The sequence below is a fragment of the Melospiza georgiana genome, chromosome 3, assembly GCF_028018845.1.
Source record: "Melospiza georgiana isolate bMelGeo1 chromosome 3, bMelGeo1.pri, whole genome shotgun sequence".
Lineage (NCBI taxonomy): Eukaryota > Metazoa > Chordata > Aves > Passeriformes > Passerellidae > Melospiza > Melospiza georgiana.
Window position 1 is genome coordinate 38,665,644 of NC_080432.1, and position 279,753 is coordinate 38,945,396.

Consider the following 279,753-nt stretch of genomic DNA (forward strand, 5'->3'; position numbering starts at 1 on the left):
GACAGGGGTTGCAGGGCGGCCCGGCTCCCCCGCGGCTGCAGGAGCAGCCCGCCCCGAACGCGGCCGCCGGGAGGCCATGGGGCGGCATTCCGGGGCTCGCAGCCTTGCGTCAGCCGCTGTCCCCGGCCGGCTGTCAGACCGTGACCCGCCCGCAGAGCCCGGCCCGGCACGGGCCTCCCGCCCCGCCGCGCTGCCCCGGTAGCCCGGAGCGCCGCTGTGCACATGGCGGCAGACCGCGTCCCGCCCAGCCAAACGCGCTCGTCCCTACCTTGCACAAGAAGTCAATGTCGTAGAAGGCAGATAAAAGTGTCGTCGACATTTCTAGATCCTGTAATGGTCGGATATACAGGAAGGACCGAAAGATCCCGCTCTCCTCGGAGGGTTTGGAAAAGCCACGACTAAATAGGAGAGGGCCGTCTGCTTGAGATCCGAAACGGTCCCGACTCCTTCCCGGCGGGACGGCGGGTGCCGGGCCGAGGCGGCGACGGCGGCTGCACAGCAGCGGGCGAACTGCGGGAACTCGGCGGCTCCCCGCGCCGCTCCCATATAAACGCGGCCGCCGCTGGTCGCGGGGGCGGTGCCGCGCTCCGCCCGCCCCGCTCCAGCCCGCCGGGCCCGCCCCGCTCCACCCCGCCGCCGGACCGCCCCGAGTCTCACAGAGGGCGCTGGCAGCGGCGGCGGGGCAGGTTTGTGGGGAGCGCCTGTGCTGCAGTGCGCCCGCAGCGCGGGCGGGACGAGGCGGGACGAGCGGGGAACCAGCCGAGGCAGCGCTCACGGCACCCTACGGGCTCGGCCCCTCGGAGCGCCCCGCTTCTCCCCGACGCCCCCGCTGCCCGCGCACCCCGGCCGGGTGGCGGCTCCGCCGAGGGCAGGACGCGCGGGGCCGCGGGAGAGGCCGGGACACTTCTTCCCCGCGCCCCGCCGAAAATAAACTTTTGCCACGTAATTGCTTGAAACAAAGGTCGGGACCGCGCTGCCCCGGTGCGGCTGGCGGGACGGGGCCAGGCGCGGGTTGCGCGCCCCGCCGCTTCTTCCCTCTTTTCAGGGACCTCGGGTTTGGCGCTTACTTTCTTTCAGAAGTTTGGGAGAGGCTGGCGGCCAGGCGCGGAGGCGAGCTGGCATTATCCTCCCAGCGGCCTGACTGATAAACTACCCCCACCTAACCCCGTCTGCATCTCCTTCCCGCGCCCCGCAGCCCTCCCACGTCTCTCCTCCACGTTCGGCCCCTTCCTTCCTCATCCCCGCCAAGGTCCTGTGAGACGCATCCGAGTCCCCCGGCCGCCGCCCCAGGTGCCCGCCCCCGCCGGTGCCCGCGGCGAGGCGCCCTCCCGGGACCGAGCCGGCCGCCGGCCAAGGCGGGCCGGGAGCCGCCGTGCAAAACACCCCCGCCCCCCCCCCGTGCCGATAAGGCCGCGCAAACACGACGTGGGAACGGCGGCGGCGGCTCCGCACCCCCGTCCCCTCCCGCGTTTGCTCGGCCCCGGGACAAATGGGAAGGAGAACAGAGCCGGGCGGACGGACGGACGTGTAAAGTTTTATGGCCGCTAAAGCCAGCAGAGGCGTTTGATCCTCTTTAGCTTCCGAGCCGGGATGGCAGTCCCGCGCACTCCAAGGGAGCAAACCCGACCACGTCAGCAGGAGCGCGGCGCTGTGCAAACACATTTGCAGAGGAAAGGAACCTCGGGCTGGGGGCGGGGGTGTCACCAGAGCCCCTCGCCACGGGTTTGGCGCTCGCCCCCCGCTGCCCGGCGGCTCAGGCGTTCCTCTGCTTCCTCCCCCCGTCCTGCACCTCGCACGCCGCTGCGGGAGGAAGGCTGCGGCGGGACCCCACCCGGAGCCCGCACGCCCGGGAGCCGTCACCCACGGCCGGCCGAGCCCGGAAACCGGGATCGAAATCTCCCGGGAAAGACGAGGAGCTGGGGGACGGAAAGCCCGTCCCGGCAGTCCCCTGGGGCCCGTCCCCCGCTCGGCGAGCGCTGCTGGGCCCGGCCGGGCCGGCTCCTGGCCCCGCTGCCGGCCCCTCCCGCTGCCCGCCGGCCGGCGGGGACGTGCCGCCCCCCAGCGGCCGCCGGCTCCTCCGCCCCGCGGTGCCGGGACACGTCCCACGTTCCTGCTCCTTCCCCTCCTCCCGCCCTGCCGGGGCCACGGCTCCCGGCCCGGCGACAGGCGCTGCCCCGCACACGGGGAACGCGGGGCTGCTGCCGTAACGCGTATCGCTTCCCATAACCTTCTCCCGGCCCGGTCGGAGTCGCCTCCGCACTGACCCGAGTTCAAACTCTTCCTCCTCCCACACAACTCTGCGATGGAAACATCACCTCGGAGCTGATCCTGCCCGCCAGACAACCGAGGGAACAGTTTACTGTGACAACCATGCACGGATCAATGTGTCAACGCCATTGGGAGGAATACTTTGATAAACTGACTTTGATCAAACACACGGCCGATAAGGGCTCTGGCATCAGGTTTTGCTCTCTCTCTCCTGCAATCGCTCCTCGGGGTCTAAAGGTTCTTCATTGAGTAGTTACACAGTAACCCATCATCAGCACCGTGTGGTGAAATGTATGTGCACTGATATAATTCTTATTTGCTCTCTTATAAACTCAAGCGGGATGACAGAGGTTCCAGTTGCGTCTTAAAACCACAATAAGGAAGACCAAGTTTTGGAGCTGTTTGGTAACTGATTAACCAAGTCCTCAAGGCTTCACAGAGTTTTACAGTCACTGTGGGTCTGTAACTGTGCTGTCACCTGGCTGCATGTATCGATTTGCAGTATCAAATATATATGTATATGCATTTTAAATTCTACCCAGTTAAAAAAAAAGCCAATGTTACTACATAGTCTTATGCTACACACTGACATGAGCAAAGTCTCAGAACTTTACAGTGATTTTGATACATACAAAGTTCTTTTTGTCTCCTACTACAGAAGCTGTTGCCACACTAGTTCAGAAATGATGGAAAGATGTGGCAGAATCAGCAGCTGTTAATTAATTGTACAGGTCTTGACTATTTTTTTAAGAGTGGCTTCCAGACACAATCTGGGCTATTCTTTCCCCAGGAGCTCAAACCAGATGCATACAAATTAATTTTTAGCCTAACTCACAGCATGGCTCGTTAAGTTGGATAGCGAGCATTCTGTGAAAGATCATTTCAGATTCCAGCATTTCTCTTTTGCCTATTGAAGCCTCAAGTTTCACCATAAATTACTTCTTATATAAGTAACACTGAATCCTGGAAACTTAGAGCAAATACTACACTTTTATTCCTAAATTCTGTTTGTTGGGGTTTTTTTAAGTGGTGACTCTGCAGTGTTCAGATGTCCACTAGACCCAACTCGGCTGCTTAGCTCTACTTAGAGCAGAGTGCCTAAAGTCAAGAGAGCAGCGATCGGCTGTGGGGCACCGCAGCACTGCGAGCAGCGCCCCTCAAGCTTTACCCAGTCCGGGCCGAGCCCGATCCCGACGCCGGCACTCCCGGATCCCGATCCCGATCCCGTATACCGGTGGGAGCGCGGGCCCGGCCCGTGCGCGGCGGTGCTGTGGCGCCACCTGGCGGCCGCCCGGCGCACCGACCGAGCTGCTGTGGCGGGCCCGGCCGCGGGCCGAGCGCTCGGGCAGTACCGGGGCGGCACCGAGATTCGGCGCTAAACTGCGCTCATCACCATCAGCTGAGGAGGCTGAAAGCAACCAGCCGTTCATCGGACATGTTCTTCTTCCAAGGACACCGAAATGACGGCGTACAGGGCCGCACATCCGTGCTGTGGCGGGCCCAGCCACACGTCCGGTCACAGCCCTGGGCTATGGGAAGGTAACACAATCTTTTCACATCACTGTTTATTTATTTTTGATGTCTCATTTTTATATCAAAACCCAATTCCAGTTCAGAGAAAGAAACCATTCGGTGCCCAACAAGCTTTTTTGTGCTTTAGACACAGCAAGGCCCTGGAGCACTCAGAACAGTCCCTACAGCTGCCCCAGCTGGTGGAGCATCTCCAGCACCTCCCAGAAGCGAGGGCAGCAGCGCAGAAACACCTCTGGAACCCCTCCCTGCTCCTCGGCAGGACTTGCTTTGCAGGACTGCTTGAAGAGCAAGGTGTTTGAAGGAAAGATGGAACTGTTTCATTTGCAATGGAACGGCTCCTTCCTTTTGAACACAGCAAGTCTTCATTTCAGAGCCATTTTATGAAAGTAGTTGATTTAAAGGAGAAAAGAGACATGCAGAAATCTAACTAGTGCTGTTTCAATGTGCAAAACAAGGTTATTACCAAAGCGAAAATCCTTGTCTTCCTCCAGAGGAAAATGCAGTAAAATTTAAAATATACTCTAAAAATTGCCATAAACAAAGAAGTCACGATTTGTTTTTCTATTAGAAGCACTTAAAGGTTTTTAAAAAGCATATTAATTTCATAAGTCACAAGCTACATCTTGAAATGAGACCAAAAAAATAAACTTTTTCTTGGTATTAAAATACAGGAGGTAAAAATGTGGAACAAAACATAACAGAACTACAGGTGGCCTGCACCTGGATGAATGGAAAATATTAAGTTTAGCTGCTTTACTTCCTACAGTAGTTGTAATAAACAATGCTCAGCTGAATGAAATTAACAAATGCATTTAAAAGGAAAAATCTTCCACTGCACGTCCCATTAAAAAAAATCAATGCACAATTAATTAATACAAAAAATGTAGTTCTAGCCTGAATACTGAAGGTACTGCAGGTTTCCTGAAGTCATCACAGCAATCCCTGATTCCTTGAACATTGCTGGAATACAGTCTCCCTGCCCATCCAGTAATGTGTGCAGCTCCCTGAGGATGAAGTTTTAGTAATTTACTTTTCCAGATTTTCATTTTTGCAAGTGTCATCAGGCTTCAGCAGATTTAATATTTTAAGACAGACTGATGTTCTCTCCCTTTGAATAGCCAACCTTGTGAATTCTGGAGTTCTGGAGAACTCTGGAACTGGAGGTAGGGCTCCAAGAAGGTGTTCAATGCGCTGGGCTTGGTCCAGTGCTATTCCTGATAGATGATTAAGCTCCCCATGATCTGGTAAGGTGAGGTGAGTCACTGATACAAGATGTAGAAGGTGCTTACTCAGTTGTCTCACATGAGTCAGCTTCTCTGCCCAAAAATTCACTTCTCCTTTATCAAACAGGGAATCATCTTCTTCCTTAACAAAAAAAAAAACCAACTGTGATTAGAAAATGACTCGTGGTTTGATAACAACACGAAAATCATAAAAGATATGGACAAGGATATATATAGAAATGATGACTGAGGCTGTCATAGAACAGCTTTTTATATTAAAAAACAAGGTAAACATTTATATGCCTTTTCTTAAAGGTGTGGGAAAACACAGTATAAAGGTTCCTACTTTACCCAAGAAATTTTACTTTCAAAGATGAGGCAGTTATGGCACAAGTCTTGGGAAACAGTGGAAGTAAATAGCAGCCCTAATCCTTCACATGTGCTTGCCTTCCCCTGTGAAACAGTATTATATTTCACAAAGACCTCTGTAAGCAGTATGGTAATTTGCTATATCATGGAGCTTTTTGACTGGATTAAATGAAAATTGCATCAGTCAGTCAAACATCAGAAATGCACACCTAAACTACAGACTTGAGAAAAGATTCATTATATATTTCATGGGTCATATTAATTGCCAACAAACTTCTGAAAGATGTAGCTGCTTCTGCTGGTTTACCTGCCAGCATTATTTTGACTTTTCCAGTCTTTTCAAGACAAAAAGAACAAAGTGTATTTATACAGTAACACCTTTCACAGAACCAGTGTGGCAAAGCTTTACAGAAACAATCCTGAAGTCAATGACTGATGTTAGCAAGAATGTTTCATGTGTTGTACAGAACCAGTCACATGGATGATGGCATAAAGTTACCAAATATTTAAATGCCATCTCTGGGAAAGCCAGCATTGGTAGAACACTGTTCTTGAATACCCAGATGTGCCTGGCATCCCCAACAACAGTTTAAATTCAAGGGAAACCATCATCTGCAATAATACTGAATGTAATTACATCACAGCCTCAGAATGTTTCGGTCAACAATGCCTTGTGAAGTAACTTGATTTATTTCAATGTTTGCTTATTGATCTCTTTAATTTTATGCTGGTATTACCAGGAAACAGACATAAAACTCTTTTCATTCTAAATAATATCCATGTGAATTCTTTAAAAGACTGTAAATCAGTTAGTACTGCAGTAGCAATTATCAGGTTTCATCAGATGAGACATTTCATTCTATTCCTACCACAAGACTGCAGAACTATAGTGCTTCTAACATGCTCTAGCAATGCTTGTTAAAATTACCAGGGCAGAAGTGTCCCCATCTCTTTGCAGGTCAGTGTCTCCCAAAAGCCACTCCAGCAGGACTGGGACACCGGCATGGATCTCCCCCCACCGCTGGAGCAGCTCACACACAATGCCAAAGGCTAAATCCAGGGCCATTGGAGCATTCACTATCCTAAAGGCAAACTCTGTTGAGAGAAAATATGTGTAAGAATATAGAGTAAGACCGCAAACATTTTCAAATAAAATCAGCACAAAAATGATTTCTTGAAAACAGATGCTGAATTTACACAAACACGTGCAGAATGATAAATTACACTGCAAATAAATTAGATGGGTGTTTACTTCTGTGCCACTTGGGGCCTTCACTCAATTCCAGAATAATACATGAAGCAACTCAAAATGCTGATGCTTAATTTTTTTTCCTCCTGCCCATGTAGTGACATTTATTCATCTGGGTTTAAATACACAGATATGTCTCTTAGAAACATCTCCACACAGTCCTGTCACTATTACATGGTGACCAATTTTGCCATAAACCTACAACACATGATATGTTTTTAAAGGGCTGGGATATAAAATGAGTAATTATGCAGTGTGTAATCTCTTTATATATAATAAGATATACATATACACACACACACGTGTAAGAGAGATCAGGCATGAAGACAGGCTTAGAAAAGATGTTTGAGAAGGAAAAGGCAGACACTGTTTATGACCCCATCACAGAGCTATATTTATACAGGTTTTGGCATCATGCCAGAGCTGTACACAAAGCTATCATCCACACTGCATTTCTTCCTTGAACTTCCTCACTGCTCTCATTTGGGGACATGCTGATTTAACTCTCTGGGTCCTACTCTGCTTTGAAAACAGAGTACATAAAAATGCCACAAGTCCTGTGTGTCCACAGGTAGGAGTTTCTTCACTTGTAACTTTAATGCAATTTTTTTTCTTTTTAAAAGGGCGGCAGGAAGAGGACCAGAAGAGGACAGTTAGTGGACAAGCCTCTTTAAAATCCCTATTACTGTAAAAAGGATTTTGGCAAAACTAATCCTTGTCCATAGTTACCTGCAAACTGAAAAATGTTCATTGAATGGTCTAAGTGGTGATACATAAGGACATGCCATTCTTGATGGCTGTAATCTGGGAGCAGACAACACAGCAGAGTCAGAATTTGGTAAGAATCCACACAGATATGGAAGGCACACTTTACTTTTTGTGTGTGACTGTATTTAGGAATTTCTCCTGAAGGAGAACAACCACCTACATGGAAGAGGCACAGCAGTGCCACCCAGACTTCTCCCTCAGAACCCACATTCAGAGCTAGAGCATGGACCCCTGTGCTGTGACTCCTCCCAAGGCCTCAGGACAGCTGCAGCTTTTCTGGGGCACATTGGCACAGCAGAGAAACTCACATTAAAACACCAGGATTAGGCAAATACACAGGCCAAAGAGTAAGGAAACATCTAAGGGCACAACAGACCGATGGAAAGATGAGTACATGCACTTGACGGACCAGGCAAGGTAGTGAGGGGGAGAATGAATTAGTATTTGAGATGATGAGGACAAAGGACCATAATAAGGAAGGGAGTGAAGGAGAAGGAACAGATGGTCCCTTCTTTATCTTGGAGTTAGATGAGGGTAAATGGAAATCTCCTTGAACAAGCAACAGGAAGGCAGGCAGTCAATCTCTTAGTGACACTAATAATGTTACATACACAGTTTGTCTCTGCTAGACAGCAAAATCAAATGTTCAAATCTGTTTTCTTCATATCAGGAATTATCATATTATCAGGACACCCCTGAGTTTTTTCTGTGAGGGAGTGCTTGAGAAGTGGTGTAGTGCGTCCCATTTATTTTAGGTATTGGGGTTTTTAAGTATTGTTTTTGATGACACTCCTTTCCAGGAATTTGTTGGGGATTTTTTTTTCTTTTTTTCTTTTTTTTTTGGGGGGGGGGGGTGTGTGTGTTTGTTTGCTTGAGGTTTTTTGGGTTTTTTTGGTTTTGTTTGTTTTTTTTTTTTTTTTTTTTAAACTTGCTTTCCCTGTTGCTGTGTCCCATTTGGTACCAGTCTGATACTCTAAATAATGGACACAGTGATTTCTTTGTTTTGGCTTGCTTAGGCTTAGATAGGAAACAGTTTTATTCAAGTGCAATAGGGACACCTCAGCAATACTGGCAATCTTCAGAGCTGAAAAAACAGAGATCAAAATGGAGTGTGGTGTTCTAAGCCTGAAACAAACATCCTGGTTATGAATGCTTACAAAACACAATATTTTAAACTCAGCTCTTTTGAATTCTTACGATATTTTTGAGTTTTATGATGATTCCTGAATGCCTAGGATTTTAAGTATTTATATAAGGCCTCTTTCCTTATGCCACTTTATTTGTATTGGAATACTTAGCAAATTAGGTGATGCTGGGAGCTAGAAACCAAACATGATACTTCCCACTGCTGAGTTAGCTGTTGCTTTGGAGGACCAATTATAGATAGCACTGCCAGTTCTGGGGCCTTTTTAACATTTAGTCTCCTTAAGTGTAAATACATACAGTGATGCTCTTTTTGTGGACGAGAACGCTGAACTGCTGAGAAATGCATCAAGAAATAGATGGGAGCCTCTAATTGTGGTATTACGTGACCATGCTGAAAACTACCAAGAGGTAGCAAAACAAGTAATGCTGAGGTTCTGCTTAGACTAAACTTGCTTGCTAGCAGTTTTTCAACAGTATGACACAGAAGAAAAGGCAGTTTTGTGGTCACAGAGTATAGCAGTCTAGTAGAGAATCCTACAAGTTGCAACAAAGGAAATGGCAAGTCTGTTTTTCTTGTTTTTTTTTTTTTTTTTTTTTTTTTTTTTTTTTTTTTCTTCAAACTAAAAAAGAATACAGGAAAGGATATGTAACATCCAGGAAAAAACTTGAAGATCCTGAACACACTGGCCACCTTTCTGTGAACTGCAGATGCCATTTAACTGATCAACAAAACTTGTGTGTCAGTTCTGGTGTTGGGACCAGAGAAAACAAAGCAACATCGCATTGAAAACACTTTAACTTAGGGTTCCAAAATCTAGCTAAGAGTCTGCCCACCTTGCAAGGGCTTTGTGTTAGAGAAGCTGGTATAGCAGTATCTTGGTACTTAGGTGCTCACAGAGACTCATACATACCAGTGTCTGGCAGATGAAGAATTTTCACTTCCATCTGCTCATTCCATCCCACTCCTGCAGAGTATCAGGAATGGCTCCGTGATTTCTGAAATGCTCCCTCAGCTGCTGTTACTTACAGAACACCCTGATATTAACTGACTTTGATATCAGTTTACACAAATCTGATGCTAGACTATTTCAGGATTAGATTTGTGGACAGTCAATGCTACACAGATAATTAAGAGATATGGCACAAATTCAAAAGAAGTGTATAAACTCTCCTAAGCTTGGAGTGCTGAAATAATGCAAATGAGTAACAGCAAGCAAATTTACATAGGTACCCATGATTTAACAGGTAAAAAACACTTCTACAGGGGGAAAATGTTTTATTGCAACTCTAAAAGTAACTGCCAGGGATGCTGTAAGCATGCATAGAATCTTTGAAGATAGCCACAAAAGATGTGTGTCTTGTCAAAAGAAATGCACAGTCTTCACTGTTTACAAGAAGTGCTCCTCACATCATCATCTGCCTGCAAAGGCAGGGCTGATTTTCAAGAAGCCACATATTACACATGATGCTGTGTTTGTGACTCATGCTGTGACTTCAGAGAGTGCTCTGAGCAAGATGCAAGTTCACCAGGGGCAAAAAGGGCAGGTGGCTTCCCTTTCACCACAGCCCCACAGGCCCCTGATGCTTAGCTGGGAGCCAGCTCAGGTACTCTGCTGATCACCTGGTAAATGAAGGCTCAGAAGAGCACAAAAGGCATTTGGCACGCAGCTCTGGCATGTGGGCTCTTCTGCTTGGCTGGCAAGCTGAGCTGGTTGCCCTGCAGTCAGAACTGGGGTAGCTGGGGGCCGGGGAAGGGCAGATCACAGGACAGCAGGAGGAAGGAGAGAAGCCAAAGGGAGAGCGAGACCTCCCCGTTCAGCAAGCTGCTCGCCCAGGTCAGCTATCATCCCAAATGCCCCCATCAGAGCCTTGCAAACAAAATGCTGAGATTATTTAAATGAGTGAGTGTTAATAGCCTTTCATAATGCAACTATTTAAAGTAACTGAATAAAAAAACAATTCAAATAGCCAGGGCTCACAGCTGATTACTGCCACAAGAACTAAACCTGCAAGAACAAAACCTGAAGATGCAGCTAGTGCTATAAACAAAAAATACAGCAGAGTTCCTTCCACAGCAGTTCTACAGACTATCAAAACTGTGTTAAAATATGAGTTTCTTTAAATTTGAACATGTGCATATGTTCCAACATGCAAAAACATCATAAGCAAGATAAGCATCTTAGTAAATAAGCCACTACAGGGGTTGAAATACTAAAAAAATTCTCTATGACTTAAAACAAGTAGTTACAAGCAGAATAGTTAATACTACTCATCGAAATGAAAAATAAAGATAAGAATCAGGTACTACATACTTTTTCATTTTGAGGAATTGAATTTTCATAAAGGGAAAGGGGTTAAGTACTGCAGTGTTTTGGTCTTTGTGAACCCGCCCACATAAAAATTAGACCTCCCACATACACATTCATATAGTCCAAAAGCTTTGATCATGCCAGATGTAAATATTTCTTCTAGTAGCCTATTACGTGTCCTCCAACTATACAATTGTTCTCTGTTAAAGCCTCAGTGATATTATGGGGAACTGAAAGGATGTATTAAAGAGCATATATACACGTATTTTATGGACCATGGTAAAATACAGGCAAAGGAGAAAAGCAGAACATATTCCTTGCCTAACAGCATTTTGTAATTTTTATACCATAAATTGTTCACTGAAGTTCATTCTGGATCAAAGAGCAATCCAATTTTTGTAAACATGTACTGTGTTTGGAGGAAAGAGAGAGAAGTGAATCTGCAAGGAAGCTCTGTATAACAGCTCAGAGATAAAATCTCACAAAAAACAGTATACCAACAGTAGTGATGTTTTCAAGGAAAATATATAGGGTATGTTCTTCAACTGAAATTACAGAAAATATTTTAGGTAGACCATTACCAGCTGAACTGGTAAAACAGTTTTTACTTTCTTGCACAAAGTGCTGTCCATAAAGTTATAAATATTAGTACATCACTATCATTATGATACCTCATAACATCCCAGTAAAATGAGGTAGGAAAACTTCAGAGGAAAGTTGACAAAGGCATGGATCTTTAAAGCAACAAAGATCATTGAATGATTGCTTGGCAAAACTGGGGATTTATCTCATGTTTTCTGATACATCACTGTAAAAGATGATGAGTATCAAGAAGACATCAGGTTTCATCCAAATGATGGCAGATTCAGCATCATGGTCACTAATACCTGTAATATTACCTTTGCAAATGGAAAATTTCACCTAAACACTAATCACTTCTTTGTTGTATAAAGATTGTCTTCCTTTTGGTGTTCAGTAATAATCAAACTTATTCTATTCTCAGCATATGAAATATAAGAGAGCTGAGTGAGGCAGTGGTACAGATAGATTTTTTACTTAAAATGGTGTGTTTATGTATGCCTAGACTTCATAAAATTTAAAAAGCCTCCAAATTTAAGAGAAAAAACATCCCATTGGCACAACCCAAGAGTTAAAAGAGCTGGTAAATAAAGTGAGGCTAGAAAATGCAATTCCTATGTTGAAATACATTCTACTTTGAGGTAGGCAGGAATTGTGTAACTCCACAGCAAGACACTGCATAGTGTCACCAGACATGAAATGCTGCCACTGAAAAACAGCAGGGCAGAATAAAAGTAAGTCAAGGGGTGTTCATACCCACCCAGTCTCCACAATATCACCCTTCTGGGCACTAGGATTAAAAGAAGATAGCTGAGAAGCAAAACAAAAGGAAAAAAAAAAAAAAAAAAAAAACACCAAAAAACCAAAAAACTAACCAACCAAAAATAAAAAGAAAGAAAATGCAGAAATGGTAACTGTTGCATCTGGATGGTTGGCAGATGGCTCTTGCAATTGCACTGTGTCAATTTAAGTTACAAACATCAAACTTTCCACTTTTTAAAATGACCATTTATGTAAAATCTAATATATAAGCAGATTCCTTTTCATAGTGTTTCATAAAATCAAAGGCAATTAGATCATTTCTATCCTCTCGAGAAATACCATTCCCTAGATGACGTACAACTGCTTCATATGTTTTCCATTTCCCTGCCTGAGTCTGTTTTATAGCCAAGCTTTTTCAGGATGGCTTTAAAAAGAGGCCCTTCCTGACATCACGCAACACGATGTCAAAACACAACACCATTACAAAACAAACTAATCAAAACTAATTTCTTAATAGTTGCAGTCCCTGACTAGAGCGGCGGTGATGCTGCTCTCAGCTTTGACTTTGATTATAAACAGATCTGAGTTAATAACATGTCTGATTAGCATGGAAACTTACAGCTCAGGACTCAACAGAAAATTAAAGTCCCTTCTTGTGCAAAAGAGCATACACATATTCATCATCTTTTCAAGCCCTTTTTTGGAATGTGAACCGAAGAGTATTTTTCAACTCAGTAACTACATTATTTTTCCTTTTTAACTATATATGTATGTATGCATAAGATTTTCCCATGTAAGCCATGCTCCTGTACACGAAGGGTTTTATTACAAAACAACCACAGCTCACAGATCTGTCAGAGGAAATGAGCATTTGGACTTTACCTCTTACGTTACCACTTTTGCAAAACCTCCCCCACTCCGAGCCATTTTCTAATTTAAACAGCAAAAAGACAGTATCCCCTGCCTAACCCCACAGAACTCATGCTTTTCCTTTTTATAAGGTAAAAATATTATTCAGCTAATTTTTAAAACACTGCCAGTGAGAACATATGGTTTTTTAAAGTCAAATTATGTACTTACTGGAAAAAATGAAGGTAAATATGGCTTCTAAACTATTATCAATGACTAGAATTAAATGTATAACTGAAGACTTGTTACTGCATGTACCAACTATACAGAAGTTTTTGCTTAGCACTGATGAAGATTACTAAATGTCAAAGAGCTCTATGCTGTAGGAACACAGGAGACACATTTACTTCTGTATTATAGATGGAATTTTACAGTGACATCTGGGGAATGATGGTAAGAGGCTTATTATTTAAAGGATAAAGGAATAAGGAAAGAAGGGCTAATGAGTACAAAAACTTTAAAAAATCTTATAATTATTATTATTATGCATATAATTTGGGCATAGCAAAAAAAATTAAAATAAAAAGGAAACTATTTAAAAAGCAGTAATAGAAAGGCAAACTTTCCTTTATTGCTGTGGAGCCACAGCCATGACCATCACAGACTGCATGAGGAGCCTATCAAGATCTGTAAGCTGCTGTCCTGTTTACTCACTCACAATTAAAATGCTGATAAGAAAAAGCACATTTAATAGATTATTCACATGAACACTCTGTTTAACATTTACCACTTCCAGACTCCAGCACTGAGTGCATAAAATAATTTTTCATGTATTCTTTCCTAATTTTTCAAGCATGACCTTTACATAACAGTGCCACTGAGTAATTAATAGAGCTAAATGAAGCACTGTCAGTAAATAATCAGTAGCCAGTCTTTGATGGATGAGCTGATTCTAATTCAGTCCATTCACTTTCAACTTTAATTAGTGGCATTGTATTCTAGAAAGCAAACAGTTCCTTCATCCATGTGATGATCTAATGTTGTATAAGTGGGCTGACAACAACTTTTTAAGGTGTTGACATAAATTTGGGAATACAAAGTAAAAAATCACAGTACTCACACATTTTCTATATAATTCTTAAAAAAGATGTAATATAAAGTTCCCCCTGCAAAACCCACTGATTCTAATGAGTTCCAGAAACACCAGTAAATTTTGCTAAGACAATTATAAGTCTCAATGCAAAAGTTCTCTCTCCTCCTTCTTTAATTAAGCCAATTCATGTGAATTATTAAGTGTATCATGGTGAATTTTCTGCAAGACATAAAAACAAGCATAAAAATGCTATTTATTTCTACATGAGTACTGATACAACACTAAACTTTTTTGGCACTATAACTCTTGTTCTAGATGCAAGCTTGACTTAGCTGATGACAACTGCTAAGGAAAGTCTGCATTTTTGAATTACTGGGAATTAATTTTACATTATTGAAAAATGTTCTGATTTTCAAGGTCTCTTAGGTTACAACATGTTTTGATCTTGTTCTACACTTTCTCCTAAATGCTACCTTACATTGGTATTTCTCATCCTTCTTCCAGCAGTTCTCTCTAAAGGGTGGAACAAGGCAGATTTGGAGATTCCTGCAAACTGTGGCTTGGGAGCACATCTGAGCAGAGAAGACACTTGCTAACTTACTACAACACATCTGATTCAAGTGCATGTGTGACTTACTCAAGGAAGGCATTTTTGAGCAGAATAGCAAAAAAAAAAAAAAACCAACTCAGAAACCTCTGTAACTCAGTCTTTGCATCACTTCTGATACCTCCTATAAAATGCTATGGGGGGACACTGTTTTTAGGATGGTTTATATTTAATTTTTATCTTAGTTCCATATTACTTGTTAAAAGAGGGTGACATTCAAAAAGAAGTGGCCATAAAATTGCTCTTACGGAAAGTGCCATAAACCTTTTGTATAATAATGTAAAAAATATTCATAATATAGCCTCAACTTCTTTACTGGCCAATTTTCTAAACCCCTTTCCTCACCATGTAAGAGAATACACTTAAAGAGCAAAATGCCACAGAAACCATTAACTACATGAATGCCTGATGGAAAAAAAGCCCAGCCACCCTTACATGAAAAGCTTCCAATGCAGTCCAGATTGTCTTTTCTTACTGAGATGTCATCTAAGGGATGAAATGTGTGTAAAGAACAGCTCACATTATTTTTATCTTTTTGCTGATATATGGACACAGATACACAATGCTGTGAAGATACAACTAAATTTGCAAATGGTCTGAAATGTGAGAAGCTACCAGGACCACAAAACATGCACACTGCAGGTGCTGAGTACAAATGACCAAGAGAATTTTCTTGCTTTTTTCTGTCAAGATAAAAACACCTTCCAATGCCAACTTGCAAATTGCTTTCAATGCAGTATAGTGGGATCTGTTGTAAGTTTTCTGACATTCCAGTAAAAAAGTCAGCCAGGCTATTGAGCTGCAGTCAAACAGACAGGCAGGTGCTGTTTATCCTATTCAACAACTCAGTGATTACAGGTCATTAGGGGTAGTGATCTAAGGAGAACTTAGGGGCAGTTCCCCTGCAGGTGTGTAACAGGTAAACAGCCCCAAGTCTCAATCCTGAATGGAAAGTATCTATCCCCAAAGATTTTTTTTCAACAGCATTTCCACTCCATGAGAGAACCACTGCCTCTTTTCAATGGGAAAATGATGCACCAGTGATTTATCTCAAGAGCAAATTGGTTTTTTCCCTTTCTTTCAGAAATACTCTGAAATGAGATTACACATACATATTCCTCACTCTACTACCCCAAGTTTTGATTCACATTGAAAACCTGCTGATCCTAACCATCCTGTTATAACTGAGGCACTTCTAGGACTCTGTGTTTCTTCCCAACATGATATTCACATTAAAGAAATCCTAAGGAGTGGCTCACACCTCTTCTCCTTCACACAGTTCCTGCCACCTAGGTGACTTCTGCATTTTGCACCTTCAGTGACCCAGGACACTCTATTTACATGGGCAGGTCTACACCTCTCTGGAAGTCGCATGACTTACTTATAGCTCTCTGACTGAAATACCTCAGGCTCTGGCATTTCCATACAGCTGTAGTCTGAATGTGTTAACAGCTGGCCCAAGATTTGCTAGGAAACTTCTAGCTGTCATCAGGGCATCCTCTGGCAAGCTCCAAGGGACTTGGATAGTGTATCTCCACCTCAGATATTGGTGGGGTGGCTCCCTGCAACTTCATCTGCATCTTCAGCACACATGGCATTCCAGAGGCCTTGGCATGCTCAAGTGGATAGGTTAATTCTAACATGGTCTGTATGAGTTACTTCAAGGACTTGGTCCAAGTAAATTTATGTGAGGGACTGGAGCTGCTTAGTTTTGCATAAAGTGTAAATATATACACAAATTCTTTGACTGATAAGTAGTATTCAGTTGGTAACCAGAGTTCTTCAACAGAAAATCCAACATAGATACCAATATATTTATCCAATACAGATTTTATATTTGTTTTTCCATTTCCTTCAAAGTTGTTTGAGGAGTTGGTTTGTGCCTCTCCAACTTGAGAAGGAACTAAGTGCTAAGTGCTCTCCCCAATGTGCTGAATGCAAGTGTTCCCTGCACAAGACAAAAATTAAAAACATTTGTGTCTCACATAGCAATGCAGACATGAACTATGCAACACCAGGGACTTCCCCATCACAGGGAAGAAATCTCTCTTTCTATTCTCTACATATTTAATACATGGCTTGGAATCTTTCTTATTTAAAATATTCCAAAATATTCTAAATAGGCATGGAAGACAGAATGGCTGAGTAACCTGGGGCTCTCAAGTCATTCATCGCGATATGGAGTGCTTCATAAATCACTTACAACCATGTGCATGGAAAGAAGGAATGGCACTATCTACTCTGCAGGAAGAGCAGACAGTCATGAAGATTAAAAAATCTTGACTGGTTTTAGATGTCTGATCTGAGACATTATGACTTGTTTCACTGAGGAGCCAGCACCCCATAATGCTTTAATATTCAAAATGCACTTCCCTCTGGCTTCAGCTGTGTGTGCCCTGAACTCCTGCAAATCATGCCTGCAAGGTATCCAGCTAAGCATTCAGCATGGTGACCTCCTTTCCCAACTCCGCTTGGAATGACTGGCTTAGCTGCACAAAACAGCTCTCTGGGAGAGGCAGGGACAGAATGCAAAATCACAAGGGCAAAACTAAATAGCTTTGGCATGCCCCTTCTTGTAATCCTGGTCTTACTCTCTTTATCACATTCAACTTGCAGCTGAGGTAGCAGCTGAATTTCCTAACACTTGGATACCTGACCTTGCAATCTTCCGAATATTCTTGGTGTGGGGAAAGGCTGGAGGAGGAAGATGGCAACATGTATGTATAATTTGCCAAGGTCCAAAAAGGAAAAGAAATCTATACCTTCATTATTTCAAGTATCAAAACACAGCCTGGAGCAGAGCTACCTAGAGCCACAGTTGCACAATCCTGAGGCCCTGTTCTGGCACTGAGCATCCTCAGGAGCCCTGCTCAGAATCAGGTAACCATTTCAGGAGCAGAGACATTTAAGCTGCTTTGTGAACACAAAAATCTTCAGATGTTTTAGCTTTTAGGCTCCTTTCAATCTCTATTGAGTGTGTGTGTATATATATATATATGAAAAGTACAGCATTTTATAGTAATATTTCTCAGTCAAATTTGTACATATTTTACCAGAAATGCATAATCAAAGCATACATGTGTAACAGCATTCAAAGAAAAGGCCTTCAATTTTTTTCACAGCCTGCATAAATATAGCATTTCCTCTTAATTTCATATGCAGAATCCTGTTTACAGTAATAAAACCTAATTAAAGTTTACCAGAAATACTCACAATATAGAAAAATCTCAGTACCAACTAGTAAGGATTAACACAAGTAGTTGAAAACCAGGATTTTACAATGAGTCATGTTAGGCAACCCTAATAACAACAGCCCATCAGCACTCCTTATAAAAATATTCAGTTCACATAATTAAATTTACAAAGCAAATCAGAAAGAGACAAATGAGACAGAAAAGCAGAAGGCTGTAAGTTTACAGAGGTCAATTCAAGATATGGTGAAAAGGTGAAAGAACCACAGAGAATGAAATATGAGTGCAGGTAGAGAGCAAGGGAGCACTCAGTGCACAGAAAAAAATAACAGCTCTAGTATATTTTATTGAATCAGACTGGCAATATGAAAGAATAAACAACATCAAAGGGATTTTCCCCCCATTTTTAAACAAAACAAGGAAATCAGGAGGCATACTTCTGTGTGTGTGTTTCCCACTACAACTTGTGAGCCAGTTTCGATCCAGTTTGACAAAAAAGGATACGGGAATATGAAACACTAAGTTTTGTTTCTATGAAATAGCCAACTGGGTAAAGAAGAGAGACCCTACTGCACTCATGCCTATTGAAAGGATGAAACTTGAGTCATCAGACATGAGAAAATCCACTTACTTGCAAAACAAATCCATTAGAAAAAGCCCTACCAAACCTATGCTTCCTTCACTTCACAGCTCAAGGAACTTTTTACCTTTTTCACTTAGTAATGCCATTTGAAGTAACAGTACACACTGACTGACACATGTGTCTTTAACCTGAAGACTTTTTCTGTCTTTAACATCTTATTTTTCCATCTCTGTATTTCAAATGAGTTTCCTTCAGCAAAGGCCACATTCTTCTTAACCTTGCCATGGCACTAGGTGAGCCTTAATCACAAATTGCAAGAATCAAGTAAAACCCCTAATTTGGAGAATTTACCTCTGCCCTGTGACAGCCTTTCACAGCAGCACACAGAGGTCCATGCTAAAAACCAAAGCACATTGCAAAAAAAGGCAGCTAACAAGCAAAGGCTGCCTGTACTGCCTCTACTCCTATGAATTTGAAAAGAAACCACTGTTGAGTTCTACAGACCAGCCCAAAATAATTCAGTCTGCATGCATGTAAGTAATACTTCACCCCTGAGATCATTTTATCCCTAGGCTTCTCCCTACACCTACTGTATTTGAACTCCAAGATCTGTGCTGACCTTGCTTTAGGGGAACATGAGGTCACTGACTCCAAAGTATCAAATAATCTGTATTTTGGTACATACCCTTAAAGACTATTGCTCACCTGAGTATGATCTTGCCTAATTAAAGTGACCTACCCAGCACACATTGCTTTCACAGAACCCTCACAGCTGGAAGGAAGGGACCTCTGGAGATCATCCAGTCCAACCCCCAAGGAGTTTGCTTTAGGGGATGGAAATCAGTATTGTGAACATCTTTTCTAAAAGGCCCTTCCTTAACACAGGTTATGTGATCCTATAGCTGTTAAGCCTCAGAGAACGTGGCACATGCCTGTTTTCCTGATGTTTCTCAGAGGTGGTATGTTGGTATTCTCTATTGCAAAATGGCAATTGACTGGAATATTTACATTTGGGGAATCTGAATTAAAGAAGGAAGATATTCTGGAAATTCAGTTTTTAGTTGTGCTTCTTAATGCATGTACATAAGACAGTGAGCTTTCAGTAAGTATGAGAAAGTATAAAAAAATTAAAATACCTTCTTCGGCTGTTTATAGTAAGGGTAGGTTTAATAGAACACCTAAATGCAAAAATCTATAGTCTTGAAGGTCTACTATAATAATATATGGATTCTAGAATTAGGGAACGTTAGGTTTGTTTGGGTGGGAACTTTTAAGTACAGCAAGAAGTCTAAAAGTGTAACTGCAGTCTTCAACACAAACATGAAATCGGCCTCTGTGTGTCTGCCCATGAGGGAAAGTAAAAGGGTAATTAACACAGTACATGAAAAAATGAATGGGTTTTACTAGTTCTGGTAACAAGATATTGTAAGTCTAAGCTTCACTGTGATCAAGCCAAGTGTATAAGTTAATCAAGACCTTCACTGAAGTATTTCTGTTAACACTTTCATCTTACCAGGGGGAATTATTTATAAAACTGTTTTCCACTGGCAGCATGACAAGGTGATCATTAACACAGCACAGACCATGTGAAGGAACCAAATTAAAAACATGCAGAAGTGGCATTACACTGGTACTGTAAGCAGCTGCCATAAATAATTCTGCTCCTCAAGGTGGTTTCAACAATCTTGCTCTAAATCTAATAAATCAAAACCCCTTTATAAAAAGCCTAGTTCTCAAAATTTACATTTCTAGGCTTCCCAAGGATGTTTAACTTTACTTTCTCAAGCATGAGAAATCAATTTGTTCAACTAAGCCAGTTCCGAGTCCTCCTTGAAAGCGCTCATTTGGAACTGATTATAGGAAAAAAAAAAAGACATTGGGTTTTACACTTCTCAGGTTTTGAAGTAAGAGCCCATTGTGTCCCACAACTGCTCCCCCCACCTCCCCTCCACCAACACACCAGGAATTAAAGTAACCAAATCAGTGGGAAGGCTGTGGCACAGGAAATCAGTAATACAATAAAACCAACTTTCATTCTAAGGTGCTGCTTTGACTTCATCACAGGTAGGAATTATCTTGGTCATTACAAATTTCAAATGCTGACTTAGGTGAAAACAAGGTGGTGGTTTAGGTTAGTTTGCAAAGGTATTTATATCCTCTACCTCACTCCCACCCACAAACACACTAATGAAATTCTGTGTGCAAAACTCTGCTTGCAGGAATGGATCATCTCCTCACTCTTGGTGAAAAACCTCTGGGATCTGATGGGAATTCCAGCTCAGCCTTTACAAGGAGCTCCATGTGTGTATAGATCTGCCTGCCTGCCTGCCCAGGGCTCTCCCAAGTCCTTCCCTCCAGAACTCCCAGCATCCAGTACTCAACCGCACTGTGTGGGAAGTTAATATGCAGGATCCCAAAAATATCAGAGATGCTGGTCCATGTCCATTTGGAATCCTGCATCTGAAGCAATCTGAGGAGGAGTGGGGCAGTCACAGGCTGTGGATAACCAAAGCCTTTTTGTGCACTCCCAGTTAGAATAGCATTTGTTCTAGCTTTCACCTGCGCCAGGCAACAAAGGATCAGAAAGCTACCACCAACTTCTATATCCCAGTTTCTAACTATGCCTAATCTCTAGATGAATGCTCTGAGAAAGTGAGCTCCATTTAAAATGAAATTATTTTCTTTTAATTTGTATGCAACTTCCCTTAATTCCTCCAGTATTCGTCTTTTCTTATTCCCTTTTCTCAGTTGCTAACCAATGAACACTCCTTCTTGAAGTAACAATATTTCTATTGTTGCTTGGCTACTTTTCAATATAATCTAGCTTTAAAAATTACTTGTACCTGTCCTGTAAATCAGGTTACTCAGGTAGCCATTGCTTTTTTGGGACATCTTTGTCCTTTCATAGTACCAGTGAAACAGAAGAAGCAGTATCAATAAAAGAAGTGCAGCAACTGGTCAGCAAAATAACATAATTTGTGCCCAGATTTCATTTTTAGAGATAAAGGACAAGCTACAACCTTGTAAGTGCAAGTTTCATTTCATTGTTTTTAACTAATAAAATTGGAGTCAATTAATTCAAATAAAACACCTAAACCTTGGTGTAAAGAGAGTTGAATACAGTGGCAAAATGCCATAGAGACTACAGGCCAAGTGTTGCAAACTTCTTGTATCACAGAACTTCAATTATGACTCTAATTAATCCGTTAAAATAATATTTCACAAGTCTAGATATTATTTTAGAGCTTAATATTTTTCTTGATTATTAGCATGCCCACAGTTAGCAATGTAGAATGCCAGCTACAAAAAGCAAACAAGAAACCAAAACAGCAAACCCTCACAACTCTTCCTGGCCTAGGTGTAAAAACTAGCCAATGCAGGGTGAATTGAACAATTTCTTTTCCCCTGGCCTTCCCTGACAATCTGCCACGCTATTGCGGAGCAGAGTACATTTGCTGCAAAGCACTGAGTCTTCTGCACTTCCAGCTTGTTTAGAGAAAGCACAAAATAGCTCTGTTCAGAAGAATATCATCAGTCCTTCAATTTTTGTTTACTTCTGCAGAGGCTGATTTCACAGTTTACTGGCCTAGTTTGCAAAATTACTTTTTCAATGAAGATAATTAAGACTGCTGCTTACTTCTTCTATGATTAATCAGGAGTAAAAATCAAAGCAATTTTTGTTAGACTGAAATACCATGGATCTCTCTCAGAAATAAAATGAAATGCTTTCAAAGCAGATGATCATCAATGGTGCTATTTGGCTTATATCAAAAGGGCACACACTTGTTAAGCTAACAGGAACAACACTTTTACACTTTTATAAGAAAACCTGGCTTCATAACCTTAGGAAGTTTCATACAGAACTGCAGGAGTATGTGTATTCACTCTGGCTTCAAGTCACTGCTTCTTCATTAATTTTACTCACACACAAAGACTTCCAAGTTTAGGAGGTAAGCTGTGGATAACAAACAGCCTTACTCTACACTCGCATCAGAAAGGAAAAAAAAAAAAGCAGTCAGCAAATTCAGTGATGGGTCCCTGAGCCCAAAAGTAACCACCAAAGAGTTTCTGAACAAAAATATTTGAGTCATATTTTCATCCAACTCTTCCTCTGTATCTAAGGAAGACAGTTAAACATTATTCAAGAGTCACCATTAAACCAGGAAGCGATCGTACTACAAATACAATTTTAAGACCTAATTACTTTCCAATCAGATCTTCCAAAAGTTTTCATAACAACAGGAGGTATTTTAAGGATGCAAAAGTAGAATGCCACACATAACATAAATACTATTACAAAGACATAAAATATACCTATTAGCATAAAAATATTATGCAACCAGGCTATAAGTCAAATCTGCTTCTGAAACAGCCCTGGATTTATTCCAGCAGAAAGACCAGATGAATTCTTTTACACTCCTACACCTCAATTCTTTCATCCTTGCAACTGACATGTAATTGTTACCTTCTCAGAATTACTACAGAAGATGTAAAAAACCCCAAATTACAGCTTCTAGCCACAGTAAGTGTTTCATAATCTTTACCACGTGTCATTTTGCTCTCTGGAAGAAACTTCTTAAATGTGAGGTCATCATAGTCATCGAGTAGTCACCAAATGGCACAGGTATTTGCCACTTACTTAGTTTGCCAAGATTTAAATGGTCATCATTACATATTTTTCTCTCCACATACATCCTTCTCCATGCAGGTGCATGAGAAGTATTAACCATTAAAAGCTTGGAAAGGATGAAATGATGCAGCCAGAGTCAGGGTCCCTTAAGCAGAAGGTTCAACACTGAACATTTTAAGGAGAATGCTGTCTTTTTTTCTGTTTGAACCCTATCTACTTATGATCCTACAATTACAGAGAGCTTAAGGGTGCCTATCAGTGATGTTCCCTTTCATGGATTACACTACTCTTCAGTAACATGTGGTGCACTTCACCCTGCAGAGTGTTCTGGTCATTCCGGGCAGCACCCACAGCCTCCTTTGCCAGGGCCCACGTCAGAGCATTCCCAGAATACACATCCAGCTGTGTGACCTTCCCCCTGTCCTCAACAGGCCTTATCTAATGGAACTGAAGAGATCTCATCACCTTACAGTGTCTCAATACAAAGTCCTACACCGTGTTTGAACAGAACACTGCAAACTGCTACCACTGCTTTACACCTCTCCACTGAGGCCTCAAGACATATTCCTTGTAACAGGGTATCACAGAGATTCCACATACAATCTTCTGAAAATAAACCTAACATTGTAGAAAATCATTCTGCAACAAGAGCAGCTCTGCTTTGCTGTGATTTTTTTCTACTTTTGACTGTATTGCATCTTTTTCATATTCTCTTCTGCCTGGATGGGTCTTGTCTATGTCTATTCTGCTTTCTACTGCTTAAAGGCCATTTGGATAAATGCCTCCCATTTAAATCCTAACATTCAGCTCAAAAGGCTCCTCTTTCATAGCAGGCTTAGAAATTCTGTTTAGTGAGCTGCACATCTAGTTACCAGAATGCAGTTATCAAGAATATTCACAAAGCGGAAGAAATCTTTGAGCTGATTCCAGAAAAAAATTTCATTAACCTTCTTTCCAATTGTCCCCAGTACAGGGAACATAAACATATTTTGGCTAATATGATTAGCAGTTTTCCATTAGTAACCCAGACAACACTGTGAGAACTTCTGGACTGTGCCCAAGAACCCGTGGCATATCACAAGATCTGTCTGGGAGATTTTTCTCACCAACAAGTTCCAAAATTATAAGCAATTCTCAAGGCAGCTTGAAAATCATGAAAGGTAATAAGTGCATTTTAAATGGTCTTTCCAAAACGCTGTTTTTACCTACCCATGGCATTAGCAAGGACCTGAAATTGATCCATTTGAGGGAAGCTGTTAACTTTCCACACCATAGCAGCTGTATCACAGCAAGTCACGTGTCTAGAAGGAAAGTGTTCAGAATTCTGTGTGCAGCTGTAGCCACCCACCCACAGCACTACCAACCACTCCACTCCCAGGCTGGCCAGTGGAAGAGCTCCAGGCAGCAGTATCAGCAAGCTTTTCTACAGTCAGGTTCTTCTGACTTCATACTTTTTGTAACCCCTCCATCAAACCTCTGAACAGAGGAAAATCAAATGTCAGAATAGAGAAGAAAATGCACAAGTTTGACTTTAATCAAGCAAAGGAAATTTCATCATCTATGATCTTGCCAGTTATTGCATCTTTAAACCAGTCTGCATGCATGCAATTCCCTAGTTTATGTTTGGGCAATTACCACTTATTCCTCAAAGCCAGGCAGCTGCCAGAACTGGTTTTAAGAGCCACAACTAAAGGAGCTGTCTGGGGCCTCAGAGGCCCATTAGCCTAACCTGAACATCAGGGCAAGTCACCTAGTGCATGAGAAAAGTAGAACCCTCCACACTAATCTTTGCCCAGGATCAGAGTAACCTGACATTTGTTTTATTCACCACAGCCCTCCCACCTGCCTCACTGGAAGGCTACACCTCCAGCATGGAAGTAGAGTAAAAGGTGGGTGTAATCCATCCCCTATCTGGCAAGAGCATGAACACACCAATCACATGAAAAGGACAGTTCTGAACAGTTTGCTGGCATCTCCTCTTTATATGTTGTTGAGAGAGACACAGTGACTTAAACCATGTACACTGCACAAAGCAGTGGGGCACAGCTTCTAACTCCCAGTTATTTTCTGATCTCCAATCCCACAGCACAGATTTAGGACTTGGCAAGGTCTGGGGAGAGGGGTTAACTTGACATGCTCGTGAACTAAAGCTTTAAGAAATCTATTTAATGCATTTACCCAATAATAAACATGAGCAAGAAAAGCCTTTTCTGCTATGGACAAAGCTGGCATTTACTTTAATGAATAGTTTGAACACAGTTTCTAATGCCAACAAGCAAATGAGGCAGTGAATAAAGTAAAATATCTTTCTTCACTGTTTCCCATGCAATATGTAGGATGCTTTAATTGTGCAGCTAAACACCACCAATGTTAATGGTATTTTTAGCATTTAAACACTACCAAGGTCCATTTAGCATTTTAGGTTTTCCCAGCACTTACTCATAGCTGTTTCACTAGCAACTGGAGTAGATGAAATCTGAGCCACTTGTCCTGAAATGCTCCACAGACTAGTTGTAAAGGACATTTGGGGTACAAGTTTTGGCATCATGCCAGTCACCCATGATTTGCTGGTATCACCTGTGGTGTTGATGATGACTGCCAGACCATTGTGCTGCATTAACATCACACAGACTGATTATCTCTTATCTCTTCCTCAAGTGATTTACTAGATCTTCTAAGGGCACACATGTAAGAAACCTTCTGCACAGCTTTGGGTTCAACAAGGAAGATTTTCAGAGGACAGGAACAAGAAACATAAATCTGAGCAGGATTTCTTCTCCCCTTGTTTCTTTCAGATGTTAATATAGCAAGTCTGATCGTCCCTGAACTTCCCCTACCTCTGCTAAGGCTTATTTACACCATCACTGTGCCAAAAAAAAACCCCACACATAAACCTTCTTTCACTCACAGTCATGACAGCCACACCTACTCTAGGCTCATGAAGCAGTTTGGTTTGAATTTGCCTTGACTTTTACACTAATGATGTGTGAAAAAGAAAATTGAAGTGCAAGCAACAAGAAACTTTGCTGTTCTCCAAGCTGAGGTGACAGCATGGTTCACAGAGAAAGGTTCTACCCAGTCAGATGTGAGGTCTAAAGTCTTTCTAAGTCTTAAAGAGAATTCAGAGACACCTTGAAAATTTTTCAGCGCTTCAATCTAATTTAATGATATTTTTTCTTCCCCCACCACCACCTCAAGCAGCACATTTTAACTTCTCCCTTTACACACATTTATACTCGCTGGCAAATAAACAAAATAGAAGTTTCTGAAATGCTCCTACATGCCTGAAACAATAAGGTAAACCTGAAGTAGTGTGGGCCATTAAAACAGTCAACACCCAGCAGTGAAGACTTCCACAGGAATCTTAACTCAATCTGCTCTGTAGTGCCATCCCCTTCCCAACAGGATGGTGAAAAGTCAGTTCAGAAGGTGGAGTCAGCTTCTTTAAACCAGACAGTTAATAAATTCAGTTTTCCTTGCTGGTGAATCAAAAAAGCAGGACACTTGTCACTTTCACTGATCATTTTCACTGAAGATAAAAAGTAGACTCTATCAAGAAGGGAGCAACCATCAAGAGAAGAAAAGAGAACTTTGTCTTTTGCTCAGAAACTCGTGGCACAGGAGTATCACCTATTGCAATTTCTTAAGCATGTGAAATGGAACCAAAGAAACAGAGTTAATATATCTGAAATTTTAGCCAGTGGATTAAAACTGACTACATCATGTTCAGAATTACTCAAAAACATAGAGCTGTAACAATAACATTGGACTGATTTTCAAAGATGCTCCCACTGCACCCAGTGAAGGGAGTGCTCAGCACGGGCCTGGGCTGCTCAAGCTCTGCTGCAGCCACACAGCCGAGCCCAGGAGCTAACTTGCTCATCTCAGTACAAAACTGCTACTTCACAACAAAAGTAGAAAAAAGCCCCTGAAGTCCTCAATTATATTCCAGAAGAGTATTCAGGCACTTTCAAAAGATTTCCTCAAGTTTGCAAATCTAATTGCTCATCTAAGCTTAATTCAGCTCAATTTTAAAAATCAGCTAAATTGGTGCTAATGCTGATGACACTAAAAATGCCCTTAAACTCATTTAAGGTTAATTTGGTAATTTACCAACATAAAGGTTAAGCTGACTAAAGGTGGTTTTTTTTAATACAGAATTTTATAGAATTTGATTGGCTTGGCTATAATGGTAGAAAAATATTTTATTCTAACTTCTCTAATACTGTTAAGCTCATAACTTTACTTCATATAATTCTTTTCTAAAAAAAAAGTCATAGAGGAAAATGACACCAAAAAATACAGCTTTTGTTCTAACACAGATACTTGCATTTTTCAGGATATTTAGCAAAGTGATCACCAGTAGGGAAAAAGCACTCTTGTTTCCCCAACTTAAATCATCTTTCTTGTAAGGAGTAACTCTCCTGTATAAAAAATGCTGCTGTGAATAGGTCTAGACTTTACACAGCCATGGGTCACTAATTTAATTAGATTTCAAAGCAACTATTCTACCTTTACACTGAATACAATACTTCCTGTACCCTCCCTCATACTAAAAGGAATAAAATAATCTGCCAGAGGTTTACACCTCAATGCATGAGGAAACAAAAACAAAGTGTACACACAATACCCTGAGTTACAGATGGGGATTATATTGTTCCACTTATTAGGAAAACCTTAACTACCTGTTAAGTTGGTATTTTTAGCAAGGAAAACAGAAGCTTTCCTCCTTTCTGGTGAGAGAGGATTCTGTTTGACCTGCCCTGCTCAGAAATGACTGCCATCATCCAACCTCAGTAATTTCCCCTACTGAATATGAGCTTTTGCACATACTAAAAACATAAAACAAAATTTTAGAAGTGAACTTTACTGGTAACAGTAGAGGCTCTTGCCTTCTATAAGCAAACAGTAGGGCTTGTAGGGTTTTGCTTGGGGGTAAATAGCAGGGTAGGGTGAGGATAGGGGCCCTGCAGTGTATCAGCCTTTGGTCTTTTGAACTTTTCTCCTGGGGCTGCAATTTCCACAGGGTTCTTGTATCACACGTGTTACCACACATTTCTGACTCCACTGCTTACTGCCTTCCTAATTTCAGTGATCCAAAGCTGCATGGATTAGTTACCTGAGGAGACTGGGGGTTTTGCCCTCAACAAAACCATGAGGGAAAAACAAGAAACCAAGTTCATATTCTCCTCCAGGAGAGCCATGTAGCATTTCAAAGAATTACACAAGATAGGAGCTGTTACTGGAAGTGAAAGCACACTATAATAGTCAGGATCATTTGCCTCCAGTTTCACCATCTCTAAATGATATTAAAACACATATTATTTGACACTATCATCCTGCCACACATTTCTGCTGTTATTCAGCAACAGGCATGTAAAGGAGAACCATGCTACAAAAGCCCTATGAACAGTCTATGCAAATAGACTTTGCTACTGTTAACAACAATTCAACTTCACCTTACTCTGCTGAACAGGATGCTAATTCAGCCTTGGTCTGACTGTAACACACAAGTCCATCACATGAAAACAAGATGCCAGCTAGTATTACACAGGAAGGGCAGGGGCAGTTGCCAGGCTATAATCACCAATTCTTCTGGATCTCAATAAAAATGAAGCACTTATGACATTGATTCCCTAAGCTGACGATAAATGCAGATCTTCTGCAGACAGCTATAGGCTATTCTTTCCTTGCATGCTGTGCACACAGTGAGAAAAGAGAATTTTATGAGGACTGGATATGAAGATGCTAGCACCAAAATTTCTGGCAAGTCCAGAGCTTGTATTTTGTGAACAGCATTCCTCCTCTCTGTATGGCAAATTAACAGCAGTAAAAGATGAAACACACCATAACCCATTCCTACAGTGCAGCATTTCTGGAAATATAATGGTTACTAGGACACAACACTTTTGATGCACAAATGAAGCTGAAATTATAATTGTCTCTTTACTCTCTCCTGTTAGCTAGTGGTAATGGTAATGACATAAAAGTGAAACAATTACAGAATGTATAAAAACTGGTTTCTAAACATCCATTCCTATTTCTGATCTCAAGTCGTCTTTCTGATCTCATGACAAAACTACTGGGCCACAATACTAATTTATCATTGTGTAATGGAAATGAAAAGTCAGTTAATTTACCATATCCAGTAATTTGTTATAAAGTAAGAATTTTAAAGAGAGCTGTTTCAGAGCTTCTATCTATTTCAGTCTGTGGGTTCAGTTATCTTAAAGTCAGTGCTGTGATGAAAAATCAGACTTTCATGGTATGAAAACTTGAAAAAAAAAGCAGATATTTGAATGTAATTTAAAAATTCCCATGACAGAGAGGTCTAGTAATCCATGAAAAGTCTAAACCACAGACACAAACATATTGCATACTCTCACAGGAACATGAAAAGAAAGGGGGTAAATGAAAGTAAACAAACAACATACAAAGATGAGTTTATTTTAATCTGGTTATAAATAAAAACCACAAGGGCAAAATTGCTCCCCCAAAAGCTAGGAAGCAAATCACAAAAAGTGAAAAGAGTTAAGTGGGGAAAAAAGATCACAAGAAAGAATACCAATGATGAAAAATGGTCATGAAAGGAAACTGAATTATCTCTTTTCAAATGCAGCATTCTCTTCTAGTCACAGAAGACAGACATTCATTTCACTGCAAGAAGTTTAAATGAAAAAACAGGAAGGCACAGCTAAGTGTAACTAAGGGGTTAACAGAAGTTTGGGGAGTGGGGTCCCTATCCTAATTAGGAACATAACAAATAAAAAATCATTGTTATGTTATCTTCTCAATTATGGTCACTTCAGCTTTACAAAGTGGTAAGCTATAAGAGCAAGCACTGAGGTGACCTTAGCATTAATTAGGAGACAGAGGACAGAGCTCTCACCCAGTTACAGGAAAATATCCCTTGGCACCAGGATACAACAGGGAAGAAGGGAGGAGATACAGGGCTCAGAGAGACAATCCAGCACCATATCATTCCCAAAGAAAGGACCATCTTGAGACATTTGAGGATGTCCCCAAAGGCCAGCACTGGGGACCTGAGGCACACGCACACAGAGCCCCTTGATACTCCAGAGAGCTGTGGCTGGGACTAGAGAAACTGTCAGAGCTGTGGGATTTACCAGGAAGATGAAAGCTGCTCATGCCATATTCCTCCTTTTACCTTCTTCTACCCCACAGCTCTGTGCCTGAACAGTGCCAGCTCAAAACCACACCTGCCACATGAGCAGATTCCTGGCTACCTCTATCTAAAACAGTGGCAAACATCATTTTACTGCCTTTTCTTATTTTTTTCTAAACCAGAGAGCTGCTTTATCTCCAACCTAGCAGAAGTTCACATGGAGAGGGCTGACTAATTTGAACTGACTGCAGACAAGTTGGTACAGGCATTACTGAGTAGCACAGAGCAGGGACCACCAGAGAGTGATGAGCTTGGTAGTAAACTCTAATTTATTCCCAACACACGGAAGAATGTGTCAGCAAAGACACTCAAAGTGAAGCATGCTAATTAGTTAAGCCTACTCAAGTTTTGTGGCTATTTTAAAATTAACAGGGTTGAGTAAATTAGGGCAAGCAGACAAAAGGCCCACATCCTTAGAAGCACATTGTGGGTATGCTGTGAATTGTCTTTGTTGATCTGGATCTAAATGGATTTCAAGGTCTAATAATGAATCAATGAGTTGAATACTGCTTCCCAGATTCCTATCTGTGATTAGGCTCTTATAACAACGTGGGATTCAAGGAGTGTCTTGCATTGTATTATTAGACCAGAGCTGGTATTAAAGAGCTTTCAAACTGAAATTATGTGAACATTGACTCATCACAGCACAAACCATAAAGCTGAGTCCTGCTGTTGTCTTTTTTACATCTCCATGTAATCATATGCTAATTAAACTAAGAACAGTCAAGGTAAAATAATAAAGCATGGTGGGCATCAAATTTGGTGTTATTTTTTATGGTACATAATTCTAGAAGATGGATGAAGCGCTTTAGCAAGAAATTTGTGATGACAAGAGAAACACTTTTGCCTCCAAAACATTCAATACTATTTAAAAGTAATGTTAACGTACCTGTTCCTTCATTGCTCTTTTTTTCTGACTGTGCCACTTGTATCACTTCAGCAGCAGCATCCCTTACTACCAAGTCTTCATTCTGCAGCAGGAGAATCACACATTTCCACAAACCAAGGGTATCAGACAGTCCTATATTTATTTGTGGAGAAAAATTAGAGCTTTATTTCTTATATGCATTCAAAGAAGTTAGAAAGCTGTTTCCACACCTAAACACAAGACATGAAAGGGATTGGCAAACCACTGGGAGAAAGACTGGCAATAAAACCAAAGTATTTTCAGCATCTGTGAACCTTATCTAGGTGGCAGACTCAGCTTGGTTTAAACAGTGGGCAACAGATAAGAGAATGGGCCTCTCTATCTAGGTTCAACTTTAGTCATGAATGCTCTCCATTTTCTACAATTTCTAAGAGTGCAGAATTCCTGTTTGGAACTTCAAAAATTCTGCAGCTGGAGACTGATCACTGATTAACACACTGCTCGTGGATTTGCTGCTGCAATCTGCCTGGAGCAGAGGCTCCAAACCAAGCTCTCTTCAGATAGTGCCAGTGGTGCTGGACAGAAGTGCCATTCCCTGCTGGAAACAGCCACTGACCACACCTTCCAGGGATCTACTGTCACCTCCTTCTCCCACATCCAGTGTCCCCAGCACCCACCAGCAGGCCCTGCCAGCCCTACACCCACTCTCTGTTGGAAACCAGTTCAATCCATGGGGTGATTGCACGGACACAGTTGAGACTAACCAGGGAGAAGTGCCAAGAGGGAGGTGCTGATCTGGTACTGCCCAAGCAGGCAGACAGCACACACCACCCCAGTGGCAGCCCACACCTCACAAGCCATGCATGACTAGCTCAAGTCACATGTCACATACTCCTAGGTATTTTTCAGCTGACTTTTCAGGTCTTGTTGAACATCCTGACTGAAGGAATCCACTGAAAGCTCACTTCAAGATGCAGCCAGCTGGGAGATACTACTTTCTGGTGACCACAGACAACACAAGAGTTGTGTTTCACTGCTGGTTTTCTTCTACCATGTTTTCAGCAGGTTTGTCAGAGATTTGTATTACAAGGCTAGGCAGACAAATACATAGCTGTATTTCGCTGCTTGGCCAAAGTAAATTGCTCCAGGCTTTACTACACATTCCTGTATTACCTGTAACTTCTCTATGTGGCAATGGCATGAAGTATAACTACTTCAGGAAGAAGTTGTTTTTTTTTCCTAGCATGACACACTCAATAATATTATACTGGTACAGCTAGAGCAGAATAATTATTCCCCTAGAGATTCAATATTCAGATTTCCCACCTAAACAAGTTTCTATGGTATCTCCATAAGCAGTGGAAGTCTACAAAGGGAATTTGCATAAAACCCTTTTCTGAACCCTCGAGCAGCTTGATGAAGAGATGATGGGGTCACCCAGAACATACAGACTGCCATTCACCCTCTTTCTCATAGGAACACAGTAATGGAAGCTCTTGGGACTGACTACAATTCCATTTCACACAACCACAGTTTCCTTTAACGCCTACTTTTTACTATTTGTGGTCAAGCAAGCTGATGTAGAAGAAGGCACAGAAGTCAGAGCTGTTTACATATCACTTCAACTAATCACCAGCCCATGCCCTTGATTTGCCAGACTCCCCACTGCAGTACTGACAGTTTCACAGTTGTGAACATCCCCAGACTGACAATTCTAGGTACTATGAAGGGTGAGATCTGCATCTCTTCCCTTGGATCAATTTTCAGAGCAAAGAGCTAATTCAGATGGTTTGCCCACTGAGGACTTGGGGCTCTATTTTCTGGGCTATTTGGGGATCATTTATTTTTGTTTACTTGTCTGTTTTCATTTGTTTTGTTAGGATTTTACACACAGGATACAAACTGCTGCTATGTTTTATTTCAGACCTTCACATCTGCCTGACTGGAAAGCATGGAAATCAGCAACTGTTTTGACAAGATCAAAGAGGAAAGTGTTGTCCATCATCTATGGACCACATCCAAATAACAACAGATGAGTAGCACAGCATTTGGGGGGTTTTCACTCCAATACTTCCACTGTCTTCATTTGACATAAAATGGTAATGATGTCTGTATTATGAAGAGCTTTATCTAGATGGTGAAGGTTAAGATTTCCAGAGCCAATACTATGAACACTTAATACTGCAATGTCTACCTCATATAGATTTAGCTCTGGTCAATGTTACCAATACCTCTTTTAAAAGGCACATCTCAAAATAATAGCTAATTTTCCCCCAAACCACTATCTACAGATTAGAAATACACTGTTCTTTTTGTATAACAGAGATTTGTATCCAGGCCACATGGATGGACTGAAACTACTTAAACTAAAAACATTTACATAACTACACTGGAATGAAGTATCATGGAGTTAAAAGTATCTAAAACTGTCTTGTTCAGGATGCAAAAGAACTTCTTTACCATCTGGTACTACCTATTCTTGCCTATCTCCTGTCCCTTTAGTCACAAAATCTCCCCATTTTCTATTCACAGAAGACAGGGGGGGGAAAAAGCTAAAAGAAAAACCCCATCTATTCTCCAGAACAGAAACTTAGCTTTGCCTCCCATTGGCTATATGTACTATTGAATAAGGCCATGTAGGGTTTTTTGTTCTCCTTTCTTTGTTTTCTAAAGAGACAGTCTAATATTAACTTCAAACAAAAATCCTTATACCTGGGAGATATAATGTGAGCCAATGATTAATTATTCTCATAGTAGAACGTGTCTCTCATTTCTAGACCAAAGACCTTCATGCCAACATTCAGCCAGCACAGCTTTGTTACACTCCCAGTGTTCACCTAAACTATGTCCAGCCCACCAACAGAGTACTACAGAAAGATTCAAGTACAGAACAATTGCAAGCCAGTAATTCTGTACACCAGTGTATAGTGACCTGGAGACATAACAACACATCATGTGCCCCTTCTGCTGAGTTATTGCCAGAGGCTGGGCACATGTGTTTTTTCTACCAGAATTTAAATAAATTTCTATGTTTAGTAATTAAATCCTAATAAAATTTTCAAAAAACCCTCTTTGATGTAATTATGTTTTGACTGTGCATACACATACATTTGAAATCATGCATTAATGGATTTCAGAAAAAAAAATCCAGAAAATTACTTTCAGGCTACTTACCAAGAATGAGCTTCTCACTGCTCAGAAGGAATGATGTTATACTCTTAAGAACTTCAGCAGCTGCTAACAGCATCTCTGTCTCTTGCTCATCTTCACAAAAATACATTATCAGCTGAACCCATTTTTTCAAGACTTCTTCTGGAATCTGAAGGCACAGAACATGTGAGAAGTATGCTGCACCTCTTGCCATCACATTGAACCATGGCCTGCCTAAGGGAGACTGCTCATTAGTAAATGTCCAGTTTTTTTGAAGTGGTGAAACCCATAGGAACATTTAAAAGTTGGGAAATTTTCTTTTAGTTAGAGCAGTATACACAGGCAAGTCTTTGACTCAGTCCCTTCACAGCAGAGTCACCAATGACCACACAAGTCAAGGAGTATTTTGGTGTCCTCAGTCCTTCTACACCTGCATGCCAAGGACAAATACACTGGTCCTTTGCCTAATTTCAGAGTGTTCTTCTCTGCCCATCCCTCCAGCCTGTCCAGGTCCTTCTGAAGGGCTGCAGAGCCCTCTGGGGTATCATCCACTGCTCCCAGCTTTGTGCTGTCAGTGAACCTGCTGAGGAGGCACCTGCCCCTTCACCCAAGTCATTGATGAGGAAGTTAAACAATACTGGGGCCAGTACTGACCCTTGGGACACCACAAGTGACAGGGCTCCAGCTAGACCCTGTGACACTGCTTATGACCCCCTGGGATGTGCCATTCAGCCAGCTCTCAACCATCCTCATTAACTGAGGAGTAAATGAACCCTCAGTCATACTCTGCCTCATTCTGCCTGGTGCAGGGCCATGTACCTGCACTGCACAAAGGGACACAGATAGAGTGTGTCCTACAGATTCTGTAACAGGTGAAAACAAAAAATAAAAATCTCCCAAGATGTTACAATGAGTCAAATTTCAAGCAGACACATGGATGAACTATCTAGAAGGACAGAACTTAAGTTTTACCTCATGGAAGAGAAAATCCCTTCCACAGATGTAAATACTGAATGCAAGCTCAAAGAAAGAATTTAGATGGAAATCTGATGTACCTGGCCTTTCCCAAAGCCAAAAGCTGTCTCTGTAAGTATATCTTAGATCTCCCATGATTTGTATACTTATTAGAGAAAGTTGTTGCAGCATTTCTATTTAAGATTTTTACAGCATTTTTCATTAATTCTGCTTTGTTATGTTAACTTCAAGTACTCACTATGCCTTTCCTTTAACTAAAAAGTTTTAATATCATAATTCATGTTCCTCAATTGTGTGCAAATGTGATATTATATTTTTTATAATGAGACATGGTTATTAGCATATAAAAAGAAGCCATTCTGCTGTTCATTCTAAGAAAAATACTAGCTTTGTAAGGAAAATAATCTTCCTTTTAAAACAGATCATGAGAGTTTTGTTTGTTTTAAAATACCCACTAAGTGGATTTGTAAATATTTTTTTAAATATCTAGCACTAAAGCTGCTTTTGCACTGCTCTACACATACATATGTGACATCACAGACTGACAATTTAAAATCAAAAGAAATCTGAGCTGGCTGAGAACTGCACCCAACCACTGCTTCAGCTTCGTGCCTTCCCACCCGACGTGCTCTCCTGTGGGCTCTCCAAAAATCAAGAAACCACAACAAAGCTGCAGCTCAGTAAATGGGCTGAATTCAGAACAAGCATTAAACACCACAGGCATTTCCCTTTCTACATTATAGTGACCATTTTGGATGAGCTCAGAAGCTGAAATTACTCCATCAAAAATATTTATGTATGTATTTAACTTGAAATTACTTTGAGAGGGATGTACTGAGATGATATTCATGGCTGTGTCATTTCAGAACATGGCAGTGTATTCAGAGAGGAAGACATAATGATGAATGTCAAAAATAATGAATGGACACAAGAAAACACAAGATTGGGGTCTTTATCTAAAAGAAGCCACGTTACTGCAATCACTAAAAACTCCAGGATTACAAAACTGTTAACCAGCTCTATTTGCCTTACCTGCTGATGGTTCTGCAAAAGGTGGATAATCAATTTGGAGGCAAATTTCAGAGCTATGGTTTGACCTTCAGGGCTGAGAAAAAAAGGCAAATGACATATCAGAAAGCCAGCTATTTCTGTCATCATTTCACCTCTAGAAGAAAACCAGCCAGCTCTTAATTATTTCTGATGATCACCAATGGATATTTTTCAAGCTGAGCACTTGAAGCTTTCACATTAGAGATCTAGATGTTAGCTAAGTTCTCAGCTGACATGCAAACAAAACATGCCCTTACTTTCACCTCTCTCACGTTTACTTTCTATTTACATATTTCTCATAGAAGAACACACTTGAAAATGGAACCTGAGTCAAAGAAACCAGACATTATTTTAAATTGTGAACAAATGCATCTCTTGAAGCTTGTGTTTAGCTGCAGGAATATCTCTTCTACAGCTGCTAAGCAGGATCTAAGGATATGGCCCAGGGCACTGTGGCTGCTGAAGCCTATTCCCACCATGGGGAATGGCAACACCTGAGCAGCAAGGCCTGCTATTCCAGCCCCTTCCCTCCAACAGCACCAGTCAGAGGAATTTTACCTCCAGTACCTTACTTCATCCCAGAAATAACCACTCCCCATTATCATAATTTGAACTTGAACAATTTAGTGCAAATCAGCAGTAAATACGCACAGCTATAAAATGCAGTTCTACACTCTCTATATTCCATGTTTGTAACATTGGACTGCAATGTTTGCATGGCTTAAAAAACCATCAGAAACAGGATGTCACATCCTTAGTCTGGACACTGTAAGCCTGTTTGAGCATTCCACTGTGAATGCATGGGCACAGCTCTAATTCAGTAGGAGCTACAATCTGGCTCCAGATTTCCAGTGCTTTCTGCTGACTTTACAGTCTGTGTAAGGAGTGCAAACCCTAAGGATTAGGATTAACCATTTCTGCCAATCCAACAAGTTAAATGAGATCTGCTGTTCTTTCTACAAACCATCTGCCCATAAACCAGGATAGGAGGGACGGCAGATTCACAGCAAATGAGTGTAGAGCTGCACCATTAACACTAATTGTTAATTCTACAGTAAAGTGGGTGTTTCCTAGTTACCATTCAGGAAGAACTATGCTCACTGGCTATCACTGGACAGCCAAAGTAACTTCTTGTTTCAGGAACTGTACAACTGGACATTTACAGGGTGCTAGCATTACTTGCAGGCCTTTTGAATAATTCAGATAAAGGTCTTACTTCTCTGAAAAATTCTCATGAACCCACTTTGTTCAAATACACCACACTCTCTTTTCTGAAACACAGATTTTTAAATGAAAGTGCAGCCCCAAACCAATATATTAATGTTTTCAAAATTGAAAGTTTTTAAAAGGTAAGTATTTCAACATGCATGACAGACCATACCTGCTGGAGATATCTGCAAGGTTTAAACTCCAGGTTAAGAGCTGATTTGGATTCATTTTTATAGAACATTCAGTCTTTGGAAGAACATTTCTGAGATCCATATTATAAAGAATTTCCAGCACCTGCAGACACAATCCACAAACAAAGAATTTACAGACAGTCTCAACAGGAATGTGCACATTTGAGATCAATAAAACATTGGCTTAAGCTCCACTCCAAGAACAAAAGGAATCTCTCTGGACAGTTCTAAGAAAAGAAAGAGGAAGTTCTTGCTTTTACACAGGAACATCTGTTACAAAATTACTGCACAGCTCCTGTTCAGTGTAAAAAAACCCAACTACTCAACTACTATTTAAAAAGCACAATGCATGTTTGAAATATATTTTTGAAAATTACAAATATGATCTAAAAATTAAAAAAATATTAATTTACTGAAAACATACAAAATGTCAACAAAAAAGCACCCTCTTACCTTGCAAAAACACTGGGGATTTGTTTCCTTCAGAGCCATTGTGAGAAGAGTGTCTTCCAAATCAATGGGTAAACATAATGCACCTCCTCTTCCTTCTGCAATCTGCTTGGAATTTCTCTGTCTCAGGCCCAGCAGAATTGCCTCCAACGCCAGCAGCCGCACCTCATGGAACTCACAGAGCAGGAGATGAGCCACTGACAGCGAGGGCTTGGCCATGTCCTCTGCAGCTGCTGAAGCACAGCTCTGCAGGTCAGGCCCTGCAGTCACTGACAGCACTGATATTACAAGTCTGGTGATGCTCTGGAGATACTGTATCAGTCCTGGTACTGCAGGTGAGTAGGGAATACCAGACACCAATTCAGAATCTGAAATGACTCTCCTTATCTCTTCCCAAAAGTCAAGGAATTGCATTCCTGCAATGAGAGTAACGCTTAGTAAAGTGAACAAATAGATGATGTTACCATATGCTCCAGACTGTGAAGCTGAACAATTATCAGGTATGCAAAAAGTACCATAAGGTAAATTCAGGCATGAAATGAAATGAAATCAGAGTTCTCCTTCATTTCAAATTAGAAAAAAGCTTTGCTAGATATCATATACATTCATATTTAAATCAAAAGAAACAAAGACACAAAATTTTCTGAAAACTATGATTGCTCAACACATGAGCTGGAAGTTTCAAACAACTTAAAAATGCTACAGCACCTTGCAGACTGCCTGCAATCTTTACCAATTACATCTGTTTGGTACATATTTCTTTCACCCAAGCTAGTAATACAATATTGCCAGTTGTACAAGCTTCCCATTTCTACCATTGCAGAAAGTTATTAACACAAATAAGCTACCAAATATATGTGGGAAATATGTGGGTAGTTAGCTCTAAAATCAGAGACCAGACTGAACAAAGTGCTCTCTGTCAGACTACTCAGCTGCAACTGAAATCAGGAGAAATGATGACAGAGGCCATTCTGATAACACTGAAACTCTCATGCCTTCATAGTTTTAGTCAGAAAAAATTGCTATGAAGAAGATGACCCTTCAAGATAAACAGATCTGTTCTGTGTGTATCAGTCTAAAGAATTTACTTACTAAAAAAACCAGGATACTTTTCCTATTGTTACTCATTTTGAACAGTTAATCTAGGTAAGAAAACAAAGGAGCTGCACTGTAACCCCTCTTATGTATCAGCCCAGGAACTGTGGCACTTCAGCCATTTACACTGGTGCAACCTTGTGCACACGGTCCAGCACAGCCTGAGAACCTTCTTTAGTGCTTGGCCACCTCCTGGAGCCAACAGAGGCCACTGCCATCTGTGACACCAGAGGGTTTCAGGTTTTAGCAGAGCTGGCAATGTAGACACTAAATAAAGGAAAAAGTCCTCAATGGTCCTATTTCACACCCACACAGACTGAAATACTCATGTGCCTTGAGTTGAACCTTCTCCATCATCAGCAGGAATAAACCATTTTATAATATTGAAACCATTTTGCCCACTTCGGTGTCTGTACAGCTTGTACTGCAAGAAAATGAACATGCTATACCCCACAAAATTCAAATGCAAGCAGGGGAAAATCTAAAAAGAACAGAGAACAGTGCCACTAGTGCTAGGGGATGTAAGAAGTTTAGGTATTTTAAAGGTAAAAATGCACTAAAGGCAAATACAAAGATTAAAAAAACTTACATTTCTCCAGTATCTGTAAGAAGACAGTTCATTGCCATGTAACTTTGCTATTTATAATTAAACACGAAGCACTGCTAAAAGGCTGTCCAAATAGTCCTACTAAATTCCTGAATTTGACATGAAGCCACAGCACAAATATAGATTCATTTTTTTGTCCATGAAGACATTTCCCTAAGCCTTCTATTTACAGTTAAATATCCTGCCCTTTCATATTCAGATTCTTCTAAAGCCATCTTAATTTGTTTGACATTTACACAGAAAGTTGACATGGTTGTACACTGTCTAGCACATAAGACAGAACCATTTCTGAGTAATTCTGGACACACTTCAAAGAAATTTATAAAAAATTTCTTTGTATTTATAAAAAAATTTCAGACATATTGCCCAGCCGCTAGCTCTGTCATTCACTTTTTCACTCCAGTTTCTTTTCTGAAGGGATTTGATGCAGTCAGAGGAACCTCAGGATCAGTGCAAAGCCATCTCACAGCATTATCCTCTACATGACACAGCTGATTTCCGTCTGATAGCAATGCAAACTTGTATCTGTTACTTGCTACATTTCTAAAACCCCTCCAAACACGCCGGCATCACAGCACAACCTAGTATTAATGCCCGTGTCACACGACACGTATCCAACTGCCAGAATTCCTTAATTTCTGAACTGTCTGGTTGCCTTGGAGAGGGATTAGGCCTTCGTCTCACTTATTACACAGCCTGAGTCCACAGACAGCAGTTTAACAACAGAAATAATCCCAGGCAGCTGAAAGGAAAAGGTTCAAGGTCAAGCACCTCAGTTCCAGAAGAGAAACAGCTTCGGTTTCGGAGCCCTGCACCCTCTCCTGTTCCTGCCTGCTCCCCTCCTCAGCTGCCTTTCAGCAACACACACACCCACTGCTCAGCTCTCCAAACCAAGAGTTTATTTGTAAGTATACTGCAAGAGAAAGGCTTTCATCTCCTGTCCACACTGCTTTACACTGAGGTAAACTACATGCAAGCAGTAAAGGGAAAGCTGGCAGGATGGAAGGGTCAAAGCTCCAGAGCAGGGAAAGGGAGAGTAGTATTAGGTACACACAGAAAGAGATAGAGAGGGAGCAAGAAAGAGAGAAAAAAATTAGGGGAAAGTGGGGAGGGCGTCCTCCATTTTGTTGATGTCAATGCTGCCAACTTTGCCAGAGCCTGCAACTCAGTATCAGAGAGAGTGGTGACCCTCCCATGGACTCCAGCTGGCCATGCACTGACCTTCCAACTCAGCAAACTTCCACTTGTATTTTGCAAGGCCAGCACAACTTATCTTTATGTCTTCATCTTTGAAGGGGAAAACTACTTGCATATAAAAAACATAGCAGAGCTACTAGCTTGCAGAGACTGTGATACAAGAGTCTCTGGCAACAGATCCTCTTTTTCTGTACATATCAAATACTTCTGCTTTGGATAACTTCTTTTTTTCCCATGCAATTGTGAAAGACTGGACACTGTGGCTCATCTATTTTACAGCAAGTCTCTTTAAAACTGGATGTCTCAATGGCAAGGCCATCAGCAAAATAAGACTGTCTGAATATTTGCTTAGCCTCAACACACCAGAAAGCAAATCCTCCTGCATTCATCTTCTGCTCCACATGCTCTCCAACACTCTTTTTTCACACAAATATGTACAAAAGGAAAGAATGCCCCTGTCTTATTACAATGCAGTGGAAATATTCCTGCTTTCAACTTCATCACTAAGAAGTCTTTCCAGGCTTTCATGTAAATGTTTTCTCATCTGCTTAGCTTTAAGTAAACTCTTTCCTTTGGCTTACATCAAAATATCCAACTAAACCAGAAAACCACACTGGTTCCCAAAGTAAATGTCAGCCTCTGTTGTTAAGATACAGTAACAACATACTTTTATTTACAAACACACATCACTGTAGAGTTTGAATGACCAGCTGCTGTGAGAAGGGAGTACAAATTTTGGCTAACCAAAGAAGGGTCCTGGCAAACAGCAGTCTCTCCAGGATGCTGACAGATGCAAAAGAGCCTTCAAGAATTAAGTGGATTTGATTTTATATTTTCCCCCTTAAGGATTGCTTCATTTGTGGGACAGGAAGAATTTCAGCCTGCTTCTAGTACAGGAGACATCTTACACAACCACTTGGTTCTCTTCAACACCCGACACAAACATCCTCAGTCCCCCACACTGATGCATGCACACATCATCTATGTCACGGCATCTCAGTTTGAGGGCCTGGATTTTTAATCCTATTTGTGATCAACTGATGTTCCGTCATGTGTATGAAGTAAAATGGTCTTTCACCATCTGAAAATAAAGAGGAAAGGAAGAGGAGCATAATGGAGTTAGCAGACTGGAGCAATCTCCAGTTATAAACCTCCTCAAAATTTAGCAGCTCCCTGCACCCTGCCTGTCCCTCTTCTGCTCCTCCCTGCAGTGGCAGGCAGCATCTATTCAGCCTGTTCCCAGAGCAAGCAGATACATGGAGCAATGACAGAAAAACCTCCCTGCTCAGGGAGTAACAAACCATCAGCTGATGGACAGCTCAGCTGATACTTCATCTCACAGGCACTACAGTCTGTTCAAAAGTGACAGAAGTAATCTGAATTGCTTCCATATTTAAATCTAAACTTGCTTCACCTCCTTGCAGAGTTGATACATTTCTGTAGGACTTGGTAATTTCGCAGTGATTATTTAGCTACTGCCAAGTGGACAACTCTCCTGATCATCAGGTGTATGGTGTGAGGGGCTTCCTTCTGTACATGTGATTAGTATAGCTCTAAGTATTTGATTTAGATAAATATTGAGATTAAATCCTGTATGCAAGCCCTCAAGCATCCAAACCATCTTCCATGTTCCTTCCACAGGCTCCAGAAGAACAGAACAAAGCAGGGGAAAAGGGGGGAAGTTACTACCAGCACCAGAAAACATACTGACCCTCTGCAAGGGTAGACAAAAACTGCAAGAGCAGCAATAAAATGCTGCTTTGCCTGCAGTTATGGGAAGGGGCCCTGAGCATCAAAAATCTGGATATTCATCATTATTCAACAAGATCTACAAGAAAGCACAATTGTTTATGAACTGAGGTTAAAATCCACTCTCTAACTACCATCCACAGACATCTGAACAGATCATATGAATAGGGAGTAGGCTGAGAGCTAATCAGTGCCAAGAAGAGATTTTCCTAGACAAATACTAAAGAAAAGTATTTTCTTTCGTATTTTTCCTTTTTATTAAAAGTGGATTAGGCAAAGTCACTGCTAAATGGAAATAAAACCACAAAGAGAACAGAAAAGTCTGTTTCATTACACAGCCATACTAAGGTGACTGTTGGTGATCATAAAAAGGGCATATTTTAAGCAGGATGTTTTCTTTTAAAGACATCTGCAACTTCTTCAACATCAGATACTAGGCATCAGAACTCACAATACAATTCAAAACTACAAACATGACTGATTACCAGAATCCATGGATAATTTACTGTTGAGGACACAAGAATCCCACTGCATTTTGTACAGCATAAGGGAAAGTTTCCAAAGGAAAAAAGAAGGAAAAAAAAATCCATTATAACTGGACACTGAAACAGTTATTTTTATTTATAGGTATTTTTTGTTACAGCTTCTCTCTGGCCCAGCACTGTTTTTTCCAGTATTTTGCATCCATATAAATCTATAAAACCCCACAGAGACAGTGCAAGTCAGTCAGTGGTGCATGTTGGAATCTAAAGAGATTTTGATTTTGAAAGGATGAGCAGTCTCTGTCTTCACGTGGGGACAGAATTTTAACTGCTAACATTAATGAACATGACCAATTCCACTTTCCCCTAGTGTCACCCATCTCATGGAACACCTTTCCATATTCCCTGCACAACACAGCATTCCAGCAGTATTGTGCCTACCCTCCACAACCCTCCTCTGACCACTGCCTCTGCCATCATGCTAAAAACACTTTTGCTTTCCTCCTCCTCCACCTGTGTCACAAGTTCTGCCTCCAACATTTCTCTGACAGCTGTTGGTGTTGCAAATATCCATCTCCTTTCTCCAAAAATTTATTCTTTTCAGCTTTGGCCCATTTTGTTCTTCAGTCTCACACTAACTTTTGGGCAGTCTTTGGATCACTTCAACATCCCTGACTTGTTCTGCCTCTGGCATTTTACTGTCCAGGCAACTTCCAGTCACTCCCTGTGTCTTGGACTTCCAACAATGCCACCCTCCACTTATTAATTCTCTTGTCTGCATTGAATTAGAACACTGAGTACCTAAAAGTATTTGCTTTCTACTTGTCTAATGTTAGTAGGCACAGGGCATTTAGATCATCCTATAAATGTTTTAAATCTTCACCTTTCTTAACTCAAAATAAAAACATTTACACCCAGTGCCACAGTCAATATACCAGCAAACTTTATATAGTTTCTGATATAATAAACAAAAACTGCCTTCAGTATGTTAAGAGTAAATTTAACTATAATCTAATTAGACCAAATAACCAAAACACACATGAACAAGTTGCCAGTGTTTTTATTCAAATAATTTTTGGCCATACTTCTTAGGGATCTAGGAAAAGAAAATTCAAGTATGGCTAAAATAATTAACCCAGTTACCCTGTCACATTTTTATCATTCCAAAATCATGAGTTTGTAAGTTAGCCTGCAGGAAAAACTTGGCTACCACCTTGCTTCTTACCAAAATAAGAAAAGATTAGGAACTATGATACAGAAAACAACATGGCCACAACCTTCAAATGCTATTTAAAAGACCTACAAATCATGTAATTCAGGCAAACATTTAAGAGATTCCTATGTAAAGAGCAATTTGTGCTTTGCATTGCAAAGCACGGCAAAGCATCCCTAAGTTTGATAATTCATATTATTTCTATCAATGTATTTTATAACTTCCAATTAACAAGGACAAATATAACCAAGAGAATGATATTTGCTCGGTATGTTATTTTTAAAAGTATTGTATTTGAGGACAAAATCAGCAGACAGTTGAAACAGTACCTCATGTTTCTCATCACACACACATGTTTAGTGCACAGTATTTTTTGCAACCATTTCTTTAGTTCATGAGCAGAATATAAGAATCTTAACCTACAAATACAGATAGTTTAGGTATTCAGAAGAAAGCAAGAAAATGGAATTATGCTTTTGCAAAACTCAAGGAAAGAAAATAAGTTAGAGTAGATTACTGGCTACTCCATTTTGGTATCAAAACAATCTCTCTATGAACTGGATCAATCATGTACATACTAAGGAACTGTGCCCATGGTTAACCACAACACTGGAGTTTGGTTAATTTCAAGAACTGTTATAAACTCTTCCACCTCAAATGGAAAAAGGAAAAATGCTTAGTTAGACTACAAGTGGCATCTTTTCCTAAAACATAGATTCAACCCATCTGACATCCTGTTTAAATGTTTTCTCTTTCCTACCAAACTTGAATTTTCAAGACACTGCACTTGACAACAGGCCAAACCAGATTGACAGCATATACACAGGACAAAGCAACAATTTGGCAAGATTATCTTTAGCAAAATTTTCTTTCATCTTTTCCCTCTTCTGTTCTACATCCTACTTCACTTACATTGACAGAGCTCTATCAACAAGTGCCATTTTTGGGAACACAACCCTGGCCAAAATGCACTTCTATTAGTCAAGTCCATTATAGAGAGTTGCATCAATTTTTCCCCTCACAAAACTACAAAATACTACAAGAAAACTTTTTCAAGATGTGAGCAAGAAGGAAAATGTGACCTCTGTCTTGTGGCATTCTTCATCTGTTACAGAGAGTCAGAGCATGGCAGATCTGAGCTTTCGCTGCAATTCAACACTCTGGCTCCTGCATGAGCAGCACTGCGGATCACAGTAATGATCTCATCTTGCTGTTTTGCTGCAAACACCAATTGCCAGAAGATCTGAAGGCAGAATGTCTATGACAGATCCTCTCAGAAGTTCATATATTCAACAGAGGAATCTTATTTAGTGAAACAGTGTATCACAGCAGTCCTGTATCCCATCTCTTGCAAAGCCCATCTCTGAGAGCGCAGCAAAGTGTGTAACCTCAGATGCACACATGGATCTGGAGCTCTACAGACCTCTGCTTCTAACTCCTCCTGATCAAAACTTGTGAATTTACAAATAACCATATACACAGCTAAGGCTGAACAGGTTCTCACCTGGACTTGAGGTCATTTTCCCCACTCCAATCTGCCTACAAATGCTACTTTATTCCTCTGTAATATTTGAAGCAGGATAGAAGTGCCAGAATATTCTCTGCAAAAGGACTGCATTGTTCTCCCAGGAGAATGAAAAGGCCTAAACATCTGTGATTTCTGATCTATAAAACAGGTAATGTGGAGAAAATACATCAAACAGGTCTGCAAGAACAAATTCCCTGGACACTACTGATAACTATTAGTAGTGACAATAGACATTAGCTCATCAAATAATCCTATAGCTGGTAAGAACTTTCTTTACTCTCAATAAAGGTAAAATAGTATTTCTATATTTCTATTTTTTCTTTTTTTTTAAGGCTTGCTTCTAACCACAATTGATAACAGAATCAAAATATTTTTAAGTTTATATAGTCTTGGCTATATGTACTGTCTCAGCACATCTGAAAGCCCTTAGACATATCAGGAGCTGAGAAAAAAGTTCTAGATTTTGCCTATCACCTCAAGGAAAGAAAACTGTCTTTTCCCAGTGACATGAATCAGGCAACACTTCCATCCAGTCCAGCAAACAGGAATAACTATGGGGTTTGGGGGTTGTTTTGTTTTGTTTAAGATAAATAATCATCATTTAACCATTAGCAGTACATTTTTAGCTGGACAAGATGCTTTTGGTATCCATTACTCCCTGCCTTCCTTAGCCAACATTTTAAAGATGATGTTTTCTGAATTTGTGAAGTAAATTCCCTAAGGGCTATCCTGCACTTTAAGAGACAGATTTTATTAATTGAAAACAACAAATCACTTACAGAAAATAATCATAATGTAGGAAAGGCCTAGGCAGAGCTGTTCTCTGAAAACCTCTTTGTAATTGTAGCCTCTTTAGACAGGCATAATCAATTAGAAGTGGTCTGATTTTAACCAGTTGCAGGCTCATTACATTGCATTCCCATTTCTGTTGATGAAAATCTGTTTCAGCCTGTGGCCTGGAACTCATATACAGCACTTCCTGGGGCCTCTTAGATAAACACATCAAGAAACAGTTTTATTTGGATTTGTCCCTCACCCTTTATTCATTGAAACAACTTTACAAATCAAGATTAGAACAGAGAAAAATTGGCTCATAACCAGAGATATGCATATATGAGTAAGATATTTAATCTGAGAAAAGTATAACGCTTCAATTAATAATTATATCTTTAAAACATTTAACTGGGAGACTCAAAACATTCCGTTTTAACTGGTGAGTTTAGTCTTTCTCTAACTGTGTCATGGGACACTCAGTTTCTATTTAATATAAACACATAACTCCTTCCTTTCAGAAGGGCTTCTTGCCTGTGATACATAAAATTGTCCCAAATGTATCTTTAGGTTTTCAAAACAGTACTTCCAGCCTAAATTTTTACTCTCTGTAGACACTGCCTGAAATATGTAATTTTAAACCTACCTAGGAATGAAACTTTTAAACAAAACAAAACTGATGAACTGTGCCCAAGCAGAGAGACTCTGCAAAAATAATTGCTTTCCTTCTGCAGAAATTGTACCTTACAGCACCCAGGTTTGGTACAGTCCACATGAGGTTTGAAAAAGAAATGAATTCACTACAGTTGGTAATCCAGCCACAGCATGGTGCAGCCCCTCAGGCTCAAAGGGCTATTCACAAGTCAGGGGCATTAAAAAAAAGGAAGGGAGTTTCCTGGTGTGGAGAGCTCCATAAAAGTCTTTGCAAATGTGCAGCAATTGTTTAAAAACCAGAACAGACAAAAAACCCCAAGGATAACTGAAATAGGAAAGAGACTGATAAAGGAAATGCAATGCCCAGTAAGTAAGCAAAAGCAGGAGCCCTCCCCTGGAGTACTGGCTGTTCCTTCCTAAAAGAAAATACAAAAATAGAGCTAAAGGGCAAGTGGCAAGAATAATCAGAAGATGAAAAAAATCTTCAGATGAAGAGAATACAGAAAAACCAGGATGATTCATACCATAAAGGATCTGAACAGTGGTAGAGGACCATGTTAAAAAACTGGAAAAAATAATATTCCCAAAAGGATCTCTCTTTTAAAAAGTAGTATTCAAAGTAAAAGGGTGATGAGTCCAAATATAGTTGAAGGAGGTTTTGGAGGTTTTTTTTTTGTTTATTTTGTAGTTGTGATACACAGCTAAACTTTTTAATGTACTGCAAAGGATTATCTCTAAGGCCAATGGCATATGAAGATCTAAAATGCTTTATTCTGTAGTAATAAAAAAAAAGAAAATATATTTTTAATAGAAGAATTATTGTTGGTAGGTATAGCTTAGCTCGAGAAAAACCAGTAAATAGCCAGGAAAAAAATCATCCCCGAAGACATGTTATATTGAAACTGCTTTAGATAAAGTGGTGCATTTCACCCTATAAAGAATGTGGCCCTTGCCTAGTCACTCTGTATGCCTGTCCTTCTGTTGTAAGGGCTAATTCTGCATCAATCTGTCTGAAGAAGTTGATTGCAGACATGTTCATCACCAATTTGCTTTCCTAAAAACTATCCCTATTTGAACTGTACATTTACAAGAAATCACACTAATAGCAATTTTTAAATTAGAATGGAACTACCTCAACTAAAGGTCTAGGCAAAAAAAAAAAAGCAAAAGGAATTGGTTTTAAAATTAATAATGCTCACAACATGTCTCTGAAATAAAGAATGGTTCCAGTGACTTAAATGCAGCATTAAAATTTTAAATAAAATGACAGAACTATTTACTAATTGCCTTCCTGGACTGACAAGGTAATTTATTACTCACTTCTTCATAAGTGAACAAAACAGGCCCACAAGGAAGCTACTTACAGCTGACTGAAAGCTGCCCACACACTGGCACACGTGAAAGGCTGTACCTTCCTCCCTGCCTTTGTTTTTTCTTATTGTTCACAGCTTGTTTTGTACTGTTGCTAACTGTAATCTACAACATTAAAACCACTGATAGTTCTTACCGGTCCTTCAAAAAATTCCCATTGATAAAGAATCAAAATGAAAAAAGAAACTGAAATAATCTCTCAGAGTTGTTTTTTATAAAACTTCTGAACATTAGAAAACCCTTTCCCTGAAATTATTTCAGGTGTCTCACGAAAAAAACATTTCTGTGGTTTTCTGGAAAGGTTAAAGTTGCAATAGTCCAGGATGTGGATTTTGGATTAAAAAACCATTTTGGAACATGAAAAGGAACTTTTTTGTTGCTAGCCATTCTAGGACTAGGAATACTGCAAGATCATCACTTCAAGCCTTGACATGGAACTGTGCCTCAGTTTTCTCCTCAACAAAACCTAGGACAAGTTCTTGAGAAAGGCAGAATAAAGGGCTTTCTTCCACAAGGCAGCTAAAGGATTCCACAAGTCAGTAGATACCCTAAGCACAAGTAATATACTGTTGTTTCTCCAGGTTAAACAGAGCTCAGAAATAGATATAAATATTAAATCTGATGTATAGAACAGTATATTCACTTACCTTGCTTTTGAAACTTCTCCAGGTGAGTACTCAACATCACAAGAACATCAAGATAGGCAGCTCTGGTCACTAAACAAGGATTTAGCCTAAAAGGAAAAAAAATCATGTTTTTAAAGCTTAAATCCTTATAACCTTATGCTCAGAAACAGCAGAAAACAAACTAGTTTGGCATGTCTGCCTTAATTAACGAAGATAAACTACTGGTCAAATTAGAATGCATATATAAAATAACTAGGACAAGTTATCTAAGCTTCACTTCCTGGTCCATTCTGAGTGACAGTCTCCCTTGCAGAATTGCAACACCTTCCTTCTCCATCCATTGCACTGAATGGCATTTGATACATTTCATTATTACTGGATGAACCAGCTTGTTGTAGCACCTACTAGGTCTTTTTGTTTATAAATAATGTGTGTAATTAAATGCATCAGCAAAAAGAAGTCTTCAGTTCTTACTTTTACAGCTCATGAACGAGAAACTTCCCTTGCAAGGTACCTGCTACACCTTTTTAATGACCATAGCTCTCTCACAGTTCTGATGAAGACCAGAGGCGTTCACGTTTTTAAAATCAGGTATTTCTTTTTCCAAACAAGGATATTTGGGATTTTGTGTATATAATGGAAATTGGTAATAAGCTACTTCCTGCTTCACCTCTTCAATCTGCAAGTGAGAAACATCTATTTTCTCTCCAATTAGAAAAATAAAATTAGGTTAAAAACTTCATTTTTCTTTGTATTACTATCACTGAAACATACTTAGCCATAAAAACTCTTTATAGATGTAACTTAAAATGTGAACAAACAGGAAATCTAGTTCAAAACACAGAAATTATTCTGAAGAGCCCAATGGGACTTGTACTAAAACAAAAACTTTCAGAATCAAGCAACACAAGCTTGAGGTATGACTAATTCTGTTCAGTATTTCATTTTTATTTTATCTGGCACTTTCTTTGTATGCTTATTTAATGTTTGAAACTGTTTCAAGAATTGTTAATTAAAAATGTTCCAACAAATATTCTGAACTCTAGCATCTTTAAAATTCAAAGAAAAAAAAGCTTTTTCAAGTAAGATAAGTGATGACGACACAAAAATGAAAGGTTTGAGGCTCTTGCATAGTTTGGTCTCTGTATTTGCCTATGGAGAGTTAGCCTGTGAACCTATTAAAACAGACAACTTTAACCAGAAATATTGCTCTCACCTTCAGTAATAAACTCTGGAAGAAGGCTAAAATACTTATGCTTTGTTTTATGGCCTACAATATAAGGCATCCACACAACACACAGCAGAATATGTGCTACCAGGATCTCTCTTCAGAAGAGCTTTCTTCTCCTTTTGCATAAAAAGAGACTTTTTGGACACTTTCTCACTAGTGAAGTAGTCTAAGTTCATACCTCCCCAAACTTCTTCATGCTTGCCTCCAAGCTCAAGAACTACAAGCTGCCTGATGAGAAGATGCATCATCAACAAGAACCAAAGCCTTAAGAAGCCAAAGCAATTTTAATATGGCCTATTTTTGCAGAGTCATATTAGGCAGACTTAATTTCTATCCCCTCTGATTAAGCAAAGATTTTTCCTCTGTCTTGGGCATTCAGTTGCTGCCTAAGTTGTTCTTCACAAAAGTGAATGAAAACACAAGCAAGAAACACTCATGGAGTTGGGAGCTCAAGCCATGAGAAAACAGAGGGATCAGTCAAAGGCTCAGAAGAAAAACAAACTACAAGAGGTCTCTCACAAATGGATGAAAGCAGCCACAAGTTTCCAGCCAATATGAGGAACCTAATGGGTCTACTGCACTTCTGCTCCCTCAAAAAAATGGAAGACTCGCTTATCATTCCATGTTTTCAGTGGAAAGAAAATTTCCAACATACAAACTGTGCCCTGAGCAAAACATGGCTGATGCAACTTTTACTGAAGAAGAGGCAACAGCAATACTGGCATATTTGTTATTCTGGTCCACCTTTTAAGCACTTACCACTTCATTTAAAGTATGTGCATATGCATGCTTTGATTTTGAAATGAGACTTTTCCAGCATAAAACATGCCAAATGTTTGTCCTTGGCTGGTTCTGTTGCACTGGTGAATTCTCATCCATATGTGCCAGACGGACACAACAGGAAATTCAGTTTTCCAAAACAAAGTGCTGTTCAGTGTTGTTCAGATTGTAGCAGAAAGCTCAGTCTTGAAGACAATCAAACTGTGATTTATGTAACAGATCTGACAGCCAAAAATCACAATGCTGAACACTTCAAGTGATGCACTGCACAGTATTTAACACGACCTGTTCGTGCAGAACTTCAGCAACACAAGGAGGAACAGTACAAGATGTTTCCTTTTTAACACCAAGACCAATAAAGTGGTGCTCTCATTAACAAGATTTGAGGAAATCTGTCTCCAAACAAGAAAGTCGCATCAGTAGCAAAAGGTGGGAGCTCCAGACATCTGGAACAGCATCCCTTTTTTCTGTCCAAAATCCAAAAATTATTTCATTTCCCTTCCAACCTGGTTAATGGAAACAAATGGATTAATTAATTAATGGAAACAAATACATCATAGGCTCACTCCAGATGATAAACTGTACATGACTCTGAATGGGGTAGAGCTAGAGACAGTTAGGACTCTCCTATCTAAGGGTATATCTACACAGAAATATTAAATAGCTATCGAAACAATATTCATACTATACACATCTATACTAATAGCAGCCATGTGATACCAGGGCACAGATCCACACCAGATTAAAGCAATGCTCTGTCTATGCTAGCCAGTAGTTTAGTGTAACAACAGCACATCTGGAAGTCAAGGAGCTGGCACCAAAGACCCAATGGCCACCTGACGTACTGTGTCCAGATGCCTTAAACCATCATTTTCACAAGTTCAAACTGTTGTTTTGTGTTTGGATATAGAGCTTATAGCCAGCCTGCTCCTGGAATCTTACTGCACTTAGGAGCTTGCCCCACACTTTTTAGTACTTCTTCATAGTGGTCTCACTTGGAGCTTGACTGTCCAGGTGGAAATAAAAATCAGGTCCCAGCCAACTGCTGCATTAAACTGCACTAACAGCTAATGCTGCAGAATGTTTCAATGCACTGGACCAAAGAGAGGCCAAAGGCTGTCTGCCCTGGGTATTATGTGAAAGTCAAGGCACAGACTGGACCTGCCAGGCAGAGGGAAGGAAAACTCCTGCAACAGGCAGGAACAGAAAGGATTATTACTTTGGATTACTACTTAGCAAGAATAAGATGCAGAGAAAACATATTTCTAATGTAATCAAGGAGACAAAATGACTATGGGAGGAGCTGCTGTGTCCTCACCAGATCATCCTATGAGGATGGGCTATGGGAATTGGGATTGCTCAGCCCCAAAAATACTGCAGCCTTCCAGTACCTAAAGGGAGCCTGCAAGAGAGAGACTTTACAAGAGCCTGTAGCAACAGGACAAGGGGGAATGGATTCAAACTCAGTGAGAGCAGGCTTAGATTATATATTAAGAGGAAATCCTTTGCTTTGAGGGTGGTGAGGAACTGGAATAGGCTGCCCAGAGCAGTCGTGGATGTCCCATCCCTGGAGGTGTTCAAGGCCAGGTTGGATGGGGCTCTGAAGAGCCTCTTCTAGTGGAAGGTGTCCCAAGCTCACAGCAGAGGAGTAGGAACCTGTGACCACATATTGCTGGTGATCTTTAAGGTCCCTTTCAACCTAGGTGATGTTATGATTCTACGACCACAAAAGCCCACAAAATATACAAGACCATTGAAAGGACACAAGTCACTAAAGTTGGACTGAAGATTTTAAAGGGCTTACGCCCTTTTTTTTTTTTTGTAACTGCCCAAAGCTCTGGCCCAACAGTATCTTCACTATGATGGAAACAGATGTCTTTTTTTCTAACTATTTTAGGTAGGCCTGGCTGAACAGTTGAAAATCTGAAAACACAGGTGCCAGTTTGCATAATATTGACACTTCACAGCAGATTTCTGGATTAATCCTGAAAATAAAAGTCTTCCAAACTTACTCAACTTCTTGTCATTAATGATGAACAAGTGATTGGGGATAGAATAGAGAGACTTCTTTGCAATTGCATTTTCAATTCTGGCATGTGAATATAAAATTTAAAAAGAGTTCAAGACGCTTGCAGGAGGAAACCTTTTGTTAGTTGTTAGGAGTCCAGGGAGTTTTTTTCAAAGACAAAGGTTAATAGAGTTAAAGAGTCAGTTAAAATTCACAGGCTCCCATTCACAGGCCTTTGAAGAGGCCTAGGTTAAGCATTTATAGAATATTATATGACCAGAGTAACAAAGAGCTATTTGTTTCCAACAAGGAACTGCCCGGTAGGTGAATGAGGAAGCATTCCCTGCAGGAGATGCAAATCAGATTGGGCAGGCTCAGAAGCTCCATGTGCAACACTGGGGTTTGCTCCAGCTGGCTTTGGCTACCTACAGTAGCAGTAGGGCTGCTTTGATTTCTGCTCTGCCTTTACCTCCACTAAGCACCACTGATTGCAGCTTAGGACTATGCAACTGAAATCAATCCTAGACTATCACAGCTTGCAGCTCTACAAATATTATCTTTAAAATGTTTGATTCACCTTTTATAGTTAAGTCATGCTGAATTTGAGGTAGTCATTGGTTTGCTTATTTTGGATGGCAGATCTAATGCAAACCAAGCTGGCATTTATTGAAGAAATCAGCAATATGTGGTCACAGACCTCCCATGTACTTGGCTCCCACAACTTCATTGCTTCAACTCTATCAGAAACACATGGCTTAACTTTTAAAAATTCAGTTTCTCCTGTATTACTGTTTAATTTAAACAAGATCAACATTAATGAATTATGGAGCAAATTACCTTTTTTTCCAAGAGAAACAACAAGGAGCAAAGAACATGGAAAGCTCACACATTTGGCCTCAATTCTGTCAGAACACTGGGAAAAAGACAATCTCTTGCTTCTGTAACCACCAAGATTTGAAGAGGCCCTTAAACAGCATTTCTGGTTATTAAAGGGCACCATTTATAACCATCCAGATTTCTGTATTAAAGTCAGGATGCCAACACTCCTTTATAGCAAGGACCAAAGAATTTTGATGCACAGCTTCTGCAGATTCTCATTATCTTCCCAAACCCCCAATTTGCAATGACAGTCAGATGACTTAAAAAGCTGACAGCTATTTTATCCTGGATCATTCCTCTTTTTCCACCTCACTTCAAGATGAGCAACAACAACTGTAACATTAATTTATTGCATTTGTTACATAAATAAGACAGATACAAGCTAGTGATTATGAAATCAAAGCAGTTCGTGTTAATGTTTATTACATTAGCTTTTGGTTATTCTAGAAATTCAATGTTTTCTGAAGAGCTCGTTTATTTTGCTCATATTTTTCCTCATTAGGAAACAGATGTTGGAAAACTACTAGCAGCACAAGCACTATTTAATATACAGCAACTTACAATATTTACTAAAAATGTAACAACATGAAAATCAAAGCATATTTCCTCAAACTCTCAATGAGCACTAAGAAATTTCAAATGTATCCGGACAACTAATGTCTTTCAAATAAAAATCCATAATATCTCTTTTGTGAATGAGGTTAGCTACAGGTATCTTAGTGTAGTTAGCTGTCTTAGGAATTCCTAAAACCTTTTATAAGAGGTCTCATAAAAGCTCTGCATTTTGGAGTCTCCAAGCTTTTAGAAATGTCTGAAAGACTGCAGATTTTTTACCCAGTGCTGCCTTATGAATCTTTTAAACTTCTAATCTTATTTCTGAAATGGGAATATCACTTTATTAACTAACTAACAAAATAGAATTTTCTCCTAATAATGTAACATGTACATTACAGGTCTGGTCACAGTAAAACAGTAAATAATTAACAGTGTCTGACAATATTTTTTTAATACAGTGTTTAAGTGACTCTTAACAACTCAGATTGGTTAATTTCAGCTCCAAACTTTAAAAATTGGTGACAAGATTTGGATAATGAATCGAGTTGATGTAGAACTTTAGTCAAAATTATACAACTTACAAGTCACCTACAAATCCTTGTATTTTGTCCAAAACATCAAAACACACTCTTAAGCATCAGGATTAAGACACCAGAACTGGCAAGATCACAATGGCAACCCCTTCAGAGGTCAATCACAGCTACCTTGTGAAGAAAAAGAGATTCATCTTAATAACTTGCGTGATTGCTTTCATTTCAATTTTTAAAGTGATCAATTAATTAAATGAACTGCCTACTCCCTCTCTGGTCTTCAATGAAAAAGCCACTCTTACTGTAATGCTGTATGCTTCTGGAACCGGTAGAAAGGCTGGAAAGGACTAAAGTTCCTGGAAGGAAGACCTGTTCTTATAATTAAACTTACCAATATAATTTAAGGAAAAGTCCCATAATAAAAGAAACACTATAATTACTAAACACTGCCCTATTCTTCTGTGCATATAACATGTCATTGTTAAAGAAATTAATATTTTAGTTGGCAGAAAATAGATCAGCTTACTGGTCATGAATTTAAACCCCAAATTCTCCTACTTTCTAACCACCAGTATTACAAACAGTTTTTTATTCCAACAGATCAATAGAATTTGTTTCCTGAACATCATATTCAAGTTAATGCACAGGATGCAATTGCACAAATTATTGTATTTCTGAACTGCATAAACATTTCCGGTAAGTCAAAATTTTAGGAACATTATAGGCTGGATTTTCATCTTTAGCACTACATAAACACAGGAAAGAATTTTTATTAAGTCCAACATGACAAAGATGGTATTTAGGGATGGGATCTGTGCAACTTCCTATTATGAGTTTCCCACTGTGCCTTTGTCTTCCATAATCTCAGCTTTTGTGGCTGGCACACTGGCAACCAAATTTTGGGTTTACAGTTTATCTTCCCCTCTCTACCAACTCCCAGCGGAATGCCCAATCTCCAAAAGTATTCCTCCTTCTGGTGGCCAGATTCTTCTGATATGTGACCTGCCATTGCGTCAGCTAAAACACCTTCTAAACACACCAAAAAGTGATGTCTTGAGTCTTAATCTGTGACATCTGTGATGTCTTGAGTCTTGATACAGCCAACTCTACATAATCCTTGAGGGCAGTCCATGGGGAGCTCTATCCTTGGAGAGTTGCTGATGAACTGTAGCAGCCTGAATTGCTGCTAGTAAAGCCCAGGGTAAGAAATCAAAAAGGGCCTTTGCATGGCATCCAGAGATGTTTAATTCAGCTGTGTGGTGAGATGTTCAGAGTCCCCAGCACACACACATAGAGGGTCCAAGCTTATCAGTCAGAGGGGCCTGGCTGTGAACCTGTTCTTGGGGGAGTACAAAGATAAGGACCAGTCAGGGAATAGGGAGGGAGTGGCCCAGGGACATAGGAACAGACATAGGAACGGGGAACGAGCCAATGGGGTCTTAACAGCTTTTTGAGGTAAGTTTCTTGTGTCTCTCTAAACCAAGGAATGCCCCCCAGGGTCTCCACAATGAACCAGGCCAAGCTGGCTTTGGGCTGACCACATTTTACCTGCAGGGTGATCTGGTAAAGGACCAGTTGTCATTTATGGAGGTGACAAAGCTTATGGAAATCACTCCTACACGTACAGCGAGCAGCTGATTAAAAGATTAAATCTTCTCCTGTTGTTTTGGTTATTAACTTTCAAATTCTGCAGTATTCTAAAGACTGAGGTTTTTGGGGGTGTATTTGTTTAGAGGGCAGCATTCATATTTTAATCTGTTTTCTCTCAGAGCCCACATCTGCAGCACTGAATCAACATGCATGGCCTTCCTCTTGTCTTCTTAAGGAGACATTAATAATGGATTTAATTATTAAACTTTGTCCATAGCATTTGTAACCATGTAATACAAAACCAGCCCATCAATGAACATCACAGCCAACAGACCTACATTTAATGGAAAGCATTTAAAAAAGTAATAATGAAGCCTGCACTACCAAGTAAACCTTGCTGAGTTCCTGGAAGTGCAGGAACACGCACATAGAAACAGAAACACAAACATCAGTAAAAGTGCATCTGCTTGCCTACTTGGTGCTGTTGAGATCCTCTCCAAGTAATTACCATGTGCACAGTCCCCTCACTTGCCCATTCTATAGGGACAGCTCATCCAGCACCAGAGCAGGCATTGTCTCCAAAGGGAGTTGCTAGTCTGGTGATTTAAGTTTTTCTACCATCCTCAAAGGCAGACTATTATGTTGTTTTTAGTTTCCTGGTAAAGGCAGAGAATTTATTGCTTCAAAAAGAAGCTACACAAATCATTTTTTCATTGTGATACCACCAAGAACATCCTGAGTTTCAGCTATTAAGAAAAACTAATTTGTGCTCCAGCTGTCCTTGGTGAATGATATTGAAAGGCTGTGTTTTGTTGGTGTTGTTTTTAACATACCTGAATGATAAAATAATCCTGGCTGTTCTCTTTTGTGTTCTCTTAATGAGAACCTCATGTGATCCCTAAGCAACATCCTAAAAAACTTAAGAGGTCAAACTAATCCCATGTGCAAATTTAATGATTTTTATACAATTAAATCAAGGGGCTTATGCACAAAGAAAAAGCTAGGAAAACTCTAATGCTTATTTACTGAAAAGCATTTTCAGATATAAGTGAGGATTTATGCCCAAAATTTGTAATTGTACATTGTTTCTGCCTACTCCAAATGCTGCACTGGTGGAGGGAACACCTTAAACAACCTCAACCAAAACTTAGTATTTGTGGAATGTTCCTAGTTAAGCTAGGAATATACCTATGAACCAGAGTCAAACACTATTTTATCTTATGCAAAGTACATCTTAAACTTCAGCCTGAAGTCCAAATATCTCTACTGATATCCAAAGTGGGTGTTCCAAAACAAGCAATCACCAACTGCCTAAATAAACAGTCTGTAGCTGTGTTAAACATACTGTTATCAAAACTGGTGAAAGAGTGGACTTGGAGCAGCAGAGAAACCTAAATTAGCCTGCTAAAAGCACGTAAGATTTAAATTAGTGCCTCTAGGAATACATTTATGAGCAATGACGTGCTATGACTGTTCCCAAAAACAAAGACAAACGAGGCTAAACAAGGCCCATGGGTTAGAACGTGCAGATTAACAAATTACTGGTGAGTCAGCACCAAGCCTGACAGAGCTCAAGAAGTATTTGGACAATGCTCTCAGGCAAATGGTGTGACTCTTGGGGATGGCCAGGAGCTGGACTCGATGATCCTTGCGGGTCCCTTCCAACTCAGCATTTTCTGTGATTCTGTGAGCTGTTCATACTGGTACACTTCATTTTCAGCTGGAACAGGACAACAAAAATTTCCTTTCACATTTTGTGTGTACAAGGGTAAACAGAAATTACTGCTCCAGCTTACAAGAAGTTAAGTTCTCAATTTGAAACCTGGTAAATAAACTTCTGCAGAGAAAGGCTCAATCATTAAAACTATTTTCAAGTTTTGAACTTGGCTGTACAAGACATACAGACCTAATGAACAAAGATAAATAACTGCAGTTCTCAATGTGTAGATTTTAAAGACAGAAATGAAAAAGTGGAAAGGTTAGAAAACAGGGAGATGTCAAGTGCAAACATGGCCTCAGAAGGACAAGAAGGTTCATCTAGATGTAGTAGAAGAAGAAGAGGCAAGAGTACTAAAACAAGAGGAGGACTTCCCTCTCTGCCAAGGAGGATAACCTTACATTCTCCCCACTTCTTGCTGTTTTCAAAGTACAAAAAACCATTTCAACTCCCAAATAAGGACCACTTCAAAAATCACAGAGAGGCTCCTTGCAAAGCTGCAAAGCTGCAGAGAGCAATAGGCATATTGCACCTCTGGCTAGGTATGCCTGCATGTGCCCCTGCTTTGTCTGTAATAGTGTGCTCACTAGAAGTCACCACTGTCTCTCCTAAGAGCTCCAGGAGAAAAAAATGCATATTTAGGTTACAGTCTGAGCCATGAAGTCCTGAAACCACAAAGAGGCCACATTCTTGCTTTCTAAACAGATGGCCTAAAGGCACTTCACATGAAGTTCCTCCTAGGAAGGACCCAAGACTGCTCATCTGCCTGCTGTCACTCACACAGAGCTGCCAAAAGCAGAGGGGGAAAAAGGATATAACAGGCTTGATGGAGTGCCATGGCCATCAAAACTTGGCAAGTCACCATACTCTGTAGGGCTATAAAATACTGAGGAGATAGATTTTCCTCAATCAAAGCAGTCATAGCTGGATCATGGGGGAATCAGCCAGGGGAAAAGCAAGCAGCACATATCTCAGTGAACAGTAAACCTCGTGTTGACCCCGTGCCTAAAATAACTTCTGCATCTATTTGTTCTGCGAGCTTGAATTTTGTGCAGGACCCATTTGTATTTTTAACAGTGCCAACCATAAAGCAGAGAGCTGTAAGCAGCAGCACTGCAGAGCACTACAGGGTCATTTGATTTACAAAAACACCGCAGGTGGTCCATTCCAGATGAACCCGCGACTCCTTGCAAAACGCAAAGCCAACTGGTTTTATACACGGCTCTTCCCCACAGGTCAGTTTCAAGAAAGCCACCTTCTTAGAAGTAAACTCTCCCAGTACAGACAAGCTCTCAGCTAAGAAATGGCACATGGCTAGAGGTTAGCAGAGTATGTTATTTGACTTCTGGCAGAACCTCAAAGTCTTTTCCCCCTCCTGTGGTCTCCAGTAAGTAGGAAGGTGGAAAAAGAAAATCCAACTCAAAGTGCTGAAAAGCAGCATCCTACAGCAAAGCCATGCAATGACATGACTTCTCAAATTTTCCAATACCAATACTTTGCCATGCCAAAGGCTACAAATTAAACAAGAGAGATATTTCTGAGACTTCTGTACAACGTGTTACCAAATCCAAAGGCTGCTCTTCTAGCGTTCTGTATTTGTTAAGCAGAAGGCATCTCAAGTTAGTCTTGTAACTCCCTGGTACGCAGTTGAGGTAAAAACTTTTTTTTAAAGTTTTTAAATTTTTTTTTTAATTTATTAAAAAAATAATTCATGACAGAGCTTTGAACTCTTTCAAAGATTTAGCTTGATAAACGGATCATATTTCAAAGCTTTCATCAGACTAATTTACATAATTTCATTCCATCACAGTTCTCCAACAAAACAGATTCTATATATTTTTTAAAATTTCTGTTGTCAAAGACCCTGCATCTTCCACATTTGCAAAAACTGTAGTAAACAAACTCTGGTGCGGAGGTGAAGGAAAGCAGTAACATTACTAAACCACTTTAGACTAACTAACAGGTATATTCAAAACTAAAAAAAAACCTACCAAGTGAAGTATAAACATACACCTTCAACCATCGCCTTGAGAAGCGGATAAAAGGCAGGTCTCATTCAAAACATCAAAAATGAAAATATTGGTTTTGAAATGTTAATGTTTGGAAGGTATTAAAAAAAAAGCCAAGAAGAAAAAGCAGCCATGCCCCATCAGTATGAGAAGTCTGCCTTCACAACAGACAGAAAATAGCAGCTGAAAAAGTGAATGCTTCATGAAATTCGATTTGGGGAATGTGACCCATTATTTTATTCTCTAAAGGAAAATCAGGGCATAGCACGGAGAAGAAAAAAGAGATTAGTATATTACATGGAATGTGCAACAGAATCTTGAGCTATTCTACACCAATAAATCCTGATGAAAGGAAATAACATTCTGGCACTGAAAAGGCAAAGAAAACCCTAAAACCAAAACCCAAACAAAAAAAACCCCATCCAGTTCAGGAAACCATTGAAAACTATAATCTTTCCTCCAAATACATACACATGACAACTGAGCTTCATTTTAAGAGCTACATATGCAATCCAAAGTTTTGTAATTCAAGATTTTCAGAGAAGTTTGTTCCACAGTACAAAGGAAGTACATAGTTGAAAGAACACCAGCAAGAACTTAACAGAACTAGCACAGAAATGTGATTGAAAATTGATGTTTGGAAATAATTCCCCAGATTCACAAACCACTTTCCTGTTATTTTAACTTTCTTTTAGCCATTTAAGATTAACAGTGAGTGCCTCTTATACCCTCTTTTCAAACAGTCTCTGCCCTGCAGTATCGGTGACATGGTAAATTATCTCCTGATGGAAAAGGCAGAAAAGCCAGATGGGTATCCATTAACTTCTCTCTGTGGTGCTCATTCTCTTTGCCTGAACAGAAATAAGGCAGGAATGTCTGTACATGACTGAGGGTCCAGCCAGCCATCACCCTCTCTGACAGCAGCAGATGCATATCAAGAAGTCCAACAACAGGGCAAGAATAAAGTGCTGGTTTCCTAATAGGCTCTCCCAACACCCAGAAACCCACACACACAAACAGTTTCACAACTCAGTTTCCAAGCAACCTTCTACAACTCCTTTAGAACAAGAAAAGGAAAAGCAAGAACAAGACCCTCACACTCCACTGTTGATCACAGAGCAGTTGTTCAACTTCACCCAGTCAACTACCAACAGTAAAGCTGCACCCTGAATGCGGGACACTAAAACAACCAGAAAACACCACTTCAATATCCTTTTTTGTTTGGGTTGCTTCTTGGAGGTTTTTCCCTTTGCTTTTTTTTTATTTTTAATTACACCACCACACTGAATACATTTATTTAAAGCAAAAGTTAAGGGAATTACAGAATCAGTCAGTCAGGAAGGAAGGACACTTTAGCTCAAAGTGTGCAAGAACGTAAAGTACATTAGAAATTTGCAAAAAATAGTTCCCACCAGTTAAAATCCCCATGCTTTAAGTTAGTGTTGCAAGGCTGCATGCTCGTAATACAAAATTTTACTGTCTGGGGAAAAAGACATTCTAAAATCCTTTATGTATAGCATTAACTGCATTGTTGAGAACTATGACAAGGAGGCTACAACAAACTGGCAAAATTAAAATGTGCTCCTGACAGGGAGCTAATATCAGCACATACAGCTGTGAGTTTTTACAGGCAAGTGAAAGAGAAAACAATTCTTTTCAGGAAAACACCTTTACTGTGCACAAGAATTTCTCGGGGAGGGTCTGAAAAGCTTTGAATTTCAGAGATGATAATAAAATAATAAAAAAAAACTTACTAAAACCCCAACCAGTCATCAATCAGTGATTAATGCATTAAAAAGGGAGGCTCTGAAAAAAATACTTTGGAAATAGAATTTATTTAAAAACTCTAATGAACCGACCCTGGCCTTTAGGTATTTGCTGCAAGAGAAAGAGGCTTGAATTAGTTAGCATGAGTTTCTTTCTACTTTATTTGGTCTCTAGTGTTTGAGTTTTTACTCTTTATAACAGTATCAGTTATTAACTATAAATTAGTTATGCAAATTAATATTCTCATTTAAACACTTCAAAATGTTTATGCTGATTCAAGTGAACAGCTCCACCAAATCCACCATGATGTCTCCAGCTGGGGCAGAGAGCAGATGCACAGGAAATGCAGGCATAACAATAATGACATTTGCCAAAACCTCTGTCTCAACCATCTAGGTTGCTGAAGACTTACTTGAGCCAATTGTGATGCCTACATACTCAGTAACCTCACTGGACTCTCCTTCCATGACTCCATTAAATCATTGTTTAAAAATTTACACAGGCTTAAAACCAAGACTATCTTGTATCATAGGGTTCCATAGCCAAATTAAAATTACATTAAAAACTTCATTAGTTAGTTTCTTTTACATCTGCCACCTTGGACAGAATGTTAATTTCCTGTCCCTTTCTATGTGACTCATATTTCACATCCCTTAGTTGTCCTTTTTCCATTATTAAACAAAATCTCAGCCTATTTAATCAGTCCCCAAGTAGAAACTGTTCTATGCTTGTCAATCTTTATACTGCTTCTGATTCCTACTGTATCTTCTTTGGGATTTATACAATATTTAAATATCCAACATAGATTAATACACAAACACAGATGAGGGGGGTTTCTGTGTTTTTCTTCAGTCTTTTTATGATATTTGCCCCCTCCTCTACTGGACATTCCCAAGAACAAGAGGAACTTTTTTCAAACAAAAAAACCTCAGTCAACCCTTCTTTCCCCAGGTAAAGTTCAGACTTTGTTTATGAGCACCATTTTCCAATTATTTGCACCAAGTTTTATCTGCCATATCACCACTATCACTCTTTGAGGAGACACTTCTGTAATTTCCAAAGATCAACTCTATCTTCATTACCCCAACTCAGTTAACACTAATAGATTTCCCCCACCCACTAGATACCCCTCTTCTCCAAACTTCTAAGGATTTTGGTTTTGATGATCAGAAAATGACTCAGGTTTTATCAGAGATCCACACTAGCTGCACTGGTGGCCTCATGCCACAGTGCAAAATGTGGGATATTCCCAATTATCTATCTACGCAAAGACCGGTGCTCTTGTTCCCAACTGATTCCTTTAGAGTTTTGGCTAGGAATTCTCCTGGGTAGAAATTCTCAAAAGCAATTGCTGAGATAAAGTAGAAAAGGAAAGAGGGAAAGAAAGACAGAAAGAGGGAGAGAGAGAGGAAAAAAGGAGCAAGAGAGAGATCAAGAGAGAGAGCAAGAGAGCATGTTAGTTAGTTATACAAAGGTCACCTGAAGATGAACTTATGAAAAATGTTTCCCAATCTATCTTGGATTGTTTGTGGGTAGCTAAACACTTTTAGTTTAAACAACTGCTGTGACATTTTCCCACTAATTTTCTGTAAAGGTCAAAGTCAGAAAAACAGTAACATAAAAACCTCATATATGTGGCATATTTTTCTTAGCCAAGAAGCATCAGTTGTCCTCAAAATGTCTATTTCTGTGGTAATGTTCATTCACAGTTATTTTTTTTCTTTAATGACTAGACTACAATGTTTGGGGGAAAAAAAAAATCTTACTTTTGGAAAAGAAAAAAATCACCTCGATTAAAAATCAGCAAGTCAGTAAGGCATCTAAATTTTACATATTTTAGCACAATCTGTCCACCTTGCTAAAATAATAGCTCAAAAAATCAACCAAGTCTTCCAAACATTAGTAAACTGTTTATAAATCTTACCTTTTAGCCAGCCACAGCTTGGTTCCCACACAGGTAATGATGTCACGCAGTCCCTGCTGGAAGTCCAAACTAACAAACTGGTTTGATTCTAGGTACGACTGCAGCAAGTGATAAACCTACATTAAAAAAAAAAAAATCAAATTAAGAGTTTCTAGCCACTGCTTTTCCTTCAATTAACTCTAAGATGAAACAGTTGTCTGCAAGATGAACAACCATTACTCAAGGAAAAACATGTATTCACTTGGCCTCACAGCAGATAGAATCCTTAAATCCTTAAGTTGCCCCATTTTTAAAACCCATTTTTCACACAAAACAAGAGAAAGTGCTGGAAGATGTTAACCTCCATGAAGTCAAAAGAAGGCAGCTGGATGAACACCACTCCTCTGGCCTTTTTCAACTTGAGCATCCCTCAACTTTCAGCTTTCTTGCTGTGCCATTTGCTCCCCAGTGCCAGCACAACTGCCTGGGGAGCAGACTGGCAGCCTTGCACACTGAATGGAGCAGGGCTGCTTGCACTGTACCAAGGAGACAGGGAAGGGAATTACCATCTATAACCACTCTGAAGTGCTGACAGAAAGGTATCTCTATTGCTGCTCCTGAGAACCTTCATTCCAAGCCCCACGGAGCAGGGAGATACTCACATTTTCCCTTTCTGAGGACTGAGCTCCTGCACTGGGGTTCTGCACTTTCTCCTCCAGAGTTTCATGTAAAAACCTAATAGACATGTCCAAGCTTTGATGAAGGAAAGAATTCAAGGTACCAAAACAGAAAGCAAGACTGTAGCTTTCTGGTCAGACAGCTAAAACAAAAAAATGTACATTCTCAGAGACCCTCCTTGCTATTTAAAAACCGGTTTCTCCAAGTAGCATTGAATACATAGAAAAGCGTTAAGGAAAAAAATTGTAAAAAAAAAAGTACAGTCATCTAAGCATGAAATGAAAATACTGAGTAGTATAAGAAAGCTGATACCAACTGCACAGTGGAGAGGGGCTCTTCAAGCCCAGTCCCTGTAGTGCCATCCTGCATGTGGCAGAGGGTGCATGACACACACCTGACACGAGTGACACCATCCCTATCATCCCACTTGGTTTCAACTTTCCATTCACACACAAGTGAGCAGGAAACACCTGGGTGAGGTAATTTCTAAAGGGGAACACATGGAAAGGTGTGTTGCACTAGTGAAGCCTAATGGAAAAGATCTTACTTAGCAAAAGGAATTTTGCCTTACAGCCTCAAAATTGGAAATCCTGTTTGCTTACACAGCTAAGTTACAGAAAGGGCTTCTATGCAAATTGAAAATGTACATCCCCCACGATTTACTGGAACTGACCATGTGCAGAGTTTAGGAAGCTTAAGAGATATTATCAGATCATTTCTGAAAATACATATTGTGAGCATTTAATATGGAAACACTCTTGATACGTAAGAGTATCAGCACTTCATGCTTGCAAAGTGACAATTTAATGACTAATGGATCAAGCTGGGGCCTTCACTCCACTCTGGGAAAAGAAAAACCTTTGTATACAGACTTTTAGATCTCAGATCATGATTTCCCACATTCCAGCTGTCACTTGCTCTGGGGTTTCTATTTTTTTGTTTGTTTGCTTGTTTTGGAAACACAAGCACTGCCACATAGCATTAACTTGACACAATTTCATCTGGGTTATTTTTTGTGAAATCGTTCAAGTGGAAAAACAGCTGCAGTCATCTCAAATAAGCACAGAAACAGAAGAGATGTCAAGAGACTATCTAATCCATACAAACACTGAGGCAGGGTCTAAACATTCTTCCATGAAACAAATGCCTGACTGTCCCAGTCGTGAAAACAACCAAGAAACCAGATTCCAGAACACTTGTATGCAACTCCTCTAGTCTTTCATCCTCAAAATCCAAGCTCTTGAGTTAAGGAGTTCCTGTCTGCTCCCACTCCTGCCCTCACAGCAAACAGCTTTTCTCTGGACACTATTCAGTCAGTCCAGATTTTTTCCTAGTGAGGCACTTATTAAACACAGAGATCCCACTGGGGCCCTTTGACAGGAACAATGAAATAAACTCCTGTCTCCCTTTGTCAGCAGGTGCTCTGTAGGCAAGACACATCCTGGAAAAGTGGTTTGTCTACTGTTTCTTTAAACTCTTCTGAAGTCCTGTGAACTGAACATCATTTTGTTGACACCATCTTTCTACGATGGCCTTTCCAAGATCTTCTTGAATCTTTATCTTTCAATTCCAAGACCTTTTGAATCTTTGAATCTTTATCTTTTTCTACAAAACACTTTGCAGAGGCGCAAGCTTGCAAACATTTCGAAGTGTCACCAGAGATGTCTACCTTGTCCTCTCCTTTAGTCTGCTCTTTCCTGGGCAAGTGTTTGCTTATTAAAATGGTTTACGTAAATACCTACTCAAATTAACCTTCTCCATCAAAACCAAGGCACTCAGCTGCCACTACTAATAGCTTCCTTATATTTTTTGTGGCTTGCCCTTAATGCCTGTTAAGTCATAGACACGACAGAAGAAGAAGAACAAAAATGGAAAATAATATTTATGCAAAAGCTTTTTATATCCTCTGCTAATTGAAAACCATTTGGTGCCTTAACCTTTCCAATTTCATTCTTCTGTGCTTGTATTCATTTCCAGGAACGACAATGGATTTACCTCTAAGCAATAATATAAAATCTGTTACACAATTATAAAGGGCTATCATATTTTTTCTAACAGCTTAAATTAATTTAATCTCTTCAGCTCTGAAAACAATTCTCAAAGTGCTTTCCATGTAATGCAGAAGTAGTTTGATAGTTCAAATTAAAGGTCTTGAAAGAGAAAGAACTGTGTATACAAAGGAGGTAAAATCGGTGGATTTAAATTTGTCCAGGTAGGAAACCCAGTACTGAAAATGCAACCAAAACTCCTCTGGAGTTAATTCTTTGTATGAACCAACCCTTTCAATACTATTCAGATGGTAAAAATCATGGGACATGAGCCCTATTTGAACAGTAGAATTAGAAGGTGCAACTCATGTGAGAGTTTGAAAAGTGTTTGCATCCATTAAAGAAAACGTTCAACTACAATTTATCCTGTTCTTACTTTTTCTGATATACACAGAATTCTAATTTTCTTGTTATTTCACCACAAGCACTCTTTTATTTAGGCACCCTCACCATATTTTAGACAACTAAAAAGCTTTTCCCACAAAGAAATTCTTTTCTCAGCATGAGATGTTAGAATGCCTAAGCTAAAGTGGAAATTGTAATTGACATCAGCATGTTCTATACAAAGCCTTACTCTATGTAAGTGAAAACCATAGGCAACCAAACAAGCAATGTGTAAAAGTTAACCTCAGTAGCTCCTCACTTCCAACTCATGTGATGTGTCATTCTTTGGCTTCCATGATCCAAGACTACAAGCCAGGCAATGAGGAGTTTGCCAGCTTGCATGAGGAGGTAGCAAGTTTTATGAGACTGTTCGATATAGCTAATAAAACAGACAGGCCTTCCAGTGCATGGCTCTCCTCAAGTCTAAAATACTACAAGATTTAAAACCCACTGCTGAATTCCTCAGACATAAATGCAGTGAGGTCATGGTGTTCCTTGTGTATGTGGCATTGTTTTTTTATTACACAAAGGCAATATATTAAAGATTTTTTTTTTCTTTTTTAAAGGTAGTTTTACCAAAGATTTGCACTATCTGTGGAGGAAGGTTTATGCTGGCTGAGAGTGGTTCTCTTTAATAGGTACAACACTTCACTGAGACAAAGCATTGTTTGTAGTTCTGTGGAATCCTGCATTAAAGATGGTGAGTACATGGATGCCCAGAAACCTTTTCCTCCCCTATGCAGGCTGTTCAGGAGCCAGGATATTGCACCAACAGGACAGCAGAGATGTGGGAACCCAGGACATCCCTCTGGGCTCAGAAGCCCTGGCACAGAGCCCAGAACAACTGTGGGTTTGATTATGACCCACGGAGCAAATTACCAACCTTGTATGAAGATCAGCAAGCCACAACAGTTTAGGTAGAATAATAGTGAAGTTATCATGGAGTGGAAAAGTAGATTTTGGGGTTTTTGGTATGGAGGCTCAGGGGGCAAGATGGAGGGATCTTGGCATGTCCAGCCTTTCTCCTCCTTCTTCTTGGCCTCCATGTTCTGCTGTCACATTGGCACTTACAGATTGGTTTAGATTAGAAGCTCACTGTCTAACATAGGTGATAGGTGTTGGAAAGTAATTGTAAACACTGTAAATGTAGTTTTTAGTATAAAGACTAAAAGTGAGCCTGGAACTGTCCTGCTGGACGGACCTCGGCAGGGCAGGAGAAAGTTTTTTATAGATAATATTCAATAAACAACCTTAAGACCAAGAAATGAAGAGCTCCAACTCATTCTTCAAGCACTCAGGTTGGGAAAAGAGACTTTTAACATTTCTCGGGGTCACGGCAATCAGCAAAAGATCCTGAGACAGAGGCTGTCCATCAACCTGGACAAGGTTTGTCAAAACTGTGCAAGCCATGGGAAGTCCAGATACTTGGATACATGATGGGACATCTGAGACCACTCAGTCCACGAGGTTCTGACTCTGAGTCAGCATGTCCTAAGCTGCTGCAGGTAAAACCACCTGCATGGGAGAACTACTCAGTGCAAAACAGACAGAAAAACCCAAACAAGCCAGCCCAGGTGTGACACTATAGCCTAATGAGCAAAACCCAAGGACTCGGCATGCCATTCCCAACTTCCAGTACCTTCCTTGGAGTTGCCAATGTTTCACCCTGGCTTTTCAGCTGTAGAATCTTCAAGAAAAGGGGGAAAAGCAGAGAAGGGTAGGGGAAGAAATAGAAGAAAAGGAACAGCCAGCTTGGTTGCCCTTTGGTCAATCAGCACATGTATCCTTCTGTCCTGTTCACATCCATCCCCCACCCAACAGCTTTAAGCTGCAACACACTGTCCTGACATGAGAAAGCTGAGTGTTTTCTTTGTACCCAAGCAGGCCTTAAGACATAACATCTGCTATTTTCTAAGTGTTCATTTTGGATGATTAAGTAAAAAAAAATGCACATTGCTTTTTCTAAAAATAAAAACAAATACTTAAATGGTTAGACATCAGCTAAGTCAAAAATGTAAATCAGTAAGATATATTTTCTCCCCCACACTAACTTTGATTTGATATGCAGCAAATCATTGTCTTTAGCAGCTTTCATATCAGCTTGAATCGCTGGGAAATACACAATTAAAATAATGAGGCAATGGAGTGATGGAGGAAAACTTATATCAAACACAAAATTGTCCTAGTGCAGATTTATTTTAGTGGCAAGAATTCTCCTGCATACATACAGAGACATTGCAAATACAGCACAACCTTTCAATAGCCACAAAGTTAATCTAGCATGACACACTTTCTAACAAATTAAAATTAACATTTCAGAGCATTAGCAATAGTTTTATAGGAGGAACTACGGTTTTTGAAATTTATAATAAACTTTTAATTTCCAACATAAAACAATGATTAGCTGGATACCTGGTATACATGAGCACATGTTTGCATTTGAAAGAAAGCACAGCCTTCAGTGTGTTGCTGCACCAAATGCCTTTTTCAAATAATGAAATTTTCCAAAAACAGGTTATCCAGTTGCATACTTCTCAGTGAAGTAGCAACATTGAGCTTTCTTCCCCGCTTAAGATGACCTGAAGCAACAAAAACTTTTTCATGCATGCTCTCAGCTATGTTAAGTACACAGTACAAATATTCACATTCCTAGGTGCAAAACTGAAACAATGCTCCCAGTGTTCATTGCAGTGCTTACTAGGGGGGAAAAAATACAAACCAAAAAACCAAACTGACATCACCCGAAACTTAACATTCTCAGCATATATCCTTTAACTCCCTAAAAAAATACAAAGAATACAGATGTTTCAGCAGCTGAAAGAAAACACTGTGTAAATACTCAGCTTTCAAAAACATGCCACTCATCAAGTTATGAAGGTTGAAGTAACATGGGAGGGCAAAAAAAAAAAAAAAAAAAGGTGTTTGCAAAATGGCCGCAGTAAGATTTACTGAGCTAGATGTGGGTTTTCTGGGTTTTCTGAACAGTCACATCAAAAGCTTTCACCTGAGTATTAATGTGCTGGTAAAAAACCCTCAAACATAATTTTTCTTTCCTTCTCTCATTTAAAGACAGATAAAATTTTATTCTTCTTCTATGATAAATACATCTGCCAACTTATCTCTGTATTCTGAAACTTAGGTCCAATGTTTTTTTACTACAACCATGTAGATAAAAACTGGCAAGCTGCTGTGACAGGTGAAGGCATTTTTATAAGTATGATAAAAAGTTCAAAGTTACAATAATTAGCTCTAGGGAAAAACAAGTCTTAAAAATCCCCTTTTTTTCCTTGAAGATGAAAAGCGCCAGTGTGATAATTACAATGGGACTAAAAAACCCTCATCTACCCCCACCCGTTTTCCAATGAGATATCCATACAAAAATAGATGGGAGGGTTTATAACTATCTGCTTACCACCCTGCTCTGTTAGAAATTGGTATTTGTGGAAAAGAAATAGAATGTTTTATCACCAGAGTGTGGTATGAGCACAGTGCCTGCAGTCCATGCTGACGTCCCAGGCAAAAGCAGCCACTTGCATGGCAGAGTTTAAAATGAGTCCAGAGCCGCACAGAGGTGCTGCACAGGTGGCACCCTGTGCTCTGTGTCCTCATGACCCAGACTCTGCCACACTGAGCTTTAACAACTCTGTAGATAGATCAACCCTATTACAGTCATTAAGGATTTTCTTCACCTGAGGTATTTAATTATGAGAGAAGTTTTTATCTGGAGCTTGTGGGAGAGAGTAAATATTCTGAATTTATTTCCCCATTTAAATGGCAATATATTGAAGAGGAATTACAAATGTTTATCAATTCTCTTGTCACCCCAAATAAATGTGTTAGAAAAGCCATCATTCACCTCACAGTCCTAGATCATTTAGATATACCAAATTATTATAGCATCACCCCCTCTTCTCCTACCATTTCCTTTCTTAGAAGTCTTTCATTACATAATAGTAGTTTCACAACTAACAGATCAGATTATCATTTCTGCCAGAGATACATTATGTGATTGCATGTGGATATTGCTTCCTTAAAATTGTTTTGCGCGGACTAATAAATGTAGTCTGAGGTTCAACAATTTCCTTCTGCAAACAATTTTATGAAAACTGTATAAAATCTTTTTCTTTCTTTAAAGCAACAGCTGGCTCACAATTCAATTTTTCCAGAATTTTAGCTTTGTTTTCTCAGAACATTTCATTATCTAATTACCCCATTTTGCTTTACTATTCATGAGAAATTATGGAACTTGAATCCTTTTTCCAAATATATCCACCAAAATTCATGAAGCTGGGTTTATACATTAATTAAAAGTTCTTTGGATTAAAATGAAGGGAAGCATGTTTTGATTGAATTAAGAAGTAAAAAAAGGCTTGAAAACATCTAAATTAATGAATACAATATCAGTTAACTCTGTATAACTCAGCAAGAATAACACAGCTATTTAATAAGCTGAAAATTATGAATGTGGCATAATTAATGAAAGTTAGAAGATGCTGAAAAATAGCAAAGTTGTTTTCTTCTCAGTGACTGACATATATCAGACATAAAACATCCCTCATTAAAAATGTGTTCTTCACATTTAAGATAAATGCATTTTTGCCTAAAAGAAGCCCAACAAAATGTGAAATTTCACAGATCAGAATTCTTGCACTGCAATTTTTATTAGATTTTTCTCCAGGTTTTCCTTCCTATTTCAGTCTGATGAAAGTGAATTGCAGCTTAAAATTTGTGTATGTGACTCAAAATTTTCACTGGGAGAAAATGAAACAGTGAGAAGTTTGCTGCCAGGAAACAGCAGATTCATTTCACTTGGAAGACCCAGCTGAATCTTCTCTTGGAAGTACATGGTTTGCCTATTCACACAGAAACCTGATATGAGGTCCCACTTCATCATTATTAGGACTTTTTTACCATTAGGATTTAAGCTACTTTTTAAGCTGTCGTTCAATCAAAGGTACATGTGCTGGGCAGAGAAACCCAACCAGAAGGACTGGCTGATGAGCAACGAGAAAACCCCAATAAGCAGGCAGGGCTAAGAAAAGGAAATCTGCCTGATGAGTCAGAGAAAGCAAAGGAAACCTGAGTGGGTGTCACACACATCCTCCTCAGCAGCCAGCCTGACCAGGAATGAAAGAGGCCGCTGTGGAGCTGGTGGCATTTCCACTCTCTGCAAACCTCCCTATTACCTTCCCACAACACGTAACTAAAACCTGTAAGTCTAGAGAAATGAACAAACCAGGCTGGTGGGAGCGGTTTAGAACTGTCCGCAGCCTGCATGTCTAATCAAACAGCAGCAAGGATACAACGAAGTCTCTTCTTCCAAATCTATACTCTGTCATCCTAAAACCCCAGCCATCATTTCTCAATCCAGCTACCTCAAAGGATAAAGCCAGACACATACACACCCCAGCTTTCCTTTCCCTCTTCCTTTTTTTTGAGGGATGGCAGTAGAACAATTTGAAATTCTTTTTTCCCAGGCTATGTCTTCATAACAGCTCTCCTGTACATACCCACATGAAGGAAACAAATGCAAAGAAAAGACCAAGGCCCACATTCCTGTTTACTGAGGGATATTTACAATTAGGAGGATTATTGTCAGCTACCCCACTGACACAAGGAAGCTGACAAGTAAGACACAGTATGAACATGTTTATCAAGAGTGCTCAGAAGTACACTGCCACTTGACCCCACAGCTCTGCTGGTTTCAGCAGAGGTGATCTTCTGCCTCAGGAACGTCTGTATTAACACACAAGCTGAGAAAATAATTAGAAATAAGCTAAATCAATCTGATGCTTTTAGTTCCCGAGTTCACATTATAAAATAAAATGAAGTAAAGCTTGCAGCTACAGGAAGTTATCTACTTCTATCCACTAATAATTTTAAACTTACAGAGGAGAAAATATATACACAGGCCTTTCTAAAACATGAGAAAAATATTCAGTATTTTTAAAGTCTGAGGAATAATTTTACACATGAAAAGTCCCAGTGCAGCTTGCTATAACCATGGTAATAAAATTATTTAAAAAAAAAAAAAAAGGTGATGTCTTTCAAGGTTGTATTACAACTTCTGAAAGCTTTTCCCCATTTGTACATTGTCAGTCATAACCTGTGACTGTACATGTCTCTGGGCATGAGGATCAACTTCCACTGCTGCTTATTTACAAGAATTTTGTCACCATTAATGGCTCCATTTGCAACTGAGGAACTCAATATTAGCAACTGTATTCTTTTGTTTGAACTCTAAGCCAACATTTCAAACCCTGCTGAACTTAGGTAAGATAGATTGGTCTTCCACTCAGGGATTGCTGCACCTGAGTGCAAACAATAGGGCAAATGTCCCTTCCTTAAAGAAAATTTTCACCCAGTTAGATGCAGGGAACAGGGGGAACATGGGGGGCTACAGCTCTGCAGATCCATCAAACCCCATCCACGCTGGTGCCCAGACCCCCAGCTCAAATGTCAAACTCCTCCAACACACAGCAACACAGCTGAATGCAAGTAAAACTCACAAAAATTTTCCTCTGTCAAAACTATCCCTATAAAAGGGAACATACAACTGAAACATGCAATAAAAGTAACTTTATGTCTAGACAGCATGTCTGATGGTGGGCTTAACTTGCAGATAAGTTAAACTGAATTCCAAGCATAAACATTAATAAGTAGTTCAGCTTTACAAGGGTGGTACATAAGACAACTGGATAAAGGAAGGTGTATTTAATGCAAACTGTTTTCCTTTTTACTTCTTTTATTACAGTAACATCTAAAAATTAATTTGTGTGAGAGGATCCTACTTAGCTGCAACATGGGGGAAAAAAGACAATCCTCAACCCAACAGCCCTCCTGTATTTTCAGTCTCACTGGACTACAAGGCAGCATTGTTCAGCCCAGGTGTGTGTGGATCCAGGCACCCTCCAACAAGGAAGACCATCTGAGAGGAAAGAGGACTGGCTCCTTGAAATACACAACATCTCTACTTATTTTCTATAAATGATGTAGAAATAAAGCTTTTACTTATGTAACTACATATTGTTTCTCAATATGACCCCCCTCTCCCATTTTATAAAAGATTATAGAATAAAGTCTTGCAGGCAAGGAAATAGAGATTGAGTGATTTATTTGAAATACAAAAAGGATGCATCTCAGAGACAGACAATTTAGATCCCATAAGTTCCAATTCATAGATAGTAGGCATGTGCATGAGAATTTAGGGGTGAGAAAAAAATACCAAAACTATGTTTTAAGTATACTTTTTTGGAAGCACTTGGCTCTTCAGAAAACACAGAGGGGAGAATACCTAAGTGTCAGTACAATATAGATTGTACAATCAAAACTGGACAGAAAATAATCAACAGGATTTCCTCAGAGTTCTGTCAGTTTTGGACCACTGATCTTCCTGAAGTTTCTGAAACTACAAAGTTCAAAGAAACACGGAAAACTCACAATGAAGTTTAAACTACAGCAAATACGTGAATCATCCTGTTGCTGAAGATCAGCAGATTTTTGCCTTACACATATGGACAAGCTATTTATAAATTTTCACTTCCCATCAGGCTCAGCATGATGTCAGCTTACAATAACAAGTTAATGTTAATGTTTTCCAGTAATTTCCCCACTGCCATTTAACTGCAAGTGCCCCAGCCAAGGTAAACTTAAGGGCAAGGAAAGGGCTAACTGCATAACCAGAGAGAAACATTAATGAATTTTTCATCTCTGCTTTGAACATTTGGAATTCTACCTGCAATGTATTTGCCTTTTGTTCCCCAAGTCTAATCTCACTAGTCAGCTGATTACATCTCCCCCAAATGGCTCAAGTATTCCTTCTGATTTTAATTACTGACAGTGCTTCATCGCCTTGTGGATTTTTTCCCCAGACAAACAAGCATCCCACGCTATTGCAGCAAGTGCCAAACTCAAAGCTAGCAAACATTTTCCAAGCTCTAGTAAGATCATGCTCTTTGTTTTACAATCAGCAGCACCACAGCAGCCTTTGTGAATTCACCAGTAACAGACAATATCCAGAATATAATGACAAAATTTCCTGGGGGTCTTCTCTACAGATGAATTAGAAGCTGGTCAGAAAGATCTGCTCTTTATTGTTATTTTTCCCTCTTCTCTCTTCCACTTGCATGCAATTGATGTGTTTTTGATATACGGGAATGTCAACAACAACAGTTTTTATGTCTGAAAAGACTTTTTTGAAAAATAAGTTCTTCCAACACTTTCCCTTACTCAAGACCACCCTCTCCAACATTTGCACATGCTTGCCTTTGATTTTATTATCCCAGAGGAGTACAGCTGTCTCACTGTCTCTAAGAACAGCTTTTTAAAGCCACTTAACCCTCTGCTCAGCTTTGGATATTGAACTGCACAGAGGCTGCTGCCTTCTGAACACACTGGTGCCAGTGGCAGATGTTACCATGCCCACCACTTTTTTTGACACCACATCCAGCTGATGTTTGACAATTTCAAACATCCTACCCAGGCTTCTAATGAAAGCAAACTCCCCATTCCGTTCAGTCACATCAATTAGGTTAGCAGAGGCCTGATACTGAAATTGGAATATTTAAATTTATTTAAATAACATCCAAATATTTAAATCTTATTTGGTTTTGCTGAAATGGCTCCAAGAGGACCACCAGCTGATCGGTGGCCGCTGCAACACCCAGCAGCCAGAGGACAGTGATGATCAGCTGCATGTGGACTGCTGTGCACAAGCTGTTTGCAGAGCATGAGCCTACACAAATCCTCTGGCACCAGGGCCTCAAAACTGGCAATGAGATCAAGTAGGAACACACTTTACTAAAAGATAGATTGGCTCAAGGCAGCTGAAAACCACCCCGCATCATGGAAGGGACTATGAGGATACTTCATGCCCTTGTTCATTCAAATAAACACCAAACACAAGTGCTAAGAGTATCTCAATGGGTTCTTCACCGTGTTATCCCTTTGCAATCAGTACCAATCGGGTCGTGCTTGTGGTCATCTCCAACCACCACTCCACAGGCCATGTCCTGCTGCTTCTGTAGTTTACCAGTGGCTACAATTGCAAAATCACCCACTAAAATCAACAGTTTCTTTAGTTAACAGATTAAACACTTTATTTTACTACCTTTACATAAACTAAACCAGAATCCAGGGAGAGTTTGTGGTTTCAAGTCCCTTCACAGTGTGAATTTGGCAGAACAGAAATGAGTGGAAGGCTCTCCTACCCTCACTCATAGCTCCATTATTTGTTCATAATCTCTGGTACAAAGCAGATAAGAGGTGCCACACATTGAATGGCTCCTCAGCACACAGATCTTGTGTGCATCTCCCTCATCACCATTTTTAGAGAGGTGCCAGTTCCATACCCCGTCCTCAATCCTAATCACAAAGTATCCACTGGTTATCAACAGATTATGCTGGGGATTGATGGTTTATGTTGAAGAAACATTCCATAAACCTGCATTTCTTTGTTGTTTTCAAGCAGCAAAATTTACTACAGATCTAAAACTACAATAAAGCACACGTAACAGTGTGACTGCTTCAAATAAACACAAACACTAAAAATATTTCAATTTGGCAAAAAAAAAAAAAAACTAACAACAAAATGAACTAGCCAAGAACATGTCAGAAGTTAGGGAATCCACAGAGGTAGTTAAAGAGTCTACTAAAAGTCCACAGAACCCCATGATTTAACTGCACTTGGAAAAACAAAATAAATTTATTTGAAACCAAGCTTCTTCTTCCCCTCTCCAAACACCATTATGCATTTTCTGTGCACTTGATCAACCTTTTTGGCTTTACAATACATTAAATATTATCAGCCAGCTGCAAAAGGGGAGCCCACCTATTTATAAATTTATTTACTTGATGTTAAGGTGGATGAGTTCTCGTTACAGAGAACAACAAAGTAAAAGCTCTTTGGTGAACAAGGTGAAAGGTAAAACTAAAATATTTTTTGGTGACATTACAATTTTAACTACATAAAGTTCTTTCTGTGAGAAGATGCCTTACAGACAGCATTGTTTACAATACAGTAGCAATAATGAGTATGAAAGTTTTGCATTAGAAACTGTGAAAGAAATGAAAAAAAAATCCTCAAATTTATCACCTTTGTTTTAGTTACTGTACAAACTGTGAAAATTTCATACTTGTCACCCAAAATAACCCACTTTATTCCCAAGAAACCAAGCTAATTAAGGAAAAAGACCCAAATCAAGTTTGTCTAATTCAGTTCTGTGACAGCACCTCCTGCTCACAGCACTGCAATAGAATGGCATCATCCAGGGACACCTCCCAAGTGCTTCACGCTTCTACAACTGCAGGCCTGCAATTGCTTTGAGAATTTTTGTGGTGCATAATCATGGTGCTGTAATTCTATTCAAAAAAGTTGTCTGTGAAAAACCCCAGGGATTTTTTACACAGATAACCCCATTACAAACTTTGTTCGTGACTGAATGCAAAAAATATACAAGTGACTCCCAGCTTCTAAACCCTTCTTCCTGTTGTCATACCCAACCTTTATAACTATCACTGATATAAAACTGAATTAAAAGATAACATGTGAATGGAACATTAGTTTCTCTGAAAGGAAAAGGCTGATGGAAAACTGTTAATAAGACTCAACTACGCAAAGAGTTGATGAAGAAAGTATTAAAGGCTGTGGTGGTTACAAATTTCTCACTTTCTAAGGAAATATAATAGCCTACTGCACTCTGAGAGAAAAAACCCAAGAAGTTACTGCTGTAATAATTTGAGAGCTGGACATGATCAGTTTAGGAACATTTGCAACTCGACTAAGAAATATTTAGGATTAAATCATTTATTTGGACCATGTGATCACAGAACTTCAAAAACTCAACTTTACAGGAAATTAACTTCTTCAACTGTTCACAAAGTACCACATTACATAAGACTAAAAACAGCTTTAAATGTCATTTGAACTCTTAACTCCTGTGTCAAATTGAATTAAGTGACAATGCTATATATTCAATGTATCTGTCTGAAAGACTAAATTAAACAATTTTTTCCTTCTCTACAATAGGGCTTTTCAGAAAAATGAAAAATTATGAAAATTAAACAACTCTAAGAGCTACATTACTTTGTAGTTATATTTCCTTCTTTAATACTGTGTCTCTATCATTTTTACTAACACTTCCTATTTTTTTAGAGAAAACAATATTCTCCTTTTATTGCTAAAGGCAGTGTGATGTTGCAAAGATAGCACTTTTTTCTCACCAGTGATCACTGAGTACCAAGAGGACATATTGTGCATATTTCAAATCTAGTTAAACATAAAAAGCTCATTTTGGCTTTCACTTCCAACAACTGAAGATGCTTGATACCCTGAGGTGATTACACCAAGTCTCTTCCTTTTGAAATGCTTCAGGCTTTCCATGGGCTGCAGTTTTATGCTGCAAGACAGCACAGACACACAGAGCATATGTTTTTTATTAGATGTTACATCAGGAAATAACAAAGCCTAACAAAAATCTGGCAATAGGGTGTGTATGTGAAGTCTTTGAGTGTTACTATGTCCATCTCTACATCTTCCAGAGCCTTTTTATGGAAGTGGGTAGTATTCACTAGATGGGGAAACAGGAGAATCACCAGAGCACACACATATTTTTATGCTGATATTACTAACTTTTCTATTAACATAATAACCTAAAAAGTATTAAGCATGTAGCATGTTTCACATAAGATACTGACAACCTGATTTAGTCTTTCTTTGTCTTGAGTTGGTTTGGGTTCATAAGTGACTTCATTCCATAGAATGAAGGCTCTACCTTATTCTTATAGCACAAAATAATTCAATAGGTACAAAAATCAAGCATGCACTCGAGCATGGCTCCAGCTGTATTTTCTGTGGGGGGAAAAAAAGTGAACATTGTGCTCTTTACATTTCCTGTTGTATTTGCCAGCAGTGTCTGTTTCACCAATGAAACAAGAGGGACAGAACCTTGGAAGAATAGATGAAAGATCTTCTGCACTTTACAAATGTGAGCCGAGCATTTGTAATTTGTGAGATGTGAGTTTGCTATAGAAGTGTTTCATAGGGACCGATAGAAGTTGGCTTTTCCTACCTTACTTTTTGTCTCTTTTAAGACTATAAATTTAATATTATAAAGCTAAACAAATGCATGCATTTGGACTGGTGAAAGGAAGAAAAGGTGCTAAGAAAATTCAACCATACTCAAGTAAAACTCAGTATGAACTTAAATGCTCAATATCTTCCATTTATATCAGATCTTTTAGTGTTGAATTCATAAGCAATTTCTCCAAGTGAAAAGGAAGGTTTAATGTTGATGCATTTGCACTAAAAAAGGGTCAATCAGATTTTCAAGATGTAAAGGTTTCCCAATGTATAGCTCTGTCACAAAGAGCTTTCTGCAGCTTTGAAAATACCTCTGTATTTGAGGGGAAGAAATTAATAACTACTGCTTATTTTTCACAATAAAAACAGGCCAGAGTGAACAACTACAATCTGCAGAGGTAACCTGCCAAACAGAGATTGAGACATTCATTGCAGATGTGAAGATGCACTGAATCTGAAGTTTACACTTCTGAATAAAATCAACATACAGATACATTTGGCCAGCATTTCTGACAGCATTAATTAATGGTAATTACTCTGGTGCAATAAGCAACAAAATACCACAACAGCAGCTATTCTGTAAGAGGATGAGGTCCAAAACAGACATAAAAAGGAGCAAACATCTGAAACAAGAGCTGGTGGGAGTGAGTTGATAGTGAGGGTGCCAGAGGAAACAGGGCAGAGATAACAGAGGCACAAGCAGCAAGGGAGGGCAGAATAGAAGCACCTGCTGCTTATCATTCCCTCAGAACCCTTATTAATTCTTTAGTTGTTTAAAGCTGTGGGGGAGGTTTCCACACTCCCAAATATCAAGGAGACTCCGATGATCCAAAGACAACTGGCACCTTTTATGAAGCAGAGAAAGGAGGAATCTTGACAGGTGATAAATTTAGAAGCATCCCTCACCCTCTCAGCATCTCCCCTTGCTCTCTTCTACAGTTAGACCACTCCTAGACAGCTTCCAGCACCTAAGGAAGGCTCTGCAGGGTATACCAAGTCCAAGGGCTGTCTGCAGCTCCACTGGAAGCCATATTTTTTCATCACCCAACTTACAATCCACATTATTGTCACTTCTGGCCTTGCACAGGACCATCCCCAAGAGTCACACCATGTGCTTGAGAGCATTGTCCAAATGCTCCCCAAACTCTGTCAGGCTGCTGCTGTGCCCATTCTCAGGGGAGTCTGTTCCAGTGCCCAGCCACACTCTCTGCTGTTTTGCTGATATCCAACAGAAACCTCCCCCAGCTCAGCCTCATCCTGTTTCCTTGATTCCTGGGCACACAGGTGAAGAGGCCAATACCGGCTCCTCCTCTTCCCCTCACAAGGAAATTGTAATTGCAATGATGTCTCCTCTCAGACTCCTCTTCCCCAGGCTGAATAGACCAAGTGACCTCAGCCACTCTCACATGGCTTCCCCTCAAGGCCCTTCAACGTCAGGGACCTGCTCTGGACACTCCCTAACAGTTTCATATCCTCCTTACATTGTGTCACCCAGAACTGCCCCAGCGCTGGCGGTGAGGCCACCCCAGATCAGAGCATAAGGGACAGTCCCCTCCCTTGCCTGGCTGTGATGCTGTGCCTGATGCTCCCCAGGACAGGGATGGCCCTCCTGGCTGCCAGGGCATTGCTGGCTCAAATTCCACTTGCCATTGACCAAGTGGAATATGAGTCAAGGTCCCAGGGTCCCTTTCCATGGAGCTGTTCTCCAACTTTTCATTTCCCAGTCTATACACACAACCAGGGCTGCCCTGTCCCAAGGGCAGAATTGGGCACTTGTCACTGTTAAACTTCACAGAGTTGGTGGCTGCCCATCTCTCTAATTTGCTGAGGTCTCTCTGCAGGGCCACTCTGTCCTCAAGGGAGTTGACAGCTCCTCCCACTTTACTGTCACTGACTTTTAGTTGAGGGTTTTAGCAGAAAGGCCCCAGAACTGGAATCATGTGGAACTAGACAGTGGAAAACAAACTGTGCTTCAGTAGAGCTTTGCTCCTCACACTGCCCCTGACCTAAAAGCAAAACATGCAGACAGACCTTACAAGGAAGGCACCACTTCTACTCCTCCAAATAAATTCTCCACTGCTAGGTACAACCATAACACAGCTTCTCCTTGTTAATCACACACCCACATAAACTTTCTGTCCCATGTACTCTCTTTATGTCAGTGAAATGTCTGTACAACTCTTCCCATGCCTGCATATCCATTTACTGTTCTTTTCTGGCCTATGCATAAACACCAGTGGAGGAACAAAACCAGAGGAACACATTTACAGAGTATGTTCAAGTTTAGATTCAGCCATTTAGAGCCTCAGTAAAAAAAAAACAACACACTAAGTAGTCAAACAGCCATGTGAAAAATATTCCTAGAAAATTTTAGCACAACAATATCTACTTCAAAAATGCTGATATTTTAAAATACCTAAATACATAAAGGCAAGAAAAAACAGTATTAAGAAACACTACTGAAAGAAATGTCTGTGACATACAAACATTTTAAAAAACCAAATTAATTAACATGCATTAAATTGGTTAAGACAGAGAAAGCACACTATGTGATTTGATGCATTAACACCCTTGATATATATTTTCACACACTGGAAAAGTGTCTTCTTGTTTTGGTTTATTTTGTCTCACTTCCTTAGATTTCCAGGTTTTTCCTCCTTTCTTCCTTTCAATTTTTTTGTTCCACTATTCAAGATTCTTGCATCCTGGTCCTCAACACTGTTAAGTCCTTACTGAGTAGTTACCCACTTACAAACACTCATCCATCTTCATTTCAGTTCTCCCACCCATTCTTTTGAAAGCCTGTTTTCCCAGCTTTCTATTCTTTTCATGGAGAATATTCTTCTCTTTTGTAAACAGGCTGAGAGAGTTTCCAAAAAACACAGAAGCCACCTTCCCCTATTTCTCACTATAACCTGAACTTCTGAAAACACAGAATAGTAAAAAGGCCTCACTGTATGTAAGAATTTTTCATACATCCTCAAGCAGTCAGAACTTATCATGGATGGGTATTTTTAAAAGTATATCCATAAAGTGTATTCAGGATTGTCTTTCATCTGGCTCTGAAAATTTTAAAGACATGGTTCCTAGATCAAAAGGAAGGGGAAAAATCCTATGTGGGTTGGATGGAAAATATGTTTTGGGAGATGAAAAATGAACTCCATGGAGTACTAAATTAATCCACTGCACCACCTAGAAGAATATTATATCTTCAGTAAGCTTTACAAGTTTCAGCTTTTCCCTTCCCAACTGTAAAAACATCCTCTGCCAGTGACAGAGTGATAGGATTGCTTTCCTGACTAATCATGAGGGATACATATAGATTCATAATGCAAAACAGGTGCAAGAAATATGCACAGAATGGAACACTTAAAAATTCAGACTTCACAACAGTTCAATTGTTGTTCTGGGAGGTCTAAATCAAATTACTCAGCCAGTGCCTAGAATAGTTCAACTCTCTTCAGGAAGACTTCAGTAATGAAAAGCAAAACACTGTGCTGAAAGTTGTTTTTCACATGTCCATCATTTAAAGACAAAATAACGTATTCACTGTGAAAACTTTACCTATAAAGAGGATTTCTCTTTATTAACACCTAATTAAAGTTGTTTTATGTAACCACACTCACAGATAGTGTTTTCAGTCCCTGCATTACTGTCCACAAACACAACTAGAGGTGCCAGGTTGTATGGATGGCTGTAACTGAGCACCAGGCAGAGTACATCAAATGGCCACACACACAGGCATCCAAAACTTGTGCTAGCAAGGCTGCAGGAGCTTTTATTCATAAAGGAGTGGAACTAGGTGTACTACAACAGCAGGGCCAAAACATTTCCAAAGCAACTGCTTACCATAATCAGAGTAACAAGTGTCAAAATCTAGGATATGGGAGAGAGGGAAGCAGTGCATCCATCAAGGCATCTCTCTCCCTGCACAGAGGGGACAATTGACAGGCTCTCCCTGGCACTACCCAGAGTAATCATTATTATAGTTACCTCTCAATCAAAACAGTAGTTGTTTTCACTGACTGATAAATGTTGCTTATTCTGTACTAAACCATGTCTTTTTTTGTTTTCACTAGAAAGAGGTGACCCCACAAGGTTTAAAACAACAGCATCTTTGCATATCCTTAGCTGCTGTAGGAGGGAACTCAATTTTGCAGAAACTGAAGAGACCTAATAGAGTTTTAAGAGCTGTGTACATCTATGTCCTTTTGAAAAGTGGTGACATGTCTTAGGAAGTCAGAGACAATATTTGGGAGCATTACTAATTACAGTTAAAGCAACTTCAAAGCAGTGTACAACCAGCAGGGCTGCCCAGTCAATCAGTCGGATTACGTGTCTTTTTCTCAGTTTGTTTTTTTAATTAAAAAAACAGCTGAAAGAAAACTTCTGGCAAGATCTCATCAATGACTCTCTTTCAGAGACTGCCTCCTCCCATTCCTGGAACTCAGCTGTATTTCTGTTGCATTCACAGATACAAATCTCATTCTCAAATGCTCACTGCCTTCTTCTATCAGTGTACCCTTACATAACAGTCAATACAAATTTACAACCTAAAGAAATGAGACAACTGTTCTGTTATTGCCAGCTCCATATAAATGATGGTTCCAACCTGACATCGGTATTTCTTTTTTGTTTGTACTAATCTTAAAAGTAAGGCTTATCTTGAAATTGAGGTTAGAAGAGAAACAGCTGAAAGGAAGTTTCCCTGGAAAACATTTAATTTTAGCAGGTTTATTTCTTTGATCAGTAGACAATGCAAGGTTTGTTTACTATATTGAGTTTTTATAAGCCAACATTGAACTGCTACACTTCAAACTTTACTGCCAAGACAAATAAAATGTAATTCACCATAGACAATGTTTCTAGGCTACTGAATAATGCCAAGAAAACAATACACTGCTTCCACATTCATTCCCTCAAAATCTGGAGATCCTGTCTTCAAAACAAAACAGGAAAAAAATATGGTCACTGCCAACACTGCTGCTAACTCACATTCAGGATTTTTAGGTGAAACTCATAAATAGTGCACCTCTCTCTTTTGCCCAGCAACAAGGATCAGAATCCTTCAAAACATATTTGACTTGTCTCCTCATATTCTCACACCCTAGTCACCAGAGTCCATGGGGTTTTATTACCTATTCAGTCCAATAAAAGGCAGGTCCAGTGACTGCTTGTGAGTTCTCCTTCATGCCTCATTCTTCCCTGCTTTATTTTCTTATTATTTAAACTGCATTTAGTCCTCTGAGTAAGTATTCAAGTATTAAACTCATAAAACACAAGAGTGATCACAATCTGAAATACCTAAAGCTTGACCTTCCTCTGGAGCCATTTCAGCTAAAATCCTCCTCCTCAAAGGAAGGAAAGAGGCATCTGCATTCATTAAGCAGACTACTTCCATCAACAACAACCTGTCTTAATACAACTCTGCCAGATAATTAAACTGCCTAACATACTGATGTTTTCATCATGAATTGCTGCTTTTCATCACTACAACCATGTACTGAATTTTTATCTTCCAAAAAGTCATATCCATCCATCTCTGGCTCAAAAGTGCTGGAAGCTAAGATAGCACATGCAGATGTTTCTCCAGCTGTTTTATCTGTCTTACTCCTTTTCCTAGGCTTGTGCTATCAGTCCTTGCTGGAGGGAGCACCCTGACTCAGATAAATCTTTACATGACCCAGTAGGGCTGTTACAAGGTTGTGTTCTTGTCCTGATTTTCTTGCTGCTCTAATGAAGGCTCCAACCATCCTTTAAATCAATTAAATAATCTTTAAATCCCTTCTTCCCACTGTCCATTAAGATTTAAAGAATCAGCATATCCAAAGAGTTGATACACATAATTTAAAGTTCTACCATTGCACAAATCTTGATGTATTCAATAAACTCCAGAAATATTAAAAAAAAGAAATAGCACATGACTTTCATAGTATTCAAGGCCAGGCTAGATGGGTCTCTGAACAACCTGGCGCAGGAGAAGGTGTCCCTGCCCAGGGCTGAGGGTTGGAACCTGATCTTTAAAGTCTCTTCCAACCCAAACAATTCCATGATGCTATGATAAAAGTCCTGTACAGAAAAACCTACTATGCAATCATGAAACTGTTTCAATCATATTATTTTTTAATACAAGGGCTCTAGATTCTTCCATTTTAAGAATTTTCAGAGAGATGGCACTAGTTTTATAAGATGCTGCTATTCCCTGAAAAGTAACTGCTAACTTCTTGACCCAATAAAGTCAGTAGGAAGGTTAATTTTTACAATGAATGTTAAATAATGTAAAGAGTTATGAAGCCCAATATCTCCTATAAGTCTAATTTCTGTCACATGCAACTGAGTCAATGTGACTCATTCTGTTCTTCAGATTTGAGATGCAAGTGTTGCTTGTTCCAAAAACTAAACAAAAAAGGTTCAAAATCTCAAAACAGCATTCCTTGCATGAGACATTGCATTCATATGTCTAACAGAACTGTTTGAATTAATGATCACAAAAAACAAACAAACAAGGAAGAATCAACCTCACACACACACAAACACACACTTTGAATCAGCTGGCTGCTCTAACACCACAGAATTTTGTGGAGAAAAATTAAGTTTGGAGAAAGTTTGAATACTAAGCATAACAATTTGTGAACAGCAAATGACTGCTGATTGCTAAAACTCAAAGCAACATTAAGTAAGTGATTTTCCATTTTTACCTTCATGAAGTTTTAACCCTGCACCAAAGCATAACAAATTCTCCATTTCATCTGCCAGTTATATTTTGTATGTCTTTAAGAACAGCTCCTCAGAGAGAAGGAATACAGTTTTTCTCTTGCAATGCAAAACATTGGCATATGCTCAGGGAACAAATCTCAGGACAAATCAGTAGGAGTGACAAAGTAACAGGAGTTAAGTGGGAAGATGGCAGCAAAGAGAAGAGAAGCTACCAGCCAGGCCTCAGATGAGAAGATGGGGACAGACAGAAATGTTCCTGGGGACCACAGCAGAGCAAGCAGAATTTCTGTGACTTTTGAGTTATAGCAGTGACCAAAACCAATCACAACAGGAAGGATCCACCTGCAAGAACATGCTAGACCAGCAGAGGATTTTTTTTTTAATTTTACTCTATGTAGTTTTTTGATTGCTTGTACACAGCACCACCAAAAATGTAAATACTCATCATGACCAAGGCAGATTCCAGAAAAAAAATGTTCTTCAATGGTATGTGCTGGAAAAAGCTGGAAACTTTTGATAAAAGCTTTATTTTGGATTGTGCAATCTATCTCCTGGTGAAGGCAGCAAATGGAGGCACACAGACAAAGTCATGTAGTCCCCTCCATATATAAGCACAAGTGATGAGGGAGAAGTCACTGAATCCTCCTTCCTCCTAATCCACGCTTTAAAAATGCAAAGAGATTGCAAAAAGCTCTTCAAATAGAATGGCCAAATAAGAGAAGCAAACTTGTTTGTCCTAGTGTGTATCCCAAGCTCAAGCTAGACACTGTCAGCATGTAGAAAGTAAGGCAGCACCTTCAACATTTCAGAACAAGGCACAGACAAGTTAATGAAAACACAATGTCTCTTTTAATAACTTTCATTGACCTAATCCCCTGTGTTCTGAAAATATGTAACTGTAAGCTTGCCAAAGTGAATGTGAAGATCAAACTGATAAAACAAGACAATGAGTCAATTGATGTGCAGATTCATTCATTTGAAAAACAAATAAACCTTAACAGTAATTATGTCTGCTCATGATTAATGGCAGCTGCCCAATGGATTCTTCTTGATATGACCAGCATTTAAGGGTATATACATTCTCACTGGAGTACAGATTTTTCCAGTATACAAATGTGAAAAAGATTTCTGGAAACTAATGAGTGCAGAACTGTGATTGAAAGCACCAGTCATACCATTGCTATTCCACTGTACTAAAAACAACTGGATTCTCCATCTATGAACATCATACAGGCTTTGAAATCCAGCATCAATCATGTTAACTGATTCTCTCAAGATAAAAACAAAAGTTGAAGTCTAACATCTGCTCTCCCTGGCAAACCAATCTAAAAGTTTATGCATTTGGGAGGGTTTTTTAATCATCATAAATAACCCACAACCAGATGAAATAATGGTGCTGCCTTGTTTTCTGGACAAATCTTTATAGAGTCCCTGTAACTTTTTTTCACTTTGAAGCACTCAGAGGAAGGGTTTAAAGAATTAGAGGAATTAAAAGGTCCATGTGCAGATGCAGTCTGTGATCCTGCTGGGATGACAGAGGCAAGATACAATAGCTGACATGTCTGGGGTAAGGCAATGGAGGGACACAGGTCCTTTAGGAAGGACAGGTAGGGGACATGAGAAAATGGGGGAGACCTCTCTGTGGCAGAACAACTGGAATGGCAGAGCTTTGCCTGGGGGTGGGTGATGAGCCAGCTGGGAGCTCACAGATAAGAACTGAACTGGGGGTGACACTGCAGGGGGTGTCTGCTATGAGCTGCCAAACAAAGCAGGACAAGTGGACAAGGGCTTCTACAGGACACAGCCTGGTGTCACCAGGTCCTGCTCCTCATGGGGGGCTTCAACCACCCTGGCAGCTGCTGGGTGACCAACACAGCACCATGCAAGCAACCCAGAGGCCTCCAAGAGAGCACTGGTGACTAAAGTCATCACCTTGATTAAAGCAGCAGAGGAAACAAGGAGAGGAGCTCTGCTGGAACTCAATCACACCCAAGACTGAGTGAGGAGTGAAGGTAAAAGGCAGCCTTGCCTGGCTCATTCTACATTTCTCTTTTTTTCTGGAAAGACTGAATATATACTGCAGAAATTCCAATCCAAGAGGCAGAAGGTCAAAAGACATTTGATACTCTGATAAGGAAACCCCACAAACTTCCTAAATATTTGTAAGTTCCTTGGCAACTGCTAAAAGTCAAAGATATACAAGCCTTTAGGCTTTCCTAGTCAAATTTTGATACTCTTCCAGAAGTCCCTACATAAAGCTCTGGATGAGATCTTCCTTTCAGCTAATCACGTAAAAAGCTGAGATCTTAAAACAAAACAAGCCAGAAAGATTTCCTTATTCAAGAAAGCTAGTACAAAATGTTTGCATTTTCTTGTGAATTACAAACTTCATTTCCTTCCCCCAACCCATGCCAATTTGGTTTATGGAGCAAAGCAGAAACTGTACTCATAAAGGAAACATTAAGCAGAGAAAACATTTTTTGGTTGCCTTATTTAAGACAGTGCATTTGCTTATGATGCAGAACTGCTTCTTGAAGAATGTCATCAGCTCCCCAAGTGTTAGAAAACAGCAGCACCCCCTTCATAATTCTTGAAAAGAATTATTCTGTAAAACCTGTAAAGCATAACATTATCTTATCCTCATGGAAATTCATATTCCTCTGCAAATTGAGCCACAGTTAAAACACTATGGTGAAAAGGACATGTTTTCACATAATGCAGAGGTCTCAAGTTGAACACAACACATTACATCCACTGTCAAAAAAGCACTTCTTGGCAACCTCAGCATTTTGAAAACCAAGCCATGTCTGGACAAGCACTACATGCTGAACTGTTTTTGAATTATATTTCTATAAATTACATAGCTCTGAAACATAACTGAAATATACCTTCACAATTTACTACATCTGGCACTGCCACCTAATTCTGAATAATTCCAGCCTTCCTTTTCAGAACTGGACAGTACATGAATACTGAAATAAAAAGAATCAAGCAATGAACCTAGTAGCTTTTCATGTCACTGAACAAATCAAATTACTTAATTCCATTTTCATAAGATATTGGCCTTGTATTGCTGGAAAAACATATATTTTAGTGAGTTTTGTACAGACTTGCTCTTTTTAGTAAAGATTTTTGTCTTGCTTTTATATCAAGGAGGATAATAAATCCTCCACTGTGTCATGGAAAAGCAGCGCAAATAGTTTCAAACACTGCCAGATCACCATCTCTTCAAGTAAGCCTTCTGAGAAATAGTGCTTTAACCAACAGTCCCCGTAACATATTTCTACATTTCAATAGGCCTTACCAGCAGATTTGCAAGTCCCAATTAACACTGATAAAAAGGAAACTGAAACCAGGCATCTAGCAACCCCTAAAAAGTCACAATACTTCCTTCTCCGTACTGCCTACCAAAAGTGAGAGCTAACTACAGCTTAAACTACCTGGCATTGGTAATTCGGAGCTACAACAAACACCACTGCCTTGCCTCCATTTTTTGCACATCTTTACCACCCTAAAATATTTCTTCTGAATGTTTTGTTATTTTAAATTAGCAACAGAGTTGTCATACATGTCAGGCATACACTAAATTAAATTAAACATTAAATAAAGATTTTGAGTACCCTTGATTCATAAGCAATAACAGCAAAGCCCATGACAAATGTGAGAAACCAAACCACTGAACTGTTATGGTAAGACTGACATTTTTTTGGAAGAATATAATTCTCTGACAGCAAGGATCTTTCCTTGTGCAGTACAAATTGAAGAAGTAGCTCCTAGCAGCTGCTCAAAACTGATGAAAAATCAGGTTAAAACTCTGGGACTATCTCCCACCTCATAGGTGTGGAAAGCTCCCTACAGCTATGCATAAGATCTCATTAGCAACACTGAATTAAAAAACTAGATCATTGGGCTTTTTCATATCTACCCTCCATTATTATTATTTTTTACTATCTTTCTTCTCCAGGTAACTGAAAAGAAGGCAATTAACTCTATGCACTAGTGCCAGTCCATACCCTCATGAGTAGCTATAATCATTCTGGATTGAGGAAGCATTTCATTCCCACTGTTGGAAGAACCCTCTCTTCCTACCACTTCAGGAGCTGTGACACAGCAGAGCTGCCAGCCAATGTGAGGATGGCAATCCCCCCTTCCCATACAGAAACAGCATGTATCCCCTGAAGGTATCATGTGCACCAACTGCTGCTTTCCTGAGCAGGAGCCCATCCCCTACCCTGCAAAACCCTCTACTGTGACCAACCGTCATTCAAACCCAGATTCAACTGCCTGAAACTCTTTATAGGTAAAGGTGACATGAACAGCTCTAGAGGGACTTCACCCATTTCCCAGATTTCCTGAAAGCCTTGATTTTAAGGGGAAATAATATGCCTGAAAAGATATAATTAGAACCCAAATCAAAACAACCATACACACCCCAGCACAGAGCTTACAGTGGGAACATGTCCCTAGAAAGCTTGCCAACTAAGACAGACCAACAGAGCCGATCGTGTACAATATGGCTTTGTTGGAGGGCTGCTTGTGAAAAACAGGCAATAAAAATCAGTAACTTATTACCATGATAGCTTGAAAATGAAACACAGTGATCTGACTGCCATAAACCAGGGGAATGATATATGGAGAATGAAGAAATTTCTGATAAGTGAGCAGTTCTCCAGAATGTTTCCAGAATACAACAGTATAAAGCTTACCACAACTTGTACAGCACGCTGACAGAAAGCTGCTGGTATAGCAGGAAAAGCAAATGGAGTGATAAATAATTATGTGGGTCAGTAGCAAGTCTGAATATATATACAATGCTATTGGTGCATGGAGTTCAGCTTTGCCTCAGATGTGCTCAATCATTTTGGGCAAGTCGCACAGATCTCTCTGTAAATACGTTCAGATAGGGATATTTGCTCTTCAAGCACTTTAAGCTCTGGAGATGAAACATTATATGAAATGTAAATGTTACTACTTACAGCTTACTGCCTTCAAATGACAGCTGAAATGTGCATTCCACATTTATCATCTGGCAGAATAAACTCAAAAGCAGTCTTCATCTATGTTTTGACAACGTGTGAATGTTAAGCACAACTCATGGTATGTTATCTGGCTGTCAAGTATGACCAAAAACTTTTTTTAAAACCCCAACAGTAAAAAAAAAAAAAGATGAAAAACCCTCCCAAAACAAAAGCAAATGAATGCAAAACAAGCTTACTTGCAGCAGGGTTCCATGAACAGCGTTCTGCCTCATGCCAGGAGCAGCAGAGTCCGGGAGCCCGCGCAGCAGGGCCAGCGCCGTGTGCGGAACCTCAGTGGCCACAAGGAAGGGAACCAGGGCCCGGCCCGACATCTCCCGGCAGCGGAACACGGGGCTGTGCCCACACCTGCAGAAACCACACACACCCCATGGGCACGGGCCATCCAGCAAGCCACCAGGCTGCCCACAACAGGACAAAGGACAGGGCAAAGAAACCAAAACATATTTCTCACAAATTCAATATACAGTCTTGCCATAGTGAAAGGTAAGTCACACCAGAGCTACACCAGAGGATTTGTTGTCACTCACAAGTTCTGGTGTTTACATAAAAGAAAACAAAAAGGAAATAATGCAATTATTTCCTTTTCTTTCTGGATGTTTATGTTACTAATCACATTCAAGTGTATTATGAGTTTGGCTTAAACTGTTAGCTCCATGTAGTTAATCAGACGTTTCCATGAGAACACAACATGGTGCCTACTGAACTTTGAGCCAAATGTCCCACTGGTTTTCAGAATACATTTAAAGGCAGAAATAGAAGTCTCATTATTAGACATTAAATAAAATTATAAAATAATTTCCCATTATTTATAATTAGTATTTAAAAAACCCCCACTTTTTATTTAAAATTAACTGCTAAGATGCAAGACTCTATATAAAGCAAATGCCAAGAAGAATCCTTTATCTTTAGTGCTATTAAGGTTTTGGTGACTAGCTGTAGATTTATGAAAATACATGGAGAATGAGTAACAGTAACACATTAACCAGTCATATTCTACTTTAGTACCACGTATACTGAATTGACATGAGTAGGAGTCCTTAATTAGCTAAGTAGGTTAGACTAAGTCTTCCAAAGCCAGCATGTGTCAATTTTGGTATTGCAGGTACAACTGAGCCACACAGAGAAAACTACCTATAGGGTTCAGACATGAAAGGCCAAATGTCATAGGTGATGGAAAATGCAGTAAGGCTGAAGTAAGGCTCTGCTACCTCCTAGATGATTGTGATGACTTGAGAGATCGCCTTCCCTACTCCAATACTCTCATCCCTTTCCTCAATTGCTTCCTATGTCTTTTCAGCTTACACAATCCCAGGTACATGAGATTATCCCCTGCCAAAATGATTTTGTTTTTTGCTGAAAAAAACAAATCCAAAAAACTCTGCAGTGTCACACCCACATATTTAAAAATTAAAAGAAATTAAAAGATAGTCTAAATTTTCAAGTATCTGTATCAAATTTAAATCAATACTCAAAGTAGTAGTTTACTTTAGTTCACATGAAAGAAATACAGAGAACAGGTTCCATCTTGAACAAGCAACCAAACTGATAGGGTTTTGAAGACTAAGAAACTAAATAGTCTTAACTGAAATAGATACATTATGCCATGGCATGCCTGAAAGCCACAGATCTCCTTCAGAGGATCTAGACAGAGGAACTACCCCCAGAACCACAGATTTTTAAAGCAATTTTCAGCCTTGAAAACATGGTTGGATGTTCTATCATGATTTTTACAAAGACCATCTTTACATTTCCTTTTCACAGACTTGCTATCCTTCACAAGAAGATGCTAAAGGAGAACAGTACCAATCAGAAGTTCTGCCACAGGGATAAGCTTCAATCCTATATTGACAAGGTGCAAGAAGAAATTCAGTTTGGCTGTTCCTGAAACAACTTCCTTTTTCTTAATAACAAATGTTTTAATTCTACTCCACAGTAAACTGAAACCTAAGCAGAGATTATTTGCAACCATTCTTTCAGCACTGCTGAAACACATTTTCTTAATTTTGTTTATGACCTTTTACAGATCCCAAGGAATCTGTCATGTTTTCACAGGAGGAGTGGAAAATGGGTAAAATTCCAGGCTTTCCTCTAACTTGTGCAAGGGTACTTTCTAACACTACATGCTTCAAGAGGAGTTTTTTTCCTCAAACACAATGCAATGAATTACTACATATTTTTAATAAACTCATTCATTCATTCATTTTCTTTCTGGATGTTTAGGTGACTTACTAATCACATTGAAATGTATTATGAATTTGACTTAAACTGTTAGCTCCATGCAGTTAATCAGATGTTTGTTGTCTTTAACTTTTTTGTCTTGTAAAAACATCAAAGACTTACAATACATGCACATACATATATGGAGATATAGTATTTTATATGCCAAATTTTGTTCCACTCTATTATTTTATCAAATTTATAATGAAAATAGAAATGACTGCTGTATATTTAGAAAGAAGAAAACAGTTTCATGTTACAGGCAAAATTTTCTCAGCTGTCTGAAGTCCTCCTGCAGAGCAGCCACACAGGTGCCCAGTCATAGTCATGGAGAGCTCCCCCAGGATGCCATGGACCCGGCTCTGCAACCTTCTGTGCCTGAGGGAAATGCAATGCCACAGTCCTACCTGCCCAAAGGGCAAGCCAGCCCCCAGCCTGGCCCTGTCCTACACAGCTGCTGCCCACTCATGCACACTTCTCACACTCCAGGGCGCAGGGACTCACTCCTTAGTGGGAGCCCTGAGAACAGCAGGCCCATGAAGTCTGTACTAAGGAACAAAAGCATCACAAAAGTTTAGGAACAATAAAGCATCCGCTTTATAGGAACGTAAATGGGAACACATGGAAGGTATTTCACATCAACAAATAGCTTCCCAAATCTGACAGGGGTTAAAATTCCTACTGTTTCTTCTCATTTATTGAAAAGATTTGTTTAAACATCTAACACTCAAAGAAAATCAATTGTTTTCAATCCCCATCCCCCAGCAAGAAATAGCACTGATAATATTTCAAACCTACTCCTCATTTCACATGCATAAGCCAGATGTCATGCCAAGTCACCACCAGTGACCTATCCCTGAACTTCTGCATACCCTGAAGGCACTTAGGTGTACATCTCATGTTTTGAAGGCACTTGGCTTCATTCCTGAATCATGCAAGAAGTTTGCCAGGAGAATGTCAAAACCTGCACTAGTTTTTCCATCCTCTAGCAGCACCCTAAAACAGAGAGTTTTGATATTTACTGGATCCCACTTACATTTAACCTCTCACCTGTGAATAAAACTAAACAGGATCAATTCTCAAAAAGGGATAGAAAGACTGAATGCAAATAAAACAACTAAGCAACATGAAAATAACATTCCAACCAAATCCAGCAATTTTTTGCTCATTGTTATTTCAAGCTCTAAACCATACACTTTAACACTGAGTCTATTACCTGTGTTGTTAAAAAATTTTATCTTGAATTTAGCAACCATTACGGGAAGCAATTTCACAAACTGCATCAAGAAATATTATTGCACAATTCTGGTAATCACAGTAACTTAGTTTCTATCTGCAGCAAAACCCAGCAGCTTCAGAAACATTTTAAGGCTATGAAACCATTCAGGTTACTCCTCCTGCAGCAGTTTAGCACACTGCCATCCCTGAGATGAGTCTCATTTATGTGACAGCAGTTGTCTTGTGGGGGTACTGGCAGAAAAGGGACCTCCTGACACTCCAAACACTTCACCATCCAGACTCTGCGCTTCACCTGGCAACAGCACAATGCAATTCTGCTGTAGGCTCATCCTCTATGCAGGAAACACCAGCAATGGAGCCTTGCACCCATTTGGACAGCATGGATGTGTGTGCAAAGCTGCATTTAAAACTGCTCCATCTCCTTGGATTTGAAAGGTGCTTGGGGGTGGTGGAGGGGAAATGCTTCAACTCTGTGACACTACTTTCACATGCAGGTTTGATGTAAGTCAACTTCAAAATCTAGGAATTATCTAAAATGTTGTCATATGTAAAAACATACATTATGTCAGCCAAATTTTATTACACTTCAAGGCAGCAACAAGAACGGAACTTGCAAAATCCTCATGTGATATACTTCTATTCAATCCTGAGAGCTATTAACAACTGTAGTATTTCACCTTGAACTCAGTACTGTTTATCTAGGTGCATGTGCATGAGGAACTGGATGTAAACATGTTTACTTGAAACAGTCCGTGATCAAGAACAAAAAGTCAATAAATCTGAGGAGGTTTCGCTCCGTGTAACCGTAGATTCAATTCAATGCATTTCCAGTGCTCCGTTCCAGCTCCACCACTCAGATCCTGAACCACCCTCCCAACGGATGTGATTTATGACCAGCTCTCATAAGGCACAAAGATTCCATACTCCTCTGCACACATCAAAGTATCTAATTTATTACTCTGGCTGCAAACAACAGAACACTAGCTGTAAATAATAATATCTTAAGCTTCTTCTGGAAAAAAAAAAAAAGCAAAGAAAAAACAAAACTGCAGGTGTTTCCTATGTCCTTATTTTCCATCCTTTTTCAGTAACAGACTTCATATTACCCAAATTAACAATGCAAATAAGGATTACCTTTTAGATAAAGGTCACAGAAACAAATGAGTAGAATTAATTTGGAAAATTACACTTGTTGCTGAGAATATGTTCATTATACTAAACTCCTACAGTTGTGAGAAGGACTAACAGGGAGAAGAATGTCTATTTCCAGGTTTTACTGGCTGTTGTCACCCCATCTGTGCATTACTAACAAAGTCATTGCTAATTAATGAAAACAGTCAGTGTTCTGCAGAAGGGGCCTCTGAGCTTCTAAGTCAAAGCAAGTATCCTACCAATCACAAAGAGCTTGGAAGAAGAGTCCAGCACGAGGCAGGAGAGGCTTTGCAATTCAAACTAATCACCTCTGCCTGCAAGTTAAAGCCTTTTAACAGGCACCAGGGCTTTTCAAAGATAAAAGTGATTGAAATATATAAATAAACAAAAATCACATACATGGTACTCTTTGAATCCTCACAGCTAGCTGTGCCACAAGGTCCTAACAAATGCATACTAAGAAAAAATTGTGGTAAATCTTCTGTCTGATTCTGTATGGACAGGGTAGATAGTACAAGAAGGAGATTTGGTCTTTCCTCCATGACACAGCTATACAGTCTCAGTTATGTCATCAGTTCTAAAGCAAGAATTAAAACCAAGAAATTAGAGCGGGGAAAACATGGATGTTGGTCAAAGCTCAGAGAAAAGTATTTAGCAACAGATTCAGCTCCTATTACAAGGAGTTGGTTATTAAGATTCAAGAGCATTGTATGCATTCCTCATGATTATACACCAGTTCATTTTTTCCCTTTCAAATTACCTCCTAAAGGAATACCTTTAGTAACTTCAAATGCAGTGTGACAGGCTTCCAAGCTAAGTGAGGTCCAAAAATAGAATGAAAAGCAACACTCATGCTTCCACACAATTAAGCAACTTGGACTTCTTCCTGTAGATCAATCAGCAGGACACTACCTATTTCTTACTGGGAGAGTAAGGTTTCTGCAATACCAATGATAATTTACTACACATGTTACCTACAGCTTCTTTGGTTCATTTATTGATTTTCTTAGGTTTATGGGTTTTTTTTAAGGAAATGCAACCATTTTCCATTTTGTTTTTTCATGTTTCTTAGCAATTAAAGTCTCCATAGCATTTAATTTTAAAAACTTACTTCTCTGTGGAAACCTGTATTGTATTTGGCCTGTTTTGTTGTTTTGTTCTTTAATCTAAGATTAAGATTTAAAAAAAAAAAAAAAAAAAGCCAAAACAGAAAAACCTGAGACTTAATGATATAACTTCTCATTATTTACCTGAAGAGTAGGAAAATATTACAGAACTACCAGCAGTTTGCTGGAGGTTTTAGATCTACAATCAACACATACATATAGCTCAGAAAGTGTTTGAACAAAAACCATGGACAGAAACAAGCCAAATTCAATTTCACATTATTTATGCAGTACTAATCCTCTAAATTCTTATCTATTTCCTTTAAAGTGAAGTTAATGGTTGCCCAAACTTCTAGTCTCTTTATACACTGTGTAAAGTATTTTATTCTTCCAACTTGGGCAATTAAGATAAAACCCTATGTTTTTGTAAGGGCAGTATTTTCCACAAGCACTTAATGAAGCAGAGTAGCCATAAATACTGCAGAAGGTATGTAGGCAAAGTACACAGGCTCTTATTTGTGAAAGCTGTCCACAAGCTCTGCCAGGAGCTGTTTCTCCATATGTTTCCAAGGCCTTTCTAAGGAAAAATTATACACATTTCTCTCTTCTTGTCACCAAGGTCCAGGTTAACGTAAACAAGTGGCCAACTGATACCAAGCTGAATCAACATCAGAAACTTGAATTGTTGTGGTTTAGCAAGCCAAAACACCTAGGATCCCTCACATCTGAGTCTATGAAAACTATTACTAATGCTGTGTATAAACTTCAGAGAAGCAGAAATATGTTCTTGTCAAATGGAGATTTCCTATGGAACATGCTGACGCAATTTAAATGGCATCTGTTCTTGAAATCCCATCAAGAAATCTCAAAGAGTTTGTCTAGGTAGGAAGCCTCTAGGTTTATTTAGCTACCACTGAAGTTACATGAGGGTAGAGCCTCCATTTTGGTTCACAGCACTCTAGAGAAAAAAACAACTGCTCTTAATGCAAGGTCATGTAAAAGACAATTTCATTCACAATCATACTTCTACTTTGTTAATTTGTGAATAGTTACCATGATGTTTCACAACTGCAGAATAACAGAAAGAAAAACACACCACTTACTATCCAAACAGTTGGGAAAAAACCAAAACAAAGACTACTTTCTGTCTTAACAACTCTGTCATTATTTTGAACTCAGTGAAAGGGAAGTTGAATGGAAAATCAAGTCTCAGCACCTTGCAATGATTTTCAAAGCTTCAGATGACTGTAAGCAAAACTGCAACATGAGCAATTTAAAAAACATATCATCAGACCCGTGAAAACATCCAAAAGATCTGGGTTCTCAAAGACACTTCCCTTTCAGCCATCCCACCAAAAGTATCTAGCCCATTACTAAAAACCCTTCCCAGTATTGACTCTTCTAAAACTCAGACTGTTCTTTTTAAAGAATATTGCCTTTCTAAAATATCATTATACTTAGTTCTCCTATCATTGTCTGGATAGTCAATGTATTATTTCTCTCTATTTTCATATTTCTTCATGCAAATACTTTTCCAGAATAAGCTAAATGTTATTTTTTGGATACTTATCTTGACCACTAGAGTACTTGCTGGTTAATTTTAAGAATATAAATGAATAATAAAATTACTTCACCAATCATATTTTTACAGGATCATGTTTCAAGTAAGCATACAACAAATTCAACATACATCACATTTTAACCCAGGATCCCAGCCACTGGTCCTCTTCAGGAGTCTGCAACACTGGAAAAAGAGAATTACTCTCAGTACTCATGAATGCCTTTCTGCTAAGTGTCACCCTTTATTTCCCATGAATCTGACAGCTCCCTGCAATTTGTGCATATTTCCTAAACTGCTTCAGACAATAATCTGCCAATGACTGATGAAAACAGTGAAAACTGGAATAAAAAATTAACAACAAATACCTAAGGGTTGTTCTTTCCCATCAACATCACTTGGATATGACACATCTGTCTACAGTTCCAGAGGAAAGACAGGAATACTGTAAAGAATGTACAAGATTAATAAAGAGTTTTAGTAGCTCAGAAGGTCTTGAGCAAGCCTACTGCCAATCAAGACCTTTGCATTCTTCCCTAGCATTACAATTTTAACTTAATCAAATTGGAAAAAAATACAGCCTGTTTACAATTTATTTAAAATTGCTAAAAGGATTAAAAGGACTGAAACTCTTCTTATTAATAAATATTTACAGTGACCCATAAATATTTTTAGAGATCAGTATTAATCACTATGCAATCAGGACTGCACAGAGAATAGACTAACTAGAAATGGGAGACTTCCAAGACAGTCCCAATTCATTAGTGATAAGCTCAGTGGGGAAATTAATTCCTGTCATTCCCTCCTTCTCCTCCAGCTATGCAAAATTTCCACTTTAGATGTCAAGCAAGAGATAAAAGATAATAAAAATCTAAAAGACAATGTATGCTTTAGGAGTGCACACTGCTTCTTTTTTCCAAATGTCTAGACCAGCCCATGTTTTGGGAACCTTGCCCATAATAAAAGGGGTGATCTGTCTTCATCTTGCAATGACTGGCCAGCCTCATGAGCTTCCTCAAGGAGGACAGGGCATTCCAGGGAGTCAGAGCCTGCTCCCAGCCTCACAGGGATTCCATATAATGCAGTATTTGCAAACAGTTATAATGCTGAGCACTTATACTAAACAAACAATAGGAACTAAAAAAATTCCAAAACAAATTAAAAAACCAGAGACCAAAGACTGAGAAGATGTGCAATTGAAAAGGGAAGCCAGGGAGATGCTTTCATAAACAACTGTAATCAAAAGGAGCTATTGTAATACAACAAGGCTGCAGCACACAGCTTGTTGGATATTTTAATCTATTATGAAAAGACATTCCCACAAAAGCTCTTTCCTTGTCAGACCCCTGGTAAGATTCCCAGTCTTACAGAAATGACAGCTGAAACCAGGGATGTTTTAATATTAATTCTTCTAGCGCTGCCATGCCACACTAAAATACAGGGAAAAGAGGAGAAAGGCAGAGGAAGTACACTCAGCACAGTCATCTACCTTGTTTGGCCACTTACCAAAAGATACCAGTGCTCAGCCTACAGAAAATCACATGGCTGCTTTCAAGGCAGATTCAGGATGATATACCAAACCCACACACATAAATGCACATGTGTGAAACAAAACAAACACCAGCAAATCTCCATTTAAACTTACACAAACAGCAATTTCAGCTTATAAAATATATATACATGAATTATTTCCACCAAGCTCTTCTCAAACAAATTGAGGATATCTGGTTACTAGAAATTCACCAATGGCCTGTTTCTTGAGCTTCTCTTCCTATGTAGCCCATACAGACTTTGTCACAGGGCTACAGTGGAACAGAACCAGTCACCTGACAGACTGGATATAATTTCACATAATCAAACACAATACAGAGCAATCAAACTTATTAACACAAGTCAACAAAGAGTAACTTTCTCAAATGAGCAACGTATATGCAAGTAACATAACTGACTGGTAAAAATTCAAATTCACACTTCCTTTTGAAATATTAATACTACTACATCTGAGTTCTTTTCCTTAAGGAGTGAGCTCTCTCACATTTATGAAATAGTAAGACACAACTGAAACTCAGAGAGAGCCTCAGAATTCATGGTCAGCTGCTCTGCTTGCTAGGAAGCCAAACTAAACCCAGATCAATCTATTTATAAACTCATAGGTGATAAGAATTTTCTGTTTCCTTCCCTAAACATTCTGTTATGAATGGCTACAGGTTTTATTTTTTTAATTAAAAAATGACAATGCTCCATCCCACAGAAACTTTTTCCTCACCACATACAGTTTTATTTTCCTTGCATCTTAGTGTCCATCATTACCTGCCAGTCACAGTGATCATCCTTGCACATCAATGACAAGCTCTTAAGCACAAAACCAAAACCCCATCAGTCCAGAGTGGTGGATGGAGAAGGGCAGAAAGGGAAAGAGGACAGCTGTAAGGTGCTTCCCTCTGCCATCAACCCAGGTCTCTGACTGGAAACAGCATCAGGGCACTTGGGAATTTCGCTCCTCCATTCTCCATGAAGATGCATTACAGATTACAAAATTCTGCCCATGAAAACGGTGACTATTTCATAACTGTTAATTTCATGGGAAGATGTTCACATTTCTTGCAACATAACACACCTAGAAGCAGCACTGCTTTGAAATCTATTTGCTGAACTTCTAAAAAGGAAATTTCATGAAGAATTAAGTTTTGTCAAGCAGAAGCCAAGGCACATGCATCCAATAAGGTTTTAAAACCTTACACTGTTTTAAGTTTTAAAGCTAATTTTTATAAAACTTTCTAAAAGATTACGAAGTCACTCTCTTAAACAGAAGGTAACTATTCAATTTTTTTTCAATTAGTGAAAAAGTATTAAAGTTAATAAAGCAATACCCATTTTACTCCTTCAGAGCATTTGGCCCAGAACATTTAACAATAAACAAACACTCTGTCAGTGCCATGGTACGAGAGGACATAAGGTAACTCAATTCTAGATCATTCTGAAGAGATTACAGTTCTTTGAAAAAGGGAGAGGGAGGCAAAAGGGAGGTTATGTTTTTGTTTCATACTTAAAACATTACCTCCCGATTACCTCCCTTGTTAATCAAAAACATGCTGTACATTCTTTCATCTTAGAAAGTAACCATTAAAACAGACCTATCTAGCTCTTAAAAAAAAATAAAAAGTGAGGCAGTAAGTTGTGAATCAAAGTGTTCCCTTCCAAATAAAACATCTGCAGGGGGAAAAATAGCTTAATAAAACTGCAGATAGGTAATCAAATGCCCTAGTTCAACAGGGAGTAACAACTATGTGCCAGAGATTGAGATTTGTCCTTGCAGCATTTAATCCTGCTCACATTGTGCAATTCATCTCGGCACGGTCAGAGCAACCACAGCTCTACTCCCACCAGATGGAAAATTCCACTCGAGCTTAAGGAAAACTCTTCAAAAGCCCAACTTGAATTCCTTCTGCTCAACCCAGTTTTGCTCACAGAACTGCTTGCCTGCAAGCAATATTCTGTTCATCTTCTCAGTGCAACAAGTGGATGTTGCTTCCCTGCAGGCTCAGCCCTGGAATGGGTATTAGGAACTCATATGGGTCACACTCACCTTTCCTGTCTCCTCACCACATGGCTGCATCCCGCCCTGACACTGGTACACCATCCTCAACAAAAACCTCATGGTGAGGCATGGTATGGCATGGCAATTACGTGTTATCATTGCATTGGACTACCATGTAGTTATATGTATATGCAGATGCTATAGAACACAACATTGCACTGAGAAATTCAAAGAGACAGTTTATATACCCAATTTAATGAATTGGTACACAGGGCCCTTGGCACCAGACCTTCTCTTTGATCCTCTCTAATAGGCTACTTCATTACCACCTTCTGAAGAACAACCAAATGAATAAGAAACAATTTTATTTTTGTTCATCTGCTACAACATAATGAAAAATAGAAAAGGAAATAGAAGGGAAAACAGCAACTTATTTGTTTTACCAAGATAAATCAAATGCAGTCAAAATGAACTGAAAACACAATATCCAAAGAACAAGGGTGTAAAAACTGCAGACAGAAATATAGACAGTAACAACACACTGAGCTGTATCATACATACATTCACCTCTGCAGAATCCTTGGTATTGTCCCTGGGCAACCATAAAAATTTCAACACTTATGCTAAGTAACAAGACAGAAAACGTACATCTGTACACCCATCTACAACTTTTTGTCACAAATACGTAGTAATTTTATGCTAGTTTTACACCTGCATCCCCAGCATTTACTACCAAAATCAATGGAAAGGAAATCCAGAATACAGCATCTTTACCTGCCACATCATTCCTCTTTAGGAACACATTTAAAGGAAAGTAGGTCCCACAGTACAGGTCTCTTAAATATTCCAGGTTCTTAGCCTAAAGATTTTATTGGGATTCTCCCCCCCATCTTCTGAATGAATGTAAATAACCTCAAAACAATAAGCTAGGTTACTGTGAAAAGTTATTTGGCTGGTGTATGTACCTTGCAAAAAGTAGCGGTCATAACAGAAACAAAGACAAAACTAAAAAGTTGCAACCAAAAGCTTATCAAAAGGTAATCTATTAGCAATAACTAAAATTATGCTGAAAGATTGCATTAAAAAAAAACCACAAACAAGCATTCTCCATTGCATTAATAAAGGCATCAAAACAGAGCCAATTACTGATGTAACAAATAATTTTAAATTATTAAAATTAATAATTTTAATAATTTAATTAATAATTTTTCCTGAAAGAGCATTTCGGATTCAGATACAGCAGAAAGCCAAACACATTTTATTGTTAAATACAGTGTATTTAAAAACTGCTACTGCAGGTTTTTTCCTTTCAGAAAAAATGGTTATTGGCATTTTTTTCTTGAAAATTCATGACAAATTATAAAAGGCAACAGATACATCACCTCTGATGTGAAAACGAAACAGACAGAGATGCTATTTTCTGTCCAAAAGTAGTTTAAAAAATTGAAATATCTTATGATAACAACCTTGTCTTGTTTCACTACTAGATGAGCAAGATTAAGCATGTAAGTTTCTCACCCTACTGCACTGAAGCCTTCACACAGTTAGCAGGACTTGCTCTCAAATACTGGTGATGCTCATTTCCTCCTACCCACCACAGCTCTGACTCTGTTATGAGGCTCCTAATCCCAAACAGGAGTCATACAGAGTAGCAAAATGTCTGCTGAATATCTTCTTGTAACCACCATATAAATGAAAGTTACACTGTATTAATATTTGAAAAGTCATCTTAGAAACACATTAGATAAAGGACAGATCCCTATATTTATCTATCTAAGTATATTCATGGGTGGATATGGAAAGACATACATACACACATCTACAAACCTACATATTAGACATTACATTTATGTGTTACAATCAATCATTCTGCAGGACTGGAAAAAACCATCAGAAGCTTGTATAGCAAATCTTGCACTGCTAAAATCTGTCAAACTCACCAGTTTTAATCTACCCTCTCAGGGGCAGCAGTGAGGCCATACAGCATTTGCAGATACACAGGAAAGTACAACCAATGAATACCATTTTTCATTTAAGGACTAAAACTGAAGAGAAACTTAAAAAAGGCGTTTTATTTAAAAAAATCTGAAGATTAAAGAAAGAACTCGCATCACATAAGAAAGCACTACAAAATCACCTTACCTTATAATAAAGGGGACAAAAGGTGCTATGCTGAGAGCTGAGTGAGAGCCATCCATTGGAGATGGATACAGTCTTCCCAGGATTAAGAGCAAAAGAAACAGGCTTGGATGGATTTTCAACTCTTCAGTTTCACTAAATGAAAAGGTGTAAGAAGCATTTGGTGAAAAAAAAGCATCCTCCTTCACACTAGACTTGAGCCTCTTTCCCACAAAAGAGGCTTCTGCATCTCTGGTTCAAGGAGTTATCCTAGGCTGATCATTGCATGGGAGTGCAAACCCTGCTGGGATCAAATATGGCATCCAGTTCTTCTGCAGAGGACTCCTCTAATGAAGACACTCATGGCTGTACTGCCTTCACTTTCCCACATTATTCCAAGCCTCCTTTATTCCCAAATGTGGTGAGCTGCCTTCATTTCTAAAGACTATTAAAAACCTGCAGATAAGGTTTTCCTATGAACCAGGAAACAAAGATCTGAGTTACAAAAAGGTGGTTTAAAAAAGTACTTTTATCAGTTTGAAAGGAAATGTGGGTTTAGTAAATAACATGTTTGACTGAAGAATAGCTCTTGTCATTGACACCAAGGGTCTACTATTCATATAGTATAAACAATCGGAAAACCAAGTTAAAATCAATACTTTTTGATTTATTTAACAACTAATAATAAGATACAAGTCTTAATCCACGTTGAAAAAGCATTCATGACCAACACTTCAGACAGCAGTTTTCAATCTTTTTCAACTGAAAAACTTCCCAAAATTTGCATTGATGACACTGTCACCTTTTGTAAAGTCAGGTAGAGTGGATTGCTGTGCAGAAAATACACAAGCTCTTTTCCTAGAGCAGAGACTGCAAAACATGGAATGACTGGCAAAACTTCTGCTTCCTAGGCCCATTAAACAGTCAGCTGAACCTCACCCATAAATCAGCTGCTCAATTTCCACAGTTTATATCATAGCATTTCAAGAAAAAACAAAGCCAGCACTGGTTTACTTTACAAGTTCGTGAACCTGGAGGTAACAGCGTCATCCCAAATGGTATCATCTGCATTGATCAAATTGTAGCTCTCAGCCACCATTTGTGGAGTCTTAAAACAAGATCAAGGACCTTCCCCAGAGTCAGTGTGCCACAGGCTGGAAAGTGTTCATGTGGTGTTACTTGAGGCCTATGACCCCATATCACTTAAACATGCTGGGAAGCATCATTGTTAAATGTGAGACACTCAAATACCCGGGCTCTTTTTCCCTGAAAAACAGAAGTTCCTTAACATCTGATCCTAAGAACACAGAAACTCTTAATTAGCCAACAATACTTCAATCTTCAGAGACTTCATGCAATGTGCCAAAGTTAAAAGAAAAAAGTCTTAGCAAAAACATTAGAACTGTATCATTTCAAGAAGTACTGATGCATACAATGGCACTAGGGTGTGTGTGCGTGACACAAATCAGTTTAACCTTTTCACTTCACTTTGTATCTCAAAGTTTTCTCAGACATCATCTTACCTGTTCAAAGTGCTGGTTACAACCTCTAACTGCTTGAGAAGGAAAGGATAAAGGCTTGGAAACCGAGAGAAAAACTCCCTTCCCGTCATTCTGCAGAAACGAATGAAGAAGAGTCATAATTAACATTCCACAGTAATTAATTCCACTCAAAATATCAGCTTATTTGTTGTATTTCTGATGCTACAGTGAAGCTGGAGAGGCAGAAGAACCACGCACACACAATGAACTCACAAAAAAGGCATAATGTTTTCATGAAAAATAGTGACAAGAGTGCAGTTTACACAAGTTAAGTGACTGTCTCTACGTGTGCTCACTGACACTTTGTCAGCTAAATTGGGAAAAAGGGATCTTAGCCCCTTGACCACACCAAAAAGAAAAAGATACAACAGCTTAAATTCTGACAGTATTTTAACAATATTCTGGTTGAACAAGAGAAGATGACACTTGCTTCAGCATGGCTCATGTCCTAAATAGCTAACAGAATACACTTAGTAGACATGTACTAACAGATAACTCGATGATACTAAAAAGCACCTCATAGAAGTAATTCATGGAAGATTTGTCAAATGCAGTATCAGAAGAGTCTGAGCTTCCATTAGCCCTCTTTCCACACTGCTGCTTCCAGCACATGGCATTAGTGACACTGCAGGCCACTTCTGCTTCCTTAGATGGAGCAAGCATGTTCAAAACAGAGCAACGTACAAACACCTCAGGAACTCATCCCTAGCCAGAACCACTAAGGTGGCACAGTAAAGCTGCAACAACAGCAAACCAATCCAAGCTAAAAAGATGTAAGTAAAAATCTTCTGTATTTGTTTTACAATCTTTTCATCAGATGGCTTCATGGTTTATGTGAAACCACTCAGCATCATCCAAGCAAGAACCACTTGAATGTTACTGTGGGGGAAGCTCTAATTAGACATAGATGGTATGCAGATTAAAAAGACTTCCTTTAAAAATAAATAAACGAAAGGCCATCATTTAGAAAAACAAAGCCAACTGCAGAGTTTGCTTGCCACAAGATCAACCAAGATAAATGTTCCATGTTAGCATGACTCCAATGCAAAGCTTCCAATAAGCAGACAGATCGAGGTTTGGAAAAATAACACAATGAGATGGCAAGACTGAATGTGCATAAAAATAAGCAGACAAAAAAAAAATCATGCACGAGTAAACGAGCACATGGCAAACATCAGCACAGCTCCTTCCAGCACTCAGCTAACATAACATGCCTTAGCCACAGGCCACAGAATAAACACAGCAAAACCAGACTGTTAGGTGGAAACAAATGTTCAAAGAGGGACAGGAAACTTTCCCAAGGCACTTAAGAAAAATTCTGTGGATATATATACAATATAGTGAATTGCTAGAACTAAAAGGAAGGAATCTGCAGTAGCTGTCATAGCTACAAAGATTTCAGCTTATATTAATTCAGTTTTAATGTTTCCATGTATTTTATTTAATTGAAGGCTAATGAGAACAGTTTAAAGACATCAATATTGATAATAACTGGTTATTTAAGCAGAAAACACCTATGCAATTTTTTCTAACAGTGTCCTCAAAACTACTTCAATTTCTTTGCACATAAAGTAAGTAGCAAACTGAAGATGCAAAGCCAGAGACAGCATAAAACCTAAGATCTATCAGGTCAAACAGCCCATCCTACTGAATTTCCCTATGTAAAACATTAAGAACTCAGTATTTAAAAAGAAAAGGTCCTACCCAAAAATGCTGTGACCTCTTCATCTCTTGTGCTACAGAGTGCAAAAAGCAAAAGCAGAATTTGGGTCAAGTTTCCTATGGAATGGATGGCCACTGCTGAAATATTTAAGAGAAGACTACATCCAAGTAGCACCTCACTTTTAACCAGGTTCATTTTTAACGTATTAAAAATTCAGCAGCCACATTTGAATCAATATTAAATAATGGAACTGAATATCTTGACAAAGCCTCAAAATTCTTTGCAATTAGCATGGTTTCATAAATCTTTTTGACAGGAAAAGAAAATTGTAACTACTGAAGTGGGTAACTTACATAACCTACATAACCTCCTACTTGCTTTACTGCTCCAGAGTTTATTGATAGAAGGCAGCCTAATCAAAACCACTGACAGGCAGTATCTGCAGAGAAGATGTCCGCAAGCATTTTCAGAAAAAAGGAGACATAACTGTCTGAGCAGACTGTAAAAGGGCCTCTAGTTCAGAGGGGAAACAAGAAACACTACACTTTATCAGAAGTGCTGCAAAATTAAAAAGTGTGCTCAAAATACAAGGCATTAATTTAAGTGTGAATCCACTGCTTGGGGATGTCAAGGCAAGGAGATGCACAACTGGGAATAAGCAGGAAGCAAAACAGCTAGACAGTATGGAACACAGGAATTCAGTTGTTTCACTTTTTAATGCTGACCATGCTTTTTGCTCCTGGAAAAATGTACACACAACTATTTGTGTAGTGTAATTGAGACTGGAACAACAAAAAGTATAATGGTTGTGCTCTTCAAAACTGCTCATGACACTAAGCCACATATTTTATATTAATTTCCACAAAAAACATACTCCTTTAAAAAACAAAAACATGAGATATGTCCCATGAATCTATCACTTGCATGCATGCATGTACATATGCACACAATGTGAGTTAGGGATAGCTTATTCCCTGTGAACCTATCTTTAAAAGAAGACAAATCCCTGACATAGCTATAAAAGAACATATCAAGTAAACGTGGACTAAAACAACCCAAAAGCCACTGCCAACAGTCTTCATGAAACAAACTTGTTCTTCCTACTCTATGACAGATCTGACAGGGAACAGTAAGTTGAAATTAAAAATACAGATAACTACCTTCCTATTAGTCACTGCCATAGTTCAAACACAGATTTTTGGCAACAGAGCTACCATAATTAAAATCTTAAACCAAACATTGTGCAGATCACAAGATTTTACATCTACTCCCCCTAAAATGTGTTTATAAGAGAAGTAACTGAGAAGAGCCTTAAGATACTACTATTTTACCCCATGTCCACCTGGAACTATTTTTATATTGCTTCAGAGATCATCTTCAACAGTACGTTCAACCACAGACTCAATAATAGTATTTTCTTTTTTCCTTTTAGTAACTCTAAGAAGCACAATTTCACAATCCAGAATTTCAAACAGGATTGCTGAGACTCAAAAACTGAACTGGTGGAAGGTTATTAACACAGAGAGGAAGTAGAGTAATGAGACAGAAAAGTTATCAATGGGCCGATGATGCTTACAATAAAATCCCTCTTCCCAAATGTAAAATGTCATTCAAGTACACAATTAAAATTATGCTTAATGTAGAAAGGCTGAGAGAGAAACTAATGGAAGCACTTACATCCCATTAAATTCACTTGCAAAAATAATTTGAATAACTGTATACATGCAGGATACTGCAGTACTTAAGAAGATGCAGTATTTACCTCTCACAGAGTTTCCAGTTTAACAATATAATGTTTTTTTCATGCAAGCAATTCTGCACAAAAGCCAGATGACAGAGTACAACCCATTCACAAAAGATTTCCTTTTGATGGCTAGACACAGCAGTCATGGTTTAACACTCAGAAGACTGACTGAAAAAATAATGTTTATTTAGAGAGACATACAATAGTTTCTTTGCCATTTTCATTCAGTTCTCCCTACCTGAAAAGATGTTCCATTAACAAGAAACAGTTATACAGAAGTTTCTTCTGTACCATGTAATACAGAATCAGGCTACACCCACCACTCCTAACACTTGTCTGTGTACCCTTGAGTCAAACTCTTCCTCCTAAATAGATTCTGCAGCAGGCAAAACTGGGGGGGGAGAAAAATCTTTCACCAAATATAGATGTCCCATCAACTGGCAAGAAGTTACTTTGAAGGCATGTGATGATAGGAAGGACAGAATTTAACAGCTAGCAATAAACACTTGGAAAACAACTGAATCACAGCTAAGTTACAGAAAACCAACTAGTCCTAGAGGTAAAAATTAAAAAAAAAAAAGAAAACTCAAAGCAGACTGTAAGTCTGTAAGACTTCAGGGAAGGTTTGGATTAAGCATGATACACAGTTTAGCGTGTTGATAACGCTTCTTCAGAAAAGAGGCAAAAACTGGTTCTACTTCCACTGAAATAACCCAACTCAGAAGCCCTTATTATACTCTTGAGTGTCAGCAGTTCTTCCATTCATTTAGCACCAGTTCTTTGGCTTTATCACTTTTCAGAACTGAACCTGGAGAGGCTTAAATTAAACCAAAAATCACGAGCTTTAAAGTTTTCACATGCTGTGCTTGTGGAGATGTCAATAACACCAAACTTCTAGAACCAATTCATAAATGCTTCTAGAAATTGACATCTCCAGAGATTAAACATTGTGTTTGCCTCAGCAGCAACCTGATGCTACAGAACTCTAGGGTTGACATCTATGTTTATTTAATTAATGCCTTTCTAACAAAATTCCACCTTTATACATAACAAGTCGATGGATTATTTAATTGCATTTTAAAAATACATTTAAGAATAAAACCATGGATGTTGCAGTGTTCTTTTTAAAACTGTGCTGTACACTTAAGAGAACACTCCAGGAGATTAAAATTCTGCTGTGACACTGGGGCATACATATCATTTTACTGTGACGTGTCAGAGAGTACCTGCTTCTGTTCTTTCATTTATTTTTCAGAAGAATGAAGCTTTCTAACCTTGTGGGCTGTTTTTAGTAACTGACACGTAAAAGAACATCAGCAAACATGTTCATATTTGAGTATAGCACAGGTAGGTGAGATTTAGAGACAATCTTCTGAGGGCAGCAAAGGCTTCTGGTGTTCTTTTTGAAACACAAATATTGCTAACATCTCATGTCAGCTGACAAATACATGGTCATATTTTACAGGGGAAAAAATACTACATTTAAAAATAAAAAATACAACTGGAATGTGAACAAAATATAGACAAGGCACACTTGGATCAGGACCAAGAATATAGTTTTGATGAAATTACAGAAATACTTTTAATTGTCTCCTGTAAAACCTACTTGTGTAGTAACAATCCTTACACTGGAATCATTAACCCCATGTCAGATGATCCTTTATGTTAAAGAGCAGTAGTGCAGAAACAGAACCAAACATACTCCTGGCACTGCAAGAACAACTGCTGCTGAAAGAACTTGAAAACCAGGACACACTTTGGCAAACTGCCATTCAAAATGACAGATTTATGTAAACAATATACGTTCTACACATTTGCTACTTCTGACATTGCTGAATTATGAAAAAATCCCACAATGCAACTTAACTAGGCTAACCTGACTAGACTAGGTTTTAGTTGCCCATTTTAACATTTGTGTTCTTTCCCTGACCTTTATCACTTATTAAACAGCTGGATGCTGTCTCAAAATATAGAAACCTATTTCCATACTAAGAAAGATAGATTTCAGAAACATAAACTCAAAATAAATGGGAAACCTTTTCTTTTATAACTACATAGAAAACACCAAGAAAAAATGTATGGCAGATTGATTTATGCTGAGGTTATGGTGAAGACCGACACTAATTTCCGATATGCTTTAAGAATTACATTAATTTTTTGCTCCTTTAATAGGACTAAATTATATGACAATCATCTGCATGCCATGACAGGACGAGTAACAGCAATAAAGGTACAGAAAACAGAAAGGTTTTAACTACAGGGGAAGCAAAACTCAAGAGAATTTACTATATTTGACACCAAGGGTAATGCTATCTTTTATTTTAGAACACAGCAAAACAGCATAATATTATATAACTACAAAGGCAAATATATAACACTTGAAAGTATTCAAAAGTGGTAGTAAGGAGAACAATTCACAAAACGACACACTTTGCATCTGGGATGAATAATCCTGAGCATCAGCACAAGGTGAAAAATGGATCAGAAACCAACAGTCCCAAGAGAAAAAATATATGGGTTAGAGTGGATGCCAAGGGCACATCCTCACTGCTCACAGGGCAAACCACACATGGGAATGTGTTCATTAGAACAAAAGCAGGAGCAGATCAGTGAGGCTGCACATGGAATCCCCATCACATTCTGGTTGCCAAGTCTGGAAGAGATCAGAACACACAAGAGAGGGTCCAGCAAAGAGCTGCCCAGATGGACATGGCCTACAGAACATGCCCAGTAAGAAGCTGAAGGAGCCAGGTTTGCTCTGTTGAACAAAGAGGAGGTCCAGGGTAGTTGTAACAGCAGCCTACTACCACTTGAAGGAATCAAAGAGTAGAGAGCTAATAATCTTCTTGCAGTAGCTGCAGAGACTACAGAAAGGACCAATAGTCACAAATCATAGCCTGGAAGTTTTAAATTGTGCAGGGGAATGAAGCAGTCTTACTCAGAACAGTTATGAAATGTTTTTGAAACTCCAGAGGTTTTAACTCATCCAAAGACACCACTGACCTGATGTAGTGTTGCTAGCAGTCACACTCTCAATGGGAATCCAGGACACAGGACAAAGAGATCCCTTTACAGTTTGTATGGTTCCACTTAGCCACTTCCCACTCTGCCACCATGGTTTTAACACTGCCTTCTTAAAAGATCAATGTTTTTCTTGTCTTCCTACATTTGCTGGCCATCACAAGCCACTGCAAGTGCAGTAAAGAATAGATCCTGCTCAGAACAAAATTCTCATTTTTTATTAAGTCTTCAAGACTAAGTTAGTAACTTGGCTTTAATTCAGCACAAACTATTATTTTTGCCACATTGTACAATAAGAGAAATGTAGGAATAAAAATAATCACTTAAAATTTTATTTCAGAAGTAGTACATATTTATGAAATATCTTGATTAACAGTCCCTCTGGATGACCACTAGAGAACCATCACTATTTTTACTCAGACAGACAATAGGAGCAGGCAAGTTCCTTTAGAAATAGAGATTATACACAAATTTTAATTTGCCTCAGATAATTTTGTTTAAAGAATATACCTCAGAATTAAATTCCTGAAATCACATACTGTTTCAGGACTCATGACAAACTGCTTTCAATAAAACATTTCACACGCAAAAGAGAATTTTAGGGCTGCCTCAGAAGGCAAAATGGCCATGTAATTTTGTGGGAGGCCACAATGAAGCCTGGAAAAACCAACTTTAAAAAAAAACCACAAAAAACTGGTGTAATGCATTGGCTAATAAGCCCAAGAGCAAGGATACAGAAGATTATTGCATACTTGTTTTTCTAGACCTAGCATGACACAGGACACCTCTTCTGTGACAAAAAGGCACAACTTTTGTGTAACCTCATCAAATCAGTTAGAAAAAAGAATTCAGATTTCATTTCTACCCCCATGAAATGGAAAACACTATGAAGGGGAAAGAAGCATCATCATAAACATGTGGGGACCTTTAATAAAGATGTGGTGACTCTGTACCTTCAATAAATCTAACATTTGTTTTGTTAGTAAGTAGAAAACACTTAAATCCCAGAACAGTAAGCAAAATAGTTTAAGTTCACTGACTTGAAAAAACATTCTTTTATGCTACAGAGACCTAAAATAAATACTTAAAAGGAACTAAGAATGTGCCACTATATCTTGGTTTTCATTTTCCTTCAGATAGAAGTGCTAGAATAAACATTTGTACTAGTTTATACTGCTCTGTTTTTATGAGCTTAATAACTGAACTGCCAATCAAAACCTGTATAAATATAGCAGGTAAATACCTTCTGCTTTAGAGGCACTTTTATTTACAAGGGACCTAGCCAAGATTTCTAAAGGACTGCATGGTCTGGTTTGCTTTGATCTCTTAAGCACAAGTTTCTTTATACCTCTTGTTTTGCTATTTATTACACTCTTTGTGTGATCAGGTATGGAAAGAGCACCTGCATAGAACAAAAAAAAAATTCAGGAAAAGTGTGACTTAAGAGGAATAATTATGCAACACACAGTTCAATAAAGTAACTTGTGAAGAGCACTTTGACAAGAGCACTTTTGCTGTGATGCTAGATAAAGAAGCATGCATACAATGGGCTCAGAATAAAAACAGGGGACCAGCACTTCAACCCAACATCACAGATACAACCTGGTACCTACAGCAACACATTAATCACCACTCAACTTTGATACACATAGACAAAAGTATCTTCATATATATATATATATATATGCATGTATATAAAACTGTATCTAAAACTGAGGTGAATTATTTTACATATAATTACTTCTAACAAACTTTTTTTAGGATATTGAACTGTGCATGTATGTCCATAAAAATGTATGTACACAAAAAGATGCAACTAAATTTAAGAGATATGCATATATGCATCTAGAAAGTTTCCAAGAATTCTGTTCAACCACTGTCTCTAACACTGTTATCTTTAATCTCTTACCACAAACTTAGCATTGTAAATTTCAGCTCCAATAATCCACACTTTCTCTCTCTGGCAGTATTTTGTGAGGAGTAGCTGCTTTTTACTTAGCATAGTTAATGAATAAGGGACATATATATAATGTGCACAGATCAAAATAGAATAATTACCACCATTCACACTAATTAAAACTTTTATCACTACAGGAGAAATGAAATTACCTACTCATGTGGCTAGTTTACACTAATTTTTGTTTTATGGAATGAATTTCATTCACTTGTTAGAAACAAACATTAACATTATGCCCCTAGTTCATTTAAAACAAATGAATGAACTGGAGTTACCTTGGGCCAGCATATATAGTTTAAGGATGTTTCACTTTGGGTAAACTAATTCAGCTAATTTTACCACATTCATCTTTCTATTTTCTGGGCCTGACTTAAGACAGGATGTTATGAAGATATTCCCAGAGATACATGCTTGCACTGATTTAAAGCAATGATTTAACTGTGTTTTAGGCCCCAGAAATGTGACTGGGATTTATGTAGGTTATTGCTTTTCTGACTCTGTATAGACAAGGTAAGATCTTGAACTAAAAATGGTTCTGTAGATTTTAGGTACTTTATCAAAAAGACAAAGACACACACTGTGTTCCTAAAACCAGCAGAAATCATACAGACAAGAGTTTCTTCAGCCTTGAGAAGAAAAATCCCTATTTTCTGCTACAGAGGATTTTAGGGTTTTAGTTTAGCCCTGCAAAACAAACAGAGTAATTAAGCAAATAACACAGAGGGAAACAGATTTGTTTAGGAGCTTGTTTTCAGTTTGTTTCTGTTTCTGCACAAAACTTTCATAAATTTTACCTTCAACTTACAAGTTAATAGTACCTTATCATCATTATTCTTGCTATAAAGGCACTTAGGGAGCCTGTTCAAAATAATGTTTAAACAAGCATATTGTTACTGAACTATTAATCAGCAAAAGCCATAACGGTTATCTGAGTCAGCCTGAACTTTTGCATGTTTTCTTGAGACACTTCTAAGATTAAGTCTTCTAAATCTGTCAAAGTCAATAAAAAAGGAGAGATGGAGTATTAAAAACAAAAAGTTGAACAAAATAAATGTGGTCTATTTTTGGCACACAGAAAGGCAAGGGGTTTTTTTTCCTTAACAAAAACAACCCCCTCACAAGGCAATGTACTGCAACAAATCCTTAATAACTACTTTGAAAGCATTCACCAGAACAACTGAGGTGCCACGGAAGTAACAAGCAGCAAAAAGTGAAAAAGAAGGAGCCAGAAGAAAAGCACCAGAGGCACTGAAATGGCTCAGTCACCTCACAAAACCTCACTGTCAGTGACACAGTATTTCAACTGGAGAGCTGCAACAGGCCAAGGCTGCCAGAGAAAATCCACTAGGGAATCGCTAATGGGATCCAAGCTCAGCAATCCCAAGCCCTGCTCAGCACACAGGCCAGAGCTCAGTGAGGCCAGTCCTGTGAATGGAACTCATCCCTGCTGGAGCCAGCACAAGAGGCTCAGCCTTCCTGGAGCCGCAGCCCTGGTCACCATCCCTCACATGGAGCTGGACCTCAGCTGGCACATGGGAATTCTGCCACTGGCATGTCTCCAAGTTGGCACCAAGCGTTTAAGGGCTGGAGTCGCTGTGAGCATTCCCTCAGGACACCCACCTAAGAGCTATCCCCTTTTACCACTCTGATGTGCCACTATAGCCTGACCACGTTAGTAGCACCCATGTTTCTTTTGGCTTATCCCAAAACAGGACTGGCCACTCCTCTGTGAGCAACACTGACCCATCCCAGAAGTCCTGAAGAGCTTAGCACAATCCACTGAAAATGTCTAACAAGTTTGCTGTTAAGGCTGACAAAACATCCTTGATGTCAGACAGACTTTTCAGGTGCTATGTTAGAAATACTGGAAGTGTTAGCCTGCCAGGAGTGGGATCTGTAACAGGAATCATGTACATACAATGTAGCCTATGTTTTTGAAGCTACAACTCAAAAGAAGCTTAGAGAAAAGGAAGCTAATACCAGAATCATTTAATTTAGGGATAATGTTATGAAAAGAGAGGTTTGCATAAGAACATTCACTTTTTAGTGTTTTCCTCTAACTTTTCACAGCATTAAATGTGATTCTTTATGGTCTTAAAAGTCTTAACATTAAAGAAAAAACAAAAAATAGACCAATTTAAGTGGTTTTAGAAGTTAATTTGATTTCACTCTGTGACCTTCAAGTGTGCGAGCAACCACTTACTGAGCAACCACTGCTGAACACTCAACTTGCAATAAAAACAAGGAAAGCAGAGGGCAGTCATGCAGGGCATCTTCATAACCTGTTAACATCCACATTGTTTTCCTCTTATTGTAATTCAAAAGGTAAGTTTCCCCCTTCCAGAGTTTGAAGTCATTGACATCTATTGACAAGCTATAAATTAAAATAAAGGCAATGTAGATGGCAAAAAAAGTTTTCTTTCTTTACAAACAGATCAAAACCAACACGGCAGCAAACATGGCAGCATTCATACTCAAATTCCAGGCAGCATGAGTATTAACTACACAGAAAATCTGCGCTGACAATAAAATATTTTCCAGCATATGCATTATCCCTTCACTACACTATAAATACACAGGAGCTTCCCTCCTCCCAAAATGCAAAAATATATACATATACACACACCAGTTTTGAAATGTAAAAATCATCAGATTGCACAGTACCATCTCAGCCTTGCTTAGAACTCTGGCTTTTACTTAAACAGTTGAAGCTTTTCCTTCTTGAAACCTCCTCCACCAAAGGTGAGAAGCAGAGGGAATTCTCCCATTCCACACTCTTTCTTTTAATCCCAGCCTATACCTGAGGCCATTGGCCACTCTTCCTAAGGACTCTGCAACATTTGTATCCCAAATCAAAAAAGTTCATTTTCAGATAAACTAGGATGATCCTTTTTTATTACCATAAAGACTGAAACTTGTTCTAAGTCAAATGACAAAGGCCTCAAAGGCAATTCCTGATCATGCTTATCCTTTGGGATGGGGGGAGGAGGAAATTAAAAAAAAAAAAAAAAAAGTCTGAAATACCAAGGATTTGATAAGAAGAGTCTCATCAAATATCTGATGACTAACAAGCAGTAAATTGGCATTGTACTACAGACCAAAAAGATATTTGACATATACATATATAAATACATATACATATATGTGAAAGTATCATTATTATTACTGGAACTCCTTTGGACAGAAAATAATTCCTCTATGATGAGAAATTTCATTTCAAAATTAATTTCAGTTAACTGCACATGTAAGTTATTTTCATTTTCAGGTCTGCATTAACTATCATAATACACATATAGCTTCAAATCAAGACATCCTAATTTTTTATGTGACACTGAAAACTACAATCACCTACAACAAAAATCTACTTTAGATTATTTGCAATCTGTAGCAACACTAAGATAAAAAAGAAATGACCATGAAAGAAACAGAACTATGAAGCACACACTATACTCCAGCTTCTTCAAAAGTGCATGGAATAAGCAAATCTACATTGCAAATTGACTGCACGAGAAAAAAGAAGTGGTTATTTAATCAAAAAAATCATTAGCCTACAGAACTCCTTGCTGTCCAAAGTACCATTCAATCAATTCACATTAAACCAAGCACAGTACTCGGGTCTTCAATGGGCCCCTCAGAGTGGTGTCTCCAAGAGAGCTGCCAAGGAACTTTTTGTAAGGGTGTGTAGGGATAGGACAAGAGAGAATGGCTTTACAGTGACAGAAGGCAGGATTAGATCAGGTATTAGGAATAAATTCTTCACTGTGAAGCACTGGAACAGGTTGCCCAGAGAATTTATGGATGTCCTGTCCCTCAAAGTGTTCAAGGCCAGGTTGGATAGGGCTTGGAGCAATCTGGTCTAGTGGAAGGTGTCCCTTTCCATGGCAGGGGCACTGGAACAAGCTGTTCTTTCAGCTCTCTTGCAATTGATGTCAATCTGTGACACCAGAGCAGGCAGAGGGAGGATGTGCCTGGAAGCTGGGACCCCCTCCTGAGTCACTGCCTGGGTGGAGGGCAGATCCCAGGGCACAGCTCAAGTGCTGAACACCAGTGGGGCTGGGGGACAGCTCACAGCTGGTCCCGCCTTAGCCAGGCAAGCCAGGATGCAGGAGGCACAGCAATGTAAGTGTCTGAGGGCACCAACACAAACACCTGTGCTGTGAAGGGCTCAGAAAAGGGGGGTATTTTCTCGAAAGCACACCATGATGTGTCTGTGCAGAACACACTTCCTGTAACCAAATATCAACAGGCACAACACAAAGACTTCTATCCAATCTTCCTCAGTTCTTTGAATTTATATGGCTAGAATTTCACTCCAAGTCTTGTAGACTTTAAATTATCATAGCATTTAAGAAAGTTGTATTGACAAATCAAGTATATGAAATCTAAACTAAACCCTCTGTAAGAAAGTGCTAACTGGGCCATTTTACAAATGTAAATTCTCTTAAATTCAGAACATCATTTAGCCAAATACACACCCATACACCATCATACACACTTGCAGCAGCATTAGAAGTTTTGATACAGTCTTTCTCAGAAAGAGAAAAGCCAGAGAAGAGTTCTAACTTTATTTTCCCTAGAAGAAAATGCTCCAAATGGATAGTTACACGGATCACTGTAAAGAACCTTCACATAACTCCTCTCTCTTCTACTTGCAAGACTGCACACAGCTGTTATTTTTTCACATATTAATTTTCCAACTCATCATCCTTTTCATCTATGCTAAAATTTAAAAGATGCATCAATACTTCATGTTCCAGCAAAGCTTCTTTCAGAAGAAGTCTACAAAAACCACCCCAATTCTATCACTATTATAGGAACTCTTTTTGAGAAATCAGTCAGAAAGTCAATTCTCTTCTATAAAGATGCCCAGTAATAACTTAACTCCCTGCTGACACAAAAATGACAGATTTAACCTCCTAATCTGAAGCCTAGATTAGGAAACCTAGGCAGGGTGCTAATGGGAGAGTTGGTCTTTGGACAGACTGTCCCTTAATGTAAACAGAACATCCTCAAGGCAACAGAACAAGCAGTCTAAAGCCAGGTGACTTCCACAAAAGCTCCTATAGATTGAAATTGCTAAAATGCTAGTGCTTTGGAAGTGGGGGAAAATTACTTGGTTTTAACAGATTAATTTTGTCTGAGCAAAACACTCCTTGAGTTTAAAGCTCCAGAAGAGAAGCACCCAAGCACAGCTGCACCCAGGGATGAGGCTGCAAGGAGCTGTGCAGTAAGGGTGACACCTCGTGGTGCCAAACCACAGAAACACAGACCTCTCTCTTCCCAAACACAGCCCACCTCATACCCACCTGTGGGGCTCTCCTGCAGGGACAGGAACTACAAATCAAATCTCTGCCTGTTTTCATAACTCCTCTATCTCAGAGACCTGCCTTAAATGTCTTCCTAATCCCTGTGTCACAGTTCTGACAAGCACACATGGAAAACAGCACAAGTGATTTCATGCAATGTTTAATGCACAACCATTAATCAAATGACGAAGAAAATAAAGTCAGCCCAGCTTTAACATTTTTTGGTTAAAATTAATACAGAGAAATTACTGTAAACAAAAGTTTCAGAGAAGCAAGTCAACGGTGCCAGTTACGTAAATATTAACATTGTCATTAAAAAATTTAATTTAGCTACATAAAAGATCCTTTGTTCTGGTATCTCCCATATCCAACAGAAGCTCAAATGCATTATTTTCTGCAGCTTCACAAACGGAAATCTCAGATTCCACAGATCATCATACTGCATACATTTGAGAAGTCACTTTGCCTCCCCATTGCAGAAGTTAGTGCCAAGTTTTTTCCCAAAGATACAAGTTTAAAAAAGCAGGGTGTCTGTCTCTTTCAGTAAGTGCTCAATATAAAAATTAAAGGAAAAAAGCAACTTTAAATGCTGTTATATAACAAAAGTAGGAAGGCAAGAAGTGAAAAACACTTTTTACTGCTCTGCTTGAGCTACAAGAGGGTTACAGGACTGAATTTAGAAATTATTTGGATATGTGACAAAACAAGAATAATTTCATGCAGTAGAGCAGTTAACATCTCAAATTGTTTTGGGAAAGAGTTATTTTCTAAGGCAAATCTCCCTTCAGTTTCCCACCTGTATTTCTTCCTCATGTTCATACATGCACAGTAACAAAGTTTTTCAAGTGACACCTGAAATTAACTATTTCATTCAGCTAAAATGGGATCTATGTAGCATTTAAAAGATGGCAGACCAGTATTATCCCAAGACATCTAGTTTTTCAAAATATGCATGAAAAATTTATTAGTTACACAGATCAACAGTAAGGAACCACGATAAAAGGGGTGGAATTTCTGAAGGTAAATTGTAACAACTGCCTTCTTTCAGAAACTGCATGCCTTGCCTGTGATGTGAAAATCCATTAGGAATTTCTGAAATGGTTACCATAATATCCATACCATGACCACTCTATGGCCCCACAGGCTTACCCAGGAATACTTTTTAATGAGTTTATTCTACATCCAGGGTTATTTTCACATCCCTCCTAGAGCAGAAACCTCAGTTACAGAGAGCAGGGCATGGATATGCTTCGTTTGCTGAAAAAGTTCAAGGAAGAGGCCAAAGAAAACAGAGGGGTCCTTGTGCAGTAACTGGAGGGTGCAAAGAAATTGAAATGATCAGGACTAGGGAGTTTTAAGAGTTAGAGGAGAACTGTTTTTACATAAAGTGAAATAGTAAGGGATTTGAAGCAGGACTACAGAATCCAAGGCAGTGTCCCTTGGAAGAGAAATGGCTCTGCAAGCTGCAATTTTTAGAGTTTGGAGGAAAGAGATGACAGTGTTCTAGAGTAGGAAGACTAAAGAGGAAAATCAAATAAGTAGGGGCGAAATTAACTCCAGGTCTGCCCTAGAAGGAAGTGAACACATGTGTAACCACTGTACCTCTCCTCTTTTACCCCCTTTCTCTTTGCTCTTAAGAGCAAGAGGTCTGTTTTGTGACCATGAGAGCCCCTGGCTTTGGGAAGAGCCACTGGCAGCAAAACCTCCCAGCAACATTCCACTCCTGAGAAATTGCACCTGAGTACAAATTAACTCTGTGTTTAACAACAGACATTTCTGGCCCTACCACTTACCTCTTGACAGCATGATATAAGCACAGCTAGACGTTCCTCTAACATCCTGATTCAAATATATCCATAAAGCAAGCAACATTTTCAAATTGCTGTTGGCTAAGGTCATGTTTTGCAAATTTGTATCTGATACAAAGTGAAACTTACCTATTTTTTTTGGAATTTTCATCTTTCTCTCTTTTAACTCCAAAAATTCTTGTAATCAGGGCACTAAAAAGCAGTGTAGATGAATTTCGTACCTAGAGGAAAAAGTAAAAACTATGTTTGAAAAATCCCTTTGAAATGTATGATTTTTTTTTTTAAATACAGCCATTAATGTACAGTAAAAAAAATAACAGCTGAGTGAAAAGCAAGCTACAGGGGTCACCACATGGAAACTATTAATTCAGAGCATCCTTCCAATGAAGATGATTCTACTGGAAAGGTCAGGTTCTTTGGAGATGCCTATCTGTATTACAGGGAATGTATCCAGATTTTTAGTGGTTCAAAGCATTCACCCTTATGCAGAGAAGATCATGAAGTGCTCCACCTGAACATGCCATATGGGCTCTTTAATTCAAGAGCAAAGTAACAGTGAGAATGAATGCAAATGCACTTCTTACTAGCTAAGTGCACTGACTCAAAATTTAACAGCCAGAGAGACTTTAACCTATAAGGTAATCTTTGTCCCTACTTTTTGTGGATATCAGCACTTCACATTAAGAAAAATTAAACAAAACCAAAAAAACACAACCAAAATTATGACTTAATTTTGCAGGTCTATTATTTTTTACTGTACCTTAAAATACTACATTTCAGAAATTATGGTACTGCCATTTATAAATATGACCAAAGCTTCACTGAACAGGACCACTATATCCTGGTAAACTGGAGAAGCAAAATGAAGAATTAACTTACTGCCCAGACAGGTGACATAAACCCCAGAACTGATGCTTTTATTCCATCTGCAACATAAGGCATGATGTTTTCACCTAAACGTGTATCCCTATACAGTGCTCGGAGGATATTTAAAGCATGAACCTGTGGTGGGAGAAGAAATAAATGAAAAGTATAAATTCATAAGTAAATATCTTAAATTTCATTTATGTAATTACAGTGAAGATTTAAATTTTTACATAAATTTCATTTATGTAAAAACAGTGAATATGCAAAGCAAAAACAATCTATACTCACATTTACAGCACTTTATTTCCGTATTAAATACAAGCAATACTGCTGCTTAAAAATACATTAAAATAGTGCTGCAGTAAACCCAGTTAATAGCAGTTATAGTTTAAAAATATATTCCTCTAAAAATTATAGTCCAGGCATTGCAAGTGAAGGCCAACATTCTTTTATCCTTAGCTTATCATGGCTGTAAAAATAACTTTTGAAGTTCAGAATCATCTTTTCCAACATTCTTCACACGCTGTGGATACTGTGAGAAAAAATAAACTACAGCTCACAGGAGGGCAATATTAAGCTAAAACTGACAACCAGGCTTGCTCTACCACGTGGAACATTTTCTGACATTTCTCTACCCTCTGTAAGGGAAGGTGGCAATACACATAGTTACACAGACTTTAACAAGGCTACATAAATTTATACCAGCAGTAAATCTGGCAGAGTCATTAGGACATCCTTATGGGATGGGAACAAATTATGGCTTGCACTTACAAACAGACAGAAAGCAAATTATAACATTTTGAAGATAAAGGTCTTGCCTTTAAAATATTTTTTAATGTATGTATTTAAGTTTTAGAAGTTACTAAGTATGACTAAAATCAGTTTTCATGTAGTGTTTTACTATGATTCATGCATAAATAACTCATTTATTTACTTTAAATGTAAGCAAAGCTTGCTTGTTCAGCTACAAACTTGTAAAAAGGAAGTTACTTATCTATCTGTTTAAAAATATACTCGAGGCAGTAAATTGCTCATATATGACTTCATTGGCTGTACCAAAAAAAAACTATGGAATTATGCCCAATCCACTTTTTAGTATGTTTTACAGTAAATTTGTAACCTTTACACATGCAAAGCTTTTAAAATCTAGCTATAGACAGTTAGAACAGAATATCCTCATTAAAAACACACACTCTGCTTAACTGCTTCAAATGGTGTAAACACACTTTTGAGATTTGCCTTTTGATGAGAGGCTGAATTTTACCTGTGGAATTACACTTAAAGATTCATTCAAAGGTGCAGCCAGAGATATCAATTCTTTCATTGCCATTTTCAGCAAATTTGTTTTGCCCTTCTTTGGTTCTGATGCCAACAAAGCCTATAGAAAGGAGAAAAAAAAATTAAAAATCAAGTGCTTCTAGCCTTTTTTTTTTTTTTACTACCAGTTCTTCTCTCATTCCTGTATTTACCACATCACAGCCTAGCTTCTGACCATACAGAATGACTAAGAAAAATTAACAAAAAATGAAGTTTCAGTTTCAACTCAGCCTTGTTCAAAGCTTGTCAGTATACAAGTCACAGCATTTTGGACAGCAAAAGTATCTGCTGTACTACACATACTTACATTTCCTAGCATGGATTTTTTTTAAGGTTAATAACACTGTATGAGATGACAAGGGCTGGCCAAATAATAAATTCTGGTCTGCAACACAGGATAAAACAAGCAGCACGTTTTTGAAATAAGGGAAGAGATGTATCCCTCTCCAAACAATATTTCAGTGGATTGGACAGCCAGCTGAGATGAAAATACTCTAAATTAGTTCTCTAAACTTCAGGACTGAATTTAGAACAGCCTCTCTCTTTATCTAGCAGCTCTTGTTGAATTTTTCCAAGTTAGGACAAGTGGATAATCATAAATCATTTATTACCAATAAAAGATTATTATCTATTTGAGCTTTGGGGCCTAGAGTCTGTTCAGCATCAGTAAGAACCAAATGAATTTCAGAGTTTAGGCAGAAACCCAGGAGTAGTTTCTGTCAGTGTATCAGTATCTTTAATGATAGGAGAAACAGAGAGGGCAGGTGGGGAAAAAAAAGGTGTTCATGAAGTATGAAAGAGAGAAGAATGACCTGAAGACTAAAATTTCATAATGTTAAAGCTGAAAACCATATTTTCCCACCCACTAAATGGAGCTGCACCTTTGCAGTAATAACATTCCTATTTAAAAGAGGTCATGGAATGGTTATAATCTAAAAAATTACATATTCTCATTAAAATAGATCTATTTAAGTTCACAAGAACACAGCATAGGATGTAAATAGCAAAGAGACCACACTGCAGTAATAAAATATCCTTCTTTTACTGCTGTTAGGATACACATTACAGCTCATATTTTTATTATCTAAATGCCACAAGGCATTGAAAGTTCAACTCATTTTACTGAATCTACAGACACATTCAAAACTATTTCCAAAGAACACTGCCATCCCTCTTCACTATAAAATTACAGTATGAAAACAGTTTATTTCAGACTAATTCCAATGTTAATTTTAAACTTTCCTGCTAATTGACTAAACTCTGAACTCTTCCAGAGCTGTCAAAAAAGAAGCCTCTGATCTATTTACCCACAATGCAAGCTTTGCCCTGTGGAATCAGTAGGCCAACTGCAGACTACACATGCAGAGGGATATCACTGGGTCCACCTAGTCCTTCCAGTAACCTAAATTTTTACATAAAGGACTGATTCAAACATGCTGCTTTTTTTCCCACATTAATAAGATTAAAACTAGATAATGTCCATCAGATTCAAAGTCTGTGGTGTGAATGGGGAAACCAGAAAACATGAAATCAATTTTTTTCTGCAGACAACTTACTCTTAGAAGTGAGAAAGATATTTAAGTGCTGAAACTGAACAGGAAAAATGTCTCTAAAGCCAGTGCCCTACTTCTGATCTCTGCTGCCTTGCACACACATCTAGCAAAGCCAGGAGCAGGCTGTGACTGACCTTAGAGGTCAGACAGAAGCTGGCTGCCTCAACTTTCTCAGGGCAAACTCAGAGTGGAAAAAAAGCAAGATGAATTATTCTGGCAGGGAGAGCTTGCTCCCAGCAGTCCCTCAGATCCTTGGAACGTGCTTGAGACTGTACTTCTGAGTGTGGAGAAAGTTACAAACCATACTGTTACTCTTGGACTCCTGTCTTAGAAAACTGGTTGAAAATCAAGATCATGGAGGTTAATTTAGGGGAAAGCAAATATGGCTGCTTTAAGGAACAAAGGAATGAAAATAGGTGAAGTGTAATCTGCAGAACAAACTCTGCAGTGACTGATCCACAAGGATGCAGATGAGGTGCTGCTTACTAATGTGGGGCACTCAGCAAGAGGTGACACTTCAAGGAGAGACAAAACTCTGCCACCCTGCCATCAGTTCTGAACTTGGCAGAAGTCAAAGGGGCTGGGATTGATGGAGCTGAGGGTAACACAGGGAGTGGGAAGAATGTGGGAGCACGGCCCCACGTTCTCAGATAGAAGTCTTCAGCAATGCACTCCTTCATTGCACTTGAGACTCCAGTCAACACCAGTCAGTGTGACACTATTACTTGTGCTTTACTGCTGGTGAGTGGCCTTCCCAAGTTCTTTCCAGTGTTTAACAGGTCACCATTTTGCAATTCTGTGAAGGTCTGTTCATATTCTGCTACTTCATACTGAAGCAGCACATAGTTAAAGCCTGACTTAATCTGTGAATTAATTTGTGAATTTGCCAGAATTATTACAGTTGCAACATAAAGCCTAAACACAGTCTTTAGAAATGCCATTGAAATCTACCACAAGCCAAAAATCTCAAGTCAACAGAACTGAGGCGCCAAACATAGCTTAATTACCAACAGCTTCTTGGTTGCACAAAGGCAATAAAAATCTCTATAAAAAAACCAAACAATTGATCAAAAGAGGCTGAAGTGGGAAAAGTAAATATGTAATTCCTTTTTTTTTAATGTCCTTTCTGGAGAATATATTTAAATCAGAGGCAGTGACACAAGTTGGTACCTGTATGTAGAATGGAATTCCTGCACTCCGTCGGGTTGCACACAGTGTGGAAGAAGGATCACAAGATTTGATTTCTTCTAACACAGAGCTTAGCCAGTGCTCTGGCATCTTGTGCAGACTCTCACTGTTACATCTACATCAAACAGATACATAAGAAACATGAAACAAGTGAATAAAACAAGGACGAAGTCAAAGAAAGCATTGAGCAACCTGAGTAAGTATTTCTTACTGTATGTTAACATCTCCAATTTTTATTATGAAATCAGCTTAAATTTAAACAAAAGTGTATATTTTTTCCAGTGTTGGTACAAATAATATTAACCCTACTTATAAAGTGCCATTAGCAAAATACATTTAACTGTACAGAAAACAAGAATCTGTGTTTTGCTGCAACAAGTCTCTTCTGCCAGAAATTATTACCATGTTCTGGAGAAAAAAGGCAAGGACATATGCACATCAGCCACTGTGCAGGAAGTGACACTTCACAAATTCATATCTCTGCTGCCACACAGTAGCTGATATACACCCCTTTATACTATTATTGATGTTTATAAACATACAAACTGAATCTGAAGCCCCTCAAAGTAAGTACACATTATGTAAATAACCCTGCAAAGCTCAGAGCAATGGAAGGAATGAAAAACAAGACACTGTGCTCTTTTCAATATTAAGTCAGTCAAACTTTTTGTAAAGCACTTCAGTTGCTCTCCTATCATCAAATACTCCTCCTCTGCAGTTATAAAACTCAGCATTGCCTGAAAGCAAACAGCTTCCAAGGAAAAACTCAAGTCCACTTCCATTACTGTTGCTGTTCATTTCAATGAAATGTACCACATTCAGCGTGCAACACCAGCCCATTAATCTCATGTCAATGTTCCAAAAGGCTCATTCATTGTTACAAAAATTTCTATTAACAGGACATTGTTATTAAAACCTGTCACACTGGTTTGATAGGTGATTCAGAGTAGAAGAAATAATTCATCACTGTGGGCAATACAGCTGCAACTATCTCAACCATGCAGGACTTGCCTTACCTAAAAATACAAACTATAATTAAATTCATGATGAGGTAGTGAGACCTACAGTTAGACTACAATCAAGTTTTCTACCTGGGTGACTGAAATAAAGAATTTAAAAGCAGAGGTAAAAGGCAGCAGGTACTGGTGTGAAAAGCAAAATCTAATGGAAGGTCTACATCTATTCCCTTCTTCATCCTCCTCTTATTAAAGCAAGAATATACTTTGTCTAAAAACCTGGTCATGAACAATAAATGAGGCTTTAATCTCCAGTGAAACACACCTTTCCTTCTTTTACAAGAAAACCCAGAAAAATAGTAATGCAGAAACCTGAGGTCACAGGAAGTGCCAGACAGGTCAGCAGAAGACACAGGACACTTCTTACTCTTCAATAACTCCTGCAGGATTTCCACCACATTTCCTACACTGCTGCCAGGCATTCTCCACATTTTTTAAGGGCAGCACCTCTTTTAAAGGACAGTCAGAATGCAAAGCACCAGTCCAGAGCTCAACAAGAACTGGGCTTCACAAGCAATTCCTCATCTCATACCATGGCACTTCCTGCCCCAAGCCCATGACAGAGGCAAACAGACTAACCTGGAAACTCACAGTGAGTTCTCTTTTCCTTTAACTACTCTCTTTTGCTGATAAGTGTTAGCCCTGGGTTACTTTCAGGATGCATTCCTTTGCTCACTTTTGGGTACACAATGAGGATACAACTCTAGGATTGAGGCCACACAAAATTTCTTACAGATCTCCTCCATGAGTCTCAGCAATTAAGACACTAATTTGCAGTTCTGTTCATCCACATCAACACATTCTGCAAAATCTGCTCCTTCTGATCATGGAGACACCTGGTCTTACCTCCCTAACTATGCAGAATTTTAATTATGCATTCAATCACTCAGAGAACAGTGCTCATCTCACTTCAGTGTGTTATCTTAGTATTAACATGAACACCCATGAGAAATACCTACATCTGCTGGGGTGCAGAGAAGCACAAAGTAAAGCATTAAGGAAATATTTAGAATTTGCTGCGTAGCACACTGAATATTTTATTCTTAAGTAAACTGAGGGATCCTTCTCCTCTCAGTATTAGTAGAAAGAGGAGAAGCATACTCAAGTCAAATAAACCTCAGACTCCCTTAAAGCCAAACCGCTTTGATCTTACCACAAGTAATTCTACCTTGTTCAGTCACCCACCAATGCACTTTTATTTATTAGAAGGTGAAAGAGTTACTGCTGTAGAGTTAGAAACATTAGAGACTATTGACTTTGCAATGGAGATGACTACTCCCTTCCACTTGGCAGCTCTGTCTCCTTGTGGTCTGGCAAGAAGAATATTGTCATAAGAAGCAGGTGGCCCTAAATTTTAAGAATAACAAAGCTTTACAATAAAAAAAATTAAGGCCTCAAGATGAAATGTCATTTTCCAGAATGAAACAGTAATTATTTCTACCAGATCAAACAAATATTGGTGATAATGAAAATGCAACCCAGTAAGTTGATACACAAATTACTTAAGATGCAGTACATTAAGTGTAATCCACAATTTTCTCTCTCTTCATCTGTCAACTTAAACAATTTCATAAATGCCCCAAACCCCTTCTGTGTTCAGTATCAATGAGTACAAAAGCCTGACAATCCTAAATTAAAGCTAAACTCCTCCCCATAAGTCATATATCTGTATTTTCTCCTATCTGAAATAAATGGTGTGTTAACAACGGGTCAATCTTGAATTTGGCCCTCCTGGATGCAAGTGCCATGTGGCATAAACATCTCATGACCAGAAGCATTATTTGACATGTGTATATCCAGAATTCAGTGATTCCAATCCCTGTAAGCAGTTCCTATCTAGGAAAGAAGTGGGTTTCTTTCACCATTTTTCTTCTGTCTCAACGGGCCTGCAGTATTATTCTTTTTCACATAAGTAATGTGATTCCCATTTTTTTATAGACACAATATTGCCCCTGGTACTTCTGAGACCAGAATCTAACCTCAAAAACACTACTATTCCAGTTACAAGTCTGCCTTTAAGAACAACTCCTCTGAAACTACCAAGTCCTTCCACTTGCATCCTCCTTTTCATAGCATCCACTCTACAGGAAACAAAATTTTCCAGATTATACAGGTGCACTGAGAAGGGTTTGAGGTTTCTCTTTGGGCAAAGCAGAGCAGAGAGAACCTTGGATGCCTTCAAAATTTCAGACAGCATCATTACCCCATGTCTCTCTCACAGCAAGCCGGGAAAGATATGGGAGGTAAAACATGAACAGTGTTAAAAATTAATACATCTCCAGCCTGAGCAGTGCCTTAACATTGTATCTCATGCTTCCTCATGCCATGTATTTCCTAACACTACAAGCATCTCAATATATAAGAGCAGTGTTTCTCCCCACTTTCTCTCCCTTCAACATTCTTTCCTTCACATCTGTGATTACGCTTTTGCTAAAAAGTTATTTACAATATTGGTAAGTTTCACTAGAAAGTCCATTAGCAATATTTCCATTTTACAAGCCCTCCTGGCAGATCACAGCAGGCTGGGAAAGCAAAGAGCAACAGTCACTTCTGAGCAAGAAAATGAGATAGAAGCAGAGTTTGCTGCTAAGGATTAGTGTTCCCCAAATGAAATATTACAGAAGACCAGACACTGACTAGGTACAGATAAGTAATTTTCACTGATACTGACAGATAAAACATTTTTAAAATAAAAGCATGATTTTCATCATGCAGTAAATTACAGCTTTCCACAAAACTGTTATGAACCTAACTTACTGCACCCCATAAAATAGTGCTCACCCCTATTTAAGTTCCAATCAAATATTTGAAAGTTTTCAAAATAAATTATTCCTAAGTAAACACATTGCACTGTATGACATTACTCTTCCCAAACCTTACACTTGCATTCTGCAACTTTAGTGAAGCAAAGCACTACCACCATAACTATGCAACACCATTTCAGATTTCCAGAAATCTACCTGATCTCTCAAGAAAGAGATCACTGAATAAAAGAAATGCAAAGCAGGCAAAATGTCATTTGGGACAGAGAAATTGCTTGAGTAATAAGGACTACAGGAGATTCAAGTTTTCAAGTTTAAAACAGATTTCTGACTTTCCTGAATCACCATGTTATCAGACCAAATGAGCATTTTTTAATTTCTCCAGGCCTTTGACAGGAAATACCCTTTTTAAAAACATATTGCTTATTTCACTGATATGAATGTTGCTTGTTATGTAACTCTATGGTTTTCTGAAGGTGCAGCTGCAGGCAACATTAAGCAGGCATGAAAAAGGGAGCAGGACACTCCCAGAAGGAGTATCAACAGGGAAACAGAAGAATGGTAACCTGCATATTAGAGCAGACTCAGCAATTTACATCCCAATTTCAAGACAGATCAATTTCATCAAGTTTCTAAGAAATCTCTGCAGAGGAAATATTTTTCTTTCACCACTAACTCAAACAGGTCTGAATACCATCCTGTCTAGAAAACAAGTATGTTCTTGGTACTTATAAGGACTGGTGCTAAGTGTTGTACAGCTAAAATCAAGGTCAGAAAAAGACACTGCAGCAAAAAATCTTTTAAAAAGTGCTTGGCTAGAAATAAGTGAAGGACTGTGTTCAATTGGAGTCATTCATAAATGCCTGGCACAGTCTTAGTGACAGATTTTTCACTGTGTTTTACAGAAAGGACAAATTCAAGTGTCAGGAATGCTTCTGCACATCTAGAATTCAATCCTGTTCAACAAGGTATCAAAAGCTGTACATTATTTATTATAAGCTGCCCCAGACAAAAGCTTTCTGCTCTGGCATTTGTGGACACAGCAGTAAATTAATACAGATTCTGACACACATGCTCCAGGACTGCCCATGAGCCTCTCAGCAGTGGAGAGAGGCAGGCCAGCTGAGATTCAGGGCAGAATGGAGCCCCCCGCTGCAGCAGGGGACATGGAAAGGCTCCATGACAATCAACAGACCTGCAAGGCAGCTGCAATCACTGAGACTTAATTCCTCCCTTTTGGAGGAGAGTCTCAAAATATTCCTCATGTCCCCGGAGACAAAATCAAAGAGTCATTTCCTGTTCTGGTATCAGTCTCCTTTCTCCTTTGTTTTAAATACAAATATAAGCCTTGAGACCTGTAGTTCCTGGAAAATATTGTCTTTCCTTGAAACTAATGTACATCCACAGAGCTGCTCTCCAGTTCTTATAAATCTTTTTCCCAAAGGAGCACTTGCTCTGCTTGAAGTATCTTAACTTAAAAAATGCTAGGCAATATGGATAACCAAAAAAATTGTAACAGACATCTGCTAATTCAAAAGAGGAAACTTCCTTAATTTTGGAGGGCTTTTGTTTTGGATGATACATACATATCACTTAATGTTTGAATAATTTTCAGGCAAGCAGAGTTCTCTTGGGCTTGGCTCTTCATTTTTCAACCTAACATAAGGCTGCTGTTAAGTGGATTCTGCTCCATTAAATACAATGGCAGAAAGCAGGAGGGGCACCAAACACATCAACAACTTTTCCAAAATCTAGGCATATTTGCTCTACTCTATTTGCCTCAGCTTCTAAAAGAAATTTCAAAACTGAAAATCAAAGAAAAATAGTGAGTCTGCTATAAACTGACTGCATGTTTTAGATGTCTTCCATTATTCCCTGCTTTTTATTTTGCCTTTGCTACAAGAGAGTCCTGATATTCATTGAGATCAGACCAGGGGGGCTGTACCTGCCTGGATTACTTTCTTTCTCCTCCCAGATTCGTGGTAGTAAAAGGTCTGTTTGTTGGTTGTTTTTTTTTTTATAAACTGTATTACTGTGATGGCCAGACTCTCTCTTCATGCTGATGGGAGAAAACTTACATCACTTCAGAACTTCCTGCACCAAGTTTTCATGGTACAGAAGAACACCCCAATGTTTAAATAAGGAAACAAAATTTTCCAGATTATATAGGTGCGCTGAGAAGGGTTTGAGGCTTCTCTATCGGCAAAGCAGAAGCAAAATAAGGAAACAAGTGTATGTAAAACATATGGACAGGCAAGAAGATAAGCAATAAGTTTCTTTTTTTTTTCTTTTTGAGTAAACAACCAAGTGTAAAGCAAGGTTGTGTGAGCACTCAAACTCCTCAATCCAATTTGAAATCCCTCCGATTACTAATACCTGAAAGAAAATAATGCACCTTGGAGAGAGAGAGAGAGAGATCACCAAGAGAATCATGGCATGCAGTTTAACATCCCTCTGGCACACAGAACCAACACCACCACGTGTCAAATACCATTTCTGCAGCATTGCTGCTACACAGATGCAGCAGCCTCACCCAGCATCCTGTAGCAGAGACCAAGCCTCAGCTCTGCTGGGAAAATCTTCTGAGGGGACACACCACATCAGCCAGCCAGTCTGTACTAAAAGTACCAAAACTGTTTCCAGTATGAAACAAAGAAGAAACAGATCTGCACCTCAAACTGGCTGATGTGGGGCAAAAGGGGAACACTGGTTACTTAGCCTACCATTGGCATGAAAATACAGGTACTTCAAATTGAAAATCTGACTGGTCTTTCATTAAAAAAAAAAACCCAACAATAAAAAAACCTACCAAACTTTACGTAGTCAGTAAAAATTTTAGTTTGTCTTATTAAAACATGGATAGGATATAAACACTGTATACCACAAAGAAACATAACCAGCACTTGAAATCAGTAGCTAAGCATGTAATGGAAATTCCAATGATCTTGCCCAGACCTCAGGACAATTCTGTTCACTTAGTTCTTCTAGGAAAAGATAAAGTTACAAGGGGAAAGAAAAAAAGCCAGAGCGCATATCACACCCTGTGATGCACTGTCAGGTAGTCTTCCAAATGTCACAATAACCAACTCTGTGACAGGTAACAGAAGTTTCCAAGAAAATGTCCTGGCTAAAGCAAAAAGTCTGGCATACATTTTCACAAAGGACCAGAAAAAGGGGAGTGAAATGGAAGAACTCTACACTCCTACTTTCCCCAAGAGCTTTTAAGAGCTGTTCAGGAAACTAAGATGCCAGAAATGAAGAAAAATGCAGCAAGCATTATATGTCTGTATCATTTTTCAATGCCTAAGCACCATCTCTAACCATAAGTATTGTAGTCCAAGTCACAGACATCATGTAACTGTCATAATCGTGCCTACACCAAACTTAAATAAAACCCACATGAAAGCAAGGATCTGCCTGCACAGCTCAACTTCAGGGACAATGCCAAAATTGGTTACAACTTGTATTAAAAGCACAGCAAGTTGTCCATCCTCTACCTGGAAAGCATTTCTGTAAGTTGCACGAAGCCAGCATATGCCAATTCAAATGCACCCCTGTGCCTTGATTGCAGCAGATGATGTTTAAAGTAATCACCAATATTTTTAACCTAAAAGAGAAAGAAAAAATTACTAAGCCATTTGGAATTACATACACATAATTTATTTATAGATGCAAAATATTTTGCAGTTCAAAGCAACAATCCTCCCCCTGGCTGGAAGGGTCACTGGTACAAGCAAAAAGCAACTAGAAGCACTATAAAAAACACCCACTTACTTTAATGATAACAAATATTATACTTCTTTTTTAGGTTAAGGGGGTAGTTCTGTGTCCTTTCAAAAAGTCCAAAAATATAAAGGACATGAAATTGGTTATTTGTCTGTGATGGACATACTCAGATTTTAAGAGAAGAAAGGGACAACTCTGATTTTCAGGGGAAACAAATGCAGATTCCTTCTTGTTTGCTACACTCTTGCCAAAAACACCAAAGAAAATGTCAACTAAAGCACAACAGTAGAAAAAAAAATCTTAAACTATTCAAGATATGAAATTCAAATTCCAAAAACTGTACCGAAGGGAAACAAATCTACATTAGATTAGATAATGCATATATAAATAAAAATTTCTAACATTCCAGAATTCTGCATAATTGCTGTTGACCATTGGAAACAATTTTAAAATGAAGATGATGTTGGAATGTGAGCTATTTTTAAAAGCATTAAAATTGCAAATGTGATACCTCAACTTTCACTTATAGTTCATTTTCTAGAGCTCTATTACAACACAAAGTTTTTAAATCTGTTTGGAAGTTACAGATCCACACAATCTAATTCCACGAAGGATAAATTGTCTTGTTTGTTGGGTTTTTTCTTTTAATTCTCATCAACTTTTATGGTCTAAATCCAACTTCCCACTTAATTTGCTTACAATGCATTGCAAATCCTTAATGGCCTTATGCAAAATTTACTTCAGGAATTTTTCCTAGAAGTTCTCCAGTAAAAGTTTCTTTAAACCCTTTATATAAAAATATGCATAAAATCACATCTAGCTGCTTATAAAATTCTGCTTGTTCTGTTACTTATACAATTGCTCTAATACTTTAATAGCCTGACAAGTAATTAAGCTGTCAGGGAAGTTAATGTCATATCTACCTTTATGGTTTTTCAACCTCTGTTAACTAATTTGCATCACCCAAGCAATGAGATTGCATTAATTAAAAAAAACAAATCTGAGACCATCTACAAATTATTTCCTGCAGCTAAAACTTACCTAATGTGAAACACACAACAACTGGAGATATGGAGATATCTAAAAAAGTTATTTCTGAGTAGATTTTAAGGTAGCTTATGTAGCCACAGGTTTTCATTTCAGCTTTCTAGTCCAAAAAAGAGAAGTGCCCTTTATTCACAAGGAACTGACCCACAGACAGGGCAATTCTCCAGGTGTGTAAACAAAACCAAATCAAGAAATCCATACACATGTAAATCAATTTACCAGCCTGTCCCAGCACCATGCTTACGCTTCTAGAATTCAAAGCAATTTTTTTGGGGGGGGTCACATAACTTCCAACTTTACTATTTATACTTCTGAGTTTCTTGCAACAGCCACACTGACTAGAAGCTTGCATCAAACTGAACTCAGACTAGAAGCAGCACTACCATAACGCAGTTCTTGGTCAGAAATTTAGAATATATCAGGTGAACCTTACTAATAAAACAATGTACAGGGCCAGACTTGCTGCTGAGGGCAAGAATTTGGGTATTCAAGATATAAATTCTCTCCAAGGTGTTCCAAAAGATTATTACAGGCCATGGGACAACTCAGTCTTTACTTCTGCTGCCTGTTTCTTTTCACTGTGGCACACAGCTGTGGCAAGCTTATCTCCTAAAATTGTCTTAAAACTTCCCAGGTGAGATAAACAGGAGATTGAGGAAGAACTAAATGCTCCTCCAGACTTGGAGCACTCATAATTTGCATGTCATATGGCAAAAAACCCCACAGAATCTTTATTAGATGCCATTTTGGTGGTTACGTGATACTATTTATATGGATTTCATTAACAGGCAGAGCTCTGAGCCTGCCATCGCTGGACTTTCAGGATCAGAGGGAAAATGAAAAGAATGCATTTGGATAGAGAGATTCCTCCAGCTATATTCTGCACTTCCTATGTCTGTCTATAGCTGTACCATACAGTTACTGACCTAGATGTGGAGCATGGTACAACAAGAGGAAGGTTTGCAACAGCCTGGCACATCCTGGCCAAGAGGTGGCACCAGATTTTTCTCAACAATTACTTAGCCCGGCTCAAGGCAAGCTGACCAAGGTTTCTCTCAAAGTTTTCCTTCTCTGTATTCTTAAATCTCTTCCAATAGTTCCAAAATTAAGCAAAAGAATGGGCAACTTGAAAGAAAAGTTCTACATGCATAAGACAACAAAATCCAACTTGCTTATTTGTCAGCACTGATAAGTGGTTAATAAGTCTGAAGCCCTAGCAGCTATGGTATTGACATTTTTTGTCATTTCTGATGAAACCCTTCTTTTTTTGTACAGAACACAGTAATGACCCAAATTTACAAAAGAAAATGCCCAAGAAAATGCCCAAAGTTTTCTTTGTATATTTCCTTGCAAGCCTGAGGAAAATCAGGATTTCAAACTGACTTCTCATCCATTAGCATTCTTCTTCTGTTTTACAGGAATTATCTGAAGCATTAACAAGCTGAAGAGGTATCAATAGGAAAAGAAGGCATCTTTATAGAATCACAGAAAATCCTGAGCTGGAAGGGACCCAAAAGATCATGGAAGTCCAACTCCTTCCTTAATAATGTATTATTTCTGAAAGAGCACCTATCTAATGCTGCTTTCCAAAAACAGATGCTGCAGTAAGAACTGACTCATTTTAAAACACCAATTCCTCTGTGACTTAGTGCAGATTAAGGAACATAATGGTGGAAATGCATATCTGTTCTCTCATCTGCCCTCCAGACCCCAGCAACAAAGCAAGCACAGCTGTTAACCAGATGAAAACATGAGCACTGGAGACAATACAAGAATCAAGACACCAACACTATTTCCATGGCACCACAACATTAGATAAGAAATAAAATCCGGAGTATATAATACTGTGTTTTATTTTAAAATGTAGAGTTCTAACATCTAACAAGGAAGAATTAAGTAACTGTTTTCTGTTGGAAAGAAAAGGAGGTTAAAAGGTAGCTGGCCTTTCATATTTCAGTCTTCTACGCAAATTGATTTTGTTGAAACATATGTAAATGAAAAGGTCATCAATTAAAACAAAAATTCAATAAACACAAAATATTTGCCAAATAAATGCCTGTGGTAATCTAATTTCTTGAAAACACTGAACTCAACATTCTGCAAGAGACCCAGATGGCACATTAACATTTCTGATCTCTCATATTAAAAAAAATCAGAGGAAAAAGATACAATCACACTACATACAAATAATTCATAACAATGGATAGGAGGAAGACAAGACTAGGACTATTCAGCATGTTTGACTTTCAAAACCCTTGACTCTGATGCTAATTAAGGAAGAGCTTTAAGAAGAATCCCAATATGTAGAGCTCAAAATGAGACAAAAGAGACTTCAAATAGGAAGTCAGTTTAGAAGATTTCAACAATTTGATTAGTGACTAATATATCCTGAGAGAGAGACAACAGGGAGGGTGGCAGACAGGCATTGGTATCCCTAAACACATCACACATCTCATAAATAATCCAATACCATTAGAATGAATGAGTTTTTTAGTAATGTATAGTAACTTCTTAATTTATCTGTTTTTACAGATACCACTGGACCAAAACAGGGCTGATAACCAAGTATAGCAAAGAAAACCCTTACTATGGCAATTCAAAGAAATTTAAAATGCACTTTTCCCAAACAGAACACAGACTTAAGGAAAAAAATTCTGAAAACCGCCTTTGCCTCACCACCACCCCAGAGGAAATTTCAGGTTTTCTTATAAAAATTATTTCCCTACCTGTTCTACAGTAATCAAACCCTCTGAAGGTTCAGATGTAGTCTGTGAGGGCAAAAGTTTACACAGTGTCCCTAAGAGCAGAGATACTTCCTTCATGCTTCTCCAGCAGCAGACAAGAACCATTTGAGCTGTGACATCACACGCTTGCTTGTCTTTGCCTTAAAAACAAAAACACAACAAATGCAATAGTGTAACTCAAGGTTCTCAGATGCAGGTGTGTAATTTAAACTCCACTTAGCCTGTCTTAAAAAACACAATTAACTATGAAAAAGTTTCTAAAGTTCCCTGCCCAAAAGATAATTTAATCTTGTTGAAACTAATTGCTGGTTCAACAGTTTCTTTACTTTCTTACACTCGGAAAAGGCAGTACTATAAACATTTTACCAGAGAAGAGCTGTTTTAAAGAGTCCCAACTGGTATTTACTCGTAGTCCGAGGCACAGAAGCAGGCACGCCTCCGCAGGCAGGCATTCATTGCCCATCCATTGCCCATCCATGGATCCCGGCCGGCTCCGGGCGCCTCCCGAAGCCAGACGCGTTTGTGACGCGCCGCCGCCACCTGGCGGCCACTGCGGCACCTGCACGCGTTTGTCCCTTCTCGTGAAAAACAAAACATGCGGCCCCACACGTTTCCAACGTACGAAAAGCAACCGGGGAAAGGAAGTTCAAAACTTGCATAAACTATTAAATTTTCAAGTGTATGGATATTCTATACATTTATTCTGGCCCACACTAAAGATGCCAAAGTTTACCATTTCTTTATCGTTGTAAGGTTCAGTTTCATAGCTGCTATTCATTAAAACAGACAAATACTACCTAACATTTTACCACTGGAATCTTTCAAGCTGAAGTTTCTGCTATGTAATTTCATGCAACAAGTTGTATTGCATTAACATAGTCTCCACTAGCCTTGTGTAAACTGGAGAGGAAAATCACAATAACACTTCTCAACAACAAATACATTAACACTGCTTGATAGAAAAGGTGCTCAGGATTACCTGACAGCGCATTTAAGGCAACAGAGTCTAGGCCAATATCAAAATAATTGATTTTCACTTGTGTCTTAAGAGAGATTAATCCCAATCTTCCAGAAGTTAATTATTTTATTGTGGGGGTGTTCACAGGGGTCCCAGGACCAGGGAAGAGATGAGAATCTGGCTCCATATTTCAGAAGACTGGGCTTATTATTTTATGATATATATATTATATTAAAAGTAGATGATATATTAAAACTATACTAAAAGAATAGATGAAAGGATTTCATCAGAAGGCTAGCAAGGAGAGGAACAAGTATGGAATGAATAACAAAAGCTTATGTCTGACCGAGAGTCAGAGACAGCTGGGCTGTGATTGGCCATTAATTAGAAACAACCACATGAGACCAATCACAGATGCACCAGCTGCATTCCACAGCAGCAGATAATCAGTTTATATTTTGCTCCTGAGGCCTCTCAGCTTCTCAGGAGAAAAAAATTCTAAGGAAAGGATTTTTCATAAAACATGTCTGTGACAGTTTCTAAAGCCAAGTCTATGGATAACAAGCTTCTGACAGGCAAGAACTAAAATGTTACACAAGCAAGTAATTTCCAACTGATCATCCACATAAATGACTCCTCTATAAAAAATACCTTGATTTAATTACTTATATAGCCTTGGATTTACCTCTCATTTCCGTGCAAGTATTTTTCATCGGCCTCTGGTCAGCCAGCTTTTCAGATTCTTCTTTGCAGTGTTCTTTCAGGATTTTTGCTTGCATAAAATAATCATTTGTGTCCTGTGGTTGTATCTCGTGCAGAATCATCTGCAGGCGATCTGCACTTTCTGCACATTAAACAAGAGGGATAGTTAAGATAGGACACAAAACTATTTCCATTTCTTTATACTGATGTAATTCATTTTGGGTGCATAAGTACAGAAGAAAGCTATAAGCATTAAAAAAGAAAAACCACAAGGTTCTATGCTGATTAGAATGATCAAGGAAAAAACACTGAATTTACAGCCCCTGTTTTGAAAGAGATGTAACAATGCACTCTACAAATGTTTGTGGGTTTTTTTAGTGAAGAAGTCAAGAAAACTTTATCAGAAATCAAAACAGTGACCAAAAATTATGACATAAAATGAGAAGCTGAAAGGGAGGGGTGCTCAGTCTAGTTCTGAATGACTGCAAGACAAAGAGACCTTCAGAAGCATCATATTAGAAAATAATTGTTTTGGGATTCTGTTTGGTTCTTTACCTGGATCACTGTCCATTGGAATAAGACCCTCTGGTGATGAGCTCTGTACTACTGGTGATACCACAGCAGAGAGGCTGTATGACATCAGAATGAGCCTGGTCACTATTTCCTTCCATTCAGACACCAGGGTCAAGTCACTTAAAGAAAAAAAAGTCAAAATCACAACCAAAACAAAACATGGATTAAAAATATTTTTTTTATTTAAAAGAAAGAACCAAAATTACAAACACTTCTGCAACAATATTTATGAAAACTATGAATAGGGTAGAGATTGAAAAGTCTTTAAGGCTGAGTTTACCACATACAAAGGAAGTATCAAACACTGCAGCAGCCAGCAAGAGTTCTAAAAGCCACAGGTACTGGATTTCCTTATAAATAATACTGCATGATTTTCTCTTCTCCTTAACAGCTCTTCCACTGCACTTAAACATGGAGTTACAGCTTTCCATTTAGCATGTTTTCCTTAAAATATGGAGTTACAACTTATTTAGTGTGTTTTACTTACTTGAAGGGTAATTGCTGCAAAGCCCCATTTATACAGTGCACTCTCCCATACATGGGGAAGGATGCTGCTGCTTGAAGCAGAGACTTCTTGGCTTGGAATATTTCTTCTTCAACTTCCACCAACAAAAGCTTGATAACTAAAATATTTTAAAGCACAAATTTACATTGAACATTCATATACTGATTTTCTAAGAAATAAGTCTGCTTTAAGAAACAGGAATAAAACCTGTGTACACAACAATTCAGTGGAATATAAACAGCAATTTCCTTTATAATACACATCCCTCTTGTCATTAAAATATGTTACCCTTGATTTTCAGTTACCTAAATCCCAGCAATATTTGTTATAGTCAATTTAATCTATCTCTCTGAACCAAATGGCAGCTGTGAAAAGCACAGCCCACATCCTATGCTCAGGGAAAATCCCACAGCTCATGATGAAGTCACAATGAATTACCTACTCCATACTGCAAAGTCAGACTTTGCACCCTTACAGCCACAATAATACAATGATGAGTACAGCAGAATATTAAAGATTGAAAGTTCACAATTATACGTTTGAACTTTGTTTTCCACTAAGCAACCTGACCAATTTAAGGACATGTGTTTATTTTAATTCTGTTTATAGCTTGTGACATCTCAGTGCCAGAATCAGAACAAATTGCAGATCCTAATGAGGAACCATGGATCACCACCAGCAGCAGATGCCCCAGAGCAATGAGACATGAGGTTACCCACACATTTCCTTCACTTATGGCAACCACAACCATGTCTCAAAATTGTTATTTCACTGCATATCAAGAAAGGATTAACAGGCATCTGTAGAGAAGCCAAGAATGGCACAAAAAAGTATCAAAAAACGAGTTCACTGCAAATTACATAAAATATTTTACTACAAATAATGAACTTAAGTATTTTAATTTCACTGAAGATTACTTTAAGTGGAGAAAGCTTGGTGAACAAATTTGGCAAACCTGCCAGATCTAGAGCCCTGTCATCTTTCATCCAGGGACACTAAACCAAAGAAAATGATTCTGTATGTCAACAAAGCTTCATTACTTTGGGTGTGTATTCACAGGACTGCAAATCACACAGAAAAATGGGGCCAGGTGAACAGAGCTCCAAGGGGCAGGGTTGCAAACATCAAGTATTGAAACACAGACTAACTACAGCTGCCTTCCCCCTGGGTGAGTGAGCTCTCAGGGGAAGCAGAGGGCTCTTCCCTGCACTTTATGCACCCAGCTTCACCAGGCTCACTGCCTGGGCCTCCACAGCCCTTTCAAACGTCACTGCTCAAAATAATGACAAAAGCCATCTTATATAATATTCAACAGCCTCAACACCAACAGGACTAGATGGAGATCTTACTAAAGAACATGGCTTCTTAACAGCAAAATACAATATACTTAAAATCCTGTTAGAAATAAGCCTATCTTACTAACCCTCCTACCAAAAGCCTTATTGAAAAGCAGCAAACTTTCAACAAATATAAAAAAACCTTTCGCAAAATCTTACCTGCCAAAGTGTTCTTCTCCACTGTACTCACTGATGTGCTCTCATCCAGCTGGGAGTTATGCTCAAGCCGTTTTCCTAAACAAATGTGCTGCAGTCCTTTGTGATATACTAAAAAGTTCAACAAATATGAAGCAGTGACACAATCATATGGCTTGGTGCTTGTGCTAAGATCAATTGCTGCTTGGAACAGAAGATCTAGATTTTCAGAACCCTGAAAAGAAACCAAATCAGTAATATTGCTCATTAATTGAGCTTCCAGATTGATTTAATTAAGCTTCTTACAACCCTGGAATCTGAGAACCTGCTTTTAATTAAGTTTGCTGGTACATATTTCTTGAGAAACACTTGTTTTGTGCACTGATGACCTTACACTCAAAACATGCATGTGCATGTATTTAGCAAGGATACAATTACATAGACATTGAGGATGGGGACAGCCATTTATAAAGCAGTGTTCAATTACACTGCACCTCACAGGAAATTTCTTTTTTCCAGTTAATGTGTTTTATCTGCTAATGGACATTAAAGAGAAGCACAATTTACTTGGTAGCAGTATTTGTTCATCTGTACTAATGAATTTTAAAATAAGTTTTCATCAAGTTATTACAGACAAATCAGTATCAATTCAAAGGGCAAAATTTGTCAGAAATCAATAAAACCAATCAGACAATGAAACCTGAGATCAATTAGAAAGGAAAGGAAACAGGGAGCTGCATTTCCTAAAAGTACAAGACAAACCAAGTTAAAATGCCCCAATCATTTAGAAAGATAAGTCACAAGTAAGCCAAGGGCTTGCATTAACTATTTTTCTGACAGTTCACAGTCATACCCAAAGAACTTCCCAAACTCCTCCATCCAAAACAAGCCTCCATAGGCAAGGGCAGCAGCTGTGTAAAATTATACAGAACGTGTTAGTGATGAACATTGCTGCAGGCAGCTTGGACTGGCTTCTAAGGCTCAGGATTCCTGCTCTGTACCTAACACAAGCACCTGGTGTACTACAGAACATTCATCTTCCACAAAATTACTCCCTCTAAACTCTTCAAGTTCATACCTGTAAATTCAATGCAACATCACGTAGTTTCATCAGAAGTCTAAATGCCAGAATTTTTACTTCCTCAAAAGTACTGGCAAAACACTGGATCAGAGTCTGGACACGAGCAGAATCCATCTCCTGATCCAGCTGGAAAACTTGTGCCTGGCCTGTTCAAAGAAATTAAAGCCTTAGATAGTTGTGCTGTAACTCTTTCCAGAATAAGCACTCTCCTCACATTCTGCTTTGCTATACTAAAAGAAGCATTAAATTTTAGCCAAATTATTATTTTAATATTATTTCTCTTAATAGGTTTTAAAATTCCATATTTAACATTGTTAGGAATAAAAAAAAGGCTTACCTTATTTAGAAAAATTACTCTTAGTAATACAGAAAATAACTTGTTGCCAAAACCAGAACCCATTTACTCCCTTTAAATTTAGTATTAAAAAAACCTTTATTTAGTCTTGCTTAAAAACTCTTTTCCTGTAAGTATGCAATATTAGAAAATAATTCCTTCCAATAAAGTGGTTGAAAGCTTCAGTGCATTTTGGCACTTGGTGTTTTGAGTTATTTTGTCATAGGAACAATCTCTTAAAATGTAAGCCATTACAATTTCTTCTGGTTTTAATTTAGATATAAATGAGTTGTGAATTCTGGTGATTTGACTTAATGCTGTAAAGAAGGCAGAAATTTTAGGATGTAAACAACTGCACCATAATACAGCACAGAATACAACAGCTGAATTGCCTTTATAGAAATGTCCAATCTACAAAACCCTCAGCTGCTATTATAAACAACCGAGGATAACTTCCTGGTTTTAAAAACAACAGTAACAATATATTACATACTCATAATAATAACATTGTGTTCATTTATCAAGTGGTTTTGAGAAATTATTTAGCAAGATGGCCATTTTATTCCCTCTCAAAAATCAACTTTAATATTAGACAACTAATTTCTTTAAAGAAAAGGTTACAATTTAGGACTGAAACATATTTTTATGTTGACCGCGTGATCCAGAGACAAGATTTAGCAAGATAATCAATACTCCAAAGCTCTAAATACTTATTGAATTAAGATTGCCATAAAATCATGAAGAAAATTTAAAATAACATCAGCACATCATTAACTGGACAATAAAACTGGATTTTATTTAGCATAGCATCAGGAGGATATGCAATATTTTTCAACCAAGAGTTTTTACTCAATTCAGCATTTCAAGCTATCAAGATATATGAGCAGGAAAAAGGAGAGAAGTTACCAAATGATTGACACTTGTCCAGACATTTTCCTCATAATAAAAGAAAAATAAGCCTTCCTAAAAAACAGGCTATGCAGTAAAATCTAAATTTATAGAAGACATGCAACAGGCAATTAGTAGCATTTACTTCAATATTCCTTTTTCCATAAAAACTTACCATCCTCCCTTGAGGTAAAACAAAAGCAATCCAGGAAATGCCATAGAAATAAAGGACTATGAATACCCTTCTACTTTGACAGAAACTGACTAGCTGGCATAAAAGACATTTCTTCAATACCTCCCATTCCTACAGTCTATTAAAGTCTATAAATTAGAAATCTTACCTTTTGGAACAGAAAATATTTCTGCTATTGATTCCAAAATACTCAGTGCACAAAACCTGGTTGGGTGTGATGAACCAGGAAACAATACCTCAAAAAGTCTGGCACATACAGATGACATGAAATCCTGGGGGAAAAAAAATTGCAGGAAAAAAATTAAGACTGTTTACTTGCTGCCCTACAAAGAAAAGCCTAAGTAACTGAACTCAGGACATTCTGCTTTACCCCAAAAATTATGACCTTACAGTTAATTTTGGAAAACAGGAGGCCAACATTCACAGTGCCGACAGTTTCTTGTTTCTTAGAGTACAGTGAAGGCTGGACAATCATTTGGGTTTTTAAATACAACAGTTTCCTTTCCTCAGGCCCACAGAAAGACAGCCATTGTATCTAATCCTGAAAATTAGCTGACCAAGAAAAGCAGAACTCAAGGAACAGATTGGCACAAAGATACTGATGATGTGAGCCCTTAAATAAGATAAAAAGGACAAATACAAAGAAGTCTTCATGCTAAAGCTCTTGTCATTCATTCTCTCACTCACTGATTATTCTGGAGACCTAGAAAAACACTGAAGCTCAACTGATCTCTATTTTAATCCCAATAACACACATCATTTAAAGCATTTAAAGCTCACTACTAAATGGCCAACAGATGACAAGACATTTGCCCAATTTTTTTTTTTTTTTATTGCGGGTACATCTCCAGCTGTTCCTCACTCACTGCTGTTTTAATGCACATCACAGAGCAATCCCTCATTACCTTTATTGGTTTCAAACCAAATCTACCTTAAAGGCACCCTCCAAATATCAATGGGCATTCAGTTCATCAACAACAGCATATTTAGTCAAAATAAACTTGCACAAGAGCATCAGAGTGGACAAGCTCCCCAGTACTGTTTGACTTCATAGGTTTTTTTATTTCTGCACCGAACTATTGCCTAACACAGAGTGCCTAACTTACCCAGTGATAGTCAGGAACAAAGAACTCTCAGAAGTGCTATCCCCACCCTCTATTACCTGCATCTCTAGCAGTCTACTTACTTTGTATTGCTGCAAAGTCCTCAAAGGAGGCATTTTAGTTGACTTCTCAACTAACTCTTGCTTGGTTTTATTTTGCTCCAATTTATAAAGCACTTGAGAACTTTCTTGTATCCTGCAAAATAACTTTTAAAGCAAAAGAAAACATAGGTGAGACAAGAATCATTGACATTGAAATCAGGGAAAGGTAGATTTTCAGCTTATTTTCCAAATCACACTGCTTATAATTTTTAGGAAGTTTGCATACAGCGTAACACAAAACAGATCCTTCTCTCTTCACTCTAAATCCAAGGTTTTGCTTCCCACCTCTCTTGTGACGGATTTCTTCTCTCCTCCCTCTACACCTCCAAAACCTTCTTCCATCTCCCTCCTTAAATTCATGCCAAGCCTTCTCCTCCTGCCTCATTTTCTGTGGAACTGAATTCATCTATAAAAACACTCAATGCAGATAATTTCTACAGCCTCAGTGTCCCTTAGAGTTTGACTCACTTCAGAAGTGCTTCCTCCACCTCTTTTAGTGCCCATAAGTAGTATTTCCTTCCTTATCACACTCCCATCTAGCACAACTTTTCCATCCCATGCTCCTCAGTCTGCACCAGGTAAGAAAGGAAAGAGATGGGACTTCTCGTTTGGCTTTGCCAAACTGACACCCTCATTTTTCTCCCTTCTCAAATTAATTATTTTCTCCTTGCACACTGCCTTCTTTTGCCATAAACATCTTCCAATATGTTCTTTATACATGCATGGTTCCTCATTTTATCCCTATCCTTCTACCATAAGCTACATGTGACCTTGGCAACTTCCACCAAACTGAGAGACTCATTCCCTGCAGACTGTAATGGCACAATCACATCATAGTGAATATTCTTCTACTTTGTTTTCCAGGTCAGGTTTCTGAGGGTGATGAAGTGACTGAACTTGCCTGAGGTGTGACAAGTCCATGGAAGCACAGCTTTAGGCCCCAGCAAAGGCAACAAGGCTCACTGCTGACTCCAGGGCACATTGCTTTGCTATTGGCAAAGTGTGCAGGGGCTGGCAGGTCAAGCAACACCCATCACCACCCATGAAGTCACCCTGCCTCTGCCACTTAATATTTTGTTTAAGCCATCCTTGCCTGTGATGACTTAACACCATTCAGTTGGGTAATACATAAAGCATACTCCTGGCCTTAGAGCTTCTACTCTTTCCAATGAGCAACTCTGTAACATACTCATTATTTCCTTTAAAATGGAGTTATAACTAAAATAAGAGGCATGTTAGACATTGCTCATAGTTTGAAATTACCTTTCTCAGCAGAGAAATGATCTGTTGCCTTACAGAAGGAGACTGGTTGTTCAAGTTGTACAGCATAAAAAATTGAATTAGCTGCATTTCTTCCAGAGACACAATTTCTGTAGTACGATGGGTTTCACAGAGCAAACCTAAAGCGTCAATGCAAACCTGAAAGATATTTAAAAGTTCAGCACAAAAGAGTTACTGACACCTATAATGACACCTTTGCTTTAATACAACACTACCACAGTAATCAGGATCAAAGCAATTATTCTAATTTTTAGGATACATAAATGGCTGTCCTTTACCTGGCTGTGCTGATGAACTAGACCCTGTTTTATACACTCAGTGGATACAAGACCACTGCTCATGATATTTGAAAGTTCCAGATGTCCATGGGCCCTGGCTGTTCTCAAGCAGGCCATTAATGCTCCAAGAGCTCCTCTAGTACTGCAAGAGCCTAAAGAAAATGAAAACCAGTAATAATTACTGTTTGTTGATTAACAGAAGCAATGTACTATTTGCAGTACTCATCAGAAATCCCAATACTTTCAACACATGGACCCACCCCCCTTTATTTCTACTCCATAAATCCCAAAAGATTGTGCTGCTATAGATTAAACTAGTTCTAAATCCCAAAAAATTTCATTACAAATGTGTCATATGACAAAAAGACCTTGTGAGGTCTCAATGCCATTATTTTAGAGTCCACTAAATTACTCCAAAACAAGAGAATCATAAATCTCGTATTCACATATTTACAAGAAAAAAAACCATCTGTTACTGGACACACCTGCTTAAAAAAGAAAAACAGTAGTAGAAAATACATAAACCTAACAAACCCTGGTAAAGAGAACCATAAGGTACCCACAGAAGGATTTTGCTCATGGCACAAAGACACACTTGAAAATTATCATGACTTTCACCTTGAAATACTAATAGCAATAATAAGCAACTGGAATTTTTCTTCCAAATTAATTCTAACAATAATAATAGACCAGAAATCACATTGTTACGATTTTTTTTAATCCAATCATAATTACAAAGTTTATTTTCTTACCCAGATTAGCATCTGCAGAGGCCTGAAGAATTCTTATCATGTAGCTCAGACTGTCAGGGTTACATTTGAGCAATTTTGGTAAATAGTAATCTATTATATACGTAGTTTGGTCATGGTTCCCTTCACACAGTATTACCAGAAGAGGAGAAACCCAGATGTTGTGCCACTGGTCAATCCAGGTGCCCTTCTGAAAACTCAAAGTAAAATGGGCCTTGTGATTTGTAAACATGGTTTCCAGAAGATCACTGGCATAAGGTGCAAGAGATTGATCACTCATCACATCCAGGATCTGCACTGGAATTGTCCTGTCCAACTGCAGTATATTTTCAGTGCCCACACATTCCACCAGAGAGCCAAGAGAAGCATATTTCCCTTTTACATGCCAATCCAAGCTCAGTAAATGCTTTATCAGCCTTGCAAAGAATGGGTCTGATTTTCCATTGGATCCAGCAATGGTGGTTTGGTGTATCTGAAGAAGATGCTTGAAAATCAATTTGGTTTGGTGTCTGATGGCATCCAGAGGGTGGTCCCAGTGTGTATAAATGTATTCCAGCAGCTTCCTAATTATATCAGAGCTCCCATTAAGTTTGAGTTTTAGATCTGGAGAGCCTGAAACAAGGGCAGCCAGTGCTGAATTAGTCCAAATAACAAGAATTCTAGACAAAGATGTTGCCACGCTGGGTTCTTTTAACCTTTTAAAAAGAACAAACACAAAAAAAAAAATCATTATCTTCATTTATCAGTAGTTTTTAAAAATACATTTTCTATTTCAGAATAACTATTCATCACATTCATTTACCTTACATGAAAACAGATTAGGAGACTCAACACATTCATGGAGGAAAAGGAATGAACACAGAAGTAATCAACTGGATGTTGCCAAGTACATGCTTAGTGACCTGATGTGCTATTAAGTGGTTGCAGCTAAACCCCCTAACAATGGGGAAAAGAAACCACACAAGCTCCACAACAATAAAACAAAAAAATTTAGTATGCACCTGCTAACATTTGAGCAGCATTATGATGTTGCATGCTTCTTGAAAATGTAAGGAAAAAAATTCACTGCCATATAAAACCATGAGAACTGAGTATCCTATGTGCAAAAACAAGATCACAAAACTGATCTCCAAGGCACAATCAAAGACTGAACTGAATGCACATTTTAATCTCCAATCCAATCATGCTGGTGGGCCCTTAGATGCAAGCAGCCAGGAAAAAAAAAACAAATAAAACTCATATTACTTCAAGTATTCCATGCACTGGCACACTTTGCTTTCCTCTGAACTTCAGCAGGAGAGCACGTGATGTCCTGAAACTGAAGTTTATCTGTCTACATAAGAACTGATCCTGACACACCTTAACCATAAGGGAATTGATAAATTTATCCCATTCATGTCAGAAAACAAAATTTTAGCATGCAAGAAAAACTGAATCTTAGAACTACACATGCAACATCAATATATTTTTTCAAATTTACAAAGCTTTTATGAATACATTAAAAAGACTGCATTTTTGACAGAACCTATTATCATTACACTGAAAACAGAGATATCCCACCAGGACCACAGGAGTCATGCAAAAATAGAGTTAGAAAACATGAAACAACACAGAACACAAACTTACTCTGAACTCAATGACAGCAAGACTGATGCAATATCTAACAACAGCTTCTCTCCATTTTCACCCATGCTGCCATTTTTCCAATCCAGCATAGCCAGGGCTCCGTGGCAAAGGAAGAGCAGCACCGAGCCCGGGAGTTGTGGCGCGCACAGAACCCCACAGCTCCTCAGGAACCACGCTGGCACACCCGAGTGTTCCACTGTCCCAAGCAGCAAGCCACTGATCTGCAACACCAAAACACACCCATCACAGCACCTCAGCACAGCACATAACCTGCTTTATGCATAGCTTAGAAGATCTGAAGAGACTTGTTGTAAATAGTGTGTTTGTCAAATTCCAAGCCCAAGTCTTACTACTTCATATAGCAAGGAGAGAAGAAAGGATTACATTCCAGCTAAGGACTGAGAGAGGCTGGCAAGTCCTGGTATGTGCATCAGCAAAGCCTCCAGACAACACTGACAGCAAAGGGTAACAACACCATGATACTGCACAGTCTTCAGCCAAGAAACACACTTACCAATGACGGTAATTCCTCAACTGGCTCATACATAGCTCTGGTGAAGAGAACAACAGCCAGTCCTGAGGTAGTCTGAACAGTCTGCAGGAGCATTGCTACACAGCAGAGATACTGTACATTAGAATGCAGCAAACCCTGAGTGCTAGAACTGCAGGGCAAAATTATAAAACATGGCATTGAATTTTGCTAGGCTACTTGTAGTTAGTTGTACCATCACAAATCTGCAGTGCCCACTTGGATAGCAAATATTAATAACTTGATCCTCCAGTGTAATTAGAAATTGCTAATATCTTTAACAGAAGAAAACACAGGACTGCCCACTAAGGCAAGGAGGGGTGTGGCAGAGACTACTGACATGTTAAATTCTACTACATAAAAACATCTGTATGCTTTTAGAAAAGAAAACACTATCAGTTATGGTGTGCCCATGAATAGTTCTGACAGCATATTTCATGGAGGTGTAGATATTTCTGGTAGGCACAGACATTTGGTGACTCGCAAAAGCATTTCTGTTAGTTTTTGAATTATTAATAACAGCATTAATCTTGGTATTTGTCCCTGTAGTGGGACAAGTTAAACTGTACACTCTAAAACTGCCACCTACAACTCATAGCTCACCAAAAAAACAACTACTGCTCTTACTCACATTGATTTCAGTAGTTCAATTTCCATGCAAGCTAAAATAAGTTTTATACCTACAGGTTGCTTACTACAAAGACAACAGGTTAATGAAAATATCAGGGTTTTAATGTTATTAAACTTACCATCCATTAGGAAGTTTGTGCAACTTTTCAGTAAACTACACATACTTTGCCAAACAGAAGATTCACTGTCTTTCCAAAGACTTCCCTGGATATTTGCTTGCAATTTCTGTATAAGCATCATTGAAACTTTAATGGCTATCAGTAAATCGTGCATCAGCTGAGTCTGAACAATACGATTTCCATGATTCTTTCTGTGGAAAAATAAAGAGACAAGTAAGCACACAAAAACCAAATTAAAATCATTCTTCACCATCCCCAGAGAACCACATTCTGCCAACTTTAGATAGGATTAATGGTGAAAACTAATGTATTGCTTGAGTTGATCAATATGTAACTACAGGAAAACAAGGAGCAGACTCAAGGGTAGTTTGTTAAAATGAAGTTAACAAATGAAAATGACAAATTGTGCTACATTTTCTACAGGTTCCTGTGACAAACTTTGATTCATGTTATTCTGCCTGAGTAGAACTGAACTTTACCAGAAACTTTCCAAAAAGGCCAACATAATGCAGTGCTGCTCTTTTCTAATTTTTCAAGTAGTTCCTCCATGTATGAAGGACATTTCTATGATTTGACTTTCTTCTAACATGAAGGCAGAAAGTATCTAATCTTTCAGTGTACAAAGCACTTCATTAAGTGCCCCTCTCCTCTCAGTTCAGAATGAGAGACCACAATGAAGCTGCTTCACTTAATGAAATGCTGGAAAATGTCAAGTATATCAATACTAAATTAAACACTCATGGAACATGAAAGAGTTTTACTCTACCTGAATTTTACATTTACTAATTACACTCTTTAGCCACAATTCAGATAGCAAAACCTTAACTCAAAGGCCTCCCTTAGTAGCAGCTCTAACAGTGTCAGTGCCTTACCTCTATTATATTATCATATTGCCACAAAATAAAAGAATCAATCAGTTTTTATTTAAAATCTGCACCACTGTAAAATAATATTTCTATCTTTCATCAATGTATGGCTACCAAAGTGATATTTTCAACCAAACCAAATTATCTTGCAAGAGTAAAATAAAACCAGATAAAACAGAGCATCAGTTGAATTCACTTGCCTGTTTTCTTCCTGTAAGTCAAGCAGCAACTTCTGCAGAAACTGAAGAACTAGTGAAAATAATTATGGTATAAATTTACTTACAAGAGAAATAGAACAGAAAATTTCCAGCAAAGCCATCACACATACATCTCAAGACATCACACATACCCAGCTACAATGAATTGTTACCCATACAGTGGTGATTCTTGCATTCCACCAACAAATTAAACTGGTATTTCAGTACAGACAAACACAAGCAATGTTAAAACAAAATCTCAAACTGCTTTGCAACAACCTGATACAAAACAAGTTTCCAATCTACTTGGCCTAATCTGTGAGATATTGACTCTACCTACCACAATTGCTCACTGCTACTCAGATTTGTATCAGGGTTGCCCAGTAAAGCAAAACTGACCTCTGGAAATTAAAGGTATGAATCAGTCTTGTCTCTCACAAAAAAGTACCATTTAAGGCTACTAGTTTTTTGAAAGTTAGCCAGGAGGAAATCAGATCTGATAGATCTCCATGCCTGCTTCATGTCACTCTTCTCCACACACAACCCTCCCACAGTAATGTGCAGTGAAGCATATGTTAGTATAAATGTGACTTTACCTTCTTCAAACAGGTTCTTAATACAGGCTCTACCTAGAGGAAAGAAAATACATTTTAAGTGCTGAGTACTAGCCAGCACTATCTATTTTACATAACTGCCAACATCACTATCAGGTGTGGCCCCAGTGCTGAGCAAGTTTAACCAGAGGAACATTTGATGTCACTGCACCTAAGCTGAAGTCCTCCATACAGGAAGCCAGGTTGTCCAGCACTTTTCTGTACAAATACACATCTGTGGTTTTCAGCTCTTCCCGAAGGCAGCACACAAAGCTTTGCACAGCTGGCACCATCACATGTCCAGGAAGACCATTCAGTGAACTGCAACATGAAGAAACAGCACACTTAGCTTGGTTTTCCTGAGGTATTGTAACATTCACTGCACCAAAATCCATGTCAGCTAAAACTCCAATACACAGATGTTACTTCCTGCATGAAAACATCATCTGTTTTAAAATTAACATGCACATTCTCAGTTTGCAGCTAGAAAACCTGTCAGAGGGGTGCACAGCTTGGGGATGGCTGCCACCAAATCCAGGATGGAAGCCCCTGCATCTCAGTGGGACAGGGAATGTTTTCAGACAAAGAAAGGAAGGCAGCTCAGCACCAGATCTTAAAAAATGCTGAGGCTATAAAAAAATTCATTCAAGAAATACAGCAATAATTGTGCAATAAAAAAATATAATTGCAATAAAAATAGGCACAAGAAACCACAATTTAGTTAGGAATCCTCTGAACCATCTTCTATTGACAAAGCTGAGACTTTGTGTATTAAATTTCTATTCTAACATTGTATTTTAAAGTTCAAACTGCTAATTACACACTATGTTGTCTTTCCAATAATGAAATGGGCCAAAACAATGCTTCACTTTGAAGTTATCCAATGATATGTTATTTATAATTACGATTTTTAACTTAGAAAGAAAAACTGTACATATGCATATTTTAAGTATTGCAAATTTTCATTATTAAGTTACAGCAATTTATAGTGAATTACAAATTACTGACTTAGAGATAAGGAAAAAATTAAAAAAATGAAGGCTAACTACTCAATCTTTTACCTCGCCAATACTTTCTTCAAAGGATTCTTTGCACCCAGTGAAAAATATGTCTCCCCCAAAACATCCAAACAAGCTTTAACCATGGGATCACCTGCAGAACTCTGATCCATCTGCTTCAACAGTGGCATAATCTGTAATCAAAAGAACACATGATGAACAAAAAAATCTGGATATATCATTTTCAACAGTGGCAGATTTCCCTCTCATCCAAGCATATGGCACAAAACTGTCTCCCTCTTTACCATTCCCCTTTGAGTTTCAAGTTCAAATAATGTTCTAAGAACACCTCTAAAAAAATCCCCACAAAATAATAAACTTGGTGTCATTTGCCTTCCCCCATTTTCAGTAGGCCCTTGCTAATTAAGTACTAGAACTGCATTTCTACCTGATGCATGTGCAGCTGTTTTTCCTGTGTTTCCAGGGATGTAGAAAACATTAGGAGTTTATTTTAGAGCTGTATTTGCCATTAACAGTGCACAGGACACACTCTGAGTTACCAAAAGCCACATTACCAACAGTGAAACTGTACCTGTTTAATAGACTGGATCTGCTGGATGCCATTCCTCAGCTCTGCACAGTGCAAAAGCAGAGATGCCAGATTTTGCTCTTCAGCCTTTGAAAACCCTACATTTGGAAGAAGAATATCTTTTTATAAAGTAATTACAACAAGCAGTATAAATAACACATCATTTATAAGAAGAAGAAATGACTGCTTGATTCTTAGGTTTTTTCCAGTTCCAGTAAACCTATTGATGCCACAAACCCTTAAGTCTCCTAACACCTTAACACTTTTTTTTTCCCTAACAAATGTAAAATATCAGTTTCACTGGAACACAATAGTAAGGGACCTCTGGGGGTCACCTGGTCCAAGCCCACTGCTTAAATATGTTCACCTGGAGCTGGCTGCCCAGGACCATGGCCAGGCAGCTTTGGAATACCTCCAAGGCTGGAGATTCCCCAACCTCCCTATTGAAGCTGTGCCTATCCTCAGTCACCCTCACATTAATAAAGTGTTTCCCTTCACATTAAAATAGATGTTTAGAGGGAATCTTTAGTGTTTCAGTTTGTGCCCATGCCTTCCTGTCACTATTTAGCACAGAAGAAATGCTGGCTCTGCCTCCCTTATATCCTCCCTTCAGGTATTTTTTACACATTGCTATGATTCCCCTGAGCCTTCTCTTCACCAGGCCAATGAGTCCCAGGCCCTTCAACATCTTAGCCCTTAGCTGGAGTCTCTCCAACAAGTCCATATTATTCTTGTACTGGGAAGCCAAGAACTGGATCAGTAATCCAGGTGGGACCTCACCAGTGCTCCCTCATAGTAACTTTAGCGTATAAATCTTGTATTTCTTCATTTTCAGGGTTTTACAGTAAATATCACTGGAAGCTTCCCTCATCAAACAAAAAGTCCCCACAAAAAAAATACCATTTGAACAGTAGCTTTAAAACAAATTAACTACAGAAGACACAAAGACTGGGAAAGCGACCTCCAGAGAACCCTTCCAACCTCAATCATTCTGTGACTCTTGGAAATTCGGTGTTATCCCACATATTAAGCTAACCCATCAGATATCACTGAATTACAGGCCTGCAAGTAGGATTAAAAATAGACCTTCTACTACCTTCACACTGCTGATAAAACAAAGTAAAGAGTTTTCAAACCAAAGCCACAATGCTCTAAAGGATTTTTTTGACTCTGCCAAGATAAGAAGTCATTGTCATTACACAACAAAAACAAACCACAGACGAGCAAACACACCTAAAACTCACAAAACAAAACCACTAGAAAGAAAACATAACAAGCAAAAAAAACAGATCAATTTCAGTAACTACTCAAAGGCAAGAGAAAGCACACATTAGTTCAGAAAAAAACACCATACTTACTCTGAAGTTTTTCAAGCTGATGGTGATCAAGAAAGAATGCATCCACCTGAATTTCCTTCTTCTTCTTTAAAACCATTTTAGCTGATTTAGAAATGCCTGCTTAAAAAACAAACAAAACAAAAAATCAAAACAAGAGGTCACATGGTTTTAAAAACATAATTACAAACATTTCCTACAATAATGGTCTTTTTATTGTCCTACTGTCTTGAAATGTTTGTTGCATTATCTGTGCCATTTTTCTCAAGGAAATAGCTCTCTTTGATTATAACAACTTTAGCTATTTCCAACATTTCATCCAAATTCACCCAAACTTCACTGTGCAAAATGGAAGCAATAGAAAAGGGGAATTGCTGTACACATGACACTGAGATTTCACTGCACTTGTTACATCGTTTGTGGCATGACCCTGGATCACCGCTTGGAAACATCATACAGAGGCGAGGAATTAATGCCACAAAACTTCCCTTGCTCAGTTTTGCTGTTCAAAACTCATTCAGCTTGTAATAACGTCAAGTAAGAACAATGCAGCAAACCGAACAGCTCTGTTATTATGGATGTTACAAATAGCAAGTTCTTATTTGAGTGGCAATGGAGATTTAATATGTGCTACGGCGTCACCGAAGCGCGTTATCATGGAACAGCTGAGGTCGGAAGGAGCCTTTGGAGCCCATCGGGATCAACCTCCTGCTAAAGCAGGGCCACCTGGAGCCAGCTAGCCGGGCCCATGCCCAGGTGTCTTTCCAATGTTTCCAGGGATGGAAACTCCGCAGGAGCTTCTCTGGCCCAGCTGTGCCAGTGCTCGGCCACCTTCACTCCACACCTGGCGCTTCCGACGGCCTCAGAGACCCGCCGTGTTTCAGTCTGTACCCACGGCCCCTGCCCCGCCACCGAGCACCACGGAATGGAGCCTGGCCGTATCTTGTCCGCGCCTCCTCTGCACACAGCGATGAGCTCTGGGAAGCTCTCCAGATCCCCTCTCCCGCCCCACCTGCGGGCCCATCGCGGCCGCCCCCCGGCGCCTCCGGCCGCTCAGATCAGACAGGAGCCGGCCCGCCCGGCCTCAGAGGTGGCGGCGGCCGGACCCCGCTGCTGCTCCGTGCCCTTCCCGCCCGAACAGCCCCGCGCCCACGGCGGCACCGAGCGCTCCGATGGACCCCGGGCCAGGCCGGGCCACGCCGCCCCCGGCACCCGCCTGGGGCCTCCCTCGGCCCGGCGGCAGCGCGGGCGCGGAGCACGGCGGCGGCGCCTGGGAAAGCGGCTGCACACAGAGCGCCACAGCAGCAGCAGGCAGGAAAAGCACCGAGGGAACGCCGCCCACCCCTTACCCCAGCGGACCCTCACCCGCGGCGCCGCGTCCCTTCCCGGTGCCCGCTCCCCGCCCCACCACGTGCCGGCCGCCGCCAACCGCGGCGCGCCCCGCCCCCGGCCCGGCCCGGCCCCGCCTCACGCCGGGAGCGCTCGGAGCGGCCGGGCAGTCGCTGCTCCCTGCGGTACTGCGCGGCCGGGCTGCAGCGACTGCCGCCTTTCCCTGGCAAATCCTTGTGCTAACTCAAAGATGAACCTGCGTGAGCCTCCGAGTCACAGAATCGATGGTGTTGGAAAATCGCTCTGAGGTCATCGCGTCCAGCCCGTGACCGAACGCCGCCATGTAAACAGACCCACGGCACCGAGCGCCACGTCCGGTCTTTCCTTAAACGCCTCCAGCGACTCCACCACCCCCTGAGCAGCCCATCCCAATGTCTAATCTCCCTTTCTCTGAATAAATTTTTCCTAATGTCCAACCTAAACCTCCCGGTACTGCTTAAGGCTGTGTCCTCTTGTCCTATCTTTAGTTGCCTGGGAGAAGGGGCCGACACTCACCTGGCTACAGCCTCCTTTCAGGCAGTTGTAGAGACTGAAAATGCCATCCTTGAGTCTCCCTTTCCTCCTGGGTAAACAACCTTGTACCCCTCAGCAGCTCCTCCTAGGATGTGTGCTCCAGACCCTTCACCAGTTCCACTGCCCTTCTCTGGACTCACTCCCGAGTCACTAGACTTTGTAAGACACAGCTGTCTTACCTTATTTTAAATGTATTCTCAACTTTGAAAAAAATTGGTGGTGACTTTGATGTATCCCATGATGGCCTTAGCTTGTGTTTCTTGCCATGCAGTCACTCTCCCTCCTCAGGTGCTGAATGTCCTCAGCAGATTTAAAGGGATGCTGTGTCTTTCAGAGCCTCATCTGTCAGGTGCCCTTGCTGCACACAGTGGCTGCTTGGCTTCCCTCCAGAGCCAACTACATTTCAGAGCCAGAGGAAGCAAATGCTATTTTGCATCCAATGCAAATCAAGCTGTTCTAGTCACAAACCCTCTATCTAAGGAGCAGAAAGAGACTTGACTACACACTTCACAAAAATCCAATAAACTTAATTTGAAAAGCATACTCCATTTGTTTCTTCATAACCATACCTCTTGATCCTTTCCAACAGTCCCTAATTTGCCACCACTTCCACATTTTTTAAAATTGTAAAATTATGAACCAAACCCAGCTATTTTTTTTATATAAGCATTTACACATTAGTAAATTTTCAAGTATCTGAAGGGAGCCTACTAGAAAGATGGAGGTAGACTATTTACAAGAGCATCTAGTAAGGGGACAAGGGGAAATGGATTCAAAGTAGAAGAGAATAGGTTTAGATTAGATGTTAGGAAGAAATTCTTCTCTGTGAGGGTGGAAAGGCTCTATAACAGGTTGCCCAGAGAAGCTGTGGATGCCCCATCTATGGAAGTGTTCAAGGAGACGTTGGATGGGGCTCTGATCAACCTGGTCTAGTGGAAGGTGTCTCGCTGCCCATGGCAGGGGGAGTGGAACAAGATGACCTTTAAGGTCCCTTCCTACCCAAACCATTCTATAATTTTATGATTTTTAGCCAGAAAAAATTTTTTTAAGTTTTCAACACCTATGTTCTGTGCCTTTCACAATCCTCCCAGGTCCCAAGAATATAATGTATATATTAAGCCCATCATTTGCAAGTGACAGATTATCAAATGGGGACAGCCTTTCCCAAGTCTGTGAGTTGTATCTAGCAAAGATACAACTTTTTCACTCAGGGAGAAAATGGTTATTGCAAAAGTGACTACTGTAAAAGGGCACCTCAACATAGCAGTCATGCTTCCATAAAGATTTAAGAGCGGCAATGTTTAGGTAAGGAAAAAGTGGAAAATATAACAAAACCCATTCCTTGCCAATTGACTTTCACCCAACAGTAATTTTCTTAACAATCTAAAGCAGGCCATTAGGGTAAGCTCAGGACTTCCAGCAAACTTCTGGATCCCTCTTTAGAACTAAAGGTTCACTGTGCCTTCTGACTTCTGACATGGTAATGGCCAAAGGAATTGAGAAAAGGTTTAACCACATGAAAACATATAAAGAAAGTAATTTGAGTTTTTCACTGTTAGTTCATTGAATTTTCCCTGTTTTGCATTCAGCCATTTCAAGGAAACTGACACAGTTATTTGGCACTACCTGTCCCAGTGACCTACTCTAAATGCTGGATTATCTTCAGCTCAAAGAGAGACTGGATGCTCTTAGGAGATTTAACCTTCCAGACAAATCAGACAATTATCCTCATCCTCACTTAGTGCAAGCAAAGTCTCCAGCTCCTTCAGCCCAGTTCAGTACCTACATATTTTACATTCACTGTGATTCTTTTTCTAAAGACTGGGCAGTTTCAGGAAACCTTTCCAAAGTTCCAGCGTTGTGTATTCCACCTCATTTTCTGTGACACTATTTCCAGTAACTTTCTCCTTTCCAGAAGAGCTTTACTCTCCCCAAGTTTTTCCAGTTAGGAGAAACATCAGTGCCAGGGAGCTGTCAGGTAACACCCAAAGAATCCACATTTCCTAGTGCAAGGAAAGCAAAGAGGCATCTAGAGGAATGAAATGATAACATGCAACACCCACACACGTCAATTGCTCTGTTCTCTAAGAGCACCAAGTTTGCAGTACTCAAAACACCTTACTCAGAACTAGCTCACACACCGGTGCTCACCAGGCAGGGTTTATGAGGCTTAACTACCTTAGAAAGGTAACTCACACTGTTTTCATAATATCTGATCTGCTGGTAAGGAGCAACAGACCTCTGAATCACCGATGCTGTGGCGGTACTGTGCTCTGCTGTGTGCCACAAATCTTGCAATAGACCAAAAAAGCCTTGTAGCATTAAACATTGCTAGGTAGAGAATAAAAATCAAGCAAGAGAACATCACTGTGTTTCTGCATAAATACACCTACACCTCAAACACTGCATGCAGAACATGGTAGGACTGCCACAGGTGTGAGGTAGGATATGAGGGATGGCCAAAGGTAGTGCGGGGCATCTTACTGTGAAACCCTTAAAGTAAATTAGTAACTTCACTCTGAAAGAGAAAATGGAATATGACAGAAATTTCTAAGAACATTTTTCATTGTCTCTGCGAAAATGTAGGGGCCTCAAATGAAACAAGGAGGTGACGCCTAAAACCAAATGAATCATTTAAACCACGGAGATCACCATCTTAGGACATTTTGGATCTTGATAATTATGTTTATTCAAAAGCATCTGGACTGAATCACAAGAGAAAAAATAAAAAACAAAACAAAAAAAAAAAAAAAAAAAAAAAAAAAAAAAAAAACACCAAGAAAAGTTTCAAATGACAAAACTTCTGGCTCACAAAGTCCCTGAACCTCTAGTGACTGGGACAGGATTCTGCAGTAATGACACTTCCCTGGGCACTGTCTGAGGTCAGCAATCAAGTGAGTGGGCACCGGACTGGCTGACCAGGTACAGCCATTTTCACTGGAATGTCTCAATATATTTCTGCAAATCGGCAGAAGGCTTTTTTCCTAAGCACTGGGCTTATGCTCACAAACTTTACACTTTTGATAAATCAACATCCACCAGTGAAAAATTCTCCTCAAAAGAAATAATCTAACCCACATGCAGAAACTTTAATGTTTAAGCTGTACATTCTAGCTCTCTTGAGCTATGCCTGTCCCAGTAAGTAGAATATTTTATAATTTATGTTTCTTTCAAATGGACATGATTATATGATCATTTGAAAACTCTCAGAAACTGATTATTTAGAGCAATATAGAATTTTGCCACTCTGTGGCGCCAGATAATTAAAAAGAGGCTGAGCTTTTAAAGGGAAGACATGGATCTTCTCATAAATGGTAGTTTTCCTAAGTTAAAAAAGCCCTTATTAGTAAGTGAAGTAACTCCAGATTCTTCCATCCAAAGGCACCAAAGCACTAGAGGTTATTTAGATAAAATGCCACTTTTCTGTCACTGAAAGACAAGTCATTGCCTTGAAAAAGCAACACTTTAAGTCATCTCGTAATAATAGTAATTGAACAGGAATGATCTTTCTCCCTTCCTCTCCTCCACTTAAATGATATCTTAAAAGTTTTCTGTCAAGAAAGATACTTTTAAATTAATTTGACTGTTGCCTGAAAATGATCAATCTATTTATATCACAGTTTTGTAATTGCAACTAGTGTAAAAAATGGGAACCTTTTTCTCTATTGCAAATCTCAAATATATATGTCACCTTTTCAAAGAATCCACACAAAAATGAACTTACAGAAGATGCTGTATGATCTAAGATTTATGAATCACAAGATGTTTCCTGGCATATGTGTCCAACTGTAGACACACAAACCAATCTGAAATACGTAAACCTAAATGGTTTCAATATTTATCTATGTGAGAAAAGACCAGAAAAAGCTCTTTTTGTCATGAAGTGGTAAGGTCCTGGTCCAGCACGTCAGAATGACATTCTACATAAGCAGAAAAGTCTCATAAACCCAAAATTTTACATTCTAGTTGCAGATTTGATGACAACTTGATCGTCTCTGGAATGAAGCTGGTGGCATTTTTTGGATTGGCTTTCACACCCTAGAGTAGATGTTTTGCAATACAATGTTCATAATACTTTTTAACAAATGAGGTTATTGTTTAACAAGACAACCAGGAACTTAGAACTTACTTTCTTGCATTAAGTCAATCACAGACAGTAAAAAATCTGCAACATCTTCAGCCCATGTGGAGGCTAACATTTAAAATTCACATTACAGAGAGAAATATTTTTAATGTTCTGACTTTGGTTCACTTCTGAAGCTAACTTCTGCAGCTTCTGGAGCCAGCTAACAAATGATCACTCCCAAGTGCAAATACCTTGCAGTTTGTTTCTACAATGTACTGTGTATCTGTTTTTTGCCTTTCTCCACATATTTTCAGGAATGTGTGCAGATTTATTACTGCTTGTATGTACCTTCCATCAACAACAACAGTAAGAAGGAAGAACTCTCTTCCTGAATCTGTGCTTACACATACAATAGTTTTCTGTGTCATTGCCTGGAAGATTTATGGCTTTGCCCCCTGCTTTCTATTTACAAAATGAAGCTGTATTTTGTATTTTTGTATTTCGTTCTATGCATCCCAGTTGTTCTACCTTGTAATGCTATTCTCTTCAGGAATGGAATACAGATTCTAGCCACCTCTACATCACAGCTAGGGGCAGTTTAGAGAAAATCCTGAATATCCCTATTCCTTCTTCTGTATCAGTATCGAGAGCTCCATCACTGCAGGGCATTTTTATTACTTAGAGGGCAGTGAAAAAGTCAATCCAGCAGACAAACTGCAAGAAACCCTCGTGGGGCGAGCAGGCTTTGCTCTCCCTCTTGCGGTCCGAGCCCGTCATTCCCGCAGCCTCCCCAGCTCTGTCTCTCTGGATTCAAAGGCTTGGGAGTATCCCGAGAGAGCGAGCGTGTCGCTATTCGAGGAAACGATACGGACAAAGTTTTCATTGAACGCCAACGCGAAATCATTTTGTATAGCTCTCGTTAGGAACCAGATGATGACTTTTATTCTTTTGGCTAAATCTTGTAACCCAAAGAAAGGGTTTTTTCACCTCATGTGTTTTTAATGCAACCAACACTCTAGGCAGGAGGTATCGGGTGGAACACAATGCACTCCTTGCTAAAAACCAAGCGTGTTTTTAACACTCTTTACAACGACCAATGTTTAAAAAATACACGAAGCACTTAGGAAAGTACCAGCAAATGAAACTGTTTCAGTGAAGTTGTTTGGATACTCTAAGGTCAAGCGGGTGGAAAATTGGAGCCTGTACTGAACTGAATAGGAAAAAATGAAATTGTGTGTATAACCAGATGGGGAATATTTGAGCTTCTAAGACCTGGGTTTGGTTTTGGTTTTTTTTCCAAGAGAAAAAAACTGCACTTTAAATGACTCACAGATGTGAACAAGCAGTTTACTCTGCACACCTACATTATAAATAACCCTCAGAGGAATGGTGCAGTGTGGTTTGTTTATGCACCAGAAGAGTCTGTGAAAAATTTTGCCTCCATAAATCATAATCCAAACAAAATAGAATCCTTAAATCTGAGTCCAAACGAATGTGTATAAGGAAGATTCCTCTACGTGCCAGGCTAACACACTAATTACTTCTTCCAGATACTTTGTAATACTTCAGTCAGTCTTCTAGAAGAGCCAGAGACGGCTGGTTGCCCGAGATGTACTCTCAGCTCTTCTCAGCCGGAGGGGACCAAGGGCCTGCTGCCAGCACGACTCAGCAGCACATGCACCTGCTGCTTTATCCCGGCTGGAACTCAAATACAAGCGGGTTGTTACCTATGGGATAGGGCAGCTCAGCGACACCCATTTAGACCATAATATCCCCAGCATTGCCCCGGAGACCGCACGGTTACAACCCTCCGGTATGTACTTGACAAATGACCTTTCACAAGACGTGTAACTTCAATTACAGAGAGCTCCAATGCTGGAGCCGAGGAACTGCAGAGCAAGCGGAATGCTTCTTCCTAACATCGTCTCCGAAACGAAGAGGAAAAATTCCTAGTTCACAAAGGAACTTTAAAAACGGCGATAGGAAATGGGCAGGCCGTCTCTCCGCCAGCCTTGCCCTCGAAGCCCTCCAGCCGGGTTCCATCGTCGGGGCCGGAGCACGCCGGGGTCGGCGGCGGCTCTGGGAGCGCATCCCGCGGGCAGCGCCAGCCCGGGACGGGCCCCGGCTGCGGGCCGCTGCTCCCGCCGGCTGCCGGGGCCGCAGGGCCGCGCAAGCCCCGCCCGGGCCCCGCCGGGGGCGGCCCCGCTGCTCAGTGGCCGCCCGGGCCGTCGCTCAGGCGGCCGCGCCGCTCGCCCGGGGATGGTGGGGCGGGCGCCGAGGGGCGCGGGCAGCGCCCACAGCCCGGACGGCGCCCGGCGCGGCGAGCCACGGCCGGCCAGGTCTGAGCTCCCTTTCCTTGCCCCCTTCCCTCCCTTCGCGAGCGGGCAGCGCCCGGGCCGGCCCGGCCCTTCCCGGCGGGGTCGGTGCCGGCGGCGGGGCGCGGTGGGACAGCCGGCGCGGTGCTCCCGGTGACACCGGCGGGCGGCGGGTGGCGGAGGGTGATGCTGGGTCACATCACCGCGGGGTGTCGGGTCACGGTAGGACTCCGCGCTGTCCCCAGGCGGTGTCCCCGCGGGGGACTGGCGTGCCTGAGGTCCCGTAAGGTCCCGTTAGGTCCAGGCTCCTCTCGTCCCGTTGGCGGTGCCGCTGCCGCATCCCTGCCGTCCTCCCGAATATAGAAGAGCGAGGAGAACACAACTCCCAAACAAACACGCAAAACTACGATATTTTTGAGATACCTACATGGCTAGCTTTCAGAATTTCAAGAAATTAAATTAGGACGTAGTGTGGTGTCACACTGCGAATTAAAAGTTGCTGTCATCAGGAAGAGGACATTAAATGACCTTGCGTGCTTTAATCTTGTTTGCTGCACGCATTTGACACTGGGCAGCCGAGCAGGCAGCAATGAGCTGGGAGGGACAGCCTGGCCCTGAAATCGGGGTTTGTGGGGGTCTGCGCCCGGGGCTGGAGCGGGCAAGCACTGACGGACTGCATCACTTGATGGGAACAACCTCATCAATACCTAGGAAGCAGCAGAAAAAGCATTCCTACATTAGATTTTGAAGGAAATTTTAAATAGCGCAGGCAACAGTTTGTTTGAGCAGAGAATTATGCAAAATGAGTCAAATGGAAAATAAAGTTAGCAGTGTTTGGAGGTGAGTAAGGGCCTTGGCCAGCAACAAACCTGAGAATGACTTCCTTGATTCCTACACAGGTCCACTTTGTGTCTCATCATTTCCCTTCTCCAGTCCAATCTTTATGGCACCAAAAATATTTATAAGTGCTGAGTTTGGGTGAAAAGATGGAAGAAATGGACTTGAAATTCAAGAGGTATGGTCCAAATACATTTAGGCCAGTAAATATTTCAGGATGGTGAAGGGAATCCACTATGTACTGCATAAACCCACGCCTGTTGAAACAGAAGAACTTTCCAAACTTTCTCCAGCAGAGAAAGGACATCCAGAATATATGGACAGAATATGAAGCGTTTGGTTAAACACTGCATTTTGTTAAAAACAGAGGAAAACACTGACAATGTGATAAAGAATATGTAATTTTTTTTAACATGCTTCAAAAAGGTAGAACATTGTTCCTTCCCCCTGAAATGTATTTTGATAATTTCCAAGCAGACAGCAAAGAAAAGGAAATTATATCAAGCCCTTTGGGGAGAATGTGACATTCTGACTTCTTGAAGCCTAGAAAGAGGTTTATAAACTTAAAAAATGAAAAAGACAAATTTAATCTTTCCAGACTTGTCAAACTTGTCTCAATTAATTTTTGATGACATAATTAGAACTTAAGGCTTTAATGTGTGCTTTTTTAGCTTACTTCTCAAAAGATTTAACATTTAAAGGCTCAGGGGAAGCGGAGGGCTTTGCGGTGGGAACGGGAGCAGGAAGAAGGGGCGGGCTCCGTGTAGGTTTGAGTGCTGATTCAGAGTACTCTATTAAGCCAAGAGAAGATGAACTCATTTTTATCCTCCCTTGGGGAGTCAGACAAGAAACAGGAAGTCATTGAGATTCTAAGTAAGATCATTCACTCTCCAAGTGTAAACAGTGCGTTATGTGCCTGTAAATATTTCCAGAACCCATTGGCTTGTTGGAAAATACAAAGTAAATTATTACAATTTCTAGAAAATTTCTACAATTTCTACAAAAATCCTGCAATAAAAAGAGTTATTTTCAATCTTTTTATCCATAATGTTTTGCAGTGGAATATTAATGAGTTTGGACATTGGGAAACTACTTGGCTGGACACACTGTTCACTGCCAGAAATCCATCTACTCAAATGTTTTGTCTGTTGAAAGACAAACATTTTTAACTCCACCCTGTAATATTGCACCCTATCAAAAAGCAAAATTTCTTTCATTACTTGACCCGTTTGTGTTTTCACGGCCACAAACACTGAAAAATCCCACTGTTAACCAGATGTTGGCCTCATCCATTTCTGTTTTACGTAGCTGCAATTAGTTAAAAAGGAAAAACTTAAAATATCCTAAATAGTCTAATAACATGTTGCCACTCCTCATTACTTAGGAGACCAGAATTCAGATAAATCTGCAGCTGAAAATACTTCTCCCCTCTAAAATAGGAGGAGCTGCTGCTTGGCAGTGCCACCTTCCTCCCTTGAACAGGGGGATTCTGGACAAGCAGAGAGGATCGTGGATTAGGGACAGGACAACAGTGAGCAGCTTGCTTCCCTGACAGTCCAGGGAATTTTCTGCTAAGCTTAAAAGGAGAATGGCAAAAAACACCAGAGGTGTCTTGCTCACTAAGGAGGACTGCAGTTGAAATGCTTGTGTTTAGAATGTGGGTGTTGTAGGATCAGCTTAGGAAACTATTTTAATAAGGTACTTACATCCTAGTGATTCCTTGGGGATTCCTGAGTGGGAGATTCCTGAAAAAGGATAGTTGTAACCTCTGGCTTAGCAGTTTGAATCCCAACCTGCAGGACCAAAGGAAGAAAAAGCAAAAAATAGAGCAGCTAATTCAGACAAGTAATTGTGGCAAAATGTTACAAACCACAGGTTTTCTTTCCTAGTTTTCCTTCTAAATTAAGCTATGGAATGAAAGAAACAAGGAGTCTAGGGTATGAGAAAGGAAAGAAAGTTTTGAGCCGGGTTTTTCACCTGTTTTAGTTAAAATGAATTTGAGAGTCACATGAGACATGGGAAGTTAGAAGAGAAATAGAAATGACTGTAGCAAAGAAAAGTGAAGGACTTTGATCTGTCTTGTGGTGCTTTTCCTTTTTTCTTCCTGTTGTCAAAAATAACGGAGAAGATCAATTCATGGGTGTTTGGTCTCCAGCTGAGGAGTTTCATGTGGGGCTGCCTCTTCCCATGCAGGGAGGAAGGGAAGTGCTTGAAGCTGGGCTTCTGCAGGCCTGGGATAGTCATGGGAGGGGGCCTCTCTGTGGAGTCACTCACTCATCCATGCTAACTGTGTCAGGATTTGCAGTGTGGAGATCTGTATTAGCGTTAATCTTCCTCCATCAGCCTCCTTCATCTCACTGAAAACAGTGGCTACTTGCCTTTCCTCACCCATGTCCCACTGTTGAGGTGACAAAATGAATGCAGTATAACATCATGACTTGTAGTTTTTTCTTTGTTGTGATCTTCCAGTGGCCTTCCACTGAATGGGCTTTTTTTACATGTTTATTATTTTTGAGATAAATTGGATACTTAGGAGCTATTCAGGCTTTATTTTCAAAGCCAAACCTAAGTGTCCAGAACCCTGCAAAGGCCAGGCCTTTACTTAGCAAGGGAATTTCGGACTGAATGGTTACATTCAGCCATCCACTTACTTTATTAATCTGTCTACAAATACTTGGAATACAACAGAGCCCAGTCCTTCTGCTTACACACAGATGATTTTCTTGGCTTCTCAGACTCAAACCATGATGAGCCAGCTCTCATCCTGAATAATTTTTCCAGAAATGCTTGTCCAGAAGGGCACTGAGGCTAATTTCCAGAAGGCATGAGCAGTTAAATGTGGATAAAAGCACAGAGTTGAGACTGAAACATGTCTCAACAAGGATGTCCTGAGATCTGAAACAGCTAATGCAAAAAGTTTGTTTTTCATGTGGGAGGTCCATTAGAGACCATTTGCTCACCCACCTTCACATTTGGAATCAGAAACTTCCATCTTGTTAAGGATATTGACTTTTAAAGGAAATTTGATTAAGAAAAATTTTAAAGGACTTTTAATAGAGTGGTCTGCCAAACATTTAACTTGCAAAAAAACAAATATGCTGCTAACTCACAGGCAGTTACATCCATATAAAACATTTGCTAAGCAAAAGCTCAGTTCCCTGCAAGACTCTCCTGAGTAAGAAAGGATAAATGCAGTAACTGAAGATTAAAATGTGAGATGTGTCTCTGCTTATCAAGGAAAAATAATTGCAGCCATAGCATAATTGAAGAAATTAAAATACAATAAACCTAAATATTATCAACATAGATTTCAGAACTTGATAGTTATGATAAGGGCCTCAGAAAACTAACATACTTTTACCATGTTTTATGAGACTGTACTTGTGTAAAATTTGGGGGCATTCTTGAGATTTATATAAAATAGGTTAGTATGCATCTTAAAATAAAGTCAGACATTAAATACAGACTGAATTTGACATGGGGATTTTTTCCCTTTCTTTTTCCAGCATAAATATGGCTGAACTTTCAGAGCCAGAAGGTACTGTAAACTGGAAGGAAAGATGTTTAACTTTGGAGTCACAGTTAATGAAATTTCGTCTCCAGGCAAGCAAGATCAGAGAACTGTTAGCAGAAAAGGTAGGTCTCATGGGATGAATTTTAATGATGTATAAATGATTTTATTTTATTATGGGGGTCGATCACAAGTCATGGTTTGGGATTACAAGTACTGAGATTTTTTCAGAAGGGGAAAAATAGCTTTTTACAACAAAATATATGGAAACTATGTATGTTTTAATGCTGTGAAAGAATTTTACACATCAGAATTGCCAGCAAGAAATGTTCATTTTCAAGTAAGAGCACACTGGCAACTCTCCTGCAGAAAAAAATATGTATCCAGTAATCACTTCTACAACACTGAATAAGATTTAACACATTTATTAAGTATTTGAGATGTGATTTAAGACACAGAAATGATCACAGAGAAAATCCAGAAGTATTAAGTTCTCCAGTATTCTTTAATGTATCATATAATTTACCAGACTTCATTTTCTTATAAGAAGACATCTCCAACATGGCTCATCATCTGAGTCTCTGGTTCCAGAAAGTTGAAAAGTATTGTATCATTTAATTTGAAAAATATTGTTTAAATATTTACTTTATTTTTCAGTGGAGAAACATTTCACTTGGCATATTCAAATATGTGTATCCCAACAGTCAGTTTTCATTGAGCCCATATCTGAAATATAAAACCCCCACCATTTTATTTACCTGATATTATTTTGACAGAACAAGGCAATTAAAAGAGTACAAGAGACAAAAGATCTTAGAGATTTATTGTAACTATGTCATCATTAAGACTCACTTCAGTGAATTTCTAATTAAAATGTTTTATTTTAGAAACTCTTTTATAACCTAAATTTTCTATCAATTGCTCCCCCTAAAGAAAAATAAAATTCAGATAACCTGATAGTATGTAAGCGAAAATGCTTTTATTTTTCACATGTGAGTTAATTGTTCTTCTTTGTGCATTTATGCATTGCCCCTTTGAAGCCATAAATACATTTAATCTTCACATTTAGTCCTCTGTGAATCATTCCCACTTTGCTATGTTTTGGTGGGCAAGAGCTAAATAGTATTAAAGCAGGAAGAAACAGATATTTTTGTATTTACCAAGAACTCTGGATGATGTACAAAGTTCCAGATGTGTTCCAGTCCTTTCCTAATAACGCTTAACGTTGTTTTTCTTGACAGCTAAATTAAAATTAACAATTGAGAATGTTTCCATGGAGATACCAATCCTAATTCCAGGATCTTACTCAAAGTCCTTTAGATCCCTATGTGTCATCTGTTATTTTATTGATTGTCCACTAAATCTTGCTTGTCAGAAGGCTTCCCTTATTCTGAATAACAAAATACCAGCAAAAACTTTGCCACTTCCCTGCTCAGTGTCCGTTACCAAACGTCTCCCTTGAACAGCAGTGAGCCCTCAAGAGATCTCAGCAGATCTCCTCTGACAGCTGCTGGTCACTGCAGCAAGTAACCAATAATGTCCTGTTTTTATGCAGCCCTTTTTGTAATTCATGAGGGACATTCTCTCCTAACCAATGGGTTTTTATTTCCTCGAAACACTTGGCAAAATTCAAATAGTTATAATAACCACACCCTCCCTATCTTCAGCTTTGGTGATCCCCTCAAACTTCATTAGCTTTGTAAGCCAACACCTCTCTTTTTAAGGGCCACTTTAACTTTTTCTTTACCTATAATACTTATCCTCAATGCACCCTAATTTTGCTGTTACATTTTCTACTAATTTACTTACTGCAGACATCAGACTTACAGATCAAGAGTTGGTTCAACTATGTCATCCACTTCTTAATGAATAAAATTTGGCGATTTATTACTATTCATTTAATCTATTCATGGCCTTATTTTTTCTATGAAGGCACTCAACTTCAATTTGAGATGGAAAAAAAATGGAATAAAGAAATATAGTATTTTCTGCATTAGACATATTTTCATTAAGTAGGCATGAAAATTTACAGCAGTATAAAACAAGTTCTAATAAAAAACTTTTTTCATAATACCAAATTCCACTGAAGTTGTATACTTACAGTTAGTACTCCAAATAGTTCTGCTTTGGCATAACTAAAAATATTGCTGTTAGAAAACAGTGTGGTTGAAAGCTCTTAATTTTCTCCTAATCCTGCAACTTTTCTGTATAGCAAATTCTTATTGAAGAGGTATTGAAGAATATTAGGTTTGGGAAGAATAACAAACCATGCAAAAGCCATCCTTTGAAATTTCATTTAAGAATTAAATAAAAAAAGTTGAAAAAGGAAAACTATCTGTGCCTTTCATTTCTTTCAAAGCTCAGAGATGAGCAAGTTATTATCATCAGTCTTGGGAGAGAATATCCATCCAAGAGTACAAGCCTGGCTGCTGTAACACTCAGCAGATCATGGGATGCTCACACAGTCAGAGCTGTTAGATCAGGACTATCTGTTCTGTCTCTTTACCCCATCTGGATCACTGCATTTTGGGATGGAAAGTGACCAAACACCAGACATGACTTTCCTGGCAACCTCCTAGCAGCCATTACTACCAAGTTTTATGCAGCTGCTGCTGATTGTAGTTTTGGCAACCAAAAAGTTAAGATTCATGAACAGTACTTCACAAAATTATATAAGTTTTAAGAAAGATTTTAGAAATTCGAATGCTTGCTATTTGACTTTTCACTTTGTTCATTTACAGTTTGCATTTACAGGCTCTTAACTGCTAGAAATACCCTCTTAAATTAATAGCAATGTATGCATAATCATATAATTTCAAATATCACCACAAAAAACCCAAACAAACAAAACAAGATTGATAAAACCACAACTCTTCAGGACTGTGCTCAAAATAAAGTATTTAAAGGCAAATTCGGCTCTCATCTGTGAGAAATAAGACTCTGAAATAGATAAAAACCTTCAGAACTTACATTACTGCCCTCTTGTTTTAGTTTGCCTTACCTGTCTCAGAAATTTTAGAAAAAGCAAAGTGATTACAGGAGTTACAGGAGAGAAACATTTTCTGTTGAAGACCACAGGTCCAACAAGTACTCAGCTGGGAAAATTCGACATAATACTCTCCAGAGCAGAGCATTAGCAGACTTCATGAAAAATGATCTTTCTCCTTACTGTGCCATTTTGACTTTTTAATATGAATCTTTCACTGGAATTAATAATAAACTAGAATTCAGTTGGGACAGGCATCAAAGTTTGGTCACAGCTAAATAAAATTTGATCATATTCATCTGCAAATTTAGACATTTGGCACAATTCAAAAGCAACCATTTTCAAAATGGGTAATAAAATATTTGCACGTATTTCTGAGCTGGTTTCATTTGCCAATAACTCAGTAGTTATTTTTTCACATGTTTTAATTTTTGAAATTATACTGCCAGCTCTCAGTATTGATTAAAGGAAAGATAAACTCCCGCTAGTTTGAAATTGAACTGCATGGGATTGTTACTCAAAAATATATTTGGGAAATAGGAAAGGGAGTAATGAAGACCCAATTGGCCAGTAGTTGACAGACATCCTGATACTAATGACAAAATAATAATGCAGTTGATATCAGGCTTTATTGGTACTTTCTGGATGTGTTACTCATTATAGAATGAAACACATTGGCAAATGTGTCAGAAATAATTCTCACCCTTACTTTGATTAGCACAGGCCTTTATTTGTGGTTTTGTTTACAATCATCTCTACTCTATGAAATGTGTACTGAAACATTGAACAATAGCAGCAGACAGTGTTCCACTTCAAAGCAGCAACAAAATCACAGCACTGTGGTGTGACAGACATAAAACCCTGTGGGTATTATACTATGTAATTGTTGTAGAAAACAGAGTAAGAATGATACTGTGACAAAAACAGGGAGTCTGTACAGGAAGATAAGAGAAATGGATTGGTGGTAATTCTCCAGCCTTGCTTCTCTGCCTGTGTTTGAGAGGTATCTCTGCAAGACAGTATCAGGGAAAGGAGTTAACATCCTATCACCCCATGTGTATAATTTGCCAGAAACTGCCATTGGGTTCTTCCTCTTATACTTGTTGTATAATTTAGTCTCGAATCAGATTTAAATAAGGGATGTCTTGAATCTAGACATTTCCAATAGTTGTGAGCTGTGTGAGCCCATAAATGTATTCAGGCTGGATTAACTGAAATACTTTTCTTATACACGAGAAATCAAATACCTTTGCAAAGTTATTTTATTTAATAGCACCTCCGCAAATAAATGAAGAATTAACATGAGAAGTCTGGAGTATATTATTCTAACAGAAGTGTTGTGATTCAGAAAACAAACTATTGACTGTGTTCTGTAAATTTAGGAAGTAGTCATCCTTGAAACTCAGCTGAGGAGTTTGAGAAATTTGCATTGTAAATGTGTTGCAGCAGTACAGCTGCCAGAGCTTTAATTTTTTTTTTTTTGAACTTGAGGAGAAGAGAGAGAAGCAAGGGAAGATACAGCATTTTCAGAAAACTTAATCCATTCCCTGTTGTTTGTTTTTAATATTTTTTCATTTTGCCAAGTAAAGTCTATATTTATAAATCTAACATGCAAAGAAAGAAACCTTGTTGAAGTTTGAAGCAGAAGCTGCTGCTGTTAGTGGGAGAGGTCTTTACAGGAATTTAAGGAATGATGTTAGAAAGTATCCTAGTAAGCCAAATTTAGGATGGCTGTGAAACAGAGCTTTAAGCAGAAACCTGTATTTTAATGCAGCTTGAGTCTTACATATGTGGAGAGTTTACAAAAAACCCTTTGTTAAGTAAAAAATTACATGTTTCTACTGCAAGTTTAGCTTCCAGCTGGTATTTCAAGTCACAGGAAAAGTTGGTGACCTTCATTCTTTTCCCCGTAAGTGCATTTTTCACCTACAATACGCATGCAACATAAGGTATAAAGTTGATGTTCTTCCTACCAGTAAAAAATCATTTTAGTAGGGGAACTACATAGCTGTGTTAAATTCCCACTTGGGCAGCCTCCACTGAATTTCATCAGGCCCCATAAGGACTGAGTGTGGCACTAATCCAACTGCTGTGTTATGGGCTGTCCAGTAATTCTCAAGTTTCCTATGAATGTCTCCAAGTTTGTTTCCTGCAGTGTTGAGGGTCATTAAGTTATGCTTTAAGTGGTTTTCAACAAATATAATCAATTATGAGGGAGAATTCTTTTCATATGTTTGTTGTTTTAACCTTCCACTTGGATATTCTCTGTATACATGCTCAGCTAGCAATGAGTGTGTACATCACAAATGTGATATTATTTATGCTTTCTGAACAGATTATGAAAATTGAATGATAATCAATTTTTAGACTAAGTACTATTTTCAGTATATTCCAAAGCTTAAAGCATTTTGGACTTTGTCTTACAAACCAACAGCTAAATCCATGTCCCACTGTATTTTTTACTCCTTTCACAGTCCTATTTATGGCATGTCATTTGACATTTGAAAATTAAGCAGATGCAGTCTGTTTTGTTATCTCTGGCATGGCAATTTCATGTTTAATGTTTTTGGAGGAAAAGTCAGTAACTCATTGGACTTACGCAGTGATTGCCAATATAAAAATCATAAAAAAGCACAATGTGTATTTCCATTTGCAATCAAAGGATTATGAAGAGTAAAGGGGAGCAGAATACAATTGAACAAAAATTACTCAGATGAAGGTTATTTTTCAGTATTTAGTTGTCTTTAAAAATTCTTCTCATCATGAGGAATAATACAGTTGCAGTTAGGAAGGTACAAATAGGAGAAAGCAGGGAGAGTTAAGGAGAATAAAAGTTTATATGAATAGAGTAGTAGGTTTGTTTACACTTTTTTAATACCTACCTTATAGTTTCATTATTATTCCTTGTCTGTTATTAAGTTTATGCTATGCCTTTTTAAAATGGTGGAGCTTTTTCTTGTTTTGTAGTTTTTGTACATCTTAAGATGACATTCTTTCTAAGGAGGTTGCAAATGCAAAAAAAAAGAGAACTCAGGAAGCAATAAATTAGTTGTTCTTGTAGAGGCATGGCTGGGTAATGGCATGAAGAGCACAGCCTTGGCTGTGAGGCCAGATGATTAATATCTCCTGTCTGGCAGTATTCACTTCTGTCCCAGCCCACCTAACATGGGGAAGTCGATGGAAGTTGTGGAAACTGCAATAGTGGGTCTTTAGCCAATCTAATACTTGTTTAGCATTTCACTTATAGGATCTACAAAATTTTGTTCCTCATTTTTGATGGTGAGAACTCTTTTTGCTCATTCAATTTTCATTTCCCTGGGAGTGTACCTTCTTGCTTTAAATACCTGTTATCTTGCCTTTTAAGTGCAACATGCTGCCATATATATATTTCTGGAATCTCTTGCTCCTTTACCATGGGTTTCCAAAGTGTCCTATACACTTCAATGGCATGAATAAACTCAGTTTCAGTCAAGTTTTCATTTTTTGGAAATGTTGGCTGTGAGTGGTACCTTTGTTTCCCAAGCCATCACCTCTCAGGCAGTGGCACATCCTGGTTCAGGAGGATGCTCGTGTTTCAGCTCTAATCAGAAGCCACAGTTCAGGGAGGCACAGGTAGCAGGATTTGCTCAATTGCAGTACAGTCATCAGTACAAAACAAAGCAGATGAACATATTTTTGAAATATGTTTGTCTTTTTCATGTGAAGCACTAAAATTTTCCTTGCCTGCTGAAGGGCTTTGGTACCTTCTTCCCTCTCGCTGAATAATATCTTCACTCCTTTGAAGATTTTGAGTGCTCTGATAATGTCTGTGCTAAGAGTGGCCATCTACCTAATTTGTCTCTGCAATTTAACTATCAGGATAAGATCTGAGTTGGGAAAGATGACTACCAGAAAGAGGGAATTTCCTAGTGTTTTACCAGGCTTAGGAAAGTTCTGTGACTGACACTGGGAAAAGCACAGTTACTGAGCCAGCATTACATGCTGCTCAATCGTCCCTCACTACACTGCCTCCTCAAATCCCACTGCTGAATTTAACTTTTTAAATCTGTATGTTTGCTGGCAGCTGTCCTAGACTATGAATTCTGGAAAAGTTCCCTCTCTGGGCTTTTCTGTTTTATATTTTTAAGTTATATAATTTCCCAAAGAAATAATGAATTTTACTACAATGAACTCAACTGAGATGTGAAAGATTTTTTTTTCATATGTACTTTTCACTCAATTAATGACCACCAGAAAACCTTTTGTGCTAAATAATTCTTAAAGTCATGTGTAAGTATTGAAAAGAACTTGAAAGAAGTAAAATAACTCAGTAGTCTAATCAAGGAGAGCAATAGAAATTTTGAGCCTGTGTTTCTTTCATTTTGGAAACTGAGTAAATAGAGACATAATTTTTGGAGGTTTCATTTTGTTCTAAGGAAAGGCTTTTGTGCTAAGCACAGTTCAAAGGAATAAGCTGAATTGATAAAAAGGAGAAGAAAGAGAGGCTTGCAATTAAGAAGTGACTTTTGCCTACCTAGGAGAACAGTGCCAGAAATTCTGCAGTTAGAAGTGAACAGGATTGCAGTTCTGCACATGCAGATTGTAGAACTGCTGGTCATCTGCAGAAGTGGTTGTGTCTGTTTGTGGTGTGTGCACATGTGTCTGCACAAATAGATGCAACTTTGACATCAAAGAATCAAATTGTTTTTACACTTTCTACATTTGCGTGACAAAATAAAAAGGAATTGGTTAGATGGCAAATTTGCAGATGAAAGTTTGAGCGTGCTTTGTTCATGAGAAGAATTGTAGCCTTTTACCTGTTAATTGGTATTAAAAATGAAGAAGATAGGAGAAGAAAAAGCATGGGTGAGTGCTGAAAAGCAGCAGCTTGCAAACTGCCAGGTTGTGAGCCTAAGCTGTGTTGTAGTAATCACAACCTAGATGAGCATTCAGGTGAGATCTGAAGGAAATACAAGGCTGTAGTTTTCTGAATTTAATCCGCATGACTAATTCTTTATATGATTTTTTTTCATGTAGGAAACAATAACAAACCATAAAATTTCATATGCAATACATGCTTGGTCTGTAAGTAGCATAAGGAACATTTAAGTCCCATTGAGACTTACCCTTTAGTCTTAACCCTTTTGGGGAGATCTGTGACAAAAAGATTAGGTTCAGAAAGCAGTTCGTCATTTTGAGGACTAAAAAACTGAGTAATACTTTTATAGGTTTCATATTGTTCTAGGGAAAAGCCATTGTGCCAAAATACCAATTTTTCACTGAAGGCATATTTAATTTTATAAATGCAGGTGAGTCTGAAGTGTCATTTCCTAGGTTATATAATAAAATGGATTTCTGCTAATAATTTAAATGTAATGCGTGCAAATTAAAGATAAATCTGTCTAATTATTGTGTTCCCTTAGGGATAAAAAAAGCAGTCAATAAAGAACAAAGTATTTCTTCCCCAAGGAAGAAATGTGCTCATTCCTTCTTTGCAAATTTATCTTCTTGTTTATTTTTCTTGTGAAGTGTTAGTATATGTATTTTAAATCTCTTTTCTTTAGTTGTTTTCTCTATATGGCTTAATTAGGTCATATTTAAAGTTTGTTGTAGCTTATAAAGATCTACCACTGCCCTTATAGAGAATGCATAATACATCCAAGAGAAATGTCAAGGCAGAAGGAATAATGTTGGAAAATATGGATGGAACATACCTAGTCAGGTTTTTAATACACGAGTAACAGAACTAGGAGGAATGTTACTGTATTTTCCTGAGCTGAACCACTAGAAAAGAGAGCTTTTTGGAAAAGGAGTCATGCTTCTAGAGCAGTTTTACCATTACTTTTAACTAAAAAATATGTGCAAGGCTTTATATGATTGGGCACAGCATATTGTAAAACATGCAAACTGGTTGTCATCAAAGCCATTCAGAAACAGATTACTTGCTTTTAAGAAGTACTAACTTTTCTTCTGGAAATGCAGAGATTTGTTGAAATATTTGGTCTAAACATAAGAATATAGAATAAAAAGAGGAAATCTTGGTTAGAGGTAGTAGCTGGCAGGCATAATCTTCAAACCATTTATAAATTTACCAAGCATCAAACACACACAAAAAAACTCTCCAGATCTTTTGTCTTCGTAGCTTCTATTAGAAGGCACTTCTGAAATCTTTTTTACTCAATGTGAAAAGTGTGTTCTAGTTGCCAGGCTCTGTGCATATCTACTGGCACCTCTGAAAGACAGTTGGAGGTAGGTTGATTCCTCAATTCCTTCTCCTATTTATTTATAGAAGCAACAATATACCCATGTCTCTGGTTTTGGTAAGTCCTATGTGATCTGAGAACTGGTAGTTCACTGTATCTAAAAATGGGCAGATTTACTGCTTTTGTTTTTGCTTTTTTTTTTGCCTTTTTTTTTTTTTTTTTTTTTTTTTTTTTTTTTTTTTTTTATACTGGGGAACATTATTTTTCAGCCACAGATAGTTTGGGCTTTTTTTTCAGATGATGAAGATTTGAAAGGTTGAAGTGCAAGGAAAACAACAGACTCTAAACATATCATTTGAAAATCACTAGAAGTTCTGCATTTCATCAACAGACAAACTGTTCATAAACATTAGGTTTTAACTTATTTTTCCTTTTTTAAAACTTAGGCTTATTATCAACATGTTTGGAAGGGCATACAGAGGAGTGATGCTTTCTTTTTGTTCATAATTGGTTGTATTTTTTCCTATATGTATTTCAAAAAATCTATGTGATACAACTGTATTGTTTATAATATTAAAAACTAGGAGACATTATATCATACACTGATTATAATGTGAATTTCAAACATGAATGGGATAAATTATGTTGAATATTGACTTGGGTAAAAAATAGGAATTTGATCCTATACATCACAAACATTTTTCAGATTTCAAAAAGAAACTAATTACAACAGTTTTCATTTTTAAAACAAAATGTTCCCTTTAAAATTGTTAAAAAGCTATTTCACGTAACAAGAAAGTTATAATTTTAATGCTGTAATTTCTCTCTAATACACACTTCAGGAATAATGATCACTACACATATGTACAGAAATGAAAGTATATATACACATATATGCATACAAAAGGCATATTTTTGAAATTTGTGAGTGATGACTTCTGAGTTTATACCCTTTGCTGATTTAATGTAATATGTGCTTTACTCAAATGAAAATTTCTTTACTTGCACAAAAAACATTTCTGAACACAGCCAAGAAACTTCCAGGTGACCCTTGAAAAGGAATCACTTTATGATTTGCCTTTGTATTGTACAAAATTCCCAGTGACTGTGTGTTGTACTTCAATGTCCAGACCTCCAAGGCAGTACACCTCTGGTTTTATTGCTGCCATGTTTCTTCAAAGCATTCACTATTTATTCACATGTGGCATTTCTCTGTTCATTGTTTGAACAGAAATAGCTCAATTTGATGAGTGTCAGATGTAGACTAGTTATTTCCTTACTAAGTTTAAAACCAAATCTGTTTCTAACAATAGAAACTATTTTCTGTAATTCATTAATTGATGCAGCATGCACTAATCTGTTTTCTGGAAATTGTAAGAGGATTTTTCACATTAAGATGGAAGGAGAAAGTGCAGATTAAAGTAGCATCTGTTCTTCTGTACCTGTGTTCTTTAGTCAACATGCATCTATATTTTGTATATTTAAGACTGTAAAATAAAAACCAGCATAGATTATGACAGGACATCTCTGAATTCTTACTGAATTTGCACCAATGCAATGTGGGTGACAAGAACAATTCCTTACAAGAGGTGTGTTGAACTGGGGCATTATTTCAAGTTACCTTATTTAGGACATGATAGAAAATTAAGCTTAAACATATATCACATGCCAAATATTATCAATAATATGATGGCCCTCTGTGTTTCTCCTGGGAAGTCAACTTTATATCAGCTAATCCTATACAGACTGTAGTTCATTTGAGCAATGTCTCACCTAACAGCTGATACAAAACATGATCCAGTGATGGCTGGCAATTTGCTAAGGTGTATACAGAAAGAAGTTGGTGGGGCAGAGGTCTGGTTCAACAGATCTTTCTTTTTTTCAAATGGAATTCTTTACAAAGTCAGAGTTGATTGTCAGTATTCAGGATCCTGCCACAGCTGAGTTCTGTGTCTGACATTTGCCTCTGATTGTGGATATGGCTGCTGTTACCTGCCACATCCATCCTCGGGTTAAGGAATTTTTTTTTAATTTTTATTTGAGGATCTTAAGCTATCAATGCATGGTCTGAAATGGCCTTCATAGTCTTTGGATACAGAGGATTTAGTGTAGCATTTTATTCTTGATGAGTTCAAAGCATGACTTAAACCATTAGCCATTCAACCAGCCTCACATTTCCCCCTTCTCTCAGTAATGCTGTGATCACTGTTGAGAAACTTGTCATTCACTTAAGAAGAAGGTTTAAGGTTTTGTTTTTGAAGAAAAATTCTTCCCTTAGAAATGGTTCCAATCTTTTGCCCAGCATGTTTGTTTGATAGCCTTCAGAGTATGCTATGGTAGTCATTTCTTCTGTTGAACTTCACAGGCTTATAAACAAGCAAACCAGTCAGAGTATAGATGTAAATTTAATTTTTTCAGGAAAAAACATCTGATGATTATTTATGCAAATGGAAACATATTTTTAAAGTTTCATTATTGTTACAGTAGACCCTGCAAAACAAACCTATATAAACTCTAACTAATGGGAAAATCAGGACTCACTCAGTAATTATTATGTAGCACCAAAATTATTGAAATGCTGGCAAATTTAATTTTAACAGATGTGCTCATGTGTGGTAACCATGATATTTGATTTGACCATGATATTTGATCATGTTTGGTAGCCATGATATTTGATTGGTGATTTGCACCAACCCAGTGTGGGTGACAAGAAATTCCTTACAAGAGGTGTGTTGAACTGGGGCATTCAGCATGTCAAACTGCTGAATAACATAGATTGCTTTTTTTTTAATATGAGTCTCCTAAAAAAAACTGAAGATCCTGTAGAATATTTGCAAATAAAATCTCACATTTATTTGTTGCCAGGAAGCTGATTGACATATCCATATTGTGAGACCACACAGGGATTCTCAGCACACCTTCTTGAAACCTTCATAGTTAACTATTGAAGAGGCAAAACCAGACTTTGTTCTTCCCTTTATAATGTTGGAATGATCTTTCACTTGGTGGTATTCTCTCAGCTTCTTTGGTTCCTGGCTTTATGTTCATCTTAGCAACAGCTTTATTCCAATCATATTCTTTGTCTCAGTAGTCTACATGAACATATTATTCTGTTCCTGGTTGTCACAGCTGGCCATTTGTCTCGTTGCAGGGAAGATTTGAGACTCTCAATATGAGTGTTCAGCTTTGTTTATTGAAGAGAGCATCAAACTTTTATACACAACAAGTAATAAGCTCATGAATATTCTGCAAGCCAAGTGACCTATTGGTCATGCTATACCATCAATTCTTCCTCATTCTTTCGGGCTTACATTCCCTTTTCTCACATCTCTCTGTCTGCTTGTTATCATAACACAGTTTGGCTCCAAGGTCACGGTGCTTTTGCAGGTGTAGGGACCCAGATTAGCCATGGTCCTGTACTTTTCCAATTCTTGGTTAACTATTTTTCCAACCCCTGGTCCTGTGCAACAGTGTGTGTTCCTGACAAGAAATGCACTGTGCAGGGTCAGTGAACAGCCGGGGAAGGAGCCTTCAGTGCACGTTCTCCAGGATTCTCCAGGACTCCAGTGGTTGTGTACAAGAGCAGCAGAACACTCAGAGATCATGAGATGCTGCTGGAGAGCCCAGCTGTTTGCAGCTTTAAGCCAAGTTGGAGCTGGTTGCACTGCAGTGGCAGCTGGGTGTACTTGGCAAGCAACATTTTCAGGTTTTAATTGCATTTACTAAACCTGTCACATTGCTGATACTGCCTTACAGATGAAATGACCTTAACTTATGGAACATCAATTGCCAGTTGCTGCCATGCATTTCCAAATTGCCTGTGAAAGTTGATGAACAACTTGCTGCTCATCAGTGAATTTCACAATATAAATATCTGAAGTTTTCTGTCATAATATTATAATTTCTGTCATAATGTTAATAGTTTTCTGTCATAATATTAAGACTCAGAACATTATAGAGTATTAGTTCATTATTAGTACCTGCACTTCCACTGTGTTTAGCACAGTGCCTTTACTACAGTGAAATGTTAGCTGACCATATATTCAGCTATAGTAACCAGAATAAATAAGCACAATTTCTGAATCCCAACTCACTAAAAAATAAATGTCTGAAAAATGATATTAAAGTGAGTCTTGCAAACCAAATTTCTGTTTGAATGTAAAACTAAAAAGACAGATGGAAAGTAACCTTAGAATGAAAACTTACCTTAAAATGAAACTCAAAGTTAAAATCTTAACATAAGGTCATTTAAATATGAAATTAAATATGTGACCAGAGAGGAACAAAGAAGGCTAATCTCCCTGTCCATCTGGCAAATGGATGACTAGGAAGATCATATCCTTAGAACTGTTCTTGCAAAACAACTCACTGGAGACCTGACCATAACCATGTGGATTGTGAAATGTTTGTTGCTCTTGTATCATTGGTGTGTTGTGGTATTATTATAATGTAGACTTTGGGGTTTTGTATTGTATGAGAAAGTACTGGAAGGTGAGTCATAGCTGCTTTTTTTTCTGTTAGTGTTCTGGTTTTTTCTGAAAACTCATTTTCTCTATTTTTAGTTACTGATTGATAGAAAATGATGATTCTGTCCTTGTATGGATATGGTGCTAAAGGTTTCATGTGACTAGCAGCATAAGTGGGAAGAGAAAAAAAGAGATGGAGAGTTAAAAAGAAACTGAAAGATGCCAGAAATTGAGTACAAACAAGATAGGATGAAACTGATTATTTTAAAACCATGCAGTAAATTGAAGAAAGAATAAATGGGTTCCATTTGCGTTATTTGAATCATATGGTTTTCTTAGACCAATTTTCAAGCTGAATACTGAGTATGGCAATATTAATTATTTGATGAACTGGGGTCTTATCTAGATATTTCCTGAGAACCACTAAGCCCTTAAGTCATTAATATCTTATGAATTCTCAAGTGTTACTTCAAACCAGGGCTTACTTATTAAATAGATCAGCAAAATCAGACTAAAGGGCTGTTAACAAAATGTAACAAAATGTAAACAAAGTATATCTTTCTGGCCTGTTCTGTATTGTTGGGAAAGCCTTAAAAATAAATGCTGTAAAATGCAGGGGTTTTCCAAGGCCCTGGGCAAAGACTGAGCCCATGATTCATCAGGCATGGCTGTAAAGTAAGAGATCAGGGTCTTCTCCTCTCAGAGGTGACCTGCCCTTCTCCACGGACACTGCTCTCTGTCTTCATCCACTGCTGTGCAGCACCTGAGGCCACCTGTCCCTTCTGCCACATCCTGCCTTCTTTCGTGCAACACTGGAGAAGTCTGGGACAGTCCTTGTAGTATATTTCTCCAAAACACTAAATTTGTCAACATCAGAAGGATTAGCAGCCACGTTCCCTCTACTCTTGCGTCTTTTGGAAGAACATGAGGAAAGTTTCAGGACTATTGTCAAAGGAATTTTTACTCTTGGTAGCAGGGGAGAAAAAGCAGTGTGTCATATGACAGCTAGAGAATTAATTATGAAAAAAGGTGTATATCTTTTTTTCTGTTGAAGAATATTTACAATGTTTTAATACAGTCACAATTCTGTTCCAGTCTGACACACACAGTTTATCCTTTTATTTTTATGTTCCTGCCCACCATGTGTCCTTTCCTTTTTCAAAACAGACCATGAAAATATGTTTTCCTGGTGAGAGGCAGAAGGCATGGCTATTTAACTGTATGTTTTTATACATCTACAGATGCAGCAGCTTGAGAAGCAAGTTATAGATGCTGATCATCAGGCAGAGAGAGCGTTTCAGCAGGTATAAATGGAATAAATATCTCCATTAGCTGTGTGCATGTGGTACTTTAATGAGGTGAAAGTCAAAAAATTGCTTGATTTTTAAGTACTTCTAAAAATGGAGAAGAAGACAGTTTCCTTTAAAGTCTATTGATTTGTCTTAACAGAGAGTTCTAACACCTTTCTTTGCTCACTATTCAGTTCATTTCAATAAAGTCAAAGCTAACATCACAAACCAAAAGTAGATACATGGAATGAGCTTCTTCATTAGTGCATCATGAACCTTGGATACATGATGCATGTGGAAACAAAGGGGAGAGGAAACAATGATCTGTTTTAGAAGATCTGTAGGAAAATAAAATCAGGCTACCCAATACACCTTTTAAATAGAACTGTTCTGTGTTGTTTGTTCCTCTTGTAGAAGTTACATCATTTAAAGAATGAGATCGTAGCTAAATATTGAACTGAAGTTGCCTTTTGATTCCAAATAGCAGACTTAAGCTAATGTAGACATTTTATGAACATATCTCTGGTATCCCTGAAACATTCCTCAAATCTTACTGTGAGACAGATAGAAACTGAAAATTATAAGACTAAAATGTTCATGTACTAATTTGGAGTTAGAAAACATTCCTGACTGCAAGCCAAGTATTTTTAAGCAATTTTTTAGAATGCTACCGATAATTTGCTGGGTTTTTTATAGTGTGCAATTGTTTATTTATTAAAACATTGTTTACAGCTCCCTGTAGATAAATTGCATTCTTCCCATACTGGTGTTTCTAAAAGCTTCTGTGTTACAAAACTAGAAGCCTCTCACAGATAGTAACAAAATCTGTGTAAGATCTTTCAGTGCTTTGCCAGTCCTGCTGGTATTAAATGAATAGGGAGATATAATGAACCTATTTCTTCTCAAATAGGCTTCAAAACTTTGCAGGGTTGTCTTGAATCTTAAGTGCAGAGGCAACTTTATTTTGTGATTAAATTACTAGCTTTGACTTGGAGTGTTATGTTCCTTAAACTTTTATATTTGACTTTCCAAATAGGTGCAGATCATGGAAGAGAAATTAAAAGCAGCAAATGTTCAAACAAGTGAATCAGAAACCAGGTTGTATAAGAGATGTCAAGATCTGGAGATCCTGATACAAGATAAAAATGATATAATACAAAAATTGGAGCAACAACTTGAAGAACAGGTTAGGAATAATGGTGTTAAAAAAGAGAAAAATCAATCCCCTTTTTAATTATATAAAAGTAAAATAAAAATTTAGATCAATGGATGACAGAAAAGTTTACCGTTATTTTTGTTGTTTGATTAAAGAGGTTCCCATTGGAAGTATATAATTTGAATAGTGCTTATTCCTTTTCAAATTAAGCTCTGGCTTCCATTGGAAGAACATGTGACCTTTAAGAGGAGAAAGATGATATTCCTCTTCACTGTCCCCCCTGAAGAGCTTTCATTCTTACTAGAGGAAGGAGGAATAGCAGCCTCTGTGAAGACTCTATTCCTCATTTTTAAAAAATCACTATGTATTACCCAGGAGCCTGAATTACTTTAAGCAATCTTGGGATTTGTGTCTGAAGATGCTACTCAGACAGATTGTATTACTCAGTGAAAAATATGCTTATGTCAATTTTTTCCAGAAGCAAATAAGACTGCAAGAAGCAAAAATCATAGAAGAAAAAGCAGCTAAAATAAAAGAATGGGTGACAGTCAAGCTTCATGAGGTATAACTCTTGCTACAATACTTACACAGGGAATATAATGGTGTGACTGGATATCCCTTAGACCTTTTGGCTGTTAAAGGCCTGCATGCCTTGGAAACATTGCTTCCCAGTTTCACTGATTTTCTAGTTATTCGCTGGAAAGGAGAATTGAAAACAACAGCACAGAGAGCAGAGTGTCCATGTAATGCAAATTCTGATGTCTGATTTGGTCAGCCAGTATGATCTGGGTCCTCTTTCTGAAGGAAGGACCCAGCACTGGTCTCTGAAATGTCAACTTCTCCACTAGTTGAGAGAGCTTAGCTGGCAAACTCAGCTTATTCAAGCAGATGCCTAAAGTGTGAATAATCTCCAGAAAGCCAACCAAGCCTGCTGGGGCCTGGCAGAAATAAGGCCTTGATCATTTTTTATTACACAATGCCCACACTACTCTTAATCATGAATAGTTTCAGGGACACCAGCTCTAGTTTCAAGAGACCAGTTGTCTCCATTTTTCCTCTGCTGTGGTAAGATAACCACGTCTATGCCCTGCCTAAAGCTGACAGCTTTGGGGTGCAGCTGTGCTTTCTCCTCCCTGGGTGTAGAATTCAAAGTTGCCCATAAAAGTTAAAATCTTACTCTCTTGTAGTTAACTGGAAGTTATACTCAAGTTGAAAAACAATTAAGTTATTGTTTTTGAAGTAAGAAACTAGAAGGTTCTTACATAAAATATTTACTTTTCATCTGTGGGGGCTAAAGTAAATTATTTAGAAATAATTTAATAAAAATGCCATTAAATTTAGCTAAAATTAACAGGAAAAAGTTTGGACAAAATCAAGTATGACTCAAAGTATTTACTTACTCTTCATGGAAAATCTCAAGCCAGTTTCACAGATGTGACTAAGTGTCACTCAGTGGGGAATGGAATTGCTGGCTCCCTTCTGTGTGACAAAAGGGATACTCAGATTCAAATCTGTTTGCCTAATCTGGAGCAGGAGTTTGAACCAGCATCTTTTACCTCCCACTGGGGGGCTACAGCAATGGGTTGTTATTTTTTTTTATTTCCTGTACAAACACTTTTGTTTGGTATAAAGTTTGTTGGCGCCTGTTTTGTTTTTTGTTTTTTGTTTTTTGTTTTTTTATTTTTGCTGTAGGATAGTAAGGAGGCATTAGGACCAGAATTCCCTCTGATTCCTCTGCTCACTCTTGGTTTTGCCAAATGGCACAGGAGTTTGTAATTCTAGCCTTCTGCTTTTATTGAAAATGCCAATGCAGTTTTCTTTTTCCTCTTATTTATTAAGGATTGTTAAAGCAGTCATGGGTTTGCTTGGTTGGGGGAATGATTTTGGCAGAATTGAACAAATAGTCATTGCAGGAAATTTAGTTGTTCAGAATAAAGAACAACTCTAAATAAAAGAACAGCTCTAAATGAAAGAACTACTCTAAAGACCTAGACTGGTATTTAGAGTAGCAGAGAGGAGATTATTATTTGAACTTGCTCTGTCCTTAGATAAGCAGAAATTCAGAGAAAACATAAAAGATGTAATGACTTTAAGATTTGTTTCACCAATGGATGAGATTACATTTATATGCTTTTAGTTAGAGGTGGAAAATCAGAACCTTCGCTTGATCAACCAAAAGCAAACCAAAGAGATGAAAACAGTACAATCTAAACTGCAAGGTAAATGTACAAATCTTCTGAAAACTTCTCTCTCTATGGCATATTTCTTTCTATTCCCTATTAATTTGTGCATCTACATGATTGAAAATATTCTGTGAAATCACAAAGATTTCAGAGAGTATGAACTGACATACAGGTGACTGTACATGAAGGTGTTAGGAAGGAATCATTTGGTTTTATGCTGAAAAGACACACAGACAAGGCACAACTGGTATTACTGGAGTGAATGGGTACCACTGTTACTTAAGAGGTTCTACAAGTAATAAGATTTTACTGGATTTAGGAGAGAACTTTGCTTTCACATCTTTACAGCATAGGTGGTCATAAAACTGTTAAAGAACACATGAATGTCACTCTGCATTTGCTTTTTCTAGCAAAGGGTCAGCTGGGAATCAGAACTCCAATCAGATATTTTTTGTTACTACCTTTGACTACAGTGATCCAAAATCTTAATTCAGACCCAGTATCACTAAGTTCCTCTCCAAATGGGTACAGCAAATTTAAAACTCATGAAGTGTAAATAGAAAAGAGAGGAATATTCCCTCCAAGAAGCATTGTTATAAGATCAAAGTTGAATTTTTTTCCCCACCATGTTGCCTGTTCATCAACTTAAGTGTGTCTGAAGGTTCCCCTTGTCCTCTCCACATTTGGTTGATCTGACAATTTACTATAATTTGAAAATTTTGTTAATTTGATACCTAGCCCTCATTTCTTGATAATGTATCTTACATATACCTGTAAATACACAAATATTTAGAAATGTGTGTAGAGGATATGCATAATATGCATAATATATGAGAATACAAAAATTTACAAATTCATATACAATATAAAGTTTTTAAACTCAAATGCACTTTTCTGTTAATGAAGAAACTGGATAGTTTTAGTTCTTTGCTATCATTTGATAAGTAGCAACATACTTCTTCCATATACTTCTAGTCATTCTCTTCTGAGAGATCTATTTAAAGGCTTTTTGACACCAAAACTTTTGTAGTTTCCAATGCACAGTTACTGATGTGCCCAAAAATATTAAGAAATTTATTACCATTTGTAGTGTCCGTGCTGGTGACAGGCTATAAATTATGAACATGTGGTGCTGTTTTAAGCAATTTTACAGGTAGAGTAAGGGCCTTTTGTTCCTGGATCCACCACAGGGATTTTTATGAACAGGGATGGACAGATTTCATGTTTGAGGCAGTTCATCAATTTCTGCATTCACTTTCTCTTGAAGTTCTCCTCCATATAGACCTTCTAAACCTGGTAACTTACTCTTCTGTATTTCCTGTGAAATTGTTAAAAGATTTTTTTCTTTCTATTATTATATAAATTTTTAAGAATTAGAAACATTACTCTGGGTTTCTCCTGATACAGAGAGATGTCAGGTAGCTTTTTTTTTCCTATAATACATTTTATTATCTTTTTTTCCCCTAAATTTTAGTTACCTTTAAAAAAAAAACTTTGCACTGTAGAGTAAAGAGAAGAGTTGCATAGCTTGTTGTATCTCACTAACACAAGATTTCTGAATTACTATTCTTCAGAAGCTACTGGTAAGAAATCTGTTACCTCAACACAAAAGCCTGGAGAGTGTCAGCGATTAAGCAGTTTGACTTTTGGATGCTTTTCAAATAGAGCAAGAAGTCCTCAACCCTCTCCTAAGCTTGAAGAAATAAGCAAGGCTTCATCTAAGGAGTCAGACTACCCTGAAGGCAAAACCATGCCAGGTACCTTGTCATCAACACTGCCATCTTTGTTCTGACACAAGCAGGAAACTAAAATCAACAACTCTGTCAGTGCACCCAAACTAGCTGTTTTCAAACTGCATACCACTACTGTCTCCCTCTTCATTGCTACTCTTCTACTACTAGGAAGAAATCATCCTGTTGAGCACTAGAATCTCTGTAATACCACTAATACATTATCTGGCAGCATGCAGAGGCTCCTGGGTGCTTTGGCTGCAAAGTAAAGATGTGGCTGTGACCTTTGTTGTTGCTCTGGTCCTTTGCTCAAATCCCTTGTACTGTTTATGACTTCAGTATTTTCTCCACAGTTAATCATGGTATCCAAAATGGCAACCTAAAGTCTTTTGAAAATCAGAAACTGAAAGAGGTCCTATGAATATTTTGTGTATTTATATTACAGCAAGTTCATTATGAAGGTGGCTATGTATTATTACTTCTATTTTTACAGAGGAGAGAATTGAAGTAAGAGTGATTTTTCCCAGAGAAAGGATAAGGCATAGAATCTTAGGCTTGCCTAGATGGAAACAGATAATTTTGGGGACTTCATTACTTAATGTGGGTGAAATTAACACCTTTGCATTATTCAGTCCACTTTAACTTTACACAGGTATTTAACACAGCCTTTTCTAAGTGTCTGTGAAGAAAAACCCTAGTTCTTGCATCCAGTTTAATTTGAGAACATGCAGGCCTCACTAACATGTTGCAAGCTCTAGCTCTTTCTTGTAAAACCAGGTAAAAGCAAAGAGCAGGAACAAAGCTATTTTTAACACAGCGTCTTTCCTGAAGTACTTTCCATGAGACTCTTGTGTATTTTAAGCATTCACCATTGGGAATACAATTATAGCTCCCAGAATAAATTTCTGTGTATAAACACTGTAGAAATGCTCACAATACTTGATTTGTTAATGAAAATCCTTTCTGACAAGCTTTATTAAACTTTAACTTTCCTTAGATTTAATAAAGCAGCTAAATTTTTATGCCCTCTTAAGTAGTTGGCTTTTTGTTAGTTTTGTTTGTTTGTTTGTTTTCACACATACATGGCTTTAAAATATGGCTCCAGTCTGCTTATCTTTATATTTATTGACATTTTTAGTTCAGCTAGAACTTTGAGTAACATTTATTACAGTTTTTTGGCAAACTTAATTTGAATTCAGTCACATTAAAAAAATTATGGTATTTTTCTTCATGTGTATTATTTACAGTATTAAAAACCGCAAATGTTCTCATGCATTTGAAATTACTACCTACTTGCTACTTGCAGACGTGATGACAAAACCATTTATAGGTCAGGTTTGCTAAAGTAATTTTCTCCTGTTCATTATATTCCTCCTCCAGAGAAGGATATCCTGGAAACTACCTTTGCTGGTCCTGTACATGAGACAAATAAAGGTCAGAAGTCATTGCAACAAAGTTCCTCTGGTTCAGAGCAGAACAAAAATGTGAGAACAAGCTGCTCATCCAAAGACATAGACAGTGACATGTCAAAGAACTCATGCACTACTGGGAGTGACTGGAGCTCAGATGAGGATGGAGGAGACAATAAAGGACTGAAATCCAGGTGTGCATCAACTCTTTCAAGCCACACATCTGAAGAGAATGCAAGGTACAGTAGAGTGGGAAGTGAAATGTATTTGACAGCATCTGATGACAGCAGTTCTCTTTTTGAAGAAGAGAGTTTTGATGTTAAGAGGACTCAGCAAAAGAAGCTATACTCATGGCAGCAAGGGTCCCAAAGAAAAGGCCTGAACAATCCGGGTGGAAAGTGCAACTCTGACTTCACAAGGAAAAAGAAAGACCAAGACAGTTCTTCAGATGAACTGAATAAGAAATTTCAATCACAGAGGCTTGATTATTCATCCTCATCCAGTGAGGCAAATACCCCAAGTCCAATTTTAACTCCTTCTCTGACACCCAAACACCCAATTCCAGCAACTTCTGCAGGTTCTCAATGCACAACTCCATCAGATTTTCCCTCAAATTTGCCACATCCAAAGTTACGGACTCCTAATGTCTTTAGTCTAAATTCAGTGTTAGCAAAGAAACACCTAAGCCAGCCCCAGCTGAGTTCTGACAGAATGTTTGGTAGGAACAGAAATGCCATAAGCATGATCCGTCCGTGGAGACCTCAGGAAACAGACATAGATCTGGTGGATGGAGAAGATGCTGATGTTTTAGAGAAAATGGAGATTAGCTGTGATGAAGGAGTGTTTACCTATGACACCACTGAAGCACAAAATGCTGAAGCCCAAGAACTTTGTGATATGACAAAAAAGGGTGCTAGCAACAAACCTCCAACGCCTCCATTGCATCGATTTCCTTCCTGGGTAAGTGTGTTTATAGGGATTTTTCCTGCTGGCAAAACTAACTTATTTTCATTACTCTCTTCTGGGATTTTTTTTGCCTTTATTTTAATTACTTTCTGTTTCTTGACAAGACAGGGCATTACCTTCATCATAACTACAAGCTCAGAATCTAGTTTTATTTTCAGCACAGTATTCCTGCCACTGAAAAACATAGTCTGTATTTTATAGACAAACCTAGATTTTTTTCATGTGACATGTAAGTTATGTATGTCTTCTTGAGTGTATCCAAGGATGTAATGCTTATGACTACATTTATTTATTTATCTGAACACTAATACAGCCCAAGAATGTTGTCAATGCCCTTGCTGTAACCACTGTACCACTCACAATCTAGACAATTAAGTTGACAGCAGACAACTACAAATTACAGAAGTAATTGATCACATTTCCAAGTAAAATTTTAAAGCCATCAGTCAGGATATTAAAATAGATATTAATATGTCTTACACAAAATCCAAAATTAGCTGTGTCAAAACTCACTAATTCTGTGGTTTCAGTGTCAGAGATTTCTTAATTAATAATTTATTAAATATATTTATTAATTATTATTCGGGAATAATACATTATGTAACAACTTCTCTATATTTACTGAACTTTTTGCATTATACATTTTGTTATTGTCGTCTTTTAACACAAAATGGTTAAAAAGTTGTGTTCTAATGGCATTTCTCTGCTCCTAACACCCCATCTTCCATTAAAAAACATTCTTACTGAAGCTTCTTTGGCACCTGATAATAGTATTTTTAAGAATAAGTTACTTACGTTGTATGAAAAATGTCAGAAAAGGCTATGGCTATCAGTGTACAGCACACAAAAGAAGGATGCATTTTTCAGCTGCTATTGACAATGTCATTTTAGGAACCATTTTATCACATAGTTGCACTAACACAAAGACTAGGAGGCTAAACAGAACAAAAGTAATTGTTGTATTTTAATTATCTACTATCAAATCCATTCTGCTTGTATAGGAAAGTAGAATTTATGCTGTAGCCAAATCTGGTTTAAGGATGTCTGAAGCTTTCACCATGGAATCTCTTAATAAAAGTAAGTGGTTTAGCTGTTCATTGTCCCATTGACATAAGTTCTCTTCTTCTGGTGATTTTTGAGCAAGGACCTTTAAAATATTTTTAGAAAGGTTTATTTAACAGCTGTTTAAAGCCTAGAAGATTATTGGTTATCTTCTGGTACCTCACATCTTGACTTTGTGCTGAATTTGTACTTTGTTCATTCCAGTTTACTTTGCATTTCACTACTTTGAAGAATCTATACCAAGTACCAATTTTAAAAGGGCTAATGTTCGTGACTGCAATTTTATTTATGTCTTTAAAAGCACTGTAAATTTCAAAAAGCTATAAATCTCACATCCAAAACAGTTCAAGAGTTATTTTTTTATAGCAGTTATACAATGCAAAAAATTAAATTTTAATTTTGTTAATTGGGGGGTGAATTAGGAAGGCAATTTATAAAATATGTTGCTTTTTTAGATGCTGTTTCACTGACTTCATGCTCCATATCTGGATTATACACTTCTCTGATATATAAGAACATGACCACTCCTGTCTACACCACTTTGAAAGGGGTAACTGTATTACTGTTTAAAGAAAATTTTAAAGTACCATTAGGCTTCACATCCAGGAACTTGCTATTTCACATTTGATACTACCATGCCAAATATGTTGTAAGTTGATGTATAGAGATCAAAGACCCCCAGAAGTAATAGAAATGTCAAATAGCTGGGTGGAAAAAAATACTGCCTATAAAATGTTACTGGCCTAGGTCAATTCTTCTTAGGTTCCTTGTTGATTTTTTCCAAAGGCTTGTTAATTATTAAGCAGAACCGCATGGCGTTCAATGTCATAATTAAAAGTGTGTGTATGTGTAGAAATGTCTTTGTGTCAGTGCCAAAGCTGTTTCTAGTCACACAGCCAGCAGTCAGTAATCACAGCATTGTTTGTCTCCTGGCAGCCTTTTGTGATTTGGAAAGACCCATGCCTTGAGCTACCTCAGGTTTCTGTTTTAAAGTATGGGTGTGGTTGAGTATGCAGAGGGCAGAGGGAATTCAGTTTCATGTTAATATTTTTGTGCCAAAACTCACAACCCAGGCAAGAACAGCTCTGAGTATTGTGGAGCCAGCAGAGCCCTGCCACAGTATGAAGGAAATGACTGATGCCCTTTATGCAAGGTATCAAAGGATGTTGTGTTCCCTTCTGCAGAAAGCAACTCAAATAAGCAGCAGCCCATTTCTGGATGAGTCGTCAGGATCTGAGGAAGAAGACAGCTCTCGGTCCAGCTCAAGGACTTCCGAGTCTGACTCTCGGAGCAGGAGTGGTCCAGGGAGCCCCCGGGCTATGAAACGAGGTGGGCAAAACCGTAAGAACAAATAACTTCTGGGAACTCTGGAAAACCAGGCAGTTTACATGATTTGCTTAGGAATTGATTTCTTCACTAAATAGCATGGACGTCTAAAATCTAGGCTCTCAAAGCCCAGATCTGTTACTCAGTCAGGAGAAATGGCTTTATTGCTGTTATTATAAATATCTTTTTAAGGCATTAATCTTGTTGTCTTGAGGGAAAAGTAACTTGTACATTTAAAGCAAGAAGCACCATTCTACCTATACTCTATCATGCCAAGGACTTCCTGTGACTTTTAATTGTAGAAAAATTTAAATTACCTAGAAAAAAAAAATGCCTTTAGAAAGAAAACACAAATATATTCAAGTTTATAAAACAATTTCATGTGATCAGAAAACAGGTGAAAAAGTTCCCTTAATAAATTATTTGGTTCTGTCACCTCATGCAATAGAAGACTTCTTTCATTTTCACAGTGATTGTCTTAAGGTCCTGTGCAAAGATTTAGTTAGAACACTTAAATCTGGTAATGTTCTGTGTTCTGTGGAAGACAAATCTCACAGTTCTAGGTGACTGTGTTTTCCATCTGCAAAATGGAAATAATATGCATCATAATATTGAAAGATACAGTCCTTCCTCATTAGGTGATGTTATCAGTGTTACATCTCTGTGAGTATTTCTTCACTGTGTAAACTAAGGGAGTCCAACATCCCAGTGTGGCCAAGTGTTAAGATTCCTCATTATATGTTGCTTTAGAAAGCTAAATAACATTATTGGGCAGTCTCAGTTATACATGCAAAAATCCCAGTTACCAGGAGCTCCATTCAGTGACCCTGCAGCAGAGGGGCAGAGCCACTGGTCCCACTCAGCATTTCCAGTGGCAGCCACAGCTGGAGCCCAGTCCTTTTCCAGTGATGTAGTTTTGCCACACTAGTGTGAAAAGGACCCATAGATCCTGCTTCCCAGCAGCTCCATCCTGCTGAGCAGAAACCAGTGCCTTGGCTGCAGACATATCTCATGTTATGTACTTAACACAACAGGAAAGCTAAATTGGGTAATTTAAAAGCTGGTTTCACCTGCACTTTATATCTGTGTCTGTAAAATGGAACCATTCCTTTTGTTCATGCATTGTTTCGTGTGTGGAAACCTTTCTTAACCACAAACACATATGTACATGTCTTCATTCAGATCATATTCTTTAAAAATCTAGGCAGTCACACATTTCACCAAAAGCACAATTGGCTCGCTGCAATTTGTTACGAAAGATCCATCGTAAGAAGAGCCCACTCTCAAAGTCTTGGTGGCTTATTACTCAAGCAATAAATGAGAAAAGCCTTTTTTAAGAATAAAATTGGCAAATGAGTTGGGAAATTATTGAAACAAAGGAAAAAAGGCTTTTCATTTCAGTTTTAGAGTATAACCTTGCAGAGTGGAAGACTAGTCCTTACAAAAGAAGATGTTCACATGCATGAAAATATTTCTGTAATGAATGAGGGAGCAGTTTGAATTTTTATTACTGATCCACTAGAATTGAAAGCAGGGTACATTTTTTCAGGATTAAAGCTAATAAACTCTAAAATCCTCCTGAAATATGAAAATCAAACTTTTAGAAAACCCTGGTATACAAATCCATGCTGATTGCAAAACAGTCACCTAAAGTTTCAACACAAAGCAGATGTTGAGAATGACCTCTTAGTACATGGGCAGTTGCCTGAGAAATCCAGATGCTATAGTGAGTCAGAAAGTGAAGGGGGAAGGTTGCTAAGTTTAATTAAAGATCCTGGGGTTTTTTCCTAGACAATGAGTATGATTCATGGCACTAACTCCCTCCTTAAAGAAGCTGTGGTAATGTAGCAGAAGGTGATAATATACAGAAGACATTTTTTTGTTGTTCCATTTATAAGAGACTTTAACTGCTTAATTATGAATAAAATGAGAATTAGCTAATAGTTCAGTGTGCTGATATTCTATAAAATTCTTGGTTCCTGATGGATTTATGTTGATACTTATGTTTGCCTGCAGATTCTATTAAGATGTTTCTTCTGCATGGCTGTTCTGATCTCAGTTGTTTCTAAAGTAATAAAGATGTATATATAAAGAACTCTTTTTTCTTTTACCACAGGTGCATCTCTGTCTTCTGTGACCTCAGAAAGTGACTATGCTATTCCTCCAGATGCATATTCAGTAGATACAGACTATTCAGAGCCAGAGCAGAAACTTCCTAAGACCTCTTCCTCATCTAGTGATAATGGAAAAAATGTGAGTACTGAAGTTCTGTGAAGTGTACCTGAGCTACTGTGTGTATATTTATGTCCAAAGACTGCTACCAAACCTTTTCATTCAGTCTTGCTGACTCACAGCAAAATATACCAACAGTGTTAGCCAAGTAAGACTGTAATTAGTGAAGGAAAGTGGAAGATAATTCTAAGCTTTCCTATATAATGAAGGAAAAATAGGTTGACAACTCCAGAATTCAATCCAAATTACTTGAAATTTCCTTTCTTGTAACCAGGTCTGCTATCAGATTGCATATGAAATACTCAAAACAGTTTAAAATTATTATTTGAATAGTTAGGTGAATAGAAGGGGAGCTGAAGTCATCAGTAGAAATCTATGTGCAGTAATAAGTTTCTATCCTTTCCTCATACAGGGAAAACATCAGAGAAATCCTAGGTAGAGTAATATGTGAAGACAGGCCAAACCAAACCATTATGAGGTATTGTCAGCCTCCAGGAGCTTCTAATGGCTCATGTTAGTAGTTAGTGTCTTAACATACAAGTGGATTGACAACCTGCTGATGAAGATAGTTTTAGGCTCTTCACAGAGCAAAACTGTGAACTCTGTTCTGCAGAGGTACACACTAGAGGTTTGTCTGTGAGGAGCTCTGAATTAGAGTGCTTTATATCTGGTTTTCAGGTTAGGACCTGGACTTGGGAAAAACAGAATACTTTATATTTTATTAATCTTGTTCCTTGTTTAATATAAACAACTGGAAAGTAAAATCAGAAATCATCATATTCTTCATTATTTTCTGTAGTTTGGGGCACTTACTCTCCTTCATGTACTATAACAGTAAGTAGGGATATCCATTAGTTAACCCATGTGCATGACATTTGTCCTAATCAATGCCTGTAAAAACATTGTCCTTGGATTAAAAATGTACCTCTTTGTGTATATTTATACCTATTTCTGAGGGGCAGAGGTATATATGTGTATCTAAGCACTTTTTATCTAACTTCTAAACAACCAGGAACCTTTGGAAAAATCTGGATATCTGTTAAAAATGGGTGGCAAAGTAAAGACCTGGAAACGACGGTGGTTTGTGCTTAAAGGAGGTGAATTGCTGTATTACAAATCTCCAGTAAGTACATGTAACTTGTTATGTATTAGATTGTTTACTGATAATCTAAGGCTGCTAGAAGGAAAAATATGCATGCACTTCTGGTTTCTGAGCTGTTACAGAGTGATTTAGTACTCACTTCCTCAAGAGGTGTACAAGGTACACAATGTCTAACTAGAAAGTATTTTTCAAGATTAATGTTTAAATTAGTCTTATATTAATTTATTGCTGTTTGTTGGTAGATTTAAAATACTCTTTTTCCATTCTTTCCATACCAGAGTGATGTTATTCGAAAGCCTCAAGGTCAAATTGAGCTAAATGCATCTAGCCACATTGAAAGAGGTGATGGAAAACAAACAATTCAGGTGCCTGCTTTTCTCCTCTGTTGCTGTTTCAGCATTCCCTCCATCCCCAAAGCCAACCCCTTGTTCCAGTCCCTGTTGCACTGGAAGTCCGAGTGGACTTGGAATTGAATAATGTGCTTTTCATTTGAAACCAAAGAATTGTTTCAGTGACAGGAAATATAAAAAGGCCTACCTGGGGTCTTTTTTGTATTGCCACAAAGGTTAGATCATCACATATGGGATAGAAATAAAGAGAGCAGTCTTGGAGTCAGCCATTGAGGTAGAGAGAATTCATTTGTCTGAAAGGAGAACTGGGTTTTTTCAACTTGCCATCCTGGAACTTCCCAGATAAAGATTTAGATTGAGATTCTCTGCTCTGTCTTGTCATGGAATGTTTCATTACTGAAAAGTACTTTGGGGAAGATAAACTCCCTGAAGTTGTGGAGCTACATTGGGTGGTGTATGTTACATATCCCACACTGTGGGGTCAAATATGTCAATTCTTGAAGCTCAAGACTCCTTGTTACTACACAGCTGACCACAGAGAAACGAACATACTACCTGACTGCAGATTCCCCCAACATCTTAGAGGAATGGATCAAAGTACTGCAGAATGTTCTCAAAATACAGGCTGCCAGCCCACTCTTTGTACAGTCTGAAATCAAGCCAACCATGAAAGGATTACTTACAAAGGTAGGAAAACACTTCTTGCCCCAGTCTGCTTTTTTCCAACACTGTTTAGGCCAACAGTGGCCTTACTGGGCTTTAAATGAGCATCTCATCTAATGCTCTGATTCTTTTGCCCTTAATAGAGTCACAATTTTAATTTTATGTCCAGTGATGTGGATAGGAATTTGAACCAAGACATGCATTCCCAATATCATCAGAGTTCAGAGATGGTGAAAATAGTCGGTATTTCTCTGTCATGATTATTACTGATGTTCTGTAATTACAGGTGAAACATGGATATTCCAAAAGGGTTTGGTGTACCTTAGTTGGAAAAACTTTGTATTATTTCCGTAATCAAGAAGACAAGGTAGGTCCCTTTCTTGTTTATTCAGAGAATGTAGACTTTAAACAGAAACCTACATCTTCATTAAGGTACAGTTGGCCTTGGTATTATACACAGATTGTCAGCCTGGAAGATTCTGCCTAATAGCCAGCAATGCAGACCACATCCATTGGTCTCTTTCTACAGGATGTGATCCATGTTATGTATGTTATCCCTAGATGAAGGGGGCACTGGTTTGCCTGGAGTTCAGGTGTCCCTTTCTGACAGGCATCAGAAAAGACCCAGCTGTCATGTAGTTCTGGAAGCAAACTCTTTCTTATATGCCTTGCAGTGGGCAGTGACTGAGAGTTTCAAGAATTTAAATGTTCTTTCTGTCCCTCAGTTGACTTCCAAATCCTTTTGTTTGGTATGTCACTGTATGTACACAGTGCTGCAAGAGCTAGGACACTTCCTAGACATGACTTTCACTCGTCCCTTTGCTCCCAAGGCATTGTATTTTGTCACAAGAAACATCTTTTTAATGGAGGCAGGTCGGAAACAGGATTTTGAACAGTCCACTGAGCCATTATTAAAAAAATCAGTAGAAATTCTCATATTTGTAATTCTGTTTTAAGAAGACAATGACACTGGAGTCAGTAATTCATGGCTTTTGCATAGAGCCAGTTATATCCTTTGTCATCCTTTCCTTTTATAGCCATTTAAAACTCAACAAAACCCCATTTCTAGAACTGTATTAATAAGATAGCAGTAACCATCCATCAAATTTTTTCTCTTTAAAACAATGTAAAACAGGGTTTTGGAATCAACTGGCTTGAGTATAATCTCAAGCTCATCCTACAGAGACATTAAAATTAACTTTACAATTTCTCCTAAGGAAAAATCTCAATGTTTAACATATCTGAATTTATACATTTTCATCACTGAATATTTTGGCATTTTAGCATGCTCTTTAGTGAAGAATTTTGCTGGATTCTTGTGAATAATTCCCTCACATCTGGAAGAAGTTTAGCTGCCCTTTTAAAGTAAAATTGAAATGAGTTTGCTAACTTGGAACAGAATGAGAATTCAGCTTTTGTAAGCAGAATATGTATGAAAAGTTTTCCAAAGCTACTTTATTTCTAATGTTCAACAATATGCTAATTAAAATCATGTTTTCTGTAGCTGACTGTGGCTGTGCAGAAATAAATTACACTATCTGCAGTGGTTAATACAATAATGGAGTCCATTTAATTGACCTCCTTTCAAAATGGAATTCAAACTAAAAGCCAGCCAATTGTGTTTTACTTAAACTTGGTGAATAAATCAATCTTGACTACTTAGATGTGAAACAATATCTTTTGATTCTCAGAATCTTATCTTACTCAAAAAGTTGAATGCTTCAGAAGCACTACAGAAAATACAAATCACCACATCATTTTTTAATCCTTACCAGTGGCACTGTGAGAGGAGGGAGTTTTGTGTAGAGCAACCAGTCAGCCTCTCTCAGTCCTGTCACCCAGTTGTGAAGAGATTTCATCCTGTATTTATGTTTGTTGAGGCTTCCTGTTGATAAGGGCTAAGAAAGAAATATTTCTGTGAAAATTTCCTCTTGAATGGCTTTTTTAGATAATATATTTTCTGCTAAATGATGCTAACTACATAAACAGCTCAACACTGAAGCTCTGTGATCTCTCAGACTGGAGAAAGAAACCAACTAGAAGGTCTATCACACAAAAAATCTAACTTTTGAATTTAGAGTATGAACAAACCAGATACATCAACAATACATTCCTGTCCTCTAAAATAACAAGATCATAATTAAAGTTCTAGGCTTGACACAGGAAATTTTTGCTTGGAACCAGGTTTGGGAACTCTGAAGAATGACTTCTCTCACCCTAACATACATTTATTGCATTAGCTATATATGGAGGCAGATCTGGAAAAGAATTTTTGAAAATCTCATTTTCAGACTTTGGCACATACCAGTCTCATTTTGAGTCTCATTTCTCTGCAAGATCTGGCTTATCTGAAATTCCTTGGCAGGACTGAAAATAAGTAAATACAAATGGGTACAGATGGTAGTTCACATTTTAATTTCTATTTGCAGAATAAGAAAAAATTCTGTATAGTAGCAAATATAAAAATATATAATACAAAGTCAGTGTGCACTGAAACAAACATTACCCTTTACTTTTAGTTTCCTCTCGGTCAAATCAAGCTTTTTGAGGCAAAGGTTGAAGAAGTTGATAGATCCTGTGATTCTGATGAAGATTACGAAGCCAGTGGTCGCAGTTTATTATCAACCCATTACACTGTTGTTATCCACCCCAAAGACCAAGGACCCACTTATCTTCTCATAGGATCCAAACACGAGAAGGTAAAAAATGGATGTTTTTATTGAGTTTCAGTAGCACATCTATGAGTATGGTGCTGTGATAGGAATATTTCTAGAGGAGGACAAGGACTACAAATCACCTGGCTTGTATTTTCATAGTATTTCCTTTATTAACATTGATCAGAGTTTGTCTGCAAATCAATGGTAGTGTAGGTAATCCTTGTTAAAATAGACAAAAATATGCAGGCTTGCCTACATAAGTAGATGGTGCAGAATATCTTATATGCTGTAATGAGAATTTTGTTCACATACAGTAACTTGCAGACAGAGCTGTAGCTGAGAGGTTACAGGGTACTGTATCCATTTTCACTGACAAGACTGACATTGCTCAGACTTGCCCTACTGTAGTAAAGGAGCAATGAGAGGCGGGGTAAAAACCATTTTTATTATTGGTGCTTCATTGTTCCCAAGAAATCTTGTAGATCTCATTTTGCTTTCTGGACTTATCCCCAGGTTAGCAGGATGTGGCAGTGATAAAAAATGACTTAAGTATTTGGAAGAGGAAAGGAAGAATGCCCTGATAATTAGACATGATTTCTGAGGGTAAAAACTTTTTGAGAGCTCTGTCCAATCTTCCTTGCTTAACATTTGTAACATAGAGACCATGAAAGTGTGTTTATTTAACCAAAGGCAAACTTCTTTGAGCTTCAAAAGGAGTGCATGGTAGGGTTTTAAGCTGAGAGCAGAATCCTGCTGAAGCAGCTCCTTCCAGCACAGAACGAGTGAGCTGCTATGTTTTTCTGCTCTAGGACACATGGCTTTATCATCTGACAGTTGCAGCTGGAAGTACCAGTGTCAATGTTGGATCTGAGTTTGAACAACTTCTTTGCAAATTACTAAATGTGGAAGGTGATGCCAGTAAGTTTATTTTCATTTCAACATACTGATCTTCCAGTGCTTATTTAGTAAATGTACTTATGAACTGAATTAATTGCAAAATGTATATATTTTATCTGTTTAGCTTCTCAAATTTGGAGACATCCTACCCTTTGCCATAGCAAAGAAGGAATTACTTCCCCTCTTACAACACTGCCATCAGAAGCCTTGCAAACTGAAGCAATTAAATTATTTAAGGTAAAACCATAGCAGATGCCTTTTTTATTAATTGACTATTTTAACTCTTTGCTAAAGAATGGCTGTTATTTGGCTTACTAGATATATTCAAAAAATAAGAAAAAAGATAGGTTTATTTTTATCTTTAGTGGAGGTAACTAATGGACAACAACAAAATGTGCCCATTTTCCCTCACCAAAGACTATCATTTCCAATGTAAAGATAACCTTCAGTTGTGAGGGAGCAGTTTAGGCTTCAGCTTTTGGTGTTCCTACTTATTTGATAAGTTATTGATAAAGTGCAAGTTAGTAGAGAAATCCATGACTATCATGAGTGATAATAATTTTACCTTGAAGTTCATAGCTCCAAAGAATATAACAGCATGCACAGATCTCTGCATTCAGAAAACTGTATCTGAAATACTATTTTTTCAGTTAGATTCAGAGGAAAAAATAATAGGAAAAAGTTTTGTTGTAGATACATCTAAATCATCTGGAATATATTTTAAAAATCAGAATGAAAAGAAAGTAAATTTTAAGTTTCCGCAAGTCATGGATTATTTAAAACTGACATAGAAAGCAGGGACTGTACTGCTCTTTTTAATTAAAAAAAATATTTTCACATGAAGTAGCTATTCTTAAAAGACCAATTATTCAGTAATATAAATAGAGAAAATATTCCATAGAAAAAATATTAAAAGTATTTCACAAGAGTTGAGTTCACTTTGAAAGACTCTCACAGATCTTTAAAAATACCCATACATATATATGTGTCCCAGTGTAGTAAAAATGCTTTATGATTAGAAGACACATACTGGTTCATAACCACTGAGCCACAGTTCTTGAGAAATTCTGTGCCTTACAGCTCTGCCAGCTGGAGGCCAGGTAGGTAGTTGATGCCTATGAGAGGGGGTATGCTGCAATGTTATTAATCTCTTCCAGGCTATAAAAGCTAATTCAGAGAAAAAATAAAATTTTGCTGTTCCTTTGTCTGTATGTTGTGAAATAAATTACAAGTTGGAAGCATGGAGGTTGGATAAATGAACTTTCTCCACAAAACTTAGACAAGTCTAAAGAACAAATTCCCTGAAGCATCCACTGTCTGGAGAATTTTGATGTTATGGTTCAGATCTTGAGAGGAATTCAAGACAAGCACTCGATGTTTCATCATGGACACTTTTGGGCAGACTTTCCAGCTTGTTTCTCTGGGATGTTTGAAACACTTCAAAGAAGTACATCCATCTTATTTTCTGCAATCCTGCAGCACAAAAATTTACAAGGAAATGTACTTGTTTGATAAAAACAAATTTAGGTCTTCTTGGAAATCACTTTTTAACCTAATTCAAATCACAGATACTTGCCTAAAGTAAATTAACTAGAGATTACTTGTATGACCTTCATTGAAACCTTGTATAAATCAGCTTAGAAGTCAGGTAGGGAATTTAGAAACAGATCACATCATGTTTCAGTTATCCCATTTATGATAAAAATAGACTAGAAATAGATTTGGCTTCTATCCAGTTCCTTTATTTTTGCTTATATCCCTTAAAAATTCAACTATTGTATACAGTAAATGCAACAAGTGATATAAATCCTTTCTTCTAACACAGCACAACAAATGCTGGCTTTCCTAAGACAGTACTGGGTATAAGCAAGGTCATACTTATCCTACAGTAAAAATACCATGGAAGCCAAGATGTAAATCAATGGCTCTGAGTTGTGGATTTTTTATCTGTGTATTTGCTGCCATGTTGTGCTCACTACTTACAGAAGCATTTTACAATGTCTGGCACTGAGAGCTGTAAACATTGAATTTCAAAGTCCTGTAGAGGGGTGAGCTGTGTTCAGCATGTCCTTAAATTTTCCTGCCACCACAATTGTTCCAACCCCTGTTACAGTTCACTCAGATACAGAGTGAATAGCATGGGTTGTAGGAGGTGTTTTATCTCAAGTCTCTCTGTATAGATTTTCATCCATTCTGGCCCCTTTTCACCCCATTTTGCAGAACCAGCAGTGTTTTCCAAATCTACTGGTAAACTTACTAATTGTGATTTCAATTAAAGTACACTTTTGACATACAGAACATCTTAAGATTTGCTGAAGCTCCCTTGTATGTAAACTCACTTGCTTATTATTTTATATCTAGACCTGCCAGTTGTTTATAAATGCTGCAGTTGACTCTCCTGCCATTGATTACCATGTATCTTTGGCCCAAAGTGCTTTGCAGATCTGCCTCACACATCCTGAACTTCAAAATGAGATCTGTTGCCAACTTATTAAACAGACCAGGCGTCGACATCCACAAAACCAGGCAGGACCAATACAGGTAACTCAGTATTTATTTTAATGGTAGTGATCTCAGCAGCAATGAAGGAACTACACTGAGTGTTTAGGATGATAAAGAGGCTCTGCTTTTCTGCAGCATCTGCTGAGTTAAGATCCAATTCACTGCTGCTGTGTTTTCCTGAAACAAAGCTGATGCTATTCTCCAACAAAGTATGTGTATCTGGTGGTAAAATACATCTTAGCCCATGCTGTTTGTAAAGGATGGACATAAAATGGGCTGTCTTCAAGTCAAGTGTTAAGTAAGAGAGTAAGAAACCTAATTTTTTTTTAACTGCTTCTTTCCTAAAAGAAAGATCTAAAACAGTTTATTAATACCTCAGGAAGCCTGGTGGGCTAAACCACATAGCAAATGACTCAATAGAATATGAGTGTGAAGTAAAGCTGTGGTGTTGTGTAGTGGAATATCCAAAAAGGGTCAGGGCTTCTGATAGAAGTCCCCTCTTGTGTGCCATGCTGTTCTGCATTCACCCTGCATGCTTCATTATTAATACATGAAATTCATCCCTTTGACCACTACCAGCTATTCACTGCTACCCAGATACAAAATGAATTGAAAGGAAAGCCAATACTTGGAGCTTGCATAGAATTAACAGACCTGGAATGTTACACTTAGATGGAGCAATGCCTACAGAACCAGGAGCTTGATCAGAAAATGAGAAAGGAAGCTACCATATCAAGGCTCCTGTAATAGACATGTTTTTCTCTTCCCATAGAAAGCAGCCCATGCCCAGCAGCCATACCTATTGGCTAGAAACAGCCTGTACCTGGGAGATGGCTGATTTTAGAGAGGCACTGGCACAGGCTGCCCAGAGAAGCCATGGGTGCCCCATCCCTGGAAGTGTTCAAGGCCTGGTTGGATTGAGCTTGGAGCAACCTGGTCTAGTGAAAGTGACCCTGCCCAGTGCAGGGGGTTGGAACTAGATGATCTTTAAGGTTCCTTCCATTCTATGATTCAATGTGTGCATTGCTAAAACATTCACAAAGCTTTCATAACAGACATGGTACATTCACATCGATTAGCACATACTTGAAGACACATATGCCTGATGGAATTTACACTTACTATAATTCTTCTTTGGTATTCTTCTTACCATTGGCAAGTTCTTCCCTCTGGTGAAGGTAAATAAATTGTTATCCTAACCCCTGGAATGATTTTTAAGAGCCGATACATGCAGTAAAATGTTTTCAGCCTTACACTGAGTTTTTTAAGTCCTAAATTCCTGCTGTAGTCTCCTACCCTTGCTTCTGTTGCAGTGTTTACCTTCAACAGAGCCAATGCTATTCTCCATCAAAGTATAGATATTTAATGAAAGGGAGTATCTGTGCCACTGCTGTCAATTTTCTGTTTAATACCAGGCAAGTCAGATAAATCAAGACAGAGAAACACCATTTTTGAAATCTTAGTGTGAAGCATTGATATACTGATTGTGAGAAAAGTAGTTGCAATGTTAGCAAGTGTATATCAGGGTAAATGAGAGTACTCTGTGTTAAGTGAAACCAATGAATGCATACTGAGCAACAACAATATACCAAAATATTGAATTACTGTTTTTTTCAATAGTTACCGTAAATTTGGTAGGAGACAAAATGTCTCATGTGTTGCTTCATAATATGTGTAACAGGACAGCTGAATTAAAATTGCACGGGCTTCTCCTCATATCATAATGCTTGGCCATGCAGCCTAAGTATTTCTGTTCCTTTGTATTGACTGCTTTTTATACAAACTCAGCTGCTTTCCCATTTCCAGCCCCAAAATAAACTGGGTGTACACATGTAAATAGAGAGTATTGGGCCTTTCAATGAGGTTATATGCTTATTTACTCAGCTTTTTCTCTGTTTGTTTTTTCATTCCTATTTCAGCAGTCTCAATTTGGCAGTAAGCTGCACTGCTGGCCAGCAGGCACAGCAAGGAGTTTTATGTTGTAGGATGTTTAAAACAGTGAATGTATTCCTTTTGTTCAGGGCTTGCAGCTCTTGGCCCTCTGCGTTGGACTCTTCCTGCCCCAGCATCCATTCCTTTGGCTTCTTAAACTTCACTTAAAGAAGAATGCAGATTCCAGGTGTGCCTGAATATTATTACCCAGCTAGTCAACTGGTCTTTTTGAACTACCTTGTTTTCAATCTTTCCTGTAATATATCAGATCTTTTGATGTATATTTTTAAATGAATTTGAGTAGAATTGCTATTAAAATATAGTACATGTTACTTCTGTGCATCACTTGGGAAAGTTATAAGTTTAAAAAAATATTTTGCAGTGCATACTCTGACTGTATGTTGCAAAACTGTGAAAACCAAAATATGGCAGTTACACAACACACCCTGAGCCATGTTCATCTTTGGCACAATTCTGCTGGTCTCAGTAGACTAATTCTCTTTCTAATTCCACGTGCAAAAAATGTGTTGAAAATCTCAGAGAGTGAAATCTGCATGCTCCTTCCATTTGGCCTCTCCAGAAATATCCACTCACAGTTTACTATCCTTTCTATCAGTCCCCAGGAATTGCCTTATTCCTCTTTTTGCCACAGGACTGAATTTGGGAAATACGCTATATATTGCCAGCGCTGTGTAGAACGTACCCAGCAGAACGGAGACCGAGAGGCCAGACCTTCCAGAATGGAAATCCTTTCCACTCTCCTGAGGAATCCCTACCACCATTCCCTGCCCTTCAGTATTCCAGTTCACTTCATGAATGGCATATATCAGGTAACGTCATGCAGGCCACGAAATCTGAGCTGTCCCAGCCCCCTGCTGTCAGCACATACACGAAGCAGTTCATCAGAAAGAGGAAGGTAAACATGGCTCGAGTTTCCTCCTGTGCCAGCGCCAGCAATGGCAGGCACAAAGTGCTTGTGATCTGATTTGATCAACTAAGAGTAAAGGTTTGGGGGAAAACATTGAAGAGAAAGAAAAAAGCAAAACCTTGTAAGAGTGAGAACTGCCAAAACTCTGTTTCTTATTTAACCTGACCACCAGATGAATGAATTAGACTGAGAAAAAGGAAAGGTATTAAATTCCACTTCCTTTCATCAGACATCTTGGAAGTTAAATATCTCAGTGAAGGCCTGGAAGCACAGCTGTAACTCCCATTATCAGTCCTGAAGGATAACCATATTTGTTACAGAACAAACATGGCTCCATTCTTAACTCTCTGGGGACGTCATTAGTCAAAGCCCCAGGAAATATTCCATGGGCTTCCAAGCATGCTGCTTCACATCCTGGTTTGTGTTTCCAGCTGTGAGAGATGGCTGAGAAGAGTTTTAACAATTCATAGTATTCCCAGATAGAAAGCAACTTTTTATATGAAATCAAAGCTATATCAAATAATTTTTTATATCAGATTGCAACAGAAGTACTTTGCATTTTTTCATCTCTACGGTTCTTAATTGCTTACTGCTTGCCCAGTAAAACAGAAAAAAAACCAACATACATTTAAACCAACTAACATTTAAATCATCCTAAAGGGTTTCAAAATTGAAGTTTGGAGAAAAAAAGGAATAACTGCTCATTACTTATTTACCGCTCAAAATTATAGTTATAGTATAGTTATAAGGGCTAAGAAAATTGTAATTAAATACATAAATTATTTCAGTGGGATCAGCAAATAACAATTATAGTGGTACTAAAAACTCTTGTATTAATCTCTGAAGATTCATCAGATTTTTATTTTAATGCCAGGCATTGAAAAGTTCAAACAATAGTTCACGATCCATTTTCAAGATATTTTTTTACCAAAACATTGTCAACATGTCAAATACAGGAAACACTCAATACAGATTTAAGTGATTAAGCCCCTGCTATCTGTAAAGAAGCTATTTGCCTTCCCTTACTAAAAGGCTTCAAAATCAGTCATAGAAAACAGAAGTTCATATATGGGGAAGTAAAATTTAGAAGGTTCTGTATATTACTGTGTAATAATGACAAAGCAACATTCATAAACTATTTTAGATCTGCCAGTGTAGATCTGTCACCTGATATCCCTCTAAAGTTGCACAGGATGAAAAATGATTAATTGATCTCATTTGCTTCTGCACTATATTGAAAGGCACACAAAATTATTATCTTCATTTTTCAAGTGGTATTTTTCACAAAAAGCTCAGATACTGGACTGCTACTATCATATAAATTCCATAATAGAATTCCAAGTGTAACAAGTGCGAGGAAACCAATTCCACTAAACTGACTTCCCATGTGGAAATCTTTTTCAGGCCCTTTATGGCAATTTTTAATTTCCAATTACAGTAATGGATGAAATGGGTCTTTTAGTTCCACTGTTATTTTAGAAGTATTATATTTGAAAATCCTAGATTTAAAGGGGAAACAGGCATGAGTTTGATAGCAAAATACATTTTGGCTTCTTTTTTAGGTTGTTGGGTTTGATGCCTCTACCACAGTAGAGGAATTTCTGAACACTCTGAACCAAGATACAGGGATGAGGAAACCAGCTCAGTCAGGATTTGCACTGTTTTCTGATGATCCCTCTGGCAAGGATATAGAGCACTGTCTTCAAGGAAACATCAAGGTAAACAAAAGCCTTTAATGGGCTGTGCATATAAAAAATAAAGTATCTTCATTTGACAGAGATCTCTTCAGACAATGTAAAGGAAAACATTTTTCAGGCTGAAAACTGTCTTTTTTTCTTAATGTGAAAGTTTTTTTTTAAGATCACTTTTTCAGTTGCTGAAGTTCATTCAGTGAACTACAGTTAAAAGCTTTCTCTAAGAGATCGGTATTATTCAGAGAAGTAACAGCTGCATGAAAAAACAAAAAGCTGTTACAGTGTTTTAAAACTAAGGAACATTAGAGTCAAACATGGATTTAGAGATTTCAGTCTACATTTCTGATATAGCTCCAAAAGATGACCATGTGAGATCCAAGAAGTCAATGATACTGGGGTGGAGATCCTGGGAAGTTAAAAAAAAGAAATGGTTCCTTCTCTAATACAGAATAGGCTTAAGGCTCAGTTTAAGAATTTTCCAATTTTTGGCTTGCCATTGTCCTGAATTCTAAATTTTAGCTCCCTCTATTGCTAGAATTAAATTCTTAGCAGTAAAGAGTGACAAAAGGCAATATAATCTGTGCTTTAGTAAAATATTACTTTCCAGGTCTTTTAGCAACTAACGAATCATTAATTTTTTTGTATTTCTACCAAGCAGCTTTTTGCACCCTTTGGCCAATGTTCACAGCTGCACTTTTGAGTTACAAGGTGTGGTACAACCTGGCCTTGGTGATAAACAAGTGGTGACACCATGATCAGAAAAATTACCATATGGAAAGCAAAATTTATAAAAGATGTACTTATTTTCTAGGTACATATAACTTTAGAAACTGCTTATATTACTGCTTCCAGGAAGGCTCTTTTATGAAGGAATGGTGACATAAAGCCCAGTTGGGGTCCTAGGATCTCTGTTCTACCTCCTCCCCATCTGCCCACCCACCCACATATACAGATTATTGTGAATCACTTTTGGTGTATTTTTTAACAAACTTCATACAAAAGGACCTGAAAAACTTGGGCTTGTAGTAGAAGGAGAAGGCAGAGATCAAAGGCATTTGATTAATTGCATAACAACTCACTCTGTGTTATTACACATTCATTGGCAGCTGCTAAATCAAGTATCTGGCCTTTCCATGTTAATGGCTTCTTTCCAAAGGCAGTGCATGGGTTGCAGAATAAACAAAACCCAAAAATGTTAATTATTAAACACTTCGACTAAGAAATACAAGTAAAGTTAAACTTCAGTACGTTTAAAAATTCAAGCTGTGTATGTATCTAATAGGTGATAGATAGAGGACATTAAAATAAGTTGACAGTTTCTTTTCAAGATGTTTTCAAATAGGAAGGCATGCCAAATCAGTTTTGTACTGCTTTCCTTGTAGATCTGTGACATCATTTCAAAATGGGAGCAAGCCTCCAAAGAACAACACCCTGGGAAATGTGAAGGCACAAGGACTGTCCGCCTTACTTACAAAAACAGGTTTGTTTAGCAAGTATATCTCTGCCATGTCCTGAGATTTGTTTTTCACTTTCTGCAGTTTCTTCATCTGAGAAACACTGGCTGACTTGAAGCTTGCAACAAAAATAGTAAATGGATGTAACTGGAGATTTTTTTTTAAATAGAGTTACCTGTTTTAGTTCTTAAGAGGCAAACAGGGCTGCAAAAAATCTCCACTAAAGTCAGAAGACTGACATTAAATATTTACCCACTGATTCAAGTACAAGTGTTGCTCTGCTAATGTGTTTTGCCACTGAAATAAACATGTCACATTCAGAGCAGATACTGCTAATCCTCAGGGCTAATGCATTTCTGTATCTTCTTTATTTAATAACTTTCTGTCTTTTCTGTAGGCTTTATTTTTCAGTTCAAGTTCATGGGGAGACAGACAGAGAGAAGCTGCTGCTAGTGTATCAGACAAATGATCAAATAGTCAATGGACTTTTCCCTGTAAACAAAGAATTAGCAATGGAATTGACAGCCCTTTTAGCTCAGGTAATCTTTATGCATGGATAACTCACACAGCAGTATTTCAGGAGAAAATCTTAAACAAACTGATCCAGGACTGTTTGACACTCAATTGACCTTCACCTTTTACATATGAGTGTGCAGGAAACAGACTGGGCTGGGATCTTTGTGTAAGGCAATTCTTAACTGGAGTGGAAATGCTTTAGAGCATTTGCTGCTGCTGGCACCAGTATGGCTAAAATGTGCTTTCCCTCTTGCACAGCCAGGCCTCTGGCATTTAATATCATGTACCATTTCTCCATTCACTATTCCTTTCATGATTTCTGCAAATTAATTTTCCAAAGTAACAGCTCTTCAATGAAAGTCTAAGAGTCCTTTACTAGACATGGTCTTGATGTTTCGTTTTTAAAAAATTAAAAGCTCAAATAAAGGGTTTTGAGAAAGTAATTTGATGTTGTTATTCAATAAATGTAGACTGATTTGTGTCAGCTGGAGATAGAGCAATCTAAGAGCAGAAGTAATATTATATCTGTACAATTTTGTTTGATATTTAACTTTTTTTTCCATGGTAGATAGAAAATAAGAAAATCACTAGTGTGACTTTTTGATCAGTGAAAAGTATATATTATTTGACAAGTTTGTTTTCTTTTATACTTGGTCGAACAGATCAAAAGATAGTTCATAATATCCAGCTAGAAAATTACTTTAGAGTAACAAAAATCTTTTTTCACGGACTTCCCCTTAGGTAGAGATTGGAGATTTTGAACGGCCTTTCTCCACTCCAGCAGGGCAAGTCACTTCCCAGTCCAAGTCCAACCAAACCCTAAAGCAAGTTTTGGAGAGATTCTACCCTAAGAGATACAAGCTAGGTTGTTCAGATGAACAGTTAAGGTGAGATGGGTCTTTTGAGTCATATTCTCTAAAGATCTAGGAGTGAAACAAAGAAGTTTGAAATTGTCATTGGGAATAATGTATTGTTGAGCTATATTTGCCTAACCTGTGTTTGAAACTAATTTTCTTGCTAATCTAAACAACCCATTTCCTCTGCACATTTCTAATCTAAACAAAGGACCATTATTAATAACACATTCCAGCAAAAGATATAGCAGTTACTACACAGTGTTACAAAACCCAGTGATTTTGAAATTCTTATTTTTCTTACTCAGCAAGGCTAAATGAGGTCTGAGTGTGCACAGACTAAAGAGTTATGAAGCAAAGGACATGAGGACATGATCTGTTAGTTATTCTAGTGTGCAATCTCTGGCAGCCAGTCAAATTGGCAATGTGACTTAGTGGACTTACTAGTAAGGTATCACTCTATTTAAAATTAATAACCTGCAAGGGATTTAAATCAACACCTACTGATATGAAAATGAGTGGAACAGTGTAATAAATTATCCACAGTCAGTCATACAGCAGTTTTGAAGTCCAGTAAACATCATAGAAATGTTCTTCAGTACAGAAAATTTTCAGGTTGAGAAAATTTAAAACTATTATTATATGAACATAGTACTATTATTACATACTCAAAAGGCAGTGGGGCATTCAGACTTATGCAATTAACTTAATTATAAATAGTCTCAGATTAGACTAACTCATGCAGGAAAAGTGAAACATCTGTTGAACTGTTTAAGTAGTCCTACACTACCAGCTGGCAGAGCTGGAGATCTGTGGCATGGGAAGAATCCCTCTGTGCCTGCCCTATTGCCTGTAGTCTTTTTGCTAAGGGTGCAGTTTGACTTTATAAGCAGTGAGACCAAAGCTGCAAGTGCTGGATCTCCCTTTACTACACATTAACCCCCTCTTTTCTTGGGCTACATCTAATAACATTACGGCTGTTGGGTGAGTCATCCCTGCAGGTCAGTGTCTTAGAAAGGGATTCTGGGCTGGGCGTTTTTCGAGAATTAGTTTTTCCATACTATTGAACCAACTTGCCAAGGAGCTACAAATTGACAGAAGGAGCCAGAAAAAAAGCCCCAGTATGAACACACTGTGCATCAGGAGCAGCATTCTGGGTAGCAGTGCCCAGACACACTCAAAGGGAGTAGTGCTAAGCCACGTCTCTCATGCCTCCTACCAGCCACAGGTAAAGATATGTGCTAAGCTGGATGGATTTTTGGAATGACAGCTGACATAGCTGTTGAGTACTGATAAAGGTACATTGATTCTCTGTAGAGACACGTTACAAGCTGTCCCAGACTTTCTGCCTTTATGCTGCAACTTCCACATCAATATTTAATCATAATGTTCCAGAAATTAGAAGATACTTCATAATTTTTATGTGCATTAAAATACTAAATGACATTTTGGATTTATTTAATACTGCATCAGCGATAGTCCTTGTATTAACTGAAATTACCATTTTAAGAAATGGATTCTTGTGTTGCTCATTAAACTTGCTGTGGGCAAGCATTGGAATTCCCTTCAGTGAGTAAATTCCACTCTTCATTTCAACAGACAGCTGTGCCAGCGACTGTCGACACGATGGATGGCTCTGCGTGGGCACAGCGCCGCAGACTGCGTGCGCATTTACCTCAGCGTGGCCAGGAAATGGCCCTTCTTTGGGGCTAAGCTCTTTGCAGCTAAAGTGAGACTTCTTCATCAGTTTCATTGGGAGGAGGAGGAGGGGCTTAAATATAAATATAATTTGCAAACAATAGTATATTTTTGTTTAAAATAAGTGTGTATACATGAGTGTAGCTATGATATTTTCTGAAAAATCCTTTATTTAGGATTTTTTCTCCTAAGAAGCTGAGAAGCCTTAAGAACAAAATGTAAACAATTATTATCTGCTGCTGTGGAATGCAAAAAGTGGATCTGTGATTGGTCTCATGTGGTTGTTGCTAATTAATGGCCAATCACAGTCCAGCTGTCCAGACAGTCTCAGTCAGCCACAAGCCTTTGTTATCATTCTTTTTTCTATTCTTAGCTAGCCTTCTGATGAAATCCTTTCTTCTGTTCTTTTAGTACAGTTTTAATATAATATATATCATAAAATAATAAATCAAACCTTCTGAAACATGGAGTCAATATTCTCATCTCTTCCCTCATCCTAAGACCCCTGTGAACACTGTCACACATGAGCTGATTGAACCTCCTGTCAAATTACTTTTTAAGTCGTAGACTGCTGAAATAAAACAACCATAGTACTAAGTGTATCATAATAGTAACTTTCCAATACTCTTATTGCTTGTTTTACATTATTAATCTGTGTTTCCAATTCCATCTGTCTTAGTTTGAGATAGCCTTTTAGGTTCAGACTCTTTTTACCTGATAAGTAATTAAACATTGAAAAGGTATCATTAGCTGGCTGAGGAAGCTGAACCTTGCAGAAGGACTAAATGTGGTTAAGGGTATTTAGAGCACTCCCTTCCATGCTGGCCCGTTCTCAGTTTCTCTTAACTACTGGTATTTTAATTATTTTGATTCAAATAACAGCTCTGTTAATCAGAACTCTTACCTCATGCCTTCAGTTTTAACAGGTAAACCCAGGGTGTGTGTGGATGGGTGTGTGTGTAAACATATATATATATAATTGCTTGTCTGCACTCTGTATTTTGGTATTTAGATATATGAGCTAGTGGACAAACTGTAAGACCCCTGAGTATTTTATTAATGAGCCTATACATTTTATTGGACAAAGCACCAGGGTAGGTTTGAAGGGTATCAGTTTGAGTTCATTGTTCTGCCACTGGCCACCTACATGGCTTTGGGCAGGTATTTAAATTCCTTTCCTGAGCTTTACACTGAGAGGGAATTGAAGTGAGAAATGTGCATGGAGAGAGGTCTGTAATAGCTGAGAATTTATAATTATTCATTTATAATTATACATCTTGCCTCATTTTGAAGTAGTAACTAAAGGACATTTCTCTTTGTAGCCTCTAGCAACAGCCTCAGTTGAGAAGTCCTTCATATGGTTTGCTGTCCATGAAGATGGAATAAGCATCCTGGATTACAGCTCCATGGTAAGTGAAATTTCTATTTCTAATTTGGTCAAGATAGATTTTAGTACTAATGATTTGGAGAGATTCACCACCATACTATCTAAAAGATGGCATTAGCTTTCCATGCTAAGTTATCTACTTCTTCTCTTAAAGCAAAAATTCATTCCTTTTAAAATGCTTTAATGTAATCATCATTACAGTAGCACTAATAATAGAAGTAAGTAATGAATTCTTTGCACAGAATTTATTTTTGTTTATCAGATACAGTTTTTATATCATGTAATGAAATGTTAATGTTTTAATCATTCAGATGTCAGGAAATCCATAGTTATTGTAATGTTATTACAATAACATTAATTTTCTTTTCCTGGAGACTTAATTTTCCAGTATTATTCATAATACACACACTCTGCAAAGAGCAGTTACTTTAATAGATTGTTATTTTCATTGTATTATTTTTGTTTAATAGTAGGTAATATAACCCAGTGTTATTTAATTATGTCATTTTAGGCTCAGATTTTTCTTTGATTTGCAATACAAGTTTTCATAGAAAACGACTCGTAATCAGTGTGAAAAGCAATGCCTGAGAAGATCCCTGCTTTCATTTATATCCTGCAAAGAAAAAGAATGGCATGCTGCTATTAGCAAGTGCTAATATTGAATATCAGAAAATTAAAATCTCAGCTTTATAATTGGGCTGATATGGGCCTTTTCATTACACTTCTTTGCAGTTAAAGAAATAATAAAACAAAGAGCTTGAGGAGAGGAAACAGCAGCTCTCAGGGAACAAGCAAAACGTGCTTGCACCAGACTGCAGAGCTCTACCAACACTGCTCCTGGAGCTGTGGCATTTCTGTAGGGAATTGCCAGTTTAGGTAGTGGCAGGCCTTACTTGACATTCAAGGAATGCTCAGCTTCCAGGGAACATTGGGGTTTTCTGTAGGAAGGATCAGGGAAATCAGAAATGATGCTGCAAGGGGTAGAGATAATACTATTTCAAAACTGGGGAAAAAGAGGTTTACTAAGGAAGGACACTAAGTTATTGTACAAATGTTGTCTGGCAATGAATTTTAAATGCAAACATCTGCAGCAAATTAATGTGAGGTGTAACAATAGATTAAATGCTGATCTTAACTCAAAGGCCATTTTTGTGGTGTTACACCCTGAACAGTAAGAATCGAGGGATGAAAAGCTGAGGAGCCCTGAAGAGCAATTATGTGTCATCAGAGATGTGAAAACAAGAGAACAGAATTTAATTTTTGTGTTTGCAAAACATATCACTGCACAAAAAGACTACCTGGAGTTAAATTCCTTCAGATGTCTCATACTCTGCCATTTAATTTATTTAGATACTGCTTCAATTTCAAGTGGAATTTGTAAGATTAACTTTTCTCAAAGTCAGTCAAGATTTGGGTAAATGGAATTACACACTTGAGTTGAAATGTTCTTATATCTTTTATCTAATTAATTTGGAATAGAAACAGAGGTCAAACTTAGAAGAGTTATCATCTACAGTGAAAACTCTTCATCATGATGGTCTAAATGAAGCTATCCCAAAATTCATAGTTAATGACAAGAGGCTACCTCCACTGAAAAATATATGTGTAATTATATTTTTTTAAAGAAGAATTTCTCATAATCTGCTTTTCCTGCATGGTCCTGCTTAACAGCTTTGTGTTTTGTTCTGGGGGTTTCCTTTTTCCAGAGACTGACAGTTACATACACATATAAGAGCCTGATGACTTTTGGAGGCTATCAAGATGATTTTATGCTGGTTGTTAACAATGCTCAGACAAAGGACAAATCAACTGAAAAACACCTTTTTGCCATGACAAAGCCAAAGGTTGGTCTATTACCTGAAACAGTTTCCATCTGCTTTTGTGCTCTCTCTAGCGGGTAATCCCTAACAGATGTGAAAGATGAAACACCTTTTTTTACTCCCAGCCTGCTCAGATTTCTGGCTTTTGCCAGATGATTTTCGAGAGCAAATAATGAGTAATGTCAGGGCTAACTGTGACAGTACTGATGGGTTCCTGTTCTTTTCATGTCCCTGTCTATAACATTCCAGAGTTTTCATAGAAGGACAAAGAAGGCTGATAAGGACAGAAATTATATGCAGTACCTAAAACCTACTCTGTTTGTCTAATCAGCACCAGAGATGATTTTTCCAAAAGTACATTTGGGATCTACAGTGAAATTATAAAACACAACATCTGAAAGATCAGTCACTTCCTAGAAATCCTAGGATATTTTTCCTTTTGGTCAAAAGAAAAAGAAGTCCTGCTTTTTAAATCTAGATTCTCTCCTTTACTGGAAAGACTGACTGTATTAAAAGAAAAAAAAAAAAACCCAAAGGTTTTGCTGTTAGTTTGAACAAATTTATGAAATAATACAAAATTCCACATATAAATTGGGTTCAAACATGATTCTTCATACAAATAAGCATAGTAAAATACACATGTTGAAGTTTCCCTCAGATTGTGCCCTTACAGAATCACAGAATGGTTTGGGTTGGAAAGGACCTTAAAATCACCTAGCTCTGACCCCTCTGCCCTGGGCAGGGACACCTTCCACTGGACCAGGCTCCTCAGAGCCCCATCCAAGCTGGCCTTGAACACTTCCATGGATGGGGCATCCACAGCTTCTCTGGGCAAGCTGTTCAGTATCTCAGCAAGGTTTCTATGGGTCACAAAGAGAAAATATGATAAAAACCTCCCCAAAGTCTTTATTCCCTTCATCTACCCTGCATCTTGAGTTCTCTGAGTCTCTGGCAAAACTTCTCAGGGTGTCATCTTTTGGACTTAACATCTCTCTCAAAATTAAATAAGTCATCTCTGAATCATTTAAGACTGTGGAAGACAAAGTATCTTTGATTCCTGATGGGAATAACATTATATTATTTAAAAGAGCAATAAAAAAAGCTTTATTAGTTATCTCCTCTCCCCCCATCATTAATTTGTTAAAGTACAAGTACTTATCCAGTTGATGGTGATTGTCACTTGCTAAAAAGTTAGCTATTTTTTCAGCAGTCAAAACACATCACTGTATTTTTCAAAGAGTTTTGTGTGTTCCTGTTATAGATTCTTGAGATCACTCTACTGATTGCCAGCTACATTAACAACTTTCATCAGCTGAAAGGAGTTGCTCATCACCTCTCTGCTCCAGCATTACTGGCACCTCAAAGTGGACAGAAACTCAAGGACATGGGGAGCCAGCCACTTCCTGCAATCAACAGACCAACTAAATGTCCCACTTTGTTATGAAAGGATTATGTGTCATGGTAATAACCCTTGTTAGAGGGTTTCTACATGGACTGAAAACCTTCTGAGGTACAAGATGTAGAGCATAAGCAGCTCCATAAACAAAAGCAAGGTTTTCATTCATGCAGTTGCATATAAGAGGAGTAGCCCTTAAATTAAAGCTCTGGCCTGAAGTGGAAAGATGATGAGTCAGTTTAAGGGTTGTGATTGACTGGGGGTTGCTTGTGCCTACAGCTCAGAAAAATACTTCTGTTTGTAATGATGGAGAAAGGTGTCATTGAAAAAACTGTATAGATTTTACAGTTTTACAGATATATTCTCAGGGACCAAACTGTCTTCAGCTCTTCATCTCTTGTTTTTCAAAATTAGACCAGTTTTATAACTTTCATTTTGAAAAGGAATTTTTGTTTAGAAAAGCAGTCAAATACAAAATACTTTTCACTTCCAGCACCATTCTTATTTGCAATACAAGTATCATGGGACTAAAAGGAACAAATTTTGTATAATTGTTTCTCCTTTGAAAAAAAAACCAACAAGCACATCATGTAACTATTACAAATTTAAAGAGTATTCTCATGATACACTCTAGCCTTTGTTATACAGCTGCTGTACTTGGCAAAAATTCAGCCTTGGTCTGGTAAATTTCTAAATAAACCTTCTCTGCTCCAGCCTTTTGAAAAGAATCTAAACTGGACAGACACTGTATTTACTACAGTTCTGTTAAACAACACCCTGTACCTAATTTCTCCTTTAATCCAATAGTAATATAATACAGATGGCAAGAATGACTCACAATTCAAAACACAAGAACAACACAGAAAACCATTGACATAAAATGTTGTGAGTAAACTTGGAGACCTAAAATCTGTGTACAATATATATAATGTATATACATTGAGTCTGAATAATATTTACTTCTTGTTTTTAATTTGTATCTATACATTTCCTGTTCTAATACTAATATAATGTTCTTGCACACTGAAGACATGATGCTGCATCTGCACTCTTGGACCTAGGAGCACTTTCCAGTTGCTTTTTCAGGTGCAAGCCTCAGTGCTACACAGGTCAAATGTATAGAAATTACATGCATTGTTTTTCTTCCAGTCCTCTTTTTGTTCCAATACAAATAAACCACTTCTGCAGGCTCCAGAATGGATCAGCACCATTCTCTCATAGATAATTTAGGTACAACTATGAAGAAGGTACTCAAACATAAATCACTGATTCATTTTACAGTTTCCACTTCAGCTCATGTTAATGATCATGGATCATTAATCCCTTACAGCCAGTCCTCATGGGTTTTTCTTTGATTATTACTTAAACTGAAGTAATTTCACAATGAAAAATCGCTGGTTTGTGTTCTTTAAACATTTCAAATGCTCATACTGAGAGATATTTTCAGCTTTTTGCCCTCTGTTAAAAGCAGGGGATACAGTATTCTCCTAAAGAAATAAAATAGATTGGAAGGGAGATACAGGCCATGAAGAGAACATGGTCTTAAAAAGGGGAAAGGCAGACTGGCAAGCTGGTTTTCTTTAGAAAGCTCCCAAATTCCTGCCACAGCTACTGAAGTGCACAGGACTCAAGCACCACGTGATGAATGGTACCACGGGCTAGTGCTTCCTCTTGAAAATCACAACCAAACAACTCACATACCGTATCCAGATGCATTCACTTCTGCAAGGTGGAAAGGGCTTCCTGGTACCTTCCACTCTTTGGTGCTGGTTGGGGCACCAGAGCCTTCTCTTTCCATGAGGCAGGGCCAGCAGCAAGCAGGAGGTTTTACCTCCTCCCAGGCAGCCAGGCCCTGCCATCATCCAGGGAAGCATCTTGGGAGCCCCAAGAGACCAATGGCATTACTTGTGTTGCACCCCATGGGAAGTGATGCAGATCCCTTGGTGAAATTCATTTAGGAATTAACACCCCCTTGCAATCAGCAGAATAATTAACTTTCAGATTTGAGGGGGTAAGGCTGTTTACAAATACAAACATGTTACTGTATCAGTTAGGTTACAGTATAAAGCTTCTCAAGTATGATTAAATACTTCAATTTACAAGCACAAAAGTCTTCTTGTAATCATGAAATTATGATAACCTGGAATACTCCAACTAGTAGTCTTTCCTAATTGACCAATTTCAAATGAATGTGGCAGATCACCTTCTGTTATTAGAAAGGAAAAAAAGTGGAGCATTTTGCTAGTGAGATTGATAATATAGCTTTAAAACTCTTTGTTGAATTTTGAACAACATGATAACCAATACAAACAGCTGATGTGCACATTTGGAGATTTCATTAACACTACAAACAGTTGTTTTATAAAGCCCTGTGCAGTCTATGAGCAGAGTGTGACCTTCCTGCCTGCCTTTGGGTAGGAAACTCTATAGACACTGCTTTGCTTTTTTCTGTTGAGCTCTTGCTGCTGCAGTATGTCCCTACATCATTGTAATCAGAAGCAATTCATGCATTAGATCCCTTTTTTGGCATGACTTTCCAGACTCACTAACTGCTCATTATAGGTCACTGTTAATCCCCCACAGTCACATGACCAGAAATGGTGAGTTATTTTATGAAATAAATGCACTCACAGTCACTGTGACAGCCCTGTGTTAAACAGTGGAGCTGCTTGCAGTTTGATCAGCAAGAGTGAGGCTTCTGTAGTGACAGGAACCTCTGCAGACACTTCCCTGCAAGGTAACAGGGTCGGCAGGTGGAGTCCCTGTCACGATGTGCAAGCACACTCCCAAACACAGCTCTGCAAACCTCAGGGCCTTGCTCCAAGTAATCAAGCTCCAGAGCTACTCAAAGAATACCCCACAATGCAAGACAGCAAGGCCCTGAGGTTTGCAGAGCTGTGTTTGCAGAGCTGTGTTTCAGCAAGGCTGAAAATTTCACAGTCCAAGCAGATAATCTGTTCTGCTTTCCCCACCAGCCCAAGCCTCATGAGTGACCCAGAGCTCAGCCTTAACCTGAAGTCATGCACCAAAGAAATTCCTACTGTGCTACCTAATCCATGACTAAAGCAGGGCAGAACGTGACCTGTCTCACCTCAGCAGTGATGAGTCTGTGGGAGCTGTCAGTGAGCAGCAGCTTCTGGGTCTGTGGCTGGAAAACTTCCTTTGCTCAAAGCCTGCAGAACCTAGGTTGTAAAAATATGGGCAGGATGGGATCAATATGTTAGCACATGCAAGGAGGCTTCACCTTCTACCATGAACTTTAGAATATCTTTCATGCTTGCTCTGAGTTAGTGGTCAGGATCAACAATCCATGTAAATGATCAATGAATCTGAGCTTGACAGTGACTGAAAAATCACTGGCAAATGTCTGGATAAACAATCACATTGTTTTCAGAAGACTATTTGGAATGCAATGTAAATTAATATATTACTTGAACTTCACTTTGCCTTGTCAGTTTTTGAGCAGCAGTGTTAGCAAGAGAACAGCTGATTTCTAGAACAAGCAAGACCCATTTACTCCTGTAGCCCACCAGGCAAAGGATAAAGCTTTAAGGTTTTAATACAATCCATAAGTTTAATGGGTTTTGTTATTTTATATTTAAATTTTATTTAAATTTGAAATAAAAGCATCTATTTCCCTATGAAAGAAGGCTGCTAGGTATTTGGTGTTGAAGTTCTTTGTCAGACTACCAGTTTTCCTAGGTTTTAATGGTTTCTGAAGGAAGAAAATCATTCTTGTGTAAAGGAATGCACCACTTAAAGCTTTAGGTAGAGCTTTAATAGTCCATACAGCTTAGTGCAATCCATTAGTCTGAGTTAATTTTAACTAAGATGATAAGTAACTCAGTAATACTGAATTAGGGGGGGAAAAGTTTTGTGTGTGTGTTGTTTTGGGTATTCTTTAAAGTTTATTAGGGCAAAAGAAACACAGAAAGTTGAAATATAAAATACTGAAAACTCCAGTTTAAATTCCAGATTGGGTTTCAGTGCATTTACTAACTGTACACACTTTTACTGTGCTCAGATCTGGACTGCAGCATCTTCCAGATGTGCCACCTCTGACAGTGATAAATCACTGTAAAAACACTTTGCTTTTTATACTCTCATCATTGCAGTAATGCCTGCACAGGTCACAGTGCCAGGAGCAATTCCTACCATGCTTTTGCTGTCTTTGGCAGAGCTAGGGCAGCTTTGTCCAGGGATTTTGCTACCTCTAGATGCTGATTACAGATCAGCACTGGCTCCACATATATACCAAGATATCAGAAGTGTTCTGTTGAAGTGAAATTGATGACAGAAATGCACTTAGACAGACATCAGCATGATCTGCACTGTATAACACTACATAATTAAGTTTCTTTTTGGATTTTAATTTGTAAGACCATAGTTTCCATAGGAGGGTAGCAAATTCCTGATAATTTGAATGCAAAAACCTGGAAGTAATTAAAAACAAACAAAATAGCTATATAAAGGGTTCTGGAACTGAAACTGAGTGATTATGCAAGCTAAATTTAGAAAAAAAGAATCTTATTTAAAGAATGAACATTACTTAGGGTCAGTGTTAGGATACTCAGCCTTCTTTGGGTAAGGAAGAAGGAACAGTTAAAATCAAATCTGAGTTAATCATTATGAATGAGGCCATTTTCCTGGCTTTGATCAAACAGGTAACTGAATGATTTCAGTCAGGTTTTTCTGTCTCCACTCTTTCAAGATACAAAGCAGCTCCTCAGCCAGAGAAGAGAGCTGTAATTCTGTCTTGGACTTTGGACTTCTCTAAAGGACACTTTAAACTTGTTGGGTTCACCTACATCCCATGCCCATTTCATACTCAGGGTCATTCTGCTTTTCTACTGCACCCTTTAAATCCTCCTTTCTAATCCAAGCCCACCATTTTTGGATTTGATTTTTGATAAATTTATGGGAAATAATCCAGCCCATGTTTGTTACAGTGTTTTACTTTGTATGCCCCTAGTAACTACAAAGTCACAGAAACCCAGAATGGGTCAGGTTGGTCATCTGATCCAAGCTCCCTGCTCAAGCAGGGCCATCCCAGAGCACAGGGCTCAGGATTGTGTCCAGTTGGTTCCTGAATACCTCCAGTGAGGGAGACTCCACAGCCCCTCTGCACAAACTGTTCCAGTGCTCAGTCACTTGCACAGTAAAGAAGTTCTTTGTCACGCTCAGGTGGAACTTCTGTGCATCAATTTCTGCCCATTGCCTCTTGTCCTTTTGCTCAGCTAAGCCTGAGCAGAGCCTGGCTTCTGCTTTCTGCCCACTGCCTCTTGTCCTTTTGCTCAGCAGCACTGACAGAGCCTGGCCCATCTCTGACACCTCCCTGCACACACTGGCAGACATTGGTGATGTTCCCTCTCAGTCGCGTCTCCCCGAGGCTGAACAGGCCCAGCTCCTTCAGCCTTTCCTCCTAAGAGAGATGCTCCAGTCCCTCACCCACCCTCGTTGCCCTCCGCTGGACAATAAAATAATTACACAATAATTTTTGTGTAATAACTACACTTACAGTGTGTTATACAGCAGTTCACAGGGAGTGGGAACTACTGAGGCCTCGTTTCACTCCCCCCGCCGGTAACAAAGCTCACTATGGACCATGAATTTATCAGGAGCCGAGGTCAAATGAGACTCCCGGAGGTGTTGTTTACTTGTCCCGGGCTTCCTGCACAGCTGCAGCATTTTGTCCCCTCTCAAGAGCGGCTACAGCAGAGGTCCCCGAGCGCCCTCGCCCTGCCACGGTGCTTGGGAGCCGCGAGCAAAGCGGCAGCCGCGGGCCGAGGGCAGCGGGCGAGACCCGGGCGGAGCCGCCCCACGGCCCCTCCCTGTGAGGGCCGAGCCCCGCGGAACTACAGCTCCCGGCGTGCCCCGCGCCGTTCCCATGGCCACGGGCAGCCGGGCCCGCCGCCCGCGCAGCGATGCCCAAGGCCAGGTACCGGGAGCTCTGCCCGGGCTGGAGACCGTCGATCGCTCCCGCTGCCCTGGGGGAAGGGGCCGGCGGCCGGGGAGGACAGCCTGGAAGCGGGAGGGAGGGCAGGAGTGCTAAAACGAGCCGTTCCGGCCTCTACCCCTAAAGCGAGCGGGGCCGAGGGCAGGCGGGGCACGCTTGGCCTTTGTCCGCTTACTGCTGTGAGGGACCGCACACAACCGGGGTCTGCAGGGGACCGCGGGCGGCCCTGAGCACGGGGGGGCGGCAGCTCTCCGGCACACCGAGCGCCGGGCCGGAGCTTTCCCGAGCCCTCCGAGCCCTGCCCGGCCCCAGAGGCCGGCAGCTGCCGCAGGCTCCTCGGAAAGCCTGGCACGGCACACAGGCTCTTAAAGGTGTCTCGGTACCGCAGTGAGAAAGCCGGGCACGGCACACAGGCCCCTAAAGGAGTCTCGGTACCGCAGTGCCCTGCCGGGTGAAGGGCTGCAGTCACCGTCCCTGGAGGTACTTTAAGGAAAGCTTGGACGTGGCGCTTGTTCTGGTCGTGTTCAGTCACAGGCTGGACTATATGATCTCAGGGATCTTTTCCAACCTAATTGATTTTGTGATTCTGTGATTAAATGTACTCCAAGCAAAGCCTCCCGCTGTACAGCGGGTACGTGCTAAGTACGTGCCACAGGTGGCTGCTGGGGTTATGGAGGAATGTCACCTCAGCTGGTTTGGTTACAAATATTTCGACAAGCAGGGAGCAGGTGATGTGAAATTATAATAATCATCTACACCACAATAACCTTAATTTAGATGTTTTCAGGAATTAGGGCCTAAGGTGTGTGTTTTCTCTAATTATTCTTTTCTTGCTTTGTTTTCTTCCAATTAGTGATACTTTATGGGATCTTGCTATAGCTGAAGTGGAGGAGAAGAGAGAAAATCCTGACGATGATGATGTTGTCAAGCCAGGGGAAGTTTGGGAAAAATCAGTATTATTTATGGGAAACAAAAATGGGGTAATCTAAATACTGTACAATTCTACACTTTTCAAACATAATTTGTGTCAGGGAAAACATCTCATACTTTCAGATGTTAAGGTTCACTTAATTTTAAAGACATAATACCTCATGGTCTCATTCTGCAGAGGTCTAATTGATCACTAATGTCTGTTTTAAGTACAGTGTTCCTATTACTATATTTGTCATGTCTCTTAGTTTATACTTAAAATAATGGTAGAGTAACTTGATTCTGATTGAAAATTGGACTTGAGTTTCCACTGTAAGGCTGCAAGCAGTTACATGCATTTGCAGTTTTCTGGCACTTTATTATTGGAATGTTAAATGAATTTGACTTAGTGATACAACTTCATGCTTTAAAGACATTACAGAAGAGTTCCTCTTTGTTTTTAATTTCCAGGGAAAGACCACTATCATACTGAGATGCCTTGAGAGGTATGTGTTAAATATTTTAAAGCAGTTTTCAGCTGTAGATTTAAAACCAGTCATATTGTGTGATAATTCATAATGCATGTATGCAGATGTGTCCTGTAACTGGTTAATCACTTAGGAATGAACTTATTTCCCTTCATTATAACCTCTCAGGTGATCCTTTCAGTCCTTCTCTAGTGTTAGCTGAAATAACTCATTTCTTTGGGCTGCTGCTTCTCCTGTCTTGAGTACCTGACACCTCCTGTCTAAAAGTGTCTCTTCTCTGTACTGCTGTCTCTAAGCCAAACTCTGAACTGACTGATAAATACAATTTAGTAACTGCAGAATTAACTTCCTTTCTTTAGAAGATCTTGACAAAAGTCAGTTACTTTTCCTTTAGGGAAGAGTCTCCAAAGCCAACATTAGCCTTGGAATATACTTTTGGAAGAAGAGCAAGGAGACACAATACAGTGAGTATAAAGTATAACTTACCATATCTTTATATGTATACACACACCTAAAAATAACATCAAGAAACTCTTTTGCAGCCTAAAGATGTAGCTCATTTTTGGGAATTAGGTGGTGGAACCTCATTAGTGGAACTCATTCGGATACCAATCACTGTCCACAACATAAGGTAAGTGTAAATATTACAATTCCAGAGTTATTTGAGCTTTCCTTCAAACATTAGTAAGCTCTAGACCTTTTTTTTGTGAATACCTCTTTCAGAGTGTAATCACTGTAATACCACTGTGCTTTGCTTTGGTCTTCCTTTTCATGCTCCTCTCCTAAATAAGTTCTAAGTAAGCTCAACAAAACATGGAGGAAATAAGTTGGCCTTAAGTAGGTAGAACAAGAAATACAGGAAAAGATAACACATAATATCTTTATGCTCAGTGAAGAGCAAAACAACAGATTGGGGACATGAAAAATAAAATCTTGCTTTCTGCTTCTGTGTGCACACATAGATGCTCTTTTTGTGACTGACATTTTAGGGTGAAAAACAAGGCCAAAAACTGTGACAAAAAAAGTCTCTGGGTTTTTGGGATATGACCTCTTAATGCAAAAGTCATTTCCCAACAGAGAGATGATGTTTCCAGGAGGAACCAGAGCTACTGAAATTATTTGAAAACAAAAGGAAACAGAATTTTTGATGAAATTAAGAGAATGTACTTTAAAAAATTCCATTAAAATAATGGATAGCATAAGAAGAAATGCATGAAAAATTGCATGAGGAAATGACAAGGTGATAGGGGGTGCTTTTTATGGTTTTTTTATTAAGGAAGATGGGAGTTGAAAGGGGAGAAAAGGATCAAATATAAATTTTGTATTATGATGTATTGCTTTATTTCATTGGTATTGAGCCTTAACTTCTGTGGGGAAGAAAAAGGAGGAATATCATTTTTATCAGGTATATTTGCTTCTGTTTTGACTACTGAGATAATGCCATTATTTGCTGAGAGTCTAAGAGAGAATAAAAATAAAACACTTATGGCATGTGAAGCTCTTTGTCTTTAGAAGCTTGGGAGAGAAAAAATTAAGTATAACTTTACAGCCCCTGACTAAATTAAATTAATTGAACTCTACCTCCATCAGTCTTTTCTTCCTTTTTTACTGATAAGGGATTTTCTGATGTGGAGAATCTTAAGATTCTTTGCTGGGATAGCAATGTTCTGTAAGAACAATTCACTTCACAAGGCAATATTTTAACATGCCAGAAAAAATTCTACTATTTCAACAAATATAAGTGCATTTTGCTGATTTGCTCATCATCGTACTCAAGCAATTTGCTTATTTAAAAGTTCCATAAAGTATGTCTACTTTCAAGAGACAAAGTAGATCTATATCAAGAGATTTTTCACCAGATTTTTCTTTCCCACAGCATTTTAAAATGAAATTGAACATTTAGTTGGATTTGTAGCTTTTTTTAATACCACTCTGGTCTGGAATCCCCTTTTTCAAGTCAGGTTAGAATGAGATAGAATGATGGCAGCTATTCAGATTACTGCATTTGCAATGACCTTTACAGGTGCACTTAAATGCATCTGGTGTTTTGGGAGGCAGGGTTTTAGAAAGAGAGAACTTCAGATGTGAAAGATTTCCCATCAACAATCCACCTTTAAAAGTCTGGTAGTAGCTAAGGATGTCTTGAGTACTCTTTTATCTTTCAGATGACTTTTCTCAGGCATCCATTCAAGGTTCCAACAAACTGTCACAGTCCATGACACAGAATATTGTCCTTAACCAGGTTTTCTTCATTTCATACTAGAAAAGAATAATGAAAATAGGGAAATTTCCCAGGTCTACAGGGAATACAGGTAATAGTTAGGAAAGATCCTAGCCATTGGTCTGGGGTTGGAGATTTAGGAGATGGCAGGGATACATAACAGCAGAAATCCTCAGTCATACAGGAGGGAACTGCAGGGCTGATTTGCATATTTTACTGTTTGAAGACAGTCAAAATAATAACTCTGAACAAGAGCCAGGGGAAAGGTTTCTTCAGAGTGCAGAATATCCCTAAAAGCCATCTTGCTTTGCTGTCCCATTTAATTCCAACTCAGCAGGTAGATGTTCACATTTGCAGTGCAGGTGTGGTTTTGTATGAAAACGCTGACTGCCTCATGTGCCAAATAATGCTTATTTCACAGGTCATTTGCTGTAGTTCTGGTGTTGGATCTCTCCAAACCTAATGAACTCTGGACCACTATGGAGAGCCTTCTGCAGGTCACCAGGAACCACGTGAAGAAAATTTTAACCAAACTAGAAAAGACAAACCCTGAAGTAGCTGCTGAAATTAAACAGAGAATGTGGAACAATCTGCAGAGGGATCACCCTGTAAGTTACTTCTAATATTTTCTCCAGATGTCACAGGCCTTTATACAGTTAAAGATAATGCTTTAGAAAATCATAAACAACTCTTTTAGATTTTTATGCATGACTGAAAATCCATTTGATGTAGATGAACCTGTTCACTGGAAAATTATAGCAATTTAATAAAAATTCAATAAGAGCAGAAACAAGGAAAGAAGGTTTCTTATATCTTTTTGTTAGATATCTAATGTGATTGTTATGGCATGTTACACCAATCAAAAGAAATAGTTTTAGAGTAGCAGTTTGCTTTTTTTCCCCCTCATCTTTTAAAAATGAAGATGAAAACTAGAATGTACAAAAGTCATCTAGCAAGAGACTAGCTGAAGGTACAAATTTAAGAAAAGAATATAGTTATAACAGCCATCAACATGACTATATACTTTGCATTTATTTAAATGTCTATCACAAACTCAATGCCTTTTGATAATCTGACAACTAATTAAATTATAAAGTTTCAGAAATGTTAACATCAGTCCTTTAAACATAATTGCTAACTAAATCTCTGGAAAAGCTAAACTAGATTATGCGCAATAGAAAGGAAAAGTCATTGTGCGTTAAACCTCTGCAAATGTTGTGTGTATATAATGCATAAATAAGTATTCAACAATTCAAAGACCTGGCATGTAAATCTAGTTACTGTAACTTCTCTAAAATGCTTCAACACAGCAAGTGCTTGTAGAGCTCAGAAATTTACAAGTAACTTAAAATGTATGAGAAAGCCACATACGCAGCACTCCGTAGATTTAGCGTATGGCGTTTGATATTGGGATTATTTTAGTTTTTACTTTTAGAAAAGGTAATTCACAAAAAGATAACACCTACATGCACAAATAAATGGCAATAAATTATGGCCACAGTGTCTAGTTTCATATAGGGTTTTACATATCAGAAAATTGCAAGCTTATTGCAATAAAGAAAAATAATAATGCTATTATTTGTTAAGAAAACTCGGTATTCTTGCCCTGTAGGAAAAACAGTTATACCTTCTGAACGAAAATTTGTTCATCCTCCATTATCAAAGACATCAATAATGCAAACAAAATATTATATTACCATTTGGTTCTCTTCTTATTTTAATCATTGTTCAAAGAAAAATTGTGTCAGTATATTAGAAGAAAATACTGTAATCTATAGGTAATTAAATTATTTCTTATGGAGATCTTTATGTGCCTTTCAATGGCTAAACATATTTTTATTATAAAGAGGAATCAATTAAATACTTATATTTTTAAGGATTAAGATATATTTCATCGGCCTGGCTAAAGAATTATTTGCTATGATGACAAAACATATCGATTGCAGACCCTGTTTAAAAATGGATCTAAACTACTCCATAGTCAAAAACAAATTCCACAGTCCAAACATGAATAGGGTTCAATATACTAGTTTTAAGGTTTCTGATGTTATCCCAAATTTTTCCTCTTAGTTATGAAATGAAAACTTTTTTTTTCATTTTATATTCTATATACTCTTTTTAAGGTATGATAGTTTTGCTTAAAGCTTTTTATTTGACAATGTATGAGTGAAGCCATTATTTCTCCTCTCCAAGCAGAGGATTTTCAGTATGTGCAGCTTCTGTCAACATTCTGTCATTGAACCTGTCTGTGAAATAGCTGGGGTTAGGAGGGAGCAGTTGGACCAGCCTCTGCTACAACTCATCTTTCTTGCACTGCTGCAGCCAAAGCAGCTTGAATAAATATTTGCCTGAACACACAAGGGGATTGCCTCATTTCATGTGGACTACAGCAAACCCTTCCAGATCACTTGAGAATTCTTGTAATTCACTTATTAAAATTTTATCCCACATTAGCTATTCAGCACATAAGCCTGCGCTTTTAGACCTGTTTTCCTCCATTGATACTGATTCACATTTCAAGATTGTTGGATGATGTTTCCTCTTTGTGCTGATATCAAACATTTGAAATTCACATTAAATATTGTTTGTGTGTTTGGAAAACATGATGTGGACAGGGCAAATGTGTGACACAAGCAAATAATTCAGTTTATTTTTCTTGAGATTTTGTCTGCATTCTTTTAGATTTTATCCAAAGAATGTGAATGTGTCAAAAAGCCAGTTCTTCTAGTCCAGCCAGGCAGGTGTTCTATGAATACATGAGGTTTTTCCTCTCTTCCTTTCCCATCTAATAATGTAATATATAGTGTAAAAGCCCATTTATTCCACTGAGTGTTCTAACTGCTCAGAGGGATTACTTCCTGACCATTTAGGAAGAAAATGGGAAAATGGTAGAATATAATATGGATATTGCAATAAAGTTGACTCCTCTGCCTTAAGGTTTGGAAAATGTTGTGTTCTGTGAATTTATTTTAACCTCTTTCAGTTGCTTTAACAGTTGCAATCTTTTACAGTTTGTTTACAGAGCTTAACTGTCCTTTATCTTTTTAACAGGACAGTGCATTAGTTGACCCTTTTCCAATACCCTTGGTGATAATTGGAAGCAAATATGATATTTTTCATGTAAGTAATACTTAAGTCCCTTTTTAATAATTAAATTATTCTCAGTAAATATTCTATATACTAATATTTTACTAATATAATAGTAATCTTTTGAACTAAAGTGTGGACAGCCAGTCTTCTACCACCAAAAAAAAAAAAATCTTTCCATCCAACAGCGTTAAGGAAATCCTCACAAAACACCCCCAAACTGATGATTTTTGAAATGTATGTAGAAAATGCTTCCCTTTTTGGTCTGCAGCAACTTGTGTCTCAACAAGAAAACGCCACATGGATGATTTCCTTTTATAATGAGAGAAATCCAGCTCCACGTGTCCCTTGTGACAGCAGCTGTAAGTTTATGGCAGTGAAAGAGGAGTGTATCTCAAGTCAGCTGATCAGATTTTTTTTGGAGGCAGCTTCAGTCTGGAGCTTCTTTTAAAGTACTTCCTAAGTTTCTAGAGACAAGTGAGAAATTGCATTTTTTATGGAGGAGAGGAAAGAAATGTCATAGTACTGCTGGATTGTCTCCCAGGCCATAAAAATCCCTAACAAATGCATACTCACTGCACTTGATCATGAGAAACCAGGACTGTATATTTGATTTGTAGCAGCTGTGCTGGCAGCCTGTGCTTCTCTGGATGGCTACACAGTGCACTTGATACCTGGCTGACTCTCTGAGTTACTGAATTCTTTATTAATAAGGGACTTGCCTTCTCTTTATGCTGAGCCACGACCCCCTTAAATGGTTCTCATGTAATAAGGACAAAATGCCAGCCTGATTCCTTTGGGATTGACTCCTGCAGGCATTACTGGGACCAAGTTTTCACCCATTTTATCCAGGGGATGCCATCTGTATGATCTTAGATGAAACACATGGGTGAAAAGGTACTTGGATGCACCTTTCAAATCTTGCAGGTATTAGAATTTAGACAGCATATACCCAAAGATTTTCTTAAATATTTTCACAAAAAGAAAAAAAAAATCTTATTCTTCTAGTAGGCAGTATTTCTACTGGTAAAAATTTAAAACAATATCAAACAAATAAATTGAAAATTAAATGTGCATTCTCAATTTAAAAACTTTTCCTGGACTAACATATTGCCTGAATTAGGCTTCATCTGTAAAAAAGAAACAAAGAGAAATTGTGACATTTCTTTTTAGAGTAGGCTGTTACTGATTCTGTCTTAAGATATAATTATGCTGACAGCTGAAAGCCTTATATATTGTAGCTTAAGTGCACTGCAGTTTATATAAAAAATAGAAAAGTTTTAACTGTAGTATTTTGGGTTTTTTTCTTACATCTATGTTCCACTCTCAACTTTTTCAGGAGTTTGACTCTGAAATGAGGAAAATAATAAGCAAGACACTTCGATTTGTTTCACATTATTGTGGAGCCTCATTAGTGGTATGCATTTTCACTTTCTATAGAATAGACAAGATGAACAATATTTCTGTTACAAAACAATCATTTTTAAAATAGTACTATAAAACTCCTAGAGAAAATGGGATTTCATTGGTTTTACAGTAGCTTTCTTCATGAGGCTATCTGTTGAACAAGTCACTGTACTGGCAGCGATGGATGGACATGCCTCGTGAGCAAACAAACTACACAAGTCTCAGTATCAACAAACACTGAATAAAAACAGTTACCTGTTAGCCACCTTAGTTCCCGCATTGAGTTTACTGCATCCTGGGCAATTCTTTTTTTTTGTACAAGAAAGGAGAATGGGCAAAAGTGATTGCCTTAGATTGAATTAGGGAACTGAGCCTTTTGGTAGAAGCATGAACTTACATCAAGTGACCGAGCTTTCGTAGGTTTAAAATCATTGGCTCATTTTCACAGTAGTTTATGTGTAACAGGTTACTACACTTAGGGTGTTGAAGGAGGACAGGAGCTTCCTTACAAAAGTGGGTAGAAAGATGCCAACATGAGAACAATGAAGTATTTATTTTAGTTTGTCAGATCATTCTCTGAGTAAAGACAGAAACATGCATGCTGGGATTCACAGTCCAAAAACACTGCATCTTGGATTTACTGTGCATCAGAAGATGTGTCTAATTGTATCAACCATCATTTATGTAATAAATAGTATTTAATAGTAGCTTAGGGATTATCAAAACAACTTATGTTTACTTTGAATACTTATAATCCCAGCATGTCCTTTTGCATCCACGTAAAGCTTTTTTCACTCTGACACATGAATTTGTCTTTTGTTAACTGAGAGTACAACTGTCTTGGTTGGGGTTGTTTTAGTATTTAAGCATTATTGTAATTAAAAAATCGAATATAAATCTCTTTGTCTTCTTAATCCTGATTGTCATTGAAATGAGAGGGAGAAACCTAATTTCTCACAGCACAGATCTGACTTCTTTTTCAGACGTGAATCTGTTAGGATACAAAAGCCCTTAGACAAGAAGAAGCCCTTAGACAAGAAGTTGTTTGAGAATTTATTCTGAAAATTGCTTTCTGATAAATCTGTACCATTCTGCCACTTTTAAGCTGTTTTTATGAAAATTATATAGTTATTAATTACATTTCTAAATGTTTATGGTATTCTGGATAATATTTACTGCAATTTAAAATCTTAACTCAGTCTTGGGGAAAAGAATTGTGTCTCGTAATGTGCATATTTCAAAAGCTTTGGATCAGTATTTTAAAAATTATCCTTTAATCTTTATTTATTCTACTTTTTAATCTTTCTTAATATCCAGTAACAAATACATTCATATTTTTGAAAGGGAATGTGAGATTTTTATTCTAGTCTATTCAGTGAACATGTACCAAATTTATTGGGGTCAGGTATTAATTAGAAAGGCTCTATCCTCTTTGTAGATGGCAAAATGCAGCATACCTATGATGGAAGTTCCTAATGTATATTTTGTTTTCTGATTCATTTAGTTTACCAGTAAATCTGAGGCTCTCCTGCTGAAAGCCCGTGCTCTTATCAATCACTTGGCATTTGGCTACGATAAAAGGTAACGTTCTTGTTCAACTATTAAATGTCTTGCTCAGAACATAAAATTACTTAATAAAAACATTTTAATCATAAGAACTTTTTTTTTAAAGTATTATCTCTGAAAGAATTTTGCTCATGGACTTGGACTTCTGTGACTTAGCTGCCTATCTCTGCTAAGAACAGTGATAACTCCTTAGTTTTGATCCTCAAACTGATGAATGAAAAATGTGATTGCCACTGGAATTGAGCATTATTTTATTTACATGATTTATATGCAAACCCCAGGAAGACTCTAGTCTTGGCTAGAATAATCTTGGGGTTTTTTTGTTGATTGCTAAATGGTCACTTGATAAATTTTCTTTTTTTCTGTTTAGCAAGTCTGTATCAGTGGATCCCAGCAAACCTCTCTTTATACCAGCAGGCCTGGATTCCATGAGTCAAATAGGTTAGAACATTTCCTGTTCATTGTTTGTTGCTTCATTCTTTTGAAAACAAGAAAAACATTTTAAGCAAATAGATAAATTACAGCACATCAGTATCAGTTTTAAGAGATTACTGAAGGAAATAGCTTATAGATTTTAAAATCATGATTCGGTATATTACTGAGAATTATTTGTGTGGGTTTGTTAGGTAGTTTAATAAAGTCTCTGGACTATGTAAAATATTAAAGTATACCAATGAGCTTAGATCTGAAAGAAAATAAAATATACAAAACCTCTCAACCCATTTCATGGTAGGAGATCAATGTTTTTTTCAAAGAATGTTTGAAAAATATACAAAACCTCTCAGCCCATTTCATGGTAGTAGATCAATGGTTTTTTTCAAACTTGTTGCAGCTTGTCAGTGTAGAAGGTAAAATACCAAATCAGGTGGTTCATTATGCAAAATTATTCTGTGATTTATGTTGTTATGACAACACACTTGTCTAATGTGTGCTGTGATCCCCAGGACCACCACCTGCCTCTGACAGTGATCTTGGAAAGATGCGTGCCAACACGCCTTTGGAACTATGGAAAAAAGTATTTGAGAAAACATTTCCTCCCAAGGTAGGAATGGATATGCCAGGCATACAGCTGCTTTTCTCACAGAACAGCAGCAATAACCCTGCTCCTTGTTGTCCTTCAAGTGCACTGACTGGAATTTTAGTCTCACTTAGCAGTTCTCTTTAATACATTTTTAAAAGATAAAGGCTTGTATGTAGTAGTGCTCCTGCATCTTCAGTGACCTCCCTACATTTAGAAATTATGAAAGATGCTGTTCTCAGTATAAAATGCCCCAATAAGATAAAGACTAAACTTCTTAGAAACTATAGGGAAGTGTTAGTTTTCATGTTATTTTTCCTCATAGCCTTTAAAAACACAATAAACATCTCCTCCTGCACCCAGCCCTCCAAGTACCCCTGAACTCCCCCTGAAACAGCTGGAGAATTGAGTACACTTCTCATCTGGCAAGCTCCATGGCTGTTCAGCAGTGTATCAGTCTAAAGATTTAAACATTTGCCAAAGAGATTCACAGTCTCCTATTTTGGTTCCACAGGAGGCTTTAAACTTTGAAGCTATTTTTATGCATTGTAACCCTCTTTTTCCATTGCCTCACCTAGGAAGTAGAATTCTGCTTTATTTTATTCCATCACTGGTATTATTTCCTTGTTGCTACTTTCCATTTGATATGATTAAGGAGAAATGTGCAGGACAACATTTAAAAACCCCTCCTCATGTGGTAGTTTTTCTTACTATTAGTGTATTTGCTTCTTTGGAATTCAAGTTATAGTTTACTCAAGGCTAGGAAATGAAAATGCAGATATTTGGCAAAGATAGCAATCAGTTTCTCAGCTTTTGAAGTAATGCTTCTGATAACCAGAACTGAATTCTAATAATGAATATTAAATAGTTTATCAAGGGCACCCTCAACTGTGCCCTAACATCATGGACCAGGAAGGATATTTTCATTTTGATGCTCAAGAATAATAACCAACCACCATATGAGAATATTTTCTGCCCTTTAGAATCTAGCTGTGCTTTTATTTTTTCTTCATTTTACTGACAGGTTTTTTTTTAACTAATCTGTGTCCTGTAGCACAAAATTGTTCCATAAATGCAAGCTTTTAATATATTGGTATTAAAAGCAAATACTTTAATTTCTATAGTGTGGCTTTTTCTTATTAAAAGAAGATAAATTGTATCATTTGGGGTTTTGTCTTTTCTCCTTTTAGAGTTTCTCTGATTTACAAGATACCAAGGACCCTGCACAGGATAGTCAATATGCTGAGTATGAAGTTGATGTCATGAGAGCTCAGAAAAACCAGGTGTGTGGTAATTCTCTAAATGCTGTTCACAGTCAGGTATTCCAGAACCACCAGCACTGCTGAACTAATAGTATATACTCATACCTCCCCTTTTTGTCCTTAAATAATTTCAGCTTTAGATTTCAGCTTAGGAGTCGGTTGTGAGGTTTTTTTCCCCATTGTTAGATACTAAGCCAGTAGATCATTGTTAGATTTCAAAGTTTTGGCTCTGAGGTTTTTTAGAAATTATAATTCAAAATTTTCCTCGAACTGTACTTTAAAATTAACTCACTAAAATAAACTTTGAAGCCTTCTTGATGTAATTTCCTCATTTCTTCACTCTGTACTCTCATTTGAGTGCTGACTAACAAAGTATAGGAAGCAATATCAAGGTCTGTGGAGGGGACTCTTCTGTCTTTCTCCTTCAAAATTTATTTAAACTGGAAAGGTACCGAGATGATAACATTTCTAACTTGAATTTGCAGGCTATGGACATTTTATCTTAAATAGAGTGAAGGGAATTGTTCCACAGAGTGATGACAAGTGGCTTAACCCCTGAATTCCAGGAAAGACCTTTAATGGGGAAAGGGTCTTCTATTTTTTCTTTAAAATTTTGAAGTGTTTCTGCCTTTCTCTAGATTAGTGGGGAATTAATTTTATAGAAAAATTCTGTGGCAACTAGGTGAAGGTTAAATGACTGCCTCACAGCTAGCAGTATATAACATTAGCTGAGTAGCAGCACTGTATAGAACAGTTTTCATCAGTATGGGTATGTTCATAGGTATGGGTCTGTTAAAATCAAACCAGGATTTATCCAAAGAATAAAGCAATTTCAAAAATCCCCTGCAGCCTTTGAACCTGCACATTACCTGCAATATCCTGTTAATGTAGGTATCAGTTCTGAATTTCTGTCACATCAAGAGCAGTCCTAGAAATCATTAACATTTGTAAAGCACACTGCTTTTGGAATTTAAAATACAAACATACTCAGTATAGCTACATATCTCAAAATAACTATATAATGTACTAGGTTTGTTATTTTTACATAATAATGTGTTGCAAAAGAAGATACTGGTATGTATTGATTAAATCATACAGGAAATTATTAATTTTCTGTTTTTAAATAAAAGAGACAGGCTTTTAGAATCTTAATCTGTTCAAGGGCATTGCAAACCATTATAGCTTCTTTTTGTTGGACTACTACAAGTAATTTGAGCATTAAAGAGAAAATTACTTTTGTTATCTGCAGTTATTTCCTAAGTTTTTATCATGAAGTTTAATTTTTACAAGATTATTTGCACATTATTAAAATGTTTTATACTAAGAATTTGAATTGCACCAAGCTAGAAATACATATCTAAAAAGAAAAGAACTTTCTAGTTGCAATGTTTCTTGAAGTGTCCTTCAGTTTTCCAGTTCATTGGAAAGCAGCACAAAAATCATATTTTTTAAGCACCTTTTTAAATTCCTCATGTGTCTGACATTCTTTTGTGTCTCATGGTACCCATTGCAGAGGAGGACCAGTATTTTAAGATGGTCAATATTCAAGGTGGTGCTAATGAAATCGTGGGACCTAATGCAGAATTAGAAGTATCATGTGATGCCAATGAATGGTTTCATGTTATCATTTTTCTGGGTTACTTTCAGTTAATTAATGTTACTTTGGACGACAGGTGATAGCCTATTTGCTTATTTATCTCAAAGATAAGCTTCAAAATAAAAAAAAAGCACATAAGCAGCAAGGGAAGCAAAACACAGCCCCTGTCACTGCATCTGATAGAAGAACCAGCAATAGCTGACTGACTCAGTCCTCATCAGGACTGCTCGATAATGCCATAACAGATTAGAGATAACTGTGGCAATAATACAAAGTTTAAATAAATCATTTCCAACTTTGTAATTTTGATTGAAGGATTTTCCTGCATTCTAGCAGAGTAAAAGACTGAATTCTAATTCTTGAATATAAAATAAGAAAACAGTTTAAAAAAAAAAATCAAGAAAGTCCCTGGCTGACTCCAAGGTACTGTTAGCCGGCATTTATCTGAGATGCTGTTTGGCTGTAGAAGTTTAGAGTCCAGCTCATCAGCATTCTGACATAACTGTTTTCTTTCACACCAGCTTAGTTTGGCTTCTTAATATTTTCAGAGTTAACTATGACATTTCTTTCTTTCTTAACATTTCTTTCTTAACATTTTTGTTCTGGAAAGCCCTCTGAGGCTGTCTTTTCCTCACTGTGCCTTCCTTCAAGATGGAGCACATCTCTCTTTCTCAACTATGTCTCTTCACAATTTTTTTCCTAGTTCTTGCCCCACAGACATACATAGCACAGGTTTATATTAAATAGTGCTGTTGGAATTGTTTGCGGCTTTTCATTCCCTGTAGTTAAGCTCTGAGAGAGAACTCAACCCCAGGGACCCTTTTGAAAGTTATATCTCTAATGTAATTCTTAACTAGCAGATTTTCTCCAGGAATTACTGGAATTTTGCGCATTTTGCAGGGCTTTCAAGATTAAAAAAAAAAAAAAAATTCTGCATAGTTATTAGGCCTTCAATGTCTAGGTTTTGGTCAATTCTTCATACATAAACCACATGGCAAGCTGTTCATCCTCTATCCATTCCCCATTAGCTTTTTGGCTTTTGATGCTTTCAGGTCACCTTAATTTGATTTTTGGTACACACATAACCTGAATAAGAGTGAGATCTTTTAAAATAATATTTCTGATTAGAGCTACATGTCTACACCTGCATCAGTGAGCACCTATGGGGAGCATGAAAGTCTTGTTCCTTAGTTCCTTCTAAATGTTTGCGGCAGTGAGAGCCTGGCACATGGGAATGTCTGTTCTCTTTCCTTTCTGCCACAGATGTAAGTAGCAGACTTACTCTAAGGTGTCTTTTTGAAGTTTTTCTTTGTTTCATGATATGCCTTCACTGCTAATGCTCAAAATAGGTGCTTGGACTTTTTGATCTGGACATTTGACTGCAGCTGCATTCATTGATGCAACAGATAAAGCTCAGCCTTGAGCTCAATGACGTGGAGAGCCTCCCACTCATGTGCTTCAGAAACGATGGCAGTGCCAAAGTTCACGGTGACTGGTCCTTGTTACCCAGAGCTATTACTTCAGGGATGGGTGCCAGTTCTAGCTGAAGCCTCACGCCGTGAGGTGACGTGAAAAAAGGAGATGCCTGGTGCCATTTGGTGTCAGCTAACAAGTCATGGAAGCAGATCTTAATGAACAGAGATTAACTGTTAAGTCTTAACTAACTGTTAAGACTTTAAAAAGTCATAAACACAAGAAGATTCTGCATCTCACAAGGAAGAATAGTTGCATTTCCCCTAAAGTTGCAGCAACCTAATCAACTCCCAACCAACAGCTACAGATCTGCAGCTGACATGGGGACTGTGCTGGCCGACAGAGTGAGAGCCATATTCTTTCAGCATACTCTGCTGCCATGATCATATTGCTGAACTTCAGGAGACCATTTCAGTCTCATTCCACAAAACAGAAGATTTCATACTGTGCCGTGAGGCCTTGGTCCCACAAATATAATAGGCCCCTACCTTAACCTGCATAACAGAGCAGTACCACCTTTCATTTCCTCCACAGGAGGACACGTGCTAGTCTTCATAAGAGAAGTTGTTATTTAGAATATTTACTTAGCTGCCAAGAACAAGCTTTCTTGTTTTCACATGAAAGCATGTCCAAATGGGTAAAAAAGACCTCATTTTTAAACCAAATTAAAGAGCATCATTAGAGCACTGTTGTTAAATTTTCTACCAAAGTTTTTGTCCTTAAGACTTTTAATGAATTTTTCAGTACTTGGTTGCTTTCACCATGTTCCAGATTGAGGGCACTTCCAGTAAGAAACTGCATGAAAAGGAAAGTTGAAGCCATATCAGTCACTCAGAACAGAGGAAGTGCAACAATTAAGTCTTTTCCTACAGTCTTAATTTTTCCTTCTTGTTTGTAGACATTGTAGTATTGTCTTTAATTACATGATCATATACTATTTTGCTGATGTCTCAATTCAATTGTTCAGTATTTCTTTTCATCATCCTTATTCTTTATGTACCTTATTTTTCAACCTGCCATTCAGACACTTCAATGAACACAAAAGTATTAATTTTTTTTTCTCTGAGAGTGTGTGGTAACGTTATCTTATCTGAGTGCCTCACAAACATCAGTTAAGTCTTTCTTCCCAATCCCTTTATGAGATTAGGTGTGATCTTCCCCATTTGACAGATGAAGAATTTACAGAAACACAGAAGTACAGAAGCATTAAGGTTTAAAAAAAAATGTAAGCCCACTTTATGCCAATGTTGAGATATCTGTGATAAATTGCTAGCACTAATAATGTTTAAAGCATTCAGATCACATTGAAAGCACATTTAAATTGCAATTATTTTTCTTTGTAAATCTGATCTCTGCCCCCTACACTTTCACCCACAGAACAATTATAGCATAATGCTAGCATGAAGATTTTTTGCTGAAAAAAATCTTTAGAAATGACTCCAGACAGTACACACACCTACGTAAAATTCAGCAGAGGAAACTGTTGTTTGTAATGGTGCTAGAAATTCCTACTATAAGCTTCAGTGCTCCCAGTTGACTGACATGAGGTCATTTGTGTACCTTGCTAGTACTCTGCTGATCTAAAGTACAGCAAAATGTAGCTCCCTACATGACAGCAATTGTGGCAAAATTCATAGCACTTTTAGGATAATTTTGTTAAATACAGAAATATACTACACCTTCTCTGTAGTGAAAAGTGTTTGTACATACATACATTTGCCAAATAAATACATGAAGTTTCTGGAGACTTTTACTAATGAGAAAATTAGCTTAACATGTATATATGTTTCTTTCTAGGAACTTGAACAATACAAAAGAAATGCCTCTAAATCCTGGAAAGAAATGGATTTTGACTCTGATTGATGAACTGCTCTGTCTTCGGTTTAACACCATTTACCAAACTATTTTTATAATTTTTACATTACATTAGCAATTTCATCTGATGCAGTTGAAACTATATAATATCAAACTATGAAGTTGGTATTTATTGAGCATTCCTGTTATTTTTATAAAAGGAGCTGTTTATTCACTCAGTCCAAATTAATTTATCTTGGCACTGGCAAAGAGTTTTAAAAAGTGGGGAGAAAGGAATTCTAGATTGCTCTCAGGTGGGTTTGTATATGAAGACTGACATTAGTAGTTCAACCTAATTTATAACACATTATTTGATTTACTTTTGAATACTTCTACCCTCAGCATATATTTAAATATAAACAAGTTTTCACACCCAGAATATGAAATTGTGTAGTGTGCTAGGCGTCTTTTTGTAGGTCAAAACCAAAGCTTAAGAAATACTTTCACAATTGTTTGATATATTTGAATTAATAAAAAAACCCCTAAAACTGGCAGAATAAAGTGGAGTTAAAACCTTCTTTGACCTGAATTCAGAAGTGTGCATTGTCTCTGTCACAGAATCATACAGTTTAATACAGGACTTACTTCTTGCAATGTATAATGTCACACAGAGTTTAGAAGATGGATGTTTCTGTCATATATTCAAATGCTAGGAAGTCAGTCTAATTAATTTGACAGATACTTGGTTATTGCTGAGACTGTTATTGATTCACATTCAGCCTTCAGCAGGAATGGGACTTTGTCCAGGCACACCTCACTAGTGTGAGATGCACTGACTGTTCTGAGAATACCCAAGCCAATCCAGATTAAAGCCAGAGGTGTCTCCTGAGAGCTCAGACTTGTCAGAGAGGGAATGTCTGAACAGTCACTAGGCAAACCAGATCAACCCTATATGCTCCTAAAAATGGGAGAGACAGACTAACCTGGTATCCTTCCAGCTATTTAAAGCTATTTGTTATTTTTAACATATTCGTTCACCAGATGTTTTTCTGAATACAACATTTATATCTCAGAATATTTCACATAAAGATACTAGAAAAATACACTTAAGTGGAAACACTTATTACCTTGAGGATTGGATTTAAAATTCCTTGTTATGAACTGCCTCATCTCAAAACTATGATATAAAACTAGCTATATAATTACAGAATTTTAAGATACACATATACTTATGTCCTTGGAGAAATCTATCTCTCAGCAAAAACTAATTTCTTCACAGAACATGAAAATAAGATACAAAAGTTAGGCATTCTGTGTCTGTTATGTTTTCAGTTTTGAAAGGCCCATGAGAAAAATTTCGAAAGATGAAAATAGCATTGCTTCTGACAAACAACTTTAATACTTTTTCTCTAGTTAAATTGACATTTTATTAAATAAAACCAAAACATTATTAAACAAACATTTTTTTTCCTTGTAATTCATAAACTGCTTCCAAACAAGATTAGAACTTGACAGTGAGAAGAAAGAATTGATATAAATAACCTGTCTTCACTGATTTACTATCACTTATAAGGCAAAACCAACTTGGGTAACTTTGATACTGCTTCAAGATCCTGTACTCATCAGTTGCATAGTGTGTATAAGATTAAAGTGGAGTGAGTTCTTGATTCTGTCTTTACGCATATTTGGTTTCTTTCCTGTCTACAGATTCCTCAAATGGTATCAAAACAAGACATAAGACTGAAAATACAATCCTAGAAATGAGATTTACTAGCAGTTGGACCCCTCTATTTACTAGTAGTGGTTAAAAAATAAAATAGTGGGGAAAAAATTAGAGCACCATTGCTACATTGTTAAAAATTGTCAGCAGTAGCTGACTAAATTAAATCAGAAAGCCCTTTAAAACATGAAATACTGTTGATTATGGCTGATCTGGAAATCAACCAGAAGAGAGGGATGGGGAATACCAATATCAGGAGTCATTCACATTCTTAAGAGAACATTGGTTTTCAAGGTGAAAACAAACATGAGAAGATGAATGTGTTTTTATATGTGTAATCATTTAAATTCTATTTAAAATCCAACAATATAAGCCTTCGACCCTAATATATTAAAAAGTATACTATTAGAGACTGTTGGAATTGCTACCTTTTCATTGTCAGTCAGTGATTCTCTCTTAATTTGAAGCACAGAATTGCAATAATGGCAAGTACTGGTATGAAAGCATAGAGTATGAGGAAATCAGCTGTGAACCGGGACAATGCCCCGGGATAGTTCTCTTCAATGAACCGGACGCCTTGAGAGAGAACACATGCAGCATTATTTGCAGTGGAACTGTTGCCTTCACCTGTCAAAAGAAACAATTTCTTCACTAGGTAAATCAGTAAAATTAAAACTCAGACTCCTGTCTCTAACTCATGCCTTAAATACACCTCTTTCTGACATCACTTCCATGAAGAACCATACCCACAGTGGTATTTCTCATCACCATGGAATAAAACCAGACAAGCCCTGTGTTTCTGCAGTTAATCCATGACATACTTTTTGAAGGCAAGAACAAATGGTCACTAGGAGCTCTCTCTTTTGTTCATGCCAAACAAAGATTTATGGCTTTTCAGACACATTGCCTGGAGTGGCATCAAGAACCAAAGATGCCCCATGTGGTAGACTTACTGTGTTCATATGTGTTGAGGGTTCCAAAATGCAAGAAATGGTGACTGTCTGAAGGGCACATTAAAAATGAGGTGTTCACTGGTACTAATAGAGTCATGGATTTGTTTTCTAACTGTTGTTGATCTTGTAAAAAAGAGGTGCAGGAGAGATTAATAGATAAAAATATGTAGCCTTAGAGAGGAGCACAGACACCTGGCTACAGCACCACAAATATCCTAGGGTAGGTTCCAAGCTGTAAGTTTTACCCCACTAATGTGTATTAGCTCCTAACCCTGCCACCCTGACTGATTCTCTTGTTTTGCAGCAAAGCACAGCCTGACAGACCCAAGCTGCTCAGTAAATAACATGGAAACACATTTGAACTGAAGCCTCTCTAGTATTAAGAGGAGATACTTGGTCAGCTGTTACCTCTCAATACTCCCTCCACTGATGTTTGATCTTAGATTGTGCAATTTTCTTGATGTTCTATTTGTGAATATTGCACAAAAAAAATAATTCCAGACTGTAATAAACTTAGCTTCCAAAATTCCTCCAAAGAGGGGATAAGAGGTGAAAAAGAGGAAGATGGAAGTACAGGAAGAATGAAAAATGGCTGGAACAAAAGAATCAAATTCTGCTCTAGCTTAATGATGTGGCATTATAGTCTTCACTAATTAGTAAGTTCTTTTTAGCAACTCAAAAGTTACCTTTATTTTATCAGGATACATGTACAAAGAAGGAAAATAAGCATCAACATCTCATTAAAATTATTTATAATGGATTTTTTTTAACACTTACCACATGTGAAGTTTAAGCCATAAAATTCATTGACTACAAGGATTTCGCTGCTGTATCTTTGAAATGTAAGAAAACTGAGTAGTTTCAAAGGTTTTGGCATTTCTTCAATGGTCCTTAAAGAAACAGAGAAGTTAAGCTGGCTTTTGCTACATACTAAGTGACCCCAAATTAAAATAAGCTCTCGTTGTTTGTAACCTGTGACCAAAACAATTTTTGTCTCTACCTGTAAGGTTTTCAAACATAAAGTCCAATTTTAGGGCTAAATGATGAGACAACCATGAAGGCTGTCCCTGACTTCGGTACAGTGTCACAACATTCAGCCCTGACTTGTTTATGAACAGTCACAAAGAATTCTATGGTTGTTTGCTGTTCACATGGCAGTGATAAACTGAAAATGACAGGACCCAATATAAACCTTACTTGCAAAAATGACTTGCTTTCCAAGTAATAAACCATCATCCCTCCCTCCATCTTTAAAACCAAGTAATACTGAATAGGAGTTCATTGCCCCAGTAATAACAAAGCAAAAATGAAGCAAAAATAAGGAGAAGAAACATTCAACAAGACAGGGCAATTTCAGCATCTAACATACTTCAAAACTTATAATTCAACAACAACAAAAAAAATAACAGGCAAAAACCCCAGCAGTCTAAGTCTCAATGCTATTTTTAATGTCCTTCAGTGATTATGAAGATCAATCAAAAAGATTCATAATATAAATGAGCAAAATCTGTGCTGTAAAATAAGGTTTGAAACCACTCTAATGCTTTTAAGTTATCACTAAGGCATTAGACTACAGTAGCAGAAATAAATGTCTTTCATTATAAACACACATCTTCCTGAAATTAGGCAGGGACTAAATAATTAGACATTAACCTAGCTTTATATTGTTAGTGTGAGCTGAGATCTACTTTAAAGAGACAAAGCATCATCAGCTTTGTGAAGATGCAGATGGTTTTCTCGAGGTCAACGCCATGTGTTGTTAGGCTTACTTTCATTTTCATTAGGAAAGCTGCTTTTAACAATTACACACTTATTCTGCTATGTCCCTCAAAAAACTCAGTCATTTCAGTATTGACACATACAAGGGGGAAACTGTTCGAACTTCACACAAGTAACACACAAACCCATCTATTTACACAGTAATAGAGCAAGTGGATCACGATTTTTCTGCGTATTTACTGCACTACTCAATCATTTTTATAGATTTCAGTCTGTACGGTGGAAAAAGGGACTGAAAAGTTTACTGGCTAAACTGGATAATAGTACTGGATAAACATACTTGAGAGCAACTGCTTTTTTAAACCAGCATTACCAGTGTTTAATGTCGTAAGTTCCAGCAGTTACTAAGAGATATAGGAACAGGGATTTTTCGTAGGCTCCTTTAATGAGGACAGCATTTCACATCATCATGTCAGCATCAATAAAAGAATTCAGATCAGCTGATAGATATTAATTTTTCAGTTTTATCTTCAATGTATTTGCAAAAACTGGGGGAAATCTTCAGTATCTTTGTTGATATCTAAAGATACTAAGTGTCTGGTTTTGTGTTTAGTATAAGGCCCAAAAAGATTAGATAGTTCTGCCTCTGAAGGAGCACAGCTGCTCTTGCTTTTCCATTGCTACCTGTGCATTACTGGATTTCTGCAAAAGCAACTGTTCTAGAAACTCTTCCACATCAATGTTAACAGCTACACTGTAACAAAGTAAGATTTTTTCCTACCTTACTAGTCCCGTTCCCACTATGACACCAGCTGAATTAAGAAGCACAATGCCACTCTGGACTATATTTGGATCTTGAACCATGCCAAGTACAACAAGTGTTATTAGTTCACCAATCATGTGAGAAGCTAGGACAGCAGCAAAGAAAATTCCAAATCTGGAAGCATCAGGATACAATCCTATAGTCCTATACAAAGATGAGCAGAAGAACAGTTAAAAAACAATGTTTGGGTAGTAAACTTGAAAAGTAGCTTTTACTTTTGTTTCTATTTGGGTTTTTTGCAGTTATAGCTCATTAAGTGAAGAGTTTATGCCTTAATCCTTACTATATTGTTTGGAATCTTAACACAAAGGACATCTACTTACTATCACTATGTAAGTGCAGATATATGAGGTATTCTCCATCTAGATTGAAGAGGGTTATGCAAAGATGTAATTCTTGTAGAAACTCAGGTTTTTCGAAGACAATCACCATGGCTTTTCTATTCCTTAAACCAACCTGCTGCTTCTTGTAAAGTCTTTGCAGTGGGAGTCATTCATGTAAGTCACATATTTAAAGAACATCTTTATGCAGGTAATTAAAAGATGGGATTTTGCACTTCTGATAATGTGCAAGCAAACATAAGCATGGATATACTCAATTAAAAGAAAAACTAATTGAATTTACCACCCATGTAATTCACACGAAAGCAATTTCCCCCATACTCCTAATTCTTTAATGCAACATGCTGTTCTCAGTTTTCCCCTAGTTAACCCAAGGGAAAGAGTCCTCTCAATCTACACTCAAAATTAAAAAGTTAAGAAAAGCCTGCAATTGCTTGACAAACTTAATTCAGCCTTATAGTGTATGTGACAGATGACAAAACCCTTTATTACACTGTGACACATTACTCTTTTTCCAAAATGCCTCATACTAAAATTGCCTCACACTAGGTGCACACTTTGCTTAGCTCACAAGCAGAAATTCAACATTTAATTTTTTTTTTTTGTTGCTCAGTGCAAGACCCTATGGGTCTCTTTTAAATCCACTATGTTCAAATATGGTCTTCAAACAGAAGTATCAATTTTCTCATAGGCTTTCCTGCAGTGTTTCTTGTAACACCAGAATATTTTATAAATAGATGGATGAACATTGACCCTTCCAGTATTAAACACTCAGTGAGGTAGCAGGTATTTAACAACTTTTAAGTACAGATTGGTGCAGAAGAAAGAGTTTTCCAAAGTCCTACCAGAAAACTATCACCTCTGAGCTGCTCTACTTTACACAGATGTATGGAGACACAGGCCAGTTAATCTGGGGTATGAATAGAACAGAAGAAAGAAAGAAACAGCCCAAATAGAGAATATTACAGCAACAGAATAACAACATGATGTGAACTGTTAGAAGATTTCCCAGAGGTATCTTCAGCTAGGAAAATCTGCACAGACAGGACCTTCACTTGGTTGCAAAAGAGGCCCTCTTTGAACTTGGCCAAACCTGCCTCGTGTCTGATCAGGTCAGAGTTTGGGTCTGCCTGACCCAACTGCCTTCCTCCACAAACACAAACTTTACAAGAAATGGCTTGTAAGAACACATGCCAGAGGCTGTCAAAGCCTCTCAAAAAGTTAGTTCATTCCATAAAGTTCAGTCCTGCATAACAACTGCCAAAATTTCAACCAGAAACTGCTTGCCCTGAGAGGTTAAGAGCATTGTGAAATCACTTTGACACATCCCTGATGGCTTCCAAACAACTGCAATATTGGAAAGATAATACCTGTAAATATTATCCATTAACTGGAGCCTCACTATTTATTGTTGGTTGTGTTTGAGCCAACAAAAACACAGGGGCAAAGTCTCTGCCCATGTCGATTCCCTGTTAGTTACGGAGCTGAGAGAGTCATGGAGCCTGGACAGCTGCTTGCCAAATGGCTCTTTTCTCGGCACCAGTCACAAACAGAAGGTCAGCACAGCATTTAGTGGAAGGAACAGTCATTTCTGTCTGGCTGTCTGTGAAAAAAAGTCTTCTCAGGGAGCCCTGCTTCACGCGGATAGCACTGATATCTTGCAGAAATAAAAGCCCAGGTAGCTAAGGGGATAAAGGAGGCTACTTTTCATATCCACACCAAACTAGAAAACAACCTGCCCATGCATGCAAGTCCTCACACCTGGAAGAGCAGAAATCTTCCTCTCAGGGATATTCTCTTTTCATTGAGATTTCAAATGGAAAGAATTAAGTAAACATTGAGCACAACCCCTCATTGCCTACTATGGACCAGAAGGAAGAAGGGAATAGTCATCCTTTTTTCTAAGATTTTCCAGATGGGGGAAAATTGCTACAAAATTCCCTGAGCAGAAATTCTGCTTCAGAAGTCCATTTTGTGTAGTTCTACTTTATCCATTTTCCAGTAAGAGCACTAACATGCACAGCTACAGCAGAATGGCTTCTTCTGCACTTTAGCTCTTTTACGAGGGTGTATGCACTTATCACTTTTGAACAGGTCATCAGAGAACATGCATCCACAACACAAACAAAACCTGCTCATCACTTGTGCACATTTCACTACAGATTGCCAAATGATTGGACCTGTCCCAGGAAAACTAAAATGAACTTTGGTGCACTAGACATCTCTCAACATTAGAAAAGAAAAAGATTGAAGGACAGAAATTTGTCCTTTTCTCTGGAGGGTATAAGAAAGGGATCCAGATTTCATCACTTTCATATGCTGTAGCTAAACTCCAACGTCCCAGGAAATAAAAGTTTTGTTACTGTCATGTGCCTACAGCTGACATCCTCAATTTGGGTTTTTTTTCATTTAGTTTGGGTTTCTTTGGTTTTTTTGATTGTTTGGTGGTTTTCTTTTTTGTTTTGGTTTTTTTTTTTTTTTGGCTTTGGTTTTTGTTTTGTTTGTTTGTTTGTTTTTATTTCCTGTATTTCTAAATGCAATGTAAAATTACACTTTCTGCTTTCAATATGACAAAAGTATGATAACTCTCCCAGGTCCATTAAAACTTTGCAAGTTACCTAAAGAACTGGTAATTTCTTTACTGGGGATGTGTTTTCAGCTCTGCCTGAAAGAGAAGGGCTAATTTTGTGTCATCTTTCCTTTTGCTTTCTGTGTATTCATTTTGAGAGACAACAGCAGGAAGCCATGCCAGGAGGCCTTTTGCTGACATGTTAACTGACACTGGTAACAAAAACAAAAAGACAACCCAACAGATGGTCCAAATGCTTACCAGTATATGAAGGTGCTGAAAATGGCCACACTGATGACACTGAAGGGCAGGAAATGGACTATATAGGCCACAAGCATTTGCCATTTCTTATACAGGCCATCTTTACTTTCTTGGTCACTGATAGCACGTAGAGCTGGGACTGAATTAAATATATAAAAATGAAGTAAATTATCATTAAACAGAAAGAGCAAGGCTTGTTGCTAGCAGAAATTATCTGAAGCACAGGGACAACTTTGAGAATATAGCACAAACATTTTGCATAAACTACTCTGATCCCTTTTTCCCTCACTGTAAATGCAAAGTATGTTCCCTGCAGATTGCAAACATTGGTAGGTTTAATGAAAGAGGCCTAACTTATCAGCATGCAGGACAGCCTTCTTTTTTTTTGCATATACAAATTAAGGACATGAGAAAACCTCTGTCACTGGTCAACTTATTGAGGTACTCTGATTTCAAGCTCATGACAGCAATGTATGGTCTCTACATGCGCAAAACAGTTTTAGGGCTGTAAAAAGAAATTACTGTTGCTTTCAGTATGGCACCTGTAGGAGAAAAATCCTTTTAAAAAATGTAATTATCACATAATACTCATAAATCCAATTATGCTTAATTGCTGTCAAAGTTGGTTTGTATTTCCATCTTTTCCACACGTCTGGTTTTGAGCTCGCTTACGTATTAGCTAGACCTAGACTTTGTCTTGCCTATAAAATGCTACACACAGGGAAATCTTTTGCACAGTTTAGAATAAAGCCTTCATAGACAGGCCAGCTATAAAAAAGAAAGGCAGGGATGAGAGCATATTCCCTTAAATTCCATTGAATTTTGTGCTTCTGTATCAACTCTGACATTACCTAAGACCAGAGAAGATCCTTTAAATTACAATCTTCAAAAAAGACTTTTTCTTATTTAAGGCAGAGTGGCAGCAGCCCCTGCTGCTGCACGTAGGACAGGACAGACAGACACTCACACAGGGCCACAGCATTGAGCATCCCTGTGTAGGGGGGGGCACTCACACACTGGTAGACAAGCCCCACACGGTCCTGCACGGCTCCCTGGGTCAGGTCATTCCTGAGCCTAAGAAGGAACACGGCTACAAACAAGCCGAACAGCAGGTTCTGCAGGAGGCGCATGATGATGCCTATCTTATCTCTGGAGAGATTTCTTGTTGTTCTCCTGAAACAAAACAACAATAAAAGGCTTGCTAGCTACAGCTGAACACATGTCGGTAGGGTATTCAGCTTTGAACACATCTTAGACACACAGTGCCCACAAAGAGCTAATATATTAAAAAAGATAAGAGACAAGGACAGTGGGAGATCAAATAACCAAGGAAGTGCATCTATACATGGAGGGGAAACCTCAAAGATTAGTGGAGAAGGAAAAAATATTTGCTTTAAAAAGGGGGGCAGGGGAAGTCGTACCGTAAAAGAATCAGTATTTGCTCAAAGCCATTGGGTGAGTCTTTGTTTTTGAATGGTATTGGTGGCAGCTCCTTCATGTACTTTGTTTTTTCAATGGCTGCCAGTACTTTGCTAAAGATCTCTGAGTTTCTATAGGCTGATACAAATTCCTGAACTCTACTGTAGGTTTCAAGTTCGTGTTCTTTGCTTCGGGTGTCCACAGATGTCAGATCCACTGTAAAATGACAAAGCTTTTAGTCTATATCCACATCACCTTCCCTTCATACCTTTTTCCCTGTGCAACTAACAACTTCTTGTATCCATTCTAAAATATGCAGAGATGAAAAGGTCAATTTAAAGTATTCAAGGCTTCTCTTTCCCTTCTGTTAAGATGCAGCAGGAATTAATTAACTGCAGCCACAAGAAATCTGTGGTTTGTGACCTCTGCAGGACCCTGCAGTTCAGGTCCTTAATGGAAATGCAAGGCCCAAGCACTGTGCTGGTCAGACCTTTAGCACTCTCCTTGCACAGAACAGAGTTGTAGAGAGCAAGACAAAGCACCAGAGGATGAAGATTCCTGAAGATGAAGAGATGACTGATCTGGTCACATATTTCTCAGGTTTTCAGGCAAATGCTCAGACGTGGCTCCACGGCTCCCCCCTGTCCTCTGCCCACTCCTCCCTAACTATGGAGCTTCATTTTTTGCTTAGTGTGAACTCACACTGTAGAGACATTGCTCTTCTCTCCTTGAGCTGCTGATGCATTGTTGCACTGGGTTTCACCTACCTCCTTTGCAGACATCCTTTTAATGTGAAGTTAGAGGATGTTCAGCTGGCCAAATTCCCCTACCAGGCTCAGCCCAGGCTGAAGGAAGCAATACTGACTGCCATGGAACTCAGGAAAGGTAACTATTTCACAGAGTTAATGTTCCTTTCTAATAAGCCCACCAAAACATACTCCTGGCACCAGCAATTCTTTTGCTGGCAGATGGGAAATTTGTGTGTTCCATTTTTACAAGTCACACAGATTCAGTAATAGTGCTAAAACGCCTTAGAAATTTCCAGTTTCCCTAACAGCAATGAATTAGCCAAGGTTTTGAAAACTGGATTGTTGTTCTCAGCAATATTTGTTCTTGCCCAAATTTATATTACTCTTCTACATCTGCTAAGAGGTCTTCATCAGTTATTTATTCCTAAGGTTTCTCTCATCCTTAGATTTCAGTTTTGCAATGCTCTGTTCAACTTCAAAATGTAAATTCAACAAAAGGAGGTCTTGTCCAAGATTCTTAAGTTTCCTCAAAATCTGAATTAGGTTTATGAATAGTTCCCTGGTGTTCTAAAAGCTGGAATTCAGCAGAATTGTCTTTAATGGTAAACACATCCAAAATGAAGCCTTTGCTTTTACAAATGTGAACATCTGAAATGCAGAAACACTTTCTGAAACTTGGCCAGTGTGACTTGCTGGAAGTCACACAGGAAATAAATGGCAACTGGGTGTGCTATAAAAGAATTGTAACACTGACTACTAACTAGACCAACCAGCTAACACCTACCATGCCTTAGTACTTTTTACAAACATGTGACAGTTCAGCAATATAATCCACACTCAATACATAGGATATATTTTCCTCTGTTGCTGGTGTAAATGATATCAGAATCTGTCCCTTCATTCACATCAAATCACACAAAAAAAATATAAACTACCAATTTTCAAAAGACTAAATATTCTGATGATTCTTTGCTCTAATCTGTATTTTTTTCCTTTCTTGTCACATTCAAAGGTTGACGTTTGAAGAATGCAGTACTTCTTTACCAAGCTTTTTTAAAAGTGGGTCTAAATCTCAAATCATCTATGCTTTTCAAGACTATTCAAATTCATGAAGGCAAAATTATCCTCACTGTCATACCTGTATTTTCAGCTTTATCCCATTCCAGCTTCATGTCAACAACCATCCTCTCTTCTCACTGAGTTAAGAATGCCATGTAGACAATAGGAAAACACTGCCTGCTCTGAATGCAGCTTTTTGAATTGGCCAAATTCTCTGGTTAGTGCTCAGCTAGTACTGCCAGAAATTAACCTAACATGATGGATTTAAATAGAGTTATGTACATATATGCATACCTGTACTCATACAAACACATCCACATTCTCCTCAAACCTGTGCCTGTATGGATGAGAGACATGGATGTCCTGCAGCAAAACCAAGTCTCATTTCCAAAGTCTCCTGCTGACCCTTTTTTTTCATCCCGAATTGGTAAAACAATACTCTCCAGCTTATGCCAACAGCTATAATGATCTTGCCATCATCATTTCCTGAAGCATCCATTCTGTTCCAGTTGTCCACCCTGGTATTAGCAACTTCCCAAAACTTTCAGAAACCTCAAACTTAGAATTGCTGGAAATTGATGCCTCAAGTCACCCCGTATTTATTCTACGTCCTTCCCTCCACACAACACTTTTAAGTTGCTTGGCATAACAGAGTCTGGAGGAGCATGGGATTTTCCACAATTTTGGAATCAAAATAATTTTCCAACATCCAGTGCACAGCCACAGCGAAATGCCATCAGGAATCCACAGGTTTCATGAAGCTGAGATTCTTTTTTTAGTGGTAGTTTACTCCTTTACTGCAAATATGTCTATTTGATGGAGTCATTAGGAATGACATGGGAGCAGCCCCCTCTCTGAGCTGAAAACAATTAAAAAGTTGGAGCAGAATTCAAATACATTTCTATCTCTGGAAAAACTTTAACTTGGGGAAAAAAACAAATTGTTTTACCAAAACAACTTGGACAAACTTACCATAGAAGTCAAAAGGGTTTGATTGTTCAGGACAAGAATAGCCACAGTCACTGAAAAATGAGATCATTTCCATAGGGCTCCCACAGAAAACCATTTCTCCAAAGCTCATGATGGCTATTTTATCAAATAACTGTTGGGGGAAAATGAATATATTAGCAGTATGTACTAAGAATCATAGAATATGCTGACTTGGAAGGAACCCATCAGGATCATCTTGAGTCCAACTCCTGGCCCTGCATAAGACACCCAAGAATCACACCATGGGCCTGAGAGCATTGTCCAAAAGCTTCTTGAACTCTGACAGACTTGGTCCTGTGGCCACTTCCCTGGGAAGCCAGTTCCCAACCACCCTCTGTGTAAAATCTTTTTCTAAGATCCAACATAAACCTCCCCTGTCACATTTCAGGCTATTCCCTCAGGTCCTGTCACCAGTCACCACAGTGATCAGATCAGGAGTGCATTCATTCTTGAGTCCAGCTACTGTCTTGGTAATAGAAATGCTTTCATGGGAAAAATAGTTTTGACACATTCAAACTTCCTTACTGTATTTCTCCCAAAAGACATTTGTCCTTTCTTTCACTCCTCTCACTGGTGGTTATGCAAAATGACATATCTTTAAGCTCTAGTGGTTCTCCAAACTGTCAATGACAACAGCATACAGAGGTAATCCACAAAAAGAGATGTGGCTTTCTGACTTCACTCCTAATGCACCTTCACTTACTGATTGACCCCTTTGGTGCTTGATAGCCCCAGTCTGTAAAACCCCCAAATTGTTGGCAAGATTATCCTGAAGTGCTTAAGGACTCTAACAGCACTGCTCTCAAGTGAACATTTGTCAGGACAAGATTCCCACTAGCTGTAATCAATCCATGTTCTGAAGACACCAGGGCTGCTTTCAGTCCAGAAAAACACTGTTGCTCCCCTCTGGCTCCACAGCCATTTACACTCCATTCAGTCAGCCAGGGGAGAGGAGTTTTGCATTCATGTGGCAGGTGGTGGATAAGAGCAAAGTGAGAAACAGTAATGGGAAGAGAGACATGCTTTCCCCAGCACAAACCCTGCATGGCAAGGACTGCCCCACCACACAACCAGGGTGTACCCACATGCCTTGTCAGGACTTCTCCCACTGGTTCTGGTTTGGGCAGTTGCATAACACAAGTGTTAAGTACACAGTCAGACTCCACACTATTCACAAGGAAACGTGTGCTGAGGGCCCTGTGACTGGGTCAAGGCCAGAGCTGCAAAGTTCAAGAGAAGCCTCTAATTAAGCAAAGGAAGGGAAAAGAGGCAGCTGTAGTGGGTCTTGTACTTCCATCCAGAAAAAAACCTAAGTACTAAAAGGTCAGGTGGAAAAACCAATAGTGAGTAGGTATCACCTACCTTGAAAAGTTCTGAGCGAGGCTGATGGATTGTAAGGATCACGATCCTGTCTCTGTGTGCAAGCTCTGAGAGAAGCAAGACAAGCTGGTTGGCAGTCAGGCAGTCCAGCCCTGTGGTTGGTTCATCAAGTAGCATCACCTCTGTCAAATGACAAGGAATACCTTTAGAATTCAGGTAAATGAGGAGCAAATGGCATAGCTTCTGCCCTTAAAGCTAATTTGGCAAATAACATAGAAATTACTTTGTAGGTGAAGTTCCACACATAAAGCAGGGTATACACAGATATTGCCATGACAGGATCTTTCAGTTTTATTTAGTTTCAGTGGTTCTGTTTCAATAACTAGGAATAAGGACATTAAAAAATATTTCAGAGCATAATACTTCTTTTAAATTCATGTGAAATCTGAAAATTACCAAGATAGTTTTGATGCATACATCTGCTTTCAAGAACAATAATGATAAATTTCAGCATTTACAAAATTGTAAACATAAGCAACAAAATTAGCTAGGAGTTATATATTCTGAATTAAATTTATATATACACATAGAATTTGCAACGAACAAACCAAGAATTGTTAAAATACAGCAGATGCAATTCTGTAGATTGAAGCAGATGCTACTGCCTTTTCTTCATTATTTTACTGCTCATGAAAGAGGAAAACTTATCATCAAATCCATTATTTTTATAGAGATGACACATGGCACAGAAGAGGGCAGTCCAACCTTGGTCAGGGTACGAGGGGAGGAGAGTTCTCACTCCAGGTTTATCTACACAGAATTACTATAGTGTTTACTGTAGAGTTTAGTGAGCTCCTGAGCAGCAACCACACCCCAGGAGTCACCAGTAGCAAACATGTACCTCATGCTATTTCGACTCCTTCCTGCCTAATATGCAGTTGTAGCACATCCACATGGCCACAAGGACTCCAGCATCCAATAAATACGTGCTGTACGTTCACTCCGTGAGATTCTGGCACCTTCAAGAAACTCTCTCAAAACTGACAAAATTTTTCCCATGGATAATCCTTCCATAGTTACTCATCTTTTATTTCCTTTCACTGGAATTTTTTTGGCACTGGAATATACATGGCACTCACACATACACAGATGAAGGGCAGCTACTCCACTACAAGGCTCAGTGCTTGCACATGTATGGCTCTAATGTACTCAAAAATGATAAATTAATGGGCCACGGGCAACATTTGGGAAGGGTGAACCCAGAAAGACTTAAAATGGATAAATCCAAGTCTAAACCTATGTTCAGTCCTTAAGATTTTTAATTTGTCTGCTTTCCAAGATCAACTAACAGATCAGTGGCTGACCTCAGTAACTGCTTATTCTTTCCTGTCATCACCAGACAGGCTTCTGCTGAACTTCAGTTCTGCATTTGAATTGAAGAATGCAAATGCTTCTGTATTTTCAAGTGGTTTACAGGGGCCTGTGGTAGGAGCACAGTGACACAGCCTTGCTTTATTTTGAGAATCCATGCAGTGGTACTTACTGGGATCTTGTAAAAGCTGGGCTGCAACTGTTACCCGACGCCTCTCGCCCCCAGAAATTCCTACAACATTCTGGCTTCCAATTATTTTGTCAGCGATGTGGCCGAGACTCAGCTCAGTCATAACTGCATCTACCTAAAAAATAATTGCAATTTCAAAGCACTAAGAGATAATCCACAAAGGATACCTGTGTGCAATGGCAAAAAAAAAAAAACAAAACAGAAAAAAAAGAAAAAAGGACATAATTTTAAGTTACAGCTTTACCAATATCCTGCATGCATCCATTCTAGTTGGACAGTATCGAGCCTAATTTCTATTTGATTATTTTAATACATTATTTAAATTATTATTTTTTAAAATTTTATTTCAGTGTATTCTGAAATGAGTCAATTTTAACTTCGCTTGACATTAAGAGATTAAGAGTCCAGAGGTGACTAGAAGTTAAGGTGTGGAGTGTAATGTGCTCTGGCTTCCAAAATCAGGGAGCAGGAAGCGCATCAATTCTGGGAAAGTATAAAGTACTGAGTGGGAGACTGAGGAAGAGAGAAGACAGAAAGCAAGACCGTCTGGTCAGGAATATCCAGTTTTACTTTAAACAGAATTCAGAAAGAGTCCTTCAAGTAAATCCAAAACACACTGATTTCATCAAGAAAGTAGCTTGTAGGAGGCTTAGCAGACCAGTGCTTTTTTGAGCTGCTGTGGTTAGTGAGAGATACCTACAGGAGACAGAGTGGTGCCAAAATCAGTAGTGCTGTCCATGAGAACTGCCAGCACACATGGGCCAAAATACCCCAGAGAACTCAGGTTCTCCTGTGGGGAAGGGGAACTGACCTCAATACCAGGACCAGCATCTCCTGCAGGGGTAACTGCTTCAGCTTGCGGTGGGAGTTCTGTCCCAGCATAATGGGGGTGTCCTGGGGCACCAGCACAAGCCCCTTGGAGAGGTGGGAGCACCAGAGAGCTTGTGTTCTACCCCTCAGCAGAGGCATTTCTACCCATTTGAAGAATGAGGATAACAAAACCTCATAAACATAAAACAGAGCCATGGATGGAAAGTGCTGCCAGTGAAAACACTACATGACATCCTGTATGACTTTCTGGCAGAAGACTGTAAAATACAAACCTTCTTTTTGATGGAGCTGTTGGAGCATTTCTTAAGAGTTAGTAAAGCTGTGTAGGTCAAAGACTCCTGTACAGTGAGAAAGCTTAACAAAGTGTCATTCTGAAAAAAAAGTGAAGAGGAAGAAGGAGTTAGTTCTGTAGTAATTAATATTTTGTCCCTCTTCATGCAAGCCTAATCATTCATACAGCTTATTAACTGATCTGTCCCAAATTTCCTTGTAAAACCACATTCACATTACACTACTCCATTATGCTAGCAACTTCTTTTTACACAAAAGGAAGCACAGCACACAAAAGATAAATGTAGAAATCAACCTGTGGCACGTAAGAGAAGCAATCTCTGAACTGCTCCCTCTTCAGCCGATGCCCATTCACATACACTTCACCAAAGAAGTTGTCTTTATGTCCCAGTCTGCCTGATATTGCATCCAGAAGTGTTGTTTTCCCAGATCCTTTCAAACAAAAGAAATTAATCATGTGCTGAGATGAATTTTATGATTCCAAGATTGGTAGCCTGACTTGGATGAACACACCCAAAAAGTACAAAGCTGGATTTTTTTCCTCAATTCCTTTAAAATAATAGGGCCTGCAAATGCAGCTAATTAAGGGAAACTAAATAGGAAAATTAGAATGCAAATTAGCATTTAAATAATAAAAAATTCACACTCTGCAGTGAAACATTTGAGTTTTGAAGTAACCTTGTCTGTTATTGAAGTTATAATTGTTAGTTAGATGACAGAAGACTGAACTCTGAAAACCAAGCACCATTTTTACAAAGCAGAAGTTAAAATCAGCCACAATTTCTTTATTTAAAACACAGACCTCAGTCACATGCATGTCACTATGGAAGTCACCAGTATTAACTGTGATCTTATTTTGTTTAAAGTACTGGAACAACTTACCAGAATTTCCTAAGATCCCCATAATCTGGCCACCTTCTATGTGAAATGAAACATCCTTAAGTATTTGCCGGGTCCATTTTTTACAATATAATGAAAAGTTCCACCACGGGCCAACACGCTCTCTTGGAAAACAAACACCAAGAAAACAATTAGAGAGAGAATATGTAAAAATTTTGCATAAAGCAAGTGAATGGTTCATGGCTACCTGCATGTGGGATGGGAGCTGCAAGGACTTTAAAATATGGGAAAATAAAACTTAAAGTATTTTCCCCCTTGTCCTTTCCCCTCCTAAGGCTTCAACTTTCGCATTACCTGGAAGATAAAATGAGATCTGAGCACGTTTTTCAGAATGATTGCTAAAAAACTTTTGGACTACAACCAAAAGGGCAGCCATGAACTGTGGCTTTATTTGCTGATGATGTTTGCCAGGGTTAATCCACCCGTCCCTTTCCTTAGGGCCTCGTGTTATCCCCCTGGCAAGAAAGGCGCTGGGAAAGGGCACTTTTGGAAATCACTAAAGCACGTCCTTCAGAGAGGCATGAAGGGGATGCGGTGGGGCTCCGGAGGCTTAGCCCTGAGGGGCCATGAAGGGGGCCCGGCACCATGAGGGCGGCCCGGCACCATGGCTCCGGCCGGGCTGGGCTGCGGCCCAACCCACGGCCCACAGGGCCAGCCCCGCTCCCGCAGCCCCCGGCGCCGCAGCAGGGACCCTCCACACCGCCCTCTCAGCCCTACCTGATGGTGTAGGAGACACCCTGGACGCTGATGCTGTTGGGGAGTTGCCCCACAGCCATCCCGTTGCCTGCGTGCCCGATGCTGCCGCTCTTCTCCAGGGTGGGAGACGCTCTGCCCGACATCCTCGGGTGCCGGGGCTCCGCAGCCTCCCTGCGTCCCTCACGCTGCTGGCCCGGTGCCTGCCACTGCCGCCGCCACTGTCACTGCCGCCACCGCACCATGCCTACCCCGGCACCGCGCAGGGGCAGCTCCCGCCGTCCGGGGTCAGCAGGTCGGTGCCCCCGGCACCTGCCGCCTCAAAGAAAACAGAGGGGCTGCCTGTTCTTTCTTTTTCAGGAGAAGAACCGATCAGTGATTAGCTGAAGCCGCTATCTGATGTACCTTTAGCCTGAGCTATTAGTGTCCCAGAGGAGGGGAATATTTCCCTGTCCACGGGGTCATGCCAGCTGCAGAGACGCAGCACGCCAGGAGAAATGGGGCTGCGGTGAGGGTGCCTGGAAAGGACTGCTTTCCAAACCAACAGGAGAAGGATTTCCACAGCTTTCCCAGCGACGACAGTCAAACCACTGCAGGGAACCAGACCTTCCACCACCGCCACCACCATCATGAAGGAAACTACTGAAAATGTCTCTCTGGACGATGCCAGCTGGAGCCAGGTGATGTGCGAGGGCTCGGCTGTGAGTGAGAGCCGCGTGGAGTGGCGAGGGACCCGAGGGGCTCAGCTGGCCCGCGGCTGCCGGGAGCGGGGAGAGGGAGGCAGCCATCCTGCCAGGAGTGGGGAGAGGCAGGCACCCATCCTGCGGGGATCAGGGAGAGGCAGGCACCCATCCTGCCAGGAGAGGGGAGAGGCAGGCAGCCATCCTGCCAGGAGTGGGGAGAGGCAGGCACCCATCCTGCGGGGAGCGACAGGCAGCCATCCTGCCGGGATCAGGGAGAGGCAGGCAGCCATCCTGCCAGGAGAGGGGAGAGGCAGGCACCCGTCCTGCCAGGAGAGGGGAGAGGCAGGCAGCCATCCTGCCAGGAGCGGGGAGCGACAGGCAGCCATCCTGCCAGGAGAGGGGAGAGGCAGGCAGCCATCCTGGCAGCGGGCTGGCACAGCCAGTGAGCCCCGAGGTGCTCCCGCTCCGAACTGTGGATCCCAAAGCAGGCACACCGCCCACCGCAGCACACTGGGCATGAGGCTGGCGCCATGCAAGCCCTGCTCAGGTGCCACCGTGGTGGAGCTGATCGAGGGTCTCCAAATGTGTGCATGGGAGTGTATCCTGGACTGGCTTTCCCAGGAAAGCCTTCAGTCTGGATCCCCACGTTTGCTGGGGAGCACCTGTTTTCAAAAATTAGGTTCAAGCATGAGGAAGGGCTCAGAGTGCTTTGGCAGTAGGGGTAGTTTGGAAGGCTTTCCTGTGGCTTCTCCAGCTGCTTGGTGTGATGTTGATTTCTACTGAAAAAAAATAATCAGCCTTGTTTGCTGCAAGGGCAGGAGGTGCACGCAAAGATCATGGCCATCCTCTGCCAAAGACACCACAGGCATGGGCAGGGTCTGTACACAGGGAACAGGTACATTTGCCTTGGCTAGGGTTGGAGTCTGACAAGCAGGAAAAGCACAGAGCTGTGGGAGAGATATGGTTGGCTGGAAGGAAAACTGCAGGCATGCACACACAGCTCAACCCAAAGCTAGGACTTTGTCATTGCAGCTCTATGCAAAAGGGCCAAGTAGGCTCTTGTTATTTTAAATGATATCTCAGAACATCAGGTTCCAGCTGATAAATGGTGAATTTAAAAAACAGAAGAAAGAGACTGCACTAGTGGCTGTGTTTTATTTGTTCATAAAGCCTCCAAGGAAACAAGTCCATGTGGAATTCAATAACGGACATGCTTCCAGTGAACCTTCATTTTTAGCTGTCAAAATGCATCAATTACAATATTGATTTTGATTCAGTAGACTAATACCAAATTATTCAGTAATATGCACCATTTTGTTGCAGTAGACTAATACTGCTGAAGTAGTACATCTTTTTTCCTCAAAAAAAGTCTAATCTCTTTGTAGTGACATGACATTTATCTCCATTTTCAAAGTTTGCCCTTTTAATCTGAAAGCAACTAGAAGAGCACAGTACAGCATGTTTGGCCCTCATACATGTCACTAGAACAAAGTACTTTTTACACTGAGTGTGAACTGATAACTTATTTCAACTCTTCAGACTTTTGCACTACAGTAACTCATCAATAATACTGCTACATCCCATAAATACATTTCCCTTTGTGCTTCATCTTTTCTGAACTCAGACTTTAGCATCACTTTAGTTATTGTAATTAACTGTTGTAATCCACCTAACAACTTTTCCAGACCAAGACTCGGGATAGTATTTTTCACCCTGAAGAAGATAACAGTCTTTATTTCGCATACAGTGGAAAATCAAATGTTCTGGAGGTCAAAGAACTCAACTACCAGGTAAAAATAGTCATTTATACACCTCCCTTCAGCAGGAAGCATATCCAGCAATGCCTGTTTCTATACCCAGACCATTTAAAATGCCAAATAAAGTTGATAAAGATCACACAACTGTTGCATGGTTAGTCAGTTTGTGAGCAGAATCACACTATTGGCCGCAATACTGACAGCAGACTAACCCCTGTATTGTAAATATATATAGTAAAGTTAAGGGATAAGACAGGAATAGAGACCTGTTTCTAGACCCTGCTTTGTTTCAGTCTTGAGCAAATGAATCCTCTGAGGGCTGGAGCACAGGGGCTTTCTATTCAGCTAAGGATGAAAGGAGCCCTTGCTGGCAAGAACGCGTATGTGGAAGGGGATAAAGAGATGACTAACAAAGAGGATTTCAATGAACCAGTGAAATATTTCATCTCCTCCTCACCATGGCATCTGAATTAGATTTCACAATTTTCGGTTTCCTTGAATTTCTAATTATATCTAAAGTTTGAAACATTTAAAATTAACAATAAGTAACAAAGGACACAGAGAGTTTTAGTGATTAACAGAAGAAAAAAAGGCATGAAAGCATAGGTGGCTGCAAAAGAACTTCCTTCTAGGTATTTCTGAAGATGAACAACAATATTTTAATATATGCTTTGCTTGTAACACTGTAACTTTGAAGGTATTTGTTGTTAAATAGTTTCTTGCTTGAATTGAAGGGATTTGTTTCCTTCTTTGTTAGGTTAACACAGCATCCCAGATTCCCTGGTATGAGAACCTTGCTCAGATGAAAATGCCCTGGACCTGGAAATCGGATCCTCGTTCCCATGTGACAGTAATCCAAAATCTGAGTCTAAAAGTGAGAAGTGGTCAGATGCTTGCAATTATAGGAACCACTGGTAAGAGCAACCACATTTTATTATATGGGCAGCTCTCAGATAAAATGAACACAATCAAGAGCAACACTATGCAGTCTTTATGATGTTAAAATCAAGTTGAGAGAAAACTATTGGAGTGTCAGTAAAATACATTCTTTAAGTGATATGATGAACAAGGACACAAAGAAAATACTGAAGGGGAAAAAATAAAAATTCATTTTCAAACCAAACTCTGTTATGCCCTGCCCACATCTGCGTTCTGTTTCCTGAGGTATAGCGAGGTATTGTTACAAGTGTGGCCTGGCAGCTCCAGATCTGCTGGAAATGAATATGTTTCATGGCTCAGATTCAAAACAGGCCAATTGCAGACCATACTCAGATAGCAAACAAATGAAGCCAAAACCCATAAGAAAGATCAGTGCCAACTTGCATAATAAGCATAAGCAGGAATTCTTTTTGGACTGAAACAATTTTAACAGGATAAAATATTGCATTTGTGTTAATTAATAGAAACTTACAGAGAAGAAAAGACAGTTCCTCTTCTGTCTGGTGTTACTGCTTTATTACACTGGGGTTTGGTTTTTTCCTTCCATTTTCTGGTGGGACTGGTCAAGGGGGACAAGAAGTAGACACAGGACCTGTAAACTGAAGTAGAAAGTGCCACACTTGGGAGGTGAAAACCCCCATGCTGTGTCTCCACCAGAGTCTTGCATCAGGTTAGTTCAGTGATTCGGTGAAAATTCTCTCAAAGGCAAGGCATATTTGCCAAAAAAGTTCTAACTTTATTCCTATAAAATGAGAGTTTTCTTTCCTATTGCCATGGAAATCTTTCCTTAGCACATATTGTTAATGTAAGTGAAGCTTACCTTAGAGATTCATTCTCCTGATAATAAAAGGAAAAGCTTTGTGATGAAATAACATTCTGAGTTATAGATATAGCACCTTTGTAAGGCAACATACACTGAGCACAAACCCCTTTCAGCAAACTAGTCAAACTATTTTCAAAAGCTGTTTATCATCTATTTCATCAAATGCCTTGGTAAAATGGATTAAACTGCTGATGGGTTTCACATTGTCAATGGCAATCAATATGTCACTCTTAAACAGAGCAATACATGGTTTACAGATGGATGGGTTTCTTTCTTAAGATGTATGTATTAAGAAGCAAGTGTGGAGTTAATCTTTCAACAGGGAGACTGGAAATAAATGACATCTAATCATAAGAGAGTTCTGTGTGTTTACATACAGAATCATGCAACAAAAAGGAAAAATTCATTTGCTGTTTAACTCCAGATCAGGTTTTGTTTTCATTGTTTTACTTTTCTTACCTCTGGGTATGAACCAGCTTTTCTTAATTATTTAAATGACTTTTTGTCTAATTCAAGTCATAATAATTTTTATTTCAATCGTGATTAATGTTCTTATTGTCTGTATAATCATTCAATGCCTTAGTCATTCAGCCGATCCAGCTGCTGTTTCTGAATTCACAAATCCCTCACAAAGAAAGCTCTTGCTGAGCCTTCGGGTGCCAGCCCTGCAGCCAGGGCGGGACCATCTTTGACCCGTGTTTCAAAAGCGAAAGGGAGTTCACCGTAGAGATAAGGGACACTTCTTGTGCTCCTGAAGCCGTCCTCAAAGCCCAACTACCCACTTCTGCTGAGAAATGATAAGGGTTCAAACCACATACTCCATTCCAGGGGCGAGAGATTTCCTTAACAGGAGCTTAGAGTCAGTGTTTTCTTTGAATATCATCCTGTCTCTGTGACTTTGGGAAAACTTTAGGAGGGTTGGCAAATATTTTTTTTTTCCTTAACATCTCTGTCTGTGACAAGATTGCTTTTCAAAACCATCCCTTGGAAATTAATTTTCAGTTTTTATTTTTCTAGCCGGTGGAAAGACATCCTTGCTTGACGTGATAACCTGCCGGGATCATGGAGGCAAAATCAAGTCTGGTCAAGTCATGATCAACAACGAACCCAGCACTCCCCAGCTTGTTAGGAAATGCATAGCACACGTGAGGCAGGATGACCGACTGCTCCCCCACCTGACTGTCAGAGAAACACTTTTGTTCGTTGCCAAACTGCGCCTTCCAAAGTTTTTTTCAGACTCACAAAGGAAAAAAAGGGTAATTAAGCTGTTGGGAAAAAATAAAGTTGTCAAAAATGTGTCTGACAGGAATTATCCAAGAGATCCTGTGTGTTTGGAGTCAGAACAGCTAATCTGGCATTTTTTTATGTAGATTATGAATTATAAATCTTTTTCATCTTTCAAGATAGAAACCAGCAATTGTTCCAAAGCTCATAAAAAATGACAATCTAGAGAAAGCATTAGAGAGGCTGAACGACGAACTAAATTTTTGATCGCTGAGTCTTTTTTAACGTTACCTCTAAAATCAAGATTTGTTTTCAAGTGTCTCTAGCACAGAAATATCCAGATGAATTTTAACCACATTAATCATATTTTCAGTTGTACCTATGCACGAATGTGCAAATGAACTCTTGCTTGACGCCTGTCACCCTCGGATCCCCGCAGGTGGAAGACGTGATCGCGGAGCTCCGCCTGCGGCAATGCGCCAACACCCGCGTGGGGAACGAGTACCTGCGGGGCGTCTCCGGGGGAGAGAGGCGCAGGGTGAGCATCGGCGTGCAGCTGCTCTGGAACCCGGGTGAGCACCCTCGCACCTTCCGGGGCACACCCCACACCGCCTGGGCATAACGGAGCACTGCGGGAAGATGGAAACTTTCGGGGAAGAGCCGCACGCTCAGCTGCCCCTGGGGCAGCGGGAGGAGTTCGTACTCGGGAGACTTAACAGGCCTTGCCACACCCTCTGTCTGCCTTTCCACAGCACAGTTAGTGACTGCTGCTGGTCCATCTGCTTCAGTTGCAATCAGTGCTGATCACAGATAATACTGTAATTATTACAGGAATAATTCTGTAAACAGAATGTTTCAGCAGCTGACACACTTTTGACACCTTTGCCAGTGGAAAAGTGGAGACAGAGGCAGAGCCCCCAGGAGCCTTCACCCACCACCAAAGGTTGCTCAAAGTTGCCTGAAGTTACTCTTACAGCAGTGCTCTGGTTTGTGCATATCAGTATAAGGTTTGGATTTTATTCAACCACATGCCACAAGTTACTTTGGCTTATTTTAACATGGAGATTGTTTTCCTTCCCTCTGACACAGCCTCCATTTACATGTGCAGTATCAACAGGAAAGGTCATTTTCTTCACTGTAGTCAGTAATTGCAGTCTTGTGCAACTCACTGACACGGCTTCATGTTGCAGGTGAAATAGAAACTTCCATTGTCCTCAGTAGAAGCAAAACATGAGGCTAAATCCACAGCTGATTTTGCTGGATTGAATCCCCTCTTTGATCTTACAGATATGTATCAAAAGCACCACTAACCTTGACTGAGCCTCTTGTCTAACAGGATTCCCCATCAGCTTTTTCCCTAGGAAGTGGACTTGAAAACTTTTTGCTTGTATAAAGTTATACTTCTGTAGTCATGGGGAAAGCAGGTTTTTGCTTTTGTAAGAAGTGATGCACAGGAATAGCTGTACTGAAATAAAAAAAAAAAGTTATTTTCTTTAAATTTAAAAATAATGAGTGAAATTTCGTGCACTAGCACCATTTCACTTAGAACATATTTTCCAAACCACCCGTGCTGCTTTCCACAGCTAAACTTACTGTCTTTGGCAGGAATACTCATACTTGATGAACCCACGTCTGGACTGGACAGTTTTACTGCACATAACCTTGTGATAACATTATCCAGACTGGCCAGAGGAAACAGATTGGTTCTTCTTTCACTTCATCAGCCCCGCTCAGACATCTTCCAGCTGTTTGATTTGGTTCTTCTGATGACTTCTGGACTCACTGCCTACTGTGGAACAGCTAAAGACATGGTCCAGTATTTCACAGAACTAGGCTATCCCTGCCCAAAGTACAGCAATCCTGCAGATTTTTACGGTCAGTATCAAGCACTGTCATAAAAAAAAGGGAAATCATTTGCTTTCCTAAGTGACTAGGTAATGGTGATTTTTATTGACCATGACTGTCTCAGAAATTCCTTGTAACTAACCCAAATCAATACTGCAGGAAGTTCACTTTTTAATAGGATCCTTATTTGTCAGTACAGGAAATGTAGCAAAACCAAGAGGTACAAGGGGACAAAACTAATTTTAAAAACACTCCTTCTAACAGTGCCAGATGCAGTAACTTGTCAACATGTTTAGCATACTTATCTCCATGTTTTAGCTGACTGAAACGTCTTCTCTGGGAAAGATACAGATAAACTGATCAACTGCTTTCTGTAGGCAGTTCTCTGATTTCTCAGTTTCGAAAATGTAGAAGTTTGTTTACCAGAAGCTAACTCCTAGTCTGAGACAAAACTGGAACAAGTACTGGGAAAAAGGAGTGCTGTCCTACAGAAGCACAATGGAAGGGAGAAAATCCCAACCCAAATCAGCAATCTTTTTACTCCTCAAAGAAAGCTTATGTGGTTTCAAATCCATTCATTTTCTGGGTTTTGCAATGTGGAAAAGGAATCTGCCCTGTTAATCTAATGGCAGGAATCTCTTAACAGAGGCTGGCTCAATTCCAGCCCTTAGGTCTTTGCACTCAAGTTGGCCAGAAAACCTGATAGAGACCTCAGACAACCATAATGTTGTGGAGTAATCTCTTCAGCTGTGCCCATGTGGCAGGCAGTGCCAGCTGTACAGAGATAAATGGAAGTTAACCTTGGTGTCAAGCCCCACAAAAAGACCTTTGTCACCATGAGGGTTCAGAGCAGTCCTGAGCCAAGCACAGCCTTGGGGAAGGCTTGCAGCACCCCTGGATAGGAATGGAGAACCAGAGGAGTCCTGGGGAAACCCATAGCTCCAGCCTGTGGTTACAGAGACAACACCCTGTGCCATGGGCATGGGGAGGGCAGACAGGCAGGGGAAGATCATTGAATGGTGTGCACTGAGTCAGTAGGCACAGGAAAAGAAAGGAAATATGGGCAGCAGGAAGGTGGAAATAGGACAGGACGGCAGAGCAATAGGACAAGATGAAATAGGACATCTTGTCCTATTTCCACTTGTCCTTGTGGAAATAGGACAAGATGGCATTCACAGCAAGAGGGAACACCTGATGGAAACACTCAGGTGCTGGCTGTGTGTCTGACCGAGAAACAAGCGACCCGAGCAGAAGGGAAGGCAGAGAATTTCTGATGGACTCCTCCTAACAGTGGCTGAAGAGACATGATCAACCCAGTGCAAGGAGTCAGGAAATGTGCAGTGATAGTTCTCTCAGAAAGCATCTGTAAAACTTCAGATATTGTCAATCTACACCAAAGATCAGCATGGGAAAATACTACTGTAAGTTTAGATAAAAAAACAAACAAACAAACAAACAAACCAACAAAAAAATCCTAAGTCAACTATTATTGGTATCACTACGCACTATGTTGTCCTTAGATAATATTCCTTTTGGACTTTCTCAGGTAAAGTTTATGGCACCTCTATAACTATAATTGTGCACAGGAAGAAAAAATGTGATTTAAGTCAAAGTCACACATAAAAGACTGCAAATGCCTACATTACAGGAAAGAAATTCAAACTATTTTTTCTCAGCACTGTTTTCAAGGTGCTCTGAAATTTATAAACATCTGAAATAGTAGTTTATAATACTATAATAAGCAATTATGTAATATCTCAGTGATTCATTGAGTGACTAGGTAAGAAACATACACATTAACAATCTGTTCATCTCTAATTACCTAAAATAACTGATAGTTCTAACTGTTGTAAGTTAATGAACGTACACAGGTTGGACTGTTTGCTCCCAAGTAAATCCCTAATTCTAAACACATCGTAAAGTTATTTATTCTATAGCACATGGACTCAAATCAAGTAATGTCTTGCAGTTGACTTGACCAGTATTGATAAACGGACTGCAGAAAAGGAGATGGAAAGCCAAAAAACAGCAAATACTCTTGCCAACTTGTTCTTAGAAAAGGTCAAACACTTTGATGATTTCTTATGGAAAGCTACTGAAGGAGACAACGCTGATACCACAGTCATCAAGCAGAGGTAAAGAAAAGAATGTCATAGAGAAGAACTGGAATAATAGCTACACCTTCTGCTAATCTATTTTTTTTCTCTTTTTCTTTTGGGGAGGAATTCAGAAGAGGTTCTCAATATGCCTCACCATTTAAATGATCAGTTACCAGGAGCCTTGAAGCAGTTCACAATATTATTAAGGTAATCTTGTTACGTATTGTGCCCATTTTTATTTAAAATCATCAGAAAGAGGCACAGAACATCCCACCCCAGTTTTCTTCCTTCAAGCTTTCACCTTGGTAGACCTGAAATACTTGGTGGCTACAGGTGCCTCATGGGTTTGATTAGGTAAAACCCTTTACAGAAACAGGGAGCCCAACTCCTGTCCTTGCCAAAGCCAGCAAGTTCCAGGAACTGATGTGAACACTGGCTGAGGCTGTGTGTCTGAATATAACTGGCATTAGTAAGTGTTCTATCTTATGGTCAATATTGCTGTTTTCCTAGTCGTCAGGTCTCCAATGACTTCAGAGATCTTTCAAGATTACTAATCCATGGATTTGAAGCCCTTCTTATGTCATTATTAATTGGATTTTTGTACTATGGCCACGAAAAAAACGGACTCTCTATTCGGGACACAACAGCACTGCTGTACATGATAGGTGCCCTTATCCCATTCACAATAATTTTGGATGTTATTGCCAAATGTAAGTGTCAGTCTTCTTGTAAATGCTATAAGGAATTAAAATGAAAAAATTCTTAAATCTATGACAAAAATAAGCTTATTCATACAACCCAGTGTATTTGTTCCTCCCCTGCAGGTCATTCAGAAAGAGCAATGCTTTATCATGACTTGGAAGGTGGAATGTACTCTGTTAGCCCATACTTCTTTGCTAAGGTAATCGGTTTTGCTGCCAGGAAATACAAACAGCCGTCTAGAACATTAAAAAACACAAGCAAAACAAAGCCTTGTTGAATAAATAATCACATTCATATCAGACTTTGTTCTTTTGTGTCTGCCAGCTGAAGCTATCAGTCTCACTTCCTTTGTATTAATAGATTAGGCCTCACACTAGTTTAGAATTTTGCCATAAGTCATGGCTGAGATCCCACACCCAGAAAAGGCAAAGTCTTTGGCCAAAACGTGAGAAATCTCAGACTCAGATTTCCAGGTTTAGACAATTTTACATACCTGCTGTTTAATTCAACTGCAGCATCTCTGAAAGTTTGCTTACATATCTTGATCTGTAAAACAAAACATTCGTATCAAATGCTAAAGCGGAGGTAAAACAGAAATTACAGAATGCTGTGATATTTCCAGTTTGGGCCTGCATTGGTCTGAACTAAAAAATGTGTTACGTGCACAAAGAGCCAGAGATTCTAGAATCAAATTTAGAACTTTTAAAAAACGACATTCTCTTTTTCACAAGGGTTTTGAATAATCCCTCTTTTGTGATGTTAGATGAGTTCTGCCTGCCATGGCATCTGTAATTTAGGTTTCCATTTCTGCACAGGATTTTAAATGCTTATTAGTGGTTGCCAGAGAAAAAAATTCTTTGCATTGTGTCACAAAGATTGCACATTATTCACAGAGAAATCGATGTAATTTGTTACAACCTTAGTATTAGAGGATAGTAGCAACTCTCTTTGAAGAATTAATACTCTCTTATATACCTCTTCAGATATTTGAGAAAATCCCAGTTATGCTTTTGTTTTACAATGACTCAAGTTGCTACCTGGACTGCCTTTGGGAAAAGGTGGTGAGGGCACCAACAGCCAAATTTGTCTCAAATTTGACATCACACAAGTTTCAGATAAATTGGGACAAAACATTCAGTTGCCATGAGTCAGTAGCAGTACTACTGTTCTCAAGCACACCAGTTCACAGCAAAAGTGTATTGGGTTCTTAGACTCTCCCAAAACTCTTAACAAAACAAGCTGTGACAATTAGTTTTAGGCATTGTCACAGCAGGAGAAAAAAATAGCAAGGCATTGTTTCTGTTGTGGATTGGTTTTGCATGTCACTGGCAAGCCCCGACAGGGAGATGATTGCATTCTAAGGGAGTATTTCCTATAGCTTTTATAAACATTGCACAAGTACATTAAGGCACATCTCATGTATTTTTGTAATTATCATTCACCATTTTCTCTTTTTTTTAAATTTTCTTTTTCATCTTCCCAAACAGATTCTGGGGGAACTCCCAGAACACTGCATTTTTGTTGTAATTTATGGGATTCCCATCTACTGGCTGGCAAACCTTGTTCCTGATCCAGAACACTTCCTGCTGAACTTCCTGTTGCTGTGGTTGGCTGTTTACAGTGCCCGTGCCATGGCACTTTGGGTGGCAGCTCTGCTGCCGACCTTACAGCTCTCTGCCTTCTTTGGCAATGTCCTCTTCACATCATTCTACCTCAGTGGTGGGTTTGTGATAAGCCTGAACAGCCTCTGGACAGGTAGGACAAAGCTCCCACCCTCCCTCCAAATTGAAACTCCAATGGCTTTCATCAGTGACAGTGTGTCCTGTGCAGGAAAGCTCAGCTTTGTTCTTACCTTGGCAGTTTTTTTCTTGGATGGTGACAGTGCAGTCAGGTCACCCATTTTACATCAGTTTCTCCACCTGAAAATGAGGCAACAAGAAGTTTGGTCAAAAAAGCAATAGTGAAAGGCTAGCTTCTTATGTGGTTGCTGAATTCTTCAGTAAAAAGAATTGTGTTCTAAAGAGGAAGATGGAGCTCCAGGAAGACTTAGTTGACAGGGGGAGTTTGATGGATGTGGATATTAGCTAACTCCTGATTTCCCATCTCCATGTAACTATGTAAAGTATATCTGCCATTTTGTCCAATAATAAACTGTCACATGTTTACAGCCTCTGGCTGTCAAGAAGTGAGACAAACCTGCTGTATTTGGCAGCAGCACAGCAGTATTCTAGGTCTCAAGTTTCGTGTGTGTGAATCAATTTCTGTCATTTTCTTTTTCAGTTCCTTTTTGGGTTTCAAAAATCTCTTTTCTTAGATGGAATTTTGAAGGAATGATGCAAGTTCAGTTCACTGACACCACATATGAAATGACTGATGGAAACGTTACTTATCAAATACCAGGAAAACTCGTAAGTCAGTAATAAAAATCGTTGCACATATTGATAAGAAATTGGAAATTTTGAAAGAAATTGCTATTTATATGCCTGTCATATGTTATAATTTTATCATTTAAATAATTGGTGTAGGCCTCAAATTTAGCAATTGCCAAATCAACACATGAAGCTGGGTTACACTTGGTTGTAAATTTGTTCCTCAAGATGGCCCTACAGCAGTTCCTCCTTCTATGCCTTTCTGTTAGTTGAAGAGAAAAAACCAAAATAGTAAAGGGCAACTCTTTCCTACACCAGCCCCAACTATGCACTTTGCTGGAACTGTGTTCTTCTGAAATAGGAATAGGGTAGCTGCAACCCTCTATCAAACCACCCTGGAAGCTACACCCAAGATGGAAAACAGGGGAAGGTAGCAGGTGCCAGGAAAGCTTACACATAAAACACACTTCACAGATCCAGCACGAAAATGTTGTGCCTTTAGCTAATTTTGTGCTATTGGTCACTACAGGTCACTCAGGCTCTGGACCTGGACTCCCACCCTCTCTATGTGAGCTACCTTGTCCTCGCTGGCATCATTTGCAGCTTCCTGCTTTTCTACTATTTATCTCTGCGCTTCATCAAGCAGAAATCGAGCCAAGACTGGTAAGGGCAGCGGAGGCAGCAGGTGCCGGCCTCCCTCGCAGGAACAGGGGCAGCAGCTCCCGCAGCAGGAGCGGCAGCGCGGCTGCCACAGGATGGCAGCAGAAGCCCAGGAGTCGGGAGCCTGCCACGGACCGCGGCTGCAGCCTGGCATCGGGGGCGGGGTGGGCTTGGGGCTTCGCCTTCACTTGGGCTTTTGCTGCACTTACGGCTCGAGCGAGTGACAAGGCGCTTGCGAGTCCTGCACGTCTGGAAATTGTCTGAGCTGTGGGCCACCGATGGAAAAGGACCCACGGCACTCTGTAATAATAGCTGATGTTCTAGTCCATAATGTTTGAACATACGATGATCACTTACTTAATTCAGAGGGCTACAAGAGAACAGGATCAAAACACTTTCTGTGGCATGTATGACATTTAACATAGAAGATTCCACAAGTGTTTCAGGAGAACATGCAAGGATGGATAACACAATTATTAACTACTCTGTGTTCTAATTTCTTATGTGTTTTAAAGCTTTGCCTTTGTGTTCCAGTAATACGCTGATGATGCCCAAACCAGGTATTTGCTCACTGTAGGGATGAGACCTTGTAACAAATAAAATTATGTCACCTTCTTGGGTTTATTTTTACAATATAAATGCATATCAATTGTGTGTTATTAATGACATCTTTCTCCATTGCAATACACATCCTAGCAATTTGCCAATTTTTCTTCCTAAGGTTCTCAGGTAGAAAACACCAACCTGCCCCTGAGTAATTAAAAATCTAATTATGCAACCTATTAATGCTTGTCTAGTGCACCTAGTTATGCTCAGAAAATGATTATCAGTAAATACATGGCTGTAATTCACAGAGTCATGGTAAGTGCATGTACAAATTATGTGTACAGTTTCTGTGAGCATTTTGTAAGATTAGCTTGCTTGCTTTTAAACGTTTAGATGCATTTCTCTGTTCCTACATATAGAAACCCAAAGCAGATTGTCTACTTGACTTTCACTTGCACACTGCACACAGTGGAAAACTCCTAGTGTAATCAGCTGTAATGTCCCAGATACTGTCATGTAAATTGTGAGGTTTGGTTGGTTTTGGTTGTTCTGTTTTGGGGTTTTTTTGTTGGTGGTTTTTTTTTTTTCTTTTTTAAGAAATAGGAACGAAAGAACAACTGTGCTTCATTATTCTCTTTGGCAGTCAGGACTGCCAAGTTACTTTCCACAGGTTCCACATGGTATTAAATTCCCAGGAGGACCCTGGTCAGTAGATGTTAAGCAGGTCTGATAAAATAAGATCTTCAGCCCCAGGCAGCAGTAGGAATCCAAGACACATTCTAACGTGAATCCTACCATTTCTTTCTCATTCTGCTGCATTTGATTTCAAAAAAACCCACTTGATCTGATCTTAGTGCCATTTTGAAATTATCAGATTTTCACTCCCTTTTAGTGGCAAAGCCAATTCTTTCAGTCCAATTCAGCATCATTAAATTGTCAGAATAGCAGCTTCCTGTTTGATTCTTAATTATTCCTTTTTATTACATTTAAGACACTTAATTTTTTTTAAAGTGGTTTACTCTTCTTTGTAATGATCTGTTGTGATTAGAATCTCTTTTATATTACACTGAAGTTTTAAGGGTATATATTGGTACTTCTAGTCTAAACCTCTATTTTCAAGGTATTTAGAGGATTAAATTCTAGGCTGACTCTCTGTTGTGAATTCACTTTGATGTTTAATAAAAAAAAAAGGAGCGACACAATGGGAGAAATTAAAGACATAAGGGACAGCTCTGAATTTTAGGGGCATATTGTCATGCACAGAAATCTTCAGGCATCTAGATAAGAATATACCATAGCCTTAACTTTGAATTTCCTTCCTTTTGTGAAATTAGTCAGGCTGCTGACATTACTTAAACAGCCTTTTTCCATTTAATATTCCACCCTCTCACCATTATGCAGCAGGACCAAACGGTGTGAGTGTTTCAGAGGTGGTGTTATGACAAGGCTGGATGTATCCATAATGGGGACTTGAGCGGTGAGCCGAGGAACAGCCCGCGTGCGGAGTGCGGGAAGAGCTATCATAGGATGTGGCCAGGCCTCTGTTTACACAGAAAAAGCTCATATTCTATATACTACAATTACATTAGCACGCTGCCTATGATCATATCTTGTTTCCTTGATGCCGAGAGATGGGGAATCTAGGCTGTGATTATTGTTCCAGCCTTTAGCAATAAGAAGGTAGGAGCCTTGAAATACCAGCAATTAGCGTTCGTGCCTAACAATAGCATCCGTGGGGTGCGTGCGGAGAAGAGCTCAGGCACCAGTGGGTGGATGACACACAACCTGCCCCACTTGCAAATAATGCAGCTTTGGGGGAATGATGTCCCTCTCAGCCAGGGAAGGTCATGCCATGCCCCCACTGCAGAGCTGCTGCTGCAAAAGCAAATGGCTGGTGAGGCACTAGAAGTCTTCCCACGAGCTCCGACCAAGGCTCAAAGTCATAACTGAATTTCAACACAGCTTTGCTTTCCAAGTTTGAGAGTAGCCATTCCTTCTCCTTAGACTCTCCCTGCATCAGCAGCAGCAGCAGCTCACTATTCCCTCCTGTCTGCACTCCCTCTGTCAGTATAACCGGAGATGCTGCAGTCCACAACAATCTCAACGCTGACAAGGAAGGCACAAGGAAGGCACTGCCCAAAACTCACCGTGCTGCCCCCTCTGCCCAAAACTCACTGTGCTGCCCACTCCACAGGGCCAGTACAATCTTGGCGACTTTAGCAGCGTGGTAAGGCAGATGTGCCACTCAGCAAAGCACTGCCCACCAGTCTGACAGAGCCACCATCCCAAGGAGTCACCAGTGGCTGTCTTTGCTCTCCCTGCATCCTCCCTGGCCAGCTTTAGAAGGGATCTCCTCAGCTGTAAGACCCAGTCTCTGCTCCTGCAGGGAACCAAGTCAGTGCAAAACTGGTTTTGAACTGTCACCACATTTAACTGGTTACAGGGTTTCCAGGCTGTTTGAACTGTGCACAACCCAGCTGCACCAGTCTCTGGGGCTGCAGTGGGCAGATGTATCCAGTTTGGGAATGGGATTATCAAACACAAGCAGCAATGACGTTTGTAAGGAAAATTCACCAAATTTAGAGCCACAAAAGTCATTGTTGGTTACATGGATACTGATCTGTTGAGAAACAGATTTAAAAATTCCCTTTATTAGTTTAGTATTTAATATGGCAAGAGGTGGGAAGTTCTTCCCCAATTTCCGTTCCAAGTTTATGCAGTCTCCACTATGCCAAAAGGACAAACTTTTTTAGCACTGGAAAATGGATTCTAGAAACACTGCCCTGCATACTGGCTCATAGTGTTAGTCCTCCAAAATATTTTTAACTTCTCCTTGGGGAAGGAGTTGCTTTCACTACAGCTAGCCCAAATTAATAAGTAGTAGCCAAAAGTTTCATTTCATTTTTGTTCATTCCAAAATTCTGTTCAGAAATGCTAGCTAAGTAACAAGTATCAATAGCCATTCCTTTTAATAAAAAACCCCCATTAAATTCCTTTAAAAAAATCACAGACAAGATCACAGACGTGGAGATTCTTTGGGTAAGAAATTGCAGGTGTTGGTGTGTCCATTTGTACCAGAAATAACAAACCTTTCAGGTTATAGCCACAGTGATTAATTTTAATGGCAGTAGACAAGAAACAGTGTACACAGAGCTCTGTGACACGCTGCTTTTTTTTAATATAGACTCTGAGAGCCAAGACAAGCCCTTCATGTGTTAGCAGCTATTAATTAAGGCAACAATGTTTAAGCAGTGGGTTGAGGTAATTTTAAAACTGCTTAACCCTTTTCAGAGCTGCTGAGCTTTACAAAGCACACACATATATATATGTGTGTGTGTGTTCATGTTAATATGTAGAAGTATCTGCATGAATGGGTTACATACATATGTATATACACACATTACCAATGCCTGTGATTGCTCTTTTTTTTTTTTGCAGAGAATATTTAAAAAGCAGTTCAAATCCATAATTTGTAGAAGTGCTGTTGCCAATTTATATAATTAATATAAGACTGTTTGTTGGCATTTATTTTGTCATTAAATCAAACTTAAAGGTTATTTTGAATTGCAAATTTTGCTGGCATTATTTGGCTTTCATGGTCACAATTAGATGCTTATAATGCTTCCAGTGCTAAAAACCCTGCAACTTCAAACCCTCAACATTCACACCATGGCTTCAGAACCAGCATCTCCCATCAACAACACATTTGGATGTTCTGCTCCTCTTTAAGCATGATCAGATTTTGCTACATTTCCTACTGTATCTCAGCACCGTTTCTGCCCCACAGTAGTTTTTCATGTGGAGCAAGTGGGTTTAGAGGCCTAAGTGTTACAGTACTGGCCAGAACTTACCTGGTGAGTAAACAATCAATGCCATTTGCCTCAAAAATAATTTATATTTTTTACACAAGCAAATTAGCCTGAATTTTCAAACAAATGCAGAGGAACTGGAAATCTAGGAACATTCTCAAGTAATCCAAACCAAAATGCACACAACATGTAATTTTCAATAAACTCCCAGTGCTTTGCAATATAACATTCAACTGTATCAGGTCACAGGTAAAATCATCAGTCTTCAAGACAGTACATTTGCTCACTTTCACTACTGCAGGATGGGGGAAGTTTTTAGAAAACAACTGAAACAAAATAGAAAACCTTCATGTTTCATGGAGAAAATCAGAAGGAAGAAAACCAAACAATGTAGCAGCACTGCAGCAGCTCCTCCCTGACACAAGTAAACATCATCCTTCTCAAGATTCAATGCTGTGAAGATTGCCCTAAAAGAACTAGTATTATCTTAACAACCACTTTTCAAAAACATTCGAATCTTCTATGACTCAGTTAAAAATAGCCAATTGTCTGGTGGCAGTGCTTCATCTGACCATGGAAAGGCATAAACCCAAAAAATGAGGTCTCCAAACCAGGCAGCAGAAAAATGTGCTACACAAAATGAAAACTTTGAAGAACAGGATGTGTAGTGCCCCTACTAGCTGCCACCAGGTACTGGATGTTATGCTACACAAGGCAGTTGCTGGATTTCCAGGTAGGAAATTTGGGGGTCAAACCTGTGGTAGTCATCAGCCCAAGAGACTCTGATCTGAGCTGAGCAAGGCAGAACATCACCAACTTCTTTCCTCTTTTAGCATCCCCTTGATAGAATCATTTAATAAACTTTTTGGCTCGTAGTTCTTAGCAACAGGAGCATGAGCTGCCACTCCCTCCCCAGAGCTACACACAATGGGCACAGTCCAGAAGCCAGCATGGTGCCACCAGCCCAATAGTGATCCCACACACAGCACTTCTGGCCTCTCACACCACACACTGTACCTGCTTCCCCAATTCCCCCCACAATTCCTACAAATAATCATGTAAAAAAGCATTTTGGCCAAGTATTGTTACCAAGAAAGGTGCACTTTTCTGGTTACAGCAGAGCTCAGCACTGACAAACGCTTTCCACACGCTTGCTCCAGGCTCCTTCCTTCTAAAAGCAAGACAACAGAAAGGTGAAGGAGTATTTTCAGCTTTATGTACTTCAGAGAAAATTGCTCAGTGCCTCTGTACTAGAAAAACCTCTTGCAGCTCTGTAGTATGTTCAGTGACAGGCGCGTGACAAATTTCCACTGGAAAAAAACTCCTGAACATGACTGACAATAGTAAAGCCACAAATTACCGTAATTTTATGCCCCCTGCAGCTAGTGGTATAAAACATAGTTTTCAACCTTGTTTTTACTTGCTGAATTTAGACAAATTCATAATGTTATTGATGACAGTGAGAAAGACACTCAAATGCAGAAATTGTATTCCTTGGTACAAACACAACTGGAGCACAATATTTTATATGTACTATAGGGGATGAAAAATATGGTTGCCATTAACTGTGCATATATAAAAACATGGAAAACTAGAGGACTCAAAATAATTAATTTCACATTTTCTAGATATTTATTTTCAGCTATCACACACTTGATCAGGGGTTTTTTCCTCCTCCCTGGAATGCTGAACTGTTAACCAGGTGCAGTACATGATATTACCAGTGCTCTCTCTTGGTGAACATTAATGTTTGAAATGTAGGCTGTGTCAATAATATCACAAAGAAATGCAAAAACCCTGTTTAAGCAAAGTCTACAGATATATTGCTCCTAATGGATTTTCCAGTGAGCATAAGCTTTCTATCCTATTTCCAATTTTTACAGTGTAATTTTACTTATAAAGGATTCTGAGGGCCCTAGAACTGTACAATTGCTAGAGATGATCAAGCTTTGCAGTTAACTAACCCCACACACAAGCTGTTCTGTCCACTAACTAAACTGATGGGAGGGAAATCCCAGGAAACTCTAAAAGTAACAAGGGCAATTGCATGATTTATTTTTGGTGTAGGCAGAAAGTTTTCCAGATTATGGCTCAGTAGCAGGTTCAGAAACTGGACACAGTTGCTTCAGTTCCAACCTCACCTGAGGCTGCACTTCCAGTAGCAGAACACACAAGGAATTGGTGACAGCCCCAATGCTGGGCACAGTCCTGTAGGCAGACTCCTGTTCAGCACCACCCTGAACTACACTAACACCACACACACTCTTACAGCTGCTTTTGGATTTGAGAAGTGAGAGCTTGAAGAGGCTGCTGCTGGAACAAACTTCATTTGGGAATTTCTGGCCTGTGATGATGCTCCTCTCCCTTCAGCTGTGGTTACAGGGCCAGTGCCATCCCAACTCCCCGTGGGGGAAAGGCATGAGGGCCAGCTTGACTCAGCAGCTCTGCTCACTTCTTTGTGGCCTCCTCCTTCACGGAGCTGAGCTCAGCAGCCAACACACCCCTAGCAGCCCTTGCTGCTGCCACGGCAGCACACCTCCAGGAGAAGCAGCACATGTCCAGGAGGAGCAGCTGAAGAGGAGTCAGCAGGAGCCATGCAAAGGGCAAAGGCCCATGGTGGTGTGTCATCAACCATGGCAGCTAACAAGCTGCAGGCTGCTCCTTCCCATCATGGTCATTCACTCCCTGTCCCAGTCACTCCCAAATCCCAGGCCTAAGGCATCATGCTGAAGGTGCTGCTTTTGTCTGTTGAGACCTACAACTGCCATCCTCCCCAGTTTCCCTGTACTTCCTATCCCTTCAGAGTTCCTCTGCACTGATCCAGTATTTTGACAAATATATCCCTAATATATTCCCAGCCCATCTCCCATAAATAAAAATCCAGGACCCAACAAAACAGCCTTTCAGAGCTGCCTTTGACAGCCTTGAAGGAGGTTAGCCACAACAACTCTGTCCTGCCCACACTCCCCTGCTTTCCCTCCAGCCCAAACTGCTTTCCACATGGTAAGTACACTCTCCACTCCTGCCCTCAAGACTCATCTCCAACTATCTACAACCCTCCCAAAACTCACTTTTCACATCTGCCCTGGTCTCATGGACTATGTGAAGAACAGCAGATGCCAACTACTTGCAAAGCCAATAATTAAATTTGCTGCTGGTTGTCCAGGCTCAAGGCCAGACACCGGGATTTGCTGCTTCCTAAGCCCTGAGTTCACTGGCACTTGGAGCTGAGAGAAATAACCGTAAAAAAAACAGAGCTACAAAGAGGTTGGTGGCAATCACTCCAGACAACAGCAATTCCACTGATACAGTGTTTTATCAGTGTTCAAGAGTAATCACATGAGAAATTGTGAAGCATTAGCCAAATGCAATAAAAAGGTTTAAGAGTATCAGAGAGAAACCTTGCATTAATAGTTTTATCTAAAAGTAGATCAACGTGGAACTCCCATCTATAGCAGGCACTGCATGAGACAGTTTCTATTATCTCATTTTCTTAATTACAGGAAACAGTAGAGAAAACTTAAACCTCAAACTTCCATATCTTATTTCCATATCTAATGGGAAACCCAGCACTTTGCTCTTGTAGCTGAGGATCTGCACACTCAGGAAGATGCCCTCAGATTGAATTACAGTCTCAGCTGGAGTCACTAACTTAGAAAGATATTGGGTTTCCTCTGATTATTGATTCACAGAAGCACTGGCAAACCACCAGAGGCTGCAGCCATTCTGCAAAGGAAATACTTTTTGGCAGTTAGTTTACACAGAAATTATGAGACTAATTTTAAGAAATGCAGAGAAATATCTGCTAAAAAAAAGGCTATATTCAATTACAGTCTCAGTTTTTTCTTACATGCTTACTTTTTTCACCTTTACAGTAAAAATAAACCAGTGCAGGAAACTGGACATTCTTTATAGATGCTGACAGATTTCTCACACTGAACAGTGAGACCTCCTGGTCACATTTATCACTTCTGTCACTTTTTTCTCTGCTGTGTTCCTGGGGAGTCCAGAAGCATCACATGTTCAAAGTAAAGCACTAAATCCAGTAGTACCCTGGTGAACACACTACCAGTCTATTCCTTTGTCAGTATGTGCACTCATGATCCTCCCTTCACAGTTACGATTCTCCCTTGTCATGTAAACTGCAGCTGGAATCCTGCTGACTCAGGCATCCCATCTATAAAAGCCCTCTGACTCTCACTGCCAGAGTCACAATCCCTTCAGCTACCCCATTTTCAACAGTGGGAACATACTAAGGAAGTGTGAAGACAGCTACTAACCTACCAAGCTGCCATTCTTGCCATCAAAACGGGTCTCAGGAGACAATGAGTTGAACAAAGTGTTTTAGTAGATAAGGATAAAACCATAGCATGTAATTATCATGCTGCAAATGACTACATCGGTAGTTAACGAGGAAACTTTTCCTGTCTTGATCTCAAAAGCCCCAAAGCCCTGCCCATAATGTGGTAAGAGGCAAGCCCATAATGTGGTGCAGGGCACAGAAGTGAGATTAAGTCATG

At 38.9% G+C, this 279,753-nt stretch overlaps 6 protein-coding genes and 1 long non-coding RNA gene across 10 annotated transcripts in view; 3 read left to right on the top strand and 4 right to left on the bottom strand.

The window, feature by feature from the left end:
• ZFP36L2 (ZFP36 ring finger protein like 2) overlaps window positions 1-354 on the bottom strand; it is a 4,105-nt gene extending 3,751 nt beyond the window's left edge. The window contains exon 1 of the mRNA XM_058021138.1: window positions 269-354. Within this exon, the coding sequence (XP_057877121.1) occupies window positions 269-319 (51 nt within the window). The 5' untranslated portion in view covers window positions 320-354. The remainder of the gene's footprint in view (window positions 1-268) is intronic.
• A 3,993-nt stretch (window positions 355-4,347) lies between these two features.
• THADA (THADA armadillo repeat containing) lies at window positions 4,348-156,725 on the bottom strand. 3 transcript variants are annotated; one of them, XM_058020033.1, is made up of 38 exons: window positions 156,698-156,725; window positions 155,357-155,452; window positions 154,002-154,096; window positions 153,473-153,603; window positions 152,584-152,732; window positions 152,415-152,447; window positions 151,822-151,870; window positions 150,756-150,946; window positions 149,992-150,086; window positions 149,478-149,698; window positions 147,855-148,546; window positions 147,103-147,254; window positions 146,807-146,962; window positions 145,526-145,648; window positions 144,488-144,611; window positions 142,922-143,070; window positions 141,868-142,078; window positions 140,354-140,489; window positions 139,849-139,985; window positions 139,277-139,435; window positions 137,616-137,773; window positions 133,614-133,723; window positions 126,321-126,453; window positions 123,545-123,658; window positions 122,293-122,415; window positions 121,543-121,634; window positions 105,897-105,986; window positions 104,398-104,529; window positions 91,622-91,790; window positions 64,522-64,637; window positions 49,553-49,638; window positions 38,242-38,654; window positions 37,770-37,891; window positions 36,371-36,443; window positions 34,388-34,532; window positions 31,235-31,366; window positions 6,322-6,488; window positions 4,348-5,166 (listed from the first exon to the last, which is right to left on the bottom strand). In XM_058020033.1, the coding sequence occupies exons 2-38, from the start codon at window positions 155,430-155,432 to the stop codon at window positions 4,828-4,830; spliced, it is 5,793 nt and encodes a 1,930-aa protein (XP_057876016.1). In that variant the 5' UTR covers window positions 155,433-155,452; window positions 156,698-156,725; the 3' UTR covers window positions 4,348-4,827. The 3 variants fall into 3 exon arrangements, with proteins under 3 accessions (XP_057876016.1, XP_057876015.1, XP_057876017.1); XM_058020032.1 differs by having other exon boundaries at window positions 150,756-150,942; window positions 151,818-151,870; XM_058020034.1 differs by lacking the exons at window positions 4,348-5,166; window positions 6,322-6,488; window positions 31,235-31,366; ... (5 more) ...; window positions 64,522-64,637; window positions 91,622-91,790 and adding an exon at window positions 98,845-98,903 and having other exon boundaries at window positions 150,756-150,942; window positions 151,818-151,870.
• An 11,233-nt stretch (window positions 156,726-167,958) lies between these two features.
• Window positions 167,959-217,038, top strand: PLEKHH2 (pleckstrin homology, MyTH4 and FERM domain containing H2). Its single transcript, XM_058020818.1, has 29 exons — window positions 167,959-168,088; window positions 182,839-182,901; window positions 183,923-184,072; window positions 184,521-184,604; window positions 186,180-186,261; window positions 187,800-187,982; window positions 189,336-190,324; window positions 191,332-191,407; window positions 191,848-191,942; window positions 192,577-192,721; window positions 194,835-194,971; window positions 195,963-196,073; window positions 196,331-196,417; window positions 196,931-197,089; window positions 197,352-197,432; window positions 199,585-199,764; window positions 200,532-200,640; window positions 200,744-200,856; window positions 202,981-203,160; window positions 205,143-205,240; window positions 205,706-205,883; window positions 207,544-207,699; window positions 209,058-209,155; window positions 209,527-209,668; window positions 210,387-210,532; window positions 212,099-212,228; window positions 213,520-213,606; window positions 215,291-215,428; window positions 216,666-217,038. The coding sequence occupies exons 1-29, from the start codon at window positions 167,966-167,968 to the stop codon at window positions 216,846-216,848; spliced, it is 4,503 nt and encodes a 1,500-aa protein (XP_057876801.1). The 5' UTR covers window positions 167,959-167,965; the 3' UTR covers window positions 216,849-217,038.
• Window positions 217,039-222,678: 5,640 nt separating this feature from the next.
• On the top strand, window positions 222,679-240,155 carry DYNC2LI1 (dynein cytoplasmic 2 light intermediate chain 1). Its single transcript, XM_058021304.1, has 13 exons — window positions 222,679-222,738; window positions 223,610-223,736; window positions 224,137-224,171; window positions 224,548-224,617; window positions 224,696-224,784; window positions 226,796-226,982; window positions 229,426-229,494; window positions 230,801-230,878; window positions 232,373-232,449; window positions 232,805-232,875; window positions 233,379-233,476; window positions 234,643-234,735; window positions 239,582-240,155. Exons 1-13 carry the CDS (start codon window positions 222,725-222,727, stop codon window positions 239,645-239,647), a joined length of 1,074 nt encoding a protein of 357 aa, XP_057877287.1. The 5' UTR covers window positions 222,679-222,724; the 3' UTR covers window positions 239,648-240,155.
• An 84-nt stretch (window positions 240,156-240,239) lies between these two features.
• ABCG5 (ATP binding cassette subfamily G member 5) lies at window positions 240,240-257,923 on the bottom strand. The gene is made up of 13 exons (XM_058021303.1): window positions 257,802-257,923; window positions 257,067-257,188; window positions 256,480-256,616; window positions 256,166-256,264; window positions 255,045-255,177; window positions 253,544-253,683; window positions 252,164-252,293; window positions 249,386-249,599; window positions 248,932-249,137; window positions 247,965-248,103; window positions 244,752-244,937; window positions 243,029-243,141; window positions 240,240-241,925 (listed from the first exon to the last, which is right to left on the bottom strand). Exons 1-13 carry the CDS (start codon window positions 257,921-257,923, stop codon window positions 241,741-241,743), a joined length of 1,926 nt encoding a protein of 641 aa, XP_057877286.1. The 3' UTR covers window positions 240,240-241,740.
• Window positions 257,924-258,406: 483 nt separating this feature from the next.
• Window positions 258,407-270,885, top strand: ABCG8 (ATP binding cassette subfamily G member 8). Of its 2 annotated transcripts, none has more exons than XM_058020747.1 (13): window positions 258,407-258,478; window positions 260,152-260,250; window positions 260,975-261,131; window positions 262,997-263,235; window positions 263,643-263,775; window positions 264,809-265,078; window positions 267,018-267,183; window positions 267,271-267,354; window positions 267,658-267,857; window positions 267,972-268,048; window positions 269,337-269,604; window positions 270,130-270,257; window positions 270,748-270,885. In XM_058020747.1, the coding sequence occupies exons 1-13, from the start codon at window positions 258,407-258,409 to the stop codon at window positions 270,883-270,885; spliced, it is 2,031 nt and encodes a 676-aa protein (XP_057876730.1). The 2 variants fall into 2 exon arrangements, with proteins under 2 accessions (XP_057876730.1, XP_057876731.1); XM_058020748.1 differs by having other exon boundaries at window positions 258,407-258,457; window positions 260,146-260,250.
• On the bottom strand, window positions 268,020-276,399 carry LOC131081561 (uncharacterized). The gene is made up of 3 exons (XR_009114269.1): window positions 276,323-276,399; window positions 269,702-269,768; window positions 268,020-268,395 (listed from the first exon to the last, which is right to left on the bottom strand). It is a non-coding gene; the product is annotated as an uncharacterized LOC131081561 (long non-coding RNA).
• Window positions 276,400-279,753: the final 3,354 nt, after the last annotated feature.

Bases quoted from the DNA above. Each gene is read 5' to 3' on its own strand.
- THADA (XM_058020033.1), bottom strand. From the start codon at position 155,432: ATGGTTTTAAAGAAGAAGAAGGAAATTCAGGTGGATGCATTCTTTCTT. The intron at 133,724-137,615 runs GTAGGGAAATAA...TTTCTCTTTTAG, and splicing joins GTTTGATTACTGTAGAACAG to GTTAAAAATATTGGTGATTA. The intron at 5,167-6,321 runs GTAATTTTAACA...TTTTTTGTTAAG, and splicing joins ATGGGGACACTTCTGCCCTG to GAAGAAGATGATTCCCTGTT.
- PLEKHH2 (XM_058020818.1), top strand. From the start codon at position 167,966: ATGGCTGAACTTTCAGAGCCAGAAGGTACTGTAAACTGGAAGGAAAGA. The intron at 196,418-196,930 runs GTGCCTGCTTTT...GTTACTACACAG, and splicing joins ATGGAAAACAAACAATTCAG to CTGACCACAGAGAAACGAAC. The intron at 203,161-205,142 runs GTAACTCAGTAT...CCTTTTGTTCAG, and splicing joins ACCAGGCAGGACCAATACAG to GGCTTGCAGCTCTTGGCCCT.
- DYNC2LI1 (XM_058021304.1), top strand. The intron at 233,477-234,642 runs GTAGGAATGGAT...TTCTCCTTTTAG, and splicing joins AGAAAACATTTCCTCCCAAG to AGTTTCTCTGATTTACAAGA. The intron at 234,736-239,581 runs GTGTGTGGTAAT...GTTTCTTTCTAG, and splicing joins TGAGAGCTCAGAAAAACCAG to GAACTTGAACAATACAAAAG.
- ABCG5 (XM_058021303.1), bottom strand. From the start codon at position 257,923: ATGTCGGGCAGAGCGTCTCCCACCCTGGAGAAGAGCGGCAGCATCGGG. The intron at 249,138-249,385 runs GTACGACTTCCC...GTTTTGTTTCAG, and splicing joins CAAATACTGATTCTTTTACG to GAGAACAACAAGAAATCTCT. The intron at 243,142-244,751 runs GTAGGAAAAAAT...TGTTTCTTTAAG, and splicing joins GTGGGAACGGGACTAGTAAG to GACCATTGAAGAAATGCCAA.
- ABCG8 (XM_058020747.1), top strand. From the start codon at position 258,407: ATGAAGGAAACTACTGAAAATGTCTCTCTGGACGATGCCAGCTGGAGC. The intron at 265,079-267,017 runs GTCAGTATCAAG...AATGTCTTGCAG, and splicing joins CAATCCTGCAGATTTTTACG to TTGACTTGACCAGTATTGAT. The intron at 268,049-269,336 runs GTAATCGGTTTT...CTTCCCAAACAG, and splicing joins GCCCATACTTCTTTGCTAAG to ATTCTGGGGGAACTCCCAGA.